Raw genomic sequence first — 255,468 nt, forward strand, 5'->3', positions numbered from 1 at the left:
TCCTTAGTGCTGTGACTTCTATGAAGTTAACTATGAAGAGTTAACAATAATTAAATGTACAGGTAATTAAGGAGACCTTCTCATCTCTCACAGACAGCCAGGAATGGATCTGCAGCTTTATCTCAAGGAGGACTTAGGCTGCATTCTTTAGGGAACACAATTATATTCCATGCTTGCAAAATCTAATTATTATATATGTGTTAAACTGGGCTGTGTTTCTATTGTTCCCCAACAGCAGTTTCCAAAGTAATCATAAGTATGACTTGCTCTTATTTTTTTATTATTCAGCGTGTGAGAAGCCAAACTTTGGGAACTGTGACAGAAGGAGAAACCAACGATGTCCATCAGTTGAGATGTGAGAGAGGACAGACCATGGCTGGCTCTGCTACCAGCATGACTTGGCAGCGAGTGCAGTGTGTGACACTTGACATGTCTGAGTGGTTTGCAGTCCTCACGCTCCTCTTCACTTGGTCTTTCACAAATTACTTATGGAGAGCCTGTGAATCACTAATATGAGGCATTCCTGGCAGCATTGAGACACATAAAATCTTGTATGGAAGCATGCTGTTGTAGCTGCTGAAGGAATACATTTAGGGGATCTCTGAATAAAAGGCAGACAAGCATGATTTTGAGTGTTACCTGAGACATATCCTTCACAGGTACATTAGGGAGGGTTATTGAGTTCAGTGCTGCTATGCCACAGGATAGTATATCAAAGTCTGATGTGTGGACCCACCTTACAATCCTCATTTTGTGCCATTTGTGAGCTGCCACTGTCCCTTTGTATAATTTTCATTTGTATCCTACTGCATTAGTTTTCTAGCAGTTGCTTCCAGTGCTGAGCTTTGCCCCAGCCCAGCTTGAAGAGCACCTTCATTTTACTTGAGGGACAAAGGAGTCAGTTAAATTATGCAAGTGAAAAGCTGAAACCGGAACCAATTATGCCTATTGCTCCCTCAAGGGTCTGAATCACAGCAGTGTATTTTACAGAGTACTTTAAAAATGGTTCTCAAGAAAGTGGACCATAGTCTCATATGCATTATGAACAAGTTCTGTAAGCTCCCAGATCCAAGAGCATGTAATTTTAGCAAGGCTTACTTTTTGAAGTATATAATCCAGCAGGGAGGAAAAATGAATTATTTAAAACCTAATAGTCATAATTATGAAGAATGAAATTAGCATTACAATTTCTCAGTCAAATCTACATGCTGATGAAGAATGGGAAGATGTCATCTAAGAAGGAAAGAGGTTTTTGTGAGGAGAAACTTTCTACACTGTTTACAGTAGAAAGGCTAATATTTCAAATAACATTTACTTAGAGAATTTTTAATGAAATCATTAAGGATGTTGAGTCAAAATCAACAGATCTGGAGAAAGAGAATTATTTGCTTACCATGAATATGGCAAAAACAGCTGAAATTTGTTCACTTATGTAGGCCAATCCCTGTTCCTCAGCAAAAGCCCTTTGGGCAAAGGACTAGATTGACACAAACAATAATGCTTTTGGGGATAGAAGTTCCTTGTGAGGTTCAGTTACACCCCTTAACAACTTCACTAGAAATACTCATTCATTTCACAGTTGGGGATTAAGTAATGGAATTATTTTTAACTGTTATTAACAGCAGCTTCTCAGCCTAAGGATTAGGTAACAGATCCCATTTCAAGTCTTTTTTAAGCTATTCAATTCAGGTATCTCAGGCCTTTCAGTGATCAATATTTCAACCTGTGTTTTTGTTTTCCTCCATGGTCCCCCACTTCACACATATTTCAAAAAAGTAGATGGAGTAGCAAGAGTATAAGCTTAAATCCCTTTCATAAAATGCTCTTTGAAGAACAAAATATGATCATACTTCCAAAGACATTCAGCAGCATTTGACTTTGCATTGAAGTGTACAGCATTTATGAAGTCAAAACAGGTTTATATTGTTGTAGGTTATAAAGCATAATGCAGTGCCATATTGTGTCTTAAGCCCCTCTTTTTTTTTTTCTCCAAGGTTACTATTCATCTCTTTGATGAAATTTTTAATAAAGTTCAGTTTTCCCTACTGCCTCAAGGTATTATTCTTGTAGAGGGAGCAGATAGTTATAAGAGAATTGTTCAGATTTTGCCTATTCTAGAAAGAACATTCTAAAAATCCCATTCCCTTACAGAGCCATAAACTGAGCTTTGAAAAGTATGTAGTTTCATCTTGCAGCAATGCCAAACTGTGTCTTATTATAAACATCAGAAGACAGCTTATAATAAATACTTAATCCTTTCCCTTCAGTAAAATACAGAATTTCTGGAGGTCAAACTGTGCTGTCATTTACAGTGATATAAATTTGGAATTACTTGATTGATTTGGGAATATTTATGGTGCTACACATTGTCATAATGTAAATGAGTAAGAATCTGACTCTAAAAAATAGAACCATGTCTGGTATATTTTTCACGTTTTAACATTTGTGCTTCTTGTCTTCTCAGCTACTGCTGCTAAAGTTTTAGCAGCCTATCCCTGTGTAATTTGCCTCTTGGGAATAGCAAACAAAATACTGTGACTGTATCATATTAATGTGCTTATGCAATGGCATATTTATAGCCAGACAGCTCTTGTGATATTTTCTTTTCAGTATCTGCAAAGGGGAAAAAAATGAAACACCCTTACTTTATGCATGTTCTTTTAAAATTCTAGCAAAATATTTTTATTATTCTTTCTAGCAAGTCTGAAAAATGACTTTGTGAAAATTTGATGATTTTAATGACATTGCTCATGAAACACATTTATCAGTATGCAGAGCCAGGAATATAACTGGCAAACATCTAAAGTATTTCAGACCTGTGCATCTTGTGGATATTTATCCAGCAGAAAATATACCACTGTGGTTTTGGTCAATGGCTTTCAACAACCTAATTCAACAGATAGTTGAATTACTGGAGTGAGTCCTCCAACAAGCTCTCAGAAGGATTTAAGACTGAATTTAATTGAGTGTCTCAGAACAGGACCCTCACTTCATTGCAAACCCCACAAGCACCCAGTTTTTTCCTGTACCAGTCACTGTAAAGATCAGACTTCCACAGAAATCAGTGCCAGCTAGTCCCAGTTATGAACCATGGATTTTTCACTCTCATATTCAGATCACGTTTGCAGCAAGACATTTCTAACAAAATTTATCTGGGAAGCTTTACTGAGAACAAAGTTTGACATTCAGGAGCCATTTCAGTTTATACTGTTAGGTCATTTCTGCTCAACTGAAATAAAGGCATTGTCTTTGCTTCACAGTTTTGGGATGGTAAGGCCTGTCCAGTTCACTCAGATGAGGAAAAGTGAGGGAATCAAGTGTCTTAAGTGTTTTTTACTTTTCTTTGCACTAAAGTATTCTCATCACTATAAAATATGTTCAGCATGAGAAACTTAATATCAAAGTTCTGTAAATGATAGGTTAATGATGAAAGATAACTGTAAGTTTTTGTTTCCAAAAAACTAGAAAAAAATCAAAGAACTTGCTGAATAGATTTCCAAGTAAATTACTATTGGTTTTTAAAAATAACCCAAGAAAGAGAGACAATTTAGCTACACAAAATGAAAATTATCTTTGAGTCCATAGAAGTCTTTGAATGCATTGGAATCTGTCACACTGAGTTATCTAACAGAGGGCAGAGGGCAGTTTTGGGCAGGCATTATAATTCTCCAACCAAAGATGTACCTGTTAAGAGCCCAAGTCTTCAGTGTCATAGAGATTACTTTAACACATCCTGAAATCAAATATTAATACTGCATTTTGCCATGCAAAAGAAACAGAGCAGTACAATATGCCCTGCATAATATTAAAATGCCATGCAAAATATTAAAAATATCAGTTTTTAATCCTTATGCAGCCATGTCTTCTAGATTACCAAGCTCCCTATTATCCTCCTGAAGGGTTCTCCAACAATCCTACAAACCTGTATAAATAGAAATCAAGCAGCTCCTGGATTTCTTTTATTTAGAATTGAATTCAACAATGTTTTCACTCCAGTGAATCCATTCTTTCTCTGCTATGTCTTTCCAATACTTTAACATCTTTTGTGAATTATTGATACTACTACTGGGCACTTGTATTAATGTTAAGACTGAAATATTGCCTCCTCCAAACTCAATATTCTCACACTTACATCCAGAATTCACTGGTCCTTTTGGATATAGAGGTGGGTGAAGGCCCCAAAGCACAGGATCTCCTTACCCTACTTGTAGTCAAGGGCCCCTGTTATAAGTGTGTACTCTTAAAGGTGTTTGGAGTGGTGGGAGCAAGATGGGTTGCAATCACTTTTGCTGATTGTGAAACTAGCTTATCAGATTGTTCTCTCATGCCAGTCTGTTCTTTTAATTATTTGTCTCTGTGGGACTTTTATCTGCAATGACTTTATTGTTTTCTTGGAGGCTAATCAAAATAAGTTAACCAAAATAAGCTAAGTCCAATGGGGAGTCAAGCTCAATATACCCTTTATGACCACTTTTGTAGTCTATCAGCATTTTTTTATTTAATATGCACCATGATGATTTTCAATTCAAATAATTATTTATTTTTAATTTTTAAATTGTAGTTTCTCGAAGTTTTATTAAGTTAGATTTTTACAGAATATAAATACATTTCTGCAATGCATTTATCTATTCAATTTGTATTCTCACACCAAAGGATATTGAGTTATCCTGAAAATATGTATACTTCTCCATACATTCCTATTGATTTGCAGTAATTAAATTGTTCTTCTTTATTTTTTTCTTAGTGGAATCTCCTGTTAGTCATTCTGCCATATACTCGGGATCTATATTAAGTTGATAGGACTATAATATCTATATATCTCTTTTCAATATTGGCACAACCTCTGCTTTCTTTCAGTGCTCTGGAACTTCTCCAGTGTTTGAAAACTGTCTGAAAATGAATATTAACAGTCCATAACACTCTTTGCTGGCTCATTTAAAATTCTCGGATGTGATTAAACTGTATGTGCTTATTTAAGAAGATCTAATTTTAGAAGATGCAGATAGCTAGATCTCCCTTGTTTTTCATTTTAATGTAAATAAAAACATGGGTTTTAAACACTGTGATTAAAGCTTTTGATTAGTCATGTTCTCTATTCCACAGTCTGTCAGGATAAATGTACTGCAGACATTATGTACTTTCTTTTTCAAAAATATTTAAAATAGTTAAATATTTGGAGAATATGGTTTATGATAGAGGGGACAGTGCAATGACCAACTATATGTATGTATATTTGTACATACATGATAGAGTATAAAGTAGTGATGTGCTATATAAAATTGATAAGTACATTATGAGCTATTGGTAAAATCATAGAATCATAGAATAGTTTTGGTTTTAAGAGACCTTTAATGTCATCTTGTCCAAACCCACTGCAATGAGCTGGCACATCTGCAACTAGATCAGGCTGCTCAGAGCCCCATCCAACCTGATCTTCAATGTTTTCAGGGTAGGAGCAGCTACCAGCTCTCAGGGCAACCTGTTCCCATGTTTCACCATTCTCATTGTAAAAAATGTTTTCCTTGTATCTAGTCCAAATCTACTGCCTTTTTGTTTAAAAACTACTCCTTGTCCTATTGCAACAGGCCCTGATAAAATGTTTGTCCCTTTTTAGTACTGAAAGGATACAACAAGGTCTCCCTGGAGCCTTCTCTTCTCCAGGCTGAACAACCCCAACTCCCTCAGCCTTTCCCTGCAGGAAAGTTATTCTCTCTCTCTGATCATCCTTGTAGCCTCCTCCAGACCTGCTCTAATGCATCCATGTCTTTCCTGTAGTCAGGACCCCAGAGGATGCAGTACTGCCCACAGGGCCTCCCATGGATTAGGTGACTTGTGCTGTAGTTCACATGGCTGCACAAACCTTCTGACCCCACTCCCACCACAGCTCCCCCCTTTATTCTGCATAAATAAATCCAAAATTGTGCACTGGACAGAGGAAGGAACAAAAGACATTCACAAATCAAAGACCAAACCACTGCAACCACAGCCCAAACATGTCTTTTGAAGATAAAACAGCAGTTGTGTTGACTTATACACACATTCAAGATCAACATCCAGAGCATCCCACTGATTCTGTAATAATAAAATGAAGTCCTATGTACATTTATAAGCCCTTGGCTGTCAGGAATTCTTGCATTGTGGTTTATTTTCCTGCCACCTGCCATTCCCCTTATTTCTTGACTCAGATTTGCACTCACAGTAGACTCACAGGTGGATTTTTCTAAATCATTGTGAAAGAGCTTCATGGTTGCTGGATGCTGTCATCTGCATGACCAAAGCATCATGGTAATATATTTCATTGAAGAATGTGTGGCATAACTGGTATAAGGAATCAACAGTAACAGAATAAATATGCACAAAATTATTATATTTCTGACCACAGATATTGAAAATATGAAGCTATCTTACATGTCTTGAAATGGGAAATTTGAAGGTACAAAGAAACAGGTTAAGCTCCCAAATCAATGGTTCTGGATATTTTACATTACTGAAAAGAGATATCAAAAAGTGATTGGGAATGACTTGAGAAAACACATTTTAAACAGTTGTAGTAAAAGCAAGTGAAAGCTCATGCGTGTCCTGGAAAGCAGTTCTGTGGTGGTGGTTCAGTCATTCCAAATGAACCTTCTTTACTCCTCAGGTCTGCATCTCTTTCTCATGTGCCTCAAATTATGTGCTTTCTGGTGGGGCCCATGATATTCAGAGCAGTTTGTTAACACACTGAAGCTCTTTAAAATGCACACCATGTGTGCACAAAATGTCCTCATTTATCAGATTAGCTCACAGATCAGGCACAATTCAAAAGAGCAGGATGGTGCCAGAACAAGGGTGTCAACCCACCCTGCAGTGTAACTGAACTCCCCCTTCAATCCAAGGCTGGGAATGGAAAACAAAGAGAACAAATTACTAATTTTCAAGCTTTGCCTCATTTTAACTGACAGAGGCAAGTTACATTTTAATAAAGTAAATAATTTTTAGAACCTCTTTCCACAATTTCAGGGTGCATTCACACATTTCTTGCTAGCTACTTCAAAGAGGCTGAGGTGAGGATCTCCTGCACGTCTACAGCCGCTGATTGCTGCCCCTCTGATCTGCCTCTGAAACTGCTCTCCCCAATGCTCCTCTCCTTCCAGACAGAGTAAAGGAGGTTCTGTCAAACAGTTTAAATGTGCTGACCAAGGCCCTGTGAGATTTGAGCTGGTGGGGCAGTGAGAGGATGGCCAATTCTTGGCCACAAAACCATTCAAGCACAAGCCTCTTGCACGGATGCAGATTCTGAGCAAACCTCCATGGTCATGGCACAGCTGGGATTGTGCCAGGGATAAGTGACACTGCCCTGAAGAGCCAGGCTCCCACAGCTGAGCTGAAGCACTTTGGCAATACAGTAACAGGTATTTCTATCCTGCTGGAGCAGGCTGTTTATGAGGTAGACATATTTATCCATCCACCCCTGCACAAAAGTCAGGTGTGTCCTAAACATCTGTAATAAGTAGATAGACAGGATTAATTCTTTCATCATGTAACAAGGCCCTCCCTGCATAATAGATGTGGCACTATGTTTTATAGTATTCAGATTTTTGTCCTTTCCTTTCTACAAGCACGATATTGAGAAATGGTTGAGCAACACCAAATAACTTTAAGTGGTAGGAGATGTGCTAAATTATTCTGGATTAATTATTGAGTAATATAATCAAATATCAAACCAGAAAATCAAAATGTCAAGAAAAGTGAGAAGGAAGAAATTCATACTAGCCCTCCAGCTAAAATCAGAGACTTATTGCTTCTGTGTCCTGATTTTAGCTTTCAGATTACTGATCCATATGAAAATAAACCCTCCTCTTGTGACTAAATCTCTTCCTACTAACCAACAGAGAATGATAAGAAATATGAGATATATCAAATAGTGGTATATTGCTTTAATATATAACAACACATGCCCGCTGAGGGCAAGACATATCCTATCATTACTTTGAAGTCTCTTACTCAAATTCAGAAAACAAATGATAGGAGAAATCTGCTTGGCAAGTGGAAGAGGGGGAGGAACACACAAAATCCAGCCTGCTATTGTGAGATTTCAGACATAAATTAAGGCATGAATTTGAAACTGATATAATAGTTTTGGTATTACTCTGCATATGAATAAAAATTACTTAGAATCCTAGAATTGTCAAGGCTGCGAAAGACTTATAATATCATCAAGTCCAACCATTAATTCAGCACTACCATGTTCACTACTCTAGTGCCCCATCCACATGTTTTTTCAACACTTCTAATGACAGTGATTCCACCAGTTCCCTGGGCAGCCTTTTTCAATGCTTAACCACCCTTTCAGTGAGGACATTTTTTCCTAACGTCCAATCTAAACATCTCCTGGTGCAACCTGAGGCCATTTTTTCTCATTCTGCCATTTGTTACATGGGAGAAGAGACCAAATCCGCTTGGCTACAAGCTCCTTTCAGGTAATTGTAGAGAGTTGCAAGGTCTCCCCTGAGCCTCCTTTTCTCCAGGCTAAGCAACCACATCTCCCTCAGCTGCTCCTTGTAAAGACTTGTTCTCCAGCCCTTTCACCAGCTTTGTTAACCTTCTCTGGACATTTCCTTTGACTTGATTAAAACCTTTTATACAAAAATGGTTATGCATTAGATAGCATAATTTATACAGTCTATTTTGTGAATAAGCACTAGCAATGGATTACACATAAATTGTTAGATTGTTGCTGTGACCCTTATAAATAAATATATTCCCCTGTGGCTTCACTAAACCTTTGAAAAGTACATTTCTATGCAAATCTGTGAAAAGTTTTATGGCAGTGTTCTATGGCATTGCAAAAATTGTCCAGTACCATAGCAGACTGTGAAGCAGCCTGACAGCTGATGGATTGGAAGCTCCAGGCCATTTTCAGTAGGTACATTTAAAATTAGAAGGTATAAAAAGCTGGATATAAAGTACAGAGGACAATTTTGCCATATTCAACATATGTACTGGATAACCTCCTATTAATTTCTTAGTTATGCACTGATAATACACAATATTCACATGGTCCTTTGCTAACTCTTACTAACATTGCTTAAGCAGAAAAACAAGTGATCTGCCTGGCAGCTGCCAGCCTCCAGCCTAACCCTGGAGTGTGATGGCCAGTGCTGACCCTGCTGGAAGGTGGCAGGGTTGGGACAGGCTCGCTGCTGCTTGAGCCAACACCTCCTGAACCGCTGAATGGAACGGCGTCAGCGACAGGCTTGGGTTACACGTGCATGCAGTTTATATCCACCACAGAACTGCAATGGGAAATCACTTGAAAGCAATTTATTGTTCTAATAGACTATTATAGCAGGAGGCTATTGTAAATAATACTTAAAGAGGTTGCTGAAAGGAGGCTTTTTCTGTTATGTAGACATAATATCTTTGAATAAGGCACCGTATGTCAGATTTGCTGCTCTTTTCCTAATGCAGAACAAAAAAGCATTTGAATACTGAATTCTATTCTCTGAAATGAAATAAGGAACCTTTAGGCCACACAGTAAAAATAATTTAAAATTATATGTATTAGGCACTTGAGAAAAGATATTCAGCCCAACTTTTTTCCACAAAACATTTTTTTTTTCTTTCACTGGAAACCAAAGCAGTTTTCAAAAGAGAGACTGTTTCAACAAGCATTTTAGGATAAAAAGTACCTCCCCCCTTTAGTAGCTTATATGATAATACTCTGCCAAGTATGGCATCCATAAGATCATAAGAGATGATGGCACCCCCTAGGTGATTAACTGACAGATACATTGTTTAAACTTGTTAAGAGTTTGGTGTGTGGCCAACATAAGTACCAGCACTGAGATCTGATTTTTCAGATCTACAGCAAATGGCCTTTACACAGCAGGAGTAATTGGAAATGATTGTAGACTGTAGTCCATAGAGTCCCATGAATTTTCTGGCTATTATGAGAAAACAAGAGAAAATAAGGTCCTGAGTCCAAGCATATATCCTGTGTGGGAAGTGTTTGTAGGTTTTTAGAGCTTTCCACAGCCCACCTGTTCTGTGCTATGATCAGACACCACACATCTAAACAATCTTCAGTCTCATCACAGTTCCTCTTTACCTTTTCTTCCTCTTCTCCCCTTTCACACCTGTACATGCCCCTTCTATCTGGCCCTTGCAAGCGCCTCCATTATTTCTTCTCCCAGAATTCATCATACTGTTACATTCCAGATGCCAGGGGATACAATCCCTCTATGCCATTATCCATCACAGTGATATTGTATGAAAAACCAAAAAAAGGTGCAGAGAAAATCCCTTGACCCTTGCAGTGCACAGTGGAACATTATCAGCACAGCCCAGTTCTTCCGTGGATAAATTCTAGCTCTTATAAACTCTATTGAGAGTATGCAAATATATTAGTTGTAAAACTTTAGGAATTCACCAAATGTTGTCAGGTTTTTCAGGAAGAGCAGGAGGTATGACCCTGAAACCACCTTCTGCTAACTACCTTCCTCATTCAAAACAGAGCTCCTGGGGGTGTAACCTCTTGGCTGAAATATTTGTAATGATGCTACAGAAAGCATTTCTTCTTTTTCCTGTCTCACAAACTCCTTGGATGGGAAAAATAAAGTCTGAAATAGAAATATGTGCTACTTGGGCTAAATTAAGTCTGAGAAAGGTGTAAGCAACTAAAAGCAAAGCATTACAAGGGGAAACAACTGCAAATTTCACACACAGTACAGTGAGGGCTCTATAATATATCTTCTATGTAAAACAACATCTTGATCTCCTTTTCAGTCAGAACAGCATGAGTCTTTTTTTTTCTTAGCATGTAAGAAAAGATATCTAGCTGTGAGACATCTTTCAATTGATGTAAAAACATAGATAGGCTCTACCTTCCATATTGAAGAAATTTTGAGAAGTAAAAACATGTCAGATACAGAATGAAGAGTTAGACATTTAAAGGGAAGTGGTGGCACACATAATTATCCACCTCACATTCAGAATTATTTTAAAGAATGTTAGAAATATTTTTAATACTGAGTAAGTAGGTATTTATTAAATGACATTGTTTAAAAAGTCCCCAGCCCTTTAGCAAACACACTGGCCAGAAAGATACTGTGGAGTTATCATGGTTATGACCACATAAATTAAAACATTCATAGCTAATGGTAACAGCAAATAGCTGAGCACAGCAGGAAGCTGTCATCAGTAATTTACATATTCACTTCTAATTGTGCCTATGCATCATTAAGATTGTTCGTATTTGCATTTGCTGTCCTCTGAACCAAGTCATTTTCCAGTGGCATATATTCACTTTCACTGCAGGTAACTTTCATTACTGGTAATTAAAGGACAATTTTTACCACATTATTCTACAGGAAACAAGAAGTGGTTGCTGAGATTGATTAATATTTAAACTAAGTTTGAGATGCAATCAGTCTCAGAGACACAAGAGATTATTCCAGTTATGTAATGAAAAGTAGCAGGAACACCCCTAACCCCGATTTGTTTTTTTGTTTTTGAATATCCAAAGCTTATCCTTTAAAATTTGTTGGAATGCACTAGGTGGCCTGATTTATTTTTAAATGTTCCCAACAGAGAATAGCCTCAGTCTATGTGTAATGACTTTTTATCCTCCAGTCTGTGTTTGAGCTCTGACTGGGACAATACCAAGGAGGATGTCAATGTTATCTTAGTGTGGAAGTGATTTTCTAGTATACAACTGCACCTGAAGGTTGCTGTGCATCCAGTCGAATCCCTTTTGCCTTCAGTGCTATGGAAGATGGTCTTTTTCAAACACCACTCAACCCTACAGACTCAGCATTGCTTCCAGTTGAAGCTTTACTGTTTCACTGGGAGCTGGAACAGACCCAAGAACTGTAATGTGTTTTCACTTGCTGAAAAAAACCCTATTATGTTGTCCCTTATTTTGCCATCCAAATACTGTGCTTGGTAATACTATCACTGCAAAATTGCTGTCAAATATTTATTTTTATTGGGGAAATAGTGCTCCTTCTGTAGTAGCATGATGTTATCATTTAATTATTTTTTCTTTTCTGCTTTGTGATGGAAAACTGCAATTCAATGAAGTATATATTTAAATGCAAAAGAGGCACACCAATTAATCAGTACAGAATACGAATGCTTTTAATCTGCATCAAAAAAACGGTGGCGCTTAGAAAAACACCAATCTTTTAAATAGAAAGAACATAAAAGTAATTCCTATCCATGCTCAGATTTCCTCAAATAGAATGAAAAATTGCAATTGTGCAATTAGATTATCTTCACAATAATATATTCTTTTAAAGCTTTGCATTATGCTAAGCACATTTTGATAAGCCTTTGATTTCCTTTTTTTATAATTTTAATTGTTAAGAAAAAATCCACAGAGATAGCTCAAATGTTAGCTCTGAAAGACAGATGTTTACTGTTTTCTGGTTTTTATTCATCCACTGCACCAAACACAGAAACTTAAGTACTGAAGATAAGAAATAAATTAGTCTGGGAATATATATGGTAAGTTAGGCATAGCCAGGAGTGTAAAGTAATCAATTCTGAGGTGTGGATAAATTAGGTGACAGCATAGTACAATCCACTCAATTATCTGGGATCATAGGAGACTGGGAACTGATGGAGAAGAGAAAAACACAGTGGAGCTGCTCCAAGGAGCACCAGAGACACTTCAGTTCTGTGTGTGGTAATGTAGCCCAGAAGAGCTTATTAACCCTGTGTTCAGCACTAGGCAGTGGTCTCGAGGCATTGTTTGCAATGTTGTGTGAATTTGCAAAGCCATCTTAGGCTCTGCTTCTCAAGGAAGCAGTTACAGCTCTGCAAACCATGTCTGAGCCTGTGAGTCTCATTAAGCCTGGCTCTATATGCATTCTCCCAGGAACATTCTTGGTTGTGCTATTCTCATAGTCTTTATCAAGCAGTGCAAAACAGAACAGAAATGGTGCTAAAGGTGTTTTCAGACTTCAAAACATTTTCCAAGATTTTAAGCAGTGTTTTTCTTCCTCTTAGGGATGCTCACTCCAAAGAGCTGAGCAAGTAGGACTGCTGATATGGGCCATCTACCCTTTCAGCACCTGCTTTCAACTCAGAGTCACAGGAGACTTGTCTTTGGGTCTGTTATATTTCCTTTCTCTGCTAATTATGCAAATATTATTTTTTCCTGGGCAAGGTGTCTGTCTGCTTTTGACCAGAAGCTCCATGTAGGGTGAAAAACCTTTCCCAGGAAAATTTTTATTTCGTATGTACATATCAAAGAAATTCTTCCATTTTAAAGGATTGCCATCCTCCAACAAACAGCTATTAACTCAGAAAATCCTAACCTACCCTCTAATGAGTATGCCAAACCTGCATGGGTCTATTTAAAAAGCTGACTTTCACTCCATGACTACCCCTTGCAATAAGATGGCTCTTTTCATATTTAAATTACCTTTCTGAAGCTATAAAATAAAAGAATGAAAAAAATGCTAATAAAAAGGATTACTGCCAGAAGCCCACCTCCTGCTTTAAGTGGCTGCTCTAAAGTCAGTCCTTCCACGAAATGTTCTTATAAAAAACCAGTTTAGCTCCATTTGTTAGTGGTGTAAGAAGCAAGTAATCTTAGCATTTGTCACACAATAACCATCTTCCCAGGTAGGTCTAGGAGAAGGAAATGGGCTGTCTGAGGTTCTGCATGTTTCTGCCTATACCACCAGGGTCTAGATCCCCCATTTTTCCCATGTTCTTAGGGCAGTGGATGCCTTGACAGTATTTTGAGGGATTAAGAAGATAAGCCTACCTTGTGATGGGCAGCTGGAAGTGACAGAAGCAGAAGGGACCTGGATTGGCAGCTGGGAATGGAAAACAGGAGAGGAATTCCTTGACGCAGTGGAAGTGGAAAGGAAACATCAGGAGACAACCTGATGGCCAAAGGCTGAGCTGACAAATATGCAAGAGTAAAAAGCAAAATTAAAGAGGCCAAAGGAACAAGGGATCCAGTAGAACACAGGAGGAGAACCACTGAGATGACGGATGGAGAAAAGTGTAGCAGAGGTGACGGAAAAGGAGAATTGCTGACACCAGAGTACTGCTGAGGAGCAAAGATAAGCTTGCAGGAGGGATGAAGAGGAGAGAGTTTTATGAAAAATGAGGTTGAGACAGAAGGCAAATTCTGCAAGTGAAAATATATTAGAGGAGAAAGGTCATGTCAAAATACAGTAAGACTATTTATTTTTTGCCACTCTTATCTTGTGCATTCTTGAAGCTGCAATTTTGAATCTTATTGCTTCTGTGCTCCCCAGCAGCTCAGGCTGCCTAGCAATGCCTGGCTGTGCTGCACAGAGCTCGTGGCTGCCTGGCAACTGTCCGGGGGCTATGCTGGGGTCTCTGACCAGCTCAGGGATGCAGTCCTGCTCCAAACACCCCTGCTCCCCTGGAAAGCCAGGAGACAGCATCACCAGCTGTTAACAGTTTTGATGAAAACATTAAAAATATTAATTGGGGAAAAGCGCACATGGAGGTGACCAAAAGAGTGCAGAGTGCATGGCAAATTGTCTCAAAAATGCAGGAACAGCCCCATTCATCTCTGCAATACTCAAACAATCCGTGAGGACAACCGAAATATCAATATGGGTTGTTATTCTGGTTCTTAAATAAGGTTCTGGGCTAAAGCAAACGAAAGGAACTCAATGCTGCTATGCACCTTCTTGGGCAGCTATTAAACAGGTAGAGGAAATACTGAAAAATCAAATTTTGGTACCAAGAAAAAAAACCTGTTAGGAGTAATAAGTATTCACAAAGCCTCGTCCTAGTACAGCCATACTTGTGTAACTATCATTGCAATCAACAAAAATTTTCTTACAAGAAAATGAGACTTGGCATTTGGCAGCAGAGTTGATGTGGCTGATCTGAACAGCCCTGTGTCCTCTGTGCTTCCAGCTGCCCCCTCAGATCCCTCATCTCCCTTTCCACTGCACTGTCAGAAATGCTTGTGTAGCTAAACAACCGAAACAGGAATCAATCCAGCTGAGAAATGGTCCAACAAAAAATAAAGGGTTCTTTTCCAATCAACACTACTGAAGCAAGTACTGTTCGTTCCCAAGGGAAAAACAAAGACACATACCAATCTATGGCCAAGGAAAGGGAACGGACAGTTACAGAGCTACACAAATTACAGTGCAGGAGAAGTTGCTGTGATACTGCTACTTTGCTGCTGTTCTAAACAGCACTTAGAATATAGTCACATTTCTCTTTCCCAGCCAAAAATGGCCTGTTGTCCTACAAAGACAGGATTGCCCCTGGCATGAGGGCAATCTCAGTGGAGATCTCATGCCCCACTGAGGAGGAGAAAATCTCAGATGTAAAGTTGAGACATTGAGAGATATATAAGCACATTTTACTCTGGATAGGATCTCATTTGGGTGATTGTTTAGGTGGAGATTGATGGACATAATTACACATTTTCCTCTGCCAGTCCAGCAGCCCAAGCCAGGAAAATTTTAATTCCCAGCTCTTTTGCACACTTGAAGTATCTTGTGTAAGTTAGGTAATTTTTTTTTTTCTAATTAGCAGTTTATTGCTGGTGCAACGAGAAAGTGTGACAGAGCAAAAAAGCCCAAACCCAACAAAATAAAACAAAATGAAAAGAACAACAAAATAAAACAGTTTCTAAAAAGAAACCCCAGTGAATGCAGTTTAGATACACACTACTATCTTCAGCAAATGTCAGTTCAAGCCCAAGGTTTATTGATTGTGGCTCAGCGCGGGTTCTGCTAGATTTGCATTCTTTCAGGTGCTTTACAATCACTCGGTGTACACACCATGCAGACTCACGGAGCCAGCTTCGATCTTTCGCACCTGAGTCAATGCACATCCAAGAGCCTCAGACACAAAGACACTCAAGGGACCCTGCAGAGAGTTATTTAGAAAGAAGGAGGGCTAACCAGGAATGGGGCAAAAGCTAGACCTGCTGGTCCCATCAACTGGGCGTATCCACACCACAATTCCCAGTACACCTTACACTGTGTGGCCCTCACAGCAGCACTGCCATGGTTGTATGGCACCCAGATGACAGGTCCTGCAGGAGTGGCCCTGGTTTTGCTGTTTATCTACCCCGGGTCTAACCCGCGGGCATGGGGACAAGGCCTGGCCGTGCCACGGCAGCTGCAGAAGAGCCTCAACGCAGCTGTCACAAGGTGGCGACCTTTGATGTGCTCCTCCGAGGTGTTGTTGCGTTGTGAGAACATTTTGAATACACTTGGTGGGGTTTGTGCATGGCCTTTCAGGCTGCGCAGGGCACGGGGCTGCAAGCCCTCCTGGAGCCGCTGCTCCGCTGTGTGAGGTGGATGCCTCCCCGCGGAGCCGCCAGTGCCTGCCCAGCAGTGTCCTGCCATGGCCTTGCAGGACAAGCCTGCTCACCAAGTGAAACACAATACATTTAGCAAAACACGCGCCACTCATTCTTCTCATACTGAAAAAAGTCAATGGGTAAGGCCCCGCACATTTGTAATTTCTTTTACAGGGGCAGCTGTAACATTTTAAGAAGAGTCAACAACAATTGTGCTACATTTGAGGATGTTAACAGCTTCCACGAAGCCAGTCTGTGATCTGTAGGCAATTACAGACTCATTCAACCAATGGGTGTTAAGCAATTTGCAGCCAAAATGAATAGAGAAATCGAATTTGTCTTTGTATTAATATACAGCTGGAAACAAGAAGTCAGTACTGGAAACAAGGAGAAGCCAGTGCCCAAGAGGGGTGATGCCTTGTAAGGCTGACCTAGAACAGAAGCTAGACAGAGGTAAAGAATAAAGTAGGTATTTATTAGAAGGCCTCAATGGATACACCTTGGGCAGTACAAGAGCCCAGCCAGGGCTACACCCCAAGATGAACCCAAAATGGTCACAAAATGGACAACCAGTCACAGGGTCTCTCACTTTTGTAAGCTCTGGTCCATTTGCATATTGGAGTTAATTGTCCAGTTATAACTTTAGCTTATGAAGCCCCATCCTTCTTGTTTTTCTCTCTTCAGTCCACATTGTTTATGTTCTTGGGCCTGAAATTTGGATCGTTTGTCCTTCTCTACCTTGGTTGCCAGCTAGAGATGAAATTGCTTTGTCTCCTTACTCTGTGAAGAGAGCTTACTATTCCCTAATATGAAGCTCAGAACTACACACTAAAGCAGTACAGAATCTGAAAAATAGAAAAGCTAAAACCTGAGGCATCAGGGGTTCTGGTCACACTTGCCTTGGGACACATTTAAAGCTCACCAATATCTCAATACAAACAAATGGAATTATTTTACATTGAAAGGAGTCCAAAATAAAGTGTTTTATTGGACATTACAAGCTGCCCTAAAGAGAGTTATTAAAACCCCTTTGGAAATAATTTTGCTAAGCTGCCAAGTAAATTAACCATCAGAAGATAGCAATGTAGATGCATTTCTATCCCACAGCAAGTGCTGCAAACGTACCAGCTCCTTCTGCTCCTCAAAGAGCTCTCAAATACTTCTCTTGGTATCTGTCTGGCTGTTCCCAGACAAGGGGTGTTTTGTGTAACTCCAGCTGCAAAGAATTTCCCAGGCCCACTGGTCCTTTCCAGGCTCCTCACCTTTCATCCTTGCTTCTACAGTTCTGGACTGAGATGCTGGACTTTGCTTCACAAAGGTGAAGGGAGATCTATTTTTTTCCCTCCCCACCTTGTTTTAGAGAAAGCAACAATTACACGAAATCATCCTGACCAGAACAGTACTGCAAACAGGAGATAGACTACAGAGAACATGTAAAATGTCACGATTATAGAGATGAGCAAGTCTTCTCTTACTATAATGTGAGCTTGAGACAGTTTTTTTCTGAGACATGCTGAATTTTAGCCACTGTGTGGCTTTCTCTAGGACAACTACTAAAATGCAAGGACTAACTGCGTTTGTGTTTGTGACTGCAGACACACAGCACATGCCACAAACAGCAGAGCCTTGGAGATGACTTTTTCTGGGCCTGTTACTCATTGCAAGAGCAGGCACGGACATCTCAGCAGAGCAGACACCTGCTGTTACTGGCTTCTCTTCTGGCATGATTGCAAAATCAGGATTTTGCTTCCAAAAAACATATGCAGGAGAGATTGTACTAAGTAATCACCAGACCTTTGTCTTCCATACCTGTGCTAACAGCCAGAGGAAAGCCTGAACAATGATTAACAACTGAGGTAAATGAGTGGCAGGAATACTGTATTTATCTCAGACAAGTATTTGAACTCTTCTTATGAACCTAAATCCAGGCAGTCACTAACTGTTAGTAGTTATACTGCGCAGGCCTCGACTAAGATCTACACAGTTTGGATTCAGTATTTCTCCCTCCCCCTCAGGGGATAATTCCCTGGAAGTTGCCCCAAGCCACGATCATTCTAACATCAGTCTTTTGTTGTCTTTGGAAGGTCTGCCCAGGGAGGTAGTGGAGTCACTGTCCCTGGAGGTGTTTAAGGAAATACTGGCCATTACAGTTAGGGCTGTGGTCTAGTTGACATGGTGGTGCTCAGTCATGGGTTGGACTCGATGATTTCAGAGACCTTTTCCAACCTAAGTGATTCTCCGATCTTCCAAAATTTTAGCCTGCCAGACGGCAGATAACCAAAGCAGCGCTTTCCTCCCAGCCCCTTTTGGCCTCTACTGCAGAGGAGCTCCCTCCGGGCAGCACTCTGGGGCTGGGGCTTTTCTGAGCGGGGCGGGGGATGGACATCACTGTCTCCCCTCGTCTCTGGGCTCCCAGCAGGACGGTCCGGCGGTCCCGCCACAGGAGCGCCCAGGCCGGAGCATTCCGGGCCCACCGGGTCCCTCCGGCCCGCGGGCGGTGCCCTTGAGCGGCGGCCGCCCCGCGCATGCGCCCGGCGCTGCCTACAACTCCCGGCTGCCTTCGCACAGCGAGGGCGGGCTTTTCCTCTTTTTTCTTGGTTTTTTTTTTTTTTTTTTTTTTTTTTCGTTTTTTTCCCCTCCCCTCGGAGGGGAAGGATGGGTGGGGAAAGCGAGCGTTCACGAAAGCGAGGCGAGGAGGAATCCCACAATACCAGGCGGGTTGCGAGCCCGGCGCTGCCGCTGTCTCTTTAATGCAAGAGGAAGCGATGCGGAGGGGTGGAAAATGGCAGAGTTGCAGATGTTGCTAGAGGAGGAAATCCCTTCTGGCAAGCGGGCTCTGCTTGAGAGCTACCAGAACCTCACTCGAGTCGCCGACTACTGCGAAAACAACTACATCCAGGTGAGGGGCGGCGGGGCAGCGCACCGGCGGCGGGGCTGGGCTCTCCGGTGCGGCGGCGGGGCCGGAGCCGCCCGAGGGGCAGCGACGCCTGACTGCCCTCGCTGCGGCTCCCGCCCCGCAGCCGGTCCCTTGGGTTTGCCTTTTCTTTCAACTTTCCCAGCTGAACGGCCAGGCTTCCCTTCCCCCGCTCCAGAGGGGAAGGGAGGGGGTTATTATGTCAGTCCGGCTCCGAGGGTGTGTCTTTTTTTTTTTTTTTCCTTTTTTTTTTCCTCCCCCCCCCTCTGTATTTATTTATCATGAGTCACATCCCGGAGACCTCCCAGGGCTGGGGTGGGGGTGAGGGAGGCGCGGGGGCCCCCGAGCCTCTCCGTGCGGCCGGCTCCGAGCCGGTATCCCGGGTTTCCCCACGGCTTCGCGGCGGCGGGGCTCCCTCCGGGGGCCGCGGACGGGCCTCGGGGCGGCGGTCGGTGGCGGTGGCGGTGGCCGGGGCGGATGCGCCGCACGTGGGGCGCGGGTGCCGGGCGGCCCCGCACCGCGCTCCGCCGGGGCCGCCGCCGCAGCGGCCGGGGAGCGGAAGGGGCCCCGCACCCGGGTGACATCACGGAGCTCGGGGACCCGCGCCGGGTCCTCCTCGGCGAGCGGGTCCCGGCGGGCCCGGGGGAGCCGCGGCGCTGCGGGTCCGCAGCGCTGCCGTGAGCGGCGTGTGGGGGCAGGAGGCTGCCCGTGGGCTGGCAGCGCCGTGCGGGCGTGAGGCGGCGTTTCAAAATGGCAATCTGTGCCTCTCGCAGCCTGCCCGGCTCCGACACCCTACAACAGGGATTGCAGACCGCGTCTCTCATGCGGGAAGAGGCTCCATTGGTTGTAGCGTCTCTACACCGGTCGGTGTGGATTTTTTTTCCATCCCAGAGATTGCCAGTGCTTCTTGGCCTTCTTTTAAGTCTGATTTTGTGAAGCTACTTTAAGCACAATTTGCTATTATTATTTTTTTCAGGATTTACATCACGTGACTCTAAGTCTCGGTCTTTAGTCATGCTGATCTGGATGCAGAACCATCCAGAGATGCTGAAACTCAGCTTCTTTTTTTTTTTTCCCATAAAAAATTTGAAGGGGAAAGGCAAATAAACTTTATTTACTAGATAGCTCGTAGAGTGAACTTGTTGAATCTAATACTAGATTACCTGTGATAAGTATTTAATACAGGTTACTAACATCTTCGGTATCCATCATTGCTGGTAAGCTGGCATACTGTTTTTAGTAATGGAGCAGCAAATATGGATGCACATCTTTAATAATACGAAGTGATTTTTTAAAATGAGATATTTGAATTAAAAGTGCTCTAAGAAGCCATATTTTCAAGTTTTGATTTTTTTTGTGGTATATGAGGTAGTATGAGTTAATGTCTATTTATGCTTCCGAGTTGTTTGCTCCACCCAGAGAAAGCTGCTGATATAAATGCTTCTAAGAGGCGAGGTTCATTTGGTTTTACTCATGGGAAATATGACAAATACATGAGTATGGTAATTGCAGCACAAGTTTTGACGTGTCTCCTGCTCCTGACTTTTCCCTGTGTCAGAGAGGTGCAGAGAATTTTCAGTCACATAATTTTCTTCAGAGTCATGAAACTTGTCTTTTCTTACTTTCATCAAACAAACCAAATAAACGCAACACTTGAGCAAATTCCCATCCGGTCATTTGGGGTTGCTTTTCCTTTTCTTTTTTTTTTTTTTTTTAAATTTGGTAGCTCATTTTCACCTCAAGTATCAAGGTCAGCTGGATGTGGGATTGGTGGGGTCTGTTTTATCTTTGCACAGCTGTGTTTACCCCTTTTGAAAGGAAGCCGGAATTCTAAAATTCCTAATGCAGTCTTGTACAGTAGCTTTGGAAAATGTATGTACCTCACTTGTATTTTACATGTATTGTACATTTGCTCAGTAAAAATGATAAATGTATTGATAAAAGCTATGTATTTTTTAAAGTGTTTGATGGAGGTGGTTTTTTTAATCAGCCCTTGATGCAAAACCATCTGCTGTCCAGTTGGACTACTGAACAGATTATACTGCCAGTGCATGTGGTGGGGCCACTGCTGGATTAGGCAATATGACACAGGGCACTGGGTTATGAGATTTGGGTGTATGAGTATGGTGGGGTGGGAAGGGAGGAAGGGAAAGGAAGAGGCTTAACGAACATACAACACAAAATGTTTGTGTTTAATGTAATTGGGTATTTTATAAAAAAGACAGACCACAATAGAGAACCTGGCCATGAAGTGAATGTTAAAATACTTCACTAGTAGCTAGATATTGTAACTTAGCTGGTAGCGTGTAGCTGGTTCAGTTTAGCCACTTTGAATTTGGAGGGGTTTCTTTTCTTCTGTGGAAAAAAACAAAGTGCTCCATAGTGGTAAAAATTACCATGTGCTGTTACCCACTCTGAGTTGTGCCACTGAGGTGAAACTGGTTTGTCAGACTATTCTGAGTGCTGGCACTAACAATTTATAGTGATTGTAATAGGAGACAGAATGATGTTCTCAGTGTTTTGGTTTATATTCTTCACTGACTTAAGCAGGAAATAATTTCTGACCCCTAATATTGCTCTATTCAAGCTATATATATATGTGTGTGTATGTATTTGATTTGAAAATACAGGAATATTGTTTTGTCTCTCTTATTAAAGCTGAGAATAATTCTGGTAAAATTTCAGTGATGCTGATTTCTTGAGGAAAACTTGTATTCAATGTCTTTAGAGATTCCTCGGGGAAAAAAATAAAAAAAAGAGAGAGAGAAATGGGGAGAAGCTCACCTGGCTGGAGCTTGCCTGCCTGATGGTGGATGTAGCTGTGTGGAGAGTAAGTGTTCTTTTACTGGAGCATTTAGGAAATATGACAGCATTTGGGAATCTCTACTTGAAAACTGCTGCTGTCAGAAAAGCAGGAAGCAGTTGCTTGCTAAGGCACACTGTGACTATGTCAGATTGCTGGCTGGTAACACAGTTTGCCCTCCAGATCATCATGCATTCTAGTTATCTAGGAAGTTTATTTGTTAGGGAGAGAAAAGAATTCAGGTGAAGCAGAGCACATAAGCTTCTAAGGGAGACCTGCAGTGCTAAAAGCAAAGTACAGTGTGGTGGCAGTCTTGATGGGGATGGGAGAAAAAGGGAGATGGAAAAAAGTAAGGAAAATCAAATGTAGAAATAGTAACTGAAGAACATTGTGATGTTTTGGTGGTGATTTTGGCTTTCAATAGAAGGAAAAGGGCATTATAAGTACATTGGTGTATTTAATCTCTGACAGTATTTAAAATCCATGATGTTTCTGGTTGGAAGCTTCAATAAGCAGGTAGAAAATTAGATCCCTGTTTTAGGTCAGAGGCTTAAACTCTGAATGGTTTTAAGAGCGGGTTTTGAACCTTAAATCTTTAAGGCATATTTTTGCCTCCTGGAATAATTTTTCTTATATATAGATATATTCATTTTTAAAAAATATTTTCAGAATGTAAGTTCTCATAGTTGTTGTCTTCTCCAAATTCTTTTGCCTGCAGGTATATTCTGGGACTAGTCCTTTTGATGTGCTTGTAACCAAAAGGCCATCTGAAAATCTGTAGCATAAAGCTGAAAATGCTAGTGAGGAGTTTTAGTGTCCTAGACAGTATTAACTTGATCAGTGCTACTTAATGCAGAAATAACAAGGAGTTAAAGCATTTGCAGTTCTAGTTATGATTCTTCAGCTGATAACTTCCATAGAGCTCTACTAGTAATTTTTCTAGCTGTATTGAGTTATTTTGGTGTTTTAAGGAAGTTATTTACAATAACTCGCTTATGAAGCATTAGAATGACGCAGGAAATCAGCTTGTGCAGTGTTACTCCACTGATGACTTCCTTTTGAACAATTTCAGTTGACTGGTGTATCCCAGAGAGGCCTCTCTGTGCTATAAAACACTGCTTACAACTCTCCTGCTGTCTAAATCAAGTGTTCCTTATAACCTTGTTTATGTATATGCAGATGTACATAGTTTTTGTCAGTTTCAAGCTTCTAGACCACTTGTGAAGATCCATTTGTAATTTTTGTTTTTAAGCTCAAATATAATTTTAATACGACTGTGAGAATCTCTAAACAAATAGCTCGCATCCTTGTATAAATTTTCATCTTGATAGTCTCAAGTGGGTAGATTTAGCAGCTTTAGAGAAATAAATTGAGACACCTTTTAAGGAAGTAAGTGCTGTGTTGCCTAAATGTGTGTTTTTGTGTCATGTTACTTCCTTCTGTAGCTTCTGACTGGTATGTGGAAACTGAACGGTGAATTAACAAGCTATTCTGGGTAAAACAGACAAAAATATGGACAGATTTCAGTTTAACTGCTATTGCAAAAAAATTCAAATATGTCTCCAGTTGGTAGAAAAGTAAATGTGTGGCATTGAGCAGAAGTGTTGCATGCAGAAAGTTTCATAAATATTTGTGTTGTCTTCCAAGATGCATAGAGAAACTATTTTTGCTTGATAAGTTAGACGTTTAACACTTCTCTAATGTAGATATTTCCTTTCCAACACTAACGAACCTTTTTTTGTGGCTTTTCATTAAACAGTGGTAGCTGATCAGACACTCAGTTTCATTGCTTGGCACATGGAAAGTGGCTTAACTTAGTTCGGTACAAAGAAGTTCACTCAGAATGTCTAATTCAGGAAATGAGCTGCTCTAAAAGGATAAACTTCTTAAATTGTCACTAATACAAATCCTTTATGTGCTGTTAGAACTTGTATGCTTTTATGTTCATAGGTTAATTAGTTTGAGAGTAAATACAGTAATATTTTTTCTTCCACGAGTTTTCTTGCTAAAATTTGGAACATTTAACAAAAAAACCAAATTATGTTCACTTTCTGTAGCACCAAATATAGTTCAAAATTAGAGAGCAATGAGATAAAATACAAATATATCTCTTATGCTTTGTAGGTTTAAATAATATTCTTTTAAAAAAGGTGTTGCATTATACTTTGGAATAATGCTCTTTTTAAGGTAGTTTAAGCAAATGTTTGCCAGCAGTATAAAAGGCACTGGCTGTTCTGTGTGAGGTTTTGGGGTTTTTTTTAGAATAATATTATAGTACAGGTTGGTGGGTTAGGCTTGTAGCTCTTCTGTGCCTTGTGTAGGTCTTCTGTGCCTATGCAAGTGTCTTTGTGTTTTGGAAAATAAAGCTTTAACTCATAGGCAGGAATAAGACTGTAGCTCAACTTCACTGAATCAGCAAGTGATTACACTGAATTTAAAGAAGATGAACCCCAGGGTGTTGTATGTCTGATTTGTGTCCAGAGAAGGTAGATGATATGAGATGAGCTTTTCCAAATTTGAAATGTTTCCATTATTTTCAGTAGATTTGGTTTGAGAAACCAGGAGGATGTTGTCTGCTATTCCTGCTTCATTTTTCTTAATGCTACCTTAATCAGGTGCAGTAAAGTGGATTGGGATAAGCTTTTACAGGTGTGAACTGTTTCTTGCACAAGGAAGTGCTCTCCACCCCCTTCTGTTTGTGCATTGTTGGAAGGAAGAAGCTTGCAGGATGTCTGCAGTCAGCGTATGCCGAGTGTGATCCTTGCTCCCTGTGCTGCTCTTGCTGTGCACAGTCCTGTGGAATTGTTGGAAGGAAGAAAGAAGTATGATTAAGTGAGGCAACAGTCTAATACTTCCCTTGGTTCTCTGGGAGGTTGTTACAGTAAGTAGCTCTTCTGGTAAAGAGAAAATAGATGAGCCTTGGGAAGGTCTCATAAAGTGTGTAATGAAGGCAATTGTAATGAAGGTAAGAGTACAGGAGCAGGCTGAGTACAAGAAGGAAGTGTTGTATTTCTGAGGGCAAAGTTCCTGTTAGTATCTAATCTAAGTTTAACAGAAGAAAAGAGCCTGAACTCTGAAACAAAAGAACCAATGCAACTTCCCAGTGCAAAGTGTCTTTGTTTGGCATTTTGAAGTGTCTTCATTTTACAAAAGCATAAGTGGAGGCATGGAATTTGTAACTGGCTCATGGAAGGTCATATAGGGACATCTTGTCAGATTTGGGAACAGAACCTGATTGTGTGGACTTGCAGTGCTGTTCCCCCTGACACCGCACCCCTTTCCAGACTGCCTCTGTTATACTGCAGCACAGCAAAAAGTGGGTATCTGCAGAAACACAGAGGCAGTATGCACAGAGGCAGTGTAATGACTCTCTCAGGAAAATATGCACCTGAAACCATCATTGAATTCATTAGCAGCAATTACTTCCTAAGAATTTAACGTATCACCTCTCATAAGAGCCTTGAAATTCTAATTTTTTTGCTTTGCCAACGTCAGGAGTTACATAAGGCTCACAGCACTGTTTGTCTCTGTGTTGGTGGGTCTTGGCAGAGGCTCGAGAAGATGCTGCTCTATTTTTCATTGGTGAAAGCAGTCTGTGTTTGACATTTCTGGTGACCAAAATCTTGCTTAGCTACAGAATGGTGGGGTGGCAGCTGTGTGGACAAAGTCAGTCCTGGCATAGCAAGGCAGCCTTGAGGGATAAGGGGATATCTTGCTCTCTCTGCCTGTGTTCAGTCCTTATTTAGTGACTTGGAGTCTAAAGGAGCGTAGTGTGGTTTTCATTCTTGTACGGTAGGAAATTGCGTGTGGGACGCTGCTTACTCAGTGTCCAGGCTTGTTCATAACTACCTGAGCATTCTTGCTCTCTTCAGCATCTGTGTTCCCTAGTGTAGTGTTCCTTTGATGCTGTTCCTTCCAGCCCAGTCCTAAATCTGAGCTCTGGTGACAGAGGTGGGTGGGCTTGGTCAGAGTGATCCTCACCTCCCTCCACCCCTGTGTAAAGGGAAGTAACTGCAGAACTTGAAATGGTAGCTACCGTGCCTCAGTCTGGTTCCTCCCTTTTCCTGACAGACTTGGTGTCTGCTGTGGGTTGCAGAAATAGCCTTTTGCACCTCAAAACTTGCAGAGAGCCCTTGAGAGCCAAGACCAGGGTGCTGTGGAGAATCGATCTCAGTGTGCTCCTGAGCACAGATAGAATATACAGCATTTCTAACACGTGGGCTCTTAAAGAATCAATTTTGTAGGCAGCAGATGAAAACAGAAGTCTAAAATCTTCCTCCTGATTTTACAGGGAATGCATTACTTTCTGTGGGTTAATTAATAAGAGTGTGGGTGCCACCTTTTCTTGAGACTCTGCAAATAGTGTTGCTCATTACTTATGCAAGCCCTTAATGATGTTAACAGGAGCCATGCATGCTTGTTTTGCAGAATGTATATTTGTTACTATGATGCTGATAGTTCAGAAGAAAAGGAGAAGTGAGGAATTCTTCATGAGACTTTGAACTTGGAGTGAAGTATAGGTATAGCATTTTCTGGTGCAACTTGTAAAATTCAGCAGTTTGTACTAACATGAGTTGGAATTTGTAGGTAACCTGCTGGCTGAGCTAAAGCAGCAGGTTAGTTTAACTCTTAAAAAGACTACTTGAAAGGATACTTTATTTTTAATAATATTCTTGTCAAAGGTTCCATATCAAATGGGTTTAGTAAACAAGCTTCTCTCAATGTGCTGGGGTTCTGCAAACTGAAAAAGTATCTGAAAATCAAAACTTCTTTCATTTGAGCCTCCTCTATGATTAAGCCTCTTCATAACCTCCGGAGATGATGTATGCCATGCTGTATCTTCTGACACAGTGGAATCTTCTGAAAGAACAGTAAAGGTTGTCACTTCTACAATGAGATTGCATCTTTCTTGTGTTTCTTATAGCAGATATATTTGTGGCAGTGTCATCCCTCCCTCTCTGAGCCCAAAATAATTAATTCTGTATGCTCTTTATACAGCAGAAGTTAAGGTGCAAGCACGCTGCTTCATGTGCAAGAAAGCTCTGATACTGTAGTGATGTATAATTAAAGAACTCATGAGGAAGAGACTCTGCATCCCTGTCCTAACTTTATTGTAACCTCAAAGACAAACAGGAATAAAATATGGTAGCATTCCTACTTTTGTTAAGAGCAGGAAGACCTCTCAGAACTCACACAGAGGAATCTTACTAAAGCAAATGTTGGTTTGACATCCTTAGAGTTGAATGTAATATTCTTACTGGGTGGTCTTAAAGTTATAAATAGTTCCAAGAAAAAAAATGTTTGTTTACCACTTGAAGCATAAAAGTGTAGACTCTGCTGGCTAGTTTCACGCCAGTGTTTCACATGAGAATACTTTTTATAAGCTATGCCTTATCAGGGAAGTGTGGTGTTTTTAGTTGGTTGTTGGTTTTTTTTTTTTTTTTTCATGGATAATCTTTTACCAGATGCATATCTTCACTTTCATTTTCTGATCTCCTCGTTGTACTTTGGGGTCAGCAAATCTGCCAAGCAGTATTTGTCCTGCAGCAATCATTGTCAGCTGTGCATCTTATTTAACTTTGTTGTAGCAGGTGTGCTACAAGTTAATACTTGAGCTGTGGTCCTCATGCAATAGTTCTGTGTTTTCTGAAGCCCATGATAAGAAAATATCTGCATAAAACAAATAGGCAAGAGAAGAACAAGGAGTCCAGGCAGGTGCATCAGATTACTGCATGAACATCTAAGCAGCTGCAGAATGCCATGCCATGGCTTGTCTTTTCACATACCTAGTGATGTTAATTGCTCTCATGTCACTGAATATTACTAGCAATGTTTCTCTCTTTCCATGTGCTTCTCCTAGGCTGCGATCTTAATGTGAATTTGCTGATTTCTCTCTCCCTCCTCAAATCTTCTGCTTGCTGCAGATTGCTTATTAGACCTTTTGTCTCACTTTCATTTTGTTTACTTTGTCTCATTTCAGATCTGATCTGAGAGCCTATTCTCCCTTGCCTATTTCTTTTAATTAATCTCTTTCTATTATTTAACTGCATATTTTACTGCCTTGCAACTTATATTATGTAGCTATTTTTCATTATTGCTTTCTGATAAAGTTTCTATTAGCATGGGTTTGCTAACAATTTGAAATCTGCAGCTACCAAAGACATTTATACACATTTCTTTTTAAAATTATCTTTGTTGGCACAGAGTTGAGACTAAAGCCTTATCTCTGCAGTAGTCTCTAACTACGTGAGGAAGCCTTGATGACCAGGGTACAGAGGAAATGGAATGCAGCTGGAAAGACAATGTGGAATGGGACTGACATGAATCTCCGTATTGGTAAAATTCTTATGAGGCCTCTTATATTTATATGCAGCCAGACCTTTATGAGAAACCTGTCTTCTTCAGGAAACTGGTCCTTTTGTTACCCTTTTGAGTCTAAGGAGTAAAATGGTCATAATGAAACTCCTCTGCTTGGAGGGCTTTGTTTCTCTTAACAGTGAAGGAAAGTGAATGTGGCAGGAGGAATGGCGTTCTCTTAATGTGTGTGTGTCCACAAAGCAGAGATGGGCCTGATCCTTAAAGGGCTTTATAAAATATTATTATAACCTGCAAGGTATCCACTGAGAAGCCTCGTGGCAGGTGGCTTGGATGGTGTTTCAGTCAAGGTCCAGAGAATATCAGAGTAACCAGTAGAGATAGGGTGGATCAACGCACTTATGTTGGCAAGATCTTTGAGACCTGGCTGGGGATTGTTCAGCTTTTGCTTGGCTGTCTGACTTGCAGGATTTCTAAATCTCTGGGAGGAGCTATTGTTTCTATGATGCACACTCCTGGCTTTAGCTGCATTTGATAAAATATGTGTCTGGTTTGGAAGTGCTTGGCTGTACAAGGGCTCTCTTCAAATACCGTGGGTGTGTTTCCTGCTGCAGCACACCATATGCTCTCCCAGCACTGAAATGATGTGGTTGCCACAGTAGTCCTGGGATTTGGCTTAAATGGCAACAGATTTTTAATCTAATTTCTAAGGTGTCTTTAACTTTGAATGTTAGAGAAATTGTTGTTGCCATAGATGTATTTGGAGCTCGGGCTCATACAATGCAGCTTACTTTGTATGAAATCTTTTATCTCTTCATTAGTGACTGTCATTTCTAAATGTGCATTTCATTCTTCTTTATCAGTCTGTCCTTTAACCAGTGGAGAATTATAACAGTCAGTGGAAAGCTTTCTAGCACACATTTCCTCTTTGAAAACCTACTGTCCATCAACACAAACTGTAAAATCAGCTCTTCTCAGTACTCTGCAGTGAATGAATGTTGACTGTTCAGAGACTGAGGGAGGTATTTTCGTAATTATGACAGAAGCTTGTTTACTGGGGATAGAAGCCAAGTATGCAGGCGTATGGTACCTGTTGATTTTTGCTTTTCTGCTGGAGAGAGAAGTTGCTGGTTTTGGTCCTGAATGTCAGGAGTATTTAAATGTGTTCCTTGGGCATAGAAGGAACTTTAAGAGTAGATAATCTATGTTGGATAACTTGCTTGTGGATAGAAAATAGGAATGGTTTAAAAGATTGTTGAAAAGCAGTTTGAGGGTCTTGAGAAAACTCCGAAGTTTCTGGTGGGAATAAGAGCACAGGAAGAATGGGGAAGAGAGTGTGTAACTTCCTTCATTGTGTTCAGCCACTCTCTCTTGCTAGCTGTGGTGCTGAGAAGGACAATATGAAAAGCAAATATGGTTACTATTTGTTTCCTGCCTACAGAAATAGCTTTACTTTTTAGAGAGAAATAGCTTTACTTTTTCCCCAGATTGCTGTAAGGGCTTACTGCAGCAGCAGTGGGTGTGGGGGAGTATGAACTGGAACAGGTACTTTTACTGGCTGCACAGCATCCCATGAGGCCTGGGGGAATGAATGTGGGGAATACTGTGAGTCATACTTGTCAGTCTCATAAAGCAGGAGGCTTTTTAAAATTGGCCTTGGAGGGGAAGAGGTGTTTAATGGAGCAGTTGTGCAGGAGTTATGCAAATAGAGAACATAAATAATGAGCAAAGGTACTCATTTAAGCTTCTTGCCTCCTCAGAAAATGACTAAATGCAAACAACCATTGTGAAAGTTAAGAAAAAATGCATCATCATTTAAGTATAAAGGGTGCAAAAATGTGGCCATCCATGATAATAAGAAAATTCTCTTTTTGTGAATAGCAAAATTAATTTCTCTAGTTGTTGAACAGAAAACATGCTTGTTGTTGGTCTGTTTGGTTTTTTGTGCTTGAAAATTTGCTGTTTCCTTTGAAAAACAACAAGGCAGGAAGCTGAAAAGCAGTTCCCTAACCCGAGAGATGGTGTGGGGGGCAGGTGGTAAAAAGACCAGTCTCCAGTTCTGCTTTGGACATACCTTCAGTGTTTAGGCTGGTTTTGGTCATGAATGTCATTTCTTTTTGTAGAAAAAGTTTTTTCTTCTCTGTCCCCCTATTCACGCAGGATTTAATTTACATGTAAATACTGTGTATTCTTCAGTAAAACCAAGAGCATGTTTTTAGAGTACAACTGCATTTTTTTTCCTTTACTGACACAGCCACTTCTTGCTGTTTTAAATTAGAGTTTTGAACAGGACTTATGAATTGTAATTGTTCCAGTCCTGGGCTTACTTGCAAACGCTCACATCATAGTGTATCATAGTGAGAATGTTATCTCTAATAGTGAGCCTTACCAGCAGATTTAATGGGCATAAAATTTTCTTGGTGGAAGTAGTAACTCCTGCCTCTTGCAGTGTAGAGAGGCCATCCCAAGCTTTGAAGCAGTTGGAAATAGCAGATCCACCATCCCACATGCTGCTCCACTGCTGCACATGTCCTCCCGTGGCCTCTCCTGTGTTTTAGCCCAGTTTCCTCCAGGGTGTTCAGGTGCAGAGGTAGTGGCACTGTGGGTATGGGTGGATGCACAGCTGTGGTGATGTGTTCCTCTTGTCAGGGGAGTCTTTCTCTGAGCACAGCTCCTCTGCAGCTGTAATAAGGCCGCTCAAGCTGATGACAGAGGAGATAGCAAGGTGTCCTGATGGCCCTATGACAAGTGCTGAAATAGAATAGTTCAGGTTTTGTTTTACTGCTGGCAGGGGGGGAGACAGAGTGAAGTGGATATGACTGTTCTTATGCATCTGGTTGCATGGAAATGCAGCTCTGCTCTCACCTGTATGACTCTGCACCTCCTGCATATGCTTCAATCTGCCCTCTACGTTGTACGTGAAGGGGAAGCGCTCTTTAAAATAATGTGAAGGTGCATCTTAAAAACACCAGTGCAACTTCAACACTGATGAGAAAACTTTCCTGTAATTGTGCTGCAAGAGGCATTGGAGCTGTATTTCTAGGGAAAGCTACTCACTTGAACTACTGCTGTACTAGCTAATAGCACAGCAATTGTCTCACCAAGGACTTTGTTTAGAAAATCCAAACAAAGCAATTCCCTCACTCCTGAACTTGATGCTGTATTTCCTATTAAAGAATTTGCTTGCTTTCTTCTGTTGGTTTCTGTAAGTTAGGTTTTACCTAATGCTGGATGCTGAATATTACCATATTCATTTAGTTCTGGTTATCTATTCTTCTGTCACTTTTTTGATGGAGAAAGATGTGACTTGCCAAATTTGACTCGCCCTTCTTACTCCCTCTCCTCCTTTCTCCTGAGCCATCTGTTTTGCTCTGTTGTGTGTGGTTTTTAGAGGAGATAAATTTCTACTTGTTGCAATTTAAATAACCCACTATGCAAGTGAACTTTTGTGTGTAAGGTTTTGGAATGTTGCTGCTAACTGTAGGATAAAATTTTAACATAATAAAAATAATTATGTAAACAGAAGCTGGATGTAGTGTGCTTACAGCCATTATAAAATAAAAATTGTACCATCAGGTGCAGGAGTGCATCAAAGTCTGAGCCGTATTTGTTTATGTTATCAGATAGAAACAGAAACTAGGTTGATTTTTTCCAATGACATGCAAGTTCTTATAAAAACAGTCATTCCTTGTATTGCAGTCCATTACTTTATTGCCATGAAATCACTGTATAGCCTGTGTGCTATGTGAGAGTATGCCTTGTGCTGGGAAATAAGCTGCTACAAAATTGTGGGAATCCACCAGTTTCTGGTTTAAGTGTGGTGAGATATGTGATGATTTTCTGCTGGACTGAGTATATTCATCTTCAAGACACTAAATAGTCAGCTGTGTAGTGATACAAAGCATGAGTAGAGAATTTGATCCTATAATGGCCATTGTTTTCTTTGTTTTAAAAATACTGTGATGTTTGGGAACTGCCTGAACTGTAAAATCTGGGCAGCAGCTGTGTGTCTAAAGTGACTCTCTTAAACATGAGAACTGTTCCTGAATTAGGAACACGTGCAATCCAGGAACTTGCTGATTGTCTCAAAGCCAGTGTAACTCTTGGCTCTACATTTTGTTGCCTTGAGATTCTCCCTGGAGCTGAACAGGCCTGCTAATGACTTTCTCTACTCTCTTTTCCCACTTTCCTTGCTGCTTTGTTGTCCTGCAACATCTCTGACATCTCCATGGGGAGGAACCTGTTGCAATGCAGAGTGTAGGTTTGGGCCTCCTTGTTTTTGGACCAATCCTTTAGTGGATGCTGATGTTCAGTGTGTTAGAATGTCTTTGATAATAATGTGTGATACCAGGACATGCTGTGAGGAGACTGTAATTTGATCCTTTATGCTAAATCTCATTGTTTTAACCTTTCTTGCTCAATGCTATCTAGTATGATTCTAGGCCCTATAAGGTAGGGAGGACTAGAGAGTGAGATTCTGGAAAAAAAAAAGTCTTTGAAGCTTACCTATGAAGTCATCAAATTTTAGCATGTTACTTATCTTCAGATAAAGATTTGCTGTATTCTGGGTTTAGACCCTCAGTTTGATTTGTCAGAACAGAAATAGTCTTCATGTCAGCAGTCACCAGTCCTTGAGAGTAAACTGAAGAAGTAAGCAAAACCCTTTCAAACATAATGCAACTTTTATACACAGAGTAAACTCAGGAGCTTTGCCCCAAAGCAGGTGACTGAGCTGTCTGGATTCAAAGGCTTGCATGACATGAAAATCTATCAAGTTCTGATTTTTCTCTCCATTTGGAGAAACTTGAGTTTGGTTCTATGTTGCTGCCACTATATCACAGAGAGGATATTGAAGTAACTAATAAATACTAAAGTGTTTTCTTCTTATTCTCACCAAAAAAAAAAAAAAGTGTGAAAAATAAGTCTCTGACTTATCAAGGAGCATGTCTTGCTAGATGAGCTAATGTTTGAGGGTGGGAGCCATCACTTAAGAAAGTAAACAGAAAGCCATTTTAATTTCAAGCCCTATTACAAAAACAAAATGGATATTTGAGAGACATTCTATTTGTTTCTCTGTGCACTGTAAGTTCTCTAATTTGCTGTTATCTGCTCTCTGGTGTGTCAAAATAATCATATGCTCCAAAGCCTGGGGTAGCTTTCTTAGTGTTGAAGGAAGAAGACTGCTATGGAAGTGCCAAGGATTTCTTTTTCTGTCTGACAGTCCAACAGTGGCATTAAAATCACAGAATTATAGAATTATTTAGATTGGAGAAGGCCTTTAAGGCCGTCAAGTCCAGTCATTAACCCAGCATTGCCAAGTCCATTAGTAAACCATGTCCTAGGTGCCACATCTGCACGTCATTTAAATACACCTAGGGATGATGAATCAAACACTCTGGTGCTGGTATCTCTGATGTCAGAGCCTGCTTTATGTCTGCTCTGAAGAAAGTTGTGTTTGATGTCACAAGGCAAATCAGACACTGCAAGAAAGTTCAAGGGGTAGGTTTTGGAGCAACTGTATGTGCAGCTATTGGGCAGTGCTTTACATGAATGAAATAATGTGGTTTCTGTACTGAAGCTTAGATTGTCTAAATCATGTAAAACACAGAATGTAAGACTTGGACCAAATTTCTTAGCCTTGCTGTGTGTGCAGCCTTGAAGCCTTACTAATTGAGTGTACAAGGGCTGTGTGAAAATGACACATGGGCATGTCTGCTTCTGTCACTTGAGTTCAGTGTGGCATGCAGTTATGGTTGTATAGACAGACTGTGACAACTGACAGTAACAATGTATTGTGCCAACATATTTACTAAGACATCTCTTTGATGTGATTTGGCAGAAGAACTGAAAATTACATTTTCAACAGTATTTTTAGGTATTGTATATAAATAATATATATATGTAAGTTTTTAATAAGAGGAGTGGCTTAGTCCAGAGCCAATGAACCTTTTTTGTTGCATTGGGCAGAAAATGCTACTAACAGAGCAGCTGGCATGTACCTTCCCAGGCTCCATCTGTCAGAGTCTGCATTGTTTTATAAATCACATTCCTAGTGGAGAGATTTATTTCTTGCTGTAATGTTTGCAGCCTGGATTAACATGGAATTCCTCAGTTGTTGTTTTTAAAATTTATTTATTATTTAAGTGTGTATGTATATATATGAATGATATATGTATTTCCCTTAAACTTTCTATTAGAATTAACTTCTCCCCTTAATAAAGAAGCTTTTCTCCCTCTACCTTCCTCAAAAAAGAGGATAATTTAAAAAATTGAGACTCTTCTATTTATAGTTAATCAACAGAATGGAAAATGCAAGTGAAAGAAAATCGGGGACACAGTGAGATCGACTAAATTTTGTCTCAGCCCATACAAATGCTAATTTGCTATCAAGGCTATTCAGGACTGGTCAGGGGAATATTATTGATGGAAATGAAGGATTTGCTTCTAGCTGATTGTCTCGTGCATACAGGATTTGGGGGAAGGGCTTGTCTGAAACAGAGTTTGGGAATTACAGGCACTGCTGGTTACACTGCTGTATGTGTTTGTTAAACAGTAATTTGGTGTGTGTCTTGACCCTTGAGATAAAGAAGCTGCCTAGTCAATGTTTTTTGTCAAGATAGTGTTTCTAAAAAGAAACAGATTGAAATCTGGTTTGTGGACTGTGGTGTAGTGGTGGTGGTGATCATCTCATCTTCTGGTGCCTTGAATGAATTCCAGCTTTATTATGCAAGGTCTTTACCTGGGGAGAAGAGATTTCAAGTTCTTCCAGTTTCTCTGTGTTTTGTCTAGCTGAGTTACTTCATCTTATCTGGAGAAACTCAACAGACATGGTATTATTTCATACCAGTGGGTTTTTTTGTCTTAGATGATGGAAGGAAATTCCCTGGAGTTGAATGGTAGATGCTAGCTTTGCTGTGTTTATTGAGGATTTCTGCCTTAGTAGATACAAAGAATTACTGTTTACTGAATGAACTTGAAAGAATTTTAATCATGCTGGTTTTGGGGTTTCCATAGTGAGAGGTGTCTTGGGTGTCTTGCTCTTAATGGTTAGGCATCCTTCTGTACCTTACCTGGCTTTCAGATTCCTCTATACTCCTGGAACAATTAGTTACTTAAGTGATTGAGAGCTTTGATATTTCTATTTGACACTACTTCTCACTATGTGCTGAATAGTCTGTTCTATTTCTTGTTTTCTGTCAGTGAAGGATTGACTGCCAGCCCCCTGGAGAGGCCTTGGACAGGAGGTGGACATGTTCAGTGACTGCAATATGTTGCTATTAATATCTTGCAGGCTGTGGGGTAATTAAAATCTTGAGCTTTTACTTGCACAAATTACACAAATCCAGGAATGGTAGAAAGCTACAACAACATGACAAGTTGTGATAAAACTCACTTGAGTAAAACCCTTGAACATTTTTGTATTGCATGAACTTTAGTACTGATCTCTGTGATGCAGAATTTTACTTGAGATTTGCCAGTGGTCTGGAATGTGTGTGGCTTTTGGCTCTAGTGCTGCTTTGTATGGAGGCTGGGTTGGTCCTGTCATTTTAACAGGCTGTACTTGGACTAAGTCCCTTCCTGTTCTTTGTCCCCACAAAGCTTGCTTTTTAAATTTCCCACAGTTGTTTTTACTGATGATAATAATTATATGAATGGCAGAGCAAGGGGTTTCAGTAACAAGAATATGGATAGTGATCTGCTTAAGCTGAACTGAGACATTAGGTGAAGTGTACTGGTGATTTTCTGCAGCCTTATCTGGTGCTGTGGGATGCTGTAGGAGGGTGTCTCTTGTCCTAATAAGTTGGACAAGGGTTGAGTTTGAACTTCTGAGCTAACCCTTCTGATGGCTTGCTTCACTTTCCAGTGGGGGAATTGGGCTGCTGATCAGTAAAGAACAGTCCAAGCTGTAGGCAGGTAAATTCCAGGCCAGATATTACTCTGTGGATATTGGGATGTACTCAGCACATCATCCATCCCCTTGAAGTATTGCCTGGCCTAATGCATTGCAGAGAGTTTTTCTTCAATGGAATTGGTTGTATGGCACAAGTGCTGTAAACCTGTTGCAGGAGACAATTGACATACATACTGATTGATACTTTATTTTTAACCTGCATGGCATATGTAATGTAAGCACTCCCTTTGGTAAATTTTGAAACCTTAGTTTCCCATGCCACTTTGGAATGCTGTATCATATATCCCTTAAGGCTGTATCTGTGGTGATAAAAACCCTGAATGCTCCCTGCTGAGTACCTGCTACTAATAACCACAATCTGTGTAGATCTACTTGGATGACTTCCAGGTAGGTAGTTAGCTCCTGAAACTTCTTCAGAGTGTAGAAACCTGTGGCATTTGCTGCTGTGACTTGTCAGTGTTTCTCTTTTCTTTAATGTATAACTGATACTCTGATGTAATAACCATCCATAACAGCCAAAAAGTCTACTGTGGTGCAGTGTGTTTACAAAGCAGTCTGACAAGCTCTATGAAAAACAGATAAGGGAGAACCTGTATCTGTGGGGTACCTACTTATTTCAGTATGTAGCTCCTCAGTTATTTGCAGTAATCTTGGGACATGGCTTTCAGCATAAATTACATTTAGCTCCTGAGCCAAAAGTCTAATCTAGTGTATACGGCGTATTTAAACTTTTTTAAAAACTACTGCTTGGATATGAACCACTTGGTCTAAGAACATATATTTTGAATAGTTTAGAGATGTCCAAGCTTTTTGCAATTAGCAGTCAGAAGTAACAAAGAAACCCTCAAGATCAGCTTTGATTTGTTAAAAACCTTATCAGATCAGTGAAGCAGCAGCTTCAGACTCATATATCTGAAGTTCCACATCATGTTACAAGCCACCACTTTAGGGAGGTGTGTTCCTGTTTTCTGAGTGTGGAAACCAGAAGTCAGAATGTCAGAAGTCCATTCCTTCCATTTTGAAGTGCCCCAGGTGTTTCTCAGGCAGGTTAAAATATTGATGTCTAGGAGAATGTACATCTTCACCATTCTGTAGAAGTATTTCCTGTTGACTTGAAAAGTTGCTGTAGGTTGAAGTTAACACAAGCCCTTAAGATGAAATTTTGACTGGGTGGTTGGTACGGATCTCTGAGCTAAAATGGCAAGACCTTAGTGAAGAAAACAGAACTTGGAAACTCCACTGTAGTGCTTGTGTTATCAGAAAGCATTCTCTAAATACCAAAGATAGATGCATGATGAGATGAACACAAGAGAATACTAATAAATGTATTGATGACTTTGCATAGTTGTATTCTGTGAATGCATTCTGTGATGCCCGATAGAGATTGCTGAATTCCTGTGGCAACTGACTGTAGTAATCCTAATTTTATCATTAATCAACTAATGATAGGTAGAATTCTTTTTCAAAAATACCAAAGCATAAGACTGAACAATTTTCTTGTGTTTGCTGTGAAGCAAATGTACTGCAGTGTTGCATTTTAAAGGTGCATAAGCAGTGACAGCAGAGGCAAATAGAACTGAGTGTAAAGTTGATTGCTGAGAGTGATCAAGCCAGCAACAGAACTCCAAGCATCTGAAGAACTATTGAGCTCTCAATACTTTAGAGCTCTGTTTCACTTACTGATTATTGGGCCGCTTTAAGGCAGTTCTCTGTTAGTAGTTTATCCTAGATGAGTTTTTCTCTGCTTGAATTTGCACATATTCCAACAGCTTGAAGATGAAATATGTGGAGCAATCCATGGCACATACTAAGGAGGCATTTTGATTTGCTTTTGCTAGGCCAGCCAGCTTTGGTGTGATCTGATAAGCTGCTTTCTGACCTTTGTCAAATGGAACCAGTTGTTCTGGTGGGGAATTTATCTTGCAGGGAGTTTCAAGCACGGGGAATGGAACTGAAGTTGAAAGAGGGAGAAGAGAGGTTGGACAGTAGGTACTGAGGGTATGAACTAGTGTGTTTGAAGAGGAAAGTTTGACTTCTGAAGATGATTTTGCAGTGTGAGCTGATGAGATTTGTGGAGGGAGCCTGTACATGCTGTGTGCTGTATGAACTGGCACATGGTGGGAATTAGCTGAGAGAGAGGGAGCTGGGAGGGCAGATGGCTTGAACAATGCACACACAGCATTGTGGGGATGTGCCTGTGTGGGTGGCAGTTTGGAGAGGGGGAAGATGAGACTTGTAAAGATCAGCTGTAGAGTGGTGGAGAGATTCCTCATCAGTGACCTTGACATGTCACTGAACTGGAGAGTCAGTAATTAAGCTTCTGCTCTGCTTTTATTGTGTCAATTGCTTGGGTGCAGAACCAGTTTTGACTTTACAATAGTATTTATGTAAACTCTTCAAGGAAGTTTATAATCCAAGTTTCATTTGACAAAAATACATGGTATGTATTTTTGTGTGGATTGCCATGCAGTTTTAACTCTTTTTATGTGTCCCATTAAATTACATGTGAGGTTTTCTTTTTAATTTTTTTTAGTATTTAATCTAGTTATGTGAAGGCAGTTTCAAACAGCAATTTTGTCATAGTCAAATGGCTGTTTAAGGTGAACTGGGGATACAGGTGGGAGTTTACAGAAGGGAATCTTCAAAAGCTATGATGTTCTGTAAAGAATATCCACTTTGCTACTAAAGGGGATCAAAATTTTGTTTATATCAAGGACAACTTCTGAAAAAACAATTTCTTTGAAGCTTTTAATACTAGATTGCAAAGTAATTCTGAACCATTAGGAAAGAAGTCAGGTGACAATCTTTGTATTGTGTTGTGTCAAAATGGAGTGGTTAACTAGTACTTATGTATTACATTGAATGTAAACACATGTGCTGTCTTCTAGTCTGCTTTCAGTTTTTGCTTAAGAAAAGATGTGAAAGTAACAGCTGAAGAACATTGGAAGTCTCTGCTCCCTCCTGTTTCTGTCACACAGTTCTTGGCTTCTCCCTCTACCCTCCTGCCTTTGCTGTCTGTGAAGCTTTTAGCTTATGTCTTGTGATGCCAGCAGTTTGCATTAAAATAATGCAAAGGACTGTATGTCAAGTTCTAATCTAAACTGTTAATCGGCAAACTGAAATTGCCTGAATTATCTGCAAGGCTGGAAAATGTTCCTGATCTAGTTCTTATAGGACATGAAATGCATTCCACATCTCAACTGTGTTTATTTAATACTGCTGCCAAAGTAGTAATTTGAGCAAATAACTAAAACGTTTGGTGCTTAGGCAAATGAGAGCAAGACATTTAATCTACGAATCATTACAGATGAAAAGAAACTTGTTACACGCTGAAGTTTTCTTCTTTGACAACACTCAGTAATTGAGTGCTGTGACTTTGTCACCTCTTAGTGTTTAGCCTAATAGTATTTAATTGAAACTTTGTAATAAGAAAACTGCTTGAGTAAAGGCTGCAGATCTCCACTTGAGTTTATATGAAGTTGCATTAATGTTGACTGCTGCTTTATTAGTTGTATCTATTTCAGTTTACATTTATTTCAGAGGCCACTGATCTGCTACCTGCATTTTTACCATTTTCCACAGTGGCAGAAGTTAAAGTATGATAAAGTTGTTATCTTTAGGCTGTAGTTCAATAGGACAATGTTTTTAAAGTCACTGCTAGTTGTGAGTTGAAGTTTAAAATATCTCTTTGGAAAACCAGCTTTCAGAAATTTTTTTTGAACCTTTAGTAGTTATTTTGCAGGTTATGTTTTCTGAAGAAGCAAAGTGACTTTTACTATGTTTTCCTGACAGCTAGAAATGACAGTACTTTTTTTTTAGACGAAAGGTAACTTTGTTTGCATTTGGAAATACTAGAAAATGGAGTTTTACATAGTCCCTCCTTAGTACATGCAATAGCTGTTCTGCCTTTTGGCAGCAGATTACATTGAACCATTCTTGCTGCTTCACATTTTACAAGGCATCTGTATATGAATTCCATTTGAAGGATGGCATTAACCAAGTGTCAAGTGTCACTAATAAGTGTCAAACATTGCTAGGAATGTTAGTCATGAATATGAACAAAATTCCTGGATTGGGGGAACTCACCAGTGTTTAAATAATATATGAGCAAAATGTAGCATAGCATAGCATGTTGCAGTATTTAGGTAATGATGCAAGTCTTATAATGTATATGAACAGCTTGCCTTCTGCTTTTCTTCTTAAAAATAAGAGACAGGACTTAAAAATGAGTGTTTGGAAAGTGGAAAGCATAGGGCTTAGTTGAATGCTAATGGAGTGTCTTTGTTTCCTTGCTTTGTGCTTAACGTAACTCTTGCGTGCAATGTGTGTAGAGTGTTATTCAAAGAAATCAACAATAAAAATAGAAGTCTAATTAGAAGGGGCTGTTAATATGGACTTTTTCTATTGGTTGCTGAGGTCTAGTGTTTGTTCCACAAATACGTAAAATTGGGAAGAAATTAGCACTGAGTCATTGTGTACGGCAAACTCTTCTTATGCAGTGCATCTCTATTGCAAGTGGAAGGAAATTCTGGATAGTTGCAGTTTGCAAATTGGGTAACAGATGAAATACATGGCCTCCACTGCCATCTCCTAAGGTGTGATACAGGGAGTGCTTCAAAAGGGGTTCTGTCTGTGTGTTTTCGTGGTAGAGGTACTGTTGGTATCTCCTGTTCTGTCAGAGAGGAGGGACTTACTTGGGCCATGCAGCTCAAGTCATGTAATCAGTTCCTGATCTTGGGCAGTAACTTGCCCTCTGACTAGGGAGCCATGCCTCAGGGCAGACTGAGGACTTTACCTTAGCAAGGTGGGATTTCAGTGGGAAGGTTACCCTTTCCCTTTATTTTTACCCTTCAGGGGAAAGCATATATTCCCTTCTGATGCCTCAGAATATCAGTGATGAACTTTCTCAGCTGTCCAGGAAAGTTTATTAAGCTTTTGTGTGAGGAGGGATAATTTCACAAGTACTCCTGTATGCAGGAGGCCTCTGTGCATGCCATCCTGATGCTCTGCTCATCCTTCTCCTGGTCTGTGGGAGTAGTAGCCAGCATAGCTGGAGGGTGGGCTTTGTAGATAGCATGTGGAATAGGGGACACCCAACTGTGGGAAAATATTTTTTCTGTCTTAATTAGCCTGGGCTGCATGACCTCATAAGAAATTCCAAAAGGAGCATTTCAGTAGTCATGGGGATTTGGAGGCTATTTGAGAAATGAGGAATTGAACAGGCTTTAAAAAATCAATTCCAACAAATCACGGTAGTGTTGTTTTTCCTACTGAATGAATTGTTTCTTGGCATCTAAATTTATTATTGTTAAATATATTTGAAATACTTTCTCGCTTCTGTATGATTGAGCTTTTTTAAAAAATCTCATGCAGATCAAGTACTTTGGCTGCTCAGCCAGACCTTCTTTATTACAGATTCTTCCAAATGCCGGTTGTATTTTTTGTTCCTGTCCATTTTCCCCATCCACTTCCTGGCCTAAACCAGATGTCTTGTTGTTTTGCTTTACAGGCTCCAGATAAAAGGAAAGCATTAGAAGAGACCAAAGCGTACACAACTCAGTCTCTAGCCAGTGTTGCTTATCAGATCAATGCACTGGCCAACAATGTATTACAACTGCTGGACATCCAGGCGTCCCAGCTACGGAGGATGGAGTCCTCCATCAACCATATCTCCCAGGTAACCTCTTTTCTTTTTTAATAGAGGACTGACAGTGTTGGAGGAGGCATTATTGTGTCTCTTATTATTGAGTTGGATAGTTTATGTTGATTTCTTTATTGTGATAGAAAATGGTAAGGCTTTTTTCTTTCTAATGTTTATGAAACATCCTTTGTAATTAAGATCATGACCTAAAAAAAAATTAGTTCCTGTATCAAGAATGCTGGAATTTTATTTGATTTAAAGCAGAAATTAATTATTAAGATTTTAAGATCTGAAGCTGTGCTTGAGGGAGGGCTAGAGAGAAGGATTGTGTTTCTGAAGGAAATCCAGTTAGAAGTGCCATATGGGAGGTGGTATTTTATTTAACACATGCAGTGAGTTCATTTGTTTTCATAGCCTTGCAGGATATAATTTCATGTGCTGTGTGGAAGGGGAGAGGGATTCACATGCTGCCACTACCTGCTCAAGCCAAACTCCTTCCCAGCCAAGGCAGCTGAATGAGTGAGCTGACCTGACTTGAACTGTGGCTGCAGTATTACTGGAGTTTCTGCACTGAGGACATGGAGATAGATGGCAGGAAAGAATAGTTCTGTCCCTCTCTGTGGCAGCCTGTATTTCCCTGGCTGAAGCTTCACCCTGGCTGCCTGCTTCTGTGGGGGGGAAGCATTGCTGCTGCTGCCTGCCTTGTACCTGGTCATTGGCCTGATTGTATGCTAACTCAGCCAAAAGTGTCTGTTGTGTTTAATCTGGAAGTGGCTTGCTGCATAACCAGGTGTGTGCCATCTTAGTGCCAGTGCAGGCAGGGACAGGACTCGGTTATTTCACCCTTACATTGCTGTTCTGAAGTGGGCTTGAGGGAGTTGTTAAAAGCCCAGTGTCCGCTCTCTTGTGCTGTTACTGAAATTCAGTCAGATCTTCACTGGGCTTTGCCCTATGTCTCTTTGAGACGTTTTGTAAACAAATAGCACAGGATGAAACCTAAAAAGTTTTTCAGTGCAGCCAGTGAATTAAAAACCTTAGTTGGTCTACCAGCATCCTGTTGGTGGTACACCTTAGACCAAATAAGTGCAAGAAAATGCTTCTTATGGTCTCTGCTGTCTCCCTTCCCAGCCCTGCTAACTCTTACTGGATTTTTAGAGTTGTGGTTTCTAAACATCTTTGTGAAATGGCAGCACAGTGGTTTTATCAAAAGCATGTCAGCAGGGAGAAGACTCCAGTGCATATGGAAGGGCCCTCCTAGTAACAAACCTATCAAAAAGGCGTATGAGGTTAACGTGTGCTGAGAACTAAACACTGCTAAAAGCTGTGTGAAGTATTTAAAAAGTACCTGCTACTGAAACAGGAAAGTAGGAGGAAATGAAATTGCTTTTTTTTTTCTGTTAAGTATTCAGAGATGCTGGGATTATGACTACCTTTTAAGAAATGGCTGAAAAAAGAACTGAATCTACAGATTTTCCCAAGCATTGGATGCCCTCTTGTACTGAGCGCATCTTTTTTTAAGTGTTTGAGAGCTGCAGTGTGTGTGTCAAGTGATTATTTTTAAATTCTCATTGACCAGCTAGTATGGCTAACCATGGAAAAAGCCAAAATGTTTGATACTAGCATAAAAGGTGTTAACCCACTGTACTATTTGCTGCTTGGACTGAAGGCACTATGCTGAAAGCTGTTGAGTCACCTGATACATGAACTGTTTGCTAAAGGCTGTGAACAATCAGTGCTTTGTAAAGCTTTTGAGGAGTGTTTAACAAGGTCACTTGCTTGTAGTTTCTGTCCTGGTTGGTCTTGCCTGAAACTAATCCTTGCTTATAAATGAACCTCTGCAGACTAATTTTGTAGAATTAAACTGGATACAGATAATGCACACATACCAGCTCAGCTATTTGCTTTGAAGTGTTTCTGCTCAAATGCTTTAACTGCCTTTCTTAAATCGGCTGTACAATTGCTGTGATAGACTGTTGTTGTGAAATGCTTTGGGATCTCCAGACTGTCCTTCCCTGTGCCTGTATCAGTTGGGAATATTTTCATGTTACTAAAGCTTGAGGATGAACAAATTCTCTATAAGGCATTCTAAGAAGTATTGCCTAGAAGCACAGAGCTGAGGCATTGCCAGGTCAATTACTTGATTCTGGGGCTTGCAAAAAAGAGCAGCTGTCTGTGAAATAAGGTACAATTTGATAGTTCTTCTAAGGAAGAAAGTCCCGTGGCTCTTCTGAGCCCAGGCAGTTTCTGTTTCCATACTGTTTTTTCAGTTCACTGTGCATGTTCTCCAGAATTACTCTAAGCTAAATCCCTGGATAGCTAAGCCTGATTAGTAGCCACTCTGTATTTTTCCTAGCTTTGTATCCTCTTCACTGGAAAAAACACTCATGAAAAGTTAGGTGATGAATTAGTGTGTTATGTTGTTACTGGAGCCTAATTTTACAGATGGAAATTGTGCTTGGTTTTATAGGAAACAATTTATTTGGCTTTGGTTTCTGGTTAAGCACAAACACAGAGGCTTCACATGAGTAATCGCAGTATGGTGAGGGAGCACTTTTCTGAGGTGGAGGCAATGGAATTGCTTTCTCATAGCAGCCAGAGCAAAAACCTGCCCAGATGCATCTGTATTTTCTGTAGTTACTGTTGTCTTTCAAGCTGTAATGCCTGAGTCTGGAGTGACCTGCCATGTGATTGTTCACTACACCCAGTACAGGGGGCTGTGTACATAGAGCTCAGCTCTTTGGTTTAAATCCTTCATGTTGACCTGGAGTGTTGCCAAGCTGACCTGACCTTTCCAAGCTGCTCTGATATGGCAGAGCAGAGACTTGGTCACTCTTCCGGAGAAGCTTGAAAACCTGTCTGGTATAAGGGATCCTAGTTAGCCTGTTAGGCAAGATCTGGGGGGGAAAAGATAATAAGTGTACACTTGGCACCAACATGAGCATCAAGACTTCACTGAAGGCATTAACTTAGCAAATGGGCTAGACACCATCCTAAGAGAAAGGCCAAGTGCAGGATCCAGGGAATACCAGCCTGTCAGCCTGACCTTGGTGCTAGGGAAGGTCATGGAACACATCATCTTGTGCTCTAACATGTGACGCATGAAACCAGGGAATCAGGCCCAGCCAGGATGGGTTTGTGAAGGCAAGTCCTGCTTGACCAACCTGATCTCCTTCCATGACAAAGAGACCCACTTAGCAGATGAGAGAGAAGCTGTGGATGTGTCTACCTGGACATTAGTAAAGCCTTTGACACCATTTCCCACAGCATCTCTGGGACAAGCTGGCTGCTCGTGGCTTGGATGGGTGTGCTCTTTGCTGGGTAGAAAACTCTACAGATAGCCAAACCTGGGAGTGTTGGTGAATAGAGCTACATCCAGCTGGTCACTGGTCACCAGTGGTGTTCCCCAGGATTTGGTATTGGGGCTGGTCCTGTTTAATAACTTTATCAATGCTCTGGATGAAGGGATTGGGAGCACCCTCAGTCAGTTTGCAGACACAGCAAGTGGGGTGGAAGCGTTGGTCTGCTGGAGGGCAGGAAAGCTCTGAACAGGCATCTGGACAGGCTGGATGGAATGGAACAGGCTGGTGGTCTGAGGTTCACTGAGACAAAGTGCCAGGTGCTGCAGTTGGACTAGAACTCCATGCAGCATTCCAGGCTTGGAGGAGTATCTGGGAAGCTGCCCAGCAAGAAAGGACCAGGGGGTGTTGGTCAGCAGAAGCTGAACCTGATGCAACATGTGCCCAGATGGCCAGGACCACCAGTGCCGTCCTGGCCTGTGTCAGAAGTAATGTGGCCAGCAGGACTAGGGAAGTGATCATCCCTCTGTACTCAGCACTGATTCTTGGTTGTGCTCAGCTCTTCCTCTCCTCTTCTTGGAAATGAAAGTTGACTTAAAACAAGTACTTTAAGATACATTTTTTGCTGCTTCATTTCCATAAAGTTCAAGAGAATGAAGATGGGGCAGCCAGATTTCTCAGAGGAAAGAGGTTGACAGGGGCATCCTTGTTTACTGTGTCAAAACTGAAAAATGTAACAGATCAGTGCTCATGTTTATGTCAGAGCTGCAGCACTGGATGTAGCAACTATTCCTTTTTTTCCCCTCTACATAAACAGTTTTAAAATAGCTCAGTATTTAAATCCAGGCTTGAAGAAAGCAATAGTCTCCTTTTAAAGAAATTATAATTTTCACTGGGAAACACTGCCCTTCTTAAATATTCAGTGTGAAGATTTTCTTTTGCTTCTGAAGCGCTCCTCTAATACAAAATAGAGACTATTGCAAGAAAGTGTTCTGAAAACATCACTCTCAGCAAAAAAAGATACACACACATTTTTTTGTTGCCATTTAAAGTGATAAGCTTTTAGAACTAAAAAAATTAGTTCAGAAGAATCTTGCCTGTTACCATCCATGTCTAATTAATTGCATGTGTAATTCAAGTGCTATGTGCAAGCAGAAAGCCAAATGCCTTGTGTTGCTGTGGCATGGGTGTGTAGGTAAAGTCAGGGCAACAGTGCAGATAAACAGATATCTGCTTGTAGGCTGAGTCCTGCAGCTGTAGCCTGTGTTGAATCACACATGGACAATCCCAAATACTAAGGCCTTTCCAGTGGGTTTGCTGCCAGTCAGGACTGAGGGTTAGGTTTCAGAGAAGTCCTGCTGAACATGTTGTGGGGCTGTAAGGGGTGAGCTCCAAAGCAGCAGCAAGTTGGTGTTTGGCAGGGAGGAGGAGCACAAGAGCTGTTACATGCTCAGCCCATCTCTGGTGTTTGAAGAGGCAAAAGGCAGTGCAGGTACAGTGGTGACTCTTTATGATTGAGTTTTTGTGGAAAAGAGCTTTCAAGGTGTGTGTGTGCTTTGGATTAATGTGATACTGCATTTAGGGATTGTGCTGTATGATCACAGCATAGTTTAATTCATTTTTGAAAGCCAAGAAGTAGAAACAGGGTAGAAAATGTGACAGATCTGCTGATGAATGTGGATGGTCATGCCTAGAAAAAAGCAATTACATGAAGTACTTTGGTACACTTACAGATGGGAGCAAAAGACCTTTCCAGATCCTCTTAATGGTGACTGTGCTTGCAAAGTACAGCTGTCCAGGTACTTCTATGCTGAAGTTGCCTCATTAAAAGAAGTACATGCTTAGACCCCTGACCTTTGTCTCTGGCCTAAAGAACATATGGGCTAGATGGAAGGACTGTTAATTGGAGAGAAGATCAGCCAGAACTAGCAAATGGTTGACTGCTACTAACAGCAGGGTCAGTACTGGAGCCCACAGTGTTCAGAACATTCTTTGGAGACCATTCAGAACATAAAGCATATCCTCAACAAATCTGGGACTAACTCTAAGTTAGGAAAGGTGATTCATGCACTCAAGGGCAGAGCTTCAGTACACAGGACTCTTACTGAACCAGCAAAATCCTTGGCAAACTGGGCAAGGCACAAGGTCCTACACCCTAGGGTAGGGCCCAGCGTGCATTTTTATGCACTGGGAGGAGACTGTGTGAGTAGTAATGGGTTAGAAAGGAGCTGGTGTGCTGATGGGTGCTGTGCTGAGCATGAGCCAACAGCACAAGGCTATCTCCATAAGAGAAGCAGTGTGGTGGGGCTGCCTTGGGAAGATTGTGGCTGACAGATCAAAGGCAGTGATGCGATTTCATCAGGAGTGCTGAGTCTGGCTTGTTGGTTTTTCTTTTTTTTTTTTTTTTCTTTTTTTTCTTTTTTTTCTTTTTTTTCTTTTTTGTGTCACATCTGTATTGTTCAAGAGTGATTTAGGGAAACCACTAACGCTAGGGAGTCCAGCAGACAGGGATGCAGAGATGGTCAGGGGCATGGAGCAGCCTGCAAGGAGAGGTTGAAGGAGTTGTGTTAGTTTGCTCTGCTAAAGAAAAAGCAAAGCAGTGATGTTATGGTAGCCCAGTAGTACTTAAGTCTGTTTCTGTCTCTGCAGTTAGTCTTTTGCCTGATAGTGACAGTGTAATGTTAAACAGCTAGCCATAAGCTGAAGCTTGGCAGATTAGTACATGGAGATGGGAAAAGCCTTTTTATTTTGGAGTGTGATGCAGCACTGGATCTCTGCCATGACTCTTTTTGGTGTTACACTGCAGCAGCTGGATGTATCCTAAAAGCTGACTTTGTATCCTTGAAAGGCATATGATAAGTTATTGGAACTGATTGGTGATGGAGGGGAGAAGATAATTACAAAGTCGGGGAGAAGCTGCCATCACATATCTTACAAATGTTGTAAGTTCCACTTCCATTCAGACTTTCCTTTCCACACATTCAGAAGTGTGTGGAGAGACCAAAAGTCTCAGCAGGAACTAGTTCATCATCGAATGTTGTATATATTAGAAAGCTAATGTCTTCTGTCTGGTTCTCTTGGACTGCCTTTGCCTGTCAGCAGCCACAAATACTCTAAATATGGCAAGAAACTTGCACCTTTTGTTTAGATTAAGCTTGCCTTGGGTGACGTTCTCTCTCCTAATAAAGTGCTGACAGTTATCTGTGGCCTTTGCTTCACACATCCTGTTCTTCCTGTTCTCTCCCTCATAGAGGCCAAGGCTTCAAGAAGTTGTGCTGTGCTTGCTCTGTTTATCTGTCTGCTTATGAAAATTGTTTTCAACTTTGTGCATATCAGCTTCTACATGATATATATAAATTGCTCAGAAAATAGTGTAATGTGTAAGAGTTGCCTTGTCAGCCATTCAGCTGAGAAATTCCCTTCATGTCCACAAATGAATGCATGTAGGATGTCTGTAATCCCTGTGCAGTTCAGCTGATGCAGTCAAAAAGAAAACCCCAGCACAGTACCAACAAACAAATCAAAGAGCCCTCCCATGATACTCAGTTATGAACACCTATGAGAGAGCAACCACAATGTCAGCCTTTCTGTGAGGGGGAAGAGCAGTTGCTTTGATGAAGAAACTGAATCAGAAACTTTTGTTGTACACTTATTTTTTCCCTGGTGGAATGCAGGGTTTTGAACATATTTTTGGGGAATGAGCAAAGTTGCTTACTTTAATAGCCTTTGACTGTCATCAATTCCTTCATATGCTTATTCCCATTCCACTGTCTGCTAGAAGGGCAGTCTGAATGCATAGTTTTCAGTGTGTTTTAGACCATTAACACCTTCTTTCTGCTCAGTGGTTATTTTGCTGTAAGCTCTAGATACTAAATTAAGAGACCTGATGCAGCCTCTTGTTTTCTGAAGTCAAAGCCAAAAATCCAGGACTGTAAACATGACTCTGAAAGGCCTTTTTGACGATTTTGTGTAACAAAGGAGGCATCAGTGTTTGTGCAGTCTTTTTCATTAAAACCTCTCATATCTGGGAGATAAACCATACAGACGAAATGCGTCACTGACCTGATATGAAGTCACATATTGGGACTTTCCAAGGAATCTTGGGGTTTTTTCTTCAGATGCGTCTGGTTAGCTTGCTGCCTGAAAGTGATTTTACTTCTGTTTCAAGTCTTAGTAACCCACCAGTCATCACATATGAATACTTCCTGGTTTAGATAAAATTAAAGTTTTATCTCTGTCAATGTTTTAATTGCATAAATGCAGTGTATGAGATGATAAGAACATTGTGCCTAATAAAACAGCAGGTAGCCAGCTACCAAAGCATTTACTCAGTTATTGTACCTGTGCCATCCAGTGCAGCTATTTGGAATTTTGCTTTTTGTGTCAGCTGGGTAGTGGTGTGCTTTAACTGACTCTTTTTGGGGAAATTGAGGGGAAAAACAAGTACCAGAAGCTTACTGTGAAGAAGATGAGCAACAGCATTCATTGTACAGCATCACTGAAGCTGCCACTCAAGAAAAAAATCCTGCTGGGTGCTTGTGGCTGGACTTCTTGTGCCATTCAGATAGGAATTGCTTAGTATTTTCTTCTGGCTGGTAATAAGTGCTTAGTTAACTTTGATCTGCAGGTGGAAAACCAAGTAATGATTCACATGAGTGTTTATCAGCCAGTAATAACTCTGACACTTTTTATGGTGCTGCTGGTTTGACTTTTTTCTCTTTATTAGTAGCCTTTTGGGGCCCATTGATACATGTTATGGATGTCTTGTAAAAGCCCCCTTACAGGTCATACACATACAGAGAACACATAGGAGGTCTATGAATTACTTGGTAGCTGGTCTTCTAAAGCTGGGACAACTTCTGTTGGTTTTTTGTAACTTTGATAAAGTGTGTATGAAGTGTTAAAATCTGTCCGACTATGTTAATCTTACTGAGCACTTGTGTGGCTCTGGAGCCCCAGTGGGAATTCCTTCCCTTCCCCAGCATCATCTCTGCATCACTGGGGCAGTCACAAACCACAGAGGGAAGTTTCCCTTTCCTGTACTGCACAAAAATGTGAAATGGTGTTGGGTGATATAATTTGTGGCTAAAGACCTAAATAGGTTACCCTGAACATTGTTTATTTGGGACAGCTTATTTTGCTGGAGAATATTGTTAATTCTTCCCTGACCCTGCTGCAAGTGCCATCACAGAGGGGGCATTGTGGCCATAATAGAAATAAAACTCTCTAAATAGAAATAATAGAAATAGAAATAAATTTGTTTGTTTAAAAGCTGTACTCTATATAGGGTTTTTATTTTTTGACAAAACACAGAATGGGTTTTGAATGAGCACATTTTGATTGACAATTAGCTAAGGCCATGATTTGCTCTTTCAGTCATTCCTGTTTGGAGTGTTTACTATGTACATAGAAGTAACCAGCATGAAAGTATGTGTGCCTCTTTCTCAATTCCAAAATGTAGCTTACTAAAGCTGTCATTTTCCTCTCTAATATTAAATTCTAGTTCCAACAAATAGTTAGATTATTTTATAATTTTGGCTAATATTGTACCTAATTCTGTCTCATCGGCATAAAAATGTAAGTAATATGTGACCACAGAATCACATATTGATTGTGATGGTTTTGTATGTTGTTTGCTTCCTCTTTGAGAATCTGCTGAGTAGCTGTGACTTCTTAATGAATGTGTCCTTGTATGAGTGCTAATGTTTAATGTAGCTTCACCTGTTCATGCCTAAAAGCATTTTCTTTTTCCCCTCACACGTTGTCCAAGGATGATTATTTACAATGGATCCAATGGTACAATTCAGCATGGTCTCACCCCAGGACTGAAGCATGGCTTGCTATTTCTTTAACTGGCTTCTCTGTCCTTGCTTGCAAGAGAGAAATAGTAATCAACCTGATCTTGTCATGCTATCTCAAATTCCTCTGTGTGGCAGGACCAGGAGCAGCAAGGGTATGATTAAAAGCTATTAGGCTTCTATATATAAACTAAGAACAAGTAGGATGGGGACCTTAGAGTTGAGAGGGGTCATGATGGAAATAATAAAACATATAATTGCTTCAGGAAAAGTCAGTTGGGCCATAATTTGAAAATATAAAAACAAGGAAATTGAATAATGACTGAAGGGCTTGATTTGAATGTAGAAATTTCTGCTTGCATGATGAACTCAGTATCTTAGAGGATTATTTTTTTTTCATTTTAATTTATTATTTTTGAACTGTGTTCAAAACTGGGCTTTATAAGGTTGCAAGATAAGCCTTCAAACCACAAATCAACCTTTATCAGACTGGAAAGAAGATAAATGTTGTCTTTGGGAAGCTGATCCTTCTTTGTCTGTTTATAGGATTTTCTTACGTGTGTTGTTAAGTCAAGTATTGAGCAAGATGCAGGAATGGTCAGATGTAGTAGAAGACTAAAAAAGAGGAGTTCTACTGTGAAAAAGGCTTGTCACCTAAGCTAGGCTGAAAAAGATGCTAACTGAAGTTTTTGAGCAGGGTACATATTTTTTTCCTCTTTAATAGCTCAAAGGTAGTGTATGCTAAGCTAATAAATGCCTGCTGTTGTGGATTAGCAATTTATGCATTCCTCTAAATAGTTATTGAATTTCTTTTAGTTAAAACTTATATTAAAAATAAGAAAGAAACTTAACTTGAAATGATGCAGTTGACCTGCGCATGTGTCTTAGCAGATTATGGCTTCTGAGAGAGGAAGAATGGTAGAAATATGATATTATTTCAGACTCCATCTCATGGCACTTTTTGCCTGCTGTGGTGTTGAGTGAGATGCTGAAGTAATTGAGGATAATTCCATTTGTGAAATGGAGGAACCTCCAAATCATAACAGAAATGTTCTAACTTCATGTAATTATGAGTTGTTAAGGTAAAGAGAGAAGTCCTTCAGTCAAAAGGCCTGAAACAAATTAGCCTTTCTCAGCTATCTAATCTCTTACCTGTGTCACTGTATTCTGATTTAGTTTCCTCATGCATTTTGAATCTCAAGTTAAGAGCCAGTACCAATAGGGTTATATCACCTATAAGCTGATAGGAGCCAGATCATCCTTTATTTTATTTGTTCCACTCTTCACACTGAGGATGGCCATTGCACTACTTCCATATCCCTGGTTTGGCCTCATCCTAAACTGATGTGTAATTAAGCATATCTGGTTTTGTATTATGGATGGTATTCAGACCCATAGATACGTCTGCTAGTGCCTTATTTTGATGGTAGCATGACAGCTGGCCCCAGAAGTGTTGCATCTATTACAGTTTCAAAGCACTCATGGTGTAGTGGTTGTGTTTGATGGTACTCTGGAATCTGAATGCTAAAACTGGAGGAGAGAATTTCTGGGGGTGTTCATGGTGCTTTGGTTAAAATAACAAGTTTTTTCCTTTTCTGAGCTCAGGCTGTGGCACATGAATAAATAACAAAAAGCTCAGGAAGCGGGGGATGGTTTCCATAAGCCTTCACTGAGCAAAACTCAAGTTCAATCACTGGGGATTTTGCTGCTTTAAGCAGCAGATTCCTCCTGCAGTGCCCCTGGGCTGGCGGCAAGAATATCAAGCTTCACTCCCAGTTAGCTTGCTTCATACTTCTAGACCTCCATTCGTGGGAGCAAAAGGAGAGTGAGGGGACCACAACTCCAAGTTACATCTTATTTTCAGCCCAGTAACTTCAAGATTCTATTTCCTTGAGCTGCATTAATGTGTAGTCCTTCAGTCAATGCAAAAATTTCTTCAGGGGTGCTCTCTACTAGAGCTGGCTTGAATATTCGGACTAAATATATCTGACAGTTAAAAAAAATTATTTGGAAAACTTTAAAAATACTTATTTTCATGTGAAATGTTTACCTAGAATATGTTTCAGAGGCAGACTGGTCATTATTGGAGAATGACTGGTCTCCTACTTTGAGAATATTGAAAAGCATCATCTAATCACTAGGAACTGATTTGAGAAAATGTGGAATGAATTTTTCCAAATGCATTTTTAGAAAGCAGAGGTTCTGCAAACAATTATGTGACTTAAGCAAACATCCTGGGAAAACAGATTGTGAGCAGTCTGCAGATCTTGGATAATTTTCCTGTGTGCTTTTCCCCCTCCTTCTCATTTGCTGAGATTCCTTAGTCGTGGTAGCTCTTAAATGTGTAGTTGTTGTTTATATTAGCTGTATACTTCTGGGAATAAACACACTCTGCATTGCTGAGTGGATATACACAGTTTAAATCCAAAAAGTACATTGACCTCCCCAGACAAAGCAGTGGGGGGAGGTAGGCCACAGAAGTTTGCACAGCTGTCTTTAGCAGCCCATGAAATAGTGTTGTGATGTACCCTTCATCTCTTGGGAAGTGAGCAGCACCTCCCTCCCTGACTGAGGTAGCTGTGTGTCAATCCCCACCGCTCTCCTGTGCACTCAGGTTTCCTGCAGGTGTTCAGTGACTCTGCAGTGTGTGTCTGGCTGTCCAGCACTGCACAGGTCAGTGTCCAGTTGTGCACATGTTACTGTGGTGTGGAATAGCTGCCTCTTGAAACTGTGTGGTGCCATTCAGAGGGTTATAACCCACCATGGTGTTGGGAGCATCCTCACCAGGGCATCCCTGTGCCCTCCTCAGTTCCTGTAAACTTTTCAGTGGTCAATATTTGTGTAGCATATGTATTACTTCTGCCTCAAGTGACAGCAGGAGATGGCCAGTCTTCTTTTTCCTGCCATTATCTTGTGACAAACAGTGTTTTGTTCTCTGCCCCCTGTTCCCTGAATTGTGGGCTCAGTTATCCTGGAGACAAGGTTTTGAAAACTGCAGACTTCCAGCTGCTTCTTTGACTGGCTTCATTCTCTATGTCTTCTCCAGTGGCTAATGCTCTGCTTCTCCCCAAGTGTTTGCAATCATATTTAATCAATATGCTAATAACTGCACAGTGGAAATTGCTGATTCTGAGCACATTAATGAATGAATTGACTGTAGCAATAGTTGAATGATACATTAAGCAGCAGGGACCTAGTGGTGTGCCTGTGTCTCTCTGCCTACACACAAGACTGCTCTTCAAGACTTGCCCTGTCTCTTAACCTGCCATCAGGCTGCAGTGTTTGTGTTCAGTTGCTCTTGTACAGGACAAAGTCAAGATCTCAATTTTGGGTGTGTGCCTGTGCAGGCCTGAGGTGTGACCCAGATGGAGGGGCTGATTTATTGCACAGCTTCTTGGGCCAGGCTCCCTCTGCCAGTAGGGCCTGCCTTAGGTAGAAAAAGTTAAGGGTGGATAAGGTTGTGGCTCAGTGTGGGGTAAGTGCTGCTGGGACTTCTCAGGCTATCTGGATGTTACCAAGAGACAGAACTGCAGTATTTCATATCAGTTGTGGCCAAGGGTTGGGAGGCTGAGGGAAATCCATTTACAGAAACAATGTGCAACTTCCTGCTTGAGTTTGTGTGAGAATAAAAATGGCAATAGAGAATTAGAGCAAGTTTAGCAATTCCATCTCTGCCTTGGCCCTTCCTTCCCACTTTGTTAAACTGGTAAATGTCATACATGCTGGTGATTTGCTTGTCTGTCTTCTGCTTTTACTTAATATATCCCAAATTGCAAGAAGTCTGTATGACTCAGTCCAAAATAGTAGCACAGTCCTAGGAAACATGTGAGGGCGTTTTTGTCAACTCTCCTTTTTTGCCTGAGTATCTTAAGCTTGAGCTGATGGAAGTTCATAATACTTCTAATCTTGTCCTGTGTTGATGTACCTTCTTGCTGAAGGGGGTTTGAGACAGGACAGGCAGAGTAAGGAAGTGGATCCATTTTGTTCTATGTTTGTCTCTGAAAACGAAAGCAAGAAACAGACCCAGATTGTTTTGGTACTCAAGGGACATGGAAGGGCTCTTACCTACAAGAATATGCAGAAGACAGTAATATGAGTAGAGTAAGTGAACTGTAAAGTAGAATATGTGTACTGAAAACTTTTAGATTGGAATCTGTAGTGGCTGAGGATTGTTCCTGCCACCGTATTTTACTGATGGGCAGGAGAACAAGAGGAAACAAATCCTTGTTGTTGTTTATCACTCCATTGGAGTAGCACCTTGTAGTGCTGCAACAAAGTTGTTTGCTGTAGCATCTTGCCTACATTTTTATTAAAAAAATCTTTTAAAAGAAGTCCAGAACTTTAGTAGTTCTCTTCTGGACAAAGTGGAATATTCTACTCTTGAACATTTAGGAAATGAGAAATAGACATTTCATGTAGGGTAAGCTGTGTTTGTGGCACTAATGCAAGCAGGTTTGTGGTGTAGATAGTGTGACCTTTAACCACGTGATGGCTGTTGAATTAATACTCCTGAGTTAGTCCTGGTGCAGTGCTGACCCAGCTGAAAACCAGCACATGTTCCAGTAGCTTGTATCACTGCCATCAGGTGACATGATCAAAGAGGGATAGAAGGAACATTGTGCCTTGGGTGATTTGTAATCAGACTGTATCTGCAGGTAGCTAAAGGATACGCATCGTAATTCCAACATGTTGTCCTTGTTTTATGTATGTGGGAAACAGTCTCTGAGAACTGTCAGACATCTGTCAGAACTTAGACATCTCGTAGGCCCTGAATTCATGTGGAGAAGGGGCATGCTTGGGAGAGGTGTTTTTGTGTATGTGTATTTTTTTTGTTGGTTTTAGGTCATTTGCTAGTTGGAATTTTCTTGTTTTAAGAAAAATGTGTCTGAAAATTAATCCAGACCACTTTCAAGTAAATACATGTGATAAATGAGAATAGCTTTTATGTGTGAGATTTTTTACTCTTTAGCATAATAATTATTTTGAAATATACAATAAGTCCACTATCCCATCCAAATAACATAACCATTGTTATTGGAAAAAAAATTATTTTTGCTATTAGAGCTGATTAAATAAAGCACTGAAGAGGTGATGCATTAAGGCTAAGGCAATATTAGCTCACTTTCTTTTGGCGTGGGTTTTGTTCCATGCTCTTCCCAATTTGACTTGCCAACTTACAACTAAATGTGAAGTATTGGGCTTTGGGCTTTTTTTTATTTGTTGTTCAGACATGAGCATTCTGACTCATCATTGTTACAGCTTTATCAGACTCTTACCTCAGACAAACTTTCAGAAAATTCAGACTTGTTCTGTTGAGTTTATTTTTCATAGGCTTTTTTTAGATGGTTTCCTTTTCAGCCACCTGCAGTGCTCTTTGCAATTGCACATGTTCATCTCCTATGAAGTTGCTTTTTTTGGCACACAAAATGCTTTTCGTTTGACATACAGTTTTGTTCTACTCCCATGGTGGTTCTTAGTGAGTCCAAACTACTGAAGAAGCCATTTAATTTTTCCTTTCTGTTGTGCTTTCCTACAGTCAAAAATATATTTAGGTTTGTATGTTTTGTTTATTTCTAGACAAGTGCATTGCTTCCAGTAAGGAAAAGGACTCAGCTACTTTAAGATGCTGGAACTCTTATATGGAAGCTTGCATAAGCATATTTCTTTTTCTTCTTTTTTTCTTTTGAATTGACTTAGTCATGCACATCTTCAGGAATACCCAGAAAAAAAAAAATTGAAGTTACTGATATCTAATTTCACAGACTGAAATACACTTACACATACAGCTGGAATTTTGACTTTGCATAATCAAAAGCATTTATCTGCTCTTTAGGGCTGAATACAAATGCAACATGACTGCGCATCCCAAATGTTATTCTGTCAGAAATCCATCGGATTGTACTGTTGAAACACTTCTCTTTTGAAGTGTCTTCCAATTTAAAGACTGATTTTAATCAGCAACTGGTGTTAGTTAAGCATTGAAATGTCTGTTCAGTTCACTGTGTAGAGCACTGGAGGAGAGGGGAGTTCTCTTATTGGGATCCTGTCTTGGTGAAGGGGAAGTGGTGGGCTAGAGGAAGGGCTGAGTAAAAGAACTGACATTCAGAAAGATGTTTGTGGCAGTGTGAAACTCAAGTGAATGGTTACCAGTTGTTAATTTGCCATGTGCTGTAGTTTTGATCTGATGCAGAGCTGGGTCTGTACTTCCTGTTGTGCTGTGCTTCTGAAAGTGATAGGGTGTGGGGTTCAGCCTCAGCTCAATCTGCTGCAAATACTGGAAACCATATTCTAGAGTGATCAGGGATTTTGTGTCAGAACAGGGAATAACACCATGGAAGCTGTTTCTTTCTCTTCCCCCACTCCTGACATTGGGTGCTGAAAAGCATAGACTTTAGGAGGCAAGTGGAGATAATTGCCTTGTCTCCTCTTCTGTCTTCCCACAGATATTTACATTAGTGATGCATTTTTTTCTGTTTATTATACTCAAGCTCTTGAAGAAGGTATTGAAATAGCAGTTGCATTTGAAAGAAAAGAAGCTTATCTAGAACACAAAAAATGTTGTATTCCATATAAACATGTATCACAGGTCATTGGAGAGCTAGTGTTTATTTTTTTTTAATGAATAATGTTCATAACAGACTTCTTACTGCAGTGTATGTACATTTAGTTTGCTCAAATGGCTGAAATTGACAGTAGGTTTTGCCAAAGCACATGAAGTGTTACCTGTGACTCATTTGTGTGCTTTCATTAGCAATTAAAAACATCGGTGGAAAGTGTTTAACAGAGAAATCTAGGCTGTCACTGTGTGTCACTGTGCCCAGAGCAGGCAGCTATGGCAGTGCTGCCTGTACCTGTGCCCGCCTGTGCCCTGTCTATTTCTGGTGCAGGTGCACAGCTCCAAGCACAAGCAGCAAAGCTCTCACTTGGCATAGAGCAGGAAGTCTGGCAGAGCCAGGAATAGAACTTCAATCTGCTGTTTTCCAGGCTCTTGCTTTTAGGCCCAGCCCCATCCCACCTCTTCCCTGGCTGACATGCTGGCAGACAGCCGCCTCCTGCGTGCGGGGCCAGCTGCTGCTGCAGCGCTGTCTGACCTCCATTCTCCAGATGTTTGAAGTTCCATTTCCCCCATGCTTATGTGAACTTTAGCAAAGTGCTTCTGGCATTTCACCAATGCAGCGGAGAGGAGGGAGGGCTGTTGTCTTAACTGTTTTCTTTCTTTCTGTAAGAGGGGCCTCTCTAGAGCTGTTAAAAATCTCTTCCTCTGCAGGACTCAAACTCCATTTGCCTTCAGTTGCCATCTGCCAGTCTTACTTCCCACATTCCTCTCCCTGTTCCCAGACATGCTCTGTGGACCTCCCCTCCTTATGCTCTGTGTTGACATCATCTTCCTCTCAGTTGGGGAAAGTGGGGAGCAGGGGGTGAGGATGTGATGAGACTTCCTTGTGTCTCTCCAAAGATGTTTCTCATTCATAGACCCTAATTCTGTGAGGTGGCATTTCACAGGTGAGACCTACTGGCTTCTGTCAGGTGCCCCATTTTATCTGATCACCCTCTCACATGAACATGCCTGAAATAACCATTAAGAGAATAATGTGAGAAGCTTCTTTCCTTCAGTGCTGTCTGAGGGATGAATATGTATCCTCCATAGCAGTCCTCCCACTTGCACTTGGCACCAGGAAAGAAGAACCAGGCATGAACTCAAGTCTGGCTCTTGGACAAGTGGGCTGATTTCTTTGCTCTGATTCCTGTCCTAGAATGCCGTGTACCCGCTCCCAGCCCCTCTGGTCTGTCCTTGCCCTGTGTCCCCTTTCTGATCAGCTTCTCCAGAAGAATGCATGACTAGATTTGCCAATAGGGTACTCTGAAAAGCATCTATAGAAATAATCCTTCAGCTGAATAAGTCTGTCTTTTTCCTTTTCTGTATTGTTGTATGTGCCACTCCACAGGTTGTGTTGTGGAAACTGGGATCCAGTTGGGGTCCAATTCTCAGTGAATTCTAGTCTTCCTTTTGGAAGAAAGGCTAATGGTGGGGCTATTTGTCTATGGCTAGTAATCTTTAAGCCTGTTTCTCTAGCTTCTGTTTTCGGTTTCTTGATTTTAACCACACTTTTTTTCTTTTTTAAACACTTGTAAGCACATGTTCTGTTAGTCAGGAGTCAGGTTTTTGTTAGGTATGCCTTGAAGTAAATAGAGCTTAAACTTGATATGAAACTGTGTGCATTATTATTTTACATTCTGCGCTTCTGAATTCTAAAAACAGTACTGAGTGAATGGGATGTCTGTGGTGTACTTCACTACCTGACCACTCACCCCCTATAGCTGTCCTGATATCCCAGAAAAAAAATCTATGTGAAGTTATAAAATATCTTCAAGTGTTGCTGAAATCTGGTTTGCTTTATGCCAGTATCAATTGCTAGGAGAATCTGAGAAAGAATTGCTAGTGTATATAAAAAAGGTGTAAATTCTAAATCAGGGGCTAACTCCACAGGATTAAACTGATATATAATCTATGTTCAGACATAGTTGAAGAAATACTGATAGGCAGTCAAAATAAGGCCCACAATCAACACTTCTTAAACCTTTCTCTCCATTGGATAATATTAGTAAAATGTATTGTTAGCATTGTGATTTAATTTATATATATATTTATGTATAGAAATGTATTTTGAAAGTGTACTATTATGTTTGAGTTACTTCTGGAAGTGGGACTTAGTATTTCTGTCATTATTTTTCCTTTGATCTCTCTAGTGGCTTTCCCCCTCTGCTGGTGACAAACATTTTATATGGACTGTGAAAGTTGCTGTATATATCTGGCCTTAGTTCATCATGTCAATCTGTGAAAGCTCTTGAATGTGAGCCCTCTGTGCAGGAAAAGGAAGGTGGCATATCAGATTACATGAGATATGGCTTATCTGGCTCCTCTAGCCTTTTACCTTAAGAGGCCTGGATTTACCAGGACTTCAGGAGATGAAGCTTTCTGGAGAGCCTGGCCTGCTATTGTCACTTGTGTCACTTGTCTGTATGTTGACAAGAATGTGTGAGAAACTTCTGTCTATAAACCTACCAAAAACATTGCTGTGTTTCCAGCTCTGGAAATACAACTCTTTAATCTATTTCAGTTGCCTCCTACATTGCCAGCACCCCATAAAAAACAAACACACACGGTGAAACTCGGATGTCCAAATGCTTGAGAGTGATAGGAGACCTTAATTTCATGGTTCAAGTTCAAAAGGCATGGCAGGATGTTCTTAGGATTCTCAAATGGATTTTTGTAGTAGTGTTTAGGCAGCTATTAGCCTTAGTGAAAATTGGATTGAAGGATTGTTTATGTGAAATAAAAAGGTCTTGAAATCCTTATGTTCTTAAAGAAATTTGGGGAACTGGAAAAAGCATCTCCCTTTTTATTTTCCTCCAGTAACTGTTGCTTGTTGCTAACACTGGATTTCTTCTGTGGATTCACTGATAAATTGATAAATAGACAGTGCTTTAGCAGACTTGATTCTGGTTACTGTCCAAGAGGCTGTTAAAAATATCTTGAAATGGTCTCTTGAAGAGGGAATGGTAAAAAAGGCCACTCCCCTTTTTATTATGAAAGCAAAAGATGACCAGTATAAAGTTTCTAAAATGGTGCCTTCATATTAAATTTGTTCAAAGCTAACTAGGAACTTGAATTTCACACAATTAATAGCGAACTGGGCATAATAGAAGATTGCATCAGTCTTCTGCCTTAAGAGATAGGATTGACTCCCCCAGTCCCTGACAACAGAGCAGTACTTGAAAGTTTCTTTCATTTTTTTAATATGCTTTTCAGTTGTTGGTTAACTTAGCCAGGTGTCTGTGCTGAAGAACTGGGAAGAGGCAAATGCTCACCAAATTGGCCAGTTTTGGTCTGTAACTGAGTTGGTGGGGTCACAGTTGAGGTATTCAAATAATTTCTAGTCAATGGAATTGGGGGTTACAGTTCCCAATGCCAGTACAGCCTCATACTTTGGGGGAGATCCCCATGGAATAAATGAGTGTGCACAGTGGTGCCCACACTCTGCTCTCCGTGTGTCCTGTGAGTCCAGGCCTGCTTAGTGCTTGGGCTCTCCTGGACAAGAGAGAGAAGTAAACTATTTCTGTAGGTAAACTTCTTGAGTTTCTTGAACAGTATCTTGGTGGGGATCAGACTGTATGTAAACAATAGTTTCAAGTCAAATACTTGAGTTGCTAGTGCTTTCTTCAAGAGTTGGTGAAATAAGCAGTTTGTAACATTGTGTAGATATCTGATTATACATTATGTCATAAAATCCCAAACTACTCACTTGAGCTTTTTCATGCCTGATGTGCCTTGAGTCTATAATTGTTCTTCTCTGTAGAATATTTATTTGCAGTTTAAATATGTTCACATTTCCCTGTGTTGAATTTTCTTTACAAAATAACAGCTTAAAATGGTGCTCTCACTGAAGTCAGCTGTCTGACTGAGCTCATTAAAGCTGGGGATTTTATTGTTCTTTTTGTAGGTCAAACTGACTTCTTTGCAGGTGGCCTGTGCAACGTGCATTGTCCAGGCCTCTTCAGTGCCTTTACTCAGCCATAACTCATTTATTTAAAAGGTCTTACTAAATATGCTTTCTTTCAGGAAGTAGCAGTGGAATAAACTTGTATTTCTAAAACAGAGCAAGTTGATGTTCTTGTTCTCACCAATTTATTTTCCTTTCAGGGAAGCTTATTGTATGAACTATATAGGAAGACAATAAAGTCTCTAGTTTTGGAGAATAACACTGAGGGTTATATTAAAGCTGGGTTTAGGAACAGATTGCAAAGTGTAAGGGCTTGGGTTGTTTTGTTTATTAAGGGATGCTGAAAGCACCTTAACATTTGTTTCTTCAGTTGTTTCCTTTGGTTAGTACACTTTATAGTCTGTGTGTGTGAACTTGTAGAAAATATTTGTTTGTGTTATAAAGTTTTTACCTATATGTATTTTACTGCTGTGTATGACCAATCAAATCTGAAGCTGTGACTAATTTTTTGTGGGGAGTAGAATGGATGCTACCTTTCTATTGAAATGTGAAGAGGTAAGCTTGGAATCCAGACAGTTGTGCCACAGTTTGAGGAAGGAAACAAAGCTTTCTCTGCACCACTCACTGTCCCATGCAATGCATAGTTCTGTTGACAAAGTTCAGTCTGACACCTGTGCCTTTGCCCAGTATTTTGTGTCACATCAGGCAGAGTTTCTGCTGAAAGAAGTTACTGTATTTGATGGATTGCTGTGCTGTGATATGTCAAATCTAGTGTTCCAGTTGTCTTGCCTTTGACTAGAGGTCTATGGGGTTCTTTCTCCTTATGTAATTCTTTTATCTTGTACTGTCAGCAATTCCCTTTGGTTAAGAGAATCTTGCTGTTCAGGTATAGAATGGATGAAGTGGTTATCTCCAGTAACTTGGAATTCAATGATGCAGTGTTTAGCATACAATCGTTTAAAGTTAGAAGGGACCAATAATGATCATTGAGTCCAATTCCTTAAAGCTCAGCCATATGACTTAGTGTCATCGAGGTGCTCCTTGAGCTCTGACAGGCTTGAGACCCTGAGTACTTCCCTGGGAAGCCTGTTCCAGTGACCAACCACCCTCTCAGTGAAGAATATTTTCCTGACATCCAGGCTGAAATTCCCCTGACATGGCTTCATTCCATTTCCTTATATCCTTATATCCTATTTCTGCTCAGCAGAGCAGATCAGCACCTTCCATTGAGGTGCTGCCCACCTTGAGGAAGTTGTCAGCTGTGATGAGGGCACCCCTCAGCCTTCTCCTCTCAAGGTTGAAGAAGCAAAGTGACCTCAGCCACTTGTATGGCTTTCCCTTGAGACCTTTCACCATCTTGTTCACCCTTCTCTGGACACACACTGATTTCAGTCTGTCCTTCTTGCACTGAGCTGCCCCAAAGTGCACACAGGACTTGAGGTGTGGAGCAGATTGCTGTGGGGGAGGTACAGCACCAAGTTTGTGCAGAGCAGTTTGCTAAGCCTCAGGACCTGTGATTACAGCCAGTGCAGTAGGAAGATGGGGGTGCCACGTGGTTGCAGGTCATGCTGCTTGCATGGCTGATGTCTGGGCTTTGTTTGTATAATTGTAATTGTAATCTCTTCTGCTGACATTTAGGTATGTATAGCACTGATGCCCTGTAATCAGGGCTCTACTTGCCAGAAATAAAGTGTTAGTAAGAGACCCAACCCTATATTTAACTACAAACTGAAAAAGCAAAAAAGAGAAACAATGTCAAAATTACAGAAAACTGTTGCTAGTAAGATTTGCTTAGTCTTCCTTGTCTCCTTGCTTTAGAGAAATTGGCGTCTTACGGAAGTCTGTGGATTGTGATCCTACATTCCTTTTTCTCTGAGTGAGCTTAGGGAAAAATTGAAAAGTTACTGGCTTGCAGCTCTGTGTGGCACAGGGCATTTGTTTGTATGATATGAAAGTTCTTCAGAGTACTGCATGAAATGGCCTGAAAAGCTGTCATTCAAAGTAACCTTAGGATTTTTTTTTTTTTTTTGGTCTTATGTGTTTGAATGTTAGATTTTTAAGACCAAGGAAAAGTCTTTGAAGTGACTTTTTGCGCTTCCTTAAACTTGTAAGTTGCAGTGGTTCAAGAGAAAGGGATTTTGTTTTTCCTTTTTTATTTTAGTAACCCCATATGTGTGAGCTTTATTAAAATGTCTAGATACCCTTATATTAGCTTGGCCAGAGCTAATAGAGTTTCAGTCTCTATTTATTGTAAATTGTTTGTTCTGGGCTGGCATACCCTAGCACATGAGTAGAGTGGTGTCTGCAGCACAGGATAATAAAAGAACAACTATTTGCTGTATCATTGCTGTGCTTCACTTGGCCTTGAGGCTACTTCTAAGGAAGCAAACAGTTAAAATTTAACTCCACATCCTGTTGTTCAACTGTCTGCTTTTTTAAATTTTATATGATTTAAAGAAGACAAATATTGGAATCAGCTAATAATTAACAGTTCCTTCAACCTCCAGGCTTCTGGGTTAGCTGGCATAGTCCCTGGCACTCAGTTGTAGTGGCAAAGGGGTTTGTTTGACAAGTTCATTTAAATTTGCTTCCCAAAGGAAACACATTGTGCTTCTGGAAAGACTGTCTTTTCTCTCTTCTCCAAATCAATCCAAAGCTGGGCTTTGTCTCACTGGATTATGTTTCTAGGAGTGAAAATCCCTGCCCTTTCCCCCAAATTTTAAATTATGCTATGTATTTGTTTCAGCATAGGTCAAAGATACCTGAAGCTGGTCTGACTGCTTGCAAGTGTCTGTTAGCCTGTGCTAACCCATGCCAGTTAGCCATACTTTGTTCCTCTCCATCTTTATCTAAAAGTAGGTTTTGTGCATGAAATCACAAACCAACTACTGTTCAGCTGTCTTGTTACCATATCAGAACAAGCACTCATAGCTGCAGATGTCAGGTGTGACCAGAGCTTTGGGAATGGTCTGTTTTGGCTGTTACCTGGTATATGTGGCTTGTCTTTCTTGGAAATTTAACTGTTGACTGGCTGGAAAGCTTTGCTATCCTACTAAAAATTGCTTGTGTGTTGAGTTTTTCCTCTTTTGAAAGTGAAAAATATCACGTATGACTAAACAATAAACCTCCACATGAACATCAAGCAGATAGAAATGAAAATAGAAGAATGACCAATTGTTGTGTGCTTTGTTTTACATAATGTTCACATAAGACTTAATAATATGCAGATCTAAAAAAAGCCCAGTAATTTCTTGAAGAGGTAAGATGCTGTCTGGTAGCTCTGACAGGCAGCCTATTGCTCTGGGCAAAGCATATGCTGTGAGCCTTTGCTTTGCATAGGGGTAAAATCCTGCCTTGCTTTTCCAGTGCACCAGATGTGGTAGGAGTTGAAGTCTTGTTTGCTTTGAACAGCAAATTAGTCTCTTGCACAGGCATATCTGAATGCCTTTCAGGATTTACATATGTGCCCTGTTGCTGGCCCTGCACTGTGATGTAGTACTCTTTTTTTCTCACTGAAATTCATGCCAAGACCTTACAAATCACTGTTCCATACGCAATTTTGGATAAGCTGTCTGATAAAATTAATATATAGTATTTTCCTGTTCTAAGAGGTATTTTCATTAACAGCAGTTTGTTGCAGTATTACTTGAGTCAGTTTCCAAAGCATGTATGGTACAGCATCTGTTCGTGGAATTTCTTATCCTCTGTTCCAGTAGCTTACAGAACTTTCATTGTACATTGAAGGGAGGAAAAGTCAGTTTCATGGACTACCTGCTAGAAAAAGATGTGGTTTTTTTGTACTCTGAAGGGCTTTGTTTTGTTTTGTCTTTTATCTTTTGCTGTCAGTGTTAAGAGAACTCTTTGCATAAAATGCATTTTTGTCCATCCACTGAACAAAAAATGAGTTTCTTAGTAACAACAGGTTTGGTTTGTGAGGATTAAGTAGAAGCATGGATTTATTTCTAGGGACCTAGCTGTATTTCAAGAACCCTACTTTGAAACATTGTTGTATGTTTTTTAAATTGATGTTCTCAGCCTCCTAAATTGCTATGTTATTCAGGGGGCTTTAAAATTGGTGCTTATTCTCTCACATGTGGTGCTCATGTATTACAAAATATGGAGACTTGTTTATTATTTAAGAGTTTTGTAAGACAGTTTGAGACCTGCAGTTATCATTGAACAGAAAGGTTCTGGTTCTGCAGAAAAATTGGAAGAGAGATGAACATGTAGCACAGCCCTTATAATTCTTTCAGCAAGATCAAGAAAACACTGAAAAGGCAGAACTGATATATATGTTTCAGTCTCTGAAAGGAAAAGGACAAATAATAGCTGCATTTGAAAAATAATTATTAGACTAATCTCATTCTTTAGACTTCATCCTCTAATCTGTGAAATTGGCTGCCAGAGAAAACGTGGGTGCAGTGGGTGGTACCTGATACTGATGTAGGTAAATACTTGATGTATTGGACTGTCTGATTTGGAAAGGCATTTTTAAAATTCCTGACTTAGGGATTTTTCAGAATGTGAGCATTTAGAACAATAAAGTTTTTTCCAAAGTTTTCCTGGGATATTTAATTAATTTATTCCATATAAGCTAATGCAGACATACACACCTAATGTCTTGCATTGCTCTGGAAAATTGCAACTCTTATTTCTATGAAGATTCTGTGTGCTTTCAAAGTAAAAGAACCTTTTGCAGTGTTACAAGTAGTCTGTTATTTAGCTGAAGCTGTGAAAACAAGATTGCTTGGTATCACTGTTCTCAGGTGCTTCTCTACCTGAATTCCTGCTTGTAATCTGCAATGCTGCCTATCAGAATTGTTAAGGAAGGGTCTTACATTTTTATGTCTTTATGTTGTCAGGATAATTTAAGATTATTTGAGCATGTGCACCAGTTAATGAAAAAGACAGTTCAGCTGAAGACATTTCATTTCACAGTGACCGCTGAATGCTGGCTTTCCTAGAAATGTTAATTTCCTGAATACTAATCTTGCTTTTTTTATCTTGCCTCATATAGGAGCAGAAATATCAGCTAATTTTGTGCTGCATCTTTGACTTTGCTTCACTAAATAAAACCTTGCCCATCACAATATTCATTTTATATTAAACAATTTCTAGATATGTACCAAAATGAGGTAGGATTTAGGATGACAAGGATTTTTCTTTCTTTCTGAACCTTCACCTTTTTTTTTCTGTGATAGCCTTTCTAGGAAGAATTGATGCTTATAGACTAAGATTGGTTTTCCTCTGTGGATAAAGTGGTGGCTTGAGAGGTTTTGCTCAAAGGGGCATTTTGTTGTCAGAGACCATCTCCTTCAATGAGATCCTGAGGTTCTAGTAGGTACTTAAACCAGTACATTCAATCCCTGAATCTCGAAATAGGCTTCCTAGAAATGGGATTTCTGTGACATCCAATGCTTGATTTGCCCTTGTTCTTCAGCTAGGGCTTAAGCTGTGATTATATTCCATGTAGAAGAATGTGTCTGTTATGTGAAGCTTAGTCTGATTTTTCAGACTGCTGGACTGATCTTTGTCTCCTTTTTTTTCTGAATAAAATGCAGTGTACTTTATATTCCTTTACTTGCATCTTTAAAGCTTTATTTTATTCTTTCAGTAAAACTGCTATGAGCAGTATGACTGAAACTAGCCCCAGTGCTGAAATTGGTCCCTACTAGTGCAGACTCTCACTCTGATATGCACTGATGGCTTTGCTGAAAGAAATTACCACACAGACTTCCCAAGCTGAGTCCCCTCCGGGGCTCTGAGCAAATTGCTTAGCTTGTCTGTCCTGGTTTCCCAGCTGTGGAGATGGAGTAATTTATTTCTACTGTCAGCCATAAGAACACTGAGGGTTAATCTGTCAGGACTGTATCTGCATAGTGTCTTTAGGGTGTCAAAGGAATAACATATAATTGTAATTTTATTATTAATATTGATTATTTCATTAAGGTGTAATTTTCTTACAAGGTTTGTGTAGATTAAACTCATTTCATCAATAAACTGGCATCCTTCCAGCAGCATTAACATTCAGACTCTTTGTCTAACAGTGAAACCTAAACATGTAGCTAGCTCTGTAAAGAAAACAGCAAATGCCTAAAGAAACCCATACTTTCTTGTTTTTAATCTAGACTGTGGACATCCATAAAGAAAAGGTGGCTCGCAGAGAGATAGGCATTTTGACGACCAATAAGAACACATCAAGAACTCACAAAATTATAGCACCAGCGAACATGGAACGTCCTGTAAGGTATATTCGAAAACCTATAGACTACACGGTGCTGGATGATGTTGGCCATGGCGTGAAGGTAAGAACTCCTGGACACTTGAGGACCAAAAATAAAACAGACCAGGAGGCAGAGTCGGGGCAGAATGTTACTGGTACTAAATGTGTAGCTCCTTTATGGTAGGAAGGGTTATGGGTGTGATGTGCTCCCACATACAAACGTTTCAATAACATAATGGATTGGTTTACAGTGAGGGTTTTTTGAGCAATGTTTTCCTTACCCTTGTGACTGTTAGTGACAGTCACAGTGTCAGGAAATAATAGCTCATCATCTTAGGCTAATGACTTGTCAAAAAAGCCATGACTGACTTTTAAAATTATCACTACTTCCTCCTCTGCCTTAAGTTATCACTGCCACTCAGTTTTTCTCAATAACTAAAGAAATAAAGGAAGTCATCTCTTATGGGGAAGTTGGCTGGTGGGGTTGGGGTTTTTTGGTAGGTGAACAGAAGAAAAAGGGGCAGCTAGTTTGCTTTTAGATCTCAGTGGCTTTTGATGTCTTACTCCCATTGGACAGCCTAACTTTCCTTTTCTCTAAATAAAAACCTTAGTAAGATAATGTCTACCTCTCTTGAAATGGTTGTAGATGGAATGAATTAATATAACACCATTTGCTCCTGGTTATCTTTTTGTAAAAAATACTTTTGTATCCCTCTAGACCATGTGTTCAAGGTATATTCAGTTTGCAACAATCTTCTCTTGGATGGCATTTATTCAAAACCTGTGTATCCTCTAAAGGATAGCACATCCCTTGATGTGCTCTGGTCAGTGAGTTGTGCAGCTGTATCAGCCCATCAAGTACCCTTTGAATTACTGAGCTTGAGGAAAGGATCTTTGGAATGACTTGGCACAGCAGAGACCAGGGAACCTCCTGCTTCATCATAGCCCTCCAAATGTCCACAGGAGTCTAATTCCAACACAAGTTAGAAAGCAGTTCTATACCACGACAGCTGTAGACTATGAATTAATGTAGTGACTTCAGGCTACCTGATTTTTTTTAGTTTATAGGTGAACCTGTATTAAACCTGTAACCCAGGATTGTTTTTCAGTAATAAATTAAGCCAGTCTTGATGAATAAGTGTTGTGTAGAAGCCTGACACAGATGTATTCTGAATTGCTATAAAATAGAAACACTGGAGTCAGAGAAACTGATGATTTTTCAGTACAGGCTGCATTTGAGGAGAATGTTCTACGAATAGAGAGTACAGAAATCCAATGTCAGGTTATTGGTTTCTGCATTTAAGTGCTCCAGGGATCAAGTGCTGTAGAAGACTTTAAAAGTCAAATAATTACTGTTAGTCTCTGAAATCGATCCTTTGCTGAACTACTTGTGTTATGCAGACTCAAAACAGGTTGTTTGATCCATGAAGGCTGAGGTTATTAAGGGTTAGCTGTTGCATCTTCCAATATCAGTATTTGCTTTTGGGAGTACTACTGCCTTTATTCATGTAACCCTCTTTTTTTAGTGGGTGCTGTTTACTCATTTCTAGGTAGTTCTTATGGAATGGTTTTGGTAAAGGGTTTTTTTGAAGATTAGTTGTTTATTCTATACTGAAAGCTTGGTCTTTTCAGAGGTAAAAAAGCCTCTAGTAATAACCAAAAGGCCAACTCAATTACAAGACAGCTGCAAATTGTATCTTGATATTGTTTATTTGAGTGACTTGCCTAAGTCTGTTTTACACCTGTCAAAGGTATGAAACAGATGGTATCTTCTGTGTAAAGTTGTTATACAAATGAAATAAACTGCCAGCCAGACCTCAGGTATGTAGTTCAAGGTGGCTGCCATGTGTTAGAGGCACTGTGAAAAAGAGTGTCCTATCTTAATGACACAATTAAATGTTTTAGCTGTCCTATTACTTGGGTTCCAAGAGTGTGACACACATCAAGGTTCTGACGGAAGTAGCTTACTTAGTCACCTAGATGTAGGCACTGATGTTACCAGAAAATCAAACCAAAACAACTTCAGGAGCTGGATCAAGTCCTGTTGGAAGTCAGCACAAAGGAAGATGATGCTGAGAATCTGAGTTGCCTCTTGAATCTACAGTTAGGGGAGAACATTCAATAAACTGAATTACAAACTTGTCTCGTCTGGAGTAGTCTTAAAAGATGCTTCAGTCTCTGTTAAGTCTTATTTTCTTGGGGAAAGATTTCACCCCAAGTTGGACAGCAACATGTCCAATAAGGCCTTAGAAAGCATGTTTTTCTAGAGAAAAAGAAGTTTGAGATCTGCTTAGAACAGTTATCAGTTTGACTAACTTGCAGATCCTTGAATGTTTTCTGTTTTACCAGCTGTCAGTAAGATACAGTGCATATATTGGCATTTAGGTATTAAATAAAAATTATACAACACTTTGAAATCTGTAGATGACAATTTATTGCTGTTAGTGGGACTCTGTTCTGGTGTAGGATTTGATAAAGAAAGGAAAAATACAAGGAGGAGAAAACAAGGATATTGGATTCAACTGGATTATACCCTGTCTCTGCTTCTATGTATTTAAATATTGATCCTAGGAAAAATGTTGTTTAAATTTGTAGTATATTTTATAGGGTGATCCTGAATTGTTTCATATCAAAAGTGCAGATAAAAATAATGTCTCACAGAGTTAAATAATGAAATTAGGGAGGTGTGTAATCCTCAGGGTAGATGCTGTCTTCACCATATGTCTTCCGTCTGAGCAAATGCAAAACCACCTTGTGTGTATACTCACAGTTCATTTTCTTTGTTTGTCTCTGCTTGTCGTGGCTGTGTAGAAGGGATGCAAAAGCAGATGCATGTGCTTGGGGCATGGAGAAGGGCTCTGCATGCCCCCTGTGTCTCCCATGCATACAGCAATTTCTGTGGGGGCAGCTGAGGGTGGAGGTGGCAGTGGTGGGGAAGCAGCTGCTCTCCACAGCAGTTTCCTCACTGATGGGAGATACTTCTTGGAAGGCACTGCTGTCTCCTCCAGCACGATCTGGCTTGAAAAGCTTTTGTGGAGCATCCTAGGATCACAGGTGCTTTCTCCTTCAGCCTGAAACCTCCATGGCAGCCCCAAAGTGCCCCAGCTGTTGCACTCCCTGCCCTTCCCTTTGCAGTGACAGATACAGACAATGTCTCCAAAAGTTGCTTTTTTTTAAAATACATGCCTATGAAGCTGAGGCTGACATCAGTCCAAATCAGGAGGGCTTTTTAAGTTGGTTTGCTAGGAATAAGGCTTTCCTTTGCAATACAAATATATGTTGATGGCTCCAAGAATCACACAGGGAGACGTTTTTGCTGGTCTTTTAAATGGTTGCTCAGCTGTCACCCTCAGGCATAGGAGAATGTAGCTAAAGTAATTCTTTGTAAACAAGAGTAAGTGTTGTTATCTACCTTCCTGTGTAGAGCTTGGTTCAAAATTATTAGGCAGAGGCTACTTTAACATTTCCTTCCTCCTCTTCTCTTTTTTTTCCTTGTGCAAGGAAAGAAAAAAAATACTGTGCCAGCAAATAAATAGGTCAAACACAATTACTCATACAGAAAATCCTTAGTTGAAGAGCAGGGAGAAGGAGGAAGCTTTGGAAGCTGCCTTAAAAACCTTAAATTTCCACTTAAAAACCAAACTCAAATTGGCCTTTGAATTTATAATAATCTTCTTTTTGAATAGAAGGCAGGTGGAATTGCAGCAATTTGTAAAATGGCAGCTAAGTAGGAAATTGAAGTGATGATGCCTTGTGGTTAAAGGCAGATAAAATGTTGAGTGCATGCCTAATTGAAATGCCCAATAGCTGTAATCGGATCAAGTTTATTTTATGGAACTAATAGTTCCTCAAAACCAAACTTCAATTGTATATGAAGATTGATCCCTTTTCAGTTTTATTTGTAAGGAAAAAATTGTAATTTTGTCACCATAAAGAAATTTTCATTTGGCACATGACAGCTGTAAGAAGCTTTTGTGCCCAGAAAGTTAAACAGGAGTTAAGCATTCAGAAATCTTTCTCAAGCAAATGGAAGTTGGAAGGACTCCCTTAAAGTAGGGATTGGGTCAGAACTTGACAAACACTAAGCTTAGAGAAGGGAGTCTTGTCTTACCCTTCTCAGCTTCTCCTACTTGTCTGCAGTCCATGCTTATATCTGTCTCAGTGCAAAACGAAAATGCAGATGAGATACTGATGGGAGAGTGAAAGGCTACCTAATCAAGCTTACTTACCCTTTAGGATAAGACTTTTTATGTGTAGCTGCTGGAATATTAAATTTTAAATAATTCACTCTAATAAAACCCAAGTGAGATAGAGATTCTGAGCTGGAGCTGCTGCTGCCTTTGTCCCTTCCCAGCCTCTGTCAGTCTGTCAGACATTCACGCTTCAAAGGATGTCATGTTGCCAATTTCATTAATGTCACATCATCCCTCTGGGGTCAGGCCAAACAGTAAATATTGCTGTAGGGTAAAGAATGCTTCTCTGGGGGAAAAAGGAACTTCCTGTTGCCAACTCTAATGACTCTGTTGTGAGTGTTAACACTGTGTGCTTTCCATAGGGCACTTGCTACTGCAAAGTCAGAAGTGTGCCCAGTGTCATCTGACATAATGTAGGTTTCAAGCCTTTCAGCTTGCAAAAGAAACTCAACACTTAGAGGTCTCTTTATTTTCTAATTTTTTTATGCTAGTCTTAGTTTATTGTAGTTAGATTCAATGTCACCAAATCAACTGAAAAATCTTGAACAATTTAAAAGCAGGAATCTCGGTGTCTTTCTCTGAACAAGACTCGTGAGTGCTGAGAGGACAATGTTAAATTTGTCTATCATCCACAACAGGTTTTTGTATGCTAATTCTTCTTAACTGAAAAGTTAAACAAAAAAAAAAAAAAAGAAGAAAAAAAAAAGAAAGAAAGGAGAGAAGCAATACTGACAAAATACATCTGGTTGCTGTTAACAGAAGACTGATGACTAGGGTTGCAAATATTAGCAGGAGAGGTTAAATTTCCCTGAAGAGAGACTTACCTACATATGTTCAATTTTTAAAGAAATACTAATTTGAAACCTGCCATTTCTGAAAATAGTCTGCTTTACTATAGACTATAAGGAAATATAGACATTCTGATAAGAAAATTGAGACACAGGCATAATTTCTTTAAAACTGCACAAAACTAGTGTGGCAGAAGTGTTTTACCCTGAGTGTCTGACATCCATATACAATCTGTCTGCTGAACATCTTTGATTACATATTCTACCAAACTCTGTATCTTGATTTCTGTAAGGAAACCATGTTCTAAGCTTGGTGCTTTATTTCCTCAGGCAATCCCTACCTTCACATACAAGCACCTTTCCAGCTTCTGTTTTTCTTGCTCTGTGTCACCATGTCATATTTCAGAACTGCCTCACCAATGAGAGAAGAGGCAATCGTGTGCAAAATTGACTTGCTGCACACACATAATAGCATTTCCAAAGGTCTTTTGGCCAGCTACCTTTCTATAGGGGCATTCTTCCATGACTCATAAAGGAAGTACCTTTTTAAGTAAAAGGGAAGTTGACTAAAGAGTCAAGAGTGACCAAGTGGGGTGTTTTTCTGTTGTGGCTGACAACTGTGATTACTGGTCAAAGATGACCTGTCTTAGGCTGAATATTGCTTTTACAGACCCCATATATAAAAGTTTCAAGTTTGCCAGATACTTACTATTAATGGAGATCAGAGTGGCACACTTTAAACCCTTGTTTCCATCGAAGAGCATTTACATTGGGTGGTCTTTAATGATCTCTTTCAGTCATCCTAGATATGGCAGGATATTGAGTGCAATTGGCTCTTTAAATTCAGGAGTCAGAGAAATAATGAGTGAATACAGCAGGGGAAGTACAACCTGCATAGAGATTTGAAGTTTCTGCACTCTGAAATTGGAGAGTTCATAGCTGAAATGTGCAGGAGAAACTTGCTAAATATCAGCATGATAAGGATTTTGCTTCTGTGTGCAGGTGGTCTTTTGTGTCCTTACAGACAAATTTGCTCACATAAGTGAGTTACTTGCAATCATCCCCACCCCTAGTTTTCCAAGCACAGTTTATAGCTCAAATGATAGATTTATAGTTCCCTGAATTATGACTAATGTTCCCCCATGACTTGTTACTTGGCATGAAAACTATTTAAAACCATTAAATGGCTGCCTTCTGAGGCCAGCCAGTGGAGTCCCTTGATGTCTTGACATCCTCTGACTACCAGTGGGTACTTTGGATTTCCTCACACTCTTTTCGTGCCAATCTTGGTCTTGTCCCTTTGACCTCAGGTGCAGCAATCTGCAGTACTGCTGCCTTTAGCAGCAGGTGTTTTTGTACTCTTCAAACTACCAGAACTGAGTATGCTGGAACTGCCAAAAGAGTTGCCTTAAGCAAATAATTCTCTTGGTACTAACAGTCATTACTTGCCCTTGCAAACCCACAGCTGAAGTTCTAAAGTCCAGGTGCTTTGAATTCCTGGCATGAGTTACAGGAGCAGCCTCAATTTTGGCTTTGATAGATGCCTTGCATGGCTATTGCAAACACCTGTTCTGCCTGTTGCTGTAATTGCTTTGCTCCTTTCCAGCCCATTGCTGGCTCTCAGTCCTAGGCCAGCCTGCTCTCCCATGCTGTTCAAGCCCTATGGATGTGTCACTGCCCTAGCTGTAACATTTTGGAAATGAGCAGCATTGACTCTTATTTCTCAAACCTGAGGTTGTGGTTTCTTTCTCCTAGTTTTGTGACAGCCCTTAAAGCTTTATCCAGGACAGCCACATGCTTGTTGGGTTTTCCCTGGAAAGGCAAGATTTTTCTGCTTGCTTCCTTAAAACATCATCTGCTATATCACTGCAAGAAACCCCAACCAATACTGCTGCCTATCCTGTTTCCTTTCTGGGAACATCCTGGTCTGTCTAGTTCTCACCCTCAGCATCACAAGCATCCCCAGCAAGCCTACAGACTGTTTTTGTTCTGGTGTGTGTCATCCAGGATGCTGGTATTGGGTTGAGAACTGTCTCCTGTGTGTGCAGTAATACAAGTAGCAGGAGGAGAAGGGGAATCATGCTCCTCACAGCTTCTGCTGGAGTTCTCAGTAATGCTCTTCATTTGACTAAGCTTATTCCATTTTACACCTCCTGTCTCTTATTTTATACCCTCTCAGAACAATCTCTTCCCTCTTCAAGCTGTGAACTGTGTGCCTGCTGCCACTTCTCCTCCTCCTGCCCTGCATGTCCCTCCCTCCTGGCTTTGACCTTCCTGGTACTGATCAGGCACTTGGTGGTGGTCATGTTCTCCCAGCAGGCTGGCTGCCCTAGAGGCGTTTGTAGAGAGATGCTTGCATACACATTAAGCACCTACCTGCCACTCTTGTAGGTTTTCTGCTGCCTTTTTTCACCTTCTTCTTCAAATCACACTGAGTCTAGACCCTGCTGCATAAACTGTTCTCAATTCCAGGCAGGTTTTTTAATTGCTTGGAAAGCATCACATTTGGTTTTCAGACCAAGAAATGCAGCAATGTTGACCTAATAAGCTCAGCCAATAAGTAAAAAAAAAGTATCTTCCTAATTAATTAGCTTGTTAACCATGATTAAATAGCCATATCGTTCATATTGCTTTGGTTCATTTGCCTTCCCCCCCTTACTTAGGTCCTTTGGATCAGGAGTTGCTTTCCCATGTGAATCCCTGTTCCTTTTGTGTTCTGGCCTTCTGTTTTCCTGCCTGTATGACTCTTGTTTATATTGACAACAACAGAGAGGACATCTACAGACCCTTTTACATATAGAAAGCAGTATGACAACAGTTTCTAATTCTTCTGAATAATCATGTGTGTATTTGTCTGTATAGTGTTTAACTGGTAGCAAAAGAGATGAAGCTCACCTGCTGTAGTCCTAGACAGGAATAAAGGTCAAGAGCTGTTGGACTTCAGATAAATGTTTGGTGTACTTAGCAGTCGAAAGGTTTGAAATAAGAGGAAGATTAAGTGAATTATTGCTACATGTTGATATTCATAGTGTCACTGCAGTGGAGACAGAATTTAACAGGGGTTAGGAGGGGGATGGAAGGTACTCACCATAAATGCTGAGTGACACTGCACAAGGGAAGGGAAGGAAGGAAGCTTTTTGCTTTTTTTTTTAGGCAGGCAAATTTAGTAATAGTGGCTGGATAAGAAACCATGCCACCCTTCCTTTTAAGCCTTCAAAAGATTTCAAGCTATGTCTGCTGGGGAAGGACAGGACCAAGAGTTTCATTTTTTTGGCCTCCTTTAACAAATTCCTTGTATTATGCCATTGCTGTTGGCAGCTGGTGAAGTAAGGAGAAGGGTCACATATTCCTGTGAGACGAGAAAGCAAATTTCATTACTAAGGGCCTGTTTTAAAAATACACTACTTGGGAGAGTACTCTGGCATCTTGGGAACTGAATCTGCATGTTTATCCATGAAATGAGTATGTGGAGACAGAGGTGGTTTAAATGCCTGTGAACTCTGCTGGTGAACTTCTGCCCAGGCTGGGAGTAAATGGGCTGACCTTCAAATTTACTTACCAGAGCTAGACTTTTAAATCTGAATTTTGGAACAGGATTTATGTTCCTATTCTTGTAATATGAATAATGTAAGGGCAGTGGCTTTCAACCTCATTTGATTGGTAAACCAAACTTTTTCAGCTGTAAGCAAGCTGTTTTTCATTGGTTTTGCAGACCCTGTCAGAAGTCTCAAATTCACGTTTGCTGTATTGCATATTTTCACTGCTTTTATAAACTGAGTTAATGGATACCTTTAAACTAGTCTGTGTTTCCTGGAGGAGGAGGAGAAGATGCAGACTCACAGTTTGAAATGCTCTGCCTGTGAAGGCTTGTTCTGGAAGTAACAATTTAATTCTAAATAACCTCAAAAAAAATTTGGATAATTTTGGTTTGGGTATTTGCATTTACCTTTTTTTTTTATTGGTGAAAATAACTCTTTCAAAAATATGAGTGCCTATCCCCCTGACCCATGCTCCCATGACACCCTTGCTCCCCCCAAAAATGAGAGAACTTGGCTTGAGCTTATTTGAAATGCTACATTTTCCTCATGAGGCCAAGTTTTGATTTTTTTTTCCCTCTGCAATCATGAAGGCTGTTAAAATTATACAGTGGAATCATATAATGACTTGATTCTAAGAGCTAAAATTTCAGAATAACAATCATTATATCCCTGCCAAAACAGTTTTGAGCAGCCAGCATTGTGCTGGCTTGAATCAGATTTCAATCAATAAACCAGAGGTGAAAGGCACTGCTGCTCATCCTGTTTAAAAATTCCCTTTTCTTTATTTACCATTCAGTGCAGCAGCTAGGATTTCTTGAAAACATACGGAGGTTAAGTGTAAAAGCAACAGGCCTGTCAGTTCTTTGCATATTGCTGAAACTGTGGTTTTGTGAACGAATTCTTAAGTGCATATTGCCATTGAAGTAGCACTGATGTGGTTTTGGGCTTGAATGGTCAGCAGAGGGCTTTTCAACCCTTTACTGCCCATGAGGAACCTGGCAGACATATCTGGCAAAGCTTAGCTGAACTTAATTCAGACACGAGTGCTTTTCCTGTGGTCACTTTGTCAGACACCGAATTTTCAATAACTGACACAGCAGAATCTCTCTTGGTGTACTGGGATGAGCTAATTATCAGTAGACACAAATGATTTCTTTAAAATGTAATTATCTTTAGTTTAACCTGTCATATCAGTTGTGATGGATCTGCCATTAATTTCTACCTTTTTCCCCCCTTTTTTTGCCAACGTTAAGTGGCTAAAAGCCAAGGTAAGAAGTGTTATTTCTCCTTTGACCCACAGTGCCTCATGTGACTGATAGTAGAGGCTGCAGAGCCATTAAAACTGAAAACTAGCGCTCTCTTACACTCTCTTCTGCTTTCCATAGGATATTTAGATTAAACATGCTATACTTTTATTTTCATTTACAGCATTTAGCGTGTCAATATATCTGTGATACATTGACATCTGCATTTATACATAGATACATTAATTTCTCTAACACGTTTAGTGCTTTGCTCTGAATTCAGTAGATGCCTTGATTCCCTTCACTTACATTTTTTGCAGGAGACTTCCCAGACAACCTGAATGACTCTGCTAGTCATATAGCAGGGGCAGATTGAGAAATTCTGGGCCGTGCTGGCTGTATTTTACAGTCAGTGTTAAAGTTTGATTTAAATTATTAACATCCGAATGACAATGAATACAAATGTGGCTTCCCTTTAAGGAAAAAAATGATAGAAGACATTTGTGCATGAACTTGTCAATTGTCTACCTTTCTGATGTCTGTTGTTAATTAATAGTGAAAATAACATTAACTTGTGTTTAGACTCTTTGTATTTACTGGTGTCTGTCTCGTGCGTAGCTGAAAACTTTTGTTTGACAGCTGTCTGGGAATTCTCACTTCATATTCTTACACTTGAAAAAAAAAAGCTGTCAGTAATAGAGCTGCTCTGTTATAAAAATAAAATCATGTTTTCCCTTATTTCAGCATGGAAATAACCAGCCTGCAAGAACTGGCACCTTGTCAAGAACAAATCCGCCTACACAAAAACCACCAAGTCCTCCCATGTCAGGCCGGGGAACTCTGGGGTAAGAATGGACTGGCTGGTCCCTCCTGTGTAATAGAAATTTTTAATTGTGCCAGTGTTGGTGCTTCTTAAATTCATGGATAGATGGAAATTCTGGTTGCCTTTAGCAAAAAAAAAAAAAAAAAAAAAAAAAATCACAATATCCCTTTCTGTATGAACTCCTTCAGCTGCATTGACTCTTCAGGATGACTGCAAGAATTTTTTTTCACAGGGAAGGATTTAATATTGATATGGATAAATGAGGAGGCTATTGTTATTCCTGAATTTTGGGAAGAAATCCTTATTGACAGAAACAAATCTTAAAGTTTTAGCTTTAGTGAGGGAAGGACTTTAAGAGTAAAGTTCTTGTCTACTAATTTCTTAATATTAGAAGAGCTATGAAGTGGCTGTTTGTGCTGTAGTTGTTGCGTTATCTAAGCAAAATTTATGGCATTGTGATCACAGTGGCAACATCGATTCTTGCTGGCTTGTGCATTTTCATTTTTATACTTAAATGAGGAAGGATTTTGCTATTCCCAAGTCCCACTATGAGCAGAGTTCCCTGCATCTATTTTGCTGCTGTGGAGCTGTGGGGAGTGAAATCTGCTTATCTTGGTGTGCCAGCAAGTAGTTGTTCCTGGAGACCAAAACTTTAATACTTGAGAAGCTCAGTACACGTGCCATTTGGTTTTGTCCAACTGTGCAACATCTTCCAAAAGGCATCCTAAATGACCTTCTACTTGTTTGTCACACTCAGCTTTCTCCTTATACTGTGGGGGACTGAGGCACTGTACAGCTGGCATGGTTGTGGTGGCGTCAGGTATGTTGTCTCTGAGAGGCAGGAAGCTGGAAAAATGAGGAGTACTGAGATAGAGCAGGGTGGAGATCAGGAGCAATGGTCAAGGAAAATTAGAAGCAGCAACTCCTTTTGTTGAGGACTGAGTGATTTTTAATCCTTGTTTGGTGCTTTGGTGGTAGCATTTGCTGCATACTCCACAGAGAAATTAACCTAGAGGTTTCCTCAGCATGTTTTCTGAAAATTCCCATTGCTCAAGGGCATGAAATCAGTATTCCAATTGTGTCTCTTATCCCAGCTGAGAGAGTTGTTTATCGGTTCTGGGAACCTGGGTAGCACTTTCATGTCCTCTTGGATGCTTGCTAGTGAAACAGAAGCGTTGATGTACTGGTGAGCTGCCTCTCTCACTACTCCCCCCTGAACAAGCCAGAGCTGTTTGGTTGCCCTGGCTGGTGCCTGATAAGGATTAATCAGCTGAATGTCATTTCCAGATGAGCTTGACAAGTGGCAGCAGTTGGCTGAGGGGGAGGAATAATGTGGGTTTGTAAGAGAGATTTCTATCTGCCCTTCTTGTTCAGGAAGTACAGTTCTTGTCTTGAGCAGCTGTGTTCTGCCAAAGCATGAAATATCACAGGCATGACTTATCCTAATTTATGCAGGAAAAAATCACTAGAAACCACAAGGATGCTACTCTGCTCCCTTTGATCCAGAAAAGAGAGATAAGTATGTAAAACCAGAATGAGCTTAGTGTGCAACATTGGTCTTTAAGTAGGTGCTGCCTGTTGTGCAGCTTGTCCCTCCAGGGCAGGACTATCTAAAGTGAGTCCTGCATGGAAATGTGAAAAAGTGAAAAGCAAAAGGGGATGAAGTAAGCAGGGGTCTCTTCAGAGGACCAGAGAGAGATTGTGGAAATCATTGGGTGCTCTGTTTTGAAGTACTGTGGAAGAATAAGTGAATTGCTGGAACTGGATGTAGTGGGAGTAGTTGAAGTCATTCCTTGAGGGTCCTGGAGCAAAGCAAGGCTCTGGGCTCCCTGTAGCTCTCCCTGGTGGCAAGGGCTCCCAGCATGGCCCTGAAACATTGGAGGACACTGAGGTGGGGAGCTCTGAACAGTCTTCCATCTGTAACAGTTCTTTGTCTTCCATCTATAACAATTTATTATTAAAACCTCTTAAAGAAAAAAGTGGAAATACTGTAACTGTTTCCAGATACTGTGGTGTTTGTAAATGAAATTGTCTATATGAAGAACTCTAGATGATTTTAATATGCAGGGTGTCACCACCTATAGATCTGCCAAAAGAGATCAGTTGTTGAAAAAAGATGAAATTTTGTATTCTGGTTGTAAGCAGTAGACATCTAAAGACTAGCAAATAAAAATGATAAGCAGGGAAGACTTACTGAAATAACCTTGAAAAGTAAGTTTAGTACTGTTGCTTTTCACACTGTAGAGAGAAAGTCAGTAAGTTTCTTAAAATACCAGGAAACTGTATAACTTAGCAACTCTGTTATAACCAGTAATTGAACAAATTATTAAATGCCAGCAGTTCAGTATTTTTGGTTTTGCTTAGCTCTGATGCATTGCCAAATTCTGTGTTTTGCAATGGATCTGTCAGTTACTCCTGAGAACTGAAGACCTCTGCGATTCAGTGCAATAAATGCGCTGTTCTTATGGCAGTAATGGCTCTGGTAAATACATCTCAAAAGATCTATGTTATATTTCTGACTTGATGCAGCCTGCTCAGTTGGAGTTCTCTGGGCTTCGCTTTCTTGGGCCACAAAATGGAGACAATGAAGCTCATCTATGAGGCACTTCCAGATCTGCTTATGTGAGATGAGGTTGCTTGATTACTGTGTGAAGCAGTGCTCCTAGGAGAAGTACTGGTGATTGCAAATGTCACTTGTTCTGTGAATCTTGATTCAGCCTTGCTGATGTCTTAATGAGATGAATACCTTTAGCCAAGAGTACTTTTGGAAAGGATTCTGATGGCAAGGGAAAGGAAGGAGGGAAGAGGAGATTAGTACAACAGAAATTTGTCATGTGCTGACAGTTTACCCAGAGTGTTATGCAGATGTAGCTATTGTGTGTTAGGTTGCTCAAATAATGTATTTCAGGTAGATAGTTTAATTTTGGCTTTTTTGACCAGTCTGTGTGCTGTAGGCCAGCTTGTATGGATCTGTGTAAGAGTACTTTGGGCTGTTGAGTGTGACCTGTCTACCCTGCCCGTTGGAATTTTACTATGTCGCAGTGAGGGTCACTGCCATGATCTTTAACAAAAGATTTAGAAAACAAATGGATTTACATCTTCACTTATTTATCCTTTTAATCTTCTGTTTCTTTATCTTTCCGTCTTCAAACCTTTTTTTCCTTGACCAGACGCAATACTCCTTACAAAACCCTGGAGCCAGTCAAGCCGCCCACAGTCCCGAACGATTACATGACCAGCCCTGCCAGGCTGGGCAGTCAGCACAGTCCAGGCAGGACAGCTTCCTTGAACCAGAGACCACGAACACACAGGTAGGCTGTTTGCCACACTAACTCTCTCCTGCCTGGCAAGGCAATGCTTACTAAGTCACAGAAAAGCCTTGAAGCTTTGTGCCTCTTGGCCTTTTGTTGAAAGGCGAAAAGGTGAGTTATTCTACCACTGCATCAGCAAAAGCTTTACTGCATTGCTGACTTCCTAACATGAAGTGCCTTCATATTCAATATTCTGAGTGTAGCTTTTTAAAACTTGTTATTTTCTTCTTGAATTGCAAGGCTAAATGTTTCTCTGTGGCTCTTGAGTGAGTTCATTTTTTTTCAATTTGATTTTTATCACAGGCTTCAGACTGCAGGGGAAAAAACAGATCAAAGAATTCAGTGTAGTTAAAAGGTTAGCTTGTATTTTAGAGAGCTTCTTTCTTAATATTTTTCTTATCTTAAAAACTCCCAGTAGGCAGTTAAACATGGTAGGTCACTAACAGGGACTGAGAGAGTATTTTAGACACAGTTGGTGATATGAAATACTGTCAGACTTAAATAACTTCTAAATGTCGCTGCATGAGGATCTTGTTAGTCTGTTTAGCTGGCTACTGTGATGCTCCTCACTCCCATCTCACAAGATCTTCTTTTATGTAGGCTGCAGTTAGAAATTCAGCTGCAACCATGGTGACAGGATCAAGGTCTTCAGCAGACAGAACACTAATTTTGAAGGAATTATCTTGGCTTCCATTTCAGATCACAGATTTTCTTTCTTTGTAATGTTATTTTCTAAAGAGTGATATTTGAATGGTTTGCACTTGACTCTTGACTGATTTATAGCTATCCAGGAGTGGTAAATAAACTAGAACTTCACTGAGTACTCTTAATTAATATGGATGAACTAAAATGAAGTTTTGGCTTCAAAACATCTTATGTGCTTAGTTACCTCTACATTATCCATTTAATGCATATAAATTCAAGAGTTAAACTAAGGAGTGCTCTTAGATACAAATAAGGATAGATTCTGCCTGAATTTTGATTCTTTTTCATTTCCTTCTAAGAAAATAAATGTTACAGCCTCCAAAGGCACATCTAGAAATGTTATCCAATAGTTTACTATGTTTTGCATTGCTGGCCTCTGATTTGCATGTCATATAACATTAGTTAGACAAATTTTGATCTGGCTGTACTGTTAGCTTTCAGACCATCTTAGAAACAAACTTATACATAAGCATGGGTAGTGGGGAGTGTTAGATACATAGAAAATTAAGCAACCATGTCCCACACCCCTCCCCAGGTGGCTTATCATATCCATTCTCAATTGAAAACTTAGTAATCTAAACTTCTGCTCTGAGTAGAGGAGATGTTCCTTCAGCTGACAACATAATTAATCTTAAATAATTATTTAGAGTTTAGCCATGAGGTCATCCAGCCCCAGCATACTACTTTCAATTATTACAAGGCCCCTGAACTACTCCTGCAGTTGTTACTCCATTGCCTAGAACTTGCATGGTTGATTACCTTTTAATTTCTTGAAGCATTTAATTGCACATTTTATTCATAGTGATGTTTATCAGCCTAGCTAATTCCATTTATTAGGAATGTAATGCATCCAGACTTGATTATCTGTATGCAATTGTAAGTAAAGACAGAGACATTTAATAGGGAGTTTTTCAACAGTCTGTAATCGAGTTAGGCTGGAAGAGCTCACACAAGAAGTGTGGCTGTTAACATGCTTTTGTAGGAGATGCTCATACTTGTGTTTTTCTTGTGTGGTGGTATTGTCACCTTATTGTAAATCTTCCTTACCTTCTGGATGATTTTTCATGGTCAGCTCCTCACAGAACTGACTTTTTTTTTTTGCAGCACAGCCAACAAACTGCAGCTGTCTCCTCACCCAGCTAACCCACCCTTTTGTAGCGCTCGTCTTCTTATTGGCACAGCTGTGGCCTATTAAGGGCAGGGCTGTTCCTAATCTTTGGTCATTAGTGCAGCTGCAACTCCTCAGGTGTGAGACTGCCTTCTGCACTATTTTCTTACATTCTATCCTCCCACACAGTGGCAGCAGTGGAGGAAGTGGCAGCCGGGAGAACAGTGGCAGCAGCAGTATAGGCATTCCCATTGCCGTGCCTACCCCGTCACCGCCGACCATCGGGCCAGGTATGTGGGACCCCTCCCTGCTGCCTCCTTGTGTTTGCACAGGGACTCTCACTGAACGTGGTGGGCTACAAACTGTCCTGAGCTACAGTCCTACTCAGGAAATCACTTATGAGTGCTGAGTGATGTCTAAAGTTTTAATTCTTTACCAAGAGTAGTTGCAGGACAGTCAGTTACTGAATAATGGATGGTTAAAATACCTTTGCTGGTCCATGTTTTTACAAGGCAATCAAGGGTGTAAAAGGGGAGTAAAAGACAAATGTATCCTTTTAAAGCTTACCTGTAACTTTAAATGTGTGTGCGCTTTGGCATTTCTGGATGGCCTGAGAGCAGCAGCAACTATGTACATGTTTAATGGGAAATACTGGCTTCTGAAATACTCTGCTAACTTTGCCATCTGTGGGGAAAGATTCTTGAGGGATCTCCGTGTTGGAGGTACACTCCCTTGTGTTTAATAATGATGAATGACAAGATTGAGTAGGGTCCTTCTTTACTGTTATTATCTTAGTAATAAACCAGCCCAGTCACTGACTTTGTGTTTTGCAAGCCCATAAGACACAAAAGAGAATAGTGGAGTTTTGGTGTAATGTTATTTTGCTGTTGCAGAGATTTCTCTGTTTCTTGGATGACAAGTCTTCATTTCCTTTTATACGTGTAGGCTTTCCTTTCCCAGGACATTTTCTGGTCCTGCAGTGGTATAAATAGGCATGAAATCTTACTATCATCTGGCATCCCATAAAAGTCAATGAGAATAAAGATTGGCATGTACAGAACCCTGGATAGGATCAGGGTCTGAATTGGTATTAGTTTAACAGAAGTAGAATTTTTATATTTGTTTGGGAAGCCTATCAAGTGCCTGTACTTTCTTTTTTAAAAATTTTTAATAATATGGCCTAATTAGGAATATAAACTATTTTATTAGCACACATTTCTGTTCCTCCTGGAGCCCCGCCAGCACCACCACTGCCTCCACCTCTCCCGATGGGCAGTCTGATAGGTGAGACTTGACAATGCTGAAGTGATTGCAGACATGCTGCATAATCAATAATCACCTCTTCCTAATGAACTCAGTGAGGGGTTTTTCTTCTGTAGTGGGACCTACGTGATTTTATTACAAAAATGAGTTCTGGGATTTTTTTTGGTTTTTTTTTTTTCAACAAATCTAATCTCCACTAATTTCCTGTGGTTAAAGCCTCTGAAGCTAAATGCACTAGCTATGGAAAAAAAGCTGCTAGTTGCTTGAGATCTGCTCCCAATTAAGCTAAGATCCAATTAATTTGATCTATAAGATCTCAGAATCTGCTTGAATATTGGCATTAGGCTGTGTAACTCCTGCAGCAGAAGCTAAGTCACAGCAGTTGCACTCTAGTTCAGAAATGGTAGTTTATGTGTAGGGTGATGTGTGTTCTATTCTGTGGGCACAAAGTGACTGGAAAGCACAAGTGTCTGTCACAGTAGCTTGGCTTTGATTCCGTAGTGCTGCAGGCAGGTGTCAAACTGGAAGACTTGAGGATATGAACTAGCAGTTCTTGAGAAATTGCTTCAAGCACTACATACAGCAGTTAGGGTGGGATCTAAAAGTAGTACTTTTCAAAATAGATAGGAAAAAATACCCCACCCTTTCCTGTCACAGGCTGATGACAAGAATAATTGATTGAGTTATGAAACTAGCTTTGGAGGCTTTGACCCACGTATCCCTTTGCACTCTCCCTTACTGAAATGCTAAGTGAAAATGACTTTGGATAGCATCACAGGACTGCAAACTTCTGTCTGCTTGCTGTTTGTGTCTTATATAATTATATAATATATGTATATAAAAGCACAAAACACTTTATTGCAAACTAATTTTTGCATTTAAGAATTGTGTTAATTCATGCAACTACAATGAGTGAGATTCATTAGTTTGCAAGGTGTGATTTTCTTTCTGTCAGAGGTTAATCTGAAAGAACTTAAACTGTTTTGTTAACCTTGAAGTTTGTGCAGCCAGTAGGTGGAAGGTAAATATGGGTGTTTTTCATGAAGAACGAATGACATCTTTGTCAGCTGGAATCGGTGATTCTGATTTGTTAGTACAAATTCCATCAATATAAAAGCACAACCAGCAAATATGATTGATAAATGTGCCAAATGTCTGAAGCTCATGACATTTGTTTCACTGTTTTGTTAGAGTGTTGTTTTATATTATACTGGGGGCACGTTCAGCTTTGCAATTGAAATTATTTGTTTTGAGCAGAATGTGGAATTTTTTCCTGTGTGCTCTTTAATAAAGGGTATTATTGCATGTAGTATAATTGAGATACACTTAAGAGCTGGATTCAGTTTTCCAGTCCAATCCAGTCTCTCAAAGTACTCTCAGCATTTCTCAATGCCCTTTATATGAATGTTGGTTTATGTTCTGTGTGTGTTTTCTCATTATTGATTGTAATGGGGATGTTTGTTTTTTCTGTTAATTGCCTGTTACTGATCTTAAATTATTGGAGAACTGTAATCAAGTATTTTCCACGTTCTGGACTTTTTCTGTTTTCTGCATTCTATCCCAAGTAATGCTCTGCTTAAGTCTTTTCCTTGGTTCCTTTGGCTAATGCTTTTCAGCTGCTCCTGGTTCAGCTCCTGGTTCCCAGTATGGCACAATGACCAGGCAAATCTCACGACACAACTCTACCACTTCTTCAGCATCTTCTGGTGGATACAGACGGAATCCTTCTGTGACTGCCCCATTCTCTGCTCAACCTCATGTTAATGGCGGGCCTCTTTATTCTCAAAATTCAAGTAAGCTGCTGCGCTCTGAAATCACAAACTGTTTTGAGCAAAATGATTGTACAAGCATGCATGGCATTTTAATTCATTTATGAAAAGCATCAATGAGACTTTCTTTCCTGAAATAGAAGGAAAAACAAACAAGAAAAACGATATTGAAATTGCACAGTGATTGCACTATATGCAATTATACTGTTTTCCCCCCTGACTTATTTGCTGTTACTCATGACAAGAAATTATTAGGATTGCCTGTCTAATTATAGGCACATTATACCTGGCATTTCAAGTGTGCTTGGAGAACACAAACTAAACCAAGGGTCAGTTTTTTTGTGGGAGACCTAAGGTGATTGGAGTACACTCCCCCACTATTTGGATGGTGGCAAAAGAATACTGAGCACAATGTTCATGTTCCTGTCACACAGTTCCTCCCTGTCTTTGTGTCTTTCTTAAATCCTTTCCTGATTCCAAGTTTCTCCTTTGTTCTTTTCTTTAAGCTTGACTGTTAAAGAGCTCAGTCTCTCTCTTTTAGCAGACAGCTTCTCTGCTTTCACACTAGTAGGAGCATCTGCAGGAGATGAGGGAAGGGATGGATGCCATGGGCAAGTGAGCAGGTTTTAGTCAGCAGCCTCCTGCCTTCCTACCCCAGAAGGGCAAACAAGGTTCACTGCAGAAAGATCTGTAAAATAAGGATCTTGGCTGCTGGTAGGAAGCTCTATCAGGAAACTTTTTCGTTGCCATTTCCATGAATTTTGATCAAGTACACATCGAGCAGTGGTAGTTGTATAATGTTTTTTTCTTGGTAGTGTTCAGAATGCCAAGTCTTTAAACTTCAGAGGAATGTTTCTTTTGAAAAGAAATGTTGATGTTTGGATTCAAGATCTCTTTAGACCAGTGTTTGCTGTTGTGTACTTACTCTTAAGAAAAGAATGCTTTTAAAATATTTGGGACACTGAAGTGAAGAGTTTTCTGAGTAGTTTAGAAGTATTACATTTGTCAGAAAGTATTTTTATATGCAGACACAGTATCTATCTTTTCTTTTTTTCCAAACCTGATTTTCCTCCTACTCTTGCTCACCCATACTAGCATTTCATTTTCCTCCACATTCTCATTCCTCCAAATTAATTCACCATAACAACAGAAACTCCCTCCTGCCTGAACAGTTGAGTTCCATTAAATAAACAGGATTTTACTTCTGGGAATAGTTCAGTTGTCTTAAATGCTGTGCACACCACTTTTTCTGAATGTTTACATTTGTCCAAAGCAATTTTTTGCTCAAATGCAGGTGCTGTTTCTTAATCTAGCCTCTCTGGTGTTTTCAAAATACTGATGGTCAGCATTTTTTAAACAGTATTTTGATGGGTGTGTTTTGCTACTTGAAACTGTTTTCCTCTGTTTCTGTAACTGGTGATTATTTTTTTAGTGCTACTGTCTTGACATTAAACCCAGGTCCCATGTTGCCTTAAGATTTTACTTTTCATGCTAACAAATGCTCTGGTTTTTCTTAGATGTTTACTTCAATTTTGTGAGACACTGTTTGTTCTGTTTTTATCAATCATTTATCCCATACAGTTTATTTGATTATTGGTTTTGTAATGAACTAAATGCTTCATTTTAATTCATCAAACATTAATCTTAGTTAAAGCTTTATTTAAAACTGTTGCTTACTTGGAAGAACAGAACCTCTTTCAAATTTGGTTCCAACTGGATTTATTACCATGCTGAATTCCCACCTTCACTGGAATTTCTCTGCTCCAGTGCAAGAGAAATTCCACTGAGAAGGGACACTGTATAAACAAATAAGTTGATGTTTTGTTGAGTTTCTGGGTGGAGTTTTGTTTTATGCTTTTCATTCCCTGCACTTAAGGGGGAGATGTCCTTCCAGAGCTGATAGTTTGAGTGGCTTGCCCTACTGCTCCCATTCCCTACCTGTGCAGGGAGCAGTTGAGCACTGGGGCTGTCAGCCCAGTGTCTCTGAGCACAGGTGTGGTCACAGGTCTCATTACTCACTAGACAGGCACATATTTCACAGAAAATAAGATTGCAAGGGCTTCCTGGGCAGCTCTGCATGCTCGTGTAGCCACTCAGAGCTGTTGAAGCCTTTGCCAGCCTTTTAGGTTGCTGGGTGCCCTCTCACCACAGAAGGCTTCATAAAGCTCCACTCTGCTCTAGACCCATCTGTTTTTTTCTACCAGCAAGCAACAAGGTCCCTTTTTTTGAGAAAAACAAAACTGCAGTAAGCTATCTGACTGCCCCTGTCCCAGCAGAGCCCAGTGGTGGGAGGTGCTCTCTGTGTGAATGTGGAGTATTGATGCTAAAACATTGTGCCCCTTGCAAAAGTTGCCTTTGCTCTGTGTCAGTGCTACTTTGCTGCACTTGATACAGGGCTCCACTTGGATTTTAGAGAGGGAGTCCAGAATCCTGCAAAACATCACCTCTACTTCTAGTAGCTCACTTTGAAAAGAGAACTGCTAAATTGAGTAATCCTTATTTAGCAGCAAGACAAAAGCTCAATTTTCTGTGCTCCCCAGGTGAGCACACAAAATGTGTGACAGAGCAGGAACCTTCACACGCAGCCTGCACTTTATTCAGCTGTTCCCTGGCTGAACACGGGCATGCTTTGCTTTTGGTCCTCCATTGGCTAACCACGAATTCAGCCTTGTTGGAAACACAAGCTTGAAGAAGGTTCTTGTGTGTGTGTGTTCTTGTTGTTCTTTACATACTTTGTTTTGTGGTCCTCGTTACTGACGGCTGCTTTTGTTTGTTCCCTTTTTTTTTTTCCTTTGTCCATTTGACTTTCCCCATATGGTGTGTGTGTTGCTACCAGTTTCTATTGCTCCACCCCCTCCCCCTATGCCTCAGTTGACTCCACAGATACCTCTCACAGGCTTCGTGGCCAGGGTGCAGGAAAACAGTAAGTTTGGACAAGCTGAGCTGGTAAAGGGTAGAGCCTACTCTCTTCTAGCATGCATGGCTGGCAAGTCAGACTCTATTTTGTTTCCTTTTCCAGAAGCTAATACCATCTTGCATTCTAGTGTCAATATGCTATTGGAGCTGAAGGGCACACTCTTCAATATTTATAACACGTGCATGATTATTACTGACCCATTTAAGTCCTGAACTGCAAATTTATTACAGAAGTACAGTGTGAAATGTGGCATATGTTTGGTGTGAATATAAAATTGTATTTTAATTGAAAATACTAATTTGATGTTGAATCACCCTGCCTTTTCCAGTCGGGATAATTGATTAGTTTTTATTAGAAGGGCTTATGTAGACTGTCAGAACATGTAATGTGTAACCATTGATTCCAATACTGTAGCATTTTTCAGCAAGCTGTACAGTCAATTGAAAACGTGCAGTCTTAAGATCTAATGCATTACAAAGGAGCTTGTAAGGCATCTCTCCTCTCAGCAGCCTTTCATTCTCCATTTCTTTGTGGTCTCCTATTTCCCAGCTGAGCTTCTAGCAGCATAGCTCTGCTTGTTAGGTGTGTGAGAGGTGCTCTCTAGCTGTGCTGTGTTTATACTGGTAACTCTGCTTTTACCATTACTGCTTGATTCCCTCCAGGTGAGTGTTACTGTCTCAAGTGCTAGTGCAGGTGTAAAGTCATGTTCCTGATCTGGAGATATCCTTTTCAGTTGGAGTTTGTTGCAGTTCTGTAAACAGCAGATTAAATATGATTTAGATAGAGTATGAAGTAAATAAAAAATGCTTTTAAAGTGTTTGGGAACCATTTTGAGATTTGCTAGGATCTCAGGGGCTACTACTACACAGTTGGCTATATAGCTGCAGCATCCATTTAGGGACCCCAGGTCTGAGTAGTGTTGCTGTTCTGCTTCCCATTGGAGCTTTTAAGTGGTCATGTTCTGAGCATTCCCCATGACATCAGAGACATCTCTGTGGTTCTCTCTCAAAAAGAAGGTATATTGGTGCTGTGCTAGGTAAACTGCAAGAATCACGTTGATGTAGAATAGTGTGCCACAAAATTGTGTTGAAAACCTTTCCAAAATAGTAAGTGTAGAGGTAAACCTGCTGAAGATGAAGGTTACAGAATATCTTAACTTGCAGATAAACTTGAGAAAATTGACACCTGCTCCTGAATTGTTCTGAGTATTGTCCTCCTGGAGATAACACAGCCCTTGGAGAGCAGAGGTGAAAGGGACAGACTGACTTGTGCAAGCTAACTTGTGGATGAGACTGCAGCAAAACACCTGAAGCTTGAAATCTGGTCATAGGAATTGTTCTTTATTTTATTTCTTTTAATAGTCCCTTGGGTTGGAAAGTTCTGTAATGAGTATGGCTTGGAGCCTGTGGCAGCCTGCGCGTACGCTCAGCAGAGCTGGCTCTAGAGGCTGCTCTTGGGTTTTGGCATTGTGTGCTGGACTTTCATCAGTCTGGTTTTCTCAAGAAGTCTCTCCTGTTAGGGAGATGTGGGTAGACTTGTCTTTTCCTTATCATAGAGATCTGCAGGTTTGGAAAACAGACTGCTTGAGAGCTTCTTTCAGAGGACAAGGACATAGAGGGCGCAGAAACTATGCAATGCCTCTTCTTTTTTTCCTGTGTTCAAACTGTGAGCATCTCCTCCAGAGAGGTTTTTCAGTGTCTGGTGCTCGGGGACAGCTGATTTGAGTTGCTGTACTCTCACACCAAGTCCTTTCACAAGGAGTGTGCTGGTCCCCATTTAAAGAGCAAGGATGGGAATGCATACAAGAGAAGATCTCAGTTTGGAGCTATATAAATACTTGTCCTTTTACCCTTTTTCATTTGAAGTGGCTTTTTGCATGCTTTATTTCCCTCCCTTAGGAGAAGTGATGCTGTCCTAGAGTCTGGCACAGTTTAGAACCAGAAGAAGTCTAGGTTAAGGTCCAGGAGGAAAGGGTATACTTCAATGGAGTGGCACTTGTCTAATTTTCTGTTCCATTCTCTCCCTTTGTTTAAATGCGAAGTTGAATTGTTTCAAATGTTTCCTATAAAGCTTGCAGTTCCTGCACTGCATCTCAGTTAGAGTATGTCTTGGTGCTTTCACAGTTGCATTTCCTGCTCTCTTTCCTTTTCAAATATGCAGCTTCATTGTTGAATAAATGTAACTTTTTTTGCATTTAAAATTTTTAAAAAATTTTTTAAGGTAAGGATTTCTCAAGATCTCAAATGATTGTTGTTTCAACTCTGTTTTTTTTTTTTTTTTTCCCTGGCTGCAGACAGAAACTAAGGGGAGAAATACATTTGTGGAAGATGTGCTAAACTGCAGCACAAAACCAGTCCATTCATAAACAGTGCTGTCATGTGTCTGTGGTGGATTAATGAAGCCTGTCTGTGAGTGCTATTCAGTAACGGGCAGGACGTAGCATTCACTCCACCAGAGACATTGTTAGTCTGTCTCCAAGTGACACAAATGGGCTTCTGTGTGGGAGAGGAATCACTAATAAATACAGTGGCAGCCAGTCTTACTGATGCAGAGAGCTGTGGGGTGTTCAGCTCAGCCGGTCAAGTTGAAGAGGAGCTGGGCTTGCAGGTGAAGAATTGGCCCTGCAAGGGAAGGGAGTGGGCTGGATGCCTGGGCTGAGGCAGAACCTGCCCCAGCAGCTCCTGCCCCCTTTTGCCCTGGCAGCAGGTGCCAGAGCTGTCCCAGTGCAGCCAGCCTGACACACACAGGACAGGGGAGCTGTGCCCAAGTCCCTGGTCAGGGGCATGGGGCTGAAGAGCAAAGATTAGGTCACCACTAGGGTAGTGACTAGCCAAAAGTAACAAGTGTTTAAGCAAACAAAACCCCTATTTCTAATCTCCAGTGCCATTGTAACTATCAGTAGTCAAAGCTTCATTCAGTGCAGTGTTGGTCTTTCTCTGTTGCTTGGCTTTCTTTTCAAAATTTGTGTGCTGGAGCTGCACATTCTGAGGCCTGATGCCCTGTTCCATCAAACCCTGCCTGGAGCAGTGGTTTTCAGCCTATGTTTTCAGTGTGCAGAATCCCAGATCTTGAAAATGAGTCTGTGTTGCTATGTAACCAAACTGATGTCAGTAACAGTAGCTTCCTTTCAGTAACTTGTGGCTCCATAGTGCTTACACCAGGGCCATGTGTAGTGGACCATATCTCCCTAGGAATAGCATGAGGGACTTGATGTCCTGCATCTGAGTATGTCATCTCTCTATTTTGCTGCCAGCTGCTGTCAACGTTACTGGAAACTAATTTAATGAACTGATTTAAAAAGTGATTTGTGCCATAATGCCTTTCTCTTTTTCCCTTTCCCAAAGCAACTTGTAACTGTGCTGATTGGAGAATCTCAGGGCAGGGATTTGACATTTTGGATTATACATTTAATTCCTTGAGCACTTTTTCTCTAAGAGCAGCAGCTGCCTGTCATTGTTTTTCATTTATTGATTCCTGAATGTCACACACACAATCTAGCCTGCAAGATAAGGATCTATACAAAGCTTTTCTTCTGCAGAAGGATTACTTGGCTTCCTCTTACCTGGTTAAATCTTAAAAAAAGGGAAGAGACTAGTATTTATGATCTACACCAGATCTTTTTCTTCCCTAATGCTAGCTCTGAGAGAGAAGAAATCCAAGGAAGCAGTGTTCAGAAGTAAATTGAAGTGACTGTTCAGACAAAGGATTTGTTAAAAGCCAGTCAAGCTGCTGGCCCAGTTGCTGCCTGGCTCAGAGGGTGCCACTGACTCCTCCATAGCTCCCGCTGCAGCGCATGGACATTGGAGCAGGAAGCTTTCCTCTCTGCTGATGTTCAGCTTACGCCCCGCAGCATGTGCTTTGACTCTAGTAGCATTTACACATAGATTGGACCACTAATAACCAATAGAGTTGTGTGCTGTAGTTGTTAATACAAAGCCTCTGTTTCTAATCAGTGCATGGTATTATAGTGCATGCTGTGTGTGTTGTCCTCCCAGCTCTTTTATTTACAGTGTACAGCCTCAGGTTTGTTTGCATCTCCACCCTGTCTTGATTTAAGAGAAAACAATAATCTCCAAATGTTTCTAGTTGCTGATAGCCCAACTCCTCCCCCGCCGCCGCCCCCCGATGAGATTCTGATGTTTGATGACTCTCCTCCTCCTCCACCCCCACCACCTGTGGATTATGAGGATGAGGAGGCTGCTGTTGTGCAGTACAGCGATCCCTATGCAGATGGAGATCCTGCTTGGGCACCTAAAAACTACATAGAGAAAGGTAAGAGAAGCACTGCAGCTGTGTTAGTGCAGTATCAGGGGATTAATGGTGTCTGAAGGGAATGAAGGACTTAGTGTGGGTCACAAGCCATGCTTTCCTTAGTTTGTGTCTACACCTAATAATCCTTCTCTGGACAAATTACAAAATACATTCAGGTATTCTAGAATGGGTGAAAAAGCAAGTTTCTTCATGGGAAGCAGATGTAAAAATTGGATGGCTTTCATCTTTGATGAGCTGGACTGTCTGTACTTGCCTCAGGATTGCTGGGCAGTCATCTAGAGATTTCTGCAAAATGGTCAGATATTCCAAGCATTTATCTCATCAAACTAGGTTACTAGAGTCCATTATTAGACTTTGAACTATAAAATATGTTGAGGTCTCCTTGGAGTGACTCCAGATCAGCAGACTCGGAACTGTGCTTAGGTATGAAGTCACGTAGTAAACATCTCTTCCCATAAATAATGGACAAGCAGATTTCCTGCCAGTGGAGTTGTCTGTGTTGTAGCACTGACCATTTTGTCAGCAGCAGTGCTGCCAGTTTTCTCATGAGCTGGCTGGTGCTGCAGTGAGTACTAAATGGGGACAGGTACTTGTGGTGTTTGTGGCAGAGCTCCTGTGTTCCCTCTTCATTTGAGCTGGACTGTGTGTAGGACGTACCCAAGGGATGAAAATAACTGATACAGCACAGCATTGCTAGGCATTAAGACATCAGATAGCTGAGATTATATGTAGATGTAAAATAGTGGATTTTTGGAATTCATAAAGCTGATCAATTGCATAAATCCGTATTAACTTTTGAAGGCTAAGGCTGTGGTGTCTGAAGTCTGTATATTCACAGTGGTAGTTTTTAACTCCAGCATTGGTGGTGGCAACATTCTTCCCTTGGGGAAACCTCTGCTTTGTTAATGGCACACAGCAAGTTGGAGGTTGGTAAGAGTAAGGTAGTACCAAGCAGGTACTGAAAATAGCAGATGTTGCTTCTACACTCTTCAGCAACTTTCCTACTTGCCCTCAGTGCAGCTCCTTGAAAAGTAGTTCCAGAACTCCTGATGACACAAAAGCTCTGTGGGAATGCCCATTCATTTGTGTGCAATGGCTTTAGCAGCGAGGTGTGCAGGGCCACACCGATGTGCCAACAGGGGCCTCAGTGGAATAATTTTTGTAGAATTTTTTGTTATGAATCAAGAGATTCATACTAGGAGATCCACATGCTATTGAGGTAATCTGGTCAGAAGTGAGTGCCACACAAGTCAGGTGTTCCCTAACTCAGCTTTTAAGTGTCCGTAAGCCCCACTTTACCATGTCACAGTTGGATGTACTGCTGTGCCAGCAGTTTAACTGAGTGTTCAGTTAGTCAACATGCACTTCTTAGTGCTAGCTAATGCTGCAAGGAAAGTGAAATTCCATTTTCTGGGCTTAGTGTTCAAGAGGAAAAGCACGTGAATTCATTACTGAAAATCCCACAACAGCCAACTAATCTTTTAATATTTTCTGAAGTACAATTGTTTTTTAATAGTGTTGCTATTAATAAAATGCTAAATGTGTCCCTGTTTATTCCACAGTTGTTGCTATATATGACTATACAAAGGACAAAGACGATGAGCTGTCGTTTATGGAGGGTGCAATCATTTATGTGATAAAGAAGAACGATGACGGCTGGTATGAAGGAGTTTGCAATCGAGTAACTGGCTTGTTTCCTGGGAATTATGTTGAATCAATCATGCACTATGCCGATTAAAATCCTTTGCTTTTCAAAGTTTGGTCTTGTATTCAAGTCATACCATGATTATTTACAAGGGGTAACTAAAAGCTAACAGAATTGTCTTAATATACTTTCAAAAAATTGTGCCCATTTCTTCAGGCCATACTGTTTTAATGGTATGATTGAATGTCCATCTCTGAGTCTCTGGGGACAGTATGTCTTACCTGATGGCAATTTGTAAAACAAGCAACTGTCTATAACTGGTTATACTTATTTACTTATGCATTGTTAATTTTATGACCAGCCTAATTATTATGGGGAAGTAGGGTATAATATTTAATGAACCATGATCAGATTGTGCCATTACATTTTTCAGTACAGCATGGTAACTAACACTACGTTAGACTAACATATTAAAACCTGGATGAGAAGTTTAATGTTAGTGCTGGTCATATTACTTTTTGTTTAGACTCTTTGCTCATTCTTGAATTATATTTGTTTAAAGCATGCATACAAACTTATGTATTGAAATATACTTTTTTAAAAATCCAAGATGCTTCCAATTGTTGTAATCTTTACCTGGAGTATTCTCACTAAAGTCTATTACAATGAGTTGTTTGGGTCTAAGGTGTCCATGTGATTCAAAAAATGGGTGGTCTTATGTATGTGTAATTTGTACCCAAGTTTTTTTAATGAGTAAATTTACATTATGACTTTTTCCATTCATAAATATATAAGTGAACCAAAGGTCTTGTCCATTACTTTGTTGGTTGGCTTGGCAAAGAAGTTTGGAATGCTAACGTAGCAAAATCATGGCTGTGTTATCCCAGGCAATGTACTAAAAAGCAAATGTTTGTAACATGACTTTATCACTGACAGAGGGAAAATAAATTAGATCTGAAACCTGAATTACACACTTATACATACTCCTAGAAGTTCTTTTCTGCCCACACTTAGTTTCAGTGAGGGTTCTTGATTGAATCCAGTTACCTGGATGCAGTGAGTTGGACACCATCTGTAGCTGACAGTTCTGTGTGGGAACTGTGTGTGGCTCTGGAGCAGAGGGACAGGATCAGGCTGTCCTGCAGAGAGCACCCAGGGGACTCAGGGACAGGAACTTGGCCATTGTTATGGGATCACAGGCAGAGATAGCCAGAGAGGGTGTGCTTTCCTGCTCTACAGATTCTGTGGCTGAAATAACCTGAGAAGGAATGTGGTAGTACTGGGTAATTACTGTGAGAGGAATGTGTCTGGGACTTCAAAGGCAGCTTCTAGGGTGCTACAGAATATATTCTATAAATGAGTGATTAAAGTGATGGAGTTGCAGGTTTGACTGGCTGGTGAATCATTCATTTTTAGTTTGAGTTAGAAATACTGAGCCTTTCATTTTCTGAACAAAAACATTCACTTGGTAACAATCTCAAATTCTGCATCACGTTAACTGCTAGCAGGTAGCCACCAATAACATAAATTGAACTCACTGATGAATAACCAGTTAAAATCCACTTGTAGTCTTTTACAGTAAACCAGTATCTCTATATACATTTCCAGGTGCTTCTGTTAAGTAGCCAGGGAAACATCCAAACCCCCTCTCTTCAGAGGAGTTTACCAGCTCCTGTACATGCATACTCTCTTTATTAGTGTAAACAAGTGGAACAGCTTCAGTTTTCATACACTGATTTATATTTATTTTCATTGTGGCCTTTGTGCATCAACATGTAAACATCTTCCCCATCCCCCACAATCAATAGCCCCCACTAAAACAATTGTACAGCACAGTTTGATTTGCTCTGAATTGCATGGCTTCTTTCAGTAAAACACTTTAAACTTTAGTTTAAAAAAAAAGAAAGTAAAGTAAAACTTCAAAAAAAAAAAAGGAGGTTTTTTTTAAAAAAATAATTTTTGGTGGCTTGTGTTGGAAGCAAGTAACTTTTGAAATAAATGTAGGCACAGTCTGGTAAAGTAGCTGCCAGAAGGAGTGGAAGGAGCTGTCTCACTTGTCCCGCATGAGAACCATTTCTGTCAGGTGCACCAGGGCCTCTCTCTCGGGGGACGGGCGCAGCTTGCGGATCTCGCGCGTGGCCGCGTGGCAGTAGCGCTGGGCGAGGTAGGTGGTTTGCTGCACACCATCACTCTGAGGGAGGAGAGAAGACAGGGACCTGATCAGCCTCCTGCTGCCTCTTCCAGGCACAGGGAGGTTCTGCAGTCAGTAAGTACCCTCATACATTCTATTCTGATGAGAAAGGAAGAGGATTCATTCTGTAATCGGGGAAGCCCACCTACCTGCCACAAACTGTCCCAGTACTAAAACTCATTCATGCTAAAACAGCAACTCAGCCATTACAAAACACCACTGGTATTAATAACAAAGTACAAACTAATGGTTTATCCCTTCCCTTCCTACCCTAAATAGAGATGTACAAAACCCCCATGCTATTCTGAAAAACAGGTAATAATTTGGCACAGATCATTACTCAGTCTTTTTAGACCAAAGTAATTTAAAACTGGTATAGGGTGTGCACTGCAGTTACAAGACTGACTGGAAATTACAGCCATTTATACCAGCTGTTGAATACAGCTATGCCTCAGCTGAAGAACTGAGTTCATGTGTGAGCTTTTTACTTACGCAGATTTTATGCTGTTGGAGGGGAAAAAAGAAAAAAAGTTCTTCAGCATTTCTGCGAAAACACTGTGCCAGAGGGAGAACTGAGTTGTTCTTACTTGGCATTGTACATTGCATGCTACTCAGGAGGTATTTGCCAATGTAGTCTTGCTATTTTACTTGAGAAGCAATGAATTTCAGACTGAGAGAGCAGAAATATTTGATATCAGTCTTACCTGCAACACATACTTCCATGCACGCTCAACATCTCCTGGCTTACTGAATCTCCTCATTATCATAGCATTCATTTCTGGAAACTGAGCACAAAGGGAGAAAGGTTTGTACTTGCTTTTGAGTTGTTTTCCATGTAGCTGCCTGCCATGCTAAGGTCAGAACACCACCAAAGTGCAGCCCTCTTCACTGTCACTGCTACTGCTACAGGTATGGCTTTAGGTTTGTACTTGCAGTCTGCACAGGAATATAGCAGAGCCCAAGCATTCATAACTGAAACCTGGCTCTGGCTCTGCTGGCTGTAGCCAGTTGGAAGCAGAAGTCAGCACCTGCCATTTTATCATGTTAAGCAGATGTTCCAGTGTGGTAACTTCTGATGTGGCTACTGCCTGGTGAATAATCTACATCAGATACTCTATCACAGGTGATGATCAGTGTTGGCACTCCTGGAAGAAGCACCTCTGCCCCCAGATGTACAGAAAACCCAGGATGTTGGTTGTTGCAATATTGTACAGTTCAACTTGTAAAATCCCCTCATGGTAACACATTGGCTGTTACATTCTCTTACATTTTCCATTGTGCTGGTATTTTATATACACAGATTATTTTTTTTTTTAGTAAGAGAAAAATGTCATCTATAAGGTATTTTGTTTTCAGCCATGTAGCATTTGTAGTTAGCACTGCAGGCTCAATTCCCTACAAATCAAGCAGGTAACTCAAGTCAGTTGTTTTGAGAAAAATCACATCACTTAGGTAAAAATGCAGCCTCTTTCTTAAGACAGCCTAGAAACAGAAAAACCTAGTGCTTAACAAAATAAGGCTACAACTCAAGGCAGCTACTCCACAGAAGAATTCTTTTTAAGGGAAAGAAAGAGCTGTTTGTTCATCTTGCCTGAGAGGATTAGAGTCAAACAAAGATGATTTTATTGCCATATACTTGTAAACAATGATCTGCCTTCCTTGCACACCTTTGGGCCTGCAACTGCAGCTTTACAACCTCGTTCAGGTACAAACATGTAGCAGCCATCAGTGCTGTGACAGTCTCCTATTACTCATACACAGTCCTGGAGATGCATTCAGAAGTTCAGTGATGACTCATCCTTCATCTAAAAGAGGAAAGTCATGGCTTTTTCTAGATCCCAGCTTCCTTGCCAGGTAGTGACAATTTAATTGCAGTGTTCATGCAATCAGTTTTCACATTATTCATATTTACAGTTATATAGGATGCATATGGGATCACTTTTTATATTTAAGCACTAAAGGACATGAAAATCCCCAAACTTGTAAGGCAGAGCTGTTATTAGCAATTCTGCCTATTTAGTGGGCAGCACATCAGCATTTAACAGGAATGCTTATAATAAAAATAAACCTTCCTTCTCCAGCTGTACTCGTTTAAGAGGAGCTTTAGAATTAGCATACACTAGTGGATTTCCTTAAAAAATAAATGGGGTGTTGTTTTTTTTTACAGAGAGAGCTAACTTTAAATACTGAATAAATAGGTACTATATCAAGGTAAACACTTTTTTTCCCTTAATATTCTAATGCACAAAGGTGTATTTCAGAGGGAGGGGAGAGGACAGGAAGAAAAGGTATATGCCACTGAAGATCCAGAGCACATTAAAAACTAAAGAATATTTGTCAGGAAGACAACTGGAAGAGTACCAGCTACATAAAAGGATAGCAGCAATACTAATCTGAAAAGACAGCCTCTAGTTAATAATTACACTTTGGACTGTCTTCAAGTCCTGGCTCATGAGTTTTTTTCCTCAGACACAAATACATGAAATATCTTTTAGTAGCATCACCAGTGTCAGTTGAAGCTCCATATTTTTTAGCACTCATGCTTTGTTTATATATCAGTTAAGTCTGCAGTGCTGTTGTTCCAGTTTCTTGAAAACAGCAGGACATTTGCAACAAAGAAACCTTCTGGATAATCCAGAAAACTTTATAAGATGGTCATATTATATTTCAATGCAAAAATGTACACTTCCCATCTATCAAAGATATAAAGGAGGAAAGCATTTAAAAGTGGCCTACAAAGAACAAGATTTTAAAATAGGACTGACAGATTTTATTTTATTTCTATATTGTGAACTAATTTATCTTGTAAAGCTAATTAAAAGATAGATGAAGTTCAAAGTCAGAGACAGACAACCCAAACAAATGAATAAGAAATAGTTTTAATTTAAAAATTGGAATATTCAATACCCACAAGACAATCGATGTCACCCATTCTCTGCCAAAACTGGGTATTTGCAACATGCCTTGTTTCCTTCTGCACGTGGCTTTAGCACACACCAAAACAGTTTTACAACTCCATCCTCCCTCTCTGCCTGAGTGTCTCACTGTTCTTTGGACAGCTCCAATTGCTGATGACACAGTTCTGAGATAATCATTCAAAAATATGCTTGTGAAGCCCCCAGATGAGTATGGGGAGACACTGAGGACACAGAGAAGGTCGTTCTCAGTATGCATTCATCTGCTTTGTCAGTTGGCTGATACTCTGTGCTCCTGTCTGTTCTGAGATACAGATCCTTGGAAATGCCCAAAGGACAAGGAAGCAAACAGATGTGAATGCTCCACCTCCCCCCACAACAGGCTCTTTTAGAGGGGGAAGTAAATGTCAAAGTTGTTGGGCTTTTTTAAATGATTTAGAACTTTTCCCATGTCAAGCTCAAAGCAATTCCACTGAGAGATCATAGATGAGAGCTCTGCTGGAACTAACTGTGCCAGCTTTTATATCACACTGTGGAGCCTGGCAGGAAGGACTGCTTTTTAAGTCCCAAATCTGCTTGTCTCTGGTGAACAAGACACTAGAGCAAGGAATTAAACCAATTTCTTTCCTTTTTATGGATTAGCACCAATTTTAATGTCTTTTCATGCTGCTCATGCTTCTGTTTTCATTTGCTCCTCCAAAAAATTTTTAAGGCACTGAAAATCTTGACCAATTTTAAGCCTGTTTTATTTATGACAGTCCCTTTTCTCTTACCCAACCTTCAGACAGGAAACCTACTCCTACTCATGTTTGTAAATGGATAATACTTGAGGACAAAGAGATGAAAAGATCAAATCCAATAAATAAAGGTACCCACCTAAAGGCAAGGCAGGGATTTCAATTCTTGGCCCCAGATGGATACAAAGCCCAGAACAAGGCAAAAAAGCCTACATACACAGTCAAGCCTGGGAAGATGATGTCTCAGGAGAAAAGACAAGCAAGAAGCTACTTAGGAATAACCTACACAAAATGTCCTAAAACTCTCAATACCCACAAGAGCTTAACAGTAAGTAGAGTTGTGCAGGAAGGTGTTTCTCAGAACTTCTTGTGTGTGCACAGAATCCATCAGATACTGAACCCACTGATTTGTCACATGTGCCCAGGCCCTTCTCATCACTGACACTGGAGATCTGATGTGTTTCAGCTGGCCCTGTGAGGAGCAGTTTGCATTTTTCATTCCTGCTGACTTACCTGTCGACAGGCAAATAAGACAGGGCCTGTGGCTAATCCAAGCTTGAGATCTGCTGCTGTTGGTTTCCCCAGGTGGTCAGCACACGATGTAAAATCCAGCACATCATCTATCAACTAAAAAAATAAACATAAAGATTATTTAAAATTTCTTTTTCAAGTATTAGAGCTAAATACAGAATAATCCTTGTTAAAGACAAGAATTGTAGGAAGGATTAAGACAGCCCACTTTGATTTCTAAAGCACTTTGGAGAAGTTTAGAATTTAGATTCCATTTAGTTCAACAAAAACACTACCTGAAAAGCTATGCCAACGTTTTTTCCATACTGGTACGCAATCTCATGAACTTTGGGATCAGGGCAGCCTAGAATTGAAACCTGAAAAAACAAAAACCTCAAGTAAATAGAAAGCTTTAGTTAGCTAAAAGTTAGCACTTTTAGCCCCTGACCATAGGTGTGACAGCCAGCACAGGCTGGAGGGATCTGGGAAAGGCAAAAAAAGCTGACTTGGGCACATTCTGGCTTATCTCGGTTCATGGAGACACAAAACTGGCCAAGCTTACTAGAAAACAAGGCTGAACAGCAGTGCAGTATTAAAACTACATTCACATCTGCAAAGAGATTAGCTTCATTAAATATTTATCAGGCTTAGAAATTACAATGCAAGGATAAAGAGAGAAGAAATGTGGATGCACTTTACATGCAGGGAGGGTAGTAGTTGTATCCAGTCCAGTGATGGGAAAATTAAACTAATTACATACATAAATCAGCCAGGGGATAATTGGAGGTCAGATAGCAGATAAATGGACATTACATGTCTCATAAAAGATCACAGAGCTGGATGTGTTGGACCTGGTACAGTAGGGGCAGTTGACATAAGGCTGATTATTTTTAAGGTGATGTTAACTGTATCTGACTTGCTCAGGGAGATGACTTGATTAGCCTGCAGGCAAAGCTGCTGAGGGATAATTAGTGGCAAAGACAAGACAGCAAATGAAGAAAGCACACCAAGCTCACAAAGGTATCACTAAACTGAGATAAACAAAACATTTTACATGAAAGTACAATCAACTACTTGAGAGACAAATTTTGCTGAATAAACTCCACAAAACTAAAATACAGGACATGAACTAAGGTTTGAGAATAACTATCTTGCCTCGAAGTAAGGGCATTTATGCTATTTGCATTTACGTACCAATTATACATTTTGCAAAATGAGGTTGGTTAAATACTCAGATTTATTTCAACCTTCAATAAACCAATTAGAACAGGGGACAAAAACCCACCCTGGTTCATTGCAGGCATTCCAAATCTGCTGTGACCAATGCAAGGAGTGAAGATACATTTTACTTAAGACTAAAAACATATACTAGGAAAACACAATATAAAAATAAGTATGTGTGTGTGTATGTACATGTATTCCTCTTTAAGACTGTGTAAGGCAGGATCATTAAAAACACCTCCAACCCCAAAACCAGCCTCAAACTAAAAGCATGTCCAGCAGTAGCTTTGAAGGTGAACATGAAGATGGAAATAAGAAACAATATTACATCCTAATAAATGTGATGCAACTTGCACAAAATGAGAGATGATTTCATGAATGTGGATGACTGAAAAATTAACAGCATCATACAATCTCCACTTTTACTTAAAAGAGGACAGTATAACAGGAAAATAATGTTACTTATCTCTAATAATCATAGAAAATCTTGAAGGCTATTAAACAGAGTGAACTGCAAATATGAGATATTTAAATAGAGGTTGCTAGGGACTATCAAAGTAGAACATTTTGCCTTTTTATCCTCCTTTTGATGTTTGTCTCTTAAATAGCAGTATTTGCCCAAAGACCTAACATCAACTGCTAACTTTCTGTTGCTTCTATAATATAAATCACATAATGTCAGCATGGCAGGGGGACTGCATCTACCCTGTTCCAATGAAATCCTTACCTACTTCCACATTTCATTCCCTGTGGAGGATTAAAATACAGAATTCAGTGACAAAATCCTGGTTAATGGCAAAAGGTTGGAGTGGGCAGTAGCTGGCAGAGGGTGGGAGGAAGGGCTGTGTAAAGAAAAGAGCTTCCTCATTTAACATGAAAGGTCAATTCTTGTTCATAGACATAAAAAAGACAAAAAAAAATTAAAAATTTGGGAGATTTTTTCTGCCAGTCATCCTCAAGTGAGCAACCCTCTGGCCATGACCACATAATACACCTGCAGTTGAGTTGTGTCTATCAGGGAGTTCCTTCAGGATGCAATTTCTCACCCTGCTGTTGAGGATTGTTGCCCCCAGCTGGACACTGGCCGGGCTGCAGCCTGGCACTCCCACAGAGTTTAACTGGAGCTGTACTGGGATAATGCTCTGGATAATACCCACATTTGCAAATACAAATCAGGATAACCAAGTCAATACAGTGATGTGTTTAAATGACAAAACTCCCCCTTAGAAAACAGCCTAGAGCTCCTCAAATAGGTATGACTGGCTCATGACAAATTTAATCTTGCAAGAATTCAGGCCTGTCCTCCACTAAATCAAGATGAAAAATCCCTCCTAATACCAAGTGGAACAAATTCTTTAGGAAAGTTCTTTGAACACAGAAAAGCAGGACAATCTCCTTGGTGTTATTTCAAACACACTTTTTGCAATAAAAAGTTGTTTCTGTTATGTTATATGAGAGACTATAAATCAATTTTGCCTCTTTACTGAATTTCACATAATCAGCTCTGGGTAGATACATCCTGCTCTGATATTTAATATGTGACAATATGGCAGCTGGAGTTGAAAGCATTTGCACATCTCTACCAGTGCTCTATAGGTCAGAGAGGACAACCTGCTGCTGGGCCAGAATTTGCTTGAATAAACACTACAAGAGATGTTTGTTCTTTGTAGTCCTAGATTTGTGGCCTCCATGGAAAGGAAAAGGCTCTAAAATGTTCCCCTTTTCCAGCTATTCTCCTCCATGCCCATCTCCAGAAGCAGTCAGGTTCCTGCCTTCTCATTCCTGGCTCATCCACTCCTGTTTTTCTAGAAAGGAACAGTGTTCCTCTTTCCAGGAGAACCACAGAATAGTTTAGGTTGGAAGGAAACTCTGAAAGTCATCTGCTCAAAGGAGAGTTTACTTCACAATCAGAGGTGTTATTTTCCTGGGCACCAGTTGCACATGCTGGTAGGGTTTTGTGATGGAGCCCTGTGCACACACCAAACTAGGAACTGGAGCTCACAGAAGATCCAGAGCTTCAGACTATTGGTTTCTTCAGTGCCTTACACAAGGAGGCACAAACTTCCTCCTAATATGGAAATCAACAATCTCTAGTGCACCCTTACACTCAAAGCAAGCAGGATTTAATCCCTCATCTGAAAGTATATCATGCAAAATATAAATAGCTTTATGAGGCTCAGGAATTCACATTACTGCAGGGTTTAAAAAAGACAGAAAACCTGCTCAGGTTATTTTGCTATCTCCAGCTGGCCTGATGACTAAACAGAAATTCCACTCCAGCTTTATTGTTTCTGAATTCTTGAACTAAAGTCACCTCATGTTTCTCTGAAAAATGCCTTGCAGTAACTAAGGTTTCAATGACTATGGGCCATCTGGCACTGCCTCATTTTACAATACACTTTAATTGAAATTTTGGTAACATTCCCCCATGCAGAACTGTTGCAGAAATAAACTGGAGACTGGGATGGCTCTTAACATCTTGAACAGACTGTTCTCTCCCTAAGTCCTAACTTAAAGAATTTTGATTTAAATGCAGTAAAGCTTTGGTGGTACAGAATGCATTAATGACAGTGTGTGTCTTGTTTAGATCTTTTTGCAGGAATATTCTCCTCTTCCATTTCTCAAGCATGGCACCATGGAATTCTAAGGTGCCACCTGAACCTGTTTGACATCTTCTTTCCAGTTAGTACTTGTATTTATTCAATCACAGCAACTAATCAGGTTTTTCCTATCATTAACAGGAACACAATTGCTTGTAAAACCCACAGTCTCTCCTCTTAGTTTTGTCCCTGAAAACAAGATATGAATACTCTTGATTCCCTAACTGAATTTCCTTTCAAGATAGAACTGATGATCCTGCTTATCATTTTTGCTACAGAAAACAGAACTCCCTTCTGATTCCATTTCTTCAGTAGCCAAAGCCACCTAAACAAAAATATCTCAACACCTACATGCAGAAAAACAAAAAAAAAAAAACCAAAAAAAAACCCCAAAACCAATTCCCTCCACAAAAATCCTTTTTAACTGCTATCAATAGAGCTCTCCTAATCCACACAGAAAGAAACTGAGGGAAACACACATATTCAACTCATTGGTACTATGTGCAGCAATCAGGATTTGCCATGAAGAGAGACCACCTCTCTCTGTTTTCCTTTCTAACACAGATTTTACAGCATATAAAGTTCCAGCAGTTCAGCAATGGAACAACTCAGACCAGCCACTAGAAGAAAAGCAGCCAAACACCCCCCTGACCAGCATCACAGCCTCAGTCTCAAGGGAAGTGCTTAAATCTTTTACTCTTGCAAGTCATGAAAAGGAAAAAGCTAAAATTAGCACATCTGTAGGGAGAATCCACCCAGTGGGAATGTGATTTCTTCCATCTGCAAAGATTCTTTTAGGCAGACTGTCAAAATGAATATTAAAACTTGCGTATGTTTTTTCTGGGGTAGCAGAATAATGTGAAGCTCTTTACTAGCCCAGGTGCCTACTGATATAAAACAAGACTTGCAGAAGAAAATTGTCAGGGTCATATTGCCATTAATATGAGCAATCCAGAAGACTTTATTTCTTTCCTCCAACTAGAATAAAATGTATTTTTCCTCCCCCGAAATCCATGTGTCTCATTCTATGTGATCATTTTGATATAAGCCATTTCCAACTGCTGTCTGTTGAACAAATGCACCAGTTCCCTGAGAACAAAGGAAGATGATTAACACTAGCACAGATTTTTACTCTAATTCTTTAAGAATTCCCACTTGCTATGGAATCCATTAGCTATACTGCTTTTCACTAAAAAGAATAAACAAAAGTCTCTTTTGGGGTGAGATTATTACCCACCTCTATTTTCTGCACTAAAACTGAATATCTACTTTTGAGTAAGAACATAATCTTGAATTGGATGTTTTTGTAATCAAGTAAGAGAACCGAGTGACAGGGCTGGATAAAGTAATTGGTAATTAAAACCTCCAGACAAATCCAGTACATGCTTCTGGTTTTTTACAATGTGATGTAGAGATATCAGGAAAATGTTTTCACCCAGAGGGTGGCTGGGCACCGGAAAAGGCTCCCCAGGGACGTGGTCCCAGCACCAAACCTGACAGAGTTCAAGAAGTGTTTGGACAATGCTCTCAGCACATGGTGTGACTCTTGGGGTGTCCCATGCAGGGACAGGAGTTAGACTTGATGATCCTGATGGGTCCCTTCCAACACAGCTTATTCTCTGATTCTATAATTGTTTCCTCCCACTGTTACCACTTAAGGTCTCACTCAGCACCAATGAGTAGGGCCAGGTGTTAAAGAAGATTTAAAATCAAATTATAGACTCAAAAATTATCAACTGAGTTTAAAACCACTGTCTCAAAGTTCCAGAATTTCATAAATTGAAGATTGCCACTGTTATGATTATTTGAACCTCATTTTGATTCTTGAAAATAACAATAAATCTGTGTATAAATAAAAAACTCAAAGAAAAAGTGAAAACCAATATTGGAGGCTACACAGCTGAACTGTGATGAAATTCACAATCTCCAACTCTTTCACATTCTGGCAGAATACCATTTCAGGGTTTTGCTTTGGAGGGTCTCCAGAGCAAAGAGCAATGCTGGTTTAGCTGTGAAGCTTACAGTATGGTATGTTAACTTCAGAAGAGACAGACGTACATACTGCTTTACAACTGTTTGCTATCAGACTCGCCGTCTTCTTAAAAGTCTTCTCGAGGTAGTGAGCAAATCTCTCATTCTCATTTTCCTTGGAACCCAGCTGGAGGAATTCACCTAAAAAGTTGCACAGAAGGGAGGTTTTATTTGTGGGTTTACTGCTTAGGCAGGAAAATTGGAAGATTAAAACAGGAAAAAACCTTACCACGCACCAGATCTTCAATCACCTGAGTCAGAACAGAGATGATAGTGGTATTTCCAATTCGTGCTAAAGCTACAGAAGCAGCTGAGAGGATGAAGTCGCCAGCTAGAACAGCCTAACAACAACAACAACAAAAAGGTGATCCCTTAAGTCTTCTCCTGTGTTACTACAGACTATACCATTTCCTTTAATTGTCAGATCTACTCACATTACAAAACTTTCCTACATAAAGCACAAATATCTCATTTAAAGAGCGAAAAAACTACATAACCAAATACTGAAATCTGAGTAATTTTTGAGTCCCTATCATATACTACTGGTTATATTTTTCTGTATAAGCACTGTCCCCTCTGTATGCAGTATGTGTTTGCTTATGAAGTTTTTTTGAACATTAGTTCTCTATTTCACCATTCTCTTGTGACTGTTACACCATGTGAACTCTGAACTGCTTCAAGTTCCTTCCCTGTATTTTCTGGTGAAGACCTTTCTTGTAATGCTCTGTGAAGAAAACACCAATTTCAAAAATACTTCCTGCTGACTGAAAACATTTTTGTGTTCACCACTGAATCAGCATTCAGGATGAGGTACAAGTTTAAAGTATTTCAACAGCACTGTAGAGAATGGCACAGGGAATGCCAAAATCAGTAATAATCAGCAATAATCACAGAATGGGCCAGGTTGGAAGGGGCCAGAGTCATCTAGTCCAACCTCCCAGAACACATGGCACAGGATTGCATTCAGATGATTCTTGAATCTCTCCAGTGAGGGAGACTCCAAAGCCTCTCTGGGCAATCTGTTCACATTCAGGTGAAACTTCCTGTGCATCAGTTTTTGTCCTCTGCCTCTTGTCCTATTACTTGAGAAAAGCTTGGATGCATCTTTGTGACACTGCTTTCAGATACTTACAACGAGGACCCCTCTCAGTCATCTCCTCTGGACGCTGGACAGGTCCAACACTAACACACTTCAACCATTCAGTAGATAATGCTTCCAACAGTTCAGAAAAGGAAAACACATTTGTCTCACCCACAAGCTGTGCACACCTCTTCATATGTTTTCTGACATATTCCAAGACCTAGCCATACAAACCTCTAGGTATTTGTGCTCTGCTGAAATTCAAAGGCAAGCCTTGCACCTATTAGCAAACTCACTTTCCTCTCTCCCCAGATTTGATTAAGTGTCCTTTTTCCTCTGCGAGAATTTGCATCATCAATGACATCATCATGAACTAGACTGGCTGTATGGATCATCTCAGCAATTATGGCCACGGAGCGCTGGCTTGCTTGCACCTCCCTAAAATCAAAAAACAAGAACTGTCAAATAATTAAATCAATTCTGTATGCTGCAATACACTACAGAATTTCTGTTAAAAAACAAACAAAAATGTTTCTCTGAAAACAGCTGTCACAGCTTTTTCCTGGTCTCACCCCTTCTTTCAAACCTGGAATTAGGAAGACAAGAGAAAGTAAGATCACATTAGTACGGTAAGTGCAGAGGGATGGGTCCATCCTCATGAGGCCTATTTCTACATTGCTGCATTAACAGTACTACAAAACTCCTGCGTTATTGACTGTAATCCCTCTAAATCCAGACTGCAATAAACAGCACAGCATCAAGGATGCTTGGCTCCATGTCTGACATCTGGAAAACAGCAGAGAAAAGAATGACAGGTAGCTCTGTAGATGAGTTTAGGTTTTCCTTATTTCTGTTGTGCTACCTATAATCATGGCATCACAAACTCTCTACAGCTGGATAACTCTACCAAGCAGCAAGCTGGAGAGATCAGAAGGAACAGAAACCTGCATTCTACATTTGAAAGATATAACTCATAGGTCTTATCCTTTATGTTATCTGATTACCTTAAAACCCCAGAGGTTCTTCAGAAGCCTGAGGAATTAACTTGAATTCTACTGCAAGCACTTTAGGACTGTAAACACCAAATACCTAACACTTACTGGAACTCAGCTTTTGGGAAGATTTCACACTGATGATTCAACTCTCAGTAGTTCACACCATTTTTCTTTTTTTTAAACAAGGTGAAAAGAAGGTAAGGGAAGAACACAGAAGCAACTATCTAGAGAACAAAGTTGGCAAAAGGCACATAAAAGAGCCAACCTAGCTCACACAAAGGACCATCTCCCTTAGTATCGAGATACCACTGTCTTCTGGTATTTTTCTGTTTTCATCATGGATTACATGCAGGATTCCAGAAATGGCTATCCCAGTCAGCCCTGCCTCATAGGTGTAACAGGTCCACATGGATATTTAAAATGCCCCACATACAAAACAATAACACACAAAAACTAAAACCCACAACACAAGAAAGAAACTACTTCTGATATATAAATAATGTACTTCTGGTACACAGACAACAGAGAAAATTATACTATTTTACAGGAGAACAGAAAAAGAACTGAGCCAGAAGATAATTTCACCGCAGCTAAGGGAATTTAAAACTTTCCTGCACTACCTATGTCCTTTGAAATGTAGTGATTAATCACAAAATGAAAGAACATATTGCAGTCTGCTGACGTAACACTGCATTCTGACACCTACCTCTACACAGAATTCTGCACTGCTGTCAGTGGGAGTTCTACATCCTGAACAATAGCAGGATGAATGGGTAGCTCATAGGCTGTGAAAATATGGCTTTTACACAACAGAAAATAAGAGCTGGAAACCTTCATAGTTGTTTGGAGGCAAGTCTTAATGCAGACTAGTGATTTAATCAAATGCTAGTTCAGTGTAAATAGTTTTCCAAAACGAATTACTCTTACTAAGTAGGAGAAAACTTACCTTCAAAAAACTGTAAAGGTCTCCAGCCTCTTTCATGCACTGCTCTCCTTTTGGGGATTCCCTTTTTCATTAATTATGTCAGCAGACTGGACTTCCTGCTGGGAAGCAGCAGTAAATGGCAACACTCACTGACACACTGAAATATTTCAGTAGTATGAAGACAGCACAAAACCAGTTATTTCAAAAGCAGGTTCTGAAAAGTTCTGCATTATACTCTATCTTATCTCTGACAATGACTAAAAATGGCATAGGAATGTTCATGGTTTCCAGAATGTTGTATCAAATGTGACAATTTCATCTGAAGGGGTTTTAAAACTACTATTTCCACAAAGTCTCAAGCAAGGTTCTACCCACTGCTGGCAAAAAACGTTCTGCAATTGTTTCCTGCATGCATCTTGTGAGACTAATTCTAGATCAGAGCATGCCTACTTTTAGGGGAAAACACACAAACTCCAGGATCTTTCTCATCCCCTGCCATTTTTCATTCAGCTTCTCCTGCAAAACAAAGGCAAAAAGTGGCAGTAACTGAATAGATAACAGCAAATCCAGTAAGTGGAAAGATGCCATTTTTAGGTCATTCTCAAAGTAAAGACACCCTGAGCTGATGTATATTTACAAATATTTTAAATGACTAATCATGTTCTGTCCTTCAGTAGGACCCCCTGCTTGATTCAGTGATAAGGTTTTATAGATGTGCTGTACCCTGAGGTGTTTTCCATTACAGAACTTGTTTCATGAACACTGAACAAGCCAAGGCTGACCACATAGGTTAAGAAAGCCCAAATGTCTCACTCCAAATATCCCTGTCCAAAACCAAAACAACCAACCAAAACCACCCAGCAAGGGTGAGGGCCAAACTCAAAACCGCACAAACCAGTATTTACACTCTCCAACAAAAAGCTTGGAGGCAATGTGTTTGCCAATAAGTAAATATTGCCAGTTTAAGGACAGGAAATGAGAACAGGAACTTGCAACATTGTTGTGCTATGGCCACAGTCCTTCAAGCATCAATCTCCTGCTAAGGCCCTGGGGCTGAAAGAAGCAATCATCACAGAAACAGAGTCTGTGACACAGAAGGGCACTGCAGAACAGGGGAAGCACAGAGGCTGCATGTGCTAACACCAGAGAAAACTGCAGAGCAGCTGGCACTATGGGCTTTTGACAACAGCAGTTTGGAGGAGTGAAGCAAAAGGGAACTAAAGGGAACTAAGGTTGTTGGCAGGTTCTATCTTTAGGAAACATTCAATTTTATTTTATTGCCATTTTATTTGTTTCTTACGCTATTCTGATAAATTTATTTCCCTTCCCCACCCACCCCCCCAAACTTTTGTGCTCACTGTTTTACCTATTATTGTTGTATTTCTTTGGCCCTCTCTTATTTGCCTCTCTCTTTTTGGTTGTAGCAATAGAAATAAAAATTCTCATTTGTGAACACTTTGGAGAATACAGAAACACTAGGTCCTGTCAGGCTAAGGTCTCCTGGGACTGCCTTGTAAGATCAGGACCTGTAGCCTTCCCAAACTGTTATTTTAACAGCTAAATAAGGAAAAGTATTACCTTTTATACAAAAATTGCAGAAAAGGAAGAAAAGAAAATGAAAAAGCAGGCAAAAGCATGCTGGGTCCAGCAAGTTATATTACAGTTGAGAATGGCAACAAGATGAAGGAGAAACTGAACATCTGCAATACAAACCCCAGAGGCAAAAGTAAAAAAAAAATGCTGGGGATGAACAGTACAGGAGTGGTCAGTCTCTTCACATGTGGGAACCAAAGCCTCAACAAATAAAAACAAGCCTGGGAGAAGAATCAGTATTAACTGAGGAAAAGAATGATAAACTGCTTCAAGGAAAATGACAAATTGAAAGTGAAAAACATCTTTAAAAAACACTGGGAGAAGCAAAATGTAAGGCAAGTATTTTCCCCCCCAGGTTTGTAGAAGAGTAGCAGAGTTAAAAATATGCAGTATTACTTCTCTACATACTCAATTTTCCCCATTAAAAAAGTTGCAAGAACAATCTGCCACCTGGACACAATGTTGCTTTAAGAAAGAACAATAATGAATCAATCATAGTATCATTGTGAACTGAAGTGTGTATATATATATATATATATACACCCAGAGCAGGTGTAAGACAGCCTGCTTCAAGCAGCTTAAAAGCAAAAGAGAAGAAAATGCCCATAAAACTTTATCAGCTCATAGGAACTGGGTATCCACAGTACAAATGTAAATTCCTTTCGCATGGCCTTGCCAACCCTCAAAAGCATTGGCCACCATGCAATAACCAACAAGCAGTACAGTGAAGACTTGTATCAACATAAGGGATATTTAATTACAATCACAGGCTTGGAAAAATTGGCACAGGGCACAGAACAGGAAGGTAAACACCCTGAGATTTCATTCCATTCAATTGCTGAAACACTTTTGTTCTTGCCACTCAGAAATTCATTCTAAAAGCAACAGGACAAAGATGGTGACTCAGCCTGATTTGTACTAGGAACGTTCAGATTATTGAGGAGGCCTTTGAAACACTGAACATATTTTGGAGGTGCTGATTAGAACCACAACAGATGTACAAACACTGCCAAATGACACAGGCATCTAGAAATCAGAGGACTTATGCTGAGGGCTGGCTACTGCAAAGCAAACACTCGCCCCAGGAATATGTGGCACCTTCTTACTGGCATAGGGCAGGTCTCAAAACAGGCCCTGATAGTTTTGAGACAGCATAACATGTGGATAAGAATATGTCCATGAGCATATACATATGTCAAAAGACAGCAAATACACTTTGAGCATACAGGCAAATTCAGTCTTTCTACTGCTACCTCTCTTTGATTCACTGCTCTACTCCCACACTGTATGACATCAGTTCCAGCCTTCTCAGTACTGAACACATGAGTTTGTTCATAAGCTTTTCATGCTACACACTATAATGAGATAAAACTATTTTTACCATTATTTTCATTCCAAAGATGCTCCAAAAACTCACTGTCCCTGTTGTTAAATCTCCTCCTAAATTTCCATTCTCTTAGAAACATAATGCTTTGTTTTAAGTAGGTCTTTCACTCTGTTCCTGATAAATTTGTAGACCACAAGTCTTCAATCTTCATGATTATCCTTGCAATCCACCCCTGAAGCCAGCTGGACTTCACTTATTTTGAGCACAGGGATCAGGCAGGCTGATGATCTCAGGAAGTGTGATATACACTCCTGTAGCTGACCTGGATGGCTGGTGCATGCTAGGGTATCTTTGAGGCTTTTCATAACAAAGGTGGTTGCAAACCACACTGGGCTTATGCCCTAATGGGACATCTGAGACCCTACAAGCTCAAGCAGAAAGCTTTGGTTTGCTGTACTTCCTTACATTTCACCACAGATGGATGATCATCAAGAATGACTCTGCCATCAAAAAGTGCCATCCTCACACTCCTGTTTTTCATGTCAAGATGACCCATGAATATATTAAGCCAGTCTGTGGCAAAAGGTATTCCTGAGGATTTGCACAACCAATATTGTTCCTTTTGCTATCTCAGAGTCAATGACAAGAAGCAGTCCTGAACTGACAACAGAATCTGGCTGAGGCAAAGTTCATTAATCCTGGATGACTTTTCCTAAAACAAGAGGAACTGGCACACAGAGGAAAGGACACTGCAAGCTCAGTTTTGCTTTCTCCTTCATAATTACATTCACATAGTAGGGGCTACAGGGGGAGGTGCTATCCCTGCAACAAAATACATGCCATGCTCTGAGAAGTAATCAAGTCCAACAAGGCATTAAACTAGTCCTACAGAGAGAAAACGGTGCAAGAGCTCAGAGAAATCCCTTAAAACTAACAAATTAGTCTAGAAACATTTCTGGAAAGGGACCAAAGATCATCTACTTGGAATTCTATACAAGGCAAGACTGGAAGGCAACTGGAGAACACTCCAGCCAACATCTTTCCTCAAAATGCAAACATAGCAGCTGATAGGAAGGTGTGGAGTGAAACATCTGCAACGAGCCAGACTCAGGAGTGACAGAGAATACAGGCCAAGCATGATCTGCTCAGTTAAAACTGCTTTCAAGTAACTTGGAGATCATAAGGATTACACCAGATTAATTAGCTTAGAATCTTACACAAAGTGTAGAAACTTTCTACTAGAGGGTGGGAAAAAAAAACCTCTTACTGTTTTCAAAATCTCACAGCTTTGAATATAATCATACCAGCTCTTTAACAGCTTTTCTGCACAATTACTAAAAAAAATCTCACAGCAAACTTATCACAGCAAACTTCTTGCCTGTGACCAGAGTTTAATAGGAACAGGAGTGGTTACAAATGAAAATACTTAATGAAGTTTACATAGTTTCAAAGAGTATTAAAGGTTCTAATAAAGCATTTATGCAAGAAGGTAGAATTGACTAAAAGCCTTACAAATATAATAATTCAGCAACATTATTTATCCACCCTGCTTACAAGCACAGTATAGTCCACAATTTAACACATGTAAATATGTAATAAACCCAGCAGTTCCTTTTGCACTGACAACTACAAAAATACAGCTTCAAGATGGAACTTACATTCAGGTTTTCCTGAGGAGCATTTTATTTTCATAAAGTATTTATCAGAGACACAAGAATGATAACTTTCAAGCATGATGTGCATATCTGAAAGTGACCAACTCACTTGGAATTATTATGGTGAATGTTGCAAGCCCGAGCCATTAGCACCACAATCATTGGTCGAAAGGCCTTTCCCTTCCCATCAAAGTAATAATCACACATTTCCTTAAGTTCTGCTGCAGACACCAGCAATTCCTATAAAAAGGACAAGAGCATTTCAGCATAGAAGTCACAAAGTCAGTCTGCTTAGTGTAAATAAAACAGTATGCATGTATAAGGTTATTGCTTACATTCATTCCACCCAGTGTAAGCTCGAGTTATTTTTAAAATTACTATGAGTAATCTGAAATGTAAATGATGCATTCCAGTGCTGCAAATCAGAAAAAAAAAATTGCATTCTGGTTCTATAAAATATGAGAAATGCTCCATTTGCCTTCAGTTTAAGTTGCAGACAGCAATATACACATTGTGTTAATTTGCAAACACAAATAACATTACTTCAATAAATACCCAAACTGATGGCTGCTATTAAAAACAATCATCATGACATGCCACCATAGTCACCAAAATCCCATACCTTTTTAATGTCTTCATAGAGATTCTTCAAGTCTTTTCTACCAAGTTGAAAAGGGTCTTGGTATTTTTCATCACTAATTGTCTTACTGCAGCTGCACCAGTGGGATGTACTTGCGTGATGAAACCTGGGGACAGTGTTTTTCAAGAGTAGGCTTGTTAGAAGTCATGCTCCCCTGATTCCCCATACAGAAACATCTGAAAGGGTTTCTTTCTCTCCCTCTCCCATCACACCCCATTTAACCAAATGACTAAAATATATGAAGACATCAAAACACTCCTTTTCAGACAGACAGTAAGGTGCAAGGACAGAAGAGCTGTGTATTGATGATCATAAAGCTTTGGGACCTGGCAAAGTGCATTTGGCAAACACACACACACTCTGCCCTTAAGGGACCCCAGATATTCTAAGACACAGAACACCAACTTGCTCTCCATCTATTCCTTTTGAATACACTATGGATAGTGTAGCCTACATTTGGAGATAGAGCCCTCACTTCTGGAAACCCAACTGTTCTGTTACTTTCTTCCCTCTCAGGTCAACTCCTGAAAAAATATTCCTTAGATTTGATATTTTTTCCCTTGTATACCCAGCTACATAATAAATTAAATCAATACTTCCAGGTAGCGTGATGGTGCTAGGAAAGTTCATGAGAAAAGGGTGAAAGCTCCACCTGGATGCATTAAGATGTATTTAGTGTAGGAGATTTGTTTGTTTGTTTGTATGTATTTTCTTGCAACATTCTTGCTTTGCCCGTTACTCTCCAGGATAGATGACTGAGATTCAGACTCAGCCCTACAGCAGCAGTCTATACTGGACTAAGTAACCTTATTTTCAAAGTTTACAGCTCAGAGGTGTAACTGCCCAGTTCACCCAATAACTCTGTTCTCACCCACTGCACAGCAATGTGAATCTCCAACTTACCGCCAAAATATACTACATATTTTTGGAAACGAGAAAGTTGAACTTCTTTGGGTAATGTGACACATCTGCAAAAAATAAAACCAGGGACAGTTTATCAGAACTTTAAACTGCCAGAAAACATTTGACTACAAAAAAAAAAAAAAGTACTCATCACCATTGCTCTATTTCTCCATTTTAACAACCCAGCAGCAAAGGGAGTCTCATAACCCCTTCCACACCACGTGAGACCCGAGTGCACCCTTCACCCGGCACACTGACCTGACTCGTCTGCTCCACAGCCTTGGACTTTCTCCCCTCGCAGGCCCAGCCCAGGAGGCTTATCACTTAAATGACCAAAGCTGCTCCAATAAAACCTTGCTTTTGCACTTGAGCAAGGTGCGATTTTTAAATATTTCCTGCCTGGCACCAATCAAAGCATAGAGAAAAGCACGAGCTGTTTCAGTACACTAACAGAAAACCACATCCTTGTTTTCTCTGAAGCAATTTCAATTCTGCCTGATGTTCATAATTTACATCTGCCCATCTTCCCTGCTAAATATCCAGAACCTGACTTGCAAATGCAGCAATCTCTCCAAGGATCCCTCCCTGCAGGCAGAGCTCAGGAGCATGGGGGAAGGAAGGCACACTCCCAGGTACAAGATTCCAGCAGAAATAGGCTGAGGAAGGAAGTACAGCTTTTACTCTGCTCCTGGGAATGCTGCCAGGAAGTACCGAGCCCTGCCCAATGCTGGGCTGAGCCAACCTAAAATCACTGCAATCCACGTGTTCGCCCAACCGCCTCTGGAAAAACTCACACAGAAATGCTCAAGGAGACCTGCTCCTGCTCCCCGTGCCTCAGCGTCTCCTCAGACGCGGATTAAAGTAAAGCCTCTCTCTCCTTGGACAGTGGGAGACAAGCAAAAGCCCTGTAAAGGCTCAAGGGCACTCCTCCATCCTCCGTGCTTACACAAGGCCATGCAAGGAGACAAGGCAAGGAGCTCAAGCTTATCACAGATCTGCAACCCACTGCTGTCTGACTTCAGTGTCCGGCCCTAGGGCTGAGACATTCCCAAGTCGCTCTCTAGAACCTCTCACCGCGTTCTGTCGCTAAAAATAGCTGATCCTTCAGCGCGGGCACCCAGAGACTCCCTCCCTCCCTCACACTGCCGCTTGACCCTGGAACAGCGGCTGCTGCGGGATGCTGGACGCGCTCGCCAGAGCACTGTCCCTGGGTCAGGACAGCCAGAGCACCTCAGCGAGGCTCCGAGCAGCAGCCTGGCCTTGTGAAGAAGCTCACTGTGAAGGCAGTGAGCGAACTGGCCCCGTTACCGCTCACAAAGCTAACACACACAAATGCCTTCAAAATCTCACATAATGAGAACCGCTTCCCCTGCTCCCACCTAGGGCCGGCTCCGAGAGGCTCACAGACTGACCAGCGCTGAAAACCCCTAATCCGGAATTTACCCTTGCACCGAGCGCGCTTCTGCCCCCAGCAAGGACCCCCCGGCAGAGAACCACCCCCGGGCCGTGGCGCTTCCCGGGCGGAGGCTGCGGGACGCCGAAGGAGCGGCGGCCGCGGGTCCCCGCCCGGCCCGGCGGCCCCCGCCCCATTCATTCCGCGCCCGCCCGGCGCCGCCGCACTCACCGCCGCGCTGTGGGCCGGCGGGACGCGGGGGCCGGGGCTCGGCACGGAGCCGAGCGGCGGAGCCCGGCGGCACCACGAGCCGCTCCGCCACCACCACCGCAAGGCCATGGTGTCCCCCAGCCCCGCCGCACCAGCACCGCCTCCCGGCACCGCCGCGACCCGGACGCGGAAGCCCCGCGCCGCCACCGCCCTCCGGCCCGGCGCCGGGCGGGCACCCCAACGCCCTCTTTGGGGGCGGGAGACCTCCGGCCGGGTTCGTGGGCGGCTCTGGAAGGCGAGGTCTGCGGACATGTGGTGGCGGCCCTGGCTGCCTGCCTGCCTGGCCTGGAGCTGTGTGGCCGCGCTGTGCGGCTCCCGCGGGCTCTGCGCGGCCCCGAACGCCTCCCGCCCTCAGCCGGGTCAGTGCCCGCGGCGCCGGGCGGCGGAGCTCTGCGCCTGGGCCCTGTCCTCCGACAGCCTCCTAGGTACGGCCTGCCCGGTCCCGGGGCTGTGCACTCCTGCCCTGCCCGGTCCCGGGGCTCTGTACTACTGTCCTGCCCGGTCCCGCGGTCTGTACACCTGTCCTGCCCGGTCCCGGGGCTCTGTAGTCCTGCCCTGCCCGGTCCCGGGCTCTGTGCTCCTGCCGTGCCATGTCCCGGGGCTCTGTACTACTGCGTCCTGCCCGGCGATTTTGCTTGTTGAGTTGTAGCAGCTCCTGAAGCAATAACTAAGACCTGATACACACAGTCAAATATAGCTTTAAAGTTAAAACTAGATTGGTCATAAGGAGCTTTCCCCACCCCCCCGGTCCCAGTTATGTGTTAAGGCAGAGCTGATAACCTGACATGTCTCTGGAAGTACACAAAGCATTCTAGCTCTCCCAGCTCTCGGGCATACAAAATGAGCTAATTGATATGATAACACTACAGAACTAATTTCATCAGGTGATGCAATTACTTATGAGCATTAAGAAATAATCATCAGTGATTAATCTTGTGGCAGCTGGCTATAAGAAGATCTGTCATTAGAGGCAGTGAGAAACACGGCTAGCAGCAAGGCTCCAAAGATGTTAGCTAACTTAAAATTTTTACAAAACAGTGTCTATGAGGTACCGAAATTTTATAATTAATGTGGAATTGTAAGATTGTTGCAAGCAAAAGTCCATAAAGATGGTCAACCACGCTGGTTTAAAACAATATTTGTCCTCTGTTACCATGGAAAAGGGCATAGAGTAGGTCTGAAGGAAGAATGAAGCACTGCTTCTGAGTACACGTGTGCTACAGCAAAAGCTACATCTTCTCACCCATTTATTCACTGTTTACATTACTCAGAAAAGATTCATCTGTTTTCTTGGGTTGTGTGGTGATCATTGCTGCATATGGAATGTACACAGCAGTTGCTGGTGCACAGTGACTTAAATTTGTTGCACTGCATTGTTCAGCTGTGGAGAAAGCTGAACTTCTCTATCTCCTGCAGATATCTGTTAGGGTCTATAACTGAGTGTCACACCAAACTGCCCAGAGACTGTTCCAGTCACAGTCTATTCAATCTATTCTTAGAAATTATTTAGATCTTAAAACTAGAATGTCCTGATAGATTCTTTAAATCAGTCCTTTTCAGAAATTCCAAACAATAAAATCCTAAATTTATTTGGGCTTGCTTTTCATGAAGGCTTAGTATACATAGGTAAAGTTGTAATATTATATGTTTTAATTGTTTTTAAAGCATTTTAGCTGAATTTAAGAGGAAGCATATTAAGAATAATATGATTAATTATTTTTTATGCAGCATTTATTGTCTGTTTCATGTTTACAGATCCTTTTCCAGTTGATGTGATCCAAGAAAATTATGTCCGTAATGTGAGAAATTGCATTTTTTCAGTTGTCTATCCTACACCTTTTAAATCTAGAGTTCGTCTTGTAGCTGTTTCAAAGGTTGGCTATTGTTTTTTTTATTCCTCTCTAATTAGTAGAAATTAATAATACATGTACTAAAGTATATTTTAATATTCATATGCTGTTTATCCTGAAATATCTTTTCAATAAATACTTTAAACAAACAGAGCATTTAAAACATATTGTGAGATGTCTTTTAATGATGAAATCTGTAGAAAACATGTTCATTACCACTGACAATTTGATCATATTCAAGTATTATTTTTTTTTCTCCAGGATGTTCTTGAAAATATTTTGGATCTTGATATATCTGTCAAAGGATCATCTGATTTTCTGGAGTTTGTCAGTGGTGGCAAAGTGATATTTGGGTCTGTTCCACTGGCCCATAGGTATGGGGGTCACCAGGTAAGTATGGCACTCGTTCCTCCAGGTGGAATTGTGTGGGTCTTTGTGAATTACACCTGGATAATACCTGTGAGTACATGAGTGAATGTCTGTGAGTACATGAACACTTACTAACACTTTGATTGCAAACTTGTTCTTCATAATGGGCTGCAGGTGGAAAAGAACTATAATATCCTTCCACTGTACCCTGCTTACTTGCTCTGCTTTTGTTTATCCCTGAAGCAAATTATGTTTTTAACTTTCATTAGCTGCTGAGTCTGCTTAGCAGCCCAGCAATCTGGCCAACTATTAGTATCTAATACTAATAGCTCAGAGGAGTGGAGAAGGACAGAGCCTCACTTCTACACCATGATTACTAAAGTTCAAGTTCCATTGAAATGGCTATGATTATTCATGGAGAAGAATGCTAGAATTTGACTTGTAATTTCCAATTAAAGAAAACCAAAGCAAGCCATGTGGGTTTAAAGGCTCATTATACAAAAGACAGGTCTGTAGCTGTACGTTGTAGCTGGAAGGTTAAAAAAAAAGAGGATTACTGGTGTTACTGTGGTTTTCTGATTCATTTTTGGAGTGAGTATGGAAGTACAGCTTTAGGGTTCAACATTTTAATGTGAGCAAATGTGTCTTTTGTGAGGACCTAGATTTAATCTGTATTGTTTCAGTTATAACTTCTATAAATGATAGAGAACAATAACTTGATTTTAATTTTTGTCAGTTTGGTAGCTGGGCAGGTCAGCTGGGGGATGGAAGAGCCCACTTGATCGGAGTATATACAAACAGGTGTGACTTTTTTTTGAGTGTCTGATTGAACTCTTTGTTCAGTCTAGCTGACTCATGGTTAACCTGAGATCTATTGTTAGAAATGCCAATGGTATTTTTGCAGGCATGGTGAGAAGTGGGAACTGCAGTTAAAAGGCTCAGGAAAGACCCCATACTCCAGGTTAGTTGCAGTTACTCTGTGTACGCTAAAACTGAATGTTTTCTTTTTGAAATTTGCTTTGATTTTATGACCTGGTCCTTATTTCTCTGTTCTCCATAGGAATGGTGATGGGAGAGCTGTGCTTCGCTCTTCTATTCGAGAGTTTTTATGTAGTGAGGCCATGCACCATCTTGGAATTCCCACAAGCAGAGCTGCTAGGTATTTTTCTTTCCTTTGTTCAGAGTATACTAATTTACAGGTAATTTTGTGACTGAGTTTCACTGAACGTCAATAAAGCAGGGCAGTTAGTTCCCAAGATGAAAGATCTCTTCATATGTACACAATCAAAACAAAATATATTGTCCACAGATTTTTGGATAAAACTTTCCAATAATAATAAAATACAGCAATTAATTGCATCACATATTCTAGAAATACAACTTAACTTCAGTGTAATAAAGACTCATTTCTGTAAAGTCAATTCAAATTCTAGAATCTAGTCAACTAGGAAAATGTGGAAAGGGGCTATTTTTGTACTGTCATTTTTAAGATTGTTGGGGAGAATTGTCAGTCATATGAACAAACATTAATATTGACTGAATGTAGAACTGAATGTAGGCAATTACTCTCAATTTTTTTGTCTATGCAAACACCCCTTCAGCAGAGAGAGAGTTTGTAAAAAAATTTTAAAACTAATTCTGTGTGAACCAAAGGAGACTAACACATTCATTCATTGGATGATTTTCTCAGAATCAAGTAACTGAATATTTTCAGATTTCACATTTAAAATACCAAGTTCATTTTGTGTTCCAAGTAGTCTGAAGTCTGTACTGCAGTGTTTCAGGCTTTAGAGAAAGCAAATGTTCCGCAGAAAAGGCCTGTACTCAGCTGCCACATGGCTAGGTGTCTGTATTTGCAAAGTGTCTGCAAATCTCTTTAGCATTAGTTCTAACTCATTTGCTCTGTTGAAGTGCAGTATTTGTAAATGACATTTTTGATGGTTTATTCACTGACTTCATCTTGAGACTCTTTGCTGTTGGCTGTTAATGCAGAACTTTAAATCTGTCTGAATATCAGCAGGAAATCATTTGGCAGGTTAGAGCTTCTCTTTGCTGTCATCTCAACAAATTGTTCAGTGCAAAACCAGTATGAAATTACCCCTTTTCTGTGCACGAATTCTACTGAGCACACAGTGTGCTTTAGCTCTCTGCTGGCAGATTGGTTAAATGCCTGGCTCCCTTGACTGTTGTACAAGCTCTGCAGACTGTTTGCAAGACTTAATTTGGAAAAACCCCAGCTGACAGCCATATTCTTCCCGATGGGGAGCTGTTGTACTGGGGCTGGTGGGATGCACTTAACAGAGGTCTTGTCAAGTCTTGGCAGAAGTGGGAGGAAAAACCTTATGGCTTATCCCAGAACACCCAGCAGGTTGGTTGGCTCTATTAATTTTAAGTACTGTGTTCCCAATGGGGTGCTCCAGTTTATGACTATACTGCCAGATACAGAACACTTCATACAGTGCCATTTTAGTCACACACTGAGGCTACCAGTGAGCAGTGTTGCACATTAAGTCAAAAGAGTGAGCCAATATGCATTGGCTCAGTTTTGAGTGGCTTTACTTGCATGGGACTTGATGTTCATGCAGAACAGCAGGCAGAGCACTGGGAGTGTAAAGTCAAGCCCTTAAGTGAGAGCCAGGTAGGGAGGGATATCATCCAACCTTCCTTCCTTCCTTCCTTCCTTCCTTCCTTCCTTCCTTCCTTCCTTCCGACACTTCCGACACTTCCGACACTTCCGACACTTCCTTCCTTCCTTCCTACCTTCCTTCCTTCCTTCCGACACTTCCTTCCGACACTTCCTTCCGACACTTCCTTCCTTCCTTCCTTCCTTCCTTCCTTCCTTCCTTCCTTCCTTCCTTCCTTCCGACACTTCGACACTTCCTTCCTTCCTTCCTTCCTTCCTTCCTTCCTTCCTTCCGACACTTCCTTCCGACACTTCCTTCCGACACTTCCTTCCGACACTTCCTTCCGACACTTCCTTCCTTCCTTCCTTCCGACACTTCCTTCCGACACTTCCTTCCGACACTTCCTTCCTTCCTTCCGACACTTCCTTCCGACACTTCCTTCCGACACTTCCTTCCGACACTTCCTTCCTTCCGACACTTCCTTCCGACACTTCCTTCCGACACTTCCTTCCTTCCTTCCGACACTTCCTTCCGACACTTCCTCCCGACACTTCCTTCCTTCCTTCCTTCCGACACTTCCTTCCGACACTTCCTTCCGACACTTCCTTCCTTCCTTCCGACACTTCCTTCCGACACTTCCTTCCGACACTTCCTTCCTTCCTTCCGACACTTCCTTCCGACACTTCCTTCCGACACTTCCTTCCGACACTTCCTTCCTTCCGACACTTCCTTCCGACACTTCCTTCCGACACTTCCTTCCGACACTTCCTTCCTTCCTTCCGACACTTCCTTCCGACACTTCCTCCCGACACTTCCTTCCTTCCGACACTTCCTTCCTTCTTTCCATGCTGTTCCAGCTTCTTTGCTGTGGGAGCAATTTCAGTGCTCTGTTTCCTGTGGGTCAGTGTACAGCTGGTCTGCTGCTGCCTTACAGTACTTACCAACTGCAGGGACCATTGGAGAGCTACTTTTCTGGTGGGAATGTGTGGCTGCTCAGCTACCTGGCCAGCTCTCAAGTGTTGCACGTCCGTGCTAACTAAATGTTGAGGCCTCCATGGATTTTTTATCTGCAGTAGAAGTGCTGGTATTCTGTACGAATTTTGCAGAGAGCCTGCTAAGAGCTACACAGTAAAAAGGAAACAACCTTTCTGGCAGAGGTCTGTCCAAAACAGTAAAGTTTAGTAGCACAACTTTTGTGCCTTCTGTCCCCTATTGCTCAGCTGCACAGAGTATTTTGTAGGTGCCTGAGGTTCCTTCTCTGTTTCTAAGTTTTATTGTTTTCTCTTGAAGGATTAAGATTTTCTTCTTCCATCTCATTTAGCTCGGAGCATTTTGTACTTAATACTACAGACATACTAATTGGTTCCAAATGAGTATTAAAAGAAAAAAACAAAACACTCTAATTCTACTTGTATCAATACAGCTCCAATAAAAGGAGCAGATTGATTTCTGTATATTGTCCCCCTCCTGAAATAATTCACTGCCTGTTCTTTGCAGTTAGCAAAACGTTCAGCTTGAATAGCTACTAGGTATCTTTAAAAATACTGAATACAATAACAATAATTTAGTTTCAAACCCACAGTTACTGTTGCAAGCAACTGCACTAGGTAAGACTTCATGCTATTTCTTTTCATTACCTTTTTGTACATATTTTTGTTTATATGGATTTCCCACATTTTTGGTTCAGCCGAATTCTTTCTAAAATTTCAATGCTCAAGTATGTAAAACCAGAATCTAGTGTACTTCCAAAATTAAACTCTTGAGAATTAACACCGTGGCTGTCTTAGGTCATATTTATGAATGGAATAATAGGTTTGTCTCTTGTTCTTTGCTGTGTACCTCGAAGAAAAGTTTGGTTCTGTCTTCTCTGCTGTCTTCAACTACCTAATAGCAGATATAAATAGCTCTAGATCAGGTTGCTCAAATTCCCATCGAACCTGACCGTGAATATTTCCAGGGATGGTGCCTTTCTGGGGCAACCTGTTCAGTGTCTCACCACCCTCTGAGTAAAAAGCTTCTTCCTAATATCTGATCTAGACCTGCCCTCTTTCAGATTGCAGCCATTCCTCCTTGTCCTATTGCTAGAGGCCCTGGTAAAGGGTACCTGTCCAGTTCTTGTAGGCTCCTTTGGGGACTGGAAGGGGCTGTAAGGTCTCTCTTTACTCCCCATGAACAGCCCCAGCTCTCAGTCTGTCCTCACAGAAGAGTTGTTCCAGCTCTGGTTATTTCCAGACCCACTTCAATAGGTCCATGTCTCTCCTGAGTAAAGAATATTTTCCAGTTAACAAGCAAAGATAAAGAAGAATTATACAAAGAATTATACAAAGTGAGCTAAATTATCCTCCAGCTAGAGTCTTGAACAGGGAGTCTTCTGTGCCTATTGAGGGGATAAAATCTTTTTGGGAAGATGGCACCAAGCTGGATTGTCAGAGTAATCCCAGTTGTTTTGGAGCGAAAACATCCTACTTGTTAACCTTAGATGAACATGATGCCCTTTTTTGTGAGGATTGTGAGTTTGTGAGGATTGATTTTTCCTGACAGAACAGGAAATACAAGGAAATTACATATTTTATGTAATTAAAACAAATTAATGCAAGTTGTGAAATATTTTAAAGCAAGTTTTACTGAACTCTCACAAACCTCAATATTTGGATAAACATGAAAATTTATAGGATGTGCAGAATTTTAAGGCAAATGAAAGGAAGAGATTGGTTTTAAAAATCCAAGTACCAGTAGCAGTGATTGCTAAGGGTCACAGACTTGTCCCTGAAGTTTCTGACATAATTTTGGCTCATGTCAAGGGCAACCTCCATCTGATGCAGCAATTTGGTTTCTAATTTCTCTCTCCTCATAATTTCCATGTTGTCCCCAGGGAAATTGGGACTTAGTTAATGTTACAATCACAGTAATCTGTCACTGCTCTTTTTGAGAGCAGCCATCTTCCAAGAAAAGTCTTGTTAAGCCTCAGGATCTTTTTTGCCTGTGTCATTTGTAAATACAAAGTTATGCCACCAAAACAATCTTTCTTCTTATGAAGAAAATGAATTTATATAAAATATCACTTTGATCTTCAATATTAATTACTTTTGCTGAGATAATTTTTAACATTCATTTCTTGTTTGCTGCAGCTTAGTTGTAAGTGATGATGATGTGTGGAGAGACCAGTTTTACAATGGAAATATTAAGAAAGAAAGAGGTAATGAGCATATTTTAAAATATTACAACATTGTAACTTAATTCTCCATGAAAAAATGTGTAATAAAAAGTAACAAATTGGCTTAATTTAATTTATTAAGATATAAAACCCCTCCTGAGAAAATCAATCTGAAATATATCTTGGTTGAAGAAAGCCCTCTGAACTGGTCTTCTATGATTGTGGCATATGTATTGAAAGAATATAATTTTGATTTTCATTTCCCATTACAAAAATGATATTGAAATCTTGGGAAGCTTTCTGTTGTTGTGATAGCACTACCAGGATGCATGGAATGCTGCTGTGGCTATATCATTGCTGTATCATCTATACCTGCTCTGAAAAAGAGAGAGATGGCACAACATGGGGACAAACCTGTTTGTGTTCTTTCTTTGAGGCTGGCATTTCTGAAGTGATTCTAGTATTAATACAATAACAGAATTTTGCCTGTGCTTGCTGGTATAGCAAATCAAGCTTCATCATTAAAATGCATGTGTGGTAAAATTATGTTATACATATTCATCTGTTATGTGTTAGGCATACTTAAAAAAATACCATTTGAACTGTGTGTATACAAACTTTGTGTCTATAGAAACAACACATGGTGGCTTTTGCTATGGAACTGTTTTATTTTGTTGATGCTCTGTTTCCATTTAAACACTCTTGTCTTTATATTTAAGGTGCAATAGTGCTACGAGTTGCCAAGTCGTGGTTTCGTATAGGATCCTTGGAAATCTTGGCTCACTCTGGGGAACTGGACTTACTAAGGTTTGAATTGAATCTTCACAGTAACTGAAATAGTTTTCTCAAGCATCAACTTACATTAGAATTCATGTATACAGTTGGAATTTAGACGTCAATTATTTAGCAAGTGAGATTACATAATTCAGAAAGGTAATCTGCTATTTTTATACAGGCATACCAAAGATCTTACATCACAAAGGTAAAACCCTTGAGATGTGTAAAAGCCTGGATCTTACAAAATGAGGAAAGTTTTATACCTAGGTACTTCCGGTAACTAAGCACTAGGGAGGAGTTGTTTCAAAAAGATTTGTGAGTTGAAAGTGTGAGTTCCTACATTTCTCAGTTTTCTGTGACAGGTCCTGCAAATTTCAATGCATGTATCCCATTTCCCTAAGCCTGTCTTGTAGGAATGTGGAGAACTGTTTTGGGAACAGTCAGCTACTGTGGAAGTAACCCTACTCCATAAGAATTCAGTCAGAACATTTTCTTTGTGAGAATTCTGATGTAGAATGGTTATTCCTTCTAATCTTATACCGTTTTTTTGGAAATGCAAACTCTTATTTTTTCCCTAAGAAATGGATATTGCTGCATGCAGAACCATGTCCTGGTGTGCTCTGGAGATTTAATGCGGGGATAATTTTAACTCTGAAGATTTAATGTGGGGATAATTTTAACTCTCTCTGTTTTAATTTTAAGACTGTGTCCAGTCTTATTTATGGCTACAACCTTAGGTTTTATCTCTAAGAATTTTGGAAGAGCTTAATGTGATTAATAGACTTAGTCTAAACAGATTGATTTTTTAAAATATCTATTTGTGGCAAGCTGTAGATCAACATTTTGCTGTTTGAAAACAAGAATTTTTAATGATCAGTTCCAAAGTACCAGTTTTGTTTAAAGAATTCTTTTTCTGCTGTTACAGAAGATTGCTAGACTTTATCATCCAGGAACATTTTCCATCAATAGCTATGAATGATTCAAATAGATACCTGGTAAGTCTTTTTTGAGAGTAATTTTTATTTTCCACAAGCATATGAACAAAAATTACAGGAAGATCTTCACAATTTCAAGTTTTACAAGATTTTAAAATTTGAAGTGAGCTTCCAGGTTTTATTAGCAAAAGTTTGTTAATTCTCTGCAGTAAAAATGTACTTCTTGATTTTTTTTGTTTTCTCAAAGTCAAATGTGAACATTTTTTACCAGTTTCCATTTTGGAAATGTTTATTGTGAAGCTTCCATTTTTTGTTCTATTTTGTTCTTTTACAAATAGGTTATCAGTGATCAGTTATGTTGTGAGGAAATGTGCTTTTGCTAATGTAAATGTAGTATAAATGGTATATTCTAGTACACTGCCTAGTATAAATAGTATGTTTTGGTTTTTTTTTTTTTTAATTTTACTTCTTCATTACTTTAAGGGCATCTGTGTATACTTATTTGACTATAGTCTTTGCTGAATAAGGTTATTATGCATTCATATAATTTAGAATGGGAATGACAAGTCCTGACAGATGCTTAAATTTGAAAAATGGAATGTATTACATATTTCTAAAGTGAATAAAATGCTTATGTATTTCAATGTTTTTGATACAGAGGACTTGAAGTAAAAGATATATTTGATTTCAGGAATTTTTCTCTACGGTCGTGTCAGAGACTGCGAATCTCATTTCCTTGTGGATGTCTGTGGGGTTTGCACATGGTAAGGTGCCAGATGACTTTGGCTTTAGGGGAGGGACACTTTACAGTAATGGACTTAAAATGGCTTTTATTTGTCACCTTGATATTTTGTTTTGCTGATGTGTTCACCTACAGCTTTATCTGTCACACAAGGGGCTTTGTGAAAGAGTTACACTGTCTGATCTCTCAGAGCACAGCTCTGACAGGATGAGAATAGGGGAGCAAGAATACTCAGAGCTGTTGCAGCAGTGCAGTGCACAAAGACAGGGTGCTGATGCCATGTGTGAGTTTAACTGCTCTGAATCTGATCCCTCCACAGCCAGCCCTGGCCTGTTACAGTGCTCAGGACATGGAGCTATCTGGCTCTGCTGCAGATTTGTGGGATTTACCCCAAAACAGCAGCAGGAGCAGCAGCCTGGCTGTGCTGTGGGGCATGTGCTGGGGGCACAGGGATGGGGACATTCTTCAGAGTCTGATTCCTGAGAGCTCTCTAAATTCAATGCACCTGTTTCACAGCAGAATGCCTAGAGACTGGGGTTCAGGTGGAGTTTTAACTTTTGTTTCTCCTTTCTGTTTAACTGTAGGTGTGTGCAATACAGATAACTTCAGTTTGTTGTCCATAACAATAGATTATGGTCCATTTGGATTTATGGACTCCTATGACCCCGGTGAGTGTAGCATCTGGTTTTTTTGTTTGTTTGGTTGGTTTTGGTTTTTTGAGTTTTTTTACTTAAAATAATCTTTTTATATTAAATTATATAGTTTCCATTGCATGAAAACTCCTTTCATTATTAGCAGAAAAACCCTAAGCATGTGTACTGTTTGAAGAGCTTTAGGGAAAAAAATTGCATTAGTGACCAGTTTTATGATACACTATATAGGTTGCATTCAATGACTAAAAGTCTTGTTAATGAAATATTACTATTAAACCCATTTCCATGAGAGTGTTTCTACTTGATCACCATCAATTCAATAGATACTACAACAGAAGCCTAGAAAACTAAAAATTGTGTATTGCTGGAAGCAGCCAAAAGCAGAAGTGGAATACAGTAACTTGCATGCATGAAAGCTCTAGTTTTATAGTCACAGCAGCTAATTATATGGTGGAAGAAAAGAAATCAAACCTACACAGTCATGGGAACCTTTCTTTGAAAGTATTAACTCAGCCAGTCTGGGATTGATAGGTACAGGTTCAGTATGTACATAAATGTGTATTCTTAGAATATTGTTTATAGTTTGCAACTGAATAAACTTCAGAATCAGCAGTGGTTATCTTGCTATGTGTTTTCATGCCTGCAGCCTCAAATTAAGGAAAAGTCATGAGAATAAATGTCATATTGTTTCTATTGTATTGAACAAAATGGGGATTTTTTCCTTTTAGATCTTTCTTTATAGGGTGGGTTGAACCCATCTGGCAATTAAGCCACTGGCTCACCCCTCCCTGCTGTGGGCTGAGTGAGACAATTGGAAAAGCAAGGCTAAGAAAAAGCTTATGGATCAAGATAATGACATTTGTATAAGTCAAGGGGAAAAAATGACAGGAGTGAGCAGCAAGTGATGCAAAGAGAATCACTCACCATATGTCACCACCAGACTGATGCCAAGTCAGTTCCCAAGCAACAAATGCCTTGGAAAAACTACCCCCAGTTTTTATTGCTGATCATGATGTTGTAAGTGTGGAATATCGCTTTGGTCAGCTGAGCTCAGCTGTCCCAGCTGCATCCCTTCCTATCTGGCCCACCCCAGCCTCATTTTCTGGGCTTGCAGAATGAGAATTGAGCCCTTGATGCTGGGCCAGCCCTGCTGAGCAATGTGTAGAACATTGCTGTGCTATCAGCACTGCTTTGGTCACAAGTTCAACACACAGCTCCAGACAGGCTGTTGTGAACAGAACTAACTATCCCAGCCAGACAGTGTGCCCTAGAGCCAGATGAGAAGTGTTAGAGTCAAAATTCAGATTGGAACCACTCACCAGATCTGACAGATGAGTTGGGAGTGTCCTCCTTAAAACTCCATTTGCTGTCAGTGTCCTCTGAGGACTCAGGTGATGCTGTGTGCATTGATCAGCTTAGCTGGGTTTGATCTGAGTGAGGGGCTCCCACTGATCCCCTCACACACTGCTGCTCTAGATAGAATATTTTACTACTGGATATAAAATCCAGATATAGGCGTATTTTTTATGTGAATACAAAGCTCGATTGTCCAATTGAAACAAATCTTGCTTAGGTGGCCTATTAAATACATGTTTACTGTACAGGTAAATACATGTTTACTATATGTGTGACTTTTCCACAAACACTTAAATCCTGAATCTAGTTGGACATTTGTTTGCTTAATCTATGTGCTAAATATGTTTGCTTAATCTATGTGCACTAGAAGTAGTACAAATACTGAACTTAAGTGTAAAAGACTGTTTTTAATGAAAAAGTGTTTATTTTTCGCTGTAATCATCTGAACTTACCTTGTATCTTCAGGTAGGAAAATGTCACTTGTAACATATGGGAAGTTGTGTGTGCAGGATGTATTCCTTAGATTTGCAAATGATAGATCTTGAGTTAATTCACTTTTAATAAGTATTCTTGTGATCTAATTTTAAATATTTAAGTGGTTTTAAGTCTTCTATAAGTTTGCTGTGTAAGTATAAAAATGAATGTATTTCAATATTTTATCATTGATTCTTTATTGTAATTACTCTGTTATGGAAAAGTAATGTTTTGTTTGAAACAGATTTTGTTCCAAATACATCTGATGATGAAAGGAGGTATAAAATAGGAAATCAGGCAAGTGTTGGGCTGTTTAATCTGAGCAAGCTGTTACAAGCTCTAAAACCTTTATTGGATCCCAGGCAAAAGCAGCTGTAAGTAATCCTTAAAATATCATAATGCTTAAAGGAACTAGTGAGATGGAGACACTGTAATCACCATATGCTTAGGAAAGAAAGGGATTTGCTTTTAAGATATTTCATTTTTTTTAACTGGGAATTGATTCTGGATTAGTTGTTAGCCAGAATAAGATTAGAGGGTGGGGAGAAAAGTTTTTGTTGGGTCAAAAATAGTAGTAAAATAGGACTATAGGGAGCTATTGATGTTGTGTGATCCTTTTTCCTTTCACTAAGGTAGGACTTTTGCCCATAGTTTTCTGTTCTCAGTTTGCCTCGCTTGTTTTTTAAGACATTTTATTAGGAAGACCATGCATTGTCCTGAAGTAATGAAACAGTTTTTAATAGCCTCCTGTAAAGAGATGATTCAGAGTATCAGTGTTTCTGAGATAGCAGGCAGAAGTTTTTGTTGTTTGGTGTACAGCAGGATTATACCTGCAGCAGCATTTCAGTTCCTTAGAACTTGACATTTCTTCTGTTTTGCAGAGCTTCCCAGATTTTGGAGGGGTTTGGTGAGCACTATCACAGTCGGTATGCACTTGCAGAACTGAAACCTTCTAATTACAATGCTATAAAATATATAATGTTCACAACTTCCATACTTTGTTACTATTTTCAGTTTCACAGAACTATTCAAAACAAAATTGGGTCTTCTTGGGGAGAATGAGAGTGATAACTATTTGATTGCTTTCCTCTTAAAAGTGAGTTTACTTTGATAATTTTGTTGGCAAACATCTGAACTGGTACCCCACACTTGAAAAGCACTCATAGAAGTGTCTTTATTCACTAGATTATGGAAGATACAAAGGCTGATTTTACAATGACATTCCGAGAGCTGAGTGAAATTACTGCAGACCAGTTAAAGAAGCTCCATATTCCTGAGGTATAAATACAAGCACCCAGTCCTAGGAATGCTTAATATAAAAAGAGTAAATCAAATTGGACATAACTCTGATATAGCAGAGGCTATCTCAAGCCGTGATTTGTCTGGGAAATATGTTATTGTGTCATTATTAAGGGACAGAGGGACTAATACACCTGTGTCAGGCTACCACCCCTTGTTAAGCCTGTATCTGGTAATGATGGATATGTTAATGAAAAGTGCTAATGAAATGTGCATTCATGAAAAATGCTCAAGTCAGATTTTGACCCTTTGGTATAGGTCCAATATGAGTGGTAATAAATACTCATACACAACTGGGAATGTGATTTTTGTCACATTTAATGTGGGTCTGCTACAAAGAATTTTCTTCCCCTTCATCTCCCTGTTTTTTTGTTGTTTTGTTTAAGAATACCTTTTGTTCAGTAAGTGAAGTTGCACAGGACTCATGAGGAAAATTTCAGCCTCAGGTCAACCAGACTGTTCCTGTCATGGGTTTACCAGGTGGCCTAAACCTCTGCTCTCAGGCATATTTACTTGTCTTGGTATCTAATGATAAGTGAGATTCCATCTCAACATAAATTCCTGCTACAAATCTTTTCCCAGCATGGCCTCTGCCCTTCCTTGAGCAAGAGATTGGTTTTAAATGTAACTTAAAGCATGAGAATACATTTTGCTCTTGTGTCCTGCTCAGCCTGCTATCTCATCCTGTGTTGCTCTAACTTAGACTAAACTTATTCTTCAGGAAATACGTGAGAGTACTTAAATTTTTTACTTGGATGTAGTGCAATCTTTGAAAGTGGAAATATAGCTGACATATTTGAACTGGACTGAGATTCTAGGCAAGTCATAATGGAATAAAAAAGCAAAAGGGAAATTCTGAAAAGGAAGCTTGTAATATGGTTCTGAAAAGGAACCTAAACAGGAAAGAAAATGGCCTTTTTGCAGGAGCCAAAATGATTTTTTTTTCCTTTTATTTTTTAATATAGTGATGTATTTCCATGTGATGAATACTGTTAATTTTGCCTGGGAAACTTCATTGCCTTCCCCAGACATCTGATTTATGTCTGTTTTTGAAGCCAATTTAAAATGAGAGCAGGACTTAGGAGGTTGTTTTTAGGCAGCAGGATGACAATGTAAAACACTGAATGAAAATGAGGAGTTGATGGTTCTTTTTCCATGTATAGTTAAGTGGTTTTGAGCAAATTTTCTGATTTTCCTTGTTTTCTTCTGTTAAGTAAGAGGTCTATCCTGACCTTTTCTATGAACTTGAAGCCATTAAGAGTTTAAAAGTTTTGATACTCTAGAGGTAAGCAACAAAAAAACGCCGGAGTTGTGGCTTTGGAATTATTTGTTTGCACAGGAGGGTGATAAGAGAATGGGTGCATTTGTAAGAGAAGGTATTTTTGTCATGGAACCCAAGGGATTTTTCCATTTATGGCAACTCCATCTTCCCATCTTTGAAGGTGTTAGCTGAGGAACCAGCAATTGCGGTGTAGTTGTGATCCTGCTGCTACACCAAGGGTCATTTCCAGCCCTCACTTGGTAGCAACCTGATCTTTTTTTTTTTTTCTCACACAATGAAATGATTTAGCCCACAAATTCTGAGTTTCAAAACTGATGTGGAAAAACAAGTACAATTTTATGCTGGTAAAAAGTTTTCATTGTTTTAAAGAATTTCAATTTTAAAGTAATTTCATCTCTGTTTATTTACACACTTTATCAGCAAGTTTTCATATTGATTTGTGCATCAATATTAAAGATTTTTTCAGCTGCATACCAAAATTGACCTAAAAATGCTAGAATCCTTTGGGAACACTGCAGGAGTCCTTGCATTTAGTATTAACTGAAAACATTATGAAATTCCTCCTAAAGCAGCCTAACTCTGCACATCTTTGAACAAATGCTTGATTCTCATACTCACCTGTTTTCCACCTGCCTGATTCCCAGTTCTTAGTCATTTCTGTGCTCATTTTTATGATCAAATATAATTTTCATATACTTTTTACTCTTATTCCTCAAAAAAGCCCCAAACCAAAAATTCCAGATGGGATGAAAACTTTTTCTTCTTGTTTTTAATTTCCCTTCCTTTTTTTTTTTTTTTTTCTTGAATATGTGCTGTTTAGCTCCTTTTATCTATGTCCATTTCTTCCTAATCTGTTCTTTCTCTGAAGTTCATTTTTTGTCTGTGAGCTGAGGAATATGAAGCAGCTGTTGGCTCAGTGTAATCAGCCAGGGAGGCCTGGTTTGTGTTTGCTGTCCATCATGGAGGCAGTAACCCCAAGCTCTGATTCCTTGCTGTCAGCATCTTCCAAGTTCTGTCTCCTCTCCTGCTGTCTCTATTCTTCTCAGTTTTCTCCTATCCCTGTAGCTTTTAGTTTCTCTTTCTCTCTACCTTTTCTTTATTTATATATTTTGCTTATTGCACACTTTTTGATGAAAAACAATTATATTAATATATCTGACCCATGTATGAGTCTCAGAAGAAAGTGAAACCTGTAATTATGTAGCTTAAAAAATCAAATAGGTCAGACAATAAGCAAAGGAAGAATAGGGGTGAAGTGCTAGAGGTGTTTAGGTAAAATTTGTCATAACAGAGGTGGATTCATGAGGCTGCATCATGCTAGCAAAAATAAATAATTTGAATACAGAGCAAAAGATAGTAGTGGAATGTTTAGGGAGAAAATTCTTTGAAGGGTCCTAATACGTTTGTCTTTTAAATCCTTTTATTGCTCATTGTCCTGCTTTCAGCTGGGATAAGAGTTAATTCTCTTCCTAGTAGCTGGTAGAGTGCCATGTTTTGGATTCAGATTGTGGATAATGCTGATAACACACTGAAGGTGTGTTAGCTGTTGCTGAGCAGGGCTTACACTGAGTCAAGGACTTTGCAGCTTCTCGTGGTGCCCTGCCAGCAAGGAGGCTGGGGGTGGACGAGGAGCTGGGAGGGGACAGAGCCAGGACAGCTGACCCAAACTGGCCACAGGGATATCCCACAGCACTTGGTGCCATGCTCAGCAAACAAACCAGCAGAGAGCTCAGGGGGATACCCTGCCTGGGAACTGGCTGGGCATAGGTTGGTGAGCAATTGATTTTCATTTGCATCACTTGTTTATGTTGGGTTTTATTTCAGTCTCCTTTTGATATTTTCCTTCACATTGCTATTATTATTGTTGTTATTAAATTATTTCAATTATTAAACTGATCTTATCTCAACCCAAGAGTTTTCTTACTTTTAACCTTACTTTAAACCTCAGCTGAGGTTTAAAGGGCAAGTGGTTGTGTGAGGCTTAGTTGCCAGCTGGGGCTAAAACACAGTATTTGTTGCTTACTTTGGTTTTTGCTTAACAGAAAAATAATTCTGATTATCTGCCAATAAATGTTTCTTTCTCTTTAGGAATTCTGGGCTCTCCAGGATCTGAGTAAACACAAATTATTTTCAGAGTGGGTTACTATGTACCTCCTGAGATTAAACAGGCAAGTCTGGTTGTAGTTTAAAGTCTGTATTTGCCAGAAGCAGGCAAAATTAATCTACAGTGATTTTGCATAGTCTTTAATGGGTCTAACAAACTGGCCCAAACATGGTTTCATATGTCTTTTTTGTTTTCTTGGCTCTACATTCTGCTGGATTCAACAATAATTACTGTTGTAGTTCTGTTTTGACACTCAGGTGCATAAAAATGACATGGTAGGAGTAATTTCTATTCTTTGTCCTTCACTGAGCACCTGATCAGTTTTCCTTGGTTAACAGTTTTTCTTCAAATAGCAATCCTACAGATTCTGTCCAAGAATCACAAACAGGCTTTGCAAGTACATAGGAATGAATAGTGTTTAATTACTGCTTATTTATATATATTTACTATGTAATAACATTGCTTTATGGTGGCAGGGGATGGAAATTGAACAGTTGCAAATACACAGATTGTATTTGGAAACCATGGTGTTGCATAGATAGGAATGCACAGGACTCTTTTGTGTTAAATCAATAAAGAATCTAACATTTTTTTTCTTAGTTATATATGGTATGTATGGCTAATAGTAGTCAAAATAAATACATATCAGGTACTTGGAAATTTTATTCAGTAAACAAAATTCTTAGGGGAAAAGTCAATACAAGGCACAAAACCTACAAGAAAGTGTGCAGTTTTTTCCAAGTCTAATTATTCATAGAGATTCACACCAGCTTCTGCCAAACACAAAAGCAGAGCACTTAATGATTTTAATGGAAGTCAAATAAGATATATCTAAAAATAAATCAGCTTAATCCTCACTAGCTAAAGTGCTTTCTGTTTTTTTCTTTTTGTTTGTTTTTGATGTGTAGTAACAATGGTGACTCAGATGCCAAAAGAAGAACAAGAATGGCAAGTGAGTAAAACAATCCAAAGGAGTCATCTGCTTGCAGATGGCAAATATCTATTTACATATGTTTCTTTTGTGGTAGGTGTTTTTCTTTTTGGGTAGAACTAAAATACAGTATTTTTTTTAAGAGGAGAAACTCTCATTATGCTGCTCCAAATCTTGTAGCAATATACAATTCATTCTGTCTGTCTCTGCCCTTTCTACATGCTACACAGAATTCAGATTTCTGATAGGGACACACTTTTTCTTTCTGTCACCCAGAGGAAAAACTCCTTGTGAAAGGACTATCTGGTCATGGGAGGCAAAGTAAGGTGCTTTGATTTTCCAAGTTATGCTAAAGACAAAATGGCAAAGGTTCTGCAGTTAGGTATCACAGCAGAAACAGTGCATATGAAACTCCAAGAATTGTTCAGCGGGAGATATTTTTGATCTGCAGTAAGCTGCTGTGGTAAATTTGTGAAATTTGCTTATAAGAGAAAATGAGCTACTGAAAATCAATGGCCAAAAGGGAATAAAGGAACTACAAGATATGATCAAACTCTGCCCAAGAGGCTTCACTGTTACACTGCTTTGCAGGGTGCTTCCTGCCAAGCAGGATGGAAATGGCTGCACTCTTTTGTTGGGTATTGATTGGCCCCTTTCTTCTAAAGCTCCAATCGATTTCCCAGGAAAATGGCAGGAGCTGGCACTGACTTTCAGTAATGAGGCAGTAAAACTACAGAGGGCACAATTTATGGTTTCAGGTTTGCAGCCCCATCTAACAAAGGCTCTATACTTTTTAAAGAATACATCTTAAAATTCTATATGCATTTTAGAAAGTTAATATGAAAAGAGCTACCAAGAAGAAATATTTATTTTATTGGTTTTCAGTAGGGTTAAGAAGCTTCATCTGTGAGTTTCTGAGGCCCTTCACTCAATTATCGTTTTGAATTTTCAAGTTCCTGTTTTCCTCAGCTAAAATTGAATGCTGAAAACTGTCTAAACACATATCTTATTTTTCTGTATCTTCTAAATCTGCTTTTAGAGAAAATCATGACATTCTGAGGTTTTATTCCAAATCAGAAAGGATCCTAATTTGTCAATGATCTTCTGCAAAACATTATGTTTTTCTACATGCACCTCAGAGGATTTCATAGTACAGGCAGAAGACAGATGAAACATGGAAAAGGGTTTTTGCCTCCAAAATGACACTTGTGCTAATGGTCTTAGTTTTGGTAGCAGTCAAAACCTGATCTTCAAAGATTCATGGTTCAGTTCATTTTCTTCCATATAATCAACCATCACTCTCTATTCATACAGCAGAGCTGCAAAAATTTATAATAGGCTATTGATGTTAGTTTGTTATTGTTTTATTTAAAATCAACAATCCTTGTTGGACTTTTGCTAGGTGCCCAATATTACAGTGTGACTGAAATTTCTTACAGAGGTTTTGGGGATTTTTTTTTTGTTCTTTTTTACATTTTTATATCCATGGATTTAAATAGATTACTTAGGTGCCCCTGTGGTCTCTTAAAAAATTATTTCAGTTTTTGTTTTGTTTGTTGGTTGTTTGAGCATTTGCTTGTAACAGCTGTCCTTGTCAGCACAACTTCCAGCAGAAATCTGGCTCAATTCAGGCAAGTCTGCATTTTTATCCAGCATTTCATGTTGAAGACAAATCTGTCCAGGCTCCTCAGATTCTCAACTGGGTTGGGAAGTTCCACTAAATTGTGTACTGCTGTCTTTGATTGACCTTGAATATATTGGCATTAACACCTCATTATTCATCACCCTTCCCTAATTGTTAGTGTCATAAAAAATCTCACTTCTCAACATACATTAGCTTGAATCATTTAAAGTCATCACTTATTAATTTTTTTTTTCTGTTCTTAGTAGTGTTTTATCTTGTACTGCCTAAACTTAGTTCTTCTGGAGTTGATCAAAAAGTTTTGACAATCCAAGTCTAAAATTGTATTTCTTTACAAAAGCAGCATGTAAAAAAAGTAGACCAGATAATGCTTATAAAGGGCACAAAAATTCTTTTGCTTTGTCCTTTTCTTACCTGGCTTGTATTACTCTTTGATAATTATCTTGTCACTTGTGTTAAATACTGACATTTTTAAAGCCACTGTGAAACTTGTCAATTTGCAATTGTTAAGAATTTATTTCTGGGACAAATATTCTCCTGCTAAAATGACTCACAGCTCTAATGTGAATTACCATTTTTTGAATGAGTCATATGTTAACTTTTTCACCTTTTAAAATATTTTTTAAAATAGTTATCACACTTTACTATTGATAACCCATTTACTGGATTAAATCAAATACTTGGCCAGAGCAAATTGTTTTGCCAAGTGGTAAAACACTGTTCTTTAGCAGTTAGGGCAGAGTGTTGTTATGCCTGTGTAGAGGTTATCAGGATTCCCAGTAAACAGTTGTATTTGTTGACTTTTTTAATATGTAAATACATACTAGACAAGGGGGATGTGAAAAAGAAGAATGTCTGTGACCCCTTCTAATATATTATTTGTAAATAGAATAATTTAATAACTTATTGATTAAAGGACTTGAATAGAGGGAAGTTTGAGATGGTAATTTTGATCATTCCCCTGCTTTTTCCAATACCCTCTTTCAAATATGCTGTAAGGGTATTTATAAGAATATTTCATAAAGGCCCATGGGTTTTTAAAAATAAATATATAAACCTAAAATTTATTAATATAAAACCTACTGGGACATCAGGGGAAAGAGAAGGGGCTGAAGTTTGTGTATGTCCATAAATCACAGACTTTTGGTTTCAAGTGCATGAGTGAAACACCTTTGGTATCACTAATCCCTTAATGTAAAAAATGCTTACTGAACTGGGGAAAATATACAGAACAATGGCAAATTAAGATTTCAAAGCATGCTTGAAGTGTTAGAATTATTCTGTAACATTGTTTTGATTATTAGGTAAAGGGAAAACTTACTGAAGTAGAATTCTAGCCTTTAATTGCAGAACAAAAATAAGACTTTCATTGACATAATCTGCCAAAAAATTGATAATTAGAGCCATGTGTGCTGATATGAATTGTCCCTGGCATACAGTTTGGCAAAACTCCTTATATAAATTGTTAATGGCTCTGTTGTAGGATATATCCTAGTTTACTAATTCAGCAGTTTTATTTTCTCGTGTTGCTACATTCTCTCTACTGCTCATTAGACAAAAGCAGCCTGGAACAAGCCAGGGAAGCAGTGCAGTTGTCATGAGGGTTTCCAAAAGGATACAACAGGCAGCTGTGGAAAAAACTGAGGAACCTCTGCCTACCCTCAGCCAGGAGATTAAAAGGAAAGTTGAAAAAGTAGTTTCTAAAAAATACAGCTGAATTTTAACATTAAAGGCTTTTATGGCCTATATACATATAATTTAAAGGATATCTTAGTAATTACTTTGTAAATTAAATAATACAATATTCATTTTTGTGATCTCCAGGAAGGTATTGACAACATTGAAATGTTTTCCATCAACGCAGCAGGAACCTGAGCCATGGTAAACTCATTGCACTTGAAAAGCCTGCTGGTGTTCCTGACAGGAAATCCTTCCTCTATCAATGTGCTGTGCTACTCTAATTTCTGTTTGGCATTTTGGCACTACTGATAGTGCAAGTTTAAAAAATTCTTTTAGCAACTCAGAGAATTAAGTAGAGTGATAAATTCCTTTTCCTTTTTATGCATTTTTTCTTGATCTGCAAATTTAACGCTTGAAGATTTCAGTGACATGTTTCAATGACTGTTTTCCTTTTGTTTAATATGTCTAAATAAATTTAACATTATTTACTCTTGGTTTCAGCTGTTAATCCTAGATACATACTTAGGAATTGGATGGCAGAATCAGCAGTGCAAAAAGCTAATTTGAATGATTTCTCGGAGGTAAATTATCTATTTTTTTTTCTTGACAGATTTAATAATAACTGGCATAACAGCTATTGAAACAATTTTTACATTTACACTTTGAATTGTATTACATTTTGACCAAAATTGTACCATGAAACAGCAATTGCTATTTAAAATATTAACAGAATTATTAATAGTATTAATTATAACATAAATAGTAGTGAGTGTATTAATAGTAGTACAAATAATAGTAAGCAATTCATGTGATAGTTTCTGGAGTCAGGAGGAAAAACCTTTCTTTGTTTACCAGAAAACATTTGATATAAAAACTTACCCATTTTTAATGGCTTCCAGGTTGAGCTCCTAGAGCAGGTTTTGCAGCAGCCTTTTCAGAGGCAGGAGGCTGCAGAGAGAGCTGGGTACTCCCTGCGCCCCCCAGCCTGGGCCAGGCATCTCAAAGTCAGCTGTTCATCCTGAGGGAAAGTCAAACAAGCAAGAAGAATGATCAAGGTCAAAGCTCAAGCCTGCAAATTGGGCTAATGGATCAAGGCCAACAGGAACTTCTCCCTTAGACTTTGTGGACTGGAATCTGTTCTTGACCAACTTAGGAAGTCTCAAGATTAAAGAAGTGCATCACTATGGATGGTTGCATCAGCAGATTATCCTGGCATTGACAACTCTGCCTCTCACATTCAGCTGTGCTTTACTTTGAGTCCCAATGTTTAAGTTCTGCCAAACTGTAACACTTAACCTCTCAAAACTCATGCTGATCAGGTGGGTCTTTAGCTTAAAATAGCTTTTAGTGACTGATCAATTTAAAATTTATCTAAGCTAGTTTTAATAATGCAGTATTTTGATGAATTTTCTTCTTGCTGTTACTCATCAAATTTAGCTGTGTTCTGCAGACATAAATGTTCTTAAATCTTACAGGCCTAGCACAGAGAATCATCTTAGACCTTGACACCTTTTCTCATTCTGATTGTGTTTTGTCCCGTTAAACCTACAAAAGATTTAAGGGAAATTCAGTTAAATAGTTAGCAAAGATGTCTGTCTTGGGAGAGACAAAAGATGTCTGTCTGACTCCAGAGTAAGTTTTGGTGTCTTTGTTGGTGTCAGGTGCTTATCCAGAGGACCACTTCTTTTTGAAAGCATCTTTTGATAGGAGTAGAAAGATTATTGGTGCATAGATATGAAGTCTCAGGAAAAATTTGCTGTTTGGCCCTGGAAAAGGACTGTGTTGGGAGCATCTCAGCTGAGACTGCTTCCATTTCGGGTATGGAGGAAGGTTAAAAAGGACATGCTGCAATTTCAGATATTTTCAGGCTAAAATACTATAAGGTCTAGTGATGTGCAGACCATTTAGAAGACAATAGATTAGGTAGAGGTAGAAGGATTAATTTCTTTTTACAAATGCTTTGAACTACAGCATTGAAATAACTTTTTGTATTTTGCAGCGTGTTTTAGTACCAGATCAAACCAGATAATTGTGTTCAATAAGAGTAAGCTTTGTTCTTTGAATGAAGTTTAAATCTTACATGTAAAAAATTTCATGTAACCGTGTACCTACACAAAATAGTTGATAGAGGTCTAATCATCACAGCATTTTACTTCATTTCTGGAGTTTTCTGTAAGCTTTGATTTTTTTTGTTTTGAAGAAAGTTTAACTTCTTTTGTGTAAGATTAAGTGCATGAATTATGATCGACTGCAGATATAAAATGTATTAAAATTGATTTTTTTGTGTTGTAACAAAAGAGAAGGGAGGAAATAGGGTGGGAGGCTGAGCATTCTGGTGAGAAGAGTGAATGCTAGCAAAGCCATTGTAAAAGTCGCAGTGCTTTGTGACCTTACTGTGCAAATTTTTCCAAGGACATGTTCTGCTTTATTTTGATGCTGGGTGTATATTTCATAAAAGTAATTTGATTTAAAAACAGTTGACTTGCAGACAGCTGCTGTCACCTAAGTATGTCAAATATGTGCACTCCTAATACCTAGTCAGAAAATGACATCTAGCTCTTCAATGATTCTGCATAATGCTTCCTTCAGTTATATATGGAAAGGGATTGGGAAACAGTAATCCTTTCCTCATTTTAAATTTTTTTTTTAAACTCCTGGTTTTAACCCTCTTATTTTTAGGCTGTTGCTATTTTCCCCCTCCACTTTAAACTGAGGTTTGTTTGAGCCTTACACTAGTCTAGAGGGGATTTTTAAGTTTGGCAGTTTGAAGGTGCTTTGATACCTTTGGAATGTCCCAGTGTGTCAATTCAACACTTCCAGGTGACACTTTGGTTAATGGTGGGCATACTTCTTTGGTGAGAGCTTTTTGCTCAGTTCAGCTGAAAGCAAGGGAGCTCAAAAACCAGTAAGAGCTGGATGGACTCTCTCTGTGTCAGCTTAACATGGTGTTTATGGCAAAATCATTTCAGGAAGAAATGCATGTGGTTTCAAACACTGTTTTCAGCTTTAAATAAAATAAAACAAAAGAAAATAAAATATTTTTTTTAAAGCAGTAATTTCAAAGGGAAAGGTTCTTTATCAAGTCATGGTTACAGCCTTCTTATTTCTGCTAAGCTTGTAATGCAGGTGTGTAAGTATTGACAAACCAACCTTAAGCCACAAATAAGACTAGAGGTGACCCAAAACACAGACAGTGGCACTGCCACCAGCTTGTCATTCTCTTGACTCCATCACCACTTCTGGATCTAGAAATCCATTCTGACAAACACAGCAGGCTCACCCCCTCCTCTGTCAGCTGCTTGCATGCGTTTATTTATTTAGACCACACACTTTGCTTTTTATGCTTTTTTATAATTTAAAATACAGAGACATACTGCTGATGGTATCCTAGAAGGTCAGGTGTGCATGAGAAGAGGCAAACACCAGAATAAAGAAAAACAAAGTTTAGAAGGTATAGGCAAAAGTTCTTTAAAATATTTGAAGTTCCAATTGCCAGTAAAATGGCTGTTCATTAGCTGTGACACTTTGTACAGATATAAAATAGAAGCTATTTTTATTTAAGAGCTAACAATGAATGCTTCCTAAATCAACAGTGGAGAATTAAATGGGGAGAACAAAGGAAAAACCTGTGGGAAGAAACATTCCTATCAGGTACAAGATAATTACTAAGTCTTTCACAAGACACATCATTTCTAGATACAGTTTGAAGACAGATGTTAACCAAGAGAAAAAAAATTCCTGCTTACCATGGAAGCATACATAATTTCAAAATAAAACTTTTTTCTTTGTCAAATGTAACCAAATAAATGAGATTTCAAAGCAGCAGCTGTGAATGCTGACAGGTATGACTCAGTTGCATATAGAAACAGGAGTGTACAACATTTAGGGTGACACTGTCTGGAAATGGTCCTGGCACTAACTTGCATCTCACAATAATCTAGCTGAGGTTTTCATTTTTAAGACAGACTATTAAAAAAAAAATTAAAAGCATCTTTGTATTGGAAGAAAGCCCCCACAACTGGAACTCTTCTGATAAAGAACTTTTAAGGGCATTTCTGTGAAAAGGGATCTTCCTTCCCACTTCTCAAAATTTGCATGAGGACATTGTATTTTTCCTTTAACTCCAATTCTACTAAAAAGGCAGCCAGAGTAGATGAATTTCAGTTTCTGAAATGGCTGCCTCCAGAGTGCTGCTCCACCATCCCTGGCTGTTCTTGTGGAGGGAAGCAAGACTCTCCAGCTAATTCTTACCTTGGCCTGGTGCTGGAATGGGAGTTAAGAGCAGGGGATGGTGAGGTGCAGGGGGAAAGGACAAAGGTTACAGGGACAAAGCGGGGGACAAAGGGTACCCCATCGTCTTGAGTTCAAAAGAAACTCTGCAGGAGAATTCCTCCTGGAGAATCCTGATCCAGGCATGATCTTCTGTGGTGCCTCACAAAACCAGCTATGTCTTAAAGTCTACTCACTCCCAGAGTTCAGGAGCTGTTACCCCTTTTCTTCTCAAGAGCTTTCATTAGGTCAGACATGAAATCTGCTTGCTTGCCTCCCCCTGTAATCACAGGTGGCCCTGCTGACTGTGGCTCTCCACCTTGTCCTGTGTTTTCCAGCCTTTTGGGAGGAAGTGGTACAGGTTTCTTCACTGGAAGTGGTGGTGGCTTACTGGCGACAGGTGGAGGGGGTAATGGCACATCTCCATTACTGCTGCTGGACACTGGTGGTGGTGGAGGCACAAAATCAGGAGGTGGTTCACAGAAATCAGATGATGGTGGTGGAGGAGGAAAATCAATCTTCAGTGTAGGTGGTGGTGCTGGAAAGCTCTCTGGATCTGTTAGGAAAATGCCACTGTCTCGTATCACTTTGGAGGGTAGAACTGGTGAAGCAGAAATAGCAGATGAGCGCCTTTCAGGTGGAGGAGGAGGCTGCAGTGAGGTCCTCTTACTCTGGACTTTCTGTGGCCTCAGCAACGGTTGTGCCTGGCCAGGTGCACTGCCATTATTTGTTTCAGCCTTTAATAAGCAGAAAAATAAAAGGACAGACACAGTAAGTAAACCTGTAAACTAATACCACGGCCTAAGAACATAAAAAGATGTGAAAATACATGAGTGTAGTAGACAGGGAAATTAGGTGGAGTACATTTTGCCTGAAACATGAAGAGTATTTTGTTGTCTTTCTGAAGCTGCCCATAGAGGTTTTGACAGTGGAATCCTCTCTGTTGACAGTATTCATAGTGCTGCTTTGAATGCTGTCCACAGAAGATGAGTGCTTTTAAAATTTCAAGTAATTGCAGTTTGTAAGACTAACACCATGGAAGTATCTTTGGGATTCATTTTCCTTGAACCTGGAAGAAATGATCTTTGAATACTGACCACCTCTCTTGGACCCCTCTTTCCTTCAGGGCCTTCTCCCATGGGATTCTTCCAAGAAGATTCCTAAAGATGTTAAAGTTAGCTCTCCTGGAGTCCTGGAGTTTGAAATCTGTCTCTCTGTCCTGCTACCTCTTCCTTCAATACTGAACTCTACAGTCTCGTGGTCTCTGCAGCCAAGGCTGCCCCAAGTGCTGCATGTCCAGCAAGGCCTTCCCTGTTTGTTAGTCTAAGGTCAGGCAGCCCAGCATTCCTTGTGGGATCCTTCACTACCTGGGACAGAAATTGTCATCAATGCTTTCCAGGAACCTCCTGCACTGCTTGTGCTTTGCTTCTCCAGAAGATGTCAGGGCAGTCAAAGCCCCCCAAGAACCAGGGCCTGTGACTGTGGGGCTGCTTCCAGCTGCCTGCAGAAGGCCTCATCCGCTCTCTCCTTCTGATCGGGCGGCCTGTGGTGAACACCCACAACGGTGTCACCCTTCCTAGCCCGCCCTTTTATCCTCACCAGGGCAGAGCTCGGCACACTCCAAGTGTTGCTTCACATCGAGTGCAACTCCACCACTGCACTTTCCTGGTCTGTCTCTCCTAAACAGCCGGTGGCCCTTCATGACAACACTGCAGTCACGGGAGCCCTCCCACCATGTCCATAACTGCAATGGGATCAAAGCCCAATGGCTGCACACAGATCTCTGGTTCCTCCTATTTGCTGCTTCTAGAGAAAAGTGCTCTGCACCCCTGCAGCAACATTAATTCTAGCACGAGCTAATTATAACGTGTGCCTCCTCTTCCTCACTCCTTGCCTACGAACATGGAAGTAAATGAGACAGAGGAGGAGGGAACCAGTGGCTGAGTTCTCAGAATGTGATCTGGTCCATAGGAAGTAAGGTTCAGAACAGAGAAACAGGAGGAACTTAAAGACAGAAACAAGAAGTGTAGAACATGTGATGCTGGTGACAGGAAAATCTGAGGAATTTAATTTCATTTGTCCTGTGCACTTCATACATGATGAAGAGATTGAATGATGAACTGCAAACAAATGCACACTTTTTTTCTGTATAATGCTCTTGAGGTTCTCTTAGTGTACCCTTTGATATTTTGACTTGGTGCAATTACATGAAATTTGGAGCTTAACAAGAAATGCATTTAGAGCTGAAGGAAAACATGTAAGGTTTTCCCTTAGTTCTTCACAGTTTCTCCTTTCTTACACACTCATGTTCAGCTGTGCAGTGTTCCCTACTGAAAACACTATTGTATGTCTTGAGTTTCTAAGGCAACATCTTTTGTTTTTTGGCAAAGACAGAACATGGCACCAAGGTTCTGGCAGCACACTTTGAGACTATCCCAGCAGGTACATTCCTGTTCCTGCTACATGAACTCATGGCTGCTTGTTCTGAAGAACAGAAGCAGTGGGTGGCTGTGCCTTCACCTCCCATCGGAGGCTCCTGGTTCTGCACAGCACACACACTGTGTGCAGTGTGGGGGGCAGCCACCTTTCCCAGGGGCCAAATCATTCTCATTGGCACTTTGAGGGGGAAGACAGTAGGTGAAGGAAAACAAACTTGGAAAACTCATTCACAGATGACATTGAACTATATTAACTGCTCACTTGTGCCTCAGCTGTATCCACTTTCTTCTGAGTGTCTGGAATTTCTGCACTGGAACAATGGTCACTTTGGGGAATCTGTCCATTTGACTGAACAGTACCTGTGAGAAGGAGAGGAGCCAGAGGGAAGAGAGTGTTATGTTTCTGTGATATTAACCAGATCAGGGAATACCCAACAATAACAATTTCTTTAACAACTTCCACAAGGAAACACTTGTTACAGATTTTGTACACATAACTCAGTAAAATCTGTTTTCTACTTCAAGCTCATTTTGGGACTTTTCTTATTCAGTTTATTACTTAAGGAAAATAAAGTACCTTACATTAAAATCCATAAGCACCTTACATTAAAATACCTGTGTTTCATAACAGCATTTTGAGGTTTGCAGTGTGTTATAGTATTACTAGTATTACTATATTCCCAGGTTTTATTGCCTTTTTTTATGTTTAGTTTAGGCTAAAGATGAAAAGCACCACAGTTTCATATTAATCAGTCATTGCAGTGGAAAGTCTGAAATCCTACCAAGGGGCTGATCCACTTTCTTTAGTAAATGAGCTAAAACATCTCCCCAGCTCTGAAATATCTGCCCCACTTGGAGTCACAAAGATCTGTGAACTTCACTGTGGTCTCAGATTAGTGCAGATCTGAAAGCTGGCTGAGTTAAAGCTCTGCAAAACATCTGCCCACCATTTCTCCTTGTGCAAGGGATATGCATAAATAACCCAGTACTGTCAAATGGAGTAAGTGAATGTGAGACCAAAGAACAAATTTACAAGTTTAATTATAAAAAAATCCTCTGCCCCTGTGTAGTTTGATGAGGATTAAATACTCTCCATTTTAGTGCAGCACTTTTGAAAGCTGTGTGTGTCAAAGTAGTAGACAGAGTTTGGTGCCTAGAGACCTGCATTGGCAAACCTTAATGACTGCCTTAGCTCTATTATAATTTACAGCTCTGAGATCCAGTGAAGTTCCACTCCTGTACTTCTCAGATATTAGTGAACCCTTAGCTGTCTACAGGGTAGACTAAGCACAACAATGGCTTTAATCTTAACACATACTTTACTGATCAGCAAAGAGGTTCCAGGAATATGATAAGAAGTAGAATAAAGTATTTTTACTGCCATACCTGCAAATCCCATGACTGGCAGAGAAGAAAAACTCTGCAGTGTGCCTAATTTACTAAGGCTATTTAAGCTTCAAGAGATGACAGAAGGTGGTCTAACATGCTGAGGTTTTATACCTGTGCCTGCATATTGTTCAGCATATTTAATCCAAAGTACCGTTTGGATCATTCAAACTATAATCTTGTATTTGTTGAAGGACTCACATGGAAGTCAGCAAAGAGATAAAACCAATCTTGTGGCTCTCCTTCCTCAGTGGAAGCAGATGTAAATCCCTGGGTTCTGTGGCCCAAAAGGGTTATGCTCCCTAAAGTGGAGCAAGTTACTGTCTCACCTCCCTTTGTGTGCTGTTCATAGCAGAGCAAGAGTTTGGTTTTCACACTGCTCAGAGACGTTGCTGCCCTTAGTCATACTGAGATTTAACTAAATGAAGGAGAGCAGAGAGAGATCTACTCTATTTGGTGTAGGTATGGTGGTCTACTTGGCAAAAATGATGTAACAGAAGGCTGGAACATGGTAATCTGTTTCTTCTTCTGTTAATGGATATAAACTATGCAAGACTTGAAAGCAACACTTCATACATCATCTCCTGCCAGCCAGCTAATGGACTCCCAGACAATATAGTATGTGAGCCCATGCATTCTATTCTCAAGATTTATTTTTAATTTAAATGTTATAATATTTTTTACAATTTCTTCAAAATTTTATAGCGAATTAGTATTTGTTTTAAGGCAAAAAAGGTAGTCCAAATAATGCAAAATATAGACACCCAAATGCAAAATATTTATCCTTGTAGTGATAAGGAACATCTGCATAGTGACATCTTCCATCTTTCAAACATCATGATATTGTGATGCATATCACGCACGACCACTACATACACTGATTTTTTTAGTGTTCAAAGGCACACAGGCACAAAGCAAAGAGGGAAACAACACCTGGGACGCTTCAGAGCCACAGACTACACAGACTGGGGTACATGTGAACACACCAATGTTGGTTACAGCACTGTGTCCAGGGAATAATGGCTACATGCTAAGTGAGAATTTCACCTGCCTTCCTTGGCGGCCACTGAAGTTAACAGAGTACAGCCCTGCCCAGTTCACACAGGACTGTAGTTTTCCATAGCAGATTTCAGCCTCTACTGAAGTCAGCTCATACAAATGGCTACGGAGCCATCTGAAAACAGAAGTGAACATCCTTTGTTCCTTTTCCAAAACACAAACCAACAGCTGCTCACAGTTAGGGAGTTCTAGCAGCATAGTCAGGCCCCAGGCTTTATATAGGGCAGCTATGACAAGTGTAAGATACCCAGAATCACAGTGAATTGCCTCAATTACAACACTAATGATCCTTCAGAGTTAATTCCATACAGAGACAGTATACACGACTAAAACCTTTCCAGGCTACTTAACCATTTAATGCAATCCATTAGTTAAAATTCACAGATATTCTATTGAACACATGCAGTGCTCATGGATTCTAGTCAGGAGCTGAAGTCTCAGAGATGTATATACACCCTTATAGGGCCTCAGTCCTGCCCATATCCAGGACAGATGGCAGCACCAGCATGGAGCCCCCCTGGCCAGACCATTCTCTACTGCTGTGTCAGCACCTGAACACCAATGTCCCAGGACTGCCAAATCCACCCTCACTCAAGTACACTTCCTCCTGTCAAGGGTTGACACTGGTCAGATGCCAGGCACCCACAGAAGCTGCTCACTCACTCCTCTCTGCAGCTGGACAGAGGAGAGAAATTTAACAAACAATCAGTGGGCTCAGAGAAGTGGGAGAGATCACTTACCAAATACCACCAAGGGCAAAACAGGCACAACTTAGAGATACAAAGTGAATTTATTGCTAACAAAATCAGAGCAGGATAATGAGTAGTAAAACAAGCCCTTAAAAACACCTTCCCCTATCAGAAACTTCCCTGATCTCAAAACAGTCTGTTACTGCTCTCCCCACAACAGATGTGTATTTATCAACATGATTTGACTCCAAGGAACAGTAGGAAGACCACCTTCTATCTCATGTACTCAAAAAACATGAACTGAACTGAAGCCCTAGAAAGGTATTTGAGTTGTCTACATGAGAAGACAGAGTATTAACTTCCAACAGTAATTTCAACTTTACCTGCCTTATGACAGTAAGTACTTGGCCAGCATATAAAGCATATCTTAAACATGCAAACTAGAAATAGTCATGCAAGTTACAGCTACTATCATGCACTGTTGTACTGGTATCATTATTAGATCAGTAACAGCAGCATGATGGAGGTACTGGAAAAGTAAGGTTAGAAAATAACACAGTCCTTTCTTACTTGCATCCTAACACCCACGTTGTTATCATGCAAAAGAGGGAAAGGCTAGGACAGAGAGTGACTCACCCTTTCTATAATGATTTATCATCTTTTCTAATCTTTCCATAATGATCAATCTCACAATATCCCACTCATCCCTTTTACTAATTGGAAGAAAAGCTCCAGTACAGCCAGTGTAGAGATGGGCAAACAGAAATTTTCAATATATGGACCCTCAGTCTGCAAAATGTAGGTGGAGGATAAAGGATTCAGATGCCAACAGAAAAATGCCTTATTAAGTTGTGCAGATTTAAACTGATCTTCAGTGAACTGTCTTTGTATTCTCTAAGTTCTAACTGTAAAGTGAGAGCTTTGCTGCTACACTGGCATGTCTATAAAAAGACATCTTGCTGAATCCATGGGACAATTTTCTGGACGAAGACTCTATGCAACACTGATGATAACAGAAAGGGGCAATAAATGTGACTTCACCTGCTGTGGCAGTGTCAGTACCTGCTGATGAGGATCCTGCAGGGGCAGCTGGCTCCACCACTTTTTGATTTGCCCACCGAGAGGACAAGGCAGCTTTCTTCACTGCACATTTGTAATTGTCATAGAGTGTCTTGCCATACTGCAAAAGAATCAAAACAATAACATGAGCTTGACATTGGCTTGACATAGGCCAAGCATTCATTTTACTTTTGGACCTTGTTTCTTCCTATCTAGTTTTGTTAGAAGGTGTCTTTCTAGAAGTAGTGTGCCTTTTCTGTGTAGGGCCAGGTGGAAATCACAACAAAATGTGAATCCCCATGACCAGACACAGTCCTACTGTTATCATCTTACATTTCACGTTCATTTCAGTATTGGTAAACTTCTGGAAACCTGTCTTTAAAATCAACTGTTCTCAGTATATTTTCCCAAGTATTACATTTTCAAACTGGAGACTTGAAACACTGAATCCCAGGCTCTAGAGCAAATAGCTCTGCCAGTGTAAGACACAGCATAATTTTATGTTCACCCCACACCTTTGTTATATGCCACCCTCCAGCAGAACTGTCAGGAAAAAGCCCAAACTAACAGGTAAGAGGAGTAGGTCTATGTGGGAAAATACAGCCAATACCAAGGCTATGTATAGATCCATCTACCTTAATGTTTTGTACAAAGAAAAATGGGCAGTCAATTAGGAACAGATTGAGGCAGACAATTTGGGTAGGATTGTCTGAAAAATGTCACAACTGGACTGATCAGAGCTTGCACACTTTAGTTACAGCATATTATTATTGAGCCAGATAACTGTGCAGTAAGTTTTATGAGTACATGAGTTTTATAGCTACTGAACTCACTCCTGTGTTAACAAGAAAAACATACTGATAGCTAAGGCACAGGGACATTCAGCAAATCCATCCTCATAATGCACTTCTGATCTTTGTTTCTGTGGTAAAATTAACATAAATGTCCATTCTTGTCACAGCATTTCCAGCTGAGGTGATGACAGTCAGCAACCTCAGGAAGACCTGCTTTTACAGAAAATATATTACAGTAAATTTGCTTTTTATCTCACCTTGGCAATTCTTATTCCTGTTACCCACTGATGCAGGGTTGCTTTATCATCACAGCACAAATACTTGATATATTGTGACTCCTTTTGAATCTGGGGGTGCTGAAAGATATTAATATATAAAATAAGACAAACACAGAAATTAGATCACTATATGAAAGTCTGAAGGAACCACACAATGACCCTGTGAAAACACATAATGAAGGTGATTTGAACAAAAAAAGGCAGCAAAAACAGAGTATAAGAAAATATAAAAAATATGGTGATTATGAACAATACACGAGTTGCCACTGGCAGCTTTTGCTTGAAATTATTTAAATGTATTGTAATGTGAGTTCAGAAATGTAACAGTGATCTAGAGTTCAATGAAATGTATAATTGTTCTGGTTCAGTGTCTAACACTCAATGTACTAACACTGAAGGAAGTCTGTTTCTCATTTTGTGGTTTGCCATACATGAGACACTTAGACTGAACATTGAACATGATTAGTTTTCAAAGACTATGTTAAATTTGTTTAAGTATAAACTTACAGCTCAAGCATATTTTTCCTCCTGATTGACTGCTTTTCTTTGGGCTCAATTCTAGCATTCTTCTTATATATTTTTATTCTTCTTTACTCTTCCTGTTTTTGCAAAAATTATATATAAAACTGTTGTATGTTCTGGAGAGAGGATCATTCAAAATCCAGCACCATCAGATGTATTCTTTTTCATTTTTTCATTTGTTTGTACCAGAAACCCCTACAATTTTTAAAACATTTTTTTTCATTTTATACAAAATTTAGGGTCTCTTTCCTTTACTGATCAAGGTAGTATGGATATATGTTGATATATCTTTGCAACTCAAAGACCACCAAAATGCCAGAGTTCCTACTTGCCTAGGACTGAACATTCTCTCTAAGACTCTGAAGGAATTTGGTTTCCCTGCTAAAGCAGAGAAGGATGAAGTCTTTAGTAACTTGAATGGAATAACATACTGCCATCTCCTGATATGCAAAGGAAAGAATGGATCCAAAGGAAAAACACTTTATTATCCCTTATTTATATGTTCATTTCTATCTATATTCTTAAAAATTGTAAGTGCACAGTTAGTGAAATATTGTGAATGCACAAAGAGTAGCTAAATATGCTCCAAGGATTCGCTCTCTTTTCAGCCTGTGCAGTAAAAAATTCAAAGCACACCCCCACCTAGCATGGACACTGGGTTTAGAGGCGTCATTAAGCCCCCAAAGCAGAGCAGTGCTGCACATGGGGAACTCAGCAAGGTCCCTCCCAGCACAGAGCACTGCCAGCCTCTGGCTCATGCAGGTGCCACCTCCTCACAAATATCTGCTGCTGGCTGGGATGTCCTGCTGCAGAGCCAAGCCTGCCCACAGCTGGGTGACCCAAAAGCAGGGCCAAACACAGCAGACTCGCTCCTCAGCCACGTGTCCCTTGCTCCCTGCCCAGCACTGCAGACACCACGCTTCCCTTGCTTGTCCTGACCCAGCTGCTCAGGAGGCCATGTTCTGATTAAAAAAAAAAAAACAAACCCAAAAACGGAACTGGTCTGGGTTAAATATAACCCATTTCATCATGCTGTAGCTTTGGTTTTTCTGTTTTTAAATCCAGCAGCCCACAGCATGACCTCACACAGGGCAAGGGAATAAGGAACATTGTGGCTTGGGGAGAGAAGGAGTAGCAAGGGATGGATGAGAGGACTGCACAAGCCACTATTGCTGCCAAAGCCCTGTATCATCAAATTATGGAGTGAGAGGGAACATACCATGGAGATAACTGTGAGGAAGAGAAAAAACAAAGGGATATTACCCTTATTACTACTTGTAACCATGTCACAAGTCCCTGCATGTTTGCACTCCCCTGCTCACGCTGGTCCCAGTCTGCAAACACAGAGCTGGCCATGTCCCCTGGACAATGAATATACTGAGTCTGCTTCTGACTCTGGAAGTGCCCGTGGCTGCCTCATTCCATCACCTTGCTCTGGGGCACTCCCAGCTTGAGAGCAAGGGACAGCTCCCAGTGCAAGCCCAGAGGTGCCAGCTCACTGCCACCTCGTGTCTTAACTGCAGAGCAAGGGCTGTGCCCACCTTGTGGACCCTCACCCACCTGGTACCCCACACATCACCCCTTCACACAGCCCAGTGTACAGGGCTGTATCTTGTTTTTATACACCTCTGCCACGTATCAAACAAGGCAGTAACTAGGCCCCTGGACAAAGAGCCTGCTCCAGCTCCCAGCATCTGCCTGTCCTTGTCTCCCACAGCCTCAGAGAGCCTGAATGCTGCTCAGAGTAGGCTCTGCTAGCACAAGACATGGCTGGGACACAATGCCCCAAAAATCCTTGTTTCCTTCCACTATTTCCCCATTAGGTGACCAAACACAGTGAAAATCAGAGAATTCAGCCTGAATGGTACCTTTAAAAGGGAAAGGCAAGCAGGCACTTTTCTGTGTGACAGAGTACATCCCATATACCTGGGTTATGTTATCACCAATGGAGACAAAAGAACCAGGAGGTGCAAATACACTGAAACCCTTGTAAAATCGGTTCTTCAGGCACCTCTCAACCAGCAACCAGCATTTTTGCTTTAGTGTGTAAGGTCCTACTGAACCCAGCAGATGGCACCCAACCCTTTAAAAAAGGAAAAAAGGGAGCTTTTCCTTCCCCTTCGTTTTCATGGCAAGAAATCCATTGCATCTACATATTCCCCCCCATTTTTAAACACCACACCTACCAGAGTGTATTTTTATTACAAGCAAAAATAGAAGGCTTCCATAATTTAAAAAATGGTTCATGCAGACACCTGGAAGAATGTCCACACTGCATAACAAGGCAGAGGAGGTCAAGGCCTGGAGCAAGCTAGGTGATGGTGCTGTGCACACACACAGCCCTGCCACGGGGATCTGCTTCTAAGGTGCTCAGGAGAGGCTGCTGCAGCCCTCTGCCCTGGGGCACCCTATGGAAATACCAGTTCCACGAGAACACCTGTCCTGTGTCAGATCAAAGGTCCCTGAACCCAGCACCTGGACTCTGAGAGTGGCCAAGAAAGGGGGCAAGAGGAAGTACAAGATAAGGATGTATGATACTTCCTTCTCTGTAGCTCTGTCTGCAATGATTTTTGGTGGTTTTCTGAGAATCACGGGGTTTCTCCATAAATAGCTCTCTTCCAGGTACTTCTTCAGCTTTTATTGAGCACAAAGAGAGTTCTGGCATCCACAACACCTTTTAGCAACAACTTTATCAAGTTTGTCACACACTCTATGAAGAACCACCCCCTCCTCTGAACCTGACTGCCATTAGCTTTGTGTAACATTCTTGTTTTGGAAGAGCCACTGAATGTCTGACCCTTAGCCAGACCTTTCCATGCCACTCCTGAGCCTAGAGATCCTCATCATACCCTTTCTAGCCCACAGGCTTCTAGTCTCTTCAGTCATTCTTCAAGTCAAAGTAATTCCTTACCTTTGCTTATCCTTATTGCTCCTGCTTGATATTTTACAAGTTTATTATATATTCTCTTTGACATGAGAGGATCAGAACTGCACAGGTGAACAGAAACCATGAACTTGTGCCCTGTAAGGCAACATTTGCTGTTTTATCATCTGTGTCTTTCCTAGTAATTCCTAATCCTTGATTTATATATCTGACAACTACTGAGCACTGAACCTCAGCCTCAAAATGGCCTTCCAGAATTGCTCAGTCTGCCCTTTCCTCAATGATCTGAATAACATCATCAGCAAATTTCCTCAACTCACTCCTTACCCTGCCCATGAATATTTTCAGACTGTGGGGGGTCTCACAATCCTGAGAAATTGAGGGGGAATAGTCAGTGAACAAGGTGACAGTATCCCTTGCTGGATAACATGTGAGTTACTCACTGGCTACCCTTTACCCTGTCATTTGCTGGCTATTGTCTCCACCAGGCAATCCATCTCAACTACTGATATTCACCAGTGGGACCTATTCCAAATTGCCCCAATCAGTTCCTTGATTAAATTACTCCAATCAGCAACCGTGATTAAGTGCACAGTCACAAATATGTGCTGTCAATTAGGGACCAAACTACAGGCTGCTGAACCTCCAGCTCTGAGAAGGAAGGTCAGACACCTCAGAGCCATGCAGGCACCCTGTACAATCTCTTTGTCACAGCTGAGAACTGTAATGAATCTCATTTTCCAAGAAGCAGCAGCAGCACTGGCTCTTTTTACATGTAACTTTATCAATGACACATAAAGATTAACTCATTACTGGATCCACAGACCACTGAGGTCAACTGGAAATATCCCTCTCACCTCACAAGACCTTTGGATCAGGCCTAAGAGGACTGTTCCAGGCAGCAGCTGTCTGCAATGCCAGACCACAGGAACAAACACCAGCAACACCAAGCTTAGCCCTGAAAATTCCTACCCATACAAGATTATTAGTAACTGTCTCAGATGGAGACATTTGGCTTCTTGTGGTTTTTAGATGCATGAAGCTTGCCACTTTAGGTAGGAAGGTAAAATGTTTCAGCCAAGGATTGTCACAGCACACCCACCCCACCATTTGCTCACTTGGAGGAACTGTATCATAGTGGAATTGCTTTGGCAGTACAATGGCAGAAGTCTCAGCTCTCAATGCTGACCTTTACAAGCTCAATTTTCCACTTAAAGCTTCACACAAAATCTACTACATAGTGCATTCAAATGATAACTCAGAATAAGCAATTTGAAGAAGAACCTAGGCAGCTGGAAGTGCCTGGAAATGCTGACTTGGTATGAAGAACCCTAAACATTCTATGATTCTGTGTGGACCAATTTCCTCCTTTAACAGCTCCTGTGTCTCAGGAGAGTGTTTAGCCCAGCACACAGACATAAGCAGCTGTAGTCTGGTTTTACTAAATTAGATTCAGAGTCTGTGTAATAACTTGTCTGTGACACCACAGAGGTCAACAACATCAATAACAGCCATGTGAGAAATACTGCAGAAAACCACTAACCAGTATGCCACACCTCATACACAGGTAACTTATTTTGCTATAGGGTGCATACCATGTCTTTAAAGGATCATTAAAATCATCTGACAGCAAAGTGAAAACATCTCTGGAAGGTTTAGCACCTTTGCCTATGAAATATGCAGCACCAAAATGAATTATGAAAGACAACTGCTTAAACAGTAACAACTCTAGAAGTTATAGTTTAAAAGAAAAGTGGAAATATGCAAGTAGAAAGGCTTTCCAGAATTTTTCTCAAATAAAAAAAAAAAATGAATAGTGTTTTGAAATAATATGGACTATAGTGAACTTTCATCTTTCAATGTCAAAACTCTTAATAATGATGAATTAGTCACATCATTGAGCCTGATTTTGTAGGTACTAAGATCTGAGCATCTCAAACATCAGGCTGAAAAAGGATGTGCCATGTTTCACCCAGAAAAGCACTGAAGAGGCTTGGAACAGAACCTAGCATTCTCCCCTGTCCCATTGTCTCCTCTGTAAGTATCAACTGTCTAGAGATAAAAAAAGCAGAAGCACTCGAATATAAAGTTTGTTTTCTGAAGAGGGTTAAAAAAATATTTGTCCACAGATAGCATTTTCAGATATAAAGTAAACTCTTTGCCTAAGGAATAAAAGATAAAATGTATTGGAAACTTGAAGAAATGGGAACTGAATGATGTGGTTTCTGTTGTGTCTGCCAAAACAAATGACTGAAGGCCATGTGTGCATGAAACTGGAGATATCCCAATAAAATGTTCTTTTGAGTTGCCTTCTTCCAACACTGAAGATGAAAAGTAAACTGAAGTTATTCAGGCATCTCATCGCATTCCTTGCCCCAAAATATATGGATCATTGCTCAGTCTCTGAGGCAGAAACAATAGCCAGAAGCATAAAGAGTGACTAACTTTGGATCACAAGCTTTGGCTTTTGGCTGAATTTTCACAAAATGCTCAGTGCTTTTGGATACCTTAACTACTACCAATGAACTTGTGCTGTGTTGAACTAGCTTCCCCGAAAAGCTGAGACTCCACTGGCTCCCATGGCTGGAATTAGAATTAATAGTCATTACCTTTAAAAAGTCACACTGAAATGGTTCAGATTTGTAATCTACTATTTATCATGGTCAAATTCAGATGCTATGCACCCCTTGCATGAAGATGATGATACTTAACTGATCTCTTGAAGATGTGTGAGCTCTATGTATAAAAGAGTAATTGCTCTGTTATTAAGGAAATTATTCTTTTGACCTATATTTCTCTAATGACCTGAGGCAAAAATTTTAGGCCATTAAAAATATATATAATAGCCATTGTAACCAAAGAGGTCTGCTTTATGCAGGAAGTAATATTTTCCAAAGCTATCATATTTAATTTCTCCCTGTCCATTCTCTGTCTTTATTCTCCCTGCTGTTTATACATTAATCTGGCAAAACTGTGCATGTACATGACTGTAACCCCACATACCTGAAAGTGTTCTGCGTTAAAAAGTGTTTCTACTTCTGTTTTCTCAGTTAATCTAGCAATGAATTTACTCTGAAACACTTATCTGAAGCATTCATACCAAAACAATTTCCACATCTTTCACATTAAAAAAAAATATAAATCTCCTGCTTTCTGTCTTTGTTTCCTGCACTAGCCATTTGTTCTACATAGTTGTTATTCCTAGTGTTTTCTATCTCAAACACTCTAATTCTGACCTTCTACCTTTTTAACTGTCTTTGTGTTGAATGCATTATGTACATGACTCAGCCTGCATGGAGCACACGGTCTGAGGAGGGAAGCAGGAAAGAAGCAGCTAAATGCCAAATCACCTGCTAAAATGATGCTGCTATTGCAAGCAAGCTATTCTTTTTGAAAATTTACTTTCAAAATTCTTTGAACAATTAGAATTCTTTTTTAAAATAATGGTGTCAAATGATGCCAGGAAAACTTAACTGTTTTGATTGCACAGGAAAATGTACCCAGCTGTAGAAATAGAGGATGATTTCCCTTTGTCTCAGTTTATCCCCAGGAAACCAATTTTTTTCATCCTAGATTAATTCAGCATTATGCACCATTACCTTCAGATTACTCAAGCATAACCAGCACCAATAAACTATAATTAAATCCACTCTTTGTCACAGGCACATCAGACTGACTAAACCAGCAAATTTGCATATAGATTACCTTGCTATTTGTCTGCTTTGAAAGATTTTTCAACATGGTGGGACAAAATCAGCTCCTGGATGAGCAGGCGTGCGCATGCACACACAGAGACAATCCACAAAATGAACATTACAGTCACCATTTCTGCTCAGTGCAATAGATGCTGTAGCTAGCATGATGGGCAGATCCCTTCCTTTCTGGTGAAATGCCTTATTTTTGTGGTCTTTCAGTTTCAGAATATAAAATAAATAATTAAAGGTCTCATTTATTTCCACAGCAATTCCCATATAACGTGAGATGGCGAATGAGAGAATTTGCAGGGAATCTAGATGTAAAACCACACATTTGTAAATGCAAAGGTGGTTCTGAGGAACTAAACCATTCCTACTTGCTGTGTGCTGTGTGTGAATATATTTTTGCTGGAAAGCAGAGAGAATTTTGCTCCCTCACCACTGCTCTCCCAGGAGTGGGTAGCACCCTGTGCAGGGTGGCACAGAGAGCTGTGCTGTGACCCTCTCCTGCCTCCTCTGCTGGGAGCAGAGTGACAAATCCAAACTCGAGAGAGGCAGGTTTGAATGTGGGTCCTTTTTCAAACTCGGCTGACCTTTCCTTTCCTCTTCTCTGCATATGGAGATCTCTATTAGGAAAAGACTCACTTTATCTGATGTCAAAGAGAAGGGTAGGATCATTAAATTTATGAAAGCATTAAACAGGTTGAGTACAAAATAGGAAGAATCTGCATATTTACAAGAGCAAATGTCAAAAAAGTATTTCTTATACTCAGAGGCTCTGTTTTTAATATTCTGAGAGTTCTTTGTGTTGTTCCAGGATCTTGAAATGTGGGACTTCCTTTGAGGGAGGAAGGTTTGTTTTGCAGTAGTATAGGGCAAATACACTGAAGAAGTTTAAAGCTCAGCACAGACCAAATAGCCAATGGGAAATAAAGCACAGTTCATTTTTAGTTGCCCCAAAGCCTTAGGATTCCTGAAAGCCAACTCCATTGGAGGCTCTGTGCCAGGCTGCAGTCTTGCCCTGAGGACCCAGGCACATCAGTCCTGCTCTGCTGCACACACAGAGCTAAAGGTGGTCCTGCTCTCCCCTCCAAAGCAGAAGGAGCCAACTGTGCTCCTTCTAGTTGGTCACAGCTGGGCTTTCTGTTGCCTGATATGGGGAAGTAGCTGCTTTGTTCTGTTATTGCAGTTGTCTCCTGAATCATCCTGAAAGGAAACTTCTGAATAAGCTCAGCAAAATGCTCCCTCTTTTGCTAGTAAACACTGTGATGTTTAATTGCTTCTGGCACCCCACCCTTTTGCCCATTATCTCCTCAGTGTCTTGATTATTAACAAACAAGCAATGCACATCTAATTTTTGTGCTGAGGTATAGAATATACAGTGGGGTGCTGACATAATGGGAACAAATGATATACAAGGAGCACTCACAACACATCCTGCTTCTCTAGTTGTAAGAGGAATATCCAGATAAGAATACTTATATTTGAGCTAGTTTAGGTGCAGCTCCAATATCCCAGGCTGCAAAAACCACCACAGCTTCAGGCTAAGTAGCAAAGCAACCTGCCCATGATGTGCATGATCTTGTTGCGAGACTAATACCAGCACCCAAGCCAGCATCAGCTACATAACCCAGGTATGATCACTGAAGTTGAAATGAAACACCTAGATTATACAAGAAACAGGACAGAGGGAGCAGCTCTGGATGGTGACTGGATACATGTCAGCTGGGACAGGCACTGTGACCAGAAGCTCACTGTCTCTGCAAGCTCCATACCTGACTGTACCCAAGGACAAGAAACTGGAGGAAAAGGCCACATCCCATTTAGAGAGATCAAAGGGAAGCAACAGTCAAAGAAATGTCATGAAGACTTTGAGGCAACACCCATATTATTCAGGGCTGTGCCAGTCAACCTGAAAAATCTCATTCTGGCTAAAACCAGGTCACCAGGACTGTGGTTAACATTAGTTACAGTGTTTGCATTCTCTTTACATTCCTGGCAATGCCTGGAACATAGATGTAAAAATGGCAAGAATGCTCTGCTCACTCTTAAAATTTTTCCTGAGTGCTCTCCCCTCCATAAAGACTCGACATAAAGATGACCAAGACTGAGGGTGGGGGGGAAGTAAATGCTTTCTCTTTTCTCCCCGCTAATGTGAGACAAGACCTTCAAAGCAGGAACAAATACTACAAATATACACACATTATTTGTTTAGGAGGCTCATCATACAACTGGGGACTGGAGGAAAAGAAAGAACACCTCCTTCAAGTATTAGGCCATATTCAACTCCAAACCAGCCTACCTTACTGGCCATTTGCTGCCATTTGTATGAACAAAGGGCATGTCCCTGGTTTTGAAGTAAAGATGCCAATAGCTTAACCACTGAGAAATTAATATGGTATTCTTTCAACTCAGTTCACAAAGCTGGGAAAATATAGTTCTGAATTCAGCAGGATTTTCCACCCAGCACAGAAGCAAGGTACTGCTGAAGCTGTTACACCCTTGCATTTCTCCTGTACTACAAAGTACAAGCTCTTGCCTCTGAGCTGGGCAGGTTCTTTTGTTTGAAACATAGCAGAGCAAGTGACTTGGCTGATGACTGCTCACTGTTTTGACATAGCAGTTCCTAAGGGGTCCTCAGATAGAAATTTTTAAATTCTTAAAATTTTTTAATTCTTTAAAAAATGTAGTGGCATGCTATTAAAAACTTTCCAAGTGGCATTACAGCTTGCCAGAGCTAATAAAGGCTTCCAGACTCTTTTTTCCCCAAATATTTCCTTTGCTTTACAGCCACCTCAGTGAACAGCTAGCACGGGCTGTGGCTGCTACTCTTTCAGTTACCTTCCCCCACTTGTTAGACAGATAATCTTATCCTGCCCTCTGTGGCCAGGCACCCATAGGGGAATGGAAGAGCTGTGAAAACACAGCAGAGCCTTGGCTGTGCAGAAATTTCCAACTGGCTTGGACTGAGCTGGGCATCCAAATTCCTCCAAAATTACTATATTACTAAAATTACTATTTTATACTTCCTGTATCATAAAAACAAATGTTTACCCATTAAATCCGTTGCCTTCTCCTCACTTCATCTGTCTGTGAGAGAGTGTTATTTCTTCTTGAGGACTTCATTTGCAAAATATGGCAGGATGAGAAATATCTCAAGAATGATGGTTTGTTTTCCTTTGACATGTCACGACAAGTGTCTCTCAGCAAGAGAGATTTTCTTCTGGGAGACTTACAGATCAAATCAGACAGGACAAAAATGTGACTAAGTGTGATAAATGGCTCAGTGTTACCATCCACACACTTCTGTGTCACCAAGGATCCAATCAGAGAGACTGACATTTAACTTTGCTCTTTCCCTCGGCCCACAGATCTCAAGATGTATTACATCCTCAGCTCCAGCCTCCAAAGGTAAGCCAAGGATATGAGAGAACTAATTTCAGCAGCATAGCTTTAAAAAGTAGAATTAATACTCTATTTATATATAGAATTCAAATTGATGTACAGAAATTATAATAAATATTAAACTCTTCACCACCCTCAGAAAGCCACACTAAGTGGGAGACTTTCAACTCTAAAACAACAGAAATATGAAGACATCAGTATTTGCCTGTACCTCCTGACCAACTCCAGCCACTGCAAGTCAGCCATTAAAAAAAGCCAAGTCTGAAACTGAGCGGGTAAAGAATCTACCCAATGATGATTTGTAGGAATTAAAAGGAAGAACAAGCACTGTAACAAACTCTATTAATCACTAAGTTACATTGTTCAAAAATAATTATTGATACAATGTTTTTTCTAGTGTACTGCAAACACATTTTAGAAGCATCAGAGCAAACACAATTTGCTAAGTAGGTTTCATACATTTATAAACCTATCAGACATGAAGCTTTCCTGTGTAAGCTTTTGATCTTGTTCCTCCAATTCCACATTGAAGATACAGCACTAACATCACACATGAGATAAAGCAAGAATTTTAGTTGAGGTGACTTTTTGCTAGTGTAAATAGCATACCTCTTTTCAGAAAAGATGCCAGTAAGTCCAGAAAATTCACCTAACTATTATGAACAGTTAAACACATTGCTACATGCATTCAAAAATCATGCTTTTATTTTCACGTGAACAGGATGTGAAAAACTGTTAATAAATTAGTCAGGTATTTCTTAGACCAGTCATCTGTTTAGAAATCAATTTCCTCTTTTTTTAAACATCAGCTCCCTTTCCCCCTTTTTTCATAAAAGGTTGTACTTTTCAGAAGCAATGCTTACCTGTTAACTTCTGAAATCTCACCTGTGTCTCTTGTAGAGTGTTTTGTGGAGGACTACAGTACTAAAACTGTTAATCTGCGTTAATTAGATACATCTGTGTCAGAAAATAAATCTGTCTATAAACCACTTCTGCTTGGCCATATGCAAATTAAGCTATCAGGCATTTTGGAACTGAATTAAAAAGTGCTTTAAGTGTGCGACTACAGCCAGAAATGTGGTACTGCAAGTACCACACTCTGATGTGAATATTTCCTGTACTTTTTTTTCTGAGATGGCAAGATACTGTGCTTTCTGATACTCTGTTCCCACTGCACGCCTATAAAAAGAAGAGCAGCAAGAAGATTATCTTCTGTCTTGTACACAGTGATATGACAGACAGCAAACTGCTACAACCTCAAACTTCATTTCTGCTGTCTAAACTCGGTGAAAAACAGGGGCTTCTTTTCTTTTCCTGAGAGGGATGCAGAATTCCCAGCCTATTTGCAGTGCTATTACCTGGAGAGGCAGCAATGAGATACTTATTCAAGAACAAGCATTGATTTTCATGAGTGGATGAGCAACGGATTTTTCCTTCCTTCCAGAAACAGCAGTGCAATAAAATATGACAAATGAGATGCCTACTCCTGCAAAATTTTGCATCTCAGTTCAACAAACCCCTCAACAGGTATGACTAGACCACAAAAAAAGGAGACATGCTTTTTGGTGTATAATCCATAGTGCTCATAACATCAAAATTAGAGACTGCCAGACTTCTCATCATACATCTGCCCTGGGTGCCATCTGCCCAAATGCGTCCAGTCACCTGAACAGTCAGCATATTCAACCCTGTTTGAAGACAACTTTAGGATGCAGTGTAGACATATATCACAGGACTGTCAGTAATAAAATTAAGGTCCTAAATGTATGTTGCTGATAATAAGGAAGAAAAGAAGAAATCACACATGATTTTGCAGGAGTTACTCTATCTTATCACTAGTGTAAATAGCAATTGTTTGCATATAAAAGAAACCATGTGATATTTGCAGAACTTTTTTTTGTACATTACCTTTAAGACAAAGCAGTAATCTGTAGGTGCCTTATACTTCACTTTGTGTTGATACCCATAATACACGTTCACGTTCTCAAACTGAAGGAAGCATGCCAGATCCCGTGATGTCTACAAATGAAAACCAAGCCCATCATTGTTAGAGCAAATTGAATTTTGATGTGAAACTCATTAATAGAACCTTTATCAAATGCATGAATGACAGTGAAGCTGACTGAAAAAACAAGGATTAATTTTAGGTGTCTGCTTTCTTAGAACAAAAATAGGAAGAGGGTCAATACATATTATGAATGATCTGTAACACAGTTCAACATTTTGCTCTTGTTCTGGTTATGCTGTGCTTCATTGCTTTGTGTGGGGATTTTAGCTTATGTCTAATATGACAAAAGAGAACACCACAGTAATAAACCACACCCTTAAAATTCTGAGTGGAGAAAGAAGGTTTGGGGTTCTAAATTGCTTTGGGAGCTTATTTTTCTTTTGTACATGTAACAAACAAACCTCATCAGGACATAAGCAACATTTAATCTGTTTTGCTTTGAATTTTCTCAAATTTCTTGGCATCATTCTATTTCTGTTTATCATAACATTTGCTTGTTTACAATATATTGCTAAAGTAACAAGGTTTCTGTTGCTGGGTGTTTCTCAGTGATGAATTCTGCCTACAGTAACTTTTGCAATCCTTTGTGTGGAAATGCAGAAATAGCCATTTCACATGGTCACTGTTGGCTAAACTGAGAAATCAGGAAATCGTGGGGGAAAAAAGGAAAAATAAAACAACAAACCACAAGCTCCCTCTACCCCTAAAAATGGGGTATGATATGATATGAGGGTATGATATACTATGCATACGATGGTTCTTGTCTCCTGTTCTCATTCTTAATGATACTTTACAACATGCCCTTGAGTTTTGGCTTTATTTACAAATTGAGTTTGCAAGTACGATATGTGGTGAAACACTTCCCACTAGATGTAGACAGGACTTCTCTTTTTCTCCTGTCTCTGCTGCAGCTGATGATGCCAGAGATTTTGTCAGTGAGTGTGTGGACCTCGGTTTTTCAAGCATCCTTAAGTTCCTAAATGTGCTCCAATCCATCCGGTATAATGTGTTGTTCCTTTCCTTTAGGAACCAGGCAATAGTGATGAGACCAATATGAATGCAGTTGTTATTATCTTCCAAGGAACAGATTTTTATGCAAGGGACAAAGGCTCTTAATGTGAGTATTTGTGCAATGTTAACATGACACAGCAACGTTAACATGACAAAGCAACACAATTAGCAGAAATAGATGTTTTAATTATCTGTAATTCTGATGCTTTTGTTTTGTGACCCTGTCCATTAACAGCCCTTTTTTGAATGAGATGTAAGCAGAGCAATGCTGAAGAAAGAAATTAAGACAGCAGTGCTGACTGATGCTGGTTTGTTAACAAAGAACCCTGAAACAAAAACCACCCCTAGCATGTGTATGAAATTATCTGAACGTGCCCCTGTATTTTCACTTTTACCATGTATTTTACAGCAAGCACAAAGTGCCAAAGGTAGTCCAGAACTTTGCTTTTTTGTAAATACTGAAAACAGGAATATATTGGATGAATTTTAAAACAGCTGCAGCAGCTGAAGATATCATTGTCTGCCAACTATTCATTTCTGTACCTCAAAGACAGACTGCTCTGCCCACAACTGAATGATGAGCAAGGTGCACGTGCACTTTTCATGCTGCCCTGACAAGGGATGAACTGTCATAGTTTAAGGGCTTTAACTGAAGAGCTCTACTGAATTCTACTGAAGTGCTTTGAGATGTTTAACACCCTCACAACATCCTGCTCATGTCCCAGAGATCAGATCTCCACAACAGACACGTGTACCTCATCCTCAGCTGTTCCAATACAGAGTGCAGCAATCACTTAGATCACCATTAACACAGACTTGAACTAAGAGATTTGACTTTCTCTGGAATGGCCAAGACATGGGCATAGGCATCCTTTTGCTGAAGCCTGTTACAGATGCAGGGGCAAACAGATGACTGTGCCACCATTTTAAAGAGCTGTGACTATCTCCTAGAGAACTAGATTTGTTGTGGTAATATAGTGACTTTAAAGCACACAATTCCTCAAACTGCTCAGTTACAGGCAGGATGGCACACAGCCTGTAATGACAAACAGGCAGTAAAGTGCTAAACAGCTGAAACAAGGGGACTGTGCTCTCCATCTGAGCCTATGTTTACAGCCTATCACCTGAAAAAAGAAAGCACTTCCCTCATTTGCACTATGATGAAAAGTCACTGGAACAGGTATCACTGGATGATGAAAAAAGGCTGAGTAACTCTCAGGACATGCTTGCCTTGCTTTGGCATTGTACTACTGGTCATTGTTGGAGGCATGGAAGGAAATGTCCAAGATGGACTTTGCATTTGACTACTCTTACACTTTTTCCACCTTAAGTGCCTTCTAAATAGCATTCTAGATCCTAATTGATAAGATGTTGTGTGTACAGCCTGATTTGAGGCATGAAAGTCATTATCTCAGGGTCAGGTAAAGTCAAAATAAATTGCTGTGAAAGCAGCAAGGTGATCTGTGTTTCACTGTGGCTCTGTTATAAACAGGTCACTGGAGCAGCAGCACATCTCTTTACAAGATAAATTTTTTTCCCCTTTGTGCTTTAATCAGGAAATGACAGAAGTGTTAAGTTTCAAAACACAAATCCTAACAGTAAAGCTTCACCAACAGCAGCATTTCTAAATATGAAGCATGAGCAGAACAGTGAGCAGTGGTAAATATGAAGCATGAGCAGAACAGTGAGCAGAACCATGAGCAGTGGTAACAGAAGTGGTTTTCAGTACACAAAAAAACCCAAAACCAAAAACCACCAGTCACAGAATCCATTGTTCTACCTCATCACTGTGGAAATTAAAAGCCAGCTGCCCTTATGTGCAATACATGCAATGCTGGCAATTCAGACTCTTTAGATATTTTTTAATACTAAATGTAAGTAAACTTGATTCAGCCAGGTAGATTACTCTGAGTCACTTCCTTCTACACAAAGGACAGTCTTAAAAAGCCATAAAAGACACAACATATTCTCTAGGTACATTGTATTAAAAAAAAAAACCAACATATTAAATAACCCCAGCATTTCACATGCTGCTAACTGGTGCAGAAAGTCCAGAAAGTCTGTATCAAAGTAAAATTAGACCTTTTTTGTGACAAGAAATTAGTTTACCTGACAACTTTTTAAGATTTTCTTTCACAGGGAACCCATATAACAATGAAGCTTTTGGCAGCTCACTACCAGCTGACAGGTACTATGCTGCTTTTCTTTCCCCTCCTGCCTTCTGGAGGAGCACTATTTTATCAATCTTTTTATCTATCCCTTGAAATCAAAAGGAGAAAAACGTGAGAGGATTCAGTGACTGCATTCTAGTATTTGCACAAGTGGTGTAGTCAAAGTTGAACCATGGAAATCTCAGCCCTCTCAGATGCACCAGACAGTGCTCTTCAAATGGCACCTTGGGAGTTCTACACTTTCACCTCCATGAATTGTTTTATTGCTAGAAGGATTATTTGGCTTCCTGACCTTGGTTTTTCCTCTGGGTACATAATAAATTCCAGAAGCTCGTAGAAGAAAATAACGCCTCTTCCAGGACTTTTTTCCATCTTCTTTTAAATAAAGGGCCCCTTCAAGCTCCGGCACAATGACAGATGTCCCACAGAAGCTTTCCTGTGCAACAAGAATAATAATGCACAAAACAAACCCATTAAGCACAATCCTATCAATATATAGCAGAAAAATGCTCCCTTGAAAAATAAAGACATTTCTTGTGACAATGAACATATGAACATGGGGAATGCAGTTACTAGGGGGATGGACATCTTAGACAGGCAAAGGAAACTTTTCCAAGCTAATGCTGGGTGCTCACACACTGATAAAGAAGGCTTGCAAAACCTCCATCCCTTGGAGTCAAGTAAAAACCTACAAAGGCTTTTAAGTAGACATAGATGTGCTCAGTGAAGGCTATAGAACAGAGTGGTTGATATTGTTGTTGTGTTTTTTCCTCTATTGCAGTGTTTATAGGTTCTGTAGAGAAATACTTTGGTAGAGAGATTCTTTAGAGACTGCTTAGAGTTCTAAAAACAGCTCAATCTCTGCCTTCACTTTCAAATACATGCTAGCATTTAAAACACTAATTAGATATAATAATTGTTTGCTTGAAGGGCTTACTGTTGGGTAATTTTTAATGCCAACACACTTATCACTTAATGTTTTCACTTAGAATTCACCAGGACTTCCGCTGGTTAACATCTGGTGCTTTCATGAGATGCACTACTTTTGAAATGTGAGTCCTTAGTCACCTGAGAAAAGCATTTTCTTCGTGAGCTTTTACCAAACTGCTTGCCTGGAGAACTGTAATAATCTTTTCTTTCAAATAACTCTGGTTTTCTCTCTTTCAAGTGTACATCTGAAGGAAAACTTGAGCAGGAAAGGAAGAGATTAAACAAACTTTCTGGAAAAGTGAGTGTGTCTTTTTCTGTTGTAGTACAGCTAATAAGTTGAGAAGTAAATCCACTTCTAACCTGAAGATAATTGTTTGGTACTGATCAACCTTACTAACAATAAAAAGTCCCAAGGGCTGGCCTAAGGGTGAAAAATCTGCATTTTTAATGAGGAGCAGCTGATGCAGAGGAAAGTCGACATATTAAACCTGAGATACAAAGCCACCAATGATCACAGAACTTCCTGTTGTTACACCATTTCCCACAAAGAACTACTTGCTGTTACTGCAGAGCAGATGCAAATGGTGGCAGAGTTTTGGTGACATTTGCATCAGCAGCCCAATAATTTGGCTTACCTCCAGCAAAGCCTCTTTGTTTTTATCGTTCATTTCTTTGCTTTCTTTCTTCCCTTTGTTGGCCAGGTAGAAATTCTGACAAAGACACAAAAGAAGTTCATGTTCATTATAAAGCTGGCAATACAAGTAACTAGATAACCACAAACTCACTCAATAGTTACTGAGTCTTTCAATACTGAGTGCCAATCAGCAGGTGCAAGAAACAGATGCTTATGGACTCTTCTAACAGATAAGTTTAATCACATCTGCTGCTCATGAATTTTAATTTTTTATTCTGAATATAATCCAAAGGTAATACAAGATTGATTTTGCCCATGTAAATATGGCCTCCAAAAATTTAAACCAGTGGCTTATGTTTTTGGCTCTTTTTCTGGATCAATGGGTTTGGGTTTTAGCACTCCCATTTTCATTGCTTCCTATATGATTACAGGTTGTAGAGAACCTAACATTTGATTTCAGGCTGATATACAATGAATACAATGCAGTATCAAAAGGCTAGAAAGCATTTTCCCTACAACCCAATCTGGTAATTTGCATGCTTTATATCTTACATTCTGGATATAACTCAGCTGTCAATTTTTAGATAAAGTGCTTATATGCCAAAGCCTTTATCCAAAGTTACTATTGCTACTTTTGTACCCCTGCTCATCCTCTGCAAAATACTTATATGTAGTGAAGAAACTGTTCAAAAATCTAGAAGAAATCTGAAGAAGTGATCACCATGATATCTTAGCACATGTGCTCCAGCCTACCGAAAATAAAGCCTGCACTCCTCTGTTTGTGTGACACTGCAGCTGTCCTCAGAGGACCCAGTTCCTGCCTGTCCCACAAAAAAGGAACCGCGGTGCCTCGAGGACATGTTCACCCATAAAAACAAATTCTCTGACTGCGAAACAGCAATAACCAGTCTGCATCCATCTGCACTGTACAGATGGACAAAAGGACAGCACTTGGACTTATGTGCAGATTCTGACAAGCGGGAAGGATGCTAGGACCTGTGTGCTGGAGCATGTGCAGTGGCTTTGCTCCACAGCAAGCAGGGCCAGAGAAGCAGAGCTGGCTGCCTGCAGACTGTAAGGCAGTGAAGGAAGCAGGGAGATCAGGGATGGAAGCAGCATTTGGATTCATGCCCTGGAGACCAGAATGGTTACACTCAGAGTTCTTGTGGTTTACAAGTTTTTCAATTTATCTGACTTTTCATCTCTGTTTTTTCATGCCTCAAGACTATGAGAAAGCGACAACATGTTTATGTGCCTCGAACTTCTCAACACTGAAACTGCAATATAAATGCAAACATTACCAAAATAAAAAATACCAAAAATACCACACAATACCAAAATACAAGTGAGAAGTGTGTAAATAAAGGAACAGGCTGTTGCCATAGTATAAGAAAGACACAAACAAGCAGCAAATCTGCCCTGCCAGTAGACCACATTTACAGCTGTGCAGTTTATCTGAAGTGAAACACTACTCTTCCACACAACCACATCTTCATTTCCAAGCAGTGCTGGGAACAGATGTCTGCCAGAATGCAAGCCTCAGAGCAGACTGTTTTTGGAGGGGCACCAGGAGAGGAAGCAGAAGATGTCTGGATCTCAAAACCAGTTCTTTAAAAACTGCTTTCTTAGAAGTTCACATTAAGTCAGGGGAGCTCAGAAACACAGACACCTGAAATGTGGCCTATGCTGATGCCATGTCTACAGTGTGAGAAACTTTAACATTCAATACAACAGACATTATCCTAGGAAATGCAGCTGGCTTCAGACTGCCTGGACAGAATTTTAGCACAAATCTCTAAGTAAGCTACCACTAAGGACCACAGCTTCGCAGTCACATCTAAAGACAATATTCAGAGTGGAAAAAAGCCAAAATCAGCTCAAAACAAAACCCATTTAAAAGTTCTGAGCAGCTGCAGCCCAGTGATCTGCGCTTGTGCAACAGCTCTCCTTGAGAGGCAGCACCACTGCAGCCCTGAAGCCTCAGAGGGCACTGCCAGGCTGGGCTGGGCCTCCAGACCTTGGGATGGGTTTGGAAAGCACAGGGACATGCAAGCTGTAAGGCTTCTTCTCTAGGTCATTATAAAGACATAGTACAACCACTAAAATACACAATGAAGATTTATCAAGGTAAGTACGCTTTGTCTCAACAAGGCTTGGCTCATCAACTTGTGGGGAGAGCATCCATCTGACTTAGTCAGCCTTCTGTGGAACAAAGCTCCTCTGACTGCAACTGATTCACACTGAGGCATCTGGCATTTATTTAGCAGAAGCCCAGACCACCCTGTACTGAAATAATCAATCCTAAAGAGAGAAAGTTTGTAAGGATATCCATGCTGGATCTCTAATGCCACAGCTTTTTCATTAGGGGCTCTGTCACCTAACCCAATGTTACACAGATGTACACTGTTGTCTTTCACCTGTCAACACACACTTCATTTATTACCTCCTTTATGCCTCTTTCCTGAAATCTGGAAGTACATATATACATATTTGTCAGTGGCTAAAAAACTGGGGAGCAGACTGAACACTGTACTTGTTTCATTACTGTGTGGTCTGCTATTTTTGAGCAGAAGCATTCATCCTAGAGGAGGCAAAACACATGTGTCCAGAAGAGGTCATTTCAAGTCCAGTAGTCAAAGGTCATGACAAAAGGCAGACTCTTTCCTGTGTGAGGACACCACTTGGAAATGCATGTTTGGTTTGGGATGTCAGGTCATTAATGGGACAAGATGTAGCTGCAGGGCAACTTCCTACATATATCTACAGATTTGAGAATTAACTATTTCTATGCATAAAACCTTTCCACTTAGGGGCATACCCTTCTCCTTTGGTGTGGAAAGGCAGGTAAAGAAATAATCAGGGTGTATCTCTCTGCACTGTATAATGCTCAAACAGTGGAAGATAGAAAGTGTTTTCAGTAGTGTCCAAGAACATCTGTGTTGGCATGTAAGCAAAGCAAACCTGGATCATGATAAAACAGTACTTAAATACAGCACTATCAAACTTTCTGATTGGTGTTCATGTCTCCATACTAAAAAAATGAATTTCCTAAATGAAATAGCACCTCTCTCACACCTTTCACATTTTTCATTCACAGACCCATCCAAGAGGGAATGCAGCAGCAACTACTTGTTGCATGGCAAAAAAATAGGTGCTACAAGACAGCATGCTCCCTCTGCCTCCTCTTACACTTTGGTTGTATTTCTGCTTTCAAGCTCTTGAGATTGATTTTCCAGAAGATCTGAAAAATCCACAACAGCACAGATCAAACAGTGTGCATAAAACAAGGCAGCTGCTTCCTACTCATGACTAGCTTCTTTGAGCAACGGGCTGCCTGCTTATGCTCATCCAACCTGCACCCAATATGAGGCAAGAACTGGCCAGCTCACATCCCATTTCAGATCATTGCAACTGCTACTCAATGCAGCATGGTTTATGCAGAAAAAATAAAACAGAGCAAGGTCATATCTGCAACTCATATCATGGTGTGTCCCCTAGGAACCTGCCCATTAAAAATATTAGAAGATGCCTATAATTGCTCTGAAGATCATAAAAGTACTAAAACACATGAAGCTAAAGGCAAAGCTCTTTTGAAACCCCCAAAAGAGAGAGAAATTAAGATAACAAAACAATGGGAGTACAGTGAAAAACACCTCCCTTTTCTCACTTCTATTTCTTTGCACTTTTGCCAGCATGCTCAATAACCAGGTTCCCTGTCACCTTTTTATGTTTCCATCACTGGGTAACAGTGGATACAAAAGGAAAACCTTGATTTATAAATGTGGCCAAGCTGGTGAAAAACAAAAGTATCACCTGGTCGATAGCAGATAAATATTCAAGCATGAAACTTGCTATAGCTGTCTTGTAATGAAAGCTGTTACAAACCTTTACTCCACCTCCTTTGAATGCTGTTGGGAACTCTTGCTCTTCAGAATAAATAAAATATCAATTCAGTGTATGGATTCTCCATTGGAAGGTGCAGATCTAGCTTTTGGTTTACATATGAAGGAGCAGAAGCATGAAGTACTCACCGTACAGACTTTCAATAATTGTCATAAATACTGTCCAATAATAAGAAAACAAAAAAAAGACACCTGCAATGTGGCCTATAAAGCACACATAGGTGGCATTGCCTGCACTGTTTGATTTTATCAAGAAAACCCCACAGGAAATGGAAGTTCATGCAAACAGAACTGAAAAACAGCGTTCAAAGAGCATGACCAGCATTCACAGCAAGGAGTTTAGATTCAGCTACACCTTAAAAACAACTATTTTCCCTCGTTTTTCTTCCTTTTATAGTACCTTTTAGCTGAGAATTATTCTTTGAGATTTTTAAAAAGAGGTGTTGAGCCCTGACAACCTTTCCTTTCAAGAGAAAACCAGCATCACTCAACCATATGACAAAGCATCACCTTTCCAATGTTGTAAAGGTTCTCTTTATTTTCCCATGTACCAGAATGTATTTTTGTTTCACTCTTTAGTCATAGACTTGTGATGCTCCCTCTCTGCAGATGAGTCACTGGTGGCACTCATGGAACAGTATTTTACTGCAATTTCCCTACAGGGTCTATTATATCACAGTGAGCAGAGGGCAAAAGTGTGCCTGTCTTTGTGGCAAGGGGGACACCTGAGATTTTTATAAAAGCTTTTTCTAAAAGGAATTTCAAACACTTTAAAAAAATATTTCAGAAACAAAGCTGCAGAAAAACTACCAAGTGCTGCATGACAAAAATTACAATCTTAAAAAAAAAAAGCCACGGGCATTAACTGAGCAACATACTGCCAGCATGTAGAGAAAAAATCCTGCATTTCAGAACCTCAATTCCTCCTCAGAAAATGAAACACTCTTAATTAAATGTTGTTAAATAGGTCTATAACTAGTTCACAGAAAGAAACAATAAACATTGGCCTCACACAGACCTTCTTCAGAGAGGAAGGCATCTGCCCATCTTTATAAGATTTTTAAAGCACTAATTGTGTCCAATCTTTGTGATGAAAATTTTGTATCACTAATTTGTCTAAGAATAAACTGTAGGCACCTGGCCACCATTGGGATTTGCCTCTTTTTTTTACCCAGAAAAAGATATGCAAGTTAAAAATGGGTGAGATCTCCACAAAACCCTTGCAACAGAATGAGCATGAAATAAACAAGGAATTCAGCTGCTTCGGCACTAGCACCATGGGTGTGTCAAAGAAAGCATTCTGCAATTTGGGTACTCCCAAAATGAGTTTTATGGGGCAGCCTTGACTGAGCCAGGAGGAGGGTGAATATACTAAGCACTCAGTCCCAAAGCACAGGATTTCAGTTTCCTTTTGGTTACACCACAATTTCTGTACATAGTCAGCTAGGCAAACACCCTACCCCCCACAACTCAGCATTTCTGCTTGGTTTGCCTGTTCAGAGACTCACTGCAGATGTGTATTTTACAATATTTCAGTATTCACTGTGTACAGTGCTGATTACTTTCTGCCACAAAGTGCTGATATGTCTGTACTATTTTCCCCATTCACAATGTTTGAGTTTACCACGCCTGACAGATGGTCAGACTTTATTACTGGCAAAATATTTCAACAGTGTGATAGCCACAACTGATCCAGTTTGCTCAGACTTTGTTTGTTCATTTTAGAGCTTACACAGAGGGGCTAAAGCTCAATGACTGCAGACTTGTCCAGATCCAGCTGACACAAGAGGACAGACCTACACTTTTGTTTGGTTCTTGTTTAGGTCACATTTATTGCTAAATTTCATTGCAACCAAAATGCAATATTCTTCACAGCAGAATATCCATCAAAGTTTTACTTCCTGTTTGAGGAAGGGCTCAAAAACCACTTACCCAAATAACACTACAGTGTACGAATCAAAGCTGGAGTTGAACCTCTGCTGCTGGGTAAGTTTATGGGCTCTAGAAAGGAGGACACTTTGAGCTACAATATTGTATTTCCAAACCTGGTTTTGCTGTTTCATATTAAAAATCAACATTAACCCATGTACACTTCAGGATAAGTTTTCTTTCCCTGACTGTGGATACTTATATCAATGAAGGAAACTTCTTTTCCATAGGTTTTACTTGAAATAGAGGTTCATTCTATAAAAAACCCCAATTTCCTAATGAGCAGCTTGGTGAGATTTGCTGCCAAATTACATATTTGACTCTTTTTTTTTTTTTGGCAATGCTGAATTGCTCATTTATCTCTTGCTGCCCTTAGGAACAAACCAGATGCTCAGTGAGCTAACAGGCAGCTGACATGGGGAAAAGATCCTCTGTCCCAGAATCCACCAACTGCATGTTCCAGGATGTTTGTACATACAGCTTTGACCACATAACATAACAATTTTTGTATATACCTATCTGAATAATTTGATGCAATTCAGTGTGCAGACCCTCCTTTACAAAGATAAAGTGCAGAAGTTCCTGATAACCAATTCTCCTCAGCATAAACAAAACCCAGTAAATCTTCTGCAGCATTAAGTATATCCTTTATGAAGTTTTATGTACAACTGGCAAAAACTGGGCCTTCAAGGAAATATTTATATTCATCAGCAGAAATAGTGTAGAAGCTGTAGTAAAAAGAAAGGTTTTTACAGATGTGCCATTTCACACAGTTCTAAGAGCTGTACCTAAGCAGTGGCTTGTACTACAGAGGTGAACTACATGCTTCAGCTTTTACCTCTACAAACAGGACTCTAAAAGTATCAGAAAAAAAAATCAGAAAACTCCAATTTTCAAGTCCTTCCATTTAAAATCCTGGTGGGTTTTTTGGTTGAAAATATAAGTTTTGCTTTCTCTGAACTGACAGAGCTGAAAGAAATCATTAATATAATAGGCAACATGCAGACTAAATGACCTTAGTTTAGACTTTTATCCAAATACCATATTAGCTTACCTGGGGATTTTTAAATAAAGCATATTTTTGGCTTTTTTCCAAAAACAGAATCTTATTCTCAGTGTCTCGAGTCCAGTCTGATAACACTTCAACAACATTTTCATGGTCTTCAAAAAACCTTTCTGGAGAGACAGAGAAGATAATGTAAAACATTGAAACTGTTTCTGCCCTCTCCTGAGGCTGCAGAAATTCCTGTGTAAGAATGCAATCATTATCTGATTCCCTCACTCAGGGCTGGACAGTCCAGCACTCTTTTCCACTGCACAGATGGGAGCAGAACCTGTCACACACCACAGGAAATTGTGTCACATGGAAGGGCAAAGCAGCTACTGAAGACACTTTATGTAGCTGTGCCATGCTCCTGGATTCCTCCTGAATCTCTGTACTGCTGCTTGAAGACTGCAAGGGATGGAAGCAGTGACCCACCAGGAGCAGACAGTTACACCCATATATTTTATGGCTTTCTGCTTTTGATTGATTTTGGTTTTTTTAAGGTTTGCAGTACCACAGACTGGGGGGTGGAAGAAGGGATATAGATAAACTTTGGCTAATGAATTTTAAAAAAGTAAAGACTCAATTTATTTGTCGTTTTACTTCTTTACAATGCAATGAAGATTTGCTTTTTGTCAGCAGGAAGAATTCTATGCACTGAAAAGAAAATATTTGGTTTTAAGTAACCGTATTTAAAACCAGAAATAGCAGAGTAGGAAAAAACAAAGATAGAACTAATGTCAAGATATACTGGTTCACCCAGCATCTCTGTATTATCCTTACCAGGGTTGCTAGAGACCTAATTTCAGCTCTGTCCCCCCCGATCTGCTCTGAACCCCACTCCTCCACCCAGAAAAGCCACAGGGTGTGCTTTGTTAACTGAGGTAACTCTGAAACCACTTCAGTTTCATTTAGATAAAATATATAAATTGCTCAAATAAAACTCCTTTTAAAGGAAAAGGAATTCAGCATAACTTGACAGGTCATTTTGGAGTGTCCCAATCTGCACTTTTCTACAAATTTGGTACTGGGATAGGGAATTCACCCAGCTCAAATTTTCAGCAGAATTTTGGCAGTTTCCTGGGAACAGCCATACTCCCATTCCTGGTGATCAAATCTTCCAATGGCCTAGACTGGCCTAGCATCAGAGGAAGTAACAAAACACACATTTTGTAGGCTTTCTTTAATGCTCGTTACTTTTGACAAGGGTTTAGTACATCCCATCCAACCTCCACCTGGTGAATTAATTAAATTCACAGAATGAGAGTAGCTTCAAGACCCACCTGCATGGACACAGTAACTTTTAACACCAACAACATAACACTCCTCATTTAGCAACTGGCAATTCTGCAATGCACTGGAAATAGGAAGCACTATATAAAACCCCAGTAATGGTTTGAAGGATGAACAGTACTTTATACTTCAAGATAGGCATGAAACAATTCTCAGACAGTAACATTAATTTTTGCCACATATATTTTTGTTTGTTCATTTGCTGTAGCAAGATTTTCTTGTATGAAAAATATGATTTTATCATCCTCAGGAGGGTCTTTTTACCTAATTTACCTAAAAAAAGTCAAATCTGGATGCCTATTATAAGACTGCAATAGTCTTTATTGCAATAGATTCTGGTACACCTACAGCCCAGTGTTACATGACCATCTCACTACTGAGATTATTTGTGATATTTAACATGTATTTAATTTTAAACTGTAGTTTATTTTATTTACAATGATAGTCTTTCAAAATAACCATATATGTAAGACAACCAGTAAAGGATCTTGTGATATAAAAGCAGCTTGGACCTTCAGTTCAGCAAGAATTATTTGCTGCTCAGATTTGCTCCTTAAAGTAAATATAATTTTGTTCTCTTTAATACTAATGTGGAAAGCAGGCAGAAAGATGAAGTGCAGAAAAGTTCTGTCTTTGTGCTGATGGTAATAAAGCTATCTAGAGCAGCCAAGAAGTATACTGACAAAAATAAAGAATGGCTCACATTGTTCTGATTTTGCACAAAATTAACAGCATGTTGCTGTGCATTGGAAGCAGAAGAAAGAACATGTACCATCCCATTCATATTGAAACTGCCTTCTGCAAACAAAAAGGCTCCATCCTTAGCAGACCTGGACCTGGTAATGGATCACTGCATCAGGGTTAATAGATTTTTCCTTTTTTCTTGAACAAGATACAAGTTCACTTCCTTCAGTATTTTCTCCTGTTCTGGCTTTTAAAATAATTTTTATTCATTATGAGAGTAATTCCTTACTATACCAATACCCTAACACTAACCAAAATCACCTAGCATTAGCTGTGACTAAAGTAGCACAACAAATTTTCACAAAAAATATCCAACCATTTACCCCTATGTTTGTAGCAAACAATCTCCTTGATACCTTCAGTTTTAATTGCATGATGGGAAATTCAAGTATCTATCCAGATTATGCAGAAACACAAGTACATTCTTTTTAATGACTATGGAGATTCAGAAACCATATGTTGATTGTGATGTCATCCTAATACTCAGACATGTTTGTCCAAGTCACCCTGGACAAAAAGGGAGCAACTTTCTAAGACAGGAAAACACTCCAAAATTATTCAGTGAGTTTTGTCAGATTTCTAGCATCAAATGACATTTCCAGTTTTTTCTTAGTTAAGATAAGCAGGAACAAAAGAATGCAGCATCATTATCTTAATCATGTAGAAGAACAGATTGGCAGTAAATTTCTGTACCACTCTTACAAGCAAATGAGCATCTCCTTGCTCATGACCAGTCAGGCTTTTTTCCAGTTATTTTAAAATTTCTATTGTTTAATTTAGCAGAATGACTACACCTGGGACTCTTTTAAAGTGCAATATTGATCTTTGACTTTATTTGAGAATTTTCCCATCTCTGCTGGGAGACTGTAAACTGAGAATGTTAAAGGCTGTTTGACAACTTCCCATTTCTCTAGGTCAAATGTGACTCTGAAAGAAAGCAGTGGCAATATTCCTTCTCCTTTTGATGTCAATACCTTTTCAGGCTGGCAAATAAAAAGATTCTAAAATATTTGACAATTAGTAAATACTGCGTTCTTAATGAAAGAAACCTTGAAGCCTTTTTCAAACAAGACTTATGTTGCACGGAACAATTTCTAAGTTTTGCGCAGCTGTTTTCTAGGACCCAGAGGCCAGGTTAATTACTCCATAAGTCATAACTTACCATAAGCAGAGCTGCAGCCCCATCACAGAGCAGTGCCCTGTAAACTGCTACACTTAGAAAAATTATTACCACAAATGAAGAGCATTAGAAATGACTGAAACACTTCTCACAGAGTCTTGTTTAAGGACATTTTTTTGGCTAGTATGTAATACATGCCTGCTGATAGCACTCCAGCACAGCATTGCCTCTTCAAAAAGTGGATTTGAGTACTAGTGTGTTTGGGTTTGTCATCACCTTGAAGTTCACACGGCTCCTTCATTTTGTGTAAAATAAAATAATGGATATGGTGAAAAGCAAGGAGCCTTCTGCAGGTCACAGCACAGCTGAATGGACTCAATTCTACAGCACAAACACATCAAACATATTCCTGCAGCATCCCTCAGCTTAGAGTCTGAGCTGTTCCAACATCAGGGGACAGATGGGCAGGAGAAATGTTACTATCTTTTCAAGATTGCCAACACTTACCTGATGTTTTAAGATTACCAGCCCTCTATCTATTTGCTATGTGACTACAGCACTCACCAATCTGCAGCTCAGGGTATGTCTCATACAGACACCAGTCCACATTGCAGTCACAGTGGGTTTTCTCAAAGAGATTGTCCAGAACATCCCGTGCCACCTGGCGCTCATCCACCATCAGGGACTTGGTGCTGTTATCGTTCATGTGCACCTTGATAACAAGCTGAGAACAAAGTCACAGAACAGGCAGTTAATTTCAGGAGCAACAAAAGGACTCGTCTGAATCTGCTAACACAGATAAGAAAGATAAACGCTGAAGGTTATTACTGATTCAAAGGCATCCTGTCCCAAAGCAAGCTGAGAGAATAAAACAGCTCCGAAATTTTCACATTATAATTTTCCGCAAAATAAAGATCTTTTCTCTAAAAATAGAATGAAGCCTTGTCCTATGCATGATTTCAGGAAAGGTGAAATTGCTATGAAGAAAAAGCAGAACTTAATCTCTTCTCTAAATCTACTAGATGTGCAATTAAGGAAAATGCTTGATAGGGAAACCAAGTGCAAAAGGACAGAGTGTCCTTAATGCAAGCTATAAATGTGAAAAATTTCATTTTATACAGAAAAAGAATGGAAGAATCTTGCCATGCCAACAAAATAGCCTGAAATTGGATTGTACTAAGATGGGCCATAATCCAGCTGTCATCAATAAGAAAACAGATGAGTTCACAGAATATACTGAGTTGGAAGGGACCCATCAGCATCGCTGAGTCCAACTCCTGGCCCTGCACAGGACAAGCCCAAGAGCATTGCTCCATGTGCCCAAGACCATCTTGAAACAAATGCTTCTTGAACTCTGTCAGGCCTGTGAACACTTTCCTGGAGGGCCTGTCCCAGGCCATTCCCTTGGGTTCTGTCACTGGCCACCACAGAGAAAAAATTCCCTCCTCTTCCCCTCATGAGTTACTAACTGACCAAATTAACATAAGACACTCATTACTTCTTTATATGGTGAAGTATTTGTTAAACAAGAAACACAGTGAACTTTCTTCAGAGAGGAACAATGCAAGAAAATGCTGAAGTACCTAAAATGTGATAAAGAACTGGAAGTCCATTATAAGAAGGTACTTAAAATGCTCCATTAGTACTGAAAACAGTAGAATAATTCTCTACAAGGTCTGTACATTGCTGGTGAGTTGGGAGGACTTTCCATATTTTTGTTTAAATAGTTCTTTATTTTAAAATGTGTGCATAAGAAGCTTTGGTTCTGTAGAGACAATCTGTGTAAAAGGTGATGTAAAGCAGAGTTAAGATCCCCAAGAGAAAATCTATACTATCTCTGGAAAGCAGAAACAAATGTAAAAAAAGCCATGAACTTGTTTTGATTCCAATCCTTGTAAGAAGAATCTTCTGTAAAATAAGCATCTGAGGCATAGTGCAGATTAAACAGAAAAAAGAGGTGTTTTACAAGCATAATCTAACATGTTTAAGGCAAAAGGGGATTTATGTCTGGTTATAACTGACTGCTCAGAAACATGCATGCAGCTTCCATCTTCACAGAATCACCAAACAGCTGAGATTGAAGGCACCTCTGGTGGTCAATCAGTCCATCATTGCCCAGGCAAGCAGGGCCACCTAGAGACCGATGGCCAGGACCCTGTCTGATGGTTTGCTATCATCTCCAGGGAGGAGATAACAACCTGCCTGGGAAACCTGTGCCAGGCTCACCCACCCCCACAGGGAATAAGTGTTTCCTGGCGTTCAGAGCCTCCTGTATTTCAGTTTGTGCCTGTTGCCCCTGGTCCCATTACTGGGCAGCACTGAAGAGAGCCTAGCTCCACTCTCTTTGCACCCTCTCTTGAGGTTTTTCTAGAGATAGACAAGCACCATATAGATCCCTCTCTGCCCTAGGCAATCTCAGCCTCTCCTCACAGGAGATACTCCTGATCATCTTCACAATATTTTCTGATCATCTTCCACTGGGATGGAACTCTCTTGTGTTTGATGGAGGTGATCTTTAAATATTGACCAGATTTCTTGATCCCTCCTTCCCATTAGGAAGTTCCATATGGGACTCTTCCAAGATCTTTGAAGAAGCCAAAGTCTTCTCTCCTGAAGTCCAAGGCTGTGAACTTGCATTTCACCATCATCCCTGCCCTCTGCCCTCTGCTTCTAGTAAAAGAGAGAAAACCAGCTTTCTTGACAATATTTAGTCAGTTTAAAACTCAAGAATGACAAAGTAATTCCATTATAGTGACATAGTCACAAGATTGAACCCACCTTCTACTGTATGGTTACAAATATTCACAGGGGGGAAAGAAGTTGGGAAGACAAAGTCACCCAAAGAAGAATTGCTAACATTACAAGGAAAAGAGGGTGACCAGTGAGCAGTCATAACTTTAGTTACAGAGCTTTACAAAGTCAACATCAGTGAAATCCTCCCAAGACATTCTCTCAGAAAGAGCATTTGTAGATGAATGTAAAGTGTTCTGTGGGAACCACCTCAAGACTGGACATTCCCAAATTTATTGGAAACTTCCATTCTTCCTGGAAGCTCTGCAGGCTCCAACACTTCCCATCTTCTTTGAGCAAGACTGAAAGATCATGACTGTCTTTAGTTCACATCCATTACTCAGAATTACTGAACACTTGCAGCTTCTAATTTGTTGGTCTAAAATAATTTCTATTATGCTAGTTCATTACTACACTGCTGTGGAAAGATTTAGCAAGAAGACCCTCATCAATTTAATAGGGATTAGCTAAATCCACTGTATCCACTATTAAGAAAAGTTTAATACTCCTGGAATCAGCACAGCATAACTCAGCAACATTTTCATGTACACTCTGCTTTCCCTAAAGCAACTTATCAGAACAGTGGGTTTTGCCCCAACACTGAAAAAAAAAGAAAAAGATGCAATGCTTTCCAAGTCCTCTAAAAAATCAGTCCCTTGGCAGTAGCAATTATCCAGAGCCTTCTCTAGAGGTGGATGAGGAGAGTTCAGCAGAGTACCTTTACAGATAAACTATGGAAAAGCCTAGTCATTTTAGTAAGAAATTTATAATTAAGAAGAATGTTAACAGATGTTTAGGTGGTAGCTCTTACGGTAGCATTTATTATTTTATGGCTCACCTTTTTAACTTTGGCTTCCTTCAATTTCTCCAATGCAAGTTTAATCTTGTCAGCTTTAGCCTTTGCCTCTAGTTCTTCCTGAAAAGACACAAGATATTTGGTATATTAACTTTCTTGTTAAGTAATCTCAGCAATTTACATTTACTTGAAAAGGGTTGTTCTTGATATTTACATCCTGAAGATAAAGCTTGTTACAGCAACCCTCATACACACAGATAATTTCCAGACTTCTTGACCTAAGATCCTTCAGCCAAAGCTTTGGTTTACAAGTCCCATGCTCCCTGCTGTTGCTCAGCCATATAGTTCCTACATGACCTGTTCCTCAAATGCTACAAAAATGCCTGAAAACTGGACTCTTCTATGTTTCTGTACGTACAGCTGATACAAAAGAGAAGGTGAAGGAAGATCCAGCCTCAGTGAAATAGCATTGTGGATGCAGCTGCTTGGAAGAAAACTTAATTCTCATTAGGGTAAGAGAACTAGAATTTACTAGGATTATACTGAAATAAAGTAGGATTATACTGAAATTTTGGCTTGCAATTACATCACTTATAATTTTATACTCTGTGTTCAGTACATTAATTTATATGAATTCTTTGACTTGCCACATATGATCTCTTACTGCACAGATACCTACTGAGAAGAACATCTCCAATAGTTGGCTTTTATTCTATGAATGGACCTATTCATATTAACACAGAGCACACAAGTTCATTCCACAGTAAGAATCCCAAAAATCTCAGTATCACCCAGCTCTCCTTTTACAAAGCAGCTCTATCAACAACATGCCTCTCTCTTAACATCAATGACATTTGTGATCCCAGAAGACTCTGGATCCCCAGATGCTAGGAATTTTAGTTACGTGTACCAAATGTAGCACTAGCTGCCTGGTGTTGCCTCTGTGACTGCTGTACAGATTTCCTTTATGCCATCTCTCTTCCAGAACTCTCCTCGAGTCACATTTGGAGTTGGAAAAGCACATTTTGGACAACAAGTGAATGTGGTTCCTGAGGCTGCCTTGGACTCCTCCAGTACTACTGGAGGGTTCACTTTCTTTCTAACTTAACATCCCTATTGCCTCTACTGAAGACTGTCTTGTATTTGCTTTTTTGCTTCTCTGCTGATTTTTGCTGTCCCTGCTGCTCTCTTACTTTCACAGTTTCCTCTGTTTAAAAGGGGTAAGATTTTGTGCTACACTACTCACAGGCTACCAACTTCCAGTCAAGGACTGTGGGAGAAAGTTCCTGTTCTGCTTCCACACAAGATTTCTGTTACTTTCAGCCTCCATTTGCTACCCTGAAGTCATAATTTTTAGTGGTCTTCACACCAAGAGAACTGACTGCAACTCATGGAAGATGCACTTGCAAGAAACTAAGCCTAACTAAGCATTGCCATCACTTCCCTGTCTCTGAGATATCATACAATAGCAAAGAAAGAGAAGGAAGGTTATCTTATTCATCCCAAGTTTTGGGGAATGTTCAAGTGTAGCTAAAGTACTCCTGACTGACTGAACTAAACATCTTTTGTTTCATCGCTGCTTCAAGCACATTTCCTGTTATCAAATTCTCCACTATAAATACCATGCAATCAGTTAAAAATATCTCATTTTTTTCTTTGCAGGTGTGGAAATTTGCATTGCTATAGCTCAGCAGTGCTTAACTTAGAGAATCCAAAAAAAGCTTCTGTAGTTGAACACAAGCAGTTGCACAAAGGTGGCTGCTGCAGGGAGGCTGATGGTTGTACAGAGGGAAAAGTACACAGCCTCTCACACTCTGACCCTCCCCTTACCACTTCCATGAAGCAAGCAGGAAAAGCAGCTTAACCGAAGTGGTTGAGTGTGGTGTGGGCAGGCTTGCTGATGAAAATTTTAGGCAGATGTAATTCAGGCTTCATCTGCATGTGTTGAACAGAATTCTCCCATTGTATAATCTGTGCAACAGAGCTCTCACCTGACAGCCTTCCTGGTTTCATAAGCTTTGACTTAATGCAGAAAAAGGAAATAAACTATCCGATGCAAAATTTTAGCAGTGTTAGAGAAATGCTTTGACAAGCTACAGGATTTGTTTTCCCACCACAGGATCATCACCACGTTTTCTGGATCTTTAAACAGAAGCACATAAAGTCATCATGTCAATAGTAAATGAAGAAGCCTTACTTAGCTTAAGGGCAATTTAAAAAAAAAATGTCAGAGTTGATGGAAACTTATGAGACAGCTCTATGCTTCCCTGAAAGAAAGGCTGTACTTTATTTTGGCACACCTAAGGGTTAGAAAATAGGAGCTTAATATCACAGCAGCATTGAGAATTATTAACACTGTTCTTATTTGACTGTGGATAACCAGAAGTGTTAAACACAACTTCAGCCTTGATTGGCTCAAGAATCACTTATCAAGAATCTGGCTAACAGGAAGGTGGTTTTTGATGACACAAAATACATTCCACTTACTGCTGAATTTCATTTTACTGAGCAGAAATGTCATGTCAAAACAAACACTAATCAAGACCATGAATATTAATTTGAAATTGATTCTTTCCATATTAATTTTAAATGGTTATTACCTCCATCATTCACACTGCAGTCTGTGTAATAGCCCTGTGGACAATTTTGTGGACAGTGAGCCACAGTGGGTATGCCATTAGTATTTGAATACAACCTGTACCATAAAATGAGGCAAAGGCTGCAGGAAAAGTCAAACCAATGCCTTAATGAGGAAATAAAGTACTGCTGTTATATTCCTTAGAAATGCTTCTACATCCTGTTCCTATCCTTCTCTGACACTCCCTGAATCTGGAAAAAGACCAGAATATCATTAGAGATCAGTCTCAGAGGAACAGTTCAGCTGAGGGAGAAGTGACTTTTGGCTACATATTTTTCATATAGAATTCCAGTTGTGTTTAGGAAGTATATGCTCTTCCCACTCTAAAATCTTGTTTGACCCTCAGGTAATGCACAATGTCAGTTAATAAAGAATTATCTCAGTACAACACTCAATGGAAAGAAATTCATCATGGCTGATTTCAGTGAGCTTTAGATCCCAGCATCAATAAAAATGCTGCCTGGAGGAGAGGCCTGAGGGTCCCTAGTCAGGCTCCTGCCCAAAGCAGGATGGCCACCAACATTAGATCAGGTCAGTCATGATTTCGCCTAGCAAAGCTTGGAAAGCCCCCAAAGAAAGGGAATCTGGGATCCCTCTTGATCACCTGTTCCAGTGCTACACCTCCATCTGAAGTGGAAAAAAAATTCCTAATATCCTCTCTGAGACTACAAAGCTACAATAAGTAGCTGTTGCCCCTTCCATGTTGGTGATCTAACACTACTATAGAAGCATTTGGCTCCACTAGCTTTGCATCTATCCTTCAGGTATGTTTAGGCTGTCATTAGATCACTCCCAGCCTCCTCTGTCAGACTGGACAAGCACAGCTCCCTCAGCCTGTCCTTGCTGGCCCCTGATCACTGCACGATGGCCTCTGGCCATTCCATCAGCTCTCTGATGGACACTCTCCAGCACCTCCACATAGCGCAGTATTCCAGCAGTGCCAAGAGAAAGGAACAATAACTCCTTAGTTTGCTGGCCATACTCCTCCCAACAGAGGACAGCTTCCTCTGCTGAGATGACCTTTCACTCAAGGTTCTTATTCACTGTGGTACCCAGCAGGATCTCCTTTTCAGCAGGGCTGCTGCTCAGCCTGTCCTTTCCCAAACTGTACAAATGGTTATTAGACCCCAGGTGTGGGACCTTGTACCTTGCTGGGTTTCAGAGTATTTTGCTGGCCTGGCCCTCATGTTTTAAGACCCCTTGCACTGAAGGTCTGCCAGTGATCCTGACAGTCAGTGCCCTTAAATAAAAGCTTCTTCAGCACAGCTGCAGGTGGGGTTTTATGTCATCACTCAGGTCACAGACAAAAATGTTAAACAATATAAACCCCAGTGCTGATCCCACTTGCTACCAGGCAGCAAATGTCAACTTACTAGCCCTTGAATGGCCAGTCTCAGCCCACCTAACCAGCCACCCTTCCAGACCATACTTGTCAGCTGACAAACCAGACTACTTAGAAGTTTGGTACTTCCTTAAAGATCATGAGTCTAAATCAAGATGGGGAAATTTTTGAAGGAAATGGATAAAACTCATCTCGATAGCATCTCTTCTATATCAGTTGTACTAGGTACATTAAATACTTCAGCTTTTGAAGCTGTTTAGCTGGTATTTTGCAAATGTTGATATTCCTTTAGGATGCGAAGTGAACTATTATTTTTGAGGTGCAGAAAAATGGCAAAGCTTCTCCCATGTTTATGAGTTTCATTCTTCAAACAGTGTTAAAAGGCCCTGAGCATCAAATGAAGCTTTATCTAGTGAACCACTTTTTATGTCATCAGACATATCCAATTTTCTGTTCCTTTTGCTAAATATGTCTGCTGTATGATTCCAAACCCAGGGGCAGCAGTGATGTTGAGGTGATTCATATTCAGTTCACACAGGCTTTTACACAGCAATGAACTGACCACAGTTTTAAGCAAAACCAAGTGACACTTTTCATGCTCCCTAAAATATTTCTGTTCCCTAAATGTAAACACCTTCTCTCAATCTTAATTGCTGTCAACATGAATACTGAAAGAGATATATTTGTGTATTTCAAGATTTCAGATTCATTTTTTGGGGGGCTGCATCACTCTTTTAATGCCTTCTCTTCTCACAGGGCTGTGAGAGGAGAGAATTCTCACATTATCTGCCTCCCTGAAACCTCATGTCAAAAAAATACTACAAATATCACATTTTATTTCAGTTGTTAAAACAGCTCTGTAAGAAACACTAACATGAAGGAGGTTGTGGTAAGTCTGAAATTTTAGATACAGGTAAACCAGCTGCTCTATTTATAACTATATCTATTTATATACTATCTAACTATTTATGACTATAAATAGTTATAAATAGTTACCTACTGATAACTTTGACACCTTCTAAGAGCATTTGTCCCCTATTGCAGATAGTATCCATTACTTTCTTTCAAAGGCAAACCAAGAAGAGCAGTAATTCCATGTCAGGACCACGAGAGGTACCTCTTGTGCTTTGTGCTTGTCCCTGGACCTGGCCACCTAGCAAATGTTGAGTTTTCCATAAATTAACTGCTTTTCCTATTTAGGCCAGGGATGGAGCTGGGAAACATGCACAGAATTTTCTCATCAGTACAAATAGCACAGACTGCAATTAACACACATAGTGACATCTTTACCAAGTGGAGATCACTGGCCATGCTTTGCACTGATGCCAAAACTAAGCTCTCTATAAGATATTAACTGATCAGTGCTTCTTAAAAGAATTCAGTGATAGATTTCTGTTACAATAAACCATTTGCAATGATTATGCCTGTATTGGGCTATCAAAATGATGATTAGAAAGATGAAGGAATGGGCAATAGGTCAAGGAACAGGCAGAAACTGCTGAGGCCACAACAGTAGAAATGTCACTCCAGAGTTCATTCACATTTCACCATTACAGAACCTTCCCAAGATGCATCTACCTGGGAGATCCACTGGTGTTCCAGTGCCAAATACCACTTGCAAAATGACAAGAATGTTTAAAATAAGGTTTGACTCAGACTTACCTGAGTAAGTGGCTCAGGAGGAGGTGGTGGTGGTGGTGGTGGAAGTTCTGGTTCAGGGTCTGGTGGTGGAGGGGGCAAATCATCCACAGGCTGTCCAGTAATAGTAACATAGGGACTAACTTTAGAATAAATGTCATTATTCAAGCCTGTTGAAGGCAGAGTGACTGCACTTTGCTGGTTGCAAGAAGAAGTTTTCTGGGCTTGTAAAGTTTTCTGTTCAACATCATTAAGGTCTGCTACAAGGTCAGCCATTAAAGCATCCAGGTCTTGGTCCTCTAGGGCATTTAGGGATTCTGTAAAGAGAACCACACAATGTGTCAGAGAGTGAGGGCAATGCAAAGCACTGTTTCCAGTTCAGCAGAGATTAAACTGCAGAAGGCATGGTTACACGGTCATAGGAAAGGAAACAACATTTTACATGGGTTCAAGAAACAAAAGTGCTTTTGAAACAGTCATTAATCTGCTCACACTGAAGTTCAGAGTACCAGGAGCTCTGGGAATACAAACTAAACAGGACAGTTTAGGAAGCTTCAGTTCCAGTGGCACAGTCTCAGGCCCTTATGATGTTACAAACATGGCCCTGATCCAGCAAGGTCACTGGGTACATGCTTAGTGATATGAATGCAAGAAATTCCATGAGCTCCCATTAGGCTGTAAGCACAATACGTAAATGCTTAGCAAGTTCTGGAACAGCGCACAACAAACCTTGAACTGAGGCCTAGATCAAGAGTATCTCCATATATTCCTGCTGTTCTACAACTCAAAAATTAAAATGAAGCAGAATCAAAGAATATTAAGAGACAAGAAACTGCATGGTATCATCTGCAGCACAGCAGTAATTGTGTGATCTGTGACATATGCTTTTGAGGCTCCTTTAAGCAAGGAACAAACAAAAAAGTCTCTTTTAAAAGTGACTAATAAACCAGATAGAAACATTGTAACTTTTTCTTTCTGGTTTCTACTCTGACAGAGTAGAAAATAAAATCCTATACCAGAACTCCACATGTAATTTGTGGTTGTTTCAACTAGCCATGGTGTAAAGATACAGAGTCAGTGATTTAAATATCTTTAAAGAGTCCAGTTAAGAAATAAATAAACAAATAACTCGGAAAACATTTAAGTGAGATTTTGAGAGGGATGGAGGGCACTGAATTACATACTCAAAAATGCTAATATAGTTCAATAATATAGTCATGAGACTAAGTGTGAACATGTCACTAGGCCATCTCAGTTTACTCTGCTCTCCCTGTTATGTCAATATAGTATTTAATAAGTTTTTCTTTACAGTGGGAAAGTTGGCTTATGATCCTCTCTATTAACATAGTTCTACCCTCTTTACTGATAGAGTCTTTAGGAAGCCCAACAAGGAACTGATCCTGGGGAAAAAACCAAATCAGGCTAATGCAAACCACCAGCCCTCAGTCAAAAAACCCCCAAGAAAACCCCAAAAAACCCAAAAAATCCAAAACGCAATCACAAACAAAATCAAAGGAAGGGTTTTTACTTATAACTCAGATAAATCCCCTCATTTGATTTACCACACAGCCTCAGCAAGCAGCTGTACATACAAAAGTGACAGTGCAAACCAAAATGAGAATAAGCACTGAAAAGTGGAAGCAGCTGAAGCTGACACTTCCACTGGACAGAATTGCTTACGCAGCTCTGACATCACACTGAGGAACTTTGTCTTTCACCAAGTTAAATCCTTACATTAAAAAGGTTACATTTCAGAAAGTTATTTGGGAGACTTCTCAAGTTTGTTTTCCTCTACACTCAGACATTTTTAAAAGTCTGACTTCTATTTAAACTGAGTAATGTCCCAAAAAAATTGTTCCCTTTGAAGTTTCCTAAATTGAGACACAAAAATATACCTCCCCCTCCAGCAAAACAGGGTTTTTTTGTTTGGTTTGGGGTTTTTGATCAAGGCTATATAAAGATTTTCTTGTCATTTGTTGCTGTGAGGTATATTAAGCAAGTATAAAAGGTAAGAAAGAGTCCATTCAGCTACTTACCATTTAAATCTTTAAAACCAACTGTAAAGCTAAATTCATTGTTGGACACTTTGGGGCATGGAGGTGGTACAGTCTCCACTCCTAAACTCTGTTAAGGTAGAAGAAAAACAGGTATCTGATGATACTGTAATGGTAATTACTACTACATTACATTAACATTTGAAAACCAATTACCTGAATTTATCTAATGAAATAAATTCTTTTTCAATAACAGAATGGCATGCACTGGTTTCTGAGATTATGTTGCACTGGAAGACTACCTAGGGCCAGCACAAGGGCTCAAGCACTGTGTCACAGTCATGGCAAGGGATTTGCTGCTTCTCAGGGCAATGTTGATGGCAGCAGCTCCTGTCAGGCACCACCTGGGTGTGGTGTGGGGAACAGCAGAGAACTGTTTCTCATCGAGACAGTGGGCAAAGCCAGACTGATTTTCAGCTTCCTTGGGTTTTTTGAAGGGGAGTGTGGAAAGAGTTTAGCTGTGTACACATTTGAGCCACAGTATCATTTTCTTTCCAGAGTGCCTTACTTACTAATATAAATGAAACTTAGCTGTTGCTTCCTCCTATTGGTTGAAAAGAACCAAAACCCAAATACAACAAACAAAACCCCGTGCTACTGCAATGTAAACTGCAAACCTGTGTAAATGGAGATTCCTAGTTTGCAGCAGAAAAGGCCAATTCTGAATTTTCATTTCTTTTTCAGCCCTGTTATACCACGTAGAGGTATCTCTGCATGCTTCTATCATTTACACTTACTTTAGGAGCTGATAGACTGGTGAAAAAGTGTGAAAAACTATCTACAGTCTTGTTTTGAAAGTTAAGAGTCTGAGGGAATTAACAGATCCAGTTCACCTAACTGAAAGTCTTCAGGCTTTCAGACACCCCTGCCTGCTTCTCCCACACCATGCTGATGTGAGATGTGATGCCAGAACTTTAGAGAGGAGGAGAAGCCTGTCCCAGTTTCAGGATAACCCCGTCCCACCAAGAAGTGCACCGGGGAGCTCAGAGACAAGAGACTCACTCTCTCACACTCTTTGCATCACTGCTCTTGTAACACTGCTGTGCCCAGTCTGAGGAGGTAAAATTTATCACAAGCAGTCTTTTGTTCTTTTGAAGGCATAATAATGAAATGAGATTATCATAAATCCCACCACAGAAATATAAATACATAAAATAAATATGCACATCTACAAAAAGTCCTAAAGAGCAGAAAGGCTACCGAGGGACAAGGTATTGTGATTTGACAGCTAACAACACCATGTGAAATCTTGGCTTTCACCCAGTTTAAACACAATTCCTGTTCTGTGGCTCAGAATTATTGGTATTTATTTTGTCAAGCACTGGCATTCACCAAGAAGAAAGACCCCCTCCAAACAGGGGCTGTAACCAAACTCACACATCCAAGTTGACAACTTAAGTGTTTTCAATCATTCATTTATTAAAATATGACAAATATATTCTCTTTGTAGATTTTTTTTTCTAGAAATAAAAACTCTCCTTTCATCAGCTTTTACAGGAAGTATTTCATGATTAGAGCTTTAGAAAATGGCTCATGCTGTTTTATATTCTCAAGAGTGTATTCTGCATTGGGAACAAAATCTCTATGAATTCTTGAATGCCACTCTCTCTGCAGCTTAATATTTTGCCATATCTAAAGAATCCTTTAAACATATATTCAAAATGTCGCTTTCATTTCCAAAGTTCACATTTGACACTTAGGCTACATCCCATTTACCCATGTATGCTAAGCATTCATACCTGAAAATTCAGACTCAAACTCTTCCTGTTTTCACAGAATCCTTTAATTTCTTTGGATCAAATCCAGAGGAGTTTAAATTGCTGGGCTGGTTTTTTTTTTTTTTTTTTTCAGAAAATGTCTCTCACAAGCATTAGATATCTTTAACAACCTACCCTGTACTGATATTACCTTATTCTTTGGGCCACTTGTTTTAACTTTCAAGCAGAGAAATTTAGTTGAAGGTTTACCACAATAATGTAACTGTATTTATTCAGAGTGGAAGTGCATGAAAAATGTAGAATAGTTCCCTCTTTTCTCTAACACATAAGAGCTACTTTTCTAATCTTGATGGAAAAAAAAATTATTTACCTGAGTCAGCATGTCCATCTCCCCAAGTAAATTGCTGAACATTTCATCTATATCATCACAGGTTTGCTCCATCTAAAAAAAAAAAAAAAAACAAACCACAAACAAGAAGTTCATTTCAGTTCATTTCAAAGCCAGTAATGGCTGAAAACAGAAGATACACAATGCTCTTTTATGTTGTGTTCACAAATAACTTTAAAACATTGCTCATGACTTGCAAAACCCTGAATCTATACCTTAGAAGTATCTACTAACAATTCAGAACCCTTACGCTGTACATGCTAAAACACACACTTCAGATCTATGCTCATAAGAAGTTCCAACTACCTCCTTTTACCATTTGCATTTCATACAATGTCATCTGCTAATAAACCATGGTTGTACCTTAAACATAAAAAAATGCAGCCTGTGAGAGACAGAGAGAGGGAAACAAAGCTTGATGTTGAGAAATTCCTGAACATTTCATCTTGAAAGCCTTTTTTCTTTGGCTTAGATGAATAATACTACAGGAATTTATTGGGCATTATCAGGTTATGGTTACATGACCAACTTTTTGGCTCAATATTTCTCTGTTTTTCTTTCAATTATTACTGCACTGAGAGAACTGCAGTCTTACCTAATCTCAAGAGATGTGAGGAAGCACACTGAGACAAGGAGAATGGGTACATGCTGCATGACCATCGATGGCAGCACTTGCTGCAAGAGGGCAGTATGAGGACAGGATCCCACAACAGTGGTGCTCAGCTGTGGGGAAGGCACAGCTCCTGTAATAATCTCCTAAAAATCCTAATTATCGCCTAATAATCTCTGTAATAATCTCCTCCTCATAAATCTGTTCCTTTGCAGGGAAAGAAGCAGTGTAAAAGGGTATCTGCCATGGAATGCTACCAGAGACCAGGACTAAAAACATCGTTTTATGAAGAGGCTCAAGCCTGCAAAGGATTGAGAATTGTGGTACTAAACACATAAAACCAGGGGTCAAACTAGGGCCAAACTTTGATCATGCAAGTCGTTCTATCAGTTCTCTGGGGTTGTGTGCAGCTGTATTGGATTTTGTGAAGAGGTTTGGGCGATAGAGGGGCATGGCTGCAGTGGTGATTTCTGTGAGAAGGAAGTTCTCCCCAGGTCAGACAGCGAAAGGAGTTCGTGGTGGCTCCAAGACTTGGTGCTGGCCAAAGCTGAGACCATTGGCAATGCTGGTGGCACCTCTGTGGCCTTAGGAAAGGGTAAAAAATGCTTCACAGCAGCTGTGAAAGAAGAGTGGGCAAATATAAACACTATAATCCTGCAGACCCCAAGGTCAGTATTGAAGGAGGGAGAGATGTCCCAGATGCTGGAGCAGAGATTCCCCTGCAGGCCATGGTGAAGCCCATGGTGAAGCAGGTTGTCCCCGCAGCCCATGAGGGACCATGCCAGAGCAGGTATCCACACCGCAGCCTGTGGAGGTCCTCCTGCCCTGAATGAAGACGAGGGCCATGGTGTGCCACACTGAAGCAGGCTCCGGGAGGGAACTGCAGCTTCTGGAGAGGAGCCCACAGAGCACAGGTTTTCTGGTAGCACCTGTGACCCCCTGAAGGACCCACACCAGAGCAGGCTGCCCCTCTAAGACTCCACCTTGTGGGAAGGATCCAGGCTGGAACTGCTGCTGAAGAACTGCAGCCTGGGGGAAGGTCCCAGGTTGAAGAAGTTCATGAAGGACTGTCTCCCTTGGGAGGGTCCCCATGCTGGAGCAGGGTAAGAGGAAGGAGCAGCAGAGATAAAGCATTATGAACTGACTGCAAACCCCACTCCCCACTTGAGTGGGAAGAGGTAGAAGAGTTGGGAGTGAAGCTGAACCTGGGAAGAAGGGAAGGATGGGGTGAAGATCTTATTCATTTTTTATTTTGCAGTATCCTACCATCTTATTAACTGGAAATATATTAATTTAATTTCCCTATGTTGAGCCTGTTTTGCTCAAAGGTAGTTGGCAAATATCTCCCTGTTCTTACCTCAATCCATGAGCTTTTCATTGTAATTTCTCTCTCTGTTCTGCTGAGGAGGGGAAGTGATAGAGCACCTTGGTAAGCACCTGGTAGCCAGCCAAAGGCAACCAACCACAGCACCTTACAAGATGAGAACCAGGCTGGTGCAAGAAAGCAATCAACTGAGGACAATTCTAATGACTATAAAGACTGGTAAGAAAAGAAAACCAGCAAGTTTCCTGTTCTTCAGTCTTAATGTTTTTCCTTTAATAGAGCATCTTGATTCATGTAACTATTCCATGGATAAATAATAAAGGTCACTAAACCCTAAAATAAGTATCTGCTTTCTGAGAATTGTGATGTAACTAAACAAGGCACAGACAACCAAGAACTGAACTTTCACATTTCTCTCATATCCCAGAAATAAAAGACTTAAAGATTTGGGAAGTGGATACTCTTAAAGACATTTTAATAGGATGTGGTTGACAGAGTTGAGGGCAATCCTAGCCCAGACGTGGAAATTGTACAGCTCTGCCCAAGGAACAGACATCACACAGGACTGAGTGTGTGGAGAGTTAAAGTCAACTTATCTGCTTCCTCTCCAGCTGACACATCCACATTGGATGGCTCACTCATGCTCTGTCTGTATCACGCTTCTCACACAGAGCCTTGTACACAACATCCTGGTTTTGTAGACTCAGCTGTATGCTGGTGGCATATCATTACTGAATCTTAATTCATTTATTTGGATCAACAGCTGTGTAGCTTCCTACACACCTGGCACTTGGAGAATCAATTTTCATAGAAAGGCTAGATCAAATGGCACTTATTTGATCAGGCAGAGTAAAGATACATTTGTTATGTGACAAAAAATGGTACAGCAGTTCATACTGACAAGTATCTCATCAGTGTTTAAATAGTGCTGAATAATTTTATGTTTTCCTGTTTTCTGATTTAGGAGATGAAAATATCTTCTAAGGAAATCTTATCAGTTCCAGTAGATTTTTTTAAGCATTAGCTACATCAACTTTCAGGAAAAGATCCCCATACAAGTTCTTTTGACAAACTGAAATCCTCCTTTACTATATTTTTACAGAATAGAAATATAAAAATGGCAAAAAATTTACTTGAGTTGTAACCAGTTGCAAGTTCTTATCATGAGGAGTAATAAGAACTGTCTAAAAGGGTAAAAATCAAACCTAAGGACCCTCTTCAGTAACTAACAACATAAACAAAAAAGATAAAGTCATGTTGTCATCAAGCCACTGCCTGTACTGGTATTTTATTTTCTCTTGAATTTTTGTTGATTTGGTTTAGGAAGACAAAATTGTTATCATAATCAACAAAAATGCTGAAATTTTTTTTTTGTAAAATACACTGAATAATCTATTAAATTAGTATAAGAACTCTACATATTCACCAAAGATCTTGCCAGGAGCTAGAACAACTTAAGATAGTAATATGAGTCCACCATGACATGGAGTTGCAGAAGACTGTCCATACACTCTTCTTCTCTCCACTTATATCCATTTCTTTTACTTCATTGCCACAATAGAAAGAAAGAGATAAGAAAATTTGCAGATTTGCAAATTATCCTGTTGGATGTTGCTGCATTTTGGATCAGTAAATTTTTCTGAATTTTGCAAATAGCCTTGAACTTATTCAAACCAGAAATTCAGGGTGAAATGTGTAGCAAAGTGCCCAGAAGAATACTGAGCTTCATACCCAGTCCTACTCTACTGCAACTTTTCCATCAGGTTCTTCTTTGTTCTGTATTCATACTAAGAACTCTTAAAATCACTACTGACTACAATAAATCAAACAGAAAAAAACCCTAACCAAACAGAACAGTACTTTGTTTCCCAGACTATGCATAAGATTTTAAGCAGAGAAAAAAAAGAGTTACAGAGTCATGTAAGTGAGAAAGAAAAAAGAGAAGGAAGAGAAAAAAAACAGAATTTAAAAAAAATGAAGAAATTGTGGCTGTCACAAAAAATACCCAAAAAAAAAAAAAAAACAAAAACCAAACTCAACAAATAAAAAAAAAACAAAACAAAAACCAACCTCAAAAAAAAAAACAAACAAAAAACAAAACACCAAAAACCCCAAGCTGAGAAGGGCCTTGTGGGAAGCCATATATGTGAAATGTAACGTATTTTTAAAGTGACTGGTTTTCAAACTGATGCCTTCTGGACAGTAGCACAGTTAAAAGTACTCCTTGTTTTTTATTTCTGCCCTTTTCACATTCTCAAATCTTCACTAAACTCCTATAAAAAACTTTTTAAAAATTTTTATTTTATTTAATACTCCTATCTTTTTCATATCTAAGAGATTGGGACATTTTCTCTTCAACTTCCTATTCTAACTATCAATGAGTCTCACTTTTAGTTTATGTAATATATAAATATTGACTCATTAATTCACCCTACTATTTAACAGAAGTCCTGCAGAGCCACTGGATCTATTAATTTTTTTTACCTTCCCAATTTACATCGGAAATTGAATTGTTTGATAGAATCTTTAACACTCCACAGGAAGAGTAAAAACAGTGGTACAAAATTCACCCTGCTTTAAAGAAAAAAAAAAGAACCTATTTAAAAATGAAATGAAATCTGAAAAAGTGACCATACAGTGTACATAGAAAAACCCCCAGATATGGTACTATACCAAGCAGAGTTTGAACCGTCAGTATTTTAGAATCTTGTTCTGAGAAATATTCAAAGCTAGCCCCTGCTCACAGGAAAATGAAATTACACAGGAAGTTACACGGTAAAAAGGCTTCTGCACCGGGGAAAGCACAAAGCCCTGTGAAACTGAGCAAACACCAACAACATTATCATCTCTGCAACTCAGTAGAGCCGGTGCAGTTTAACCAAAGGGCTACAACAAAAAAGGAATGAGGAACACCATGATGTCAGAGGATAAAGACTTAGAGTGGATTTTTGCTATGAACAGTATCAGGAAGCAGCCCACTTAGTGATCTGGTGAGCTGGTGTGTTACAGACACACTCGTTACATTCAAAGCATTGTTGCTATTCTTAAACTGCCACATACGTAAGTAGCAGAGATAAAAATACATGAAGTATATTTGGACAAGTCACACAGAAACATCAAAAGCACACCTTAGGGTCCTAGTCTCTGCACTACAGAGTGTAAATGTCAGAGTACCAGCACCACCAAAATGAACAGTTTGACTACCCAGGTGACCACCAACAGCACAGCAACCTCCTGCTATTGCTTAATGCTTAAATGCTTTCTGGAGTGGAATAAAAAAATCTTTAATATTTTAGAGACACTCCCTGAGGAGTAAATTGCTCAAATCAGAGATTCATCCTTGTATACTACAAACTACACAAAGTAGATCATCCCACAGCAAAGAGAGAAGATGGAGGAAAACTAGGGAGGCATGATGAAAGTGACAGAGTCCCACCATGAAGTGAAAAGCTGGAAAGAGAATAACTGATTGTCACAGAAAGCAGGTGTGAAACTACTGTGATTTAAAAAATGCACCAAAACCTAGGGGAAAGTTACTGAGGCACTATTTCATCCTGACGTACAACACAAATTCAATGGGGTATTAAATGAAAGTCCAAATAACTGTTCCAGGGAAACACACAAGGTGTAACTGTGAAACTCATCATCAAAACTGGTGAGTAAGCAAGATGAGGAGTTGGTTTTCTCTACGTGCAGTTGTAGCTAGAAGTGTTAGCACAGCAGAGAGCTTCAGGCAAGGATGATGAACCTCATGATTTAAGACCTAAAAATAAAGACTCCACCAATTTGGAACCAGAGTAAAGCTTTCACGACAAACAGGTTACCCCAAACCTTCCAGCATGAGATTTCTTGCCTCCTTCTGAAGTACATGATGCCAGCCACTGCTGGGGATAACCTTCTGGCCAGATGGACTGCAGGTCTGAAACAGATCTAACTAGGCTCCTCACAGTGATTTTACAGCTAGATGCCAAGGAAAATCTCATACTACCTACGTCTCTCATATACCTAAATGAGGCAGGATGGAAGTACCTTAACCAGCTATTTCATCACATCTAGTAAAAAATCCTTAACAGACATTTAGGCCCACTTTTATGAAGCAAAGTACAAGAGAACATCTGTCTCTGCAGACTCCAGCCTAGAGGAACATGATCCAATCAGTTACTAATTCTACTAGATACTACAAATGGAAATTGAAGTTTTGGACTGGTACAACAGAAATGGTAGCTGGCCTCCATGTTTCAAAATCACAATCAGATTTGGTAATTAGAATGCTGACTTTCCTCTTTCTTACGTACATGACATGGCTCTGTAACTCTCTTCTGCTTTAACACTAGCTCATATTTTAAAAAGCATGGATCAAAAGCAATTAGACTGCTTCCAGCACTGTAGTTGCCTATCACTGATAAGCACAGTATTTTCCAATAAAAAGCTTGCACACGCTGATAATTCTGAAAGCAGTTTTTTGCTAATATTCACTATTCTTCTGAGAAATGTGGTGTGCCAATAACTGTAGGCTTATCTGCAGCTGAAGTTACACTGCACATTTATCTCAGGGATGGTGACATGCTATAACTCCATTCATGAGGGAATAAAAGTGACACACTAAAACACAAGTAGCTTCAGGAAGACTGTACAACTGCAAAGTATCCTTATTAGATAATAAATACATGAAATTTGGCTTTGGATTAACATTAAAGCGGTAGATAAATACAATCAAGAGAGTCCTACTCTAATGTTAACATGGGATACTAGAGCTCACATTCTACTATTTCCAGAATCACCTACCCAGAGGTAAACACAAACATTGTTAGATAAAAGCACCCCAGACTTACAGATCGTACTCATGTTTCACATAAATTTTAACTATGTCATTTGTACAATTAAACCTGAAAACTTGTTCGTTTTTTTGCCATTTTGGAAATACACAGACAGGAACAAACCTACAGTGAGTACTGATTTTGGAAAAAGTCTTTATTAGTCTAAAAGTCCCAGATTTCACAGACCTGAAAACTACACTGTTTCACTTAAATTATGGCAGCAGTTGTATTTGACACTTATTTGCCAAGATGATAATAATAAACACTACAGGAACTCCTATGCCATCTTTTCCAGTGATATTTGAGTACTCCATTTTCAGAGAGAGAGACACAGGGGGTGAGGAGGGTGGGGAGAGACAGACAGACATTTAATATGTTTGTAAAGCACCACAGGATGTTGAGTGTAGGCCATCCTCCAGATGCTGCAGCCTCAGCATCCATCACCTCTGTGATGGATCCCCACCTTCCCCCCATGCACTGCCCCAAACACAATTTTTTTTTTTTTTAACAGCCTTGTCAAGAGTGGTGTCTGGGAGAAGCAGCTGTGGGTTCTGTTCTGAGGGTGAGGCAGGATTGCAAGATTACTGAATGGTCACTGAGGCTCACTTAACTGAAGCTGAAAGGAACAAGGGAGTAAAAGCTTACTCACAGTATGTAAGGAAGAAGTTACCCAAGGCCAGAGGAGGGGGTTAGCAAAATAGGGATATGGCGTGCAGGCTGGGTGTGAGACTCCTCACTAAGATCCTCTCCCCAGTAACTCTCAGGCACACACACAGTCTGGATCCTGGGCTCCAGAAAATGTGACCCAAATATACTCAAGCAGCTGGGGAACTGTGAGTTAAAAGCACCTTATGAAAGGTGGTGAGGGGGGGAAACCAACCCGGTGTAAAGCACATATGCAAGGAGAAGAAAGCTTGGGAGCAATTTCTGTGTACCAGAACTGCACTTTGTACCTTCCTGTCAGCTCCCAAAGGGAATTGTTTCTATGGAAATCAAAACAGTGCCACTTCTGTTCATTTTTATACAGTATCCTCACATCAGTCAATGTGCTTCAGTCTGGCTTGTGGGTCTAAGAACATTATAGAAATACAGCTACTGTTTTGGTCATCTTCTTTTTCTTTTGTCACAGAATTATTTACTGCAGAATGGTCCAGACTGGGGACTTTCTCCTCATGAGCCATACAAGGAGGGCAAACTGCACAGAATAAAATGGTAGAAGACATATTTCCAGCCCTATGCCCTCACCCAGGCTGGTAAAAAAACCAGTTCCCTATTCTGTGCCAGATTAATGGCACACAAGAACAATATTTCCATTCTACCAACATATCTTCTCCTGGAAAAGGCAGAAGGCTGGGTGGAAGTGTGTCCCCTGAGCTCATGAACCACCAGCTTACCCAGGCTCATCCATTTTGAGTTGGTAACATGTCTACTTCAGCTCTACTCAGGTATAGACAACTTCAGACATACAAGTTATCAGAACTCAGTATCAGAACCTGCCATGATGGCAGGGCAGAATAGCAGAAGAGTAATGTAACCTTGAGTAACAGAAATTTATGGTTTCCACATTCCTTCCCATAATCTGTAGCTTGTTGATGCAATGTTTTCCTTCCTGTTTTTTTTTTTCCTGTTACCCAACACTGCTGTCCAGAACTTAGATGACAACAAGAGACTGTAATTTTGATGTTTAGCTTCACAGTCCATGAAGTAGGCTGATCCCACATTAAGAGATTGTCTAACAAGCAGAATGCAGTAGACAAGGAAGCCCACAGATGAGAGAGGAAGGCATACAGGGGGGTACAATGAGAGAAAAATCCTTCCCCTCCTCAATTCCCTAAAGAATCAAGACGTGTTAAAAGTGTGGAATAGGGAAAATAATAGCATAAACTTAGGAAGAGGAAAAAAGGAAAGAAAAGTTACAGTACCAAATCTGAGTGCAGGAACTGCTATGCTGGATAGACAATGGCTCAGCTTTTCCAGCACCCACTTCCTCCCACAGTGAGCCACTAGGTAAATACAAGATATGCTACAAAGGTCCATGACACAACTGTCTCCCCATACAAATAATTTATTCCTATGACCTCTCATTGGCAAAAGCTCTAAATCACCATTTTCTTTCCTATAATCACATATTCTTACTACTGCCAGAAAAGCTTAAGGGATGGCACACATGGTATGGGAAAGGAACACTGAAAAAGGAAGACACTAAATAAAATGCTCTCACAGTAAGAGTAAAGCAAATGGATGAATTTGTAAAAAAATTATTGAATCCATCTGTTTATTTAGTACAAAGTTAATATATTAAAATCAAATAAATTAATTATTAAAATAAAATTAAATGCTTTAATATGGATTTATAGATATTTCATCAAAGTACCTTGCTCAGTAACATAGTGAGTAGTAGAAAAATCAAATGAGGATTTTTTTTAAAATCTCAGTTTTACTACTGACTGAAGTGTCAGGTACAATTCCAAGGCTCACTGCCAACTTTTCACCTAGCAAATTTGCTTCTTTCAGTCTATACAATGCAGTGATTACAGGCAGCTTTAAGCAGCAGGTTCCAGATGAAGATGTGTAAGGAAAAGTGGAAGCCTGCAGTCCCCACAGAGAGGACATTGTATTGGTGTGGCAGTGGTTGCTTTGTCACAACCCAGAGAGCCCTGAACTGCACAAAGAAACAGTCATGTAAAGAAAATGCACCAGAAGGGTGACATTTCCATTCTTAGATTTCTCTAAGGTTTTCCATGAGAAGGAAATGTCACTGCCTCCCTCTCTTTTTTCCCTCAGAAGTGGAGGAGGGATGGAACAATGCTGATCTGGTCACAGCAACTCCATCATGGAGACAAGGGGAGACAAAAAAAGGGGAGACAAAAAAGGCCAATCTAATGACAGATATGAAAGGCTTTGCTGGAATTCATGTAAGAACATAGTCCCCATGGGACAGAACTGCAATTAAGTTTGTGATGGATTCCTTCCTAGAACTGGCATCCAAAACCACTGGCTCATTAATATTTGCTCTCTCAAACATTAGGTCTGTCACCTTCCCCTCAGTCATGAGGATATGATCACTAAGGGACAAAACTAAGCTGTGACCACAACAAATATTTGTGAATGTTATCTGTGTTCATGGTTTTGGCACATATTTTTGCTTGGTCAAGGCTACCTCAGGTACTTATGTCCTGCAAAGCACATTACAGCAGATATTTCAAAGACAATATTTCATCAAAAAGCAAAGAGAACAGTAATGTCTATTTGACTGGTGGTGTATTTTTGTGTGTGTTTTTGTCTTTTTTTTTTTTTTAATTTGCAATCAGACAGAAAAAACACATCACCTTTCAAAAATATTTTTTGGGCTGATAATCCTTCTTATTTATGTGCTTCAATGAAATCCCCATAGCAAGTGAGGGAACGGGGCCTTCCAGCACTGTTAGAAAATACTAGAAAAATCTTCAAAAGTACATCAAATTCTTGCTCTGATGCAGAAGCAATGATGTTTCTGCAGTCTGGATTACCTGAAGATGCAGTGAGAGAACCAAAATGGATCAACTACGGCCACCAAGAAGCACATTTTCATTGCTGCCAACATGGACCTAATGCCAACAGTTTAAATAAACATTCTGCTGAGCTTCTTAACTTTCCTGGTGAGTTGCCTTTGAGGCAGACACATCATTTTGCCTAAAACTGGGGACTCTAATGGTAATTTGCCATTTTTATCAGCAAAAGCATCCAGTGAATGCCTGTGTGATTGATTTTGCCTCCTAGTGACTCTCTCTATGCTTGATGGACCAGCAATGCTGCTAAAGGCAGATTTGTTCCCCTTCCCTCCTCACTCTCCCTGACAAGTACAATGACGCGATTTTCACCAAAGTATTTCCTTTATCAGATGGATTGTCTGAGGACAACCAAGGACTTTCCGTTGGTAGTGACACCAACCATGCAGGGTGTGCTCATCACTGATAGCAGACCCAGAGAGTTTTATCCCTCAATACTGATGTCACATGGCACACTTGTACATCCGCTGCTTTAGATCACAGAGTGAAAGCAAAAATGGAAATGCACTGAGGTGTACAAAACTTCTATCAGATATGATTTTGTTTGCATTTCTAAATGGAGCAGCAGAGAAAAATTTGTTTTGTATATACACTGAAGATCATCCTTCTTCTAGGATTCATAATGCATCTACTCTCCAAAATACTCCTAATATTTCAAATTACCTCAGCCCTTATTTATTTGAGCCTAAATTCATAGCATGCTGAATCAATGTTCAACATGAAAAAACAGAACTGTGCGCAGGCTGGAGTAGCTCCTGGCAGCAAAAAATTATGAGAGCAATTAGGCCACATATCTGAAAGGTCACTTTACTGGAAGAAAGTCTTTGAAACTAATGACAAACCTAAATTTTTTGAACTATCATTACCAAACTAGTTTGTGAATTTGCACAGTAAAATTTTAAGTCAGATTAAAGTCATCTGTGCTTCCTTTTCATTCAAAACCCAAAAGCAGTACAATAAATTGAAACTGAGGGGTGTGAGGAACATATATGCTGCTGTAGTTGCTCAAAAGTGTCCTACAGAAACTTGAGAAGAACATAGCACCCAGTTTCTTTCACAGTACAACATATATCTTCTACAATGGTAGCTCTACTGATAATACCTAGGGTAGCTAGGGATCAGTAGGCTGGACAATAAGGAAATGCCCTAAATGCCTGTTTTTCCAAGAGCCACGGAACACTCCTAATCATGGAAAGACATATGATAGCATTTCTATGAGATCTGCATCTGACGTGGTTGTCCTAACCTCTTTTTAGACAATGAAGGGAAAGGAAGACAATTTTATAGAGCATGATTGATGGCTGCTGCCTAAAACCATGCCACCAAAGCAAGGTTTAGCAGTATCCATCTCTCTGTGTAAGAGACTGTAAAGGTGACTCAGAGTCTCATGTGACTCAGATGCTCATGTCTACAGCTGGATGAGGAGTGTCCTGCCTCTAAAGCCCAAGAAGTGCTTTGGAAGGTCTGCATGGATGCATGTTACCATTGTCACTAGAGACCTTCCAAAGGAAGGCTAAAACTTCCATACTGCTGCAGGCAAATAAGAGATCTTGTTTTCACTTTAACCCCAGATCAGCACCTGACCATGGGAAGTCATCATCAGAACAGCTCAGACTGACCTACAACAAAACAATCAAGATATACTGCAACCAAAGATGGAAAAAATAGTCTGTGAGAGAGGAAAACCCATGTAGTTTGCAAAGAGAGCAGGAAAGAAAAAGGGCCTTGATATCCTAGTGATATACAGGAAAACAAAACTCAGCTACATTCTTGTAAAGCAACCTCTGAAACAGAAGCATGCTTTTGAAAAAATCCATGTTCCCTGATCATCTTATCAAGGGTCAGGTGTTCATGAATCTGCAAGAAAGACAGGTCCTCTCCTGAACAAGGCAAACCCTTCTCTCATCTGCAGCAGTGCTACAGACTGGCAGTTTTCTCACACATTTTTCAGGGCCAAAGAGATGCAATAGGTGATCCCTCCATCCACAGGTTGCCCAAGTCCTAGCTATCTCTTCATCACTTAGGGCAGAGCACGAGAAGGAACGCTTTCTGCTTCTTATTCCTCTTACTGCTTTAAGACATTTCTTCTAACAGGAAAGGTGAAACACAGCAAAAGCAAAATCTTAATGGATTGGGTAAATCTTTTTACCTGCAAGAAATCTTGGGGCTCAGTACTGAGTTAAATTGTTGTAACATCCAACAGGCCCATCTGCTCATACTGTTGCCTCTTTCATGCAAATTGTTACCCTACCAATTACCAATTGTTAGTCTCTTTGTAAATTACAAAGAGATCAAGGTTACACCTGCTTTACAGGTACATGAATTATGGCATGTGATCTACTAGACACTGCCCAAACACAGTGACTTTTGATCTGCAAAAAATCAAACTTTGCTGTAATAAACACACTTGATAACAAAATAAAAAAGCACTTCAAAAGCATCATACCCTGCTTGAAGATACTATACACTGATAATCACAAATTCCAGCATGAACAATTAAAACACAATTTACTCAATAACTACATTGAACCATCAGTCATTATGCCTCCAAACATCAGAACAGTCTGTAATACCCACAGGAAGTATTTTTAAAAGAAAGAGAAGTCACAGGGAATGATTAAATGTTCCTTTCAGAGATAGTACATTTTTTCAGTTGTGTTCTCAGAGGGATCATAATTTTCTGAATAAAACAAGGACTACTCAGTTATTTGTAATATTCCATTGATTCAACCTCCCAAAGACATTTGTATGCCATATTTCAAACCAAATTATTTCAATTTTTAAGCAATGCTTGCACAAAGCATGAAGTACAATTAAATGTAATAGTCTCCTTAGAAAGCTCACTGGGGAAAACAGAACTGAAGAGGTTCAGCAAAAAGTGAAACATTCTGTTTTAGACAGCAAGTTTTACCCAAAATTCATACTCTTTACAAAGTTACCAGAAAAAAAAATTGTAGATTTAGTGGGCACAAATGATTAGGAGACTGCACAGGTGGAGCAGGTCAATAGCACAGCTCCCTGGAGCACTGGGGCTCACCTGTTTGTCTCTAATGACACAGATGGACTACATCCAGCCCAACCACGTTTACTGCACTGCTGTGCAGCAGCAGGGTAATTGATCAACAGTAAAATCAACAAATTTCATGTGTGAAATAAGATGGAAGCAGGTTTGAAAGAGATGAGAAAACACACACGTCATGTAATTCATAAAGAGGAAGTAGAACCAAAGAGGAAAAATGACTGCCCAAGTTCTGCAAACTGGAGTTCTGACAGGGAGAGACAAACTGGAGCCAAATTATTCACAGAACCAGAGTCATCTCGAGCAGAAAGTGAGAAGTTTAAAAGTCAAAAAGTTAAGCTGCTAGTTTGGTGGAACCCTGCTTATTTTGTTTGTAGGCTGCATTCCTGCAACAAATTTTTAACGACAGTTAAGATCGTTAGGCAGCTGGATCGTATGCTGCCTAAAAGACACCACCGGACACCTCTTCCCAGTGTGATAATGAATGGATTTAATAACTTCTCTTTTTGGTGCACGAGGGATTGAAAAACCACCCCAAGCTTGTGGAGATTGCATTTCAGTTACTTCTCCGTGGCATTCAGCTGAGGGTATCCTGCGGAATGGACGCTCTCTGAATCAGGCGACACTAAGAAGAGTTTTTCCCTACACCACGTGGCCAAAGACCACCACCAGGAGAGAGATGTAAACTGTGCTCCTCAGAAGTCTGTACTGGCTGTTTGGCCACGACAGCACCACCTTCTACACGCTTAGTTTAAGACTGATTAGAGACCAAGAGAATACACCGTATTCCCTTGGTGTTTTCTCTTGGTCCGCAGCTCTCTCCCGCCTGCCTTCCCTTTCCCAACGCTAACCCTGAAACGGGGCCCTGCGCATCCCTCGGGATCCCCACCGGCCTCGGGGAAGCTCTGGCACCCCTGCCTTGCAATGATCAACCCCCGGCTGACTTCCCCCAGGGAGGGGGCACAGGGAAGGTCTGACCCGGCTTAACCCCGCCGAGGGGAACCACCGGCTCCGGGACCCAGCGCGAACCCGCACGGTTCCGCACAGCCCGCCGCGGCCACGCCGGTCCCAAGGGGAGGGAGCGCGGTGTGCGGGGCTGTCCCCTCTGCGGGGCTGTCCCCTCTGCGGCTCCCCCCGCGCTGCCCAGAGCCAGAGCGGCCTTTGCCGCACCTCCCACCCCGCCGGGAGCCCTCGGGGGTCCCTCATTCCCTCCCTGCCCGCTTTACCTTGGCGGGCGGGCGGCGGCGGCTCCGGAGGCTGCGAGGAGGCGGGGGCGGCTCTGCGGGACCCGGCCCGGCCCGGCCCGGCTCGGCTCGGCTCGGCTCAGCTCAGCCCAGCGGGGCCCAGCGCTGCCGGAGGGAAGTGGGGCCGCCCCGCCGAGCTCTCAGCACCTCCCTCCGCCCCCAGGCCGGCCAGAGGCGGCGGCCCCGAGTCCCCTGGGCAAACCCCGGCCGGACCGAGCAGCCCGGCCCAGCCCAGCCCGGCCCGGCCCGGCCCTTGCGCTCCCCTCCCGCGGCCGCTCTCGGCTGGACAGCGCTGTCAGGCGCGCTCGGGTTTTCAAACAGATTTGAGTTTCTTTCCCCGCTCCCTTTAGTGACTCTACATCTTCTCTAACGTGCAAGGCACTTCTCTAACTGCTTTCATGGCATTTTTTTATCACTTCGTACCTTTGGAAAAGGCTGCCTGGAAGGGTACTTAAATTTTATTGTTGAAGTAGGAATGATTTTATAACGCGTTATATTACATAAAAAGTTGGGGAGGAAAAAAATAATCGAGACGTTTCCATCTGAAGTTTAAAGAGCAAGTGTCAGAAAATTCAGTGTGGCCTTGAAAGCATTGATGTCACCAAGTTTAAGAGAGATTTTGCATACTGTAAGCCATGTGAAAATAGAACTCTCTCGATTCAAAATCCTGGTTTTGGTACCTACAACTTTGCCAAAACAATGCTTTTAGCAGATTTTTTTTCTTCTATATCTAAAGCAATGACAGAGAAGTGTAGTGAAAAAAGGTGAAGATGTCACCATCGCCTCCTTCTGTTACTTCAGTTTAGAGAAGTCACCAGGTAGTTTAGCTTACTCTTGTGTTTATTGGAAATTTGTATTAAAATTCCAGATTTTGCTCCAAAGTGGCCAAGAAATCCTGTGTTTCATTCCTCCAACACTGCTGGAGATGAAATAATTATGGCAGAAGGATGGTAGCATTTTAAACTACCACTATGTTTTGCACAGCAAATATGTTTCAATGCTTTGAGGGGCAATTGCTTTGAAAAAATCCAGCTGAGACAGCTCAGCCATATTTAAGAATGCATTTAGGAAAAAGTGCATTGTTCTGCCTGAATTATTTCAAATTATTTCACTGGCTAAAATTTACCAGAGTCTTTAGTGAGGTCAGAGCTTCATTTTTGGCCAGGCTCAGGAAAATACATCTAAATTTGGCAAACATTTGTAAAATCATGGAAATAGTTATTAAACTATTAGTTATTAGTTGAGGAACTAGGGAGTCTGAGATTCCATGGATACTGCATGTTGTTTTGGCTGACTTTATTTGCAGTTGCTCCTTTTGAATTTTTGGTGTCATTATGGTACCAAAGAAAGATGTAATTTCAAAAGATTCATTGGCAATTATGTTTTTAAATTTATCCCAAAGTCAAATTTTAAATCAGCACTTAGCACTGAACACTCTGCATGTATTAAGGAGTAATATTGGATGTGCATTTTATTGTCAGAAAGTATATTTTTATTTCTGTATGTGACCTACCAATAACATGGTCACACCCTGAATACACTGGTGGTTTCACACTTATTTAGCTATTGTTAAATACATAACCAAAATATTTGTTAAGATAATATAGAAAACATCTATTCTGCTTGTAAAAGTAGCCTTTGTTTGCTTTGTCTCTAAATTTGTTCCTGTCCTCTCCACATATCCTGAAAAAGGCTGAGAGAGCTGAATGGCAGTATTTGCATACATTTGCAATATACTTGCATATATTTGGCAGCTCTCCAAAGCTCACCTGGCATTACCTATAAAAGGAACAGTCGAGATAAGAACAGCATAACTCTAGAAAGCAAAGGAAAAGAACAGAAATTCCAGAAAATCCTAAGTGCTATCTCTGCAGTTTTTGGTCTGTGTTCAGGAGCATGACAATTGTGCTCCAGTGGGATGGGTGGAGGCCATCACATATTCATAGGGTGGGGGGAATGCTACAGCAGATACAGACTTGATTAACACTGTGTGTTCTAATGTTAGAGAAAGCAAAGTCTGTGGGAAGAGGAAGTGGAAATAAGTAAAACTTCCTAATTTGTTTACTGTCAGATGAAATGAATGTGCAGCAGAATCGTTCCCCTGAATTCCAGCCCTACATTCTGCCTGCTCTCCTCCAGAAGCTTTTAATTTTCTAATGGGAAGAGGAGACATGCACTCCACCCAGGTTACAGCTGGGCATTTCTCAACAGTAGCATGACTCAAGTGCAGTTAGAAATGGTTCTTTTCCTTTTCCTTTTCTTATCTTGGGTGAGTAGATCACTGGGTAGATATGCTGTCATTATACAGCCATTGCTGAGGAAGAAAGAAGAGAGCTTTCTTGACCTCTCCAATCCTTTTGGATTGCATGTCCTAGTAATGTTTCTATAAAGCAGCAGATAATTTAGAATTAAAGCAGAACATCTGTTTTTGAAAGGGAACAAATAGATATATTTCTAGTGTCAGGAAACCAACAATCCCTTGGAAAAAAAACCAAAACATTTTACCATAAATATGTTCCCTTAAATTTTATTGAAATCACTTTATACATTGACAATAATTACCTGACTTTGCAGAGACTGACCTTAATTTTCTCTACAGGGTAAATTAGACACTATGCTAAGATCTTACCTGCCCAGAGTAATGCAGGATCAGCCCATAGCCCTCAGTGTTATGAATGGAGAGGGTGCAGATATATAAAACACTGCCAAGCCATTGTGCCCCTGGCCAAGATTAAAAAAGAGGAAAATAAATCAGTGCAATTAATTAGAACTTTTGTCATAGCAAAACACAGAGAATGCAATTGCAATTTAAAGGGTTGTTTGCTTTGTGGTTATTCAAACAAAATAACTTTCAGGTGGAAGAATGGAAGTTTTGATCATAGAGGACAAAGGCATAGATACAAGCTACAAGACAGGATTAAAAATATGTGTTTAAGGGAAGTGATATATAAAGGCTGGAGTATCCTCTTTTCAAGTAGTACCATGCAAATACTGAAAATCTTTGGTACAATGACTGGATGTTCCTCTAGGATACATCAGATAAGTTCTTTCATCACAATACTTTTTCCAGAAAGCTTTAGGAGATTGCAATTAGTAAGAAGTGACTCACATCACCACAGCAGACTGCAATGTCAGAGCATTCTGGAAAAATGTTTGGCATCTTCTTATAAGGCCAAAAGTAAAAAGTATATGTATAAGGAAGTAGCGATGACAGGTTTTATGTTCTTCCAATATGTATTAATTTAAGGGTGGGTTTTAAAAAAAATTCATTTGTGTTTGTGCAATACAACAGAAGACCTGTAAACCCTGAAACTTCCTTACATGAAAGATGGAAAGCTCGTATTTAAGAGCTTATATTAAAGAAATTACCAAAAGCAACATTTAAAAAGTCACAATAAATCAAATTGAAGTATGACTGCATTGCATACAGAAGCTAGTCAACAAGAATATCACATAAAGTTCTTTAAAATTATAGCAAATTAAGAAGCTGAAATTCAGTGTGCTAAAGAGAACCATGACCCTTCTTCCCATCTTCTCTTCCATCCTTTTGAAGGCATCTTTCAGCGAATCAGAACTAAAAATAAAATTATTTCTCCATTACTCTTAAGAGGAAAGCATTGGTTCTTACAGTGGAAAAACCAAAAGCAAAACAAACCGGTATCTTAACCTGGATGAAAAGCTGAAGAAGATGTTTTAACCTGAAAATGTTAGCAGTGAAGCTGGCAAACTCACACTTTTAACTGCAGGAAATTAGAAGTACTTCTGAAAAGTCTGTGATCAAATCTTATTTAATAGAATTCTATCCACCACCATAATTTTAAGATGTATTTCCATTTTTCTTTTTCTTCTGTGTATGATAGGGCCTTGACTTAGGTCAAAAATGCTTCCAGTTTTGCATGTAGAATATGTTTAGGAAACTATTTAGATATCCAGGATTTACACTGTTAAAATTTCTTTTAGGTCTTGATTAATAAATCAGAGATGCCTGAAGGCAATTTTTTCACTGGACTCAATGAGTTTTAGATCAAAGTTTTCCTGCTCTCACATATAAAAATCACTGTGTACATCCATATTTCTTATAACTGCTCATACATAGCAGATATCTATCTATCTATCTATCTATCTATCTATCATCTATCTATCTATCTATCTATCTATCTATCTATCTATCCCTTTCTGTTCCTTGTAGACATCTTTTCAAGTCAGCCCCCTTCTTCACTTGTGAGAGCTGAGCATCTAACATAAATTGCAGCTGAGGCAGGAAAAGCCTGACTAACACATCTCATTTATTACCTTTATTAATCTTATTATGAATGAAATCAGCTGCACCCTTAAAAGGAAACCTGTATATGTCATAGCATGGAATATTGAAATCTCATCTAACTTGTTCCAATACTTGTTATTAACTAGAAAATTGTAACCTGAGGGTCTTCATTTGAAAATGTCAGCATTTATTATTAATATAATTTCTTTAGCTGTACAAAATAGGCTTTTTGATATTGCTCAGAGCAATGTGTGCAAAAGTTAGCTTAATGAGAAGTATCATTTTAAACTGAGCATTTGATTTTACAAATGCTAAACTAAGTGTGAAATGAGTAAGGTTTTGAAGCTTCTTACTGAAGTAAATATAAGGTACTTGAAGACAAAGAAAGAATTATCTTACTTTATTAATAGAAAGAAATTAATTATGTATTTTACTAATTTAAAGCTATTCAACCCATTCCTTACTCACTTCTTTCCTCTGGGATTTATTTCCCTATGCACTTTTCTTTCCTGATTGTTAAAATGTTGTAAGCATGGTTTATACAGGTGGAATGTTCTCTTGAAGTTTCGTCAATTCAAAGATGGATGTGTTAGCTTGTGTGAGAGCAAGCATGGAAATTGGTCCTCTGGTCACACCAGTTTAAATTTTCCCCTTTTTAAAATAAAGTTTAAGTGTTCTCCATTACCTGCTACACTTTGACTGTTTCATTACATTCACATGAATATTGAATATTTCCCTGTTTCCTGGAGGCCCAGGGAAAGATTTAGGAACCCTTAATAATCTTCTTTTGACAACACAATAGTAGTTGCAAACAACTTTATAACTTAATTTTTAGATTTTTTTTCTGTTGTTCAGGGTTCAAAATAAATTTTTTCCACCCCCTGCCCACTTCCCAGCCATCCATTATTTTCACAGTGATTACAGAATTCTTTGAGGAGATAATTGTCAGCATTTTTTTCTGTCAAAAAGTATCTCCAAAATCTTTATCTTCAAAAAATTTATTCTTCTTTCCCTCTCAGCAGGTATTTTTTAAGTACAAATGCCAGGTTAAATCTTTTTGCACATTTGATTTGCTGTAGCTGCATGTCAGTATTAGGCTGCAAAGTTTTCTGCTGTGTCTGTCACTTAGAGCATATGTGTATTGATTGTGTAACATTTGCCCAGATGTAATGTGCATATGGAGTGAGGGATAGCATGAGGAAAGCTGCACTACAAACTACCTGTATGGTTTTTTTCTGGTGTGCAGAAGTGCAAAATAGAGTTTTTCCACAATCACTTTTTTCTCATCTGCGTAAACACTGTCTGCAAGAAACAGATGGAAACCTTAAGAAATAGGCATCAGAACTGTTTTACCCAGAAAGTTCCTGATAGCTCCTGCAAAAAACATTTCACATGTGTGGCACTTAGTGCTCATAAGGGGGGAAACTAGAAAGCAGAACTTGCTTTCAGACCGTGCGCTAAATATGGAAGCAAGTGTGGGAACCTATTTTTAAGAGTTTCATCTTCTAGCCCCACCTCAAAGGGAGGTGCATATGAAATTAGTTCATGCATATGAAATTCACAGCTGGAATTTGGCTACACATTCAATCCTTCCTGGTAGGTCTCAGTGAGCCAGACCAAGGGGTGTCTTAGAAGTGCAAGTTGAGTCTACAGAAAAAGTACACGTATGGCAAAAATTTAAGGCTAAGGGTTTTGTAATACCATGGCAGCTTTGACCTGTCTTGGCCAGCTCAGATTATGTTAGATTTGTGTGAGACACAAGACAATATTTAAAAAAATAAATATTCTTTAGTTTCCACCCTACCACAATCTTGTATGATGAATCCTGAGAGAAAAGCTATGTGCTAGAGCTTAACACACCGCAGCAGTGATCTCAGCTTCACATGGCTGCTGATAAATAAGATAGTCAGGGAACTGGTTTATTTCCCTATTGTTCGTAAAATATTTGCTCCAAAAAATTATAGATTTTCTGAAGGGTATTATTTACTTTGTTCAGGTAATGTACAGCTGAACTCTGAATATTTCTATTAAGAATTTGGAGACCTTGAGCTTTCTATCTTTTTTTCTTCAGTTCAGGTAATGTACAGCTGAACTCTGAATATTTCTATTAAGAATTTGGAGACCTTGAGCTTTCTATCTTTTTTTCTTCAGCTTTCTGTGGCCTGTAGTTGGTGCTGGTCTGTAACCAAATATCTATGGGTCAAGCAAGAGTCAAGGTAAGACTCTCCTTCAACAGTGCAAAGAAATTACAATAACCCAGCTGTGGCCATTTGTGTCACTTTTGCTCAAGAAGCATCTCACTTGATTCACAAGAGCATAAGACAATGAAAGGTTTACTGGGAGAGAACCAAAATCTGTGTTTTCCAGATGAAGTTGTCAATATAGTTTTTCCATAGAATACAAGTTGAATATGAGCTCCCTTTGAAATTTAATAGGATCAATAATGTTTAAAAGAGGAACTTGACAATAGCATTGTGCTTCCTCTGGTAGCTTTTATTTTTGTTAATGTTAGGAGAACACAGTGAATTCTCACTTCCTCTTTAATTGAATAACTTCTGTTTTGCACTATTGCAATATAGAGTTGTATTATTTTTAGACTATGGTTATAACTAATATATTAAATGCTGTCATATTTCCCTCATATGATAGCTTGAGTGCCCATTTGTCAACAAAAAATAGTACTGTTGCACAATGATACAGCCACCTGCTGACCAGAACAGAGCTTTCTGTGAGAATCAGGAAAAACAGAAGTTAAAATCATTCAACAGCTTAGGTATTCCAGCCAGAATCACATGCTTTACTGGTCTTTCATGTTGCTGAGGATCAGGGTTCCTATGCACTAGCTATGTCCGTGGAGGCAATTTAAAGAGTTTGTTGCGGGACACATTAAGGCAAGATGCAGCTTTGGGGTAAAATTTTTGAAGAAACTATGTCAAATAATATATCTTGAGCTTGAAAAACTGTTCCTTCTGCTCTAAAAATAAAATAAGCATGAAATATCTTTGGCTGATAATGTTTCTCTGAAAGTAAGGAAATGACTTTTTCAAATAGACCTAACTACTTCAATATCTTTAACAGTTTTGTCCAGGACTTTCTGAACAAGGGGTGGTTGTACTTCAGCAAAGCAGCTGAGGAAGTTCTTGTCCCATACTCATGATCACTCCACCATGACTGGTGTTTATGCACTGTGCTTCTTATGCATGTTGTAGTTTCTGATTCTGCTCCCTTTTTGCCACAGTGACATTAGTCTTCATCTCTACTATTACATCTGAACATAATTCAGATTGTGTACTCTTCACATTTCACTCTTTAATAGTATTTTTGCTCATTTTCAAATGCAAATCCTTTGCAATAGCATTTAGATTATCCCCAGCTGCCAGAAACTTTTCTAAGTACAGGTAGCTGTAGTAGAATAGCAAGTATGTGTACTACATTATCTTGAATTTTAAAAAGCCTTTTGCAGAGACTTTTTAGAAGTTTTAGATGTAAAAAATAACATGTGAAGGCTGTCCTAAATTTTAATAAATGGGCAAAGAAGAGATGAGGGCTTATGAGTCTATAATGAAAGAGAGATGGTGTGGAATGTGGAGAGCACATGGAGGAACTTGAAAAAGATCAGTGCTTTGTATTTGATAGAGGTGGGAAGCCAGTGCCAGCTAAGGAATGCAGAGACAAAATGACACAATAAAAGTATTAGGCCTAGAAAATAATTTTCAGAGCAAGAAAGAATAAATGAGGAGAGAAAGACCACAACAGGAAACCATGGATAAGGATTTGAAATGAAAGCCTTGCTTCAAGCTTTGACATATGGAAAGAGAGCACCTATTTTAGAGGTGCTGCAAGAAAACAACCAGCAATCTCTAGACACAGCTGGCCTGGGAATATCTGAGTCAAAGATGATGCCCAGTTTACAGCAGAGGAGGAAAGTTTGTGGAAGCAGGTATTTTCTTAAATCTTCTTAGGCTCAACTTGAGCTTGAGTTTACAGCTGGATAAAGAGAAAAGTTGAAAAACATATATTGCAAGTGAACCTGGAACATATAAATGTGCATTCCAAGTAAATTCAGCAACTGACATGCACTGTTTTTTTTAAGCAGTCAGTATTGTCGCATACTCAGTATGCTCTTGATTTGTTTCTTTTGAAGACTGTAAAGCAAACTTTGCCTTGGTGGTAAATTGTTGTAAAAGTTACAAGACTTTCAGAGATCAATGCAGCATCTTTAATCATAATTTTCTTCTGTATTCAGGTTTTCCTTTTCCATGCCTTTTGATGCATGCATACAAAATGAACATCCCATTTATGTGAACATACTCCAGAAAAAAAGTCTTCAAGATGTATAACTTTGCAAATATGTTCTTGTCTCATGAAGTGAGGATAGTCTTGCCTGACAATTCTATATACCACTTTTCCTCTGCAAGGATCATATGAAATGAAAAATATAATCCTCTTCAACTAAAAAGGAAAACTTCCATAGGTGAAATCTCCCTAATGAGATTCTTTTCCCTCTAGTAACTGTCTCACATTCCTTCCTTCTAAAGGAAGCTTGTTCTTTCCCTTAAAGCATATAAACTGATAATAAAGCAAGGGAGATGAAAGTGAAGGACCTAAACAAGGGTGTGGAAGACCTGAGCTTGAGGTCTTTTAAGTCTGCCACTGGATATTTGTAATTATGTTACTAGTGGCACTAAAAACGACCTAAAAATGTCAAAAGAGCTAAATGTTGCCTCAGATTGTAAAATATATTTGGGTCCCGTTAGCTCTGTGACTGTGCCTGGATGCCTGGAAATCTTCACCTTAACTGTCTAGGAATCAAATCATTATGGGATTAGGGGTGCATAATGCAGAGAGAACATTTCTTTAAGTCTCAGATGTGTTCTGAACATACCTGCACTGTGACCCTTTCACAAACTCTGGTCAGGTAAGTACCTCAGAGATCTAGACAGGTGATTTAACCACAACCCTGAAACTCTAATGCAGCTCCTGAAAATACAAACACAGGATGTAAGTGAAGCTAAGGTAGTACCTGAGAAGAAAGACACAGATATTTAGCTTGCTCAACAGCCTTTTTCTTTATGGAAACAACTTTTTTTGCCAGGTTAATATTATTTCTAGAAACAGAGGCCAAAGCAAACACTCTCCTTGGACTATCTAATGAAAATCTATCTTGAGTAGAATAAACTCAGCTGGGTCTCGATCAATCAATGTTTGAAACATCTCCAGTTTGACTGTTAATGTGATTTTTTTGCCAGAATCTTGGGCTTTAAATTTATTTTAGAACTACAATGTTGAGGAAAAGTCTTTGTAATTGATCCTAGTCTATTTTTGGGATTACCAAAATAAGGTCTTGATGGTGGGCAAATAGCCATACTGAAAAAAATATCCCAAAACGTTTCACAGCTTGGAGCAAAGATCAACATAAACTGTTTACAAAGGGATTTTGAGAGACCATCAGACACTGTAGCACTATTGAGAAGAGCCTGGTGTTTTACTGTGCAGATTTCTGCCCTAGGAACCAGAGAAGTTAATTTGCTTGTTTTATACAGCAAGAGTGTACTTCTCTTCTCAAGGAGAAAGTGAATCCTTATTTATAGAAAGGCAAAAAGAGAAGCTTATCTTGAATGTTTGTTTCAAGAGCTTTTATAATTGCTAGGAAAACACAGAGCCCCTGATTTACATTTGCTCCTTCACATGAGGTAAATGAAGATCAAGTCTACAGTATTTAGTAGTCTAAACAGTCACAATTTAATTATTTTTGCAAGAATAACTCCCCTGTTCTTAAAACTTCAAGGCTGCATATGGAAATGCACAGATCTAAATTGATAATGCTGCCTGTCTTTGCAGAAACTATTCACAGCTATGCCCTTTCCTTTGGGTATGTCTGAAAACCTTTCCTCTACACAAAAAGCCTTCATGAATGAAGATAAAGAACTGGAAACATATAAGCACTCCATGCTATCACTCCTGTGCTGTTTCTCCCATTGTTGATCTGGAAAATCAGAAATTGTCATAAGAAAGAAAAGAAAAGAAAAGAAAAGAAAAGAAAAGAAAAGAAAAGAAAAGAAAAGAAAAGAAAAGAAAAGAAAAGAAAAGAAAAGAAAAGAAAAGAAAAGAAAAGAAAAGAAAAGAAAAGAAAAGAAAAGAAAAGAAAAGAAAAGAAAAGAAAAGAAAAGAAAAGAAAAGAAAAGAAAAGAAAAGAAAAGAGAAGAGAAGAAAAGAAAAGAAAAGAAGAGAAGAGAAGAGAAGAGAAGAGAAGAGAAGAGAAGAGAAGAGAAAAGAAAAGAAAAGAAAAGAAAAGAAAAGAAAAGAAAAGAAAAGAAAAGAAAAGAAAAGAAAAGAAAAAAAAGAAAGAGAGAGAAAGAAAGAAAGAAAGAAAGAAAGAAAGAAAGAAAGAAAGAAAGAAAGAAAGAAAGAAAGAAAGAAAGAAAGAAAGAAAGAAAGAAAGAAAGAAAGAAAGGAAGAAAGGAAGAAAGGAAGAAAGGAAGAAAGGAAGAAAGGAAGAAAGGAAGAAAGGAAGAAAGGAAGAAAGGAAGAAAGGAAGAAAGGAAGAAAGGAAGAAAGGAAGAAAGGAAGAAAGGAAGAAAGGAAGAAAGGAAGAAAGGAAGAAAGGAAGAAAGGAAGAAAGGAAGAAAGGAAGAAAGGAAGAAAGGAAGAAAGGAAGAAAGGAAGAAAGGAAGAAAGGAAGAAAGGAAGAAAGGAAGAAAGGAAGAAAGGAAGAAAGGAAGAAAGGAAGAAAGAAAGAAAGAAAGAAAGAAAGAAAGAAAGAAAGAAAGAAAGAAAGAAAGAAAGAAAGAAAGAAAGAAAGAAAGAAAGAAAGAAAGAAAGAAAGAAAGAAAGAAAGAAAGAAAGAAACTTGTCTTAGTAATTATTAAAACTGAAGTTTTCTTCCCATTTTCATGCTGAAGGCAAAAGGCACCAAGATGCATTTTATCTTTCTTGTAGCTCTTCAGTCTGGCTTTTTTGAAAATGACACTGTTATAAGTTGTGTCCATAAAGATTATCTAGCTGTCTTCTTATTTGTTATCTTTGGCAGCCTCAAGACTGACTGGTGATATTTTTCAGCATTAATGAAATATAGACAACACTCAAGTTTCTGTGATTTTCAATTCCAGGTTCAAGTCCCCATTTTAAACATTTTATACATTCAGTGACTGTATGTCTAAAAAACAAACAGAAAGATTATCAGATTCAGACCTGGTGTGTCTCTGGTCTGAAATGTCCACTGGAAGATTTCACATAGGTTACATTTAATTTCTTCATTTTTGGCTTGTGCTTGACATAGTAATTGTTTCTAACTGTTAGACATAAATCGATTAGAAGGAACATTGCCAAAAACTTTTCAAAATATTAAGTATATAATTCCAAACACAGTTGGTTTTGGTTTCAGCTTTTTTTTTATGTTCCAAGAAAACTAATCTTAACAGAATCTGTCAACCAAAGTAAAATAGAAACAGGACCATCTTGTCCTACTTCCATACTGGCAAGTCCTGTACAGAAGTTTTGGAAGTGAAGTTTAGATTTCTTAGTCTGTTATTCTTTATAACATAAGACAAAATCCTCTACACACACAGTCTGTAGTAAGCCAAATATTTTTTGTTTCGAAAAACATTGTTTTGTGATTTGAAGATTTTTGAAGATAATTAATTTGAAGATTTTCAAAGATAATTAATCCAGTGTTGCACTCAACAAATTCCTGATTTTGCAGGGTTTGGGGTATTTTTTCTGCTTTGATTTTCTGCATGCCACCATTTATAACTGGTTGCTTTACCATTCACTCTAGTGAATCCAGGACCTTTTCCTCATTTTTCACCCATATTAGCTTTTAAAAATATTTTCTTTAAGCACCATTTTCCCTTCAGGCTCTTTGATGTTCCAAGAGTAGTTGGTACATTTTAATCTGACCTACACCATAATTACATCTGTTTAGATATATTTACTTTTGCAGGGTGGACTTTTGATAGGTGGTAACCTGCCCACAATTTATTTTATACCAAATATTTAACATACAAGTATGTTCAAAGCCAAAGCTTTTATTAAGGCTGTAAAATACAACTTTCATGACTTGGAAAATGCAAGAACTAAGGCTGCTGGTTTAAATTAATTTCTATCACATTTTTTGCAAACACCTGAGTATGTATTGATGCAAACAGTTAAAAACCGGCAAAAGTGTAAAAAAATTCAGACTAGATTTTATAATAGGAAAATCTGAGAGAGTATTACTAGCTAAGGATAGTTTCTGCTACTCCTGTAATGAAAAAGAGAAACTGCAGGTTAGATTTGAGGTTGTCCTCCGGCCATTAGAAACAGTGTATGGAAGGAAATACAGCAGCTAAAGTGGATAAGTTAGATAGCTCTTGCACTTGCTGACATTGATTTAAAACACCTTTTTTTTTGTCCAGCTAGGGACCCTGCCCCACAACTCTTGTTAGCCTGAATGTACACTGATATGATGTACCTCAAGCACACTTTCTGTATGAAGGCATGGAAACACAATAAAGTCTTCCAAAACTTGCTCTACATCCACACAAGAGAAATCTTCCCTCATCATTTGCGTGCTTTTCCCATTACCATGGTATAGGGATCCTGAAGAAAAAGAGAAGACTCCTTGTTAAGGTGCTTTGATCAGGAGAATTTCTGGGTAGCCTGGTGATCTACAAACTTTCAAAGTAGAATGCAAAAATATCTGTCAAGGAGATTCTCTCTAACCAAGTATGAAACCATTAACAAGGATTCTGTGCTGTGCTTCTAATGCTCATGTGGCAGTACTGAAGGAGTGCAGTCAGCAATTCGGGGAACAGAAGGTGACCCAAAGATTATTATCACTTCAGGAGGCTGAGACTTGTAGCACTGAACTCGTGCTGAACAGCCAGTCTAGCCAAGTCTGAGATATTTTTATCATTGTGTCATCCAGCTATGAGTGCATCTCTTGGAAACACTGTTCTGTTGGCATGTTTTCTGTCAGAAGTTGCTGGTTCACTGAGAGTGAAACATTTCATGAAAGCTTATCTCAGTGAGCCTTCTAATGGAATACAGATAACTTCTGATAGTCCTCCGCAAGGCAGGACAGCTGCCAGTTTTCCATTCAGTCAGATCAACTCCTGTGTCTCTTCCTTGTCTCAGGGATCCAGGAATACAAGGACCTCCTGGTATTCAGGGCTCCACTGCTCTTGTAAAAAATTGTTGCTTTTTGGAAATGCTGGGGATCCCTGTTTCCCAAATAACATTGTTAGCAGAATGTCAATTTCCTAGGAAATGTTTTAACAGTTTTCTTTCTAAATTGGGACAAATTAAAATTTCAAACAGCCAAGATTTCTCAGAAAATGCAAAGTCTGAGCTCTGACCAATTCCAAGTATTCATGGTACACTCCAGCTGTAAAATCCTAGATTATGTGAAGTCTGAGAGCCTGGAGGGTTATCCACAGGGCAGATACAGCTCACTTGGAAGAAGCAGTTGCAACACAGAGCAGGTCTGCAGAGCTGTGTGCAGCCCTGTGAGCCAGTGTGGAGCACACTGACACACTGATATGAGGCAGCAGACAGTTTTTCAGAGAAACTACAATGGGCTGTGGAAACAATGAAATGCTATTAATTTCAAGCTGTGGTGTATGTATTCTCCTGCTCAGTTTTAGTACAATTAAGAACTACATTGTGAAAAGGATCTAGTTTTCCCCCAGCAACTGGAGAAAAAGATTTGTATTTCCTGTCTATGGTCTATTTTGACCATAGATGTAGAAGCCACAAAATAATAAACTTTCACTACCAGACTAATTTGATCTGCTTTTTTTAAATGAACATTCACAAAAATTATTTCAGGTGATTCCCTTAAATTGGATTGGTTAGATAACAGATAATTCCCAAACTTACTTAGAAAAGGAGATTCTTCATTTGTTTGTAGCTACACTGCAGAGCTGTTGCTGCTGCTTCTGTGCAGGTGGCTATTAACCATATGTGTTATCTGAGACCTTTAGCATTGATCCTCTCACAGAGAATAGCACTTCTTTTTTCCAGTTCTCAGTATCCATATGCCAAGGTAACAACTTCTTCTTGGGTGCAACTTAACAACAGTAAAGTATGTCCCTTGAACTATACTGTTTCCCTTTTCTATTGCTTTCATGAAACCCTGAAATCTTGTGGAGGGGGGGAGTTGTTTTAGTATTGTCATTATTCAGTGGAGTTTCTACGTCTTCTCCCTTTGGACAGCTGTGAGTTCCCATTTCTTTCCCCCTGCCAAATAGATGGTAAACTGTTACCTGTAAAGGGCTGACAGTCTGGACATCTAAGGGAGGCTATTTGTGGGATTGGATGCTAGTTCTTGATGGAGGATGTAGCAGAGAGAAGCACTGCTTCAGCGATTTGGCTCTCTGCTCTGTTCATCTAGTGGTTCAGTCATCTGTGGAATAGTTACAGGCAAATTAGTCACCAGATATCATTGCATGCCATTTTGCCTGACCTAAAATCATTAAAGGAAGGAAGGAATAAAAGTTTGAGGTCTATCCCTTATGTATTGCAAACTGTTTGAAATGGCTGCTTTAGGCAAAACTTGTCAATCCCTTGACATGCACTATTACCAGTTCAACTATTATTAGTTCATCTATACTTTGGTTAGGAATCTGTTTACAATGTATGGAATTAATTTATTGAAATCCAACCTAGAAGTAGGGGGCTGAAGATTAGTGGTCATTTAAAAGAATTTCTAAACAAAAAACTTAGCAGTTCTGAAAATACTGAAAACACCTTGGGAGTTAAATTTGCTAATTTTCTGAAAAACAGTGAAGGATACAAGGCATTGAGCAAAAGTAGTGTGTTTCAAATGCTGCCTGATAGCAAGTTAGATACATTCTGGTAGGATTTCTTTCTCTTTAGTTTCTTTTCCTTCCTTAGCTAATGTTTGTACAAAACTCCCATTAGCTTTAATAGCAAAACTCAAAACTACTCCCATGTTTTTCATCTGGAATAAATATTGATTTAACTATCAGTCTTCTTTGGTAAACAACATCTACTAAAAATGACAGCACTACTTGGAATTTTAGCCTAAAAATAGTCTTGTAAAAAATAAATAATTGAAAACAACTAGACAAAAAATATTTATTTTGTTCTGGTTGGGTTTTGATTAGAGAAAAATACGTATGTGGAAAGGTATGTACTGTAAGCAGTGCTGCTGGATGAAGTAGTAATTCAAATTGCTAAGTTAAGCATGTCTGTAAGGCCTGCAGGATCAAATAATTGTTCAACATTGTTATTGTAAAAGATTGTGAAAAGTGGGAAAACAACGTGGGGTCTAGATTTAGGTACCTGGCAGGGATTTTTTCCAAAAGTGCTGCATGGTTAAACTAGAAATTAAAGAGAAGTAAATCACAATTATAAAATGCGTTATGTATGACTGTTTGGATGTGTTTTGTCATCCACATTGCAAAATATCATCCAACTCCAAACGTTATTCAAAAATGCTTAATGCAGGTTGTCTGGACATTTCAAAAAGTGGCTCATGCACAGAGCGCGCTAGAAAGAACATTTTACTTCATTCAGCTGCCTCAACAAAGAAACGAGCAGAGAAAATGTGCCGCTGATCTTTGGTGAAAGCCACCGGCCTTTAAGGACGCGGTGCATCCTCCCGGGTCTCTGTCCCCTCCGCGCCCGGTGCCCAAAGGCAGCGAGCCCGAGCGAGGGGCGGCCAGGACGGGCCGGGACGGGATGGGGACGGCGACAGGGTCAGGGACAGGGTGGGGGACAGGGTCGGGGACAGGAGGGGACAGGAAGGGACGGGGTCGGGGACAGGAAGGGACAGGGTCAGGGACAGGGTCGCGGACAGGGTCGGGGACAGGAGGGGCCAGGACGGGCCGGGACGGGATGGGGACGGCGACAGAGTCAGGGACAGGGTGGGGGACAGGGCCGGGGACAGGAGGGGACAGGAGGGGACAGGAGGGGACAGGGCCAGTCGGGCCGTGCCGGGCGGGCAGGCGCGGGGCCCTGCTGCCCTCTGGCGCCCCGGGCCGGCAGCGCCGCGGGCCCCCCCGCCCCGGGGCTGCGCGGGCTGCGGGAGATGCGGGAGATGCTCCCGCAAGGGTCTCGGTAAGATGGATCTCGAAAGGGGCAAAGCCCACCGACCGCTGCACGGGGAGCGATAGAGTTGCTGCGGCTGCTTGAAGGGGGAGCTAAATTAATCTGGTTTGAGTTCTTTCTGGGCTTGTGGGCTGGTTCAGAGCAGCAGGGCTGTTTTGCAGCAATTAGCCCAGTCTTTCTTGCCTGTCACATCCAATTTTGGCACTTGCAGAGGGTGCTTTTTGGGGGAATCTAACAGGATATGCTCTTTTCTGGACAGACACCAAACAGGTACCAGTGCCTGACCAGGGCTGTAGCTGTACAAACCAGTGCTGAATTATTTTAATTACTGTCAGGTCTGAAGAACACTCCCCAAACTGCAACTAGTGTAGATGTAGGAGCCCCTCACTTATTTCTTTGTTCTGAGCAGCTCCTTTTGTGCCAGCAAACACAGCCAATCTAAAAAAATGCCATGAAAAACAAAGGCATTGCTCCAAACCATCTTTCAAACTCATTAAGTAGGGACTCTCCATCCTTACACAGTGCCCATGAGGGGAGGGAAAGCAAGAGTACAACAGGTACAGCTTTATGTGTATTTACTGAAGTCACTGACTTCAGTTTGGATGTTCAGAAGGTTTGCTGGGTGATTCTGGTACCTATGCACCTGCTCACAGTACCTACAAATAGTGTCATGTAGCTGATATGCCCTGCACTAGACATCAGCAGAACATACATTTTTACATGTGTCACCCCCTCCATTTAATTGATGCACAGCTTTTCAATCAGAAGGGATGGCGTCCATGAGTTTATGCTACTTGTCAAACCAATGGGAGCATTTCTCACTGCTGCATTCTGTGTTACAGACACTTCCAAATCTCTGTAACATTTGGAAGTCAAATGTGTGAATCAATACTCTTGTTGGCACTATCAAAAAGCTTTTTTTTTTTTTCCAGAAAAAAAAATTGTTATTAAGGCTCAGGTTTGAAGGTAAATTCTCGTCTTATTTTTCGCATTGGTGTATAAAGAACTCAAATTCAGGAGAGTTGCTCTTGATCTGTGTAGTGTCTGAGAACATCATGCCTCATGTCACTTAATGAATTATTAGCCTGAAGTTGTAGCCACTCTGGGAATCATCCCCAACTCTATAGCCTTTTTTATGGCATTTCTGAAGATGATCCAAAGATGAGTTTATATCTTATGTAACTTTATATGTACTGGCACAGATCCCCAAAATAATACAGCTGTAGTAGCAATGTACTGGCTGCAAAACATATCAAGGAACTAGAGAAAAAACACAGGTATTCATTTAGAAGAAAAAAAAACCTAGCTCATGCAGAGCTCCATACTGGAGCTGGGCTGTGGATTCCCCAGAGGGACAAACTGTGGAGGTTTATCTCCATTTATTCTACGCCTTTTTATAGACCTACTGCAAGCCATAGGAAAACACAGGCTCTCTCAGGAGCAGTTGACCCTGGAATTCTATTTCTGTTGAAGGGCAAGGCAAAGAGTGAAGGAGCTGTTGGGCATTTCATGTAGAATCTGAGCTGACAGGTATCCCTCTCCCAGGCAGGTGTTCTGGAGCCTGGCAGGTCACCATCCCTGCAGAATTCAGCAGAGGTTACAACCCCTGTGTATTGGAGCCTTTACTGCTGCTGCTGCACAGGGCATTTCAGTTTTGACAAGCCAGTGTTTTCAACATAAGTAAAGCTTGGTCAAAAAATGGCAAACCAGTTTGCAAGTGGTGTATTTGGTATGCTTTTCCAGTGGCAAGGGAAACAGTAAATGAATCAGCCTGAAGATTCCCAAGAAGTTTCAAACAGTTTTTGTAGGGAAAAACAACCCTGAAACAAATCAACCAACCAACAAAACAATACTGTTTCTCCTCTTTCCTGTATAAGTGATAGCAAAGGGACTGTGTGAGAGCAAAGATACTCTGAAGAGGTTTCATATGTGTGTGAGCCCGTGGATGGAAGGAAGCTGAAGCTAATGAATCAATAAATAGAATTTTCCGTAATTCTTCTGTTCATAGCTATTGTATCTGTGCCGGCCGACTTCCCAAAGCGGCGTCGCAGTTAGTGCTGAGATGGACACATACTCGGTGTCGCTTTCCCGCGGCAGCATGTGGAAGAGATTAGGTAAGCGAGGTGGCTCCTGCTGCGGGGAGTTATTCACGCCTCGGAGCACTTGAAAGGTATGCTGATCCTCACACCTCGGTGTGAGCGCTGCCAGGAGCGGCCCGGGGAAGCTGCTTTATCAGACAGCAAACACACCCGGGCATAGCCCCATGGCTGCCCTGCTCAAAATCGGTCCTTGGCTCCGGGTCTGCTGTGGCCCTCGGCAACCTCCGAGAAAGCGGCAGCTGCAATCGTGGTTACCTTCGATGGAAGCTCGTGACGATCGAAGTGGGAACCAAGAAATCCAGACTACCCATAACTTTTTCAGCCGCGTGAAATTTTCTTTACTGGAGACTGTGTCGCGCGTGTATTTCACTCCTGTTGGGTTTGAGGTTTTGGTTGTTTGGCTTTTGGGGTTTTCTCCCCCCCCCCCCCCCTTTTTTTTTCTTTTTTTTTTTTTCCTAATGCTCAGTAAAACCACTCGAAACAAAAGCCATTCTTTTAAGACAGGTACATATCGCTGTCTGGGCGCCACGGGATAACACAGCCGGGAACGCCGTGGGGGAAGCCGGAGCCGGCGGGAGCCGCGGGGCCGCACCCGCCTCCGGTCCCACCGCCGCCCCGGGCAGCGGCAGGCGCTGGAGCAGCGAAGGAGTTAAAGGGAGGCGCTTGGGAAATCTGATGCTAACGAAGCCCCAGGAATGTTGCACATTTCCATTCCCCTCCAGCTTTCGGAGGAGGTTGGTCCCCGCTGCGGGCAGCCGCTCCGAGGAGCCCGGCCCCGAGGCCGCACTTGCTTCGGGCGCCGCCCCGCACCTTCCCGCAGGTTACGCCGGGAGACTCCGGGGAGGGACGGGACGGGGGTGAAAAGTTTTTTCTAGATTTGGGATGCTGTGACCGTGCCTGCACCACGGAGGGAGAGAAGGGTGGGGGGCGGGGTTCCGCGGCTCTGCGCACCCCGGGCTAGGGCGGAGGGCGAGGGGCATCTGCCCTGACCCGCCGCGGCCTCTCTTCTCTTGCAGGCGCGGCCAGAGATGCCGGGGAGACGGCTGTGGTGGGCGCGCTGCTGGCTCGGCGTCTGCCTCTCGCTGCTGGGCGCGGGGGGCGGCTCGGCCGAGCCCTGCCAAGGACCCCCGTGCCAGGGCGGCTCCGCGCCCCCGCCGCCCTGCCGCGGACCCCGCTGCGGCGGCCGGGCCGGGCGCCCGGCGCGCTCCTTCCTGCAGGGCGCCGCGCCCCTGCGGCCGTCGCAGGGCAAGGCAGCGCCCGCCGCCCCGCTGCCCGCCTGCCCCGGCGGCGACTGCGCCGCCAACGCCACCCAGCGCGACTGCCAGGGCCTGGAGTGCCGCCTGCTGCCGCCCCGCCTGCGCCCGCGGCCCCGCGGCCCGGCCTGCGCCTCAGCCCCCGCTGAGGGCTGCCCCGAGCCCGCCCTGCTGCGCGCCGCCGACAGAGCTGCCCAGTTCGCGGGGGACGACTTTGCCCACGGCGCTCCCGAGCGAGGCGGCGGCGCCCCGGGCGTGCAGCTCACCTGCGACGTCAAGCCAGGTGTGGGGCGGCGCGAGGGACCGCGGGCGGGAGGGCGCACCCCACACCCTACACCCCGCACCCCACAAACCATCTCCGCCCTGCCGGGGCACGTAGGGTTCCTGCAGCCCGCGGAGGCTCGGTGCGGTCACGGAGAGCCGCAGTGTGTTGGGTCTGCTCGGGACGGGCAGGTGTCTGCTGGGCCAAGGGGCTTCAGCACCTCTGAGAGCCCAGACGCAGGGGCACCTGAGCGACTGTGCCACAACTCCTCGTTTTGGGAGAGTTAGGAAGAAAATCCGGCACTGGTCTTCACATTATGTGAGGGAATTGCTGCCGTGGCTCCTCTCTCTGCTCCCCTTCCTCTCCCCTCCTTAAACACTTGCACCTCGGAGACCTAGAGCTGAGTAAACGTGGCAGAATCTTTTTTTAGTGCAGTTTTTAAACAAGTTTGAGTCTCTCTCTTTGCAGTCTGGTACTTCTGGTATTCTTCCTTTATAGCACTATCATAAAAAGCTTCCATGGGGTGCATTCCATACCCAGGCTGGTGCCATTGGTAAGAAGCCTGCTATTGGTGCCAAACTGTCTCGCTGTAATAGCCAGGGGGAAAAAATGGTAAAGGGTCTCTTGCAGTGCATTGTTTAGAACCCTTGCCTCTCCATTGACAAGCAGAGCTCTGGTGAATTCGATATCCCTGTAGGAAGCCAGGTACGTCTGTGGTTATACTCATAGGTCAGCAGAAGGTGTCTCTAATGGTCAAGGATTTGGATTTACTGACATGAAGAGCACCAACAGGTCTTTAATAACCACAAAACAGTTTAGATTCTGGTTTAATGCCTTGTCTGAAAGATAGCAAATATATTAGGAAGGGTGGTTTATTTCCCATTGATGTTAAAAGCTAATGAAAAGCATGAAGAAGGTAGTTTAAGCTTTGTCACATTTGTGTGGCAAATGAGTGCCGTGGCTGCTTCAGACACCACAGAACATGCTAAGCCTACAAGTTACCAAGGTCTACCTAGTGAAGTGACATCTCCTCCAAAGGAGGCTTCTGCAGTTGGTGATTCCAGCCCCAGGACTGGCATTTAAGCTCCCCTTAAGCATAATGCAGTGACACTGTCTACCTTCATCTAGCCTGAAACTGTTCCCAGATGTCTTGGAGAACCTCTGTATGCTCAGTGACCAAAGATGGACAGAAAACAAGTCAGTATGGTTAACCTCCCTTTTCTCTGCTTCTGTGCACACTCTTCTTCATACCGTCCCCATAAATGCCATGCCTCTGTAAAGGGTCAGAGGGTGAGGATGTTTGGAGACTCTGAGTTCACTTTTTCAGTTTTATTCTCTTTGCAGGCCTGATGCTGGGTGAAGTTTTGGAGGAAGAGAGGTGTGGTTAGAAGTTGCCCTTAACAAAATCCTTTGTGCATTCACCTTCCTGTGGCAGAGAGAAGTGTCCCATATATTGCAGAGAAAGCAGTGTACAGCTCTGCCCACTAAACCGTGTAATCTCGTGGGAGGCACTGTCTACACGGAACACACAGAGAGCAAACCTCTGATAGCACAAAAGGTTCTATGTGAGATTTTAGATGAGGACCACTGCACCCTCAGAAATTCTCCTCTTGTACTGCTGTTGCCTTGTGCCTGCTGCTGCAGTTGGTGTCAATGAGTTTTGCTGTAGACATGCTTCTGTCCAGACTGGACAGAGGACATATTTACATGTTTTGCCCATTCCAAAGACAGAACCCAACCCAGACTTTCATAAGGAAGCTTTCTTTCCTAGGAGTGGAAGAACAGCATACTGTTCTTTATGAATGTTGAATTTATCAGCATCTAGCAGAAATTCCATGTATTTGGCATCAGGAACAAAAAATAAGGCATGGTGCCTGTCTTTGGTTTCCTTCAAGTCAGTGTACATAGGCAAGCATCCAGCGTTCTGCTCTGCTTGTGACCTCTCACATTCTCTGTGTTTCCCTGAGACCTTTTGAACATAGGTCAGTGGGTTTCCTACAGTAGTGCAGAGGAATCTCCATTGGCAGCTCCAGTCAAATCTTGCAAATGAGCATGGTTTGTATAGCAATTCCAGCATGGCTTGTTTACTGAAACAAACAGAACAAATAATGTGATAATCAGATCTCTAACTGGGAGAAATGCACTGACAATTGTCTGGGGAGTGCTGCAACTCAGGCAGGTGGAATGTCCTTGACAAAGAGGGAATGGCTTCCAACTTACAACAGAGCAGGTGTAGATAAGATATTAGGAAACAATTCTTTACTGTGAGGGTGGTGAGGCACTGAACAGGTTGTCCAGAGAGTTCATGAATGCCCCAGTCCTGGAAGTGTTCAGGGCCACGTTGGATGGCTCTGAGCAAGGTGGTCTAGTGCAGGGTGTCCCTGCCCATGGCAGGGCATTGGAACTGGATCAGCTCTAAGTCCATCTTCATTGGAAGATGAACTCTTCCAACACAAGCCATTATTCAGTGATTCAGGAGACAGGTCAGTGACTGTTCCTGTCTTTCTGTGTTTTTAGAGGAACATTTCTGTCAAGGTACCATTTCAGCACATCACTAATACCAGCTGAATGAGGTGTTCCTTTGCCATTGACCTCTCCTCAGACAGCAGGGGAGCTGGAATATACTGCCTAGGTGACTCAAAGGCTATTTTTTCTCCCTGCGTTAATTCACTGTGCACAGGTGGAGAGCGGGTGGCCCGCCCCAGTCTATGTCTGCCAGCTTTGTGACAGTGCCTGAGTAGATTTGCAGTGATTCTTTAGTAATTAAAATATCCCTGCTCTAGTTAACCTGCTGTAAAAAATTGTGTTTTGGTGAACCAAGTAGTCTGTTGAACCTGTTGAAAAGCCCCATTCATATGAGTTGCAGGTTCAGATGTTTGCTGAGGCCATGCCTGATGCCCGCCCTCCAGGGTACAGGCCAGTACCAGGGACTCAGGCTGATTCCCAGTGAGGTGTCCATGTCTGCAGGCTCATGTGCAGGAGGCAGGTGCCTGTCACAGCCAGCACAGCCCATCTGTGGGGTTACACAGACTCACTGTCTGGAAGACTCCTGCCAGCTGCAGCTGAATTACCACTTATTTTGGCCAGGTGAAGATGCTGGAGTGCAGGCTTGTAGTCCCATTTCCCATCAGATGAGCCCATTGTCCCTGCTGTTTCTCAGCAGCACCATGAGTGCACCTTACTTCAGATGAAAGACTGGCATCCCAAAAGAAGGAATGTGCAGAAACTGCATTTTGTTTTCTTATCCTGGTCTTTGTTTTCTCAAATCCAGTATACTGAAAACTACCCTAATATTTAAGTTAATGCTGAAAAATAGAAATTAATGTGTGCCTTATGCTGTGAGTAAAACTAACCAAACAGCAAAATATTTTGGGAACTATAAACAAGAACTAGATGTGGTCTTTATTCATTGTGTCATCTTTCATGTTCTCTGTTTGGAAGAATAAAAATTAGTGCTGCTTAAGAGCAGATGAGTGATTATATGGGTTGAGGATTCTCTCTGGCTGTGTCCAGCAGCAGATACTGTAGAAAGTACAACACAATATTTTCATAGATCATTTTCCCAGCTCCAACAGTTTGTTGCTTAGATTTCCTGAATCTGATTGATGTCTATCTTTAAGCCCCAAATTGATTTTATTTTTTAAGTTTTGGTGTGTGTGGAACTGCTGCCTTCATTTAACGTCCTTTAATTCTTGTATTGGAAGAAAGACAGAAGAGTCTTTCCACATTTACTTGCTCTAAGATACCTGTAATATAGCACAGTTGTTTGGTTTCTTTTTTTTCTTTTTCCCGATCCTGAAAAGTCTTACCTACTTTCTCATATTGCAGTAGTATCATATGTTAGATTTTCCTTGCTGCCCTTTTTGTGAACTTGTGAGTTCTTCTATACTCCTTCTTGAGGTGGGGAACCAAGACTGCATTCTGTATTCAGATGCTCTATTGATTAATGTAATGTCATAATGATATATTATGTTCTGTTTTATGTTCTTCTTCTAATTAGTCCCAGCATTTTATTTGCCTTTCTGAACTCTGTTGGGCACTGAACTGATGATTACATGGCTCTAGCCCAACATCTGTATCTAGATATATTACTTCAAGACCATTTTCAAGGAGTAATAATAATCTACAAGTATGACATTTGATCTAAAAAAAACTTGAATTTTTTTTTCAGTGAGAACCTCAGTTCAACTTTATCTCCTCTGAACTTCTTTTTTGTCATTTTATTGCTGCTGCACAGTATCACAGACTCCTTTTGCACGTCTTTGCAATTGACCCTTACTTTTACTACCCTTAATAGCAAGTTTTATCGCTTCATTTTATCACTTCTATAGTGAAAATTGGCCATTTACTCTTTACTGTGTTTGAACATGTACATAAGAATGATTAATCTGTTATTGGTGTGGTGATTAATTTACACCCTGAAGCAGGGGCAAATGATGATATCATGAGCTGCTTATGAAATGGAAAACCTTGTGGTTTCACGAAGGAGCTACGAGGATTGTAAAGGAAACTGACCTCATAATGATGAATTTCGTGAGACTTTTCATTAATTTGCTAAAATTTGAATGCCTTTGAACAGGTAATAGAACAAGCTTGGACAATAATAGATCATTTGTATTTCAGGAGAAAATGAAGTTCCATCTGAAGATGCCCTAATACTACAGCTGCACCTTGCGAAAGGGCATGAGAAATTCACAGAAATGCTAAAAAGCCAACAGCAGATCATTGTTGATTTGCAGCAAAAACTTGCTGAACAGCAGCATGTGTTGGTTAGCCAGCAACGGGAGGTTCTTGAACAGCAAAGAAAAATGTATGAGCAAATGGACCTGATCAAAGTCCAGTATGGCATGCTTTTTGATACAGTGAAACAAATGTCATTTCAGAGTTTGCAAGAAGATATTCAAAATTATTTTGAAAGTCATCTTCTTAGACTTCAGAACCGGGTCAGAAATCACCTCCAGAAGTCATACTCTGTGCACAAAGTAGAAGTGGATGCAAAAGTGATTAACGTTGGGGAATCTTTGCTGGACTGTGGCCTTTGTGAAAGTGACGAATTTTGCAATTTCCAGAAGACACCTTCACAGTGTGAAAAGTGCACGTTGTGTCCTGCTGGTTTTTTCCAAATGGCTGAGTGTTCTGCAAACTCTGATCGGATTTGCCAGGTGAAACATAATTCTGTGTCTTTCAGTTACTGCTTATGAAGCATTGTGTTGGACATATTGGGATAACATTCGGGAAATAACTGCTTGGAGAGCTAGAGAAATTCAGTTTGAGTCATCTCTTTTACTGAATGAGTCTATGCCAGAAGGTTTTCTAGTGTGTTTCTCTTTAGCATTTAGTTGTTCTAAATGAGGCACTGGTTTGTGCCTGTTGGGTCTGACACTTTCCCAAACCTGACAGCTGGCAGGACTTCAATTCTTTTCATTGTGGTGGGGTCCTAAAACATTTAGACTTATGCGTGCTAAATTTGTTTATTTGATTCCATTACAGTCTACAGGAGCTTCTAGACATCTCTGAAAAACACAGGAAAGCTTTATTAAGCATAAGTCAGACATTTCTTTCAAAGTTTGGAAATGGAAGTTGTCAGTTAAAACAAATGTAAGAACTGGTTCCTTCTTAAACATAACATACAAATACACAAATATAGAACATGGATACTTGTTAAATACATTTTATTATAAAATACATTTTGCTATACAAAACAAAACTAGCTTGCAAGCAAAATAAGATGGTTCTTTGTTTGCTTTCTGTCATTTAGAAGTCCTAAAATAGATGGGCAACTTTAAATATTAAAGCAGTATATTTAAAGCAGGATATTTAAAGCAGTATCTTGTTTGCCAAGTGTTGCCCCCAGTTCTTAGCTTAGCGTGAGCCTGACCAGCTGGAGCAGATACTGAGAACCTGGATGTGTCTGTCCAGTTCCCTCTCTGATAGTCTCAATTTTCTTTAATGCTAGCATTTAAAGGCAAATGTAGGCTGTTTTTCTTTCCCCTCTGCCTGCTGTTAGGTGAAAGGAGGGCTTGCTGGCAGGGAGTATTACTTTCTAATGTACTTTTCATGTGTGTTTTAGTTAGCAGCTTCCTCACAGATGAAATGTCCTTAAAAGCCTTTCCTAACACTGTCTCAAGTGTTGTATTGTCCTTAAGATCAATTGATTGATGCCCCACTCTTGGGGATGTGCATCATAACAAGAATTATATGTGCAACCCCTCTGTTCAGCTCATCTGCACTCTGTTTGCTTTCTGTGGCATCACACAGTGGTTTTGGATACCTGGTTAAAACACGTAACAAATCCAAATCAAAATTGTCCTGCTCTAACATGCTTATGGATCAACCTGTTCTCCATCCCTACGTACACCTGTTATGGACAAATGGATGTCACAGAGCCTGAAATGCCTGTTTCAAATTTAAGTTGTCATGTTAAACTGTTTCAGTATGATTCTTGTGACTTACAGGACAGAGATGAGTGCACTGAATCTCCAAGCATTTGTGGTGAGAGGATAAAATGCCTCAATACTCCAGGTAAGTTATATTCTCTGATAATTAAAGAATGAGGATAATTAGATCTTCAGGACCAGGCCAAAGAAATAGATAAGGACACAGGCTTGTATGTCAATGAGTAGTGACATGCACAGCTTGCTGGATACAAAGGGGTTAAAAAATACTAATCTGTAATTTGATAGCAGTTCTTCTGGACAATGGGCTATTTAGGACATTAATATCCCATGGAAGCAATGGATGGTCCCTTTTGCCTTATTTTCCTTGGGGTTTATATGCTTTGCTTTTAATTTTCTCTTATGACCTCACTTCCTTCTTGTTTATGCTGGTGCAAATAGGGCCCAAATCAAAGATATTATTCCTATTTGGAGAAAAATAGTTGTGATTTTCTTTCTGGTGCACTGGGGTAGATACCTGATTTGATCTAATGAAGACTCTTATAAGACCTCCCTCCATTAATTTTATTCTCCTTAGCAACAATATTGTCAAATACTGAGGAAAGATCAACAGTTTCTATTATTTGGGGACACTTTGGGGGAGTTTTTCAGATATTTAAGAAGAAATCTGTCTGGTGTTTTGCACTGCAGACTTCATTATTTCATTACATTCTCATGGCAGTCAGACACAAAAGAGCAAAATTAGTAGACATACTGAGCAAATTTTATCCAGGTACTAAGTTTCTTTATATTGGTCTAATTTTTGGTCATCCAGAAAACCTTGAAAGGAACTCTGTGGTCAAATAGAGCATTTTCACCAATTGTGGCCTGTACCTGAGATCTCACAGTCAAATAACCCAGGAAGGGCTTCATTAGATGCTATGTTTTTCCTCCTCTAGGCTTTTAGACTTGTAAGAAGGAGTGGCCTCTTTGAGGGGCAAGGGCTGTTTTCAGCTGTTTGTGAGTGATTTTGTGCTCTTTTTACCCAGTCACTGGTGGAGAAAAATATGGGAGCTTAGGAAATAATTAAAAGAGGGTGTGGGTTTTCTTCCTTTGTCCTTACTTCCTCTGGACAGGAGCTGTGTTGGTTTGGATGGTGTTACTACAAACACTGCAGCAAACTGGAAATGACTTGAGGAAGAGAGCGCTTAGTGTTGCCTGGTGTGGTAAATGCTGCACACGAGGTACCATCAGCCTTAGAAAAGAAGAGGGAAGACATTTTTGGAGAGTTTTAGAGGTGGACAGCTGGAGGCAAGACAGTTTAGAGCACAAAATTTGAGTCAGAGCATCAGAAAGGTGTAAGGCTTTGTCTTGTCTTTACAGAGACATTGGGTTTGCTCCTGTTTGTGTTTTGTTGGATGGAAGCCCACAAGGCTTCAACCCTAGGAGAGGAGAGCCACCAATGTGGTAGCAATTTGCTGTTGCTCCAGTCTGTGGCTTGGGAAGGGGAAGGCTGTAATGAATTTATTCAGTGGGTTCTGTGGAGGGGAACCAGACCAAAAAAGGATCTGTACAACTGCAGGAGGAACTAAGTGAGGGCAGAACACTGCCAAGAAACAGATGGGTAGTGATGGTGTGTCAGACCACAGAAAGGCAGTAGCAATGTATTTGGAAGGAGAGGAATCTTCCCTCTCTTCCTCTTCTCCCAGTTTTAATGGTGGTGTGTAGATATGTGAAAGCAAGTTATTACCCTTCACCTGCACAGGAATTAGTGTCCTGTCAGTGTTGTTCCCATCTGTTGTGGAAGAGAGAGTGTTCCTGTAATTTTTTGTTAGAGGTGACTTTCAGCCTGTCTGTTCATGGCAGCTCATGATCTTACACAAGTGTGATTAACGTGGCGAAGGAAAGGCTGAGACGGAATGTCTGTTTTGGGTAAAGAAGGGGGTGTGATGTGACACAGGGATGTGATGTGACATATGAGTTCCAGATGTTGAGTGTGGTTTCTCAAGCTGCACGCAAAGGTTGTTGCATCTGTAGCAACTCTTGTTCAATGTGCAGTGTGAGGGGAGACAGAACAAATAACAGTAAAGAATCATGTAACTAGGAGCCTCTCTTTCTTCACTCTTCCACTTTCCTCTACATCATCCTTTCTTTCCCTGCTGCTTTTTTTCACTTCTATGTGGGATGAGAATTGTTGATTTATTTGATTAAAGACTAGTCATTAAGTCATTGGTCATTAAGTCATTCAATAACAGTTAGGGGTATGTAATCAGTGAAAGTAGGGTTTGGTGCATCATTTCCTTCTTAGACAACCATGGGAGAGTAGTCAGACTGTTTATCCAACAAATAGAATCAGCCAAAGGCACTCTCCCTGGAATGCCATGCAAAATAAAGAGGACTTACTGTGGAACTTACTGTGGGATGCAGGAGAAAGAGGAATGAAAACCTTGAAAGATAGTCCTGGTTTTTAATGAACCATATTGATAGGTGATGATCCAAGTTTGACGTGGAGCATTTAAAAAGAGAACGATTCCCATATTAATCTGCCCAAATGTAACCTTTGCATCAGGCAGTTGTGAGTAGTAGCAGCAGAAAAATACACACATAGCTTACTGTAATTGCCTTGCAATTACCTGGCCTCTGTGAGTGCCAAGGGCTGGGGAATGTGCTGCAGGAAGACTCAATTTCACAAAGCCAGGTTGAGTACAGCTGGACTGCTCACTGTGAAACCAGGTGCAGCAGGGCTCAGAGCAAGCAGCCAGGCAGAGGTGGCAGAGGTTGTAAAGTGATAAAGAAGGAAGCAGTCCCATCATGCTGCTGTGCAGGTTTCTGATGTTTGGCTATAATTTGCTGCTGGACCTCTTCTGTGCTGCTCTTGCAACTGTGGCCACAGCAAGGAGCAGTCTGGGGGCTGCTTTGAAGGCACCTATTTGAAGTATACACAGGGGGAGCACCTGCTGCAGTTCTAACCAATAAAAGACTAGGCAGTAAATTAGTGCATATAGCCATCACAAGTATTTTTGAAACATGCTATTAGTAAACACTCAAATATACATTAAAATATCTGTAAGAAACAAAGAGCATAAAAAGTGTTCCTAGGCGCTGCTGAAGATTTTCTGTGCCGTGTGAACCAGCTGTATGTGTGTACTTAGTTCATCCGGTATTTCTCAGTGGTGGTGGAGCTGCTGATATGAGAAGCAGAAGTGGTTAAGAAATGTTGTGTTCTGATTTCAAAGGGAAAGATTGTCTGGGACTTTTTTCTATACTTCCTTTAGAATGTTTTTAGTTGAAAAAAAATGTAATCTTATTTGTTTGACTTTTGTTTTTCATTAAAAAACAAGACACTTTCAGAGAGGAGCAAAGTGTTAAGTTTCTCTTGACTTTTTTTCAGATGGAAAAAATCTTACCATTCTGCAGTGTACTCTTGATAAAATGGTACCTGATCTTAGAAGGAGTATTCTCACATCATAAATTGTACAGTCCTACATATTGGTGTTAGTGGAGAATCATCACTTAAGTGAATGAAGTGTAAATAGACAAAGTGATATGAGGGTGAATATATGAAACCTGTATAAATTAACACAGTGTTGGTGTTCTCTGCTGAATAATGCAGTATCAGAAGTGAATTCTAGCCAACATCCTGACCTCCCTTGTGGCCAGGTTCACGTGTACTTGCAATTTGCAGCAAGTGTGGTGGGCTTTTCTGTCTACATCAGCAGTTAGCATTGCCAGCCCCACCCTGGGCTAGCAAGGGAGAATCCATTGTTGGGGTCCATGCAAATGCTGGTAGTCACAGTCTTAGAGCAAATCCCAGCCAAGGTACAGGAAGCTTCCACCTAAAGAATAATGCAAGTGTGTGACATAGGATCTAGATACTAAAGGATATTTAAGAAGATCTATTAGAAAGATGATTATTGAGTTTTGATCATGGTGGGAAAAAAGCATAAATGACTGCATTAGTGATTAAGTTTTGAGGCACAGACTGCAGGTGGTTATTTAAGATGCCTCAGATCTTGTGTGTTGATTCAGATCCTGAAATCTCCATGTACAAAGGTTTTGGGTTCTGGTTGCTCCAGGTGGAAGCACTGGCAGCTGGTGGTGCTCTTGGAAAATTGCCACAGAAAATTACAGGCTGTTTTTAAAACCTGTTATTTTGGTGTGCATTCTTTGATCCACTGAGGTCATGGTGTACCGTTTAACAGCATGAAATTGCTTTATGTCAAACAAAGTAATTTCAAACAGCACATGTATATTCTCCTCAAGTTTGCAGCAGTGCTTTACTTAAGCTTTATCACAACCACTGGTGTCCTGTGTCTTAGGGCAGTGGTTCTCCACTTTTTAAATGCATGGGCTATTGCGTAATGATTTTAAGCCTGCTGTTTACAGTTTTGGTTTTCCTATTTGTCCCTTACAGGTTTTTTAAAAACTGTATATGGAGTGAATACTAGGGATCCTTATCCCTTGGGTTGCAAAGCACTGCTTCAGCAATTACAGTGACAGCAGAGCTACCCTGTAGCATGGCTGGGCAGGCAGTGCACGTTTCTCCCTGTATAGGGGAGCTCTCCATTAGTTGAAAGGAGCTGCTTGGTGTACCAGTCACTGTGCCTTTTACATCAGAGAAGGAAGAGACTGTCTTTGGGGCAATATCATTGTATCTGATACATTACAGATTTTGGTTAGGATTGCCCCTATTTAGCTTCTTTTTCACTCCAAACCATTGTGCTTGGCTTGGACAAGGTGAGTTATGCCTAATATTTCCTCTGTAATCTATCGAGGTTCATTTAATAGCATAAAGTGATCTGACATCATAATTGTCTTCAGTTTTCTCATTTTTGATTAGAGATATATCAAAGATACTTGATATGTGAAGCTGTAGAGTTCTTATTTTTAGTGTTTTAAAGGTATGACAATAAAAATAGTCCATTTCCTGTGACCAGGTGGTTTCCGGTGCCTTGGAATTGCTGAGAAGGATGCAGTTTTGGGAATGTGTGGAGAGGAGTATTTCTTTAATAAGGAAATGCAGGAGTGCCAAGCATGTTTAAAGTGTGAAGATGGAATGGTGGCTGTGCCTTGTTCCACTGTCAGTGACACAGTTTGCTCAGCAGCCAGTGAAAACAAGCTCTCAGAGTCCTGGGCTGCAAACATCATTCTGCCCTCCACGAAGTCTGGCATCTCTCAGGTCTACTCTGGCTTGAACTTGAAGATAAAAGGAAAGCTCCCCTGTGATATCCTGTCCACTGAAGAGAGCAGCCTGGTATTCAGGCAACATGGTCTGTTGTGGACTGACCTGAATTTTGCAGTAAAGCACAACTGCAGGAACTTTTTGCAGCTTTCCTTAAAGCTTAATGGCAGCGAGGAAGACCATGAACTGAGTGGTGTTCGCATCGAGCAGCCAGAGGGAAAATATTTCCAGAGCACTAGTTTAAGCAGTGCTGCTGAAGTAGAGCCCACCCAAACTCTTTCTGTGTATTTGAGGAGCCCTAATCAATTCTGCAATCAAAGCAAAGACTTAAATATTTATGACCTTAATACCCCACTCAGTTTGTTTTGGTTGTCCCACGACACAGGTGCTGTGGCACTCAGTGCACAGATGTCAACAGCCATGCATTACCAAACCAACTATCGACCTACCTTTAAAATAATTTCTGTTTCTGACCCTTATATGCTAAGTTTATCTCATGATGGTAGAGCCATAAAGTTCACTGAAACTGGTGTTGTCAAATTTGTGTTTCATCAGGCATTGTATTCCATGGGTCATACGTGCGTCCGGGAGGGCTTCTCCTTAATTTCTTACATCAATAGGAATGGTACCAACAGAGAATTAATGAATGTATTTAAATCTGGGGTAAATTACAGGGACACATCAATATCTGCTTCTGGGGCCACAAAGGTTGATGCTGGAGATCTGGTTAGCTTTGAGATACTTTCTCCTGCACAGTGTAATGTTCGGTATTTTGGAGATAGTTCTGGAATCAGTATGTTCAGCCTCATCTGGATCCCTTCAGCGGTGTCTAGTGCCATATCAGCCACAGTTTCTGTTACAGGTCTCCCTACTGGAGCAGTGAGAAACAAACTACTGGATTTCACCCAGGTCTCATCCAATGAGAAACAGATACAGCTGGTTTCTTCTGGACAGCTTGCTCAGAAGTATTTTATTTTTACTGAAAAAGGAGTTGCCAGCATTGCATTTAACTTAAAGCTAATCCATTCATGCAATGTGCTCAAAGTGACTGTCAATCAGCTGACCATGGATCACATGCAACCCACAGCACTTGCTCAGCAGATTGGAGGTCAGATGCCAGAGGGAAGCATTTGGACCAGTGTGTCCCTCCGTGCATCTTTTGAAGTACATAATGGAACACTGATATCAGTTTCTCTTGACTGTGTGCGTGGAAGGATCAACCAGATCACTCATGAACATGGAACCAGCATATCTATTTTATGGATTTCATCTTAATTTCTGCCCAGTGAAGTTAGTGTGGAATTGGGGTTTCAATTGTACTTGGATTCTGCTCTGATTCTATACATATTTGACAATATACTGTGTTGACTTGAGCAGGTCATCCCACAAAATGCACTCCATTTTAGGAATATTTAAATATAATCTTAACTGAATGATCCCTCTTTAAAGAAAACAAGAGCTTTTAGTGAAGATTTTAATTCTGTTACCATCTTCAGACAGGGGAACGTGGAATTCAGATCAAATTCCCTTATTTTAATAAAACTGCCTCTTAAAGTAGGTTATTTCTGGACCACAAAAAAATTGCAGCTGAGGGCAAATAGCATTTAGTACTGTGAAACAGCCAAATAATTGAAACCTGCTTTAATTTTTTTCATGCAACAGGCTAATAAAAAGACTAAATGTACTTTGGGGCTAATTCGTCTATGTCTTACAAAATGTTGTGCTTTCCATAAATTGAGAGAACATGCCTCAAATAGGTGATAATGTGGCAACACTGGAGTATACATTCTTAATGTTGTGGAAAGAGACTGGGTCAAAAATAGGATATTATTTTTACAACAAAAACAGTGGAACTAATGACTGCTCTGATTTCATTTGGAAGTAATCTGCATTTAAGTTATTTAGGAAGGCTTTTCTCTGTTTTTAGTTTTGCCAGTGAAAAGTTGCAGAATGAGAAGGAAGGAAGTCTCTTCTAACAAGGAAGAGTACATAGGCAAAAAGAAACAAGTATTAAAAGAATGTCTTGAAAATTAGACTTCTGAAAATTAAGCAAATTTTTATTCCATTACTTTTAAACAGCAAAATATTTTTCTGATCAAAAACCTCCATTATTCACAAGTTTATTTATTTTGCCAAACAGGTACTTACATTTAAAAGGCTTTTTTTTTTGTCAAATCAGTCAGTTAATTCAATGAAATTGTGTATTCATTGACACTAATTTTTATCTTCTTCCAACTCATCCATCAAGCTAATTCTTTCTTTTTCTAAACTGTATACACTGTTTTATCCCATTTTCTTCTGTCTCCTCTACAAATGCTTTTTTACTCTATTTCTTTTTTTTTAGGAGTAAAGAACAAGCCTTGTCACATCTCTTTCCAGCTTTCTTTCAGCATTCCTACAGAAGGATCCATGTTTGTGTCACAGATGTAACTACAGAAGAGAGACATAAGCAATGCACTTGCAGGCTGCTCTAAATTAACCCTACTGAAAGGAAATATTTTGCACTATATGATTTTAATGTGTCTGCCTGAGTATGTATAGCTAAAATATATGTACATTGCTGTGTTTTAATCTGTTTTGGGGTTTGTTACACTGTTTTTGCTGTATAATGGCCTCCTATAATTTTCTGTAATAGAATGAAACCAAGTGCAAGACTTCTACCTGGTCATTGGTTTAACTTGTGACATTATAACTGTGTCCTTAACATCTGAAATTATCTTTCTATCATCAATTTTTTCTTCAAGAACATGCTCAAGGATTCTGGTTTTTGACAAACCTCTCCTGCTCCAAATAGAGAACAGTAGTTTTTCTTGCTTTCAGCTGCAAAATGCAAGCAGTCTGTCAGAGTACACCTCCCTGGGCATTGTGTTGCAGCCAGTGTAAGCACACAAACCACTAATCCTGGTGTCCCCAAAGTCTGTCAGGGACAGAGATCTCAGTGCCTGTGTGTAGCCAGCATCTCATTCATGCTTGCAAGGTCATAAGGAGGGATGAATTAAAATAGCTATTGAAGGTGTTCAACATTTGCACAATACTGTTATCATTACAGAGGACATTTGTAGTGGTAGAGAAGGACTTCTAGAGTAACAAGCATCTGTATCTGTTGTGTGCAGAAGAGCTGTGTTACCTGGGAGCAGAGCAGTTTTTCTGGGAACTTCACTCTTGGAGTCTACTGAGACTGAACAAAGATGAAATGGCACAGGAGTAAAAGTTCTTCTGACATTCTGCTTTCTGTGCAAGGGTGCATGTGATGTAGGAGAAGCTCTGCAGAGAGCACACCTGGGTGTTTTTATGGTAAGAGGGAGAGGCAATGTTAGAGAAAGGTAGAATGTTTTTGTTTTAGAAAAAGTTAAGGAAGTCACTTCCTCATAAACAGAGCCCCTTATTATCCTTTGCTGGTTTGTGCTCTGCAGTTCTGTTGAAGGTTGTCACCCACCAGAATGACAGCTTAAGACTCATTCTAGATTTAAACCTGTGTAGCAGAGATCAGAATCTGGTGTTTGAAATAATCTGGTACATCTTTAGCAAAGTGCAGATGTTACTTGAATATAATAAACATTTGTCTATATGTGGCATATAGACAAATCTAATGGCATGATTTGTATGAGTGTGCTTTATTTGAGTGGGATTGTGAGATTAGTGCAGTTAAACAGGGAAGAGAATGATGCTACAATCCTGTATTATGTATGCTGGTGGTATTTGCATTTAAATGCACTGTTATGAAAGGATACAGAAGGTACAAGGAAGGTACAAGTGAACGTTATTACAACTGAGAGAAGTTCCAGAGAATAAATTCTTCAATATAATAAAACTTTTTGGAGGGTTCTGTGGGGTATGCCCATAATTTCTCTTAAATTTAGAGTAAGTTTTTAGATGCACAGTGGCAGAAACACAGTAGTTGGCATCCATCTGGTCATGATAATTTATCTAATAATGTTTTACTCATGTCATCTGAGATAAGGCACTCAGAGAGTGGGAAAAAAGTCTTATCCAATATGTGTTATTAATTGCAATTTGCAGCAAGATTAGCTTTATTTCAAGCAAGAGAAGGCTGATCATTGAGCCTCTTTTGAATCTCTCCCTTTCAAAAAAAAGAAAAACCCAGATCTGTCGTTGAGGGCACTCAGACCTTGGTTGTAACAACAGGAATTTGAGTGAGTATGTTGGAATCAGTAAGATTTATGATAGCCTAATTAATGGCATAGTATATAGCCTTTGCATCTATGAAAATGATATATATTGCCTCATACCATGCAACATTAATTGGTGCTCTATGTCCTGAATAAGATACAGTTCAAGAGGAATTGATGCACAAAGAATGCTAATCTTATGGCACTTACCCCATTTGCTGTAATAAATTGCATGTTTTGTTGACAGGTATCTTATAAATTATATTTACAAATTTAGAACTTTTTTTTTCTATTAATAGTACAGTATAATACTGTGAAGTACAGAATCCATTTAAAAACTTTTATTTTGCATCTTTTGATACCACATTCAATAATATGGTTAAAATAGCTGGGGACAGGCTCTTCAATCTTATCTGCCAGAGAATGTTTCCAAAGGAAGGATTCACAAAATAACAGAGTATGGGGCTAGTAGATTCTACCTGCACAGAATGAGTTTAAGTTAATACATACAGGAAAGCAGGTGGTTATTTCACTGTGTTAGGAAGATAATGGACAACTTGTTGTTATAGAAACCATTACAGGAGGAAAATAATTTAGGTTGTATAGTGCTGCTTATACAAAAGAAAAAGAAAATTGGCTTACAAAACCTTGATTTGTATTGGGAAACATTTTGCAAGGTCAAAGGTTTTACCTGAATATATTTATTACCTATGCAAATTTTTTATGCTTTCTGTCAAGTCAAAACTAGGCAGAATATGTGAAGTCTGTTTTAATATTGTGGATATTCCTCTGTTCTGTGGTCTCTGCAGATTGCAGTATACTGTGAAAACTGTACTATTTTCTAGTGGTGCTTTTTAAAAAAATTTCTACTTTGAAACATTACCTTGTTTTAAAAATAATGTTTAGACACTTTCCTCTTTTAATATTATATGTATTATATGTAATATGTTTTAAGAGAACTTCACTGAGATAAATAAAATGATAAAACTTCATTGGTATTCTTGTTCTATTCTGAGGAAGACTAATGGTGGCTCTTGTGTTTTTTGCCGCTGACTCTCCTGGGGTCAGCATTTCACGGATGTGCTCTGAGTTAGTCACCTGTGCCTGCTGAAGTGGCACTACACAGGAACAGTAACAGTGGACATTTCTAGAGATCTGCTTGCCTTCTGTTCCCATGGTTGAAACGGCAAGAAAGATGAAAATTGTCATAAGAGCAGTGCAGTTTATCCTGGTCATGGCTAGTGCCCCACTAACACAGAAAAGAAACAAATTTGTCCTGCCTTGGTGCTTCATGGGCTCTCTGTTACGTGTGAAAGCTTTTATGGTGTTGGGGGTGGGTCCATATCAGACTGTTGCAGTAGCCCAGCTGTGCTTCTCTCAGGGCCTGGCCAAGTTAAAGCTCATGTGTTCTCAGTAGAAACTTCACAAGTGTTTTAGATTGTACATCTGTTTCTTCTTTCTGGGGATGCTTTTGTTTATTGGATGTGAACAGAAAGAGAGATGCTGTCACAAAGGGATTGCAGACATCATTAACATACTCTAAATTACCCAAAGATAACATTCAGAGGAAGGAGAAAAGAAGTATTTGTGAAATACTTCTGTTGAAAGTAGGACCATCCTCCTCCAGGCTGGATCCAAACTGCCTCATCTCTTCTGGCCTTCAGCAGCTGACACTGTTTAAGCCCTTTCCCTAACACCCCAAACCATCTTGATGTTTGTCTGCTCCCCATGATAACTGTCTCAGGGTCACCTTACAGTTCTCTTCAGGGGCCTGATGTTCCTTTGTACAACATCCACATGTGCAGGTCTCAAAGCACACTTTGCCACTGAGCCTGGTGCCCTTCCTCTGCTTGGAGTGTTTGCCTCCTCTGAAGATATTAACTGTGCTAGTGGCAGTGCCTGTGCTGCTTTTGCTGTGCTGCCTGGCAGAAATAAGTAGTGAGTGAGCCCCAAAATAGCTGAGTTGCCCATCTGCTGGGCCTCAGCATCTCCCTATCTGTACCTGTCTTTCACTGTCTGGTTCTGGTTGTATGAAAACCAAATAACTGTAAAAGAGGGATCCAAGAAACTTGCATTAAATAATAAAATTGCTATTGCTAAATCAGTTTCTTGTCCATCTGCAGTTTGCACAGCTTTCCTCAACCCTTCCTTGGAGCTCTGCAGGCACATCTTGACCTGCAGGATTGCATCTTTTGTTAAGGGCTCTTCAAGGGGAAATGAGCTGCTCTCCAGACATTCCAGTGCAATCCAGTTAAATGGCATTTCTTGAAAGTAGCCTTAAAAGGCTGGATGTGATTTCCTGGCTAGAAGGGTGTTAATGCCTGGCTTTAGCAGAACCTTGAAGTAAAAGCCTGTCATGGTAATATACATACATACATAAATACATACCTACAAATATGTATGTATATATTTATATAATCATCTTGGTCTCCGTTAAATAGAATTTTTTTCTAAAAGAAGAACTGTGGAAAAGCATTCCCTGCATCTTCTTATAAAATCAATGTCTTCAACTTTTACCTTTGCCGTTTTTTCACTGGAAACATAGAGGAACGAAAGGGAAATTAAAAAGAGAAGACTGGGGGAATGGAGATAGAAGGGGAGAAAAGTGGAAGAAGGAAAAAGCAATCTCCAGTGTTTAGGTAATTCCATGTATAGGAATGTAAACTAATTTTTGTTAGAACTTCTTGGGCTTTCAATCAGTTGTATTTAAACATTTGTTCAATTGAAAATTCCATCACATTTGGCTTCTTTTCTGTCTCTTCTTTGAAGCATTTCCCACCCACCAACTTTTGTAAATTAAAGTGGTATTAGAGTATCCTGAATATGTTAAAGTACTTTACTCAACTGGAACATTAAGTTGGGTAATTTGGTTAATTAAATACCAGTTTATATTGGGAATTCTCTGGATATATTTGTTGGTTTTGGCATGCAAACCTCAGTTTTCATCATTACCTCTTAACTATGTTTATATTGGGAACTGCTTCTCATTAGATAAATGAGCGTTCTCTGAGCTCCACGTTATTATCACTTGACTGCTAATGGTACCTTTAATTCTCCTTTGGGTATTTTTCTATTATAGTCAATAATCTAGACATGTACTAAAGTGTCTTCAGGAGCTCTGTGCGTGTGGAATGTTGACAGAGTGTCCTGGTCACAGCTGGTTTTTCCTGACTTGCTTCATTGTTTTAAATCACAAGTTGTATTCAGTTCAGAAGTCCCTATGATAGATATGGGCTTTCAAAGCAGGTTTGGCCTGGTGAGTGATTTAGACTGGTAATCACATCTGAGTTGCATGAATGCAGCCTTCTCTTGCAGAGTATATAAAAACATCTGAGAATACTCACAGATTGAATGCAGGTGTCTTGAGTAAAGAGCCAGAGGAGCTTTACATCAAACTCAAATAAAAAATTCATACTCTACTCAGGAGGTAAAAAAAGAAAAAGTCTTAGTATATACTGTAAAATACACTGTTTGTTGAAGGAGAAGTACATTTGTTGGTTTTATTAGGAGAGGAGAAAGAAAATGTGTGCTTTATACCAAGTAGAGAAGACAAATTGCTTAAGATGCCTTTATGCCTGAAAATGCTCTATATTTCATTTCTTCTTGAACAAGTACCTAGATTTCTTTAAACCTTTGCTTCAAACTAGTGCCACATCAGTAACTTTAATACAGGCTTGATTTGTGCCAAAACATTTGAGGGTATTTTTTCCGCTGAGTGCCAGACAAGTGTAATATGTTTCAAACAGCACTGAGCAGTCCTTGAAAAATAGTGTCCAATACTGCAAGTGTCTCAACAGGTACAAGCTCTGTGATGCTGTCTGAGGCAGCCATTTTTATCCTCACCTGCTTCAGCCTCCTGAAGCCATTGTCCCAGGGTGGTCAAGCTTTTCCCCACCTTTTGTCCTTGCTGGAGGTGTGCAGTGACAGCTGTACTGGGTAGGAAGCTGGGTAGGAATACTTGGGTTTGACTTGCCATAAATGTTTTTTCCCCTCTTATTTATCCATTCTGCCTTTCATCCTCCTTTCATGGTTAGCCATAAGGCTGAAAATCCACTGTTCCCACCTCTCCACCCCTGATATGCACCTGTACTTCTGCTCTCTCAGGTTTTGGTGTGTGTCAGGGGTTTCAGTTCTTGGTTTGTGTCTCCAGGCTTTCCTCTCATGCTCATCTGGGAAGCACCACATAAACACCACATGCCTCTGAAAGCTCAAATACTGCATAACCAGAGGTGATGTGTCCTGTTTGGAGCTGTAGAGCCCTAGCAGACAGGGAGGTGGCACTTTCATACCTAGAGATGATCCATTTCCATGGCAGTGCTCTTGCAGCATTTCACACTTTTGGCATCACCCCTTGCTCTTAAAGTATTAATGTGCTTGAAAACTTCTTTCAGGTTCTGTGTTTGCATATGCACTTGAGAATTCACTTATATCCTGGGAGGAGAGGGAATACTTCTTTTTGTCTTACCTTTGCAATTACTCCCAAAGCCAAGTGTATGGAAAGGACTCGCCTTCATCCAGTCTTCTTTGGTTTCCAGAGGCCAGAACACAAGTCCTAAAGTCCTACCTTGCATATAAGATAGTAAATACTTACAGTTTTATTGGTGTGCTACTGATAAAATATATTTCAGAACTGACGATCTCAGAATTTGGCCAGCTCTGCAGATATAGTTAAATTACAGTGCAGGTATCAAAGTCTTTGAAGATTTGTTTCTGTCCAGGTTGGGCACAATATTCTTTGATAAGGAACAGGTTGGAGAGGCACATGGAAATACTGATTAAAGAGGCCAGGCTGGCTGTGGGAGGGGGACCCCTCCTGAAGCTCAAGAGTTGACATGACTGAGGGTCCTGCTGCAGTCTGGCCCTTGCACGAGCAGGAGTTTGTGGGACCTGAGCAGTCCTCAGGACATGCCAAGGTTTAGGAAAGGCTGGGGTGTGTTGAGGTTATTTTGCTGTTGTAGCATTTTTGTTGCTCACTGCTGTACTCCTATGGGCAAATAATACTTTCCTTGGAAGGTTGCCTGTATTCAGTATCTAACAGCAGCTTAAGGGAAATTTGTTCCAGAAGCCCATCCTGGTTTGAATATCAGAACAAAATGCCTAGAAATTGCACATGATGAGACATGGAGGTCTTCATGAAATGGGCTGAATTTTCACAAATCAGTAGGAGCACAGGACACATCACTTGATAATGGAGACTTAGGCTGGTAACTGTAACAGTTGCCCTTAGTTTTTGTGCTTTTAAAACATGCTAAACCCAATGCAAGTATCCAGGCTAAGGTCTGTATTAGGGATTGTGGTATTCTTATGGGTATAAGATAAATAAATCTGGCTGATAAATAAATCTATTTCTAACTTAACTCAAAGAAGGCTTCCTTCTGTCTGTGCTGTAGTTCACCTCATCTGTATCCATATCACAGAGCCTCCCAGGAAACGAGCAGATACAAATTCACTGGACTTGACACTGATTGTGAAGTGTTGAGGGCTCCTGGTCACGTGTCTGGATTTATGGAGTGAAACGTGAAATCTCCTCTGCAATCATTCCTTCCAGCTATCTGAAAGATCCACGTGGATCTGCTCTCTTCTAATAAATAACCACTGTGAAGCAGGGATTTGAAATACACTATTTTTGGTAAATTGAAAATCCTTACTTCAGCAGTTATGGTTACTGACAAGATACATCACTGAGGTCTGGATCAGGGGGCAGATATTCAGTCTGTATTCAAGCTCCGAGCCCAGACTTTAAGACCAGGACACCCTTACCCATCACCAAGGGAGCACTGTAGGTAGCCCTGTTGACAGCAGTGTCTTTGGAGCTGAGCAGTGCCAGTGGCTGTTGCTACAGCAGGAGGATGCTCCAGGCCCATCCCCACCACAGAACACCTGGTGTCCCCATTCAGAAGCAGAAATTCACCCACCCAACACTGACATTTGCTCTGCTACAGCAGCCCCAGTCTGTGTGCAGTAACATCTCTCCACACTTCACATCCCTGCAAACAAGCCAGGCCCTGGCTACAGCGTGTGCCCAGGCAGTGAGTGGGGTTCCCTACAAGCAGGAAAGGCTGTGGCTGGGGGCTGCTGGAGCCCACTGAGGAACAGAGACAAGAAAGAATTTGTTGGGTTTCAGGGCCACTAAATGCTGATTGTGCTCATGTTACCCTTGAGGTGTTTCTGTACCCTTCAAGGCTGCTAATAAAAGGTTTGTCTGCTAGAGAGGACTTTTATTTTGTTCCAGTGAAATACTCTGGGCAGGGCAAGGTCTTATTTATCACTGCCACAGCTGAGCAGTCATAAAAGTGGCAATAATAGTTAGTTGATAAGAGCAGGGAAAAGGCAGGTCTCCAGCCCTCGGGAAGGTTTTGACAAATGACTGCTCCCTGGATTGGAGGTGTTGCTGGCTTGGGGACAGATGGGCTCATCTGTTGTGTGCAGGTAATGCTACAGGTAAGTGAGAGAAATTACTGTAGGCGTGGCTGAGGTCATTACAGCAACCTCTTTATCTGCCATCGGCATCTTTTGCCTTCATAGCTAACTCATTCTTCTTTGAAGGAGATCAGGGAGTGAGGGATGAGTGAACTCTCTAGGCACAAAGAAAACGATGTCTTTTGATTTTGGTGCCATGCATTAAACAGGTGTGTTTGTGACAAATCTTTGCCCCAAACTGTTTTGTTGCAAGTTACATGGACTCCTGACTTGCAATCAGTTAATGAGAGATTTAGTCCTTCCTTTTAAAAATTTTTGTATTTTCTATTCCCTTAAGTGTATCACAACAGGTATCAGCTGGCATTAACTGTAATAATTTGTTAAAAATTTCTGTACAGGCTTAGATGAGTGGCAATTGAGTTTTAAATCCCCATAAAGTCCCTTTCAAAAGGAGACAGTCTGTATCTTGCCTTGTACAAAGTTTTGGGCAGTACAGATTTGTTATGTTTCTCCTCTCCTCTCATATTTCTGAATGAACAAATAATTGTAAAAAAATTGTAATGTTTCAGGTAGATATTTTGGAGGCTTTAGTCCATTTCTTAATGTGAGATCTATGCTGATATGGCTTAGGTGCTCTGAGATCAACAGTGGAGTCTTCAAAGACCAAATTAATCTGACAAAAGAAAATACCCAGAGCAGAAGCTGTAAGAATGAAAACAGAGAAGGTCACAATCACTCCCTTTCCTCATTTTCTGTGGATTCCAGCTAAACCTAAATTTTATTTGATACAACAGGATGTGTTGGTACTTTATTAGAAAGAAAAAGAGGGTGTGAGGGAAGAAATCTAGGAATTCCTCCATCAAAGACCTTGGAAATGTTTTTGAACATAAGTTTTAATGGTAGAAATATTTAAGAGTGTTTCTAAAGGTAGATTGGATGGGATTCTCTCCTCTTGACACTCATTTGTTTTGATTTCTTTTTGCAGCTTGTTCATATTTTAAATTTGAGAAAAAAATGAGAAAAATATTTCTCATGAGTAGATGAGGAAGCTTCTTAAAAACAGCAGGCAGTAGAGATCTTCAAAGATTTTTTTGTACACCCATATTTTTTCCTTTTTGAGAACTATTGAAGCAAGCTCTGTGTCAATAAAGACAAATGTGTTGTCTTCAAACATCAAGGTGAATCAATGGCCAGTTGCCCATTTTGTCAGACCAGACAGTCAAAAAGGAAGCAGCACCTTTGACACCCCAGCCAAAGACTGGCAGGACAGGAGGTGCCATTGCCCCTTGCCACTCCTCACCTTGTGCTTTGAGCCCCAGTTTAGAGAACCCCCTGGTTTGGAGAAAGGCCATTGCCAAGCTTTTGGAGGTTTCAGAGCAGGTTCTGACACTCAGAGCTCAGAGCAGAGACACTGAACCCATCACACAGCCTGAAATCACTATGGACTGCTCTATGCACTGTGGAGGATTATTTGGCTCTTATTGGTGCTCTTTCTACTTATCTCCAGATTTCTTAAAAAGGACTGGAAGCCCATTACCACAGCCTGTGTTTTCAGTGCATTTCCTGCCATCCACAGCATGCCCTGAGAGTCCTGTGCTCTTTCTTGTGCTTTAGAAGTCTAAAAACTGTTGTCTCAGCACAGCAATTTCTACTATAAGAGGAATGGGTTCTAATTGTTTCTTTGTTCTAAAGAAAACAAAATTTGCTGGACATGAGATAGACTAGAAAAGAAAATTGAAATACAGAGCAAGGAAAATACAGCCTGAGCACTGGGGAGATATCAGATGGCCTATTTCCATATAATTGGGCCATTCCTTCATCTTTCCTAAATTGAGAAGACTTTCCTCTTTCTTCTCTTCCAAGCTTACAGAGAGCTGTGCTGGTTTGAAGGCAGAAGTGAACAGAGCTTTGTAAAACGTCAGACTTTTATGGGTAATGTCTGCTCATTTCCTTATCTCTACCTTTCCAATTTTGTAATAAAACTGCTGATATGCAGATGAGAAGAGATTTTTCATATACCATTACTTGATTCTGAAGTACAGAGCCTTGAACTACACCCATGTTTCCCTGCTACATCCTAAGAAGGAAGCATTGCACATCCTTGGAAATGAACATGGAACCATTCCCTGGCCTGTATCACAAGCTGGGGTTTTGTTACCTTTTACATTCTTCCCTGGCAGTTTATTGTTGAACCCCATAGAAGTCATGGCACTGGCTAGATCATGGCTACAAATGCTCTGTTCTTGTTTGGATTTCAGGGATCTCACCACAGGCTGCTGGGGTGGCTGGGCTGCTGGCTCAAGCTATTTGCCTTTGCTGCTTTAAAAATGGAATAAAGGACCACTGCACCACTACAGGGGTGTTATGAGGGTAAAATTCATTCCTAATGGCAGTGAGGTATTCAGAGGCAGTGGTAATGAGGCTCTATGGATGTCTGGAGTATGTGCTTCACTGCACATCTGAAGCAAAACACGTCTGTTTCCTTGGCAACCTCTGCATCTCTACCATTGTAGCTGCTCTCCCCTGGATGTGGAATATCAACCATCATTACTGAATCATGCTCACATTTTACTCCATCCATATTCCGCTATTAGAAAAATTCTGTTTGTTACATTGACACTGTGGGCTCTGAATGGGGCAGGCCTATTCCTGTGTGTCCCTTCCCTGTGTCCCTGCACCTCCCTCCCCCCAGCCCCCTTCTCCTCAGCTGAGCCCTCTCTTCTGCTAGCAGCAGAAGCCTCGAGGTCACCCCACCTTTGGTGGGAAGCAGCAGCACTTCTCTAAGCAGTGCATAAATAGGGTAATATGGAAACACATCATGTACATGTCCATGCACTGCCCTTGAGGAAATTAAAACAACATGAACTTCCTGAACAACAATTAGTGCTGCCATCTGTTACTGTCAGCAGATGTACATGATAACCTTGTGTTCATGCTCTTGGAAAGAGCTGTGTGTACTTGGAAAGAGCTGTGTGTATTTCACTTATGTTATCCATAACATCTTTTTCTTTTTGCAATGTAGAGGTATGTGATATTATCTAGCAGTTTTATCCTGATGTGTCATGGTTGTATGAATGCCTTTACATAAAACAAATATCACAGAGATCTGCAGCTCTGAGCTGTGTGCAGTCACTGTTTCCAGGCCAGTGAGGGTTTATATCCCATGGAAGCCCAAGGGCTGCTCCCGTGAGGAGGTGCTCACCACAGCCTGGGGACTGTGCAGCCTCATCCTCCCAATGCAGCCAGTTCTGTGTCCTCCTTTGAGCTGCTGTGTGTTAAGATGAGTGGTAGCTGCCAAAGATCCAATCCTATGTATGGAGAAAGGCAAATGTGTCATGTTCAAACAGTTGTCCCAATTCAAAATAAAAACTTCAGGTTTTAGGGTTCTTCTCAGTGTCAGTCTAGCCCAATTACCTTGTAAAGATAAAAGGGAAATAGAAGAAAAAAAAAAAAGAGTTGAAAACACACCTAAATTCAAATTCTCATGCTCTGCTTATTCTCAGCACCTGCATCCCTTCCACTCAATTTCTCTGGGATCCGTTGCTCTGAGCACTGCTTCACTTGCCTTCCCCTCTGCTCATGAACAGGTTTGCAGCTCTGTACATTTGTGCTGGGTAATGTGCCGTGAAAAAATGCCTAACAAAAGGGTTAAGGTGTTGCAAGACTGAACATAGGAATCAATTTCTGCTTAAGAAATGGAAAAGGAAGCACAGAATGTGGGCCACAAAGCATCTTCTGTAAATCTGCCCAGTCATTCAGTGCTTATCTGAGCATGATATTACCACAATTGTATCTTTAATGTGAGTGAGACCTCCATCCATTTTCTAAAAGCTGGAATGTGAATATATACAAAAGAAATGAGAATCTTCCTTATTTCTGGCAAGCTCTGAAGACAGATAAAGGAAACTTTTCTCTGTGAGATCTAGAAAGATTATCCTAGCAGTTCCTCCTTACAGTTTAATGTTTATACATCTCCTTTTGCCTAAAATTGGTCGGTCTCTACTAAACTCTGTTTTCTGGTGCAATATCTGCTGCAAATTAAGGCATAAGGAATTGCTCTACAGTATCCTGGGAGACCATTTTCCATTTTAAAATCAATGCTAATTAAGTGTACATACTTTAATGTTGACATAAATCAGTTCCAAATTTCCATGCTGCCAATATCTTAAAAAAAAATCATTTGCCTTGATTCTAATGAGCTCTTACCTCAGTGTACTTTGTGTGTGCCAATTAATTGCCCTTTTTTTACATAAACATAGATACACACACGTATAGTATCTACATATAAAGAGGAGGTAAAAAATAATGGAGATTTAGATCTTTTCGTCAGATAGGATTGAAATTCCCCTTAGCTGTAAGACTCCTCTGAAACCAAGTCTTCTAAAACATCCTAAGTGGGCTGTTGGGTAAAATCAGAAATCTCCTTATGTGTTTTTGTGAGAAGGCTCTGACATAGAGTCTAATTCTTGCAGGGTAGTCACTCTCTGCAGCTCTCCTGTAAGAATTCAAATTCCTGGAAGAAATAGAACTTCTATCCACTTCTTAGCATTTCATGCAATTAGATGTACTGATTTTTATTAGGGTGATCTGTTTCTCTAAAAATTATTAAAGGATGTGAGCATTTCCCAGCAGGTATTTTAAATAGCTGATCATGGACACAGCAGCAGAGCTGTACTATTGGAAGTGTACAGAGAACAGCAGAATGTTTTTTGCATTTGAGTAGGTAGCAAGAAATCTTTGCCTATGTGACAAAGAGATTTTATAGTACATGTTTACTTTAATGAGGGACAGGGTAGTAGAAATATATAGATATATATATAGATATATATAGATATATATAGATATATATATACACACACACACACACACACATATATATATATATATATATATACATATATATATATATACATACAGACAAAAATATACCCCAGAAATATGGGAGCCATATGGGGGAACAGAGTAATTCCCTGTACTGGGAAAAAGGCTCAAGTGTGACAGAAATCTCAGGGAAAATAAACTTCAGGATTCAGTAGGCACTTCTGCAAGGGATTACCAAAGCAAATGTAGACTTGCCTCTAACAAGAAACAGAGTCCCATATTCAATAAAAAGCAATTAGACCATTATATTTAGGTCATGCTAAAACTGTGAGAACCAAGGAAGCACAGCCTTTCATATTATAGTTCATATTATAGCTGTGCACCACATTTCACATTGATTGGACTTCTAGATTGCCTCCAATCAAAAAAACCCCCAGGCTTTTTCACTGTATGGTGCCTAATGGACTGCATTTCTGCAGGGAATCAAGTCAAGCCTGTGTGCTGCCTTCAGTGGCAAAGCTTGTTTGAGAAATTCCTTTCTTCCTTCCTAACAAGAATTCTTCCTTGAACAAGAATTGTAATGCTCTGCCAAAGTTTACCACCTCCAAGGTGTGAAGTTATGGCTGGTTTTGAGGCCATGCTGTAAACCAGGTCACTGAAATGTTTAAAATAGCCACCAGAAGCTCCAGGGCAGGGGGATCTGAAGGCAGCTTTGTCATCACCACCAGCACTGCATAATTGCTCAATAAGTGTCATAACTGAGTCCAAGTCCACAAAAGAAACATGGAAATCCATGGAAGCACATAAAGAATGAAGAGTGCTGTCTGCCCTTGCCTTCCAGCTGCATGGGGAACAGCTACTGGACACAGCTGCAAAGAGGAAAAGAAGCAGCATCCAAACCTTGGTTTAGTTATATGCAGCACATCTGATCACACCACATTATTGGGAGCTACAGATTTGCTAGCAACCTGCAGTTATTTCAGAATTTCATCTTGACTTTTAGAACTGTTGGTGGCAAAAGCCCCTATGAGATTATTCTCATGATGCTCTTTTCTGACTATTCCTGAATGGAATGTTTAATTTTTATTAAAAGGTATTTTAATTAATTAAGTTGCATTTTAATAAATGTAAATGCTTCTTTCAATTTATTTAAAATTAAAAAGAACCAGCAAATTTAAAATTACTTTACATCTCAAAAGATGTTTAATTTCATCCCAGCTCATCCTCACCCTTCTGCTGATAGACTTTGGCAATTGTTTTGGGAAGGAG

At 40.2% G+C, this 255,468-nt stretch overlaps 4 protein-coding genes across 15 annotated transcripts; 2 read left to right on the top strand and 2 right to left on the bottom strand.

Moving 5' to 3' along the window:
- The first annotated feature begins 18,959 nt into the window (after positions 1-18,959).
- ABI1 (abl interactor 1) lies at positions 18,960-95,398 on the top strand. 11 transcript variants are annotated; one of them, XM_058801073.1, is made up of 12 exons: positions 18,960-19,205; positions 41,760-41,927; positions 67,616-67,792; positions 77,484-77,498; positions 78,219-78,319; positions 81,468-81,608; positions 83,611-83,711; positions 84,631-84,705; positions 86,301-86,477; positions 89,290-89,376; positions 93,457-93,642; positions 95,205-95,398. In XM_058801073.1, exons 1-12 carry the CDS (start codon positions 19,089-19,091, stop codon positions 95,378-95,380), a joined length of 1,521 nt encoding a protein of 506 aa, XP_058657056.1. In that variant the 5' UTR covers positions 18,960-19,088; the 3' UTR covers positions 95,381-95,398. The 11 variants fall into 11 exon arrangements, with proteins under 11 accessions (XP_058657056.1, XP_058656984.1, XP_058657010.1 ...); XM_058801001.1 differs by lacking the exon at positions 89,290-89,376 and having other exon boundaries at positions 18,968-19,205; XM_058801027.1 differs by lacking the exon at positions 86,301-86,477 and having other exon boundaries at positions 18,968-19,205.
- Positions 95,399-96,851: 1,453 nt separating this feature from the next.
- On the bottom strand, positions 96,852-118,526 carry PDSS1 (decaprenyl diphosphate synthase subunit 1). Of its 2 annotated transcripts, XM_058801086.1 has the most exons (11): positions 118,236-118,526; positions 116,612-116,676; positions 115,691-115,814; positions 115,178-115,308; positions 108,870-109,011; positions 107,722-107,833; positions 107,524-107,633; positions 101,937-102,017; positions 101,644-101,757; positions 98,183-98,263; positions 96,852-97,478 (listed from the first exon to the last, which is right to left on the bottom strand). In XM_058801086.1, exons 1-11 carry the CDS (start codon positions 118,524-118,526, stop codon positions 97,338-97,340), a joined length of 1,392 nt encoding a protein of 463 aa, XP_058657069.1. In that variant the 3' UTR covers positions 96,852-97,337. The 2 variants fall into 2 exon arrangements, with proteins under 2 accessions (XP_058657069.1, XP_058657079.1); XM_058801096.1 differs by lacking the exons at positions 115,178-115,308; positions 115,691-115,814; positions 116,612-116,676; positions 118,236-118,526 and adding an exon at positions 110,515-110,627.
- LOC131555238 (protein adenylyltransferase SelO-like) lies at positions 118,487-143,090 on the top strand. The gene is made up of 19 exons (XM_058801107.1): positions 118,487-118,699; positions 120,030-120,148; positions 120,386-120,514; positions 121,230-121,294; positions 121,398-121,454; positions 121,554-121,652; positions 126,246-126,313; positions 126,991-127,078; positions 127,974-128,043; positions 128,675-128,747; positions 129,310-129,393; positions 131,453-131,582; positions 132,090-132,134; positions 132,223-132,304; positions 132,394-132,486; positions 135,878-135,957; positions 136,802-136,845; positions 140,648-140,727; positions 141,046-143,090. The coding sequence occupies exons 1-19, from the start codon at positions 118,525-118,527 to the stop codon at positions 141,166-141,168; spliced, it is 1,704 nt and encodes a 567-aa protein (XP_058657090.1). The 5' UTR covers positions 118,487-118,524; the 3' UTR covers positions 141,169-143,090.
- Positions 143,091-143,434: 344 nt separating this feature from the next.
- Positions 143,435-207,456, bottom strand: APBB1IP (amyloid beta precursor protein binding family B member 1 interacting protein). The gene is made up of 14 exons (XM_058810648.1): positions 207,320-207,456; positions 192,758-192,829; positions 190,652-190,739; positions 188,640-188,932; positions 183,040-183,117; positions 179,976-180,135; positions 176,264-176,385; positions 169,380-169,454; positions 168,107-168,250; positions 164,533-164,643; positions 152,098-152,196; positions 151,050-151,167; positions 147,116-147,213; positions 143,435-145,152 (listed from the first exon to the last, which is right to left on the bottom strand). Exons 2-14 carry the CDS (start codon positions 192,827-192,829, stop codon positions 144,622-144,624), a joined length of 1,989 nt encoding a protein of 662 aa, XP_058666631.1. The 5' UTR covers positions 207,320-207,456; the 3' UTR covers positions 143,435-144,621.
- Positions 207,457-255,468: the final 48,012 nt, after the last annotated feature.

The sequence above is a fragment of the Ammospiza caudacuta genome, chromosome 1, assembly GCF_027887145.1.
Source record: "Ammospiza caudacuta isolate bAmmCau1 chromosome 1, bAmmCau1.pri, whole genome shotgun sequence".
NCBI lineage: Eukaryota > Metazoa > Chordata > Aves > Passeriformes > Passerellidae > Ammospiza > Ammospiza caudacuta.

Coding starts and splice junctions, on each gene's coding strand:
- ABI1 (XM_058801073.1), top strand. CDS start 19,089: ATGGCAGAGTTGCAGATGTTGCTAGAGGAGGAAATCCCTTCTGGCAAG. Junction 83,712..84,630: donor ACCGCCGACCATCGGGCCAG/GTATGTGGGACC, acceptor CTATTTTATTAG/CACACATTTCTGTTCCTCCT. Junction 86,478..89,289: donor TCTTTATTCTCAAAATTCAA/GTAAGCTGCTGC, acceptor TGTTGCTACCAG/TTTCTATTGCTCCACCCCCT.
- LOC131555238 (XM_058801107.1), top strand. CDS start 118,525: ATGTGGTGGCGGCCCTGGCTGCCTGCCTGCCTGGCCTGGAGCTGTGTG. Junction 121,455..121,553: donor GGAAAGACCCCATACTCCAG/GTTAGTTGCAGT, acceptor TGTTCTCCATAG/GAATGGTGATGGGAGAGCTG. Junction 136,846..140,647: donor AAGAAGAACAAGAATGGCAA/GTGAGTAAAACA, acceptor TCTTGGTTTCAG/CTGTTAATCCTAGATACATA.
- PDSS1 (XM_058801086.1), bottom strand. CDS start 118,526: ATGTCCGCAGACCTCGCCTTCCAGAGCCGCCCACGAACCCGGCCGGAG. Junction 109,012..115,177: donor ATTCACCATAATAATTCCAA/GTGAGTTGGTCA, acceptor TTTTGATTTTAG/GGAGGTGCAAGCAAGCCAGC. Junction 97,479..98,182: donor CATGGAAGTATGTGTTGCAG/GTAAGACTGATA, acceptor CTCCTCCCTCAG/AGTGATGGTGTGCAGCAAAC.
- APBB1IP (XM_058810648.1), bottom strand. CDS start 192,829: ATGGAGCAAACCTGTGATGATATAGATGAAATGTTCAGCAATTTACTT. Junction 190,740..192,757: donor AGATGGACATGCTGACTCAG/GTAAATAATTTT, acceptor CTACCTTAACAG/AGTTTAGGAGTGGAGACTGT. Junction 180,136..183,039: donor AGGAAGCCAAAGTTAAAAAG/GTGAGCCATAAA, acceptor CTTTGTTCTCAG/CTTGTTATCAAGGTGCACAT.